We start from the raw sequence: 286,720 nt of genomic DNA on the forward strand, positions 1-286,720 counted from the left end.
TTGACAAAATAATCTTTTCAGCCACTTAACACTAAACATGTTCCTGTGTTTTGTCCAACACATCCTCATATCTAAACGACAGAATAGGTTGATTGTCAATGACTCCCGTAGGTCCAATCAATGTTTCAACAACCGTATTTTCCTCTGAGAACACATGCACTGGACTAAAAGGGCTCCAAATGTTTTACATTTCAACAGAATATCATGTCAAACTACTAAAGTCGCTTTTGAGATATACTTAAATTCTACTTTGGCTTTCAAAATGTGCTTGGAAATCCTTTTAACACAGTTTTGTATGACGCAGGAAATACTCAGAGGACATCAAACTACACTGTTGTTCAGTGGCCGACAGTATCTGATCCAGTCCGTCCAGGAGACTCTGTGACTCTCCAGTGTTCAGTCCTCTCCGACTCTGGGAACAAGATGTGTCCAGGAGATGACAGTGTGTTCTGGTTCAGAGCTGGATCAAATAAATCTTATCCAGACATCATCTACACTGATAGAAGAAGACATAATGAATGTGACAAGAGATCTGACACTCAGAAGAGTTGTGTTTATCGCTTCTCTAAGAACATCAGCTCCTCTGATGATGGGACTTACTACTGTGCTGTGGCCACATGTGGGGAGATATTATTTGGAGATGGAACTAAACTGGACATTGAAGGTAACTGTATACTAAGTAAATTTGCTTATTAAAGTGTTTTTATTTTAAAATATTAATTTTTATATTATTTTACAAGCAAAATGATACAACCAGGAGTTGAATTAAACACCATTTACTTTTACTTATTGTTTTTTCCATTTGATAATGTTTCAGGAACCAGCGTGTGGTCACAGAAGGCCAACACAATTATTTTCTCGGTTATCTCGGCCATAAGTCTGATTGTTACAGCCGTCCTCATTTACGCCATCCAGAGAAACAGTGGTAATAGAAACTACTCATAGTTCTCTGTCCAACAGTATTACATAAAAACTACTGCATCTGTATTTATTATCTATATATTTTCTGTTTCATAATTTCAGCTGCTGTTGCCGAGCAAAAACACAGTGGTGGTCAGAAAATTCCACAGGTAAAAAACACAACGGTACAGAAGTAACCTTATTAAAATAGTTATTTTAGTTATTTTACTTTGTCATCTCACATTTCCTCAGAGAGATGAAGACAGAAGTATTTATTCTGCTGTCGTCTTCACTGTGATGAAAACTGGATGTGGTGCGATAAAGGATTCAAAAGCAGCAGAGAGACAGAGGAGCTACGCTGCTGTCAAGGCTTTTGGGTTGGATTAGTGAGTTAACAGGTCTGTTTGCCATCAGTTGGTACTGTATGTTAGTCTGTTTGGAGCTAAAGGGTTTATCTGAGGTAATGCTGTAAGCGTTAGTCTATATATCACTTTGACTAACATTTAACTTGTGTCTCTTTCATGCAAATGTGCACAATTAAAAGTTACATATCAGGGTGCCCTGATGGCATATGGATCGGGTAAAGAACACAAGCAGCAACAGCCCTGATTCATGTCCAGCTGGAAAACTTTTTTTAAATTTCAATATTTATCTCTCCCTCATTTTCTATCCTCTCGCTACTATTGCTATTCAATAAAGGGCAAAAATGCCTTCCCCCAAAAATTGCTTAAACAGAAAATGGCAAAGTAATTTGTTTGTTTGTTTGATATTCTCAATTTTGCTACAAAAGAAAAAAGAAACTAAATACATATAAATAATAAGGTTTCTACTGTAACTGGGAGTAATTGTAAATATGGAATTTTCCACTGGATCAGTGTTGGCAAATTCTAAAATTGAAGGTAACAATTTTAAGAAAGAGAACACTGATTTCGGACTAGTACTCTGTGTCACCTGTAACCTGTATTTTTTGTGTTGCTGTGTAACTATTTGTAAACATGATGTGTTACTTTATCAAACAATGTCAATAAAGAAAAGACCATTGTTGTTTGTTTGCCAAACTGTTGCTTTTGGTGTGATCTCTACAAAAAACAAGTGTTGGTTCTGCTGCAGATTCTCTATCATTTGCCAGAATCACTGAAATCCATCCAACATTTAAATGATAACAAAACAGAATTTATTAAGTCTCTAACCTTAACAACCTGATAGGTACAGTGTTTCACAGGCCAACTGCTGCTCTTAAAGTATTTGTGATGACTGAAGATGCAGTTACTCCATATGAAACGACAATATAAATATCAATTTTTATGTCAACAAAACAACAAAAGCTAACACAGACATGTTGACAACAAGCACCATCACCCTACTATTAGATGGCAATTGGGAATAAAAAACTACGTCCCACCCAAATTGAAGCTCTCTGTAGAGACTCTGGAACTTTTCCACAGACTGCTCTGTCTACAGAGAGGGCTGGTGCTGGTTGTGGTAATCTGCTCTAACAACAGAGAACACACACTCTGGTGGTGACTCTCTCTTCTTCCTCATCCCTCTTTTCACTTTCCTTGTTGAGAAATTCAGTGCTGCAGAGTTCATTCTTTCTGGCAAGATTAGGTCTGTAACATCAAGACCAGATCTAGAATATGAATTGCTCTACAGTGATCTTAACATAGTTTCTTTTATGTCATTTCTCAGTCATCATCTTTTTACTTTAAACCCATTTATCATGCAGTAACAGATGTACCAGCTCAACAGTCAGTTTTATATATTTTTCTTGTGTTATGAGTATAAAATATTTCATGTCCAGAGAATCTGATAAATAAAAATAGTAACGCTCCTTGCACACCTTAGGACTATTGGCAGAATATTTATCACCTGACACACCCACATCTAAATCTCTAGTTGCAAGGTGAGAAGAAATGTGGCCAAAACCACAGGATATGAGATGTGAAGAGCTCCCAGGTAAACCTAAGTATGAGAGATAGAGGGCTCTCAGTTCAAAAAACCAAACACATTAATCCTATACTTAATTAAATCACTCCACTGGCTTCTGATAAAAAACAGAATTGATTTCAAAATATCGCTCACTGTTTACAATCTAATGGCCTAACTCTGTTGTGATATTAAATTAATCATAAAAAATAACAGTGTTATTCCTTGCCTTTAAAAAACAAAGGTCAAACGGCCTGCCTCCTAAGGCCAAAACAAAGAGTGAGAAAAGTAGTTTGTATTGACACCTTAGTTTGAAGCCCAACCACAACAGCGCTAACGTTTCCATGCATTTGTTTTGACTGTGAATGTGTGTTTATCTGTTTATGTGTGACAGTACGAAGTGTGTTTTGGCAGAGAGGCTGTATCCATTTTAATTCTCTATACATCTCCCTCAGATACAAATATGCAGGTCAGAAACTGTAAATCACCTCCAGGTGAATGTGTTGCTGTGATACTGTGAGAGTGTCTCTCTGCTGCTGCCTTTTACCTCCACTGAAAAGAAGTGAGTATAGAGGATGGATGGTTTGACAGCCCTTCTCTGTATGCTGTGCTCTTCCTGCTGAAGTGACTGACAGGCAGTGGATGGGCGGGTCATCATTGATGATGTGGAGCTTCTGAATTGGCTGGCTCTTTAAGATGGCTCCTCTGTCTTAGTGTGTCACTTCAGCAAATGGCTGGATTCATCTTTTTTAAATGCACATAATTCAAACTTAAATTAATGATTAACTGAGTGTTAAAGGCACTGTTGTAGGATTTTCTATCAGGCCTAAGGACATAGGCCTATACTGTATATTTAGAGATGCATTACATGTGATGCATTTATATTTAAAAGTTAGATTTTTTTTTTTTATGTAACACAGAGAAGTTATTGAATGCAGAAAGGGAGAACGTTGTATATACTGACCATGTGCACAAACATGGGCACCCAATGGCATGAACACACAAAATGGCTTGTATCGGCAGCAAGCAATTCAGGCTTGGTTCTTTTCCTCAGACAGCATCCCATTCAGAAAATTCTGAAAAAGTATGTTGATTAAAAATAGTTTTGCATGGATTACACACTGGGAATCTAATACCAAGGCTACTTTTAAGAGCCAAGCTTTAGCCACAAATTGACAGGATCTCAGGAAGTTTCATTTTTATAAATTCTACAATCCTTAAATGTACACACAAACAACACATCTACACAAAATGAGATTCATATGGGACTTTTCTGCAGTGTGTCATGTATGGCCTTCAGTGGATTTGGAGACAACAACAGGAACCCTGCATTGTAAACTGGAGATGTCAAGTTTAAAAGACATATTATCTTGTGTTTACTCTCAGTGTCAGTTATAGAAACTCACCATGAAACCAAAGTGTGTTGCTGGTATTGTTTCATGTGTTTAGGTTGGAAAGATGGATGATTTGTTTTCCATCGTGGTTATAAACTGCAACACACGAGAGGCCAATCAGATTGCTCTGAAACTGTTCACTTGTACATTATGGTCAATCATTTTCATAATGTCATCTAAATTACAGCAGGCTCAAGTGGAATAACCAGAAAATTATGATTGTGTTTTACTTACTGCTGATGCTCAGAGTGTGGCGTAAGTATATGTTGAAATGTCAGATTTACTCCATATATATATTTAAAGTATTGTCATGGTCATGTTCTTACAGTAATTAAGTTTAATTCTTCATCTGTTGTTAATGCAATATATATTTTCAGGATGCACAGATGATCAGATCTTTGAGAACAGGACTGTTGGTGTGGGCCCTGGCATTTTGGCCCAGACCGGCCCACCACATAAGATCACAAATACCACCCGTCCTTGTGCTCCCCTGAATAAGTATGTCTTAAAACTACTAAGGTTGTAATGTTGAATTTCAATCAGTGAGGGTTGACAAAAAAGTCTCATTTTTATCCATCTGTTGGGCAAGTACTTCAAAATGTAATACATTTTGATTCATTATTCATTTTGTATTATTAATCTGAATCTGTCTCTGAAAATGATTTAACTAAAGCTTTAAAATGAATTAGTTAAGTATTTATTTTGTATTAGCTGCAAAGTAACTAAAGCAATAAAATAAATAGTTAAGTAAATTGTACTTGTTTCTGAATTGTGGTGGACTAGAGGTAGCCTAATAAGTAGGAGAAAATTAAAATATTCAATTAAAAGCACCTTACAATTGAATCGAATTAGCCTACATGTTAAGAAATTCTAAAAAGGAGCGTGTTCGAATTTCTGAGGAGGAAGGAGAGGCTTGGTCCAATTGAAGATTAAGCAAAAAGGTTTAATAAACAACATGATGAAAATGACAAGCCATGGAGAAGTTTGAGAAGACTTGGGGGGTCATTGGGGGAGGGGGAACCATCCAAGCTGTGGTAGGATGGGACACTGTTGACCTCCACTGAGGAGGTCCTGGAGGGAGCACTTGAGGAACTCCTGAATCCGACTAATACCCCTCTATGTTAGAGGCAGAGCTGAAAACAAAAGATACACTGCAGCTGACAGCGGACTGAAATCATGCTTCTCCTTGACTGAGTCACATAAAAACAGTCCTGAATCATTCTCAGGATCACCCATTTATTCCCTACACCTGGGTGGTTCCTCAAATTAAATCCCTCCTTATTGGTCAGATGTCTTCAAAAGAAAAGGTGTTACTTCCCAATCCATGTGTCTTGAGGCCACACCCGGTCACAGGATCTTACCAAGTCGGTGTCAATTGTTTCCAAACTACAGGAATACTCATTCTTTGTCTTAATCAAGTCTGGCTCAACAGGGGATGGCTCTCAAAGCTGTTTAAATAATAGGTCTCCTTGCGTGGGGACATGGAGCTTCTACCTTTATGCTAAATAACAGACATGACCTAATTAATTCTTTAGAAGCTAGCGTTGGGGTGAGGCAGTTGAATGCTGATTAGGACTGGTGTGATGCAATCGGTATTGATTCAGTGTTTTTCCTAGCTACAGTGTTCATTTAACTAAAAGCATATTTTTTATCAGACATCACCAATGGTTTAACTTTTTTAACTTCAACATATGGTATAGTTACTTTCCACCGCTGATAAAATGTAATGATATTACGTGTAGCAAGACTAAACATTAATTCCCGACATGTTGTTATCTCAGTCAGTTGCTCGGGCACATTGCTGTCGGCACTGACACGACACAGATGTCCCTAGCCTACCGTCTCTGGTTCTGACCACGGGAACAGTGACAAGACAGCTAGCTTCAACGCAGCGTAAGCAACTCCAGAAAATGATGTCTATGTCGCAAATGTATCCGTCTCTGCAGTCATTTCAACCACCGAATCCAGCAACAGGAAATAACACTTGCAGACTTTTTTTCTGTGCCGAAATGTTTCGCGGTGTTGGTGAATTCTTAAAAAAACAAACGCCGCTAAATGTCGGGTTAAAATGCGTTGTAACTTGCGTTACTGAGATTGTAACGGGTATAATATTACCGACATTTTATTAGTAATGCGTTATATTACTGTGTTAGAGCAAAAAGGAATGCATTACTGAAATTGCGTTACTTTTGTAACGTGTTACTCCCATCACTGGTTGTAGTGTTATCACCAACAGTTTGTCCACCACTCAAGTTTTATCAAGGGGCAAAGTGTTTCAAGGGGAGTTGTGCTTACTGCAGGTTCTACTCTCACTCCCTCATCTCTGTCCCTCTTCTCCTGAGTCTCCTCCTCACTGTGCATGCCACTGCCGCCGACACCACCACCACCACTATCATCAGCCACGGGAGCTGATAAAGGTCCTGCTACCTTTCTCACGCAGCTTCTCTGCACCTCCTTTGCGTTTCTTCTCCATGATCTGTATCACTGTTCTAGCCTGGCAGATGCGCTGAAACTGGATGCAGGCAGAAACCCAAAGAGGGTACTGTTTAAAGATATGATTGGGCCAGTCCAGTGTCAATTAAGAAAACAACCAATGGGCCGCTGAGCTACGTGTTTCATGGGCTGCGTCTGTCAGAAAAATAAAACCCTAGCCTATGTGATATTTTTGACTAAAGTGTTTTTGGGCTAGCAGCCCAGTGTCAATTGAAAAAACAATGGGCCGCCGATCTAGGCCTACCACTTTTATGGGACGGTTAATGGGCCGGACAACAAAAAAAAAAGTGTCGGCGGTCGGCCCAAAAAGCACGTCGACCCACTGGGAAAGTGTCTGGTATGCCAGATGGCCCTTGGATGTGAGACTGACTTGTACTTGCAAGTCTACGGGAATCTTGTTTTGAATCAGGTTCGTTTCTGAATAATTTTCTAAAGTCTTAGGTAAAACATTTAGCTTTGAGAGTGATCCTCGCATTACAGCCACAGAGGAGTCTGGAAAATTTGTTCTGCGTATTGCAAAAGCAAGGCTAAGTGATACTGCAGTTCACTACTGTGTGATATACAGCATAATCGTTCCACAGAGCCTGCTCTGTCTACAGAGACGGCTGGTGCTGGTTTTGGTAATATACAACAGAGTACACACACTCTGATGGAGACTCTTTCTTCTTCCTCTTCCCTCTTTTCACTTCCATTGTTGAGGAATCCAGTCCTGCGTAGTTCATTGCCCTTGCTTCACCATCCTGCAAAATTATTACTATTTGTGTCAAGTACAAATATTTCAGAGATTAGGTCTGTGACATCAAAAAAACATCTCTAGAGTATACATTGCTTTACAGTGAGCTTAACAGTTTCTTTTATGTAATCATTCCTCATTCATCAGTACATTGTTTGACTTTAAACCCATTTATCATACAGTAACAGATGTTGTACCAGCTCAACAGTTAGTTTTATATTTTTTTGTTATGACTAATATTAGGGTGATGCTATTTGCACTCCTGGTACAATTAGCCGTATGCTATTTGTACCCTGGTGCAATTAGAAGTGTATGCTATTTGCACCCATGGTACAATTAGCAGTGTATGCTATTTGTACCCTGGTGCAATTAGAAGTGCTATTCGTACCCTGGTGAAATTAGAAATGAATGCTATTAGTACCCCGCCGGTGCACACAGCAATGTGTTCTATTAATACCCGGTCTGGTACAAATATCAGTGTATGCTATTTGCACCCCTGTGCATTTACAGTACCTTGGCATATATTTACACACAGTTATCCATACTACTCAATATTATTATACTCAATAATATTATCGCCCTGACATTCTTACCCTAACCATAACCAATCCCACTCCTATTGCCTAAACCTAACCAACCCAACCAGAGCAGGCATATTCATGAGTCTTCCCCTACCACGCTGCAGAAAAAGAAAAAATTCGCGTTTGCGGATCCTGACTTGCGCAATTGCATGCAAATTATCCAATCCAAATTTAAAAAAATAAGATCACCACACAGGGGAATCGAACTCCAAACTTCCATGGCAAAGATAAGCGTACCAACCACTCACCTAGCAGCTCTTTCAGGAAGATGAAAAACTGTTTACCAGTTGGTTTCTTCAAGCCTCGGTTGCTAGGTAACCATACTGTATACAAAAAAATAGGTACTAACTAACAAACCAACGGTTGTATGCTTTCACTGAAGACAGAAAGCGCAACTGTAGTATCCATTTTCCGCTAGAAATTCAATTGTTATAAACTTTAGAGACAAAACTTTCCTAATATGCCAGTTTCTGCGGTCATGGAAGATCCGTCCGCCATGATTTCGGTGCACGCGAGCAACGTATTTTTGTTGTTACGTCACAGGGTGTAAATAGCTCAGCTGTGTGGCCGAGGCTATTCGTACCGGGGGTGCAAATAGACACTTCGCTAATATTATGTGTCATATCCAGATAATCTGATGAATAAAAAGAGTAAGAGTATAGGCAGAATATTTATCATAAACCCACATCTAGATCTCTACCCCTAGCCAGTGCAAATCAGACAACACACCACTACATATTTACCAGATCATTTGATTGATCCACAGTTGACCTGTCATTACCACGATGATGGGAGGCACTCAATGCTCCTGTTAAAAAAAAAAGAAGATAACATCCTTCAGCGTGATTTTGTGAACAACATATTTTAATCACATTTTCAGTTTTTGGCTTTGCAGTTAAACACATTTACTCCTGTAATGTTTCAGTACAGCTTCAGTGTTATAATGATAACCACTGAATCACTGTCATTTTATGACTCTGTGGTTGCGTCTGCAATCTTTTATGCAGTCGCCTGCTGGGGAGCTGGGAGCACAGAGAGGGACAGGAAAAGGCTAAACAGACTGGTGAAGATGGTTGGCTCTGTTCTGGTCTGCCCTCTGGACACCATAGAGGAGGTGGGGGAGAGGAGGATGTTAACCAGGCTGGCATCAATCATGGGCAACACCTCTCACCCCCTACATGAGACTGAGTTACCAGAGCAGCTCCTTCAGAAGCAGACTGCTGCACCCTCAGTGCAGGAAGGAGCGCTACCGCAGGTCCTTCATTCCAGCAGCAGTCAGAATCTTTAATGCAACATCATAATATAGCACTGCTGGCTGTTTCTGCAATATGAGCCATCACTGGGCAGTATTATGCACTATGCATATTTATTTATTTATTTATTTATTTATCACTCTTTTGTTACCTCCAACTATTTTTTTCTATTTCTTCTACTTAATGTGTATTTGTGTTATTCTGTGTGTAATTCTTTTTTTCTATTGAGGTGCTGTAGCACAGGAATTTCCCAGTGTGGGATTAATGAAGTCTATCTTATCTTATCTTATTTTATCTTATCTTGTAACTCCACTAGAGCTTTGAGCAGTAGCGGGTGAAGGGATTTGCTCAGGAGCAACTGGTCAGTAGTTTGTAATAGCATGTAACTTCTATAATTAGATGTTTCTGCTGCAATAGGATATGGTGGTGGGACATTATCTATAATAACCAGTAGGTTGGTGTATTTTTGCATAAAGAGTATTTAGTCTGCCGTAGTGATAGTTTTATTTGGGTAAAGTATTTGATTATTTCCACTGTCATCATATTTTCTAATTAGAAATACAAATGTAGATTATGGTATTGTTATGGTTCAGACAGTCAGACTTAAGTGAAATTAAAAAGTTAGTGTGGTGAACCTACCTTTGAAATGCTCAAAAACATTCCTTCGATTTCCGTAGAAAATAAGGGCGGCGATTACAGTCACACAGCAGGCCAACAGGACTCCAAGAACAAGGACAACTGGCTCCAGTTCTGATCCTGAATCACATACACTTCTAAATAAGAATTATTTTATTCTGGACCCTTGGGAGTGATCACTTCCTAGTTAGTTTAGAAAACTAATGATATTTGTCACCAAGCACAATTTGTATGTCATTTTAACCAGGCTAAATGAATTAATGCAAGATGCATACATGATTTTGATACAACTTTTAAAAACATACTTGTCTCCACTTTAGTTCCTTCACCAAACAGGATCTTTCCACACGTGACCACAGCACAGTAGTAAGTCCCAGTATCAGAGGAGTTCTGTATAGTTTTGGACAGACTGTAGACACAACTTCTTTCCTCTTCTTCATCACTGTGAGTGTAAATGATTCCTGGGTGAGATTCTCCTGATCCAGATCTGAACCAGTACACACTGTGTTCACCTGGACACTGATCTGTGTTTCCTTTGGTCTTGGAGAGAAGTGAACACTGGAGAGTCACTGAGTCGCCCGGCTGGACCGACTCAGTCTCCGGACTTTGTTTCACATAGACAGATTTCTGCTGATTACGATCTGCATGATTCATTAAAAAAGATATCAAAAGAAATTCATGATATAAATGACTTGCTTGACATAAAACTTGCACGTGCAAAAACGTGCACAAACACGGAAAGTAAAATATGTTTTACCGTTCACAGCCAAGAAGAAGCCATTGGAACTCTCTGTATATAACGCTCCATAGATACAGAAGTATGTTGCTTCGTCCTCTTTGCTGATATTTGTAATGGTGAGAAAATACTGAGCATCCCTTTTTGTAGCTGTGAAACGTGGGTCATTAAATTGTTCATGAATAGTTAATTTGCCATGAGCTTCAGTAACGACACGTTGGACCATATATCCAAGAGGCTGCTTGTACCAGTGAAAGAATTTGCCTCCCGTCTCATAAACTGGACACTCCAAAGTTACATTTCTACCAACTTCAACCACAGTCAAAGAGATCTGGTGAGGAACCTCTGCAGTTTGAATCAGGTCTGAAGAAAAAACAGACAAACAGTAACAGTTTAAACACGAGAGAACAAAGACGTTAAATAATGTAAATGGCTTCCTGTTAGATTATTACAGTACAGTACATGGTCTCACACTAGTTAAGAATTGCACTTACACATGGTACTAAGTAGAATCAAAACAGCCAGTCTTCTGATCATTGTGGTGCAGCAGCTTTCTCTTACACTACTGATGTCTCACCGCCCAAATGGAAGATGTAGTGAGTTGATCAAGGTTTACAAAGCAGAAATCGTAGTGATTGGCTGAAATGTAGAAAATGACCTTCCCCCTTCATTTAGCAAACCTGTGATCCATTTTCATTTGATAGGAAATCTACATGTTCTAGGTTGTTGTTTTTTCAAAAGCCAGTGTTTTTTTATTGTTTCTATGATAACCTTTTTTGTGTTCAAAAACAAGCACTTGAAGTCTTTAAGCAAAATCGGTCTTACTGACACACTGTATGTGTGTATTTCAACACGGTCTCACGGCAGTTCGTGAAATGGTCACGTTATTTTTAATAATTCGTGTTCACGGGGACATTTTTCCTTGTTTTTTTCATGGTGGCCAGAACGAAATGGTCTACACAGAGATTAACGGGGAAAGCAAACGTCACACCCCGGGACACGGCCGCGGGGGAAGACGCCTCACACGCCGGGAGACGGCCGCGGGGGACGCGCGACAATAACGGGATGGCAGAGGTTGGGTTTAGGAAAAAAAACAACGGGGAATGGTCGATTCAAGCGCCGGGACCCGGCCATGGGGGACGCGCGACAATGACGGGATGTCGGAGGTTAGGTTAAGCAAAAAGCAACGGGGAAAGGACGCCTCACACGCCGGGAGACGGCCGCAGGGAACGCACGGTTAACGGGGAAACAAAATGCCACACGCGGGGCGCAATCCCCTCCTCCTTGTTTGACCACCCCAACCAACCTCCTTTCGTGGATTTCGTGCATTTCATACTACTCGCTACCGTAATCGTTCTGTGACCACGACATAAGCTTCCCATTTATATACATTAGTTTACATTTTCGTGCTGGCCACCACGACAAAAACGACAAAAACGTCCCCGTGAACACGAATCAATAGATTAAATAACGTGACCATTTCACAAACTGCTGTGAGACATTTTAGAGGTCACAAACTGCTGTGAGACTGGGCCTTGTGCATTTTTTAAATGGCCAGGTCACAATCATTACAGTCAAACCCCTCCGGATGTACCTCAAAATTTTCCTTATGAGTTTATGGCCTCAATCACTAGTTTAAAGTCCTTAAACCTTTTGCAAATTTTTTCCCAAATGGCCAGGGCATGTTTTAGGGCGTGGCCCCTTGTGCTACGCTATCCTCCAGTCAGATCCACCCTCTCCTCCAAAAATATGGTCACTTCAAAATGGTAGTCTGCTGAATGGCTGAAGTCCTATTCTCACAGTGACATTGTTATCTTAGCACACTTTTGTAACTGAACGAAACCTGATAATTTTTTGGATGTAGTGGTGGCTCCCTCGCTAGCTGATGAGATGCATCATGTAAACAAGAAACTATTGGAGTTGTTGAAAGCTGCATTGTCCCCTTTCAGTGTAGGCTAGCTGTTTTCCTTCCTGTGTTTAGGGAACTTTTGAAATAATGTTAGCTACAGCGTAGGAGGTAGTCTGCAGGTTTGAAGGAGAGTTGCAAGGTGAGAAGAAATGTGGCCAAAACCACAGAATATGAGATGTGAAGAGTTCGCAGGTAAATCTATATGTGAGAGATAGAGGGCTCTCGGTTCGATAAACCGAACATATTACTCCTATACTTAGATCACTTCACTAGCTTAAATAAAATACAGAATTAATTTTAAAATGTTGCTCATTGCTACAAATCATTTAATGGCCTCGGTCCTAATGACTTCTCTGACCTGCTCACTGCTTACAAAATCTAAAGGCTAAAGGCTAAATCTGATGATGGTGCATTCAGTTATTATGGGCCTACTCTCTGGGACAAACTTTCTGGTGATGTAAGATGTATCACAACTGTGTTGTCTTTTAAAAGCAAGCATGAGACCTCCCTGTTCTCTCAGGCCTATGGCTAGCTTGCCTTCATCTCTCTGGCTGTCTCTGTCTCTGTCTCTCTCTCTCTCTCTCTCTCTCTCTCTCTCTCTCTCTCTCTCTCTCTCTCTCTCTCTCTTTGGGTATGTGTGTTTATGTTGGTGGGCAGGGGATAACTACAATTTCTGTGTACGTTGTCATGTCTTTATTTTGTTTGTTCACCAAATACACAAGGCTCCCATGATATACTGGCAGTGAACTCCCAGTACTCATATTGCTAACCTAAAACTTTATAGTCTGCAAGAACTATTGAATGTTTCTGTTTATCGTTCCCAAATGTATCAGTTTTATAAAACGTATTTCACAAACGGACATTTTGACTTTTCATAGCAGGAAAAGTGAAAGTGAAACCAGTAAGATTAAGGACGGGCCCATTTCAGATATGATTGCAATTAAACGTGTTACTAATGACACCTGTCTTTAACCAGACTAAATATCTGCAGTGAAAAAGGTCTTATCCACTTTGGTTTCACTCAACATTTTGCCATGTGCACATTTGTGTATCTGTCCACCACAACTTCCCCCAACGGTAGACAGAAGCATAGCTTACAAAAATGCATAAGGAGCCTTGTAGGTTGTAGACATAATGAGTCTTCCTTTGTTAGAAAATAAACAGTTTAAAAATATATATAAAAATATATATATATATATATATATATATATATATATATATATATATATATATATATATATGTCAGCGCACAACTTGCTACTCAAATGAATAAACTCCTCCCTCTTTCTGTTCTGACAGCACTTTGTAAAGGCCTTCTGCATGTCTGTCGTGAGAACAACAAGCAAAGCCACATGCAACAGCTACACTGACAGACATAAGCTGTGGTGGGCCATTTCTCCCCCCTTTGACCAACCATCAAGCCTGTTTACTCAGAACAGACCTGACTATGGGCTTCAACAGGATGTGTAGTGAGGGAAGAGCTACAAGAGGCTTCAGCAGGCTAAATTATAGTTTTAGTCGTGTTTATTAATGTGCTCATTCAAAGTACAAATAATGTCTATCTTTCGTAAAAAAGCAACTATATGCAATCTTCAATTATCACATATGCATATTAGTTCATTTTTTTATTTAGTTTTAATTTGTTTTTTAATTACTTTTTGATTTTACTTTTTGAAGAACAGGCTTCCGGTCCATCACTGCATCAAGTGATAATAGGGCAAATTAACTTCAACTTTAAGATCACAGTTCAAACTCCATCTATTGGAAGAAGACCAGGGTGGGACAAGTGAATGATTAGCACCTCCCATTCCCATCTCTGACAGCAACTACCAATGAAAAGCGCCAGTCATATAGTGTGACTGTGTGTGTGTGTGTGTGTGTGTGTGTGTGTGCCCAACCACAGCAATGCTGAAGTTTCCATACATCATTTGTTTTTCAGTGGTGACTGAACGTGTATCTATCTGTGTCCGTCTGTGATTCTCAGGTGCACGCAGTGCTGTGCACACTAAGAAAAAGCAGATGGTACAAAGCAGGACACAAAGTACATGAAAGTATATTCTGCTTTTGTTTAAATGACATTTTACTTTTCCTGCGTTCTTTCATTTGTATGTTATGTGTACAGGGGCTGGACACAGCTTTGTGTCAGGGGATAAGGATTTAACTATATGGTCATTTTTTATTGTCCATTTTTTATTGTGTAATAAAAACAACTTTATTGTTAAACCAACGTGTTTTGGTATGTGATCAACAAAATGTTGACCACGATGAAGGCCCCAAACCACAACGCAGCAGTCTGACAAATGTTTTGTGCTAGAAACCCCCACTCTATTTTGGTAACGTCTCGTGTTTGAGGTGTACTGGACTGCATTAACTTGTCAGATGTTCCTGTCACTGTAAGAAGCTTCCTTTTTATTAAAAAAAATAAAATAATCATGCTGTCTTACCACAAGGTCATTGGGTTCAAATCCAACATTATTTTATCTCCTCCCAGGTTTACATAGATTCCCTACTTCAAATCAAAACATGCAGGTCAGTTGACAATATATTGATATTGGACTAACTATATGTGAGAGAGGCTGCATGCGAAAACAAAACCACAGAGTCAACACCTGACCCTGCTGCTCCCCTCGGCTCTTCAGAGGGTTTCAGCATCTTTCCGCTCATTGTTGACTCTCACCGCTCTCATCAAAGTTTTCTGCTACTGTAGAGGTGGAAATCACAAATAACTTTCATCCAATCATTTAGCATATGTTAATCCTGACTTTCATCATTGTTTTTTGCCAATATTTCATAAACCAGGAAGTTTTAGTTGCTAAACCTCAATCATAAATCATAACCATGCTGTGAAAATGAAATAAATAAACAGAGCACATTGAACGTTTGAAAATATCATCATTGAACATAATCTTGGGTTTGCAGAATGAATCAAAGTCAAAAGAGTTAAGACAGAACAACACCCTATAAATCACAGAAATAATAGCAGGTGCTGTCTATTTCAGGGTTTCTGGAAATCAGGCTACAAGCCCAATGAAATACTAAAGATGTACAACTCAGAAATTTTTTTGTATCATATTGTTTCTTTGCTTTTCGTTCAGCAAAGCTGTAGTTCACATTAAGATCAAATCATCTGTTGTGTTTACTCTGTGTCAGTAATAGAAACCCACCATGAAACATGAAACCAACGCATGCTGTGGTGGTAAACTCCAACATAATGAGGGGCCAATCAAATTACACCAAAACTGTTCCCTCCCACTTGATGTACAGATTGCGATGAATCATTTCATAATGTGATCTAAATTACAGCAGTGTCCATTGGAATAACCTGGAAATGATGATTGTGTTTTATTTACTGCTGATACTCAGAGTGGGGCGTAAGTATTTGTTAGAAATATCAGATTGACTTCAGATGTATGTTTAAAGTATTGTTATTATCTTAAACTAATACAGTTTAACTATTTATCCATTGTTAATGTAAAGTATATTTTCAGGATGCACAGATGATGAGCTCTTTGACAACAGGACTGTTGGTGTGGGAGGCGATGTGAGACTGACTTGTCCTCGCAAGTCTACGGGAAGCTTGTTTTGGATCAGGCTCGTTTCTGGAGAATTTCCTAAAGTCTTAGGAAAAACATTTAGCTTTGAGAGTGATTCTCACATTACCGCCACAGAGTACCTGGGACATTTGTTCTGCATATTGCAAAAGCAAGGCTAAGTGATACTGCAGTTTACTACTGTATGAGAATACATCAACACAACTTCACATTTTTGAAAGGAGCATGCAATGCATTCCTTAATTTCATTACAGATTTATTCTTAAAAAGTATGGTGACAGTTGTCTTTTGTTTGAAAATCAATGTTTGAAGTTTTATACTTTATTAAATTTCCCAGGACCAGAACCTGATCCCACTGCTGTCCCTCCATCTGATCCAGTCGGTCCAGGAGACTCAGTGACTCTGTGTTTACTCCTTTCTGACTCTGAGAACTTGTCCAGAAAAACAAAGTGTGTTCTGTTTCAGAGCTGGATCCCATCATTGTGGCCCAGGTTTTAATTATACTCAAGAATCCAGAGGGATTCTTGACAAAGAAATGTATCTACAGCTTCTTTAAGAACATCAGCTCCTCTGATGGCGGGACTTATCACTGTGCTGTGGTCACATGTGGGGAGGTATTTTCTGGAAACGGATCAAAACTCAAAACTGAAGGTAACTGCATTGTATTTAAACGTAATAAGATAATTAGAATATGTGTGTGTTCGATTAAGGTCAAGTACCACAACGTTAAATATGTATGAATTACTCTTAATTACACTTTCACTAACTGTTAACTTTTCATATTGTGTCAGCATTCAACATGCAGGACTCGCAGAAGGACCATACAGTTCTCTGTCTGTTAGGTGCTGCTTTGGCTATAAGCCTGATTGTTATAGCCGTTCTCATTTGCTCAATCAAGAAGCTTGTTACGTCCCCATTTCAATCAGGAGAGAGTTCCTGGCAAATATGAACATGTTTATTGTACAGGACAAAATATGAAAACTGAAATGTGCAAAGTCTCTGGAGATTAGACATATGGATTCGATATCCATATGTTATAAAATTGGTAGTGAACCCAAACATATCCCCCGATGGAGTCCAAACACTGGTGGTGGTGATGAAGGCGCCCAGGAACCAATCAAGATTGCCATTCAGCTGACGATCCCCGGAGTACGTGGGTGAGCCGACCGGTGGTTGAAGGGGAGGAGGCGGGACGCACTCTGTTCCTGAAACAACAGCTGACAACTTCAGAGGAGAGAGAAGATTTAAAACAGGATGTCATGCTGTGATTGGCTTGTGATAAATGGCTGAATCTGATTGGTTTAGCTAACAATGAAACAGCCAAATCCAATTGTCTGCTGACAAGTGAAGGCCATGGAACAGCTGATCAATTAGGAGTAATAAAAAAAGAGATTTGAAGTCTTCCTGTAAGAACTTACGCCAAGCTTCATTTGTGGTGTCCAGGGGAAAAAGGGAGCAACAATAAATAATAAGCTGGGTGTTCAAAGAAAGAAAGGAAACAGAACCATTCGTACCATTAAACTATTTATTTAGACATGAATGAGCCCACTATTAACACAAAACAACCAACCTAAAAGAAAGGAGGTGAAAGACCATTCAAACTAAACAAGCCACGAATCCAACCAATAACACAATCCCTCCACTGAGGGGAGTAATGACAAGACGAAGAGCACCACACAGCTCTGGTTCACGACCGACAGCAACACAACTCTGCTCGGCTATCAGGCCCACTGGCCCCCGTCCGCTTTCATCCCTGCAGCTTTATATCAGTCCGCCTGATTGCTGAGGCCTCTGCAGGTGTGCCTGACCCCTCAGATGGAGAGGGCGGTATACCTGGATCAGGACACAAGAGAGCAGAGGAAAAACACACGTAACAAAACTCAAGAAAAGATCTTGTGGTTGTTGCAACAGTAAGCAAAGTCACTCATACATATATCCATCAAATGGTGTTTGGCAAATGTGGATTCACATTAATGCTGTGTTTTTATTTTATAATACAGCTGCTGTTGCACTGCAAACAAATGCTGCAACAGCCAGTGGTCATCAGCAAATTCAGCAGGTAAGGTATATGAAGGAAAGCTGTAGCTGGAAAGTTGTCAGAATGTTTTTCTTTCTGCATGTGTAAAAATATGTCGCCTCATCACAGTTTTTCTTACATTTTCTCAGGCAGATGAGGACTTGGTTTATTCTGCACCAACATTTACTAGTAGGAAAGCTAGCAAAGGAGGGACAAGGGATGCAAAAACAGAGGAGGAAGAGAGTACCTACTCTGAGATCAGGGCTCTGGGGTTGGAATAACACTGTAAACACTAGATTTGCTACTTGTTTTTGTCTGCACATGGTAAAAGAAAATTTACCTCTAAAGTTGGTCAATAATTCTTTATTTTGGATAATAAAAAACATGTAATAGCCTATATTTCATATAAGATTATATTTATGTTTTGTAAAAGTAATATAATAGTTAAGCTTTTTAGCAATAAACCTGTGCTGTAGGAATCCCGTATTTATAAACATTTGTTTAATTCTTATCAAAGTTTTTAACTCTGAGAAGATTATCTTATCTTTCTCTTTGTACATCATGAACTTTCAAGTCTGTTATCTTCCTCCATTAGCCTGCATTACATATGTGCTGTCTGTGTCAATGCTATGCAAAGGTACTGTACTAACAGGAATTGGTGGTCGTGTATTGTTGCTTTCTTCTTAATAAATAATTAAATAAATATACTTTATGAAGAGCTACCAAACTGATAATGAAATTAAAGACTTGTTTATTGAATGACTGCAACTTAACATAAACAACTGTTAAAAGTAATTACTCAGTAGATTCAAATACTAATATATTACATTACTTTTATAGTTTTTACTCATTTTAGTGTTAGTAACGAAACATGGTGATGCAATCCAGATTCATGCCAAATTTGAAAAATTCCCTGCATTGGGTGTGACTAATACATATAAACACAAGAGTAACTGAAGCCAGCCCTGAAGTTACCGTGAATTCAATAATATCAAACTGATATAAAATTATAAAATTTCTGCTGTTTAGTTATTTTTCTTTTGGCATTCTTAAGTGTTTTCAACATGCAAATTTGAACCACTGTTTTAGTTTATATGTAGGGACTTGTACATCACATGAAGTACGGCTACTCAAAACTAAAAAAATCAGAAGTGCTAGTACTCCATAGCGGAGGGTACTGACCCACTTCAAGCACTGCAGTATAGTATACTTTGGTTTTGCTCTCAAAGGTCAGCTCAACCCAGGTCAAAGTTCAACAAATTTGAACTTTTGACACAGTGCTGCTCTAAACACCATATACATCAGTGTAAGACCATTGCAACACACCACATACACAGTATAGAGAAGGCTGGCACATAAGTTATTTTTCCATAATAATGTAAATACGGCTTATGACTCAAAGTAATAAACCCAGAACTGAACATAGTGGCACTCCATAGGGAATGTTAAAAAAAAAAATTATAACCTTATTTGTACCCTTGTAAGCAGCATAGACTCTAGTCAGTCAGTCCATTGGTCAGTCAGTCCAACACTTTGGTCCAGACGGAAATATTTAAAAGGTTATTGAATGGATTGCCATGGAATTTGGTACAAATATTCATGGTGCCCAAAGGATGAACTCTAATAAGGATAGACATGACCTGACATTGTTTTCTTGCACCAATGACCATAACAATTTGCCTAATGTTTTGGTTTATGATTGAATACCTTCAAAACTATTGACATTCCCATCAGCCTCAGCTGTACTTTGTGTTTAATGGTAATTAGCAAATGCTAACACTTGTTACACCCAAGCATTTTGCTGCTTGTCAACATGTTATAGCATTGTCATTATGAGCATGTTAGCATGCTGATGCCTAAGTAAAATACAGCCTCATAGAGCCATTAGCATGACTGTAGACTATTAGTCTTGTTTTTTTTTATCATAGCCATAATTCTTTTTTTTAACAAAACAATATCCACACTGCCAAAAGATACAGAAAGAGTATAACAGAATATAAGTAAAATAAACTGCATACTTTCTGGCATTAGGTGTTTCTTTGTGTTCAGGTGGTTGGAAGTCACTGGTAAATCTGACCCATTAGCTGTACTAATGAAAACCCTCTGTAGATAAACTTATAACAAGGCATACATTCTAGCACTCTTGTTATCACACTGGACTTGTATGAAAGTTGTTACACACAACAGAAATTCCGACATTCCATGTCAAAGAGAACACAACATAGTCCATGCCCTTCGCCTGGCATCATGGCGGTACTGAAAGTCGGAAGAAAGCAGCAGAGTCCTGTTTGATTATGACTCTGTCACATAAAAGCAAGTGCCTTGCAGTGTAAGGTGGTAAAATATGTGGACAATTTATCAAATGGAAAAATACCACGAATTTGAAAGTACATTTCAGAAGCGCACACAAGGAGGCTAACCTAGCTTACCTTAACAAGGTAAAGGAGAACGCAAAGCCCCCTTTCCCCGAAACAGAAGGTTACCCTGGTACAGGGCATGGATGTTTGGGTACAGGGCCAGGCAGCATGACGGAGACAACCGTAGGACAGAGAACACTACAGGTGAGCTTTCACCGGTGACCCGATAGCTGCTGATCTTTTTGAATCTTGCCCCTGACCAATAACCCATATTACAAAAAAAGACTAAAACTAAGCATTTTCAAAAAATAAAAACTAAACTAAACTAGCAAAATTGCTATAAAAACTAATAAAAACTAAACTGAACGAAAATAAACGAAATAAAAATAACAACTAATAAAAAATGCAAAACTATAATAACCTTGCTGGTGATGCTTTGTTTTCTGACATAAAGCACAATGTAACTCATTTGACAGCTAGTCTATGCTTTTGTAAATCCAGTTTCCTTTTTACACATTTAACAATACCTTTGGTCCAACACCTGGTGTGTGAAGAGAAGAATGAGGTGAAATGCTTCTCAAAGGCCAGGATGAGACCAATGTGACAGGAAGTGCACTTTTGAATATTTATTCTGTGATAACCAATCAGATGCATTTGAGAGTGTGACATACATTATCATGGCCCTGTGACATCACTCCTTTTCTCACTGAAATGCCAACAATTATTCTAACAAGACACAATGTCAAGATGATCCTGTTATGGGTTACACTGCTTGTTCTTCATCAAGGATGTAAGTGCTATTTTATTCTGTGCAAGTATTCAGTTAAGAATTTGCATGCCAACTAGCATGTTAACTGTGGATAAGGAGGTTTTGCATGATAAATGTTATGCATTGTCATTTATTTTTTCATGTATTGTATGTTTTCATTTATTTTAGATTCGCTAGTTCCAGTTAGCACAGTTCAACTTGGTGAACCTGCAACCTTCACATGTGCTCTGCCTGATAAGGGGATTGACCGTCCACAGCTCCACTGGTACAAGCAGAGTGCCGGGGAAACTCTGAAATTAATTGTTAGAAAGGGTAAATCTACAAAACCTGCATATGAACCAGAGTTTCCTGAATCAAGATTGGAAATGAACAATGATAACAATTTTAGCAACCTGACCATTCTGAGGACAATCCAAGAAGATGAGGGAATGTATCACTGTGCATCCACAGAGTGGAATACAAGTCCTGTATGGAGTGGGACATATTTGTTGATAAAAGGTAATTATGATCTACTTTTATAGAGTTTAGCAAATGCCTCAGACACTGATCCAAACCTTCACTGTGGTAATGTTTAAGAAAAATAACTGTATAAGGATCACAAGCAAGTTTTGAAAAAAATCTAAAAACTTCCCATGTCAATCCAATTAAATATACAGACACAGGTCATCTAATTATTTCCAAATGTTTGTGAGTAACTGATTGTCGCTGTGTATGTGTTGTCTTAATTATTTGACAAAATAATCTTTTCAACCACTTAACACTAAACATGTTCCTGTGTTTTGTCCAACACATCCTCATATCTAAACGACAGAATAGGTTGATTGTCAATGACTCCCGTAGGTCCAATCAATGTTTCAACAATCGTATTTTACTCTGAGAACACATGCACTGGACTAAAGGGGCTTTTTACATTTCAGCAGAATATCATGTCAAACTACTAAAGTCGCTTTTGAGATATACTTAAATTCTACTTTGGCTTTCAAAATGTGCTTGGAAATCCTTTTAACACAGTTTTGTATGACGCAGGAAACACCCAGAGGACATCAAACTATACTGTTGTTCAGTGGCCAACAGTATCAGATCCAGTCCGTCCAGGAGACTCTGTGACTCTCCAGTGTTCAGTCCTCTCCGACTCTGGGAACAAGACATGTCCAGGAGATGACAGTGTGTTCTGGTTCAGAGCCGGATCGAATAAATCTTATCCGGACATCATCTACACTGATGGAAGAAGACATAATGATTGTGACAAGAGATCTGACACTCAGAAGAGTTGTGTTTATCGCTTCTCTAAGAACGTCAGCTCCTCTGATGACGGGACGTACTACTGTGCTGTGGCCACATGTGGGGAGATATTATTTGGAGATGGAACTAAACGGCAAATCGGTATGATTCTGTGTTCAACACTGGAGGTGATATTCAAAACATGTTAATAACATCTTCACTAATACGTTTTTTACTTTGTTATCTAGAGCAAACAGCAAGTGTTGAATTTATTGTGCTGGTGATAGCAACAGTCTGCTTGGTCATTTCTATGACTGGAAACATTGTTTTCATCTGTTACCGAACTTCAACACCAGTATGTTCACAACTTAAAGGTAAGTTGTGTTGACTGAGTCAGAAATGTTGATTTGCCAATGGTCTTACTTAAAAAGTAGAAAGTGTAACAGACAGGACATGACGAATGTCAACTTCATGTTGTTGGATTAAATAATAAATATCAGTAGAAGTCATTTATTTTCACACATTATTAATAAATTAATGTATCAGCAGACATTTTGTGTTACGTTAAGCTTTGCCTTTGCAGTACACAATGTCATTAATGAAGGATAGTTTCCAATTTAATTTATTTCTTTTTATTAATTAAAACCTGTTGCCATTTGGGGAACTTTATTGAAAACTTAGATTCAGTATATACGATTTCTGTTTTCTTTTATCATTAGGAATAGAAAGTGCCTCTTCACAAGCAAGACATGACAACTCAAGACAATCAGTACATGATATTGTAAGTAACGATACCAAATGACATTTGTTGGTATTTCATTAACATAATTACTCACAGCACCATTTAACAACATTAATATAATCAGCCTTTTATTTGCTGCACAGCCTGAAGATGGACTTGATCTGAACTACGCTGCTTTGCGTTTCTCTGGAAAAAAACCTACAAGAGGAAGAAAGAAGACAGAGTTTAAAACTGAAGAAAGTGTGTACTCTCAAGTTAAATGCTCAATGTGAATGTGTCTATAAAATCGTAAAGTTTGGTTTAGAGTACTGACCTCTTACAATGATGATCATTTTAAACATTGTGGGTTCCCCTCTAACTTTTTTGAGAGTGAGGTGTTTTATACCAAGAGTCAAAATCATAGCATTTACCATTGTTTGATCCTTGCATCATGTTGTGTCTGTATGTGTTGTCATTCTTTTATCTTAGAAATGTTAACCTTTGAAAAGTAAAATCCTGTTTGTTAACATGAAACGGCCCTAAAATTACTATCGCCAAACCCACTGTTCAAACAATCACCACGCTGATTTGGTTGAAATACAGTAACTCTATACACATTTATTACACATAAAGGTTAATCACTAGAGAGGCATCGCGTCTCCTGGACGGACTGGATCTGATACTTTTGGCCACTGCACAACAGTATAGTTTAAAGTCCACTTGAGTGTTTCCTGTGTCAAACAAAACTGTGTTAAAATAGAATGGACTAGAATAGAATGCATTTTATTGTCATCATACACATGCACAACGAGATTAAAAGCAACTCCTTTTCCAGTGTCCACATGTACGCGAAAGAAATGTAACAACATGGAATAAAATAAGTAGAGCAAAAGAAAGGGTGGAGTAAAGGTGCACAGTTCTGAGACGCTATAAACATATAAAAAAATAAGGTAAATATGGTTTTATATAGTGTGATGCAGTGTAAAGTAAATATTTTAAAATATTTAAAAGGTTTTAAGAATAGTTCAAATGTAACATGGATTTCATGTAATACTCTGCAGAAATATTAACAAATACATTTTCCAGGACATTAATTAGATAGTTAACCTCCACATTGACTAAACAGAGTCATATACCTAACACAACATTTCGATTGGATATTTGAAATGTATTGTATATTGTATGATGAATTTAGAAATCCTCTCCAAAAATGCTTGGTGACACAAAGTCAAGTTGTTTTTCTTAAACATTAACACAGTAAGCCAGGGGTCCCCAAACTTTTTTTCTGTGAGGGCCACATCATTTTCCATTTCTCTAATGGGGGGCCAGGTCGGTCTGTAACAAAAAATTACATGGGCAGGAGTGACTACCAATATTATTGTGGAGATTCTTTTATGATTTTAAATGTATTGAGTATGCCTCCTACGTCTAGATTAACCTTAGATTATTATTTTGTTATGCACTGTACAGACAAATGAATATTACTTTTCAAGAGATATTGTCACAATCCAGGGAATAAGAGGACCCAAACACAGATAGCAGTTGAGGGAACATTCGATCTTGAGGATTTATTTTGACAAAAAGAACAAAGTCAGTCCTGACAGTAGCAGGCAAAAACTAATCCTAGAGTGTAGCAACCAAGAACAGGGAATCCAAAAAACTAAGGTAGTACTAAAACCAGGAACTTGAAACAAAAGGAAATCCAGGGAGCACAGAACTTGACTTGAACTGACACAGGGAGACACTACAGAAACAAAAGGATCTGACAATAGACAAAGGGAACGCAGAAACTAAATACACAGGGTAAATGAGAAAACACAGAACAGGTGACACGAGGGCTGGGGAACAGGTGCAACACATTAGGAGTGGGCAGGGTAATCAAAAAGGTTGGAAAACACAGGAAGTAAAACTAGACAAGACAAGGGAGAAAAACAGACTATCAAAATAAAACAGGAAAAAGAAATATAAACAACCACAACAGAAATATACACAACCATAACAGATATATAGCCTATTAAAAGAACATCATTAATATCATTATGACATTTTTTCATATTTATTGCTATTGAAATCAAAACATACATACATTTAGTGTGAACTGTGGGCTAGTTTCTGGCTGGTGAGATGTCCAATGTCAGGTTCAATTCCTGTCACAGCCAGTCTCAAAGACTGATGCAAATGTTCATCAGTTAGTCTTGATCTCAGGGGAGTTTTCATCAGTTTCATACGTGAAAAGGTTTGCTCACAGATATACATAATACCAAAAAGTGTGGACATCTTCATTGCATGCCTTTTGATTTTTGGGTATGTCTCGTTAGGGACGGCAGCATAGAATTCAATGAGACTGTTGGGTTTAAATGCGTCTTTCAAAACATCACAATTCTGTAACTCAGCCAACTCAAACTGACAAGAAGGCAGGGCTTCATCAATGTCAACAGCAAAGGGGTTCTGGAAAAGGCGGATTTCTTTAGCGTGGACATGTAGCAAACAGAATCGTACACCAAACTCTGCCTTAAGCATTTCCAGCGCTTCCACGGACTTTTCACCTGGGAATGGGGCCTCTGCTTTCTCAGCTGAGAGGCGTTGGGTAGTAGGGAGATGGGTGAAGTCTTGTTTTTGCACTTGTCCCACAAGCAGTGCTAGTTTCACCCCAAATGCTTTTATGTGGGCATACGTGTAACATACTAGTCTTAACCATCAGACTTGTGTGTGGTAAAGCACATCTCCGTGCGCAGACTCTAGCTCGGAAAAAAATGCTTGGAACTGCCTGTGTTTAAGTCCGTTTGCTCTGATGAAGTTTATACAGACACCACCACCTTCATGACCAGACGTGTATAAAGTACTAAAGACCCATACTTGAGTAAAAGTACAAGTGCTCTATCAAAAAAGTGACTTGAGTAGAAGTGGAAGTGCTCTTTAAGCACCACACTTAAGTAGAAGTACTAAAGTATTCAACATTGTTTGTACTTAAGTATTGCAAGTAGTTTATTTTAAAATTTACTACTCAAGTACTGAAAGTAAAAGTACAAGTATTGTGTCATTTAGTTATTAAAGAAAGCAGTCAAAAGTCTGAATATCATTTTGTCTATATTATGTCAAATGTTTAGCAAGGGTTTTGCCAAAGGAATTAACAAATATTAAATATATTATATTAAAAATAACAAATATTAACAAATACTGAAATAAAATGTACAATTATCACACTGTGCAAGTAAAATGAACATCCTCTCCAGCACAGTAACATTTAAAGCCCCCAAAAAAGTAACACACACTAGCTAGTAACATGTGTGATGTAAGGTGGAAAGTTAGTAAGCTAGCAAAATACAGATAAACTAGCAGCTTCACATCACAGGGTCAAACGGTTAACATTCAGGACTCACTGCAGACTGAAACAACTCAGGAATAGATTACTCTGCTGCAACAGTAGCTAAATAGAAACAGTAAAAACTTACATCGTCTCTGACTTGTGAACTGGCAACCGTAATGAAAAGAAACACGACGCGATCTCAGGGATTTCTTACATAAATTAACGTAATCGTAGGTAACTAACGTAGCCGTAACTACATACACTGTAACCTACACAGTCTCCATAGCGTGAGGAATTCACCACCGTAACGAGTATCGATGCAGCACATAAAAATGTATCGGAGTAAAAGTATTTCATTCATCGAAAATATGTACTCAAGTAAAAGTGGAAGGTGGAGAAAAAATAATACTCCAGTAGAGTACAGATACAGCCTTTTAGTACTTAAGTACTACTTCAAGAGTAGTGAAGTAGTTCTACTTCGTTCTATACAGCTCTGTTCATGACAGATTCCCACTTCAGAACTTTGCAGCACAGTAGCTAACCCTAGTACAGGGCATGGATGTATGGATACAGAGCCGGGCAGTATGACGGAGACAACCATAGTAACACTACAGGCGTGCTTTCACCGGCTGGTTAGTAAATACACAGAAACACCAAAAGCAGGAGGAAGCGTAGAATAAAATGTGTATCGATACTGGGATGTCTACACTGTGTGAGTCGATTGACTTCAAAAGGTTCGACAGAATGACAGAATAGGTTGATTGTCAATGACTCCCGTGGGTCCAATCACTGTTTCAACAACCGTATTTTACTCTGAGAACGCCGGGCAAAAACACAGTGGTGGTCAGAAAATTCCACAGGTAAAAAACACAAGGGTAACCTTATTTTAGTTATTTGACTTTGTCATCTCACATTTCCTCAGAGAGATGAAGACAGAAGTATATATTCTGCTGTCGTCTTCACTGTGATGAAAACTGGATGTGGTGCGATAAAGGATTCAAAATCAGCAGAGAGACAGAGGAGCTACGCTGCTGTCAAGGCTTTTGGGTTGGATTAGTGAGTTAACAGGTCTGTTTGCCATCAGTTGGTACTGTATGTTAGTCTGTTTGGAGCTAAAGGGTTCATCTGAGGTAATGCTGTAAGCGTTAGTCTATATATCACTTTGACTAACATTTAACTTGTGTCTCTTTCAAGCAAATGTGCACAATTAAAAGTTACATAGTAGGGTGCCCTGATGGCATATGGATCGGGTAAAGAACATGAACAGCAACAGCCCTGATTCATGTCCAGCTGGAAAACGTTTTTTAAATTTCATTATTTATCTCTCCCTCATTTTCTATCCTCTCGCTACTATTGCTATTCAATAAAGGACAAAAATGCCTCCCCCAAAAAATTGCTCAAACAGAAAATGGCAAAGTAATTTGTTTTTTTCCAGTAAAATCTGTCTATGACAACTAGGATATTCTCAATTTTGCTACAAAAGAAAAAGGAAACTAATTTTCCGTTAAGATGGACATTACATACAGTATAAATAATAAGGTTTCTACTGTAACTGGGAGTAATTGTAAATATGGAATTTTCATTCATCAGTGTTGGCAAATTCTAAAATTCGAGAAAGAGAACACTGATTTCGGACTAGTACTCTGTGTCGCCTGTAACCTGTATTTTTTGTGTTGCTGTGTAACTATTTGTAAACATGATGTGTAACTCTATCAAACAAAACACCATTGTTGTTTTTTTTGCTAAACTGTTGCTTTTGATCTCTACAAAAAACAAGTGTTGGTTCTGCTGCAGATTCTCTATCATTTGCCAGAATCACTGAAATCCATCCAACATTTAAATGATAACAAAACAGAATTTATTAAGTCTCTAACCTTAACAACCTGATAGGTACAGTATTTCACAGGCCAACTGCTGCTCTTAAAGTATTTGTGATGAGTGAAGATTCAGTTACTCCATATGAAAAGACAATTTAAATATACATTTTTATGTCAACAAAACAACAAAAGCTAACACAGACATGTTGACAACAAGCACCATCACCCTACTATTAGATGGCAATTGGGAATAAAAAACTACGTGTAATCCCACCCAAACTGAAGCTCTCTGTAGAGACTCTGTAACCATTCCACAGACTGCTCTGTCTACAGAGAGGGCTGGTGCTGGTTGTGGTAATCTGCTCTAACAACAGAGAACACACACTCTGGTGGTGACTCTCTCTTCTTCCTCATCCCTCTTTTCACTTTCCTTGTTGAGAAATTCAGTGCTGCAGAGTTCATTCTTTCTGGCAAGATTAGGTCTGTAACATCAAGACCAGATCTAGAATATGAATTGCTCTACAGTGATCTTAACATAGTTTCTTTTATGTCATTTCTCAGTCATCATCTTTTTACTTTAAACCCATTTATCATGCAGTAACAGATGTACCAGCTCAACAGTCAGTTTTATATAGTTTTTCTTGTGTTATGAGTATAATATATTTCATGTCCGGAGAATCTGAGCAATAAAAATAGTAACGCTCCTTGCACACCTTAGGACTATAGGCAGAATATTAATCACCTGGCACACCCACATCTAAATCTCTAGTTGCAAGGTGAGAAGTGTGAGAGATAGAGGGCTCTCAGTTCGAAAACCCAAACATATTACTCCTATACTTACTTAAATCACTCCACTGGCTTCTGATAAAAAACAGAATTGATTTCAAAATATTGCTCACTGTTTACAATCTAATGGCCTAACTCCTAATTACATCTCTGACCTGCTCACTGCTTACAAACCCTCCAGAACTCTTAGATTATCCGTTGTTGGTCTCCTTACTGTAACCATGATCAGAATATTATTATTATTATTGTTATTATTATTATGATGCAGACACCCTTGCTCAGATCAGACCTGACTATGGGCTTCAACAGGATGTGTAGTGAGGGAAGAGCTACAATAGGCTTCAGGAGGCTAATTTGTAGTTTGTCTTGTTAATGTGCTCATTCAAAGTACAAACCCTAAAGTGCATGCATGCGTGCATATGTGTCCAACCATCCTGAACCCTTTACCTACTGCTATAAGTTGTTGTGATATTAAAATAATCATAAAAAATAACTTATTATTATTATTATTATTATTGTTATTCCTTGCCTTTAAAAAACAAAGGTCAAACGGCCTGCCTCCTAAGGCCAAAACAAAGAGAAAAGTAGTTTGTATTGACACCTTAGTTTGAAGCCCAACCACAACAGCGCTAATGTTTCCATGCATTTGTTGTGACTGTGCATGTGTGTTTATCTGTTAATGTGTGACAGTACAAAGTGTGTTTTGGCAGAGAGGTTGTACTATTTTAATTCTCTATACATTTCCCTCAGATACAAATATGCAGGTCAGTAACTGTAAATCACCTCCAGGTGAATGTGTTCCTGTGATACTGTGAGAGTGTCTCTCTGCTGCTGCCTTTCACCACCACTGAAAAGAAGTGAGTATAGAGGATGGATGGTTTGTCAGCCCTCCTCTGTATGCTGTGCTCTTCCTGCTGAAGGGACTGACAGTCAGTCGTTGATGATGTGGAGCTTCTGAATTGGCTGGCTCTTTAAGATGGCTCCTCTGTCTTTGTGAGTCACTTCAGAAAATGGCTGGATTCATTTTTTTTAAATGCACATAATTCAAACTTAATTAATGATTAACTGAGTGTTACAGGCACTGTTGTAGCATTTTTTATCAGGTCTAAGGACATAGGCCTATACTGTATATTTAGAGATGCATTTATATTTAAAGGTTAGATTTTTTTTTTTAATGTAACACAGAGAAGTTATTGAATGCAGAAAGGGAGAACATTGTACATACTGACCATGTGCACAAACACGGGCACCCAATGGCATGAACACACAAAATGGCTTGTATCGGCAGCAAGCAATTCAGGCTTGGTTCTTTTCCTCAGACAGCATCCCATTCAGAAAATTCTGAAAAAGTATGTTGATTTAAAATTGTTCTGCATGGATTACACACTGGCAATCTAATACCAAGGCTACTTTTAAGAGCCAAGCTTTAGCCACAAATTGACAGGATCTCAGGACTCAATCACTAGTTTAAAGTCCTCTTTAATACAGCATGATGTTCCTTTTATAAATTTTGATTCCCATTTACAGTAAACCATGGATATAAAGCAGGGATATGTTTTAGGGCGTGGCTCCCTTGTGATAGACAAGTCGCTACCACGGCGATATCCTCTGGTGTCAGTCAGATCCACCCCTCGCTCCTCCTCAGCTCCACCCTCTCCTCCAAATATGGTCACTTCAAAATGGTAGTCCACTGAATGGCTGATGTCCTATTCTCACAGTGACGTTGCTATCTTAGCACACTTTTGTAACTGAACAAAACCTGATAATTTTTTGGATGTAGCGGTGGCTCCCTCGCTAGCTAATGAGATGCATCATGTAAACAAGAAACTATTAGAGTTGTTGAAAGCTGCATTGTCCCCTTTCAGTGTAAGCTAGCTGTTATGCTTCCTGTGTTTAGGGAACTTTTAAAATAATGTTAGCTACAGCGTAGGTGGTAGCCTGCAGGTTTGAGGGACAGTTGCATATGAAATGTGGCCAAACCCACAGAATATGAGATGTGAAGAGTTCGCAGGTAAATCTCTATGTGAGAGATAGAGGGCTCTCGGTTCGATAAACCAAACATATTACTCCTGTACTTAGATCACTTCTCTAGCTTTAGATAAAATAAAGAATTGATTTTAAAATGTTGTTCATTGCTACAAATCATTTAATGGCCTAGGTCCTAATGACTTATGTGACCTGTTCAGTGCTTACAAAATCTAAAGACTAAATGCTAATTCTGATGATGGTGCATTCAGTTATTATGGGCCTACTCTCTGGGACAAACTTTCTGGTGATGTAAGATGTACCACAACTGTGTTGTCTTTTAAAAGCAAGCATGGGACCTCCCTGTTCTCTCAGGCCTATGGCTAGCTTGCCTTCATCTCTCTCTCTCTCTCTCTCTCTCTCTCTCTCTCTCTCTCTCTCTCTCTCTCTCTCTCTCTCTCTCTCTCTCTCTCTCTCTCTCTCTCTCTCTCTCTCTCTCTCTCTCTCTCTCTCTCTCTCTCTCTTCCTGTGGGTATGTGTGTTTATGTTGGTGGGCAGGGGACAACTACAATTTCTATGTGTATGTTCTCATGTCTTTATTTTGTTCATAACTGTTTGTTCACCAAATACACAAGGCTCCCATGATATATTGGCAGTGAACTCCCATTACTCATATTGCTAACCTAAAACTTTAGGGTCTTGCAAGTACTATTGAATGTTTCTGTTTATCGTTCCCAAATGTATCCGTTTTATAAAACGTATTTCACAAACGGACATTTTGACTTTTTATAGCAGGAAAAGTGAAAGTGAAACCAGTAAGATTAAGGATGGGCCCATTTCAGATATGATTGCAATTAAACGTGTTGCTAGTAACACCTGTCTTTAACCAGTCTAAATGTCTGCAGTGAAAAAGGTCTTATCCACTTTGGTTTCACTCAACATTTTGCCATGTGCACATTTGTGTATCTGTCCAACACAACTTCCCCCAACAGTAAACCGAAGTATAGCTTACAAAAATGCATATGGAGCCTTGTATGTTGTAGGCATAATAAGTCTTCCTTTGTTAGATAATAAACAGTTAAAAATATATATAAAAAAAAAAAAAAATAAATATATATATATATATATATATATATATATATATATATATATATATATATATATATATATATATATATATGTCAGCTCACAACTTGCTACTCAAATGAATAAACTCCTCCCTCTTTCTGTTCTGACAGCACTTTGTAAAGGCCTTCTGCATGTCTGTCGTGAGAACAACAAGCAAAGCCACATGCAACAGCTACACTGACAGACATAAGCTGAGGTGGGCCATTTCTCCCCCCTTTGACCAACCATCAAGCCTGTTTACTCAGAACAGACCTGACTATGGGCTTCAACAGGATGTGTAGTGAGGGAAGAGCTACAAGAGGCTTCAGCAGGCTAAATTATAGTTTTAGTCGTGTTTGTTAATGTGCTCATTCAAAGTACAAATAATGTCTATCTTTTGTGTGTTTGTGTTTCAATTATCACATTTTTTTATTTAGTTTTAATGTAGATTTTTTCATTCAACATTAATTTAAACAGGCTTCCAGTCCATCACTGCATCAAGTTGCTTTAGCAGATAATAGGGCAAATTAACTTAAGGTCACAGTTCAAACTCCGTCTATTGGAAGAAGACCAGGGTGGGACAAGTGAATGATTAGCACCTCCCATTCCCATCTCTGACAGCAACTACCAATGAAAAGCGCCAGTTATATAGTGTGACTGGGGCTGTGTGTGTGTGTGTATGGGTATGTGCTTGCATCCGTGCGTGCATGCGTGTGCATGTGTGTGTCTTTTACCTTCTGCTATAAGTTGTTATAATATAGTGTCATTCCTTGCCTTTAAAAAAAAGAAGGTAAAACTGCCTTTCTCCTGAGGCCAAAACAGAAAGTGAGAAAGGTACAAAAGCCCCTTTGTATTGACACCTGAAATTGAAGCCCCACCACAACAGTGCTTAAGTTTCCATGCATCATTTGTGCTGACTGTAAATGTGTGTTTATCTGTTTCTGTTTACATGAAAGTACAAATTGTGTTATGGCAGATACGTTGTCTCTGTTTATTTTTATTCTCTATACATCTTTCAAGTTGTCAATAAACCTCTTCTCTGTTTTGGTAATTATTTTGATGCCAGAGTTTGTGGTGTTGAACAGGACTGTATTATATTGTCAGGCGTTCCTGTCCACATTCTATTGAGGGTGTCATGATGGTTGCACAGGATTGTTTTATGTTAATCACCTTGTTAACCACTGGGTTGTTTTATTTGTGACTTTCTCCCTCAGATAAAAATATGCAGGTCAGAAACTGTAAATCACCTCGAGGTGAATGTGTTCCTGTGATACTGTGAGAGTGTCTCTCTGCTGCTGCCTTTCACCACCACTGAAAAGAAGTGAGTATAGAGGATGGATGGTTTGACAGCCCTCCTCTGTATGCTGTGCTCTTCCTGCTAAAGTGACTGACAGGCAGAGTGGGCAGGTCATCATTAATGATGTGGAGCATCTGAATTGGCTGGCTCTTACAATATTTAAGATGGCTCCTCTGTCTTAGTGTGTCACTTTAGCAAATGGCTGGATACATCTTTTTCAAATGCACACATATCAACATTAAATTCATTTTTAATTGAGGGCTACAGGCACTGTTGTAGGATTTTTTTTTTATCAGGCCTAGACATAGGCCTATATATTTAGAGTTACACTACAGGTGATGCATTCATATTTAAAGGTTAGTGTTATCAGTGCCCTTTTTAAAATTAAATTTAAATTTAAAAAATGTAATTATGTATCTTCTGTTTGTTAAATCATTTGAGTTTCACTCAAATATGGCAGTAGGGATGTAAAAAAGAGGAAATTATTAATGTCCAATCTAACACAGAAGAGCTATTCAATGCACAGAACGATATATATGCTAAATATCTGCACAAATACGGACACTCAATGCCATAAACACACAAAAAATACGCTTGGATCCGCAGGCATTTCCACGGCATTTCAGGCTTGATGCTCTTTCTTCGACGGCATTCCATTCAGAAAATCCAGACAAACTATGTATGTTGAATTAAAATAGTTTAGCATGGGTTACACACTGGCAATCTAATCTAATCCCAAAACTTTTTAGGAGCCATGCTTTGGCCACAAAGCAACAGGATCTCAGGAAATTTCAGTTTTGAAAATATAAATCCTACAATCCCTAAATGTAACATGCTCTATGGACTCCTTTGGCATACATTCATATTGGACTTTTCTGCTGTGTGTCATTTACATCCATCAGTGGGTTTGGAAATGTATTCCAGGAACCCTGCATGGTAAACTGGAGACGTCAATGTTAAAAGACACATTTACCTGTATTTAGTTTCAGTGTCAAATATAGAAACTCACCATGAAACATGAAACAAAGTGTGCTGTTGGTGTTGTTTCATGTGTTTAGGTTGGAAAGATGGTTGATATTATTTCCACTGTGGTGGTACAGTGAAAGGCTAACATAACGAGAAGCCAATCAAATTGCTCTGAAATTGTTCCCTCCCACTTGATATGATTACTTTAAGGTGCATTATCTTCTGATCAATTTATTTTAAGTGCAGTTACAAGTCAAACAACCAGAAAATGATAACCGCATTTTATTTTCTGCTGATGCTCAGAGTCGGGCGTAAGTATATGTAGAAATGTTAGATTTACTCCAGATATATATTGATTACATTGTCATGTTCTCAAAGTGATTTGGCAGGACATACATGATTCTTTCTCTGTTGTTTATCACTCATCTGCGTTTCTCTATTATTTGTAGGATGCACAGCTGATCAGATCTTTGAGACAGAGACTGTTGGTGTTGGAGAGGATGTGACTTTAAATTGTAACCGCCAGAAATCTGAGTACATAGAAGCCTTGTTTTGGATCAGACTTGTTTCTGGAAACTTTCCTGAATTCTTGGCAGGAACACTTACCATTGATTTTGGTGTTGTTAACAACAAGATTCCTCGCATTTCAGCAAAACAAGAGCCTGGAATATTTATTCTGCATATTAATAAAGCAAAACCGAGCGATACTGGAGTTTACTACTGCATAAAGGTAAAACAACAGACCGAAATGACATTTCTGAACGGAACACTTCTGAGAATCAAAGGAAACAGACTTTTTACATTCCTTAAAAAAAATTATAATTCTGCTTTTATCAAACACCATTGATGACAGCAGATGAAATGGTTCAAATGTTCCTATATGTTATATAAAGATACATGTTTCAGTTGTTCAAAGGAAAGTGTTTTATAATTGACATATTTTACATTTTAGTTTTCTTCTTCATCAAAGGGAGTAAAACAAAATTTTACTTTCATCTTGATATCTCCCAGAATCAGAACCTAATATTACTGCCATCATCCAAGACCATCCATCTGTTCCACTCCATCCAGGAGACTCAGTGACTCTTCAGTGTTCAGTCCTCTCGGACTCTGAGAAGAAAACATGTCCCGGTGAACACGGTGTGTTCTGGTTCAGAGCCGGATCAGATGAATCTCATCCCAGTTTAATTTATGCTCATGGAAACCACGGTGATGAATGTGAGAAGAGCCCTGAGGCTTACTCTCCACAGAAATGTGTTTACAACTTCTCTAAAATCGTCTGCTCCTCTGATGCTGGGACTTATTACTGTGCTGTGGCCACATGCGGGGAGATTTTATTTGGAAGTGGAACAAAACTGGACATTGAAGGTAACTGCAGAACATTTTTATATAAATCATTAACAATCATTCATTTGTTTTTGAAAACATTAAGATGGTGTATCACAAAACATTTGTTCCGCTTGCATTATCAAATCTTGTCAAAATAGTTGCTAACTTTTATTATTTGCTCCTTATATTGTTTCAGCATTCAATGTGTGGGATTTGCAAAAGGCCAACACAGTTCTGTTTGTGTTATGTGCAGCTTTGGCTATAAGTCTGATCATTACTGCCTTCCTGATTTATACCATCAAGAAGAAAACTTGTGATTGCTGCAACGGTAATCTTACATTTCTCATACATCAATCTATTAAACAGCCTTTTGCAAAAGTTAACTTCACAGGATTTGCATTTCTAATTTGTGTAAATTAACCTCTGGCAACATCATCTTAAATCTTTCTTTTTATTTCTTAATACAGCTGCCGATCTGCAAACAAATGCTGCAACAGCCAGCGGTGATCAGCAAAGTCAGCAGGTAAGGCATATAAAGAAAGGATGACACTGGGGGGGAAAAATAGTGGCATATTTTCTCTCTAACATATATTAAAATATTCTGTCTCATAATATTTTTCCATATATTTCCTCAGAGAGATAATAACGTATTGGCTTATTCTGCACCAACCTTTAACAAAAGGAAAACTGGCAGAGCAGAGAGAAGGAATGTTAAAACACTGGAGGGAGAGACAATCTACACCGATGTCAGGACTCAAGTGATCGATTAATAGTCTTCTGGCTTTGCTTATTAAAGATAATATAATTCTTATCTGGCACGCTGTTGTAAATATGCTGCTTAATATTCATATCTGAGCGGTAACAACATTTTATCTGAATAACCTTATCAAATGTTAAATCTGATTGCAATAATTGTATGACTTTTTTATAAAAGGGCATGCAATGTCATGATGCAAAAATCTTTTTATTGGCCAAAGGCCATTTGACCGAAAACGAAAATACAATAAATCTTAAAAGTGGTGCTTCTGTCCTAATTATGCTTTTAAACGAAAGATTGACTCGTGTACATTCACAAAAAGACCATGGGTTGCATTTTGGCCAGAGTTATACTTTAAGGAAGGTTTCCTATCCTATATCTCTCTTTTGTCTGACATGCAGTTTTCTGGCACTTACTTCTCATATATGTTTCAATGCAATGTTAAGGTGCACCATTTTCAGGCTTTTTAAAAGTTTTGTCTTCTATTTGCTTTTATTATGGTACATTTTGTTTCATATTTAAATATGCAGTCATGAATTGTTTATGTTGAAAATAACTTTAGTTGCACTCATGTATACTCATGCACTCTAAAGAAAATATTGGTTTTCTTTTTTAATGTGTAATAGTAGAAATAAATACCCAGTAGGCTAAAATGGCCCAATCATATTGTATCATCAATCATATTGTTTAATGTTTCTTACTTATGCTTGCTCATGCTGATCTCTTTCACAATTTTCATTGGTATTTATAATTCTCAGTGAAACATGTTCCTCACATTTGCTCGTGAAAAAATAAAACACAGACTACTTACTGCAAATAGAATGTCCATTGATAAAAGAAATGGGTTCCATGGGTTCAACTAGCAAAATGCTGATTAATGGTGGGTTAGTGACAACATTTGTGTGTAGTTGGTTTCTGAGATGTGTCTGTGCTGATTTTGTTTGAGTGGGACCGTACTGTTAGATGCAGAGAGTTAAACACAGTCTGAGGAGGACAGAGGTGAAGGAATGCCTAGTTATAAGAACAGACAGATTGAGAAGCATTAGCAAAATGGAACCTGATGAAATGGACTTAAAGGTCCCGTGGCATGAAAATTTCACTTTATGAGGTTTTTTAACATTAATATGAGTTCCCCCAGCCTGTCTATGGTCCCCCAGTGGCTAGAAATGGTGATAGGTGTAAACCGAGCCCTGGGTATCCTGCTCTGCCTTTGAGAAAAGGAAAGCTCAGATGAGCCGTTTTGGAATCTGCTTGTTATGAGGTCATAACAAGCAAGGTTACCTCCCCTTTCTCTGCTTTGCCTGCCCAGAGAATTTGGCCCACCCATGAGAGAGAGACATCATGGCTTTCAAACAAGAAAAGTGGCAGTTGGTCAAGGCCACACCCCCACCCTCCACCTTGCCCCTCCCACTCTCCTCCTCAGTAGCTTCAGACACAGAAATGGCACACCCTAAGGAAAGCTCATTGTGGGACTGGCTCTAGTGGCTGTAGTTCTGCACCAAGGCTGAATTTCGGGAAAGAGACTTCAGATACAGTATTAGGGGACCACTAAGGCCTATATAAAAGCATCCAAAGAGCACCATGTCATGGGACCTATAAAGGAACATGCCGACTTATTGGGAATTTAGCTTATTCACCGTAACCCCCAGAGTAAGACAAGTCGATACATACCCTTCTCATCTCCGTGCGTGCTGTAACGCTGTCTGACGGTTCCAGCGTTAGCTTAGCCCAGCACAGATCCTGCAGGTAACTGGTTCCAACTAGCCTACTGCTCCGAATTGTGACAAAAGTGACAAAATAACGCCAACATGTTCCTATTTACATGTTGTGATTTGTATAGTTACAGCGTGTACAAAAAACAACGTAACATGAGACACAACCGTCTTCTAACAGTAAACAAACTGGGAACTATATTCTCAGACAGGCTTGCTGTGAGCATATCACTCCGCCCAAGTACTATATTCTTCCACCTGAGAATATACTGTAGTTCCCGGTTTGTTTACGGTTAGAAGACTGCTGTGTCTCATGTTACGTTGTTTTTTGTACACGCTGTCACTCTACAAATCACAACACAACACAATGTAAATAGGAACATGTTGGCGTTATTTTGTCACTTATTCGGAGAAGTAGGATTACTGGAACCATTCGCCTGCATGTTCTTTGATGGGCTGATGCCGCTGGAGCTGTCAGACAGCATTACAGCACGCACGGAGATGAGAAGGGTATGTATGGACTTGTCTAACTCCGGGGGTTACGGTGAATAAGCTAAATTCCCAATAAGTCGGCGTGTTCTTTCAATCTACACAATATTTAACTGATTTGACTAACGACACTAAAACTCATCCCGAAAGCAATTCATATGCCAAATGTTTATTTCAGCCACAATATTAGCATGGCTCTGTCGGTCAGTCAGTTACGTTGGTTCAGACTGAAATATCTCAGAAAATGTTGGATGGATTGCCATGAAAGTTTGTATAGTCAAGGTTTCCAGGCGATGTATCCTAATGAGTATTTTGATCTCCTAACGTTTCATCTAGTGCCATCAGCAGGTTGACATAGTTTGTGTGTAATGTCTACTGAACGGAGTGCAGTGCAGTGTGCACAGTGTGATGTAAGAATTACATGGCAGACACAGAGCTAGAGCTCTGTGTCCCGCGGTTAAGATGCCAAACATAAACTGCAGCGTCCCCAGTTCATGTCAGTGAACTGCTGTGTAACTGGCCACCACAACTTCCTACAACCGTTGTTAAATAAATATACATTTTTTTAAAAATGTCAGAGGTCAACCACTCAACTAAATACACTCCTCCCTCTTTCTGTTCTGACAGCAATTTCTAAAGGCCTTCTGTATGTCTGTAGTGAGAACAACAAGCAAAGCCACATGCAACAGCTACACTGACAGACATAAGCTGTGGTGGGCCATTTCTCCTCCCTTTGACCAACCATCAAGGCTGTTTACTCAGAACAGACCTGACTATGGGCTTCAACAGGATGTGTACTGAGGGAAGAGCTACAAGAGGCTTCAGCAGGCTAAATTTAGTTCAACAAACTCAAATGATTGATTTACTTACTACTCTTACTTATTAATGTGCTCATTCAAAATACAAATCATGTCTCTCTTTCTTGTGTTTTCAAAGATACAACTACAATCGTATGCATCTGCATCTATAAATATCACAGATGTATATTAGTTTATGTTCTGTTTTAATTTATTATAAATGTACTGATTCCTTCATTAACTTGGACAGGCCTCCAATGGAACCAGTGAACGAGCACTTTTCCCTCTGACAACTAGGCATAAAAAAACAACAAATCACAGGTGTGATAAAAAATGGTCATGACAAAGCGTGACTTTACCCTTGCTGTAAGTTGTTGTGATATTATTAATAGTCATGAAAGTGTGACTGTTGTGTTTTTCCACTTGCCTTTTTTAAAACAGAAGTCAGCTTCCTGATGCTAAAACAGTGAGAAAGGTAGAAAAAAGCCCCTCTGTTTTGACACCTTAAGTTTGAAAGCCCAACCACAGCAATGCTGAAGTTTCCATGCATCATTTGTTTATCAGTGGTGACTGAACGTGTATCTATCTGTGTCCGTCTGTGTTCCTCAGGTGCAAGCAGTGCTGTGCACACTAAGAAAAAGCAGATGGTACAAAGCAGGACACAAAGTACATGAAAGTATATTCTGCTTTTGTTTAAATTACATTTTACTTTTCCTGCGTTCTTTCATTTGTATGTTATGTGTACAGGGGCTTGACACAGCATTGTGTCAGGGGATAAGGATTTAACTGTATGGTAATTTTTTATTGTCCAGCAACACTTGTAATAAGAACAACTTTATTGTTAAACCATGTTTTGGCATGCGATCAACAAAATGTTGACCACTATGAAGGCCCCAAACCACAACGCAGCGGTCTGACAAATGTTTTGTGCTAGAAACCCCGACTCTATTTTGGTAACGTCTCGTGTTTGAGGTGTACTGGACTGCATTAACTTGTCAGATGTTCCTGTCACTGTAAAAAGCTTCCTTTTTATTAAAAAAAATAAAAATAAACCATGCTGGGTTCAAATCCAATATTATTTTATCTCCTCTCAGATTTATATGGATTCCCTACTTTAAATCAAAACATGCAGGTCAGTTGAATCAAAACTTCTGCTCCAGCCTTTTACCTCACTGAGTAGGAATTTAGCAGGTATAGTGGTAGCCCCCTCTGTCTACTGTGTTGTAGCGTTAGGTCTGGCTATTTGAGACTATATTCACAATCAGACTGCTCCTCTGTATTACTGTCACAAATACATAGTTTTTTATTCAATTCCTATTTAAAGCTGCTACGGTCAATATATTGATATTGGACTAACTATATGTGAGAGAGGCTGCATGCGAAAACAAAACCACAGAGTCAACACCTGACCCTGCTGCTCCCCTCGGCTCTTCAGAGGGTTTCAGCATCTTTCCGCTCATTGATGACTCTCACCGCTCTCATCAAAGTTTTCTGCTACTGTAGAGGTGGAAATCACAAATAACTTTCATCCAATCATTTAGCATATGTTAATCCTGACTTTTATCATTGTTTTTTTGCCAATATTTCATAAACCAAGTAGTTTTAGTTGCTCAACCTCAATCATAACATAACCATGTTGTGAAAATAAAATAAATAATAAGAGCGCATTGAACGTTTGAAAATATCATCATTGAATGTAATCTTGGGTTTGCAGAATTAATCAAAATCAGAGTTAAGACAGAACAACACCCTATAAATCACAGAAATAAAAGCAGGTGCTGTCTATTTCAGGGTTTCTGGAAATCAGGCTACAAGCCCAAATAATACTAAAGATGTACAACTCAGAAATGTTTTTGTATCATATTGTTTCTTTGCTTTTCGTTTTTGGATAACTGTAGTTCACATTAAGACCAAATCATCTGTTGTGTTTACTCTGTGTCAGTTATAGAAACCCACCATGAAACATGAAACCAACGCATGTTGTTGTTTCATGTGTTTAGGTTGGAAATATGGTTCATTTCATTTCCACTGGGGTGGTAAACTCCAACATAATGAGGGGCCAATCAAATTGCCCTGACACTGTTCCCTCCCACTTGATGTACAAATTGCGATGAATCATTTCATAATGTGATCTAAATTACAGCAGTCTCAAGTGGAATAACCTGGAAATGATGATTGTGTTTTATTTACTGCTGATACTCCGAGTGGGGCGTAAGTACATGTTAGAAATATCAGATTGACTCCAGATGTATGTTATTATCTTACAGTAATACAGTTTAACTATTTCTTCATTGTTAATGTAATATATATATTTTATTATTATTATTATTATTATTATTATTATTATTATTATTATTATTATTATTATTATATTTATTATTTTCAGGATGCACAGATGATCAGATCTTTGAGACCAGGACTGTTGGTGTGGGAGGCGATGTGAGACTGAATTGTACTCGCAAGTCTACGGGAAGCTTGTTTTGGATCAGGCTCGTTTCTGGAGAATTTCCTAAAGTCTTAGGAAAAACATTTAGCTTTGAGAGTGATCCTCGCATTACAGCCACAGAGGAGTCCGGGACATTTGTTCTGCATATTACAAAAGCAAGGCTAAGTGATACTGCAGTTTACTACTGTATGAGAATACATCAACACAACTTCACATTTTTGAAAGGAGCAGTCCTGAGAGTTGAAGGTAAATGCATTCCTTAATTTCATTACAGAGTTATTCTTAAAAAGTATAGTGACAGTTGTCTTTTGTTTGAAAATCAATGTTTGAAGTTTTAAATATTATTAAATTTCCCAGGACAAGAACCTGATCCCACTGCTGTCCCTCCATCTGATCCAGTCGGTCCAGGAGACTCAGTGACTCTGCAGTGTTCAGTCCTCTCAGACTCTGAGAACAAGACGTGTCCAGAAGAACAAAGTGTGTTCTGTTTCAGAGCTGGATCACATGATTGTGACCCAGGTTTTAATTATACTCAAGGAAACAGTGTTGAAGAACATGAAAAGAATCCAGAGGGACTTTCGACAAAGAAATGTATCTACAGCTTCTTTAAGAACATCAGCTCCTCTGATGGCGGGACTTATCACTGTGCTGTGGTCACATGTGGGGAGGTATTTTCTGGAAACGGATCAAAACTCGAAACTGAAGGTAACTGCATTGTATTTAAATGTAATAAGATAATTAAAATATGTGTGTGTTCGATTAAGGTCAAGTACCACAACATTAAAAATGTATGAATTACTCTTAATTACACTTACACTAATTGTTAACTTGTCATATTGTGTCAGCAGTCAACATGCAGGACTCGCAGAAGGACCATACAGTTCTCTGTCTGTTAGGTGCAGCTTTGGCTATAAGTGTGATTGTTATAGCCTATCTCATTTATTCAATCAATAAGCTCAAGAAAAAATCTTGTGGTTGTTGCAACAGTAAGCAAAGTCACTCATACATATAACCATCAAACAGTGTTTGGCAAATGTGGATTCCCATTAATGCTGTGTTTTTATTTTATAATACAGCTGCTGTTGCACTGCAAACAAATGCTGCAACAGCCAGTGGTCATCAGCAAAGCCAGCAGGTAAGGTATATGAAGGAAAATGTAGCTGGTAAGTTGTCAGAATGTTTTTCTCTCTGCATATGTAAAAATGAAGATCTGTTGTCTCATAACAGTTATTCTTATATTTTCTCAGACAGATGAGGACTTGGTTTATTCTGCACCAATCTTTACCAGTAGGAAGGCTAGCAAAGGAGGGACAAGGGATGCAAAAACAGAAGAGGAAGAGAGTATCTACTCTGACGTCAGGGCTCTGGGGTTGGAATAACACTCTAAACACTAGATTTGCTACTCATTTCTGTCTGCACATGGTAAAAAAATTGTACCTCTAAAGTTGGTAAATAATTCTTTATTTTGGATAATAAAAAACATGTAATAGCCTATATTTCATATGAGATTATATTTATGTTTTGTAAAAGTAATACAATAGTTAAGCTTTTTAGCAATTAACCTGTGCTGTATGGATTCCATATATATACACATTTGTTTAATTCTTATCAAAGTTTTTAACTCTGAGAAGAATATCTTATCTTTCTCTTTGTACATCATGAACTTTCAAGTCTGTCATCTTCCTCCATTAGCCTGCATTACATACGTGCTGTCTGTGTCAATGCTATGCAAAGGTACTGTACTAACAGGAATTGGTAATAAATAAATAAATATACTTATACACAACTGATAATGAAATTAAAGACTTGTTTATTGAATGACTGCAACTTAACATAAACGACTATTAAAAGTAATTACTCAGTAGATTCAAATACTTATATATTACATTACTTTTTTACTCATTTCAGTGTTAGTAACGAAACATGGTGATCTGTTAACACACATGCAATCCAGATTCATGCCAAATGTGAAAAATACCCCGCATTGGTTGTGACTAATTGATATAAACACAAGAGTAACTGAAGCTAGCCCTGAAGTTACCGTGAATTCAATAATATCAAACTGATATAAAATTATAAAATGTCCGCTGTTTCGTTATTTTTCTTTTGTGTTTGTGTTTTCAACATGCAAATTTGAACCACTGTTTTAGTTTATACGTAGGGACTTGTACATCATATGAAGTACGGCTACTCAAAACTAAAAAAATCAGAAGTGCTAGTACTCCATAGCGGAGGGTACTGACCCACTTCAAGCACTGCAGTATAGCATACTTTGGTTTTGCTCACAAAGGTCAGTGCAACTCAGGACAAAGTTCAACAAATTTGAACTTTTGACACAGTGCTGCTCTAAACACCATATACATCAGCGTAAGACCATTGCAACACACCACATACACAGTATAGAGAAGGCTAGCACAAAAGTTGTTATTCCATAATAATGTAAATACGGCTTATGACTCAAAGTAATAAACCCAGAACTGAACCTTGTGGCACTCCATAGGGAATGTTCAAAAAAAATGTAAAGGCCAGTTGTTGACATGTTCAAGTCTCCTCTTAATTTGCTATATATGGTGATGAATGATTTCCCTTATTTGTACCCTTGTAAGCAGCACAGACTCTCATCAGTCGGTCCATTAGTCAGTCAGTCCAACACTTTGGTCCAGACAGAAATATCAAAAAAGTTATTGAATGATTGCCATGGAATTTGGTACAGATATCCATGGTGCCCAAAGGATGAACTCTGATAAGTTTAGACGACACCTGACTTTTTTTTTCTTGCACCAATGACCATATCAATTTGCCTAATGTTTTGGTTTATGATTGAATACCTGCAAAACTACTGACATTCCCATCAGTCTCAGCTGTACTTTGTATTTAGTGGTAATTAACAAATGCCAACGTGTTACACCCAAGCATTTTGCTGATTATCAGCATGTAATAGCATTGTCATTATGAGCATGTTAGCATGCTGATAAGTACAATACAGCCTCATAGAGCCACTAGCATGGCTGTAGACTCTTAGTCTTGTTTTTATCATAGCCTTAAATATTATTTTTCAGTTTAAACAAAACAATATTGACACTACCAAGAGATGAAAAAAGAGTATAACAGAATATAAGTAAAATAAACTGCATGCTTTCTGGCATTAGGTGTTTGTGTTCAGGTGGTCAGAGGTCACTGGTAAATTTGACCCATTAAGTGTACTAATGAAAACCCTCCGCAGATAAACTTAAAACCAGGCATACATTCTAGCACTCTTGTTATCACACTGGACTTGTATGAAAGTTGTTATGTTAGACGTTCATTAATATATAAAAGTTACGCACTAAAGCTTTAATGATGACCTTTCACTGGTGATCAAGGTTATAATCGTTAAAGGGATATTTCACCGCTGGAAAGATTAATATGTATTAAATTGGGTCATTTATGTAGTAGAAATGTGAATTTTTTTTTTAGAAGTTGGTGCCTTCTAGTCCGAGAAAAGCCAAAAAATTTATTTTTGGTTCATGTGGATGAAAGACAGCAACTCCCAGAATGCACTTGCGTCGCTTCCATATGAGGCCACTCCCAAGCCATGCCTACTGGTTACACATACGCAGTCAAGTCAAGTCAAGTCAAGTGTGTTTTATTGTCATTTCAACCAAATACACGAAACAACGTTTCACCGTGGCTCAAGTGGTGTTACACATTTAAAATATATAAAAAAGACATTATATAAAAATGATATACGAAACAGGCTACATTTAGTGCACACACATTATAGGCTCCGTAAACAAACAAACAAATTGGTAGCATTAGCGCTTGGTGGGATGTAAACACCGAGTATAAACACAGCTGTGAATTTGCGTGGAATGTAGAATGGTTGCCATTTAACAGTCACAAACTCCACCAGCGGTGAGCAGTAGTTGGATACAAGCACCATTTCTGCAGCAGTCCGTGTTAACACAGCCCACCTCCACGAGTCTTACCCGACAGAGCATCTCTATCTGCTTGGCAGGCTATCAGGCCTCGTAGCTGGATAGCGGAGTCCGGTACACTGTTGTTCAGCCATGTTTCCACAAAAACAAAAACACAGCAGTCTCTGAACTCGCGTTGGGAGTTTTGTTGAAGTTGGATGTAGTCCAGTTTGTTGTCTAATGAGCGGACACTTGCAAGCAGGATGGGTGGGACAGGTGGCCAGCTAGCGTTAGCTTTCCACCTAGCTCGAACTCCTGCCCTCGTTCCGCGTTTCCGCTTTCTCGCGCACCACTTTCGATGTCCCCTTCCCTGGCTAGCGGCATCGAGCAACACCGCTGGCTGAGGTGCTGGTCTCCGTAGCAGGCGAAGCTCACATAGTGTGTTGTGTATTCCGTCTGTAATAACGTTTCCTGCATATTCTCTGATCTGTACCAATGTATCCCAGTGGTACACATGTGCGGTAGTTTGAATGCACATAATTGAAAGGTTGCTGCTGAAAAGAGAGAGCCTGTTAGCTTAGCTTTAAGATGGCTGAAACTCGACTCACATCGGGTAGTGACAGTCCCACCCCCTATGGGCAGGTTGAAAACATGCAGAACTAGCTGGCTGTAGTCCATAGCCTCTGGGCAAAAATGCCTACGATGACGCAAAACGTCACGTTTGCGTTGTCAGAGGTTTTTTTCAAGACGCAAAATACAGAGTACTCTCGTTTCAGGGGACATGAGGGAGGGAAGCACGGTCATTCGAAAATACTACCAGGTTTCTACTGATACAAAGCTGAAAGCTAAACGGTGAAGTATCCCTTTAACGAAAATGAACGAAATAACAAAAACTAGGTGGGAAAAAACATTGTTGTTAACTGAAATAAAAAGTAAAAATGAGGCATTATAAAAAAAACGATAACTAACTAAAACTGTAATGTCTGTTTGCAAAACTAACTAAAATAAAATGATTGAGTAAATGTCCTTAGTTTTAGTCTTTGTCAATGTCTTTCATCGAGCAACTAAGGTTATATCTTTCAGAGTTATAATTATAATATAAATCAGATATTTCCGACCATAGACCTGTTTTATACAGCCATAGGAATATATAGTTCTGACTGGAAACCCAGAAATTCCGACATGTCAAATTGAACAAAACACAGTCCATGCCCCTCGCCTGACAACATGGCGGTACTGGAAGTCGGAAGAAAGCGGCAGAGTCCTATATAAGATTATTATTAAGTGTCTTGCAGTGGAAGGTGGTAAAATATGTGGACAATTTATTAAAGGGAAAAATCCCAGGAATTTGAAAATACATTTGAGAAGCGCGCACAAGGAGGCTAACCTAGCTTACCGTAACAAGGTAAAGGAGAACGCAAAGCCCCCTTTGACCGAAACGGAAGCTAACCCTGGTACAGGGCATGGATGTTTGGGTACAGGGCCAGGCAGCATGACGGAGACAACCGTAGGACAGAGAACAGTACAGGCGTTCTTTCACCGGAGACCGGATAGCTGCTGGTTAGTAAGTACGCAAAAACACCAAAAGCGGAAGGAAGCATGGAATAATATGTGTATTGATACTGGGATGTCTACACAACAGTGTGAGTCAATTGACTTCCAAAAATTCTCAAACTGAACTTCAAAACACCTGTTCATGTATGTCTTCTTTAGTCCATTGGCAATGTAGTTTTTTTCATGGCACACGTCACTTACACATTCTGCACTTACTGCGGCATCTTGTGTAGACTGTTTACATATTTGTGCTCATCATCTGTACATTTCATGTACTGGTGTTATTGTTAACATTGTGAATACTTATTTCTAAAATTGTATGATGTTTTTGTTGAGGTATTATTACACAATATTTTTTCTGACCTTTTTGAATCTTGCCCCCTGACAAATAACCCATATTACAAAAAAGACTAAAACTAACACTAAAACTAAGCATTTTCAAAAAATAAAAACTAAACTAAACTAGCAAAACCGCTTTAAAAACTAATTAAAACTAAACTGAATTTGAAAACGAAAATAAAAACGAAATAAAAATAAAAACAAATGAAAAATGCAAAACTATAATAAACTTGCTGGTGATGCTTTGTTTTCTGACATGAAGCACAATGTAACTCACAGCTAGTCTATGCTTTTGTAAATCCAGTTTCCTTTTTACACATTTTACAATACCTTTGGTCCAACACCTTTTGATGGAGTTTCATCATTTTTTGATTAGTTATACCTATCATGGAATTTATTGTCAAACACAATTTCACAATTGTATCCAGTAAAAACTACTAAGGCAATCTGCTGTCTTTAACCTTTATTGGAAGTGTGTGAAGAGAAGAATGAGGTGAAATGCTTTACAAAGGTCAGGATGAGACCAATGTGACAGGAAGTGCACTTTTGAATCTTTATTCTGTGATAACCAATCAGATGCATTTGACAGTGTGACATACATTATCATGGCCCTGAGACATCACCCTTTTTCTCACTGAAATGCCAACAATTATTCTAACAAGACCCAATGTCAAGATGATCCTGTTATGGGTTACACTGCTTGTTCTTCATCAAGGCTGTAAGTGCTACTTTATTCAGTGCAAGTATTCTGTTAAAAATTTGCATGCCAACTATACTGCATATGGAGGTTTTGCATGATAAATGTTATACATCATACACTAATTGTCATTTATTTTTTCATGTATTGTATGTTTTCATTTATTTTAGATTCGCTAGTTCCAGTTACCACAGTTAGACTTGGTGAACCTGCAACCTTAACGTGTGCTCTCCATTATGAGAAGATTTACCATCAACAGTTCGACTGGTACAAGCAGAGTGCCGGGGAAACTCTGAAATTAATTGTGACAAAGCGTGAATCTACAAAACCTGAGTATGCACCAGAGTTTTCTGAATCAAGATTGGAAATGAACAATGATAACAATTTTAGCAACCTGACCATTCTGAGGACAATCCAAGAAGATGAGGGAATGTATCACTGTGCATCCATAGAGTGGTTTACAAGTCCTGTATGGAGTGGGACATATTTGTTAATAAAAGGTAAATATGATCTACTTTTATAGAGTTTAGCAAATGCCTCAGACACTGATACAAACCTTCACTGTGGTAATGTTTAAGAAAAATAACTGTTTAATGATCACATGCCTGTTTTGAAAAAATCTAAAAACTTCCCATGTCAATCCAATTAAATATACAGACACAGGTCATCTAATTATTTCCAAATGTTTGTGAGTACCTGATAGTGTTGTCTTAATTATTTGACAAAATAATCTTTTCAACCACATCCTCATATCTAAACGACAGAATAGGTTGATTGTCAATGACTCCCGTAGGGCCAATCAATGTTTCAACAACCGTATTTTACTCTGAGAACACCTGCACTGGACTAAAAGGGCTCCAAATTTGCTACATTTCAGCAAAATATCATGTCAAACTACTGAAGTCGCATTTGAGATATGCTTAAATTCTACTTTGCCTTCCAAAATGTGCTTTGAAATCCTTTTAACACAGTTTTGTATGACGCAGGAAACACTCAGAGGACATCAAACTACACTGTTGTTCAGTGGCCGACAGCATCAGATCCAGTCCGTCCAGGAGACTCTGTGACTCTCCAGTGTTCAGTCCTCTCCGACTCTGGGAACAAGATGTGTCCAGGAGATGACAGTGTGTTCTGGTTCAGAGCCGGATCGAATAAATCTTATCCGGACATCATCTACACTGATGGAAGAAGACATAATGAATGTGACAAGAGATCTAACACTCAGAAGAGTTGTGTTTATCGCTTCTCTAAGAACATCAGCTCCTCTGATGCTGGGACTTACTACTGTGCTGTGGCCACATGTGGGAAGATATTATTTGGAGATGGAACTAAACTGCAAATCGGTATGATTCTGTGTTCAACACTGGAGGTGATATTCAAAACATGTTAATAACATCTTCACTAATACGTTTTTTACTTTGTTATCTAGAGCGAACAGGAAGTGTTGAATTTATTGCGCTGGTGATAGCAACAGTCTGCTTGGTCATTTCTATGACTGGAAACATTGTTTTCATCTGTTACCGAACTTCAACACCAGTATGTTCACAATTTAAAGGTAAGTTGTGTTGACTGAGTCCGAAATTTTAATTTGCTGATGTTTACTAACTTATTTATATAGTGTAGAAAGTGTAACAGACAGGACATGACGAACCTCAACTTCATGTTGTTGGATTAAATAATAGATAACAGTAGAAGTCAGTTATCTTCACACATTATTATTATTTTTAGTATATAAGATTTCTTTTATCATTAGGAATAGAAAGCGCCTCTTCCCAAGCAAGACATGATAACTCAAGACAATCAGTACATGATGTTGTAAGTAACGATACCAAATGACATTTGTTGGTATTTCATGAACATAATTACTCACAGCACCATTTAACAACATTAATACATTCAGCCTTTTATTTGTTGCACAGACTGAAGATGGACCTGAGCTGAACTACACTGCATTGCATTTCTCTGCAAAAAAACCTACAAGAGGAAGAAAGAAGACAGAGTTGAAAACTGAAGAAAGTGTGTACTCTCAAGTTAAATGCTGAATGTGAATGTGTCTATAAAATCGTAAAGTTTGGTTTAGAGTACTGACCTCTTACAGTGATGATCATTTTAAACGTTGTGGGTGTTTTATACATTTACCATTATATGATCATTGCATAATTTTATGTGTCTGTATGTGTTGTCATTCTTTTATCTTAGAAATGTTAACCTTTAAAGAGTAAGATCCTTTTTGTTAACATTAAATAGCCCTGAAATTACTATCGCCAAACCCACTGTTCCAACAATCACCACGCTGATTTGGTTGAAATAATCCCTTGATTCACCCATTTTAATGTGAAAATTTTCTGGCTCTATACACATTTATTACACATAAATGTTAAGCACTAGAGAGTCATCGAGTCTCCTGGACGGACTGGATCTGATACTTTTGGCCACTGCACAACAGTATAGTTTAAAGCGCCCATATAATGCTCCTTTTAGGTTCATTTGTATTTTGAGGTTGTACTAGAATAGGTTTACATGGTTTAATTTTCAAAAAACACCATATTTTTGTTGTACTACACATTGCTGCAGCTCCTCTTTTCACCCTGTGTGTTCAGGACTCTGTTTTAGCTACAGAGTGAGACATCTCACTTCTGTACCATCTTTGTTGGGATTCGCACATGCACAGTAGCTAGGTAAGGATCACATCAGCTAGCTAGCTGTTTCTCTAATTTCAGTCAGTACAAGGCAGGATTAGCCGGGAGACTTCTTCTAAACGAGGGCGCACTTCCAACTTTGTGTGGAATGTAAGTAGTTCTTTTGTAGATTATGGTGAACTGTGTGTTATGTGTGTTGTAGCAGTGTTTTGCCATTGAGAACGAGGGGGCTAACCGCTAGAATGCCGGCGCTAACATACATTCAGAAACCTGTATCTCACACAAAACAGCATGGATGTTTTTTTTTCCAAGTTTGGAAGTTTTCAGAATATGGGCACTTTAAACTCCTCTTGAGTATTTCCTGCATCAAACAAAACTGTGTTAAAATAGAATAGAATGCCTTTTGTTGTCATTATACATATGTACAACAAGATTAAAAGCACTCCTTTTCCAGAGTCCAAATGTACGTAAAAGAAATGTAACAACGTGGAATAAAATATGGTTTTATATACAGTGTGATATGCAGTGTGAAGTAATGATATTGCACAGTAATGAAATTGCACAGAATTATTAAAAGTTTACGATCCCCACAAATTTTAAAATATTAATAAGGTTTTAAGAATAGTTCAAATGTAACATGGATTTTATGTAATACTCTGCAGAAATATTAACACATACATTTTCCAGGACATTAATTAGATTGTTAACCTCCACATTGACTAAACAATCATATACCTAACACAACATTTCAATTGGATATTTGAAATATATTGTACATTGTATGATGAATATAGAAATCCTCTCCAAAAATGCTTGGTGACACAAAGTCAAGTTGTTTTTCTTAAGAAACATTAACACAGTAAGCCAGGGGTCCCCAAACTTTTTTTCTGAGGGCCACATCATTTTCCATTTCTCTAATGGGGGGCCGGGTCGGTTACATGGGCAGGAGTGACTAACAGTATTATTGTGGAGATTCTATTATGATTTTAAATATATTTAGTATGCCTCCTAAATCTAGATTAATGTTAGATTATTATTTTGTTATGCACTGTTATGCATTTGTTTTACAGACAAATGAACATTACTTTTCAAGAGATTATTCAAGAGCCTATTAAAAGAACATTATTACTTATCATAATGAAATTGTTTCATATTTATTGCTATTGAAATCAAAACATACTTACATTCAGTGTGAACTGTGGACTTGCCTCTGGCTGGTGAGATGTCCAATGTCAGGTTCAATTCTTGTCACAGCCAGTCTCAAAGACAGATGCAAATGTTCATCAGTTAGTCTTGATCTCAGGGGAGTTTTCATCAGTTTCATACGTGAAAAGGTTTGCTCACAGATATACATGCTGCCAAAAAGTGTGGACATCTTCATTGCATGCCTTTTGATTTTTGGGTATGTCTCGTTAGGGACGGCAGCATAGAATTCAGTGGGACTATTGGGTTTAAATGCGTCTTTCAAAACATCACAATTCTGTAACTCAGCCAACTCAAAATGAAAAGAAGGCAGGGCTTCGTCAGTGTTGACAGCAAAGGGGTTCTGGAAAAGGCGGATTTCTTTAGCGTGGACGTGTAGCTCAAACACCTTTGTTTTTGCCTGCTGGATTTTTTGACTCCTTTTTGTTGTTTGGACTCCTGCTTTAAATAAATCCTCCACCGCTAACCTGCTGCCTGCCTACCTGCCTTGTCTCTGCATTTTGGGTCCGCCATTCCCTACTCATTCCCTGCTACACCCTAACATAATGAGCTGAACACTATGGACCCAGCAGAGACATTCGAGGAAGAACTTTGGGACCTAACATACCTAACATGTAGGCTCATTTGTGCTGTTGGGGAATGGAGGTTCACTAAAGGTTGGGAAGCTAAGGAGGCAGTACTTCAGTCTGCTCGCTGGAGAGTTTCCACTCAACCCTGGCTCAGGAGCTCCCTGCCGGAGTGGATTCAGGACTTTTTGGAGACTCCTAGCTGTGAGCCATCACCCCAACATGCTAGCAGGCCATCTTTTTCCAAGCCTGCTAGCAGTCAGTTACCCCTGCTGCCCAGAGTCCCTGAGTTGACCAGTGTCCCAGCACTGCCCGGTGTCCCAGCACTGCCCGTGTCCCAGCACTGAATCCCGGCAGGCTAGCAGCTTCTCCGAACCCCGGCTGGCTAGCAGCCTCACAGATCCCTGGCTGGCTAGCAGCCCCCTAGATCCCCGGCCTGTTAGCAGCCCTCCAGAACCTTGGCCAGCTACCGGCCTCCCTGATCCTCGGCTGACGTGCACCGCCCAGGACCGCCGCGGACGTGCAGCCGCCCAGGACACCGCTGAAGTGCAGCTGCCCAGAACCACCTCTGATGTGTAGCCCCAGTAACTATGCCCTTGTCCTGTTCCCCAGAGACTTTGACTTTGTCGGTCAGACCGACTGCTGCCCCTCGTGTCCTGTCAGCAGTCAGACCAACTCCTGCCCCTCGTGTCCTGTCGGCAGTCAGACCAACTCCTGCCCCTCGTGTCCTGTCGGCAGTCAGACCGACTCCTGCCCCTCGTGTCCTGTCAGCAGTCAGACCAACTCCTGCCCCTCGTGTCCTGTCGGCAGTCAGACCAACTCCTGCCCCTCGTGTCCTGTCAGCAGTCAGACTGACTCCTGCCCCTCGTGTCCTGTCGGCAGTCAGACTGACTCCTGCCCCTCGTGTCCTGTTGGCGGTCAGGCCGACTCCTGTTCCTGTAACCTTGTTGGCAGACACTGGCCCAGCTGACTCATCGCCTGTCTTCAACCCTGCTGACCCGTCGCCTGCCAGGCCCCCAGAAGGGTTCTGCCTCCGCCGCCGGCCCCCAGAAGGGTTCTGCCTCCGCCGCAGAAGGGTTCTGCCTCCGCTGCCGTCCTTCAGAGGGGATCTACCTTCGCCAACAACCGCCTCGGAGTCCTCGACATCCTGCTTGGCCGCCTGAGGGGCTCTACCTTCGCCGACCTGTGAGGCTTTGCCGCCGGCTGCCTCAGAGTCCTCAACGTCCTGCCTGGCCGCCAGAGGGGTATCTCTTTCGCTGCCGGCTGCCTGTGGGTCTCTACCTTTGACGACAGCCGTCTGGAAGTCCTCGCCAACCTGTTCAGCCGCCTGAGGGGCTTCTCCTTCGTCGCCGGCCACCTGAAGGCATCTGTCTTCGCTCGGTCCCCTGTTGCCGAGGCCTCTCGGTCCCCTGTTCCAAGGGGCCCTCTCTGTTCCCTGTCCCGGCGACCTTCTGTTTCCCCCAATTCCTTTCCGGCCCTCCGTACCCTGTGCTCCCCAAGTGCTTTCTGTTCGCTGTGTGTCCCTAGTGACTTTTCCCCCCAGTGACTTTCTGCCTCCCCCGGACTCTTTTTTTTTTTTGCCCTCCTTGGGTTGTTTTTGGTTCATTGGACACTTTTTTTGTTTTCCTTTTTGGTTCCGCTTCGCTGCTGTCCGCAGCCCTGGATCCCAGGACTAGCACCTTGGTGCCCGGGCCCCTCTGTCCCCAGAGCTCCCTGGGTCCCGCTGTCCTCGATTTCCCTTGCCCCAAGTGACTCTAGTGGCTTACCTCACCCCTCCGGGGTTGAATTATTTTGACTATTTGGGTCGTCCCTCCACCCTCCCTGGGTTGGTTTTTTGTTGTCCCTCCTCTGTTCCCCTCCGCCCTCCCTGGTAGTCTTTTGCTCCTTGGTTTGTTTTTTGGACATCTGGAATCTGTCCTTTGGGGGAGGGGGTACTGTTATGGTTTTGGTGTTGTCTTATTTTGGTAGTCTGTTTCCTGTTTTATTTTGTAGTCTCTGGTTTTCTGTCTTGTCTATTTTACTTCTTGTCTTGTGTTTCCCTCCTTTTTTGATTGCTCTACCCAGCCTAATGTGTTTCACCTGTTTCCCAGCCATTGTGTCACCTGTCTTGTGTTATCTCATTAGGGCCCGAGCGCCGACAGCGGCGAAGGCCCTATAGAAACTGTTTCTTTCTTTCTATTCTTTTTCCCATCAAATGAATTGCCTTTTTGAGGGGTTTAACATATTCGCATCAAGTCTGGTGAAAATTTACGTATTTTAAGGGTTTCGGGAATAGGGAAAAATGGCTCGCTAGCACCCCCTAGAAAGTAAAAAAAATTGAGCCCCTGCAGTGCATTTAACGTAGACTCACGAAACTTGGTACACATATGTAGCATGTCCAGATGTACAAAAAACTTCATTAGAGCCATACCCTAAACCCATCAGGAAGTCCGCCATTTTGAATTCAATGTTCGAAATTAGTGCGATTTTGGCCATTTCCACATGTCGTACTTTAACAAACTCCTCCTACAGATTTAATTCGATGGACTTCAAACTTGCGCTATACCATCCCAACACCTTAACGATGAAAAGTTATTAAAAGAAAAACTTTTCGTCCGACGGTGTGGGCGTGGCGTGGCGGCCATTTTGAGTGTTTAGCGATGAACAAAGAAGTTGTTGTAACTTGAGTGTACGTTGTCGTATCTGCCCGAAATTTCTCACGATTAACAAGGGTCCAGGGAACATGAAATTTATAATGTGTGGTCTACATGTGATACTGAACCGGCCCCTTTAATATGACCACGCCCACTTACTCAGGCCACGCCCCCTTTCATAACATTTCAACCGTTTAAGGTAGAGTCTTGTGTGAGGTGTCATTGAACTCAGCAGAGACTTCCTTCTTCATTGGTGATGGTTTGGCCCGCCCCCTATCTTCAAGCCACGCCCCCTTTCATACATGCTTACCCATGTAAGGTAGAGTCTTGTGTGAGGTATCATTGAACTCAGCAGAGACTTCCTTTTTAATTGGTGATGGTTTGACCCGCCCCCTATGCTTTAGCCACGCCCCTTTTCACAGCTAATGAACCGTATGACATAGAGTCTTGTGAGAGGTATCGTTGAACTCGGACGGGAGTTCCCTTTTCATTGTTGACGATTTGCGGCGTCTGAGTGCCGCGCAAATGCACGGTCACAAGGAGCGGAGTCCGCCTGTAACCCCGACGCGCGCCGAGGCGCGAGGGCCCGTCCATCGCTGCTCGCAGCTTTAATTACCCTCTGTATTTAGTCTTGGTGTTCCCCTTGTCCAGCGTCAGATCATTTTGTGGGTTTCCCAACAGCATTCAGTCCTGTCATCTCGTCCGTGAGTTTTGTCAGTTGTTTCTGTTTCTGGATTTCCTTTGTTTAAGTTATTCTGTTCATTAGTTGCTCACTTCGGACTTTTGTTTTTGCCTGCTGGATTTTTGGACTCCTTTTTGTTGTTTGGACTCCTGATTTAAATAAATCCTCCACCGCTAACCTGCTGCCTGCCTACCTGCCTTGTCTCTGCATTTTGGGGCCGCCATTCCCTACTCATTCCCTGCTACACCCTAAAAAGCCTTTTCCACATCCAGTGACAAAACTGCTGCCGTTGTTGGACGGTTTTTGGCTTCTTCTATTACATGGAGATGTCTGCATATATTGTTTGCAGCTTGACGCTTTGGTATACATGTATGTTTTCTTTAGTCCATTGGCTATTGAGGTTTTTTCATGGCATATGTCATATACGCTTTCTGCACTTAGTGCGGCATCTTGCGTAGACTGTTTACATATTTGTGCTCATCATCTGTACATTTCATGTACTGATGTTATTGTTGAATACATTGTGAATACATATTTCTAAAATTGTATATTTTTGTTGAGTTATTATTACACAATACTTTTTCTGACCTTTTTGAATATTGCCCCTGACAAATAACCCATATTACAAAAAAGACTAAATCTAACACTAAAACTAAGCATTTAAAAAAACTAGCAAAACCACTTTAAAATTAAAACTAAACTGAATTTGAAACAAAGTCAAAAAAATAAACTAATGCAAAAATATAATAACCTTGCTGGTGATGCTTTGTTTTCTGTCATGAAACACAATGTAACTTATTTAACAGCTAGTCTATGCTTTTGTAAATCCAGTTTCCTTTTTACACATTTTACAATACTAACATTTGGTCCAAGACCTTTTTAATGGAATGTCATCCTTTTTTATTTGTTATAACTATCAAGGAATTTATTGTCCAATACTGTTGTCACAATTGTATCCAGTAAAAACTATGAAGTGGGTGAAGAGAAGAATGAGGTGAAATGCTTCTCAAAGGCCAGGATGAGATCAATGTGACAGGAAGTGCACTTTTGAATATTTATTCTGTGATAACCAATCAGATGCATTTGACAGTGTGACATACATTATCATGGCCCTGTGACATCACCCCTTTTCTCACTGAAATGCCAACAATTATTCTAACAAGACACAATGTCAAGATGATCCTGTTATGGGTTACACTGCTTGTTCTTCATCAAGGATGTAAGTGCTATTTTATTCTGTGCAAGTATTCAGTTGAGAATTTGCATGCCAACTAGCATATGGAGGTTTTGCATGATAAATGTTATACATCATACACTAATTGTCATTTAATTTTTTCATGTATTGTATGTTTTCATTTATTTTAGATTCACTAGTTCCAGTTATCACAGTTCGACTTGGTGAACCTGCAACCTTCACGTGTGCTCTCCATTATAAGAAGATTGGCCGTCACCAGAGTTTTCTGAATCAAGATTGGAAATGAACAATGATAACAATTTTAGCAACCTGACCATCCTGAGGACAATCCAAGAAGATGAGGGAATGTATCACTGTGTATCCACAGAGCTGTATACAAGTCCTGTATGGAGTGGGACATATTTGTTAATAAAAGGTAATTAGGATCTACTTTTATAGAGTTTGGCAAAAGCCTCAGACACTGATCCAAACCTTCACTGTGGTAATGTTTAAGAAAAATAACTGTTTAATGATCACATGCCTGTTTTGAAAAAATCGATCAATTAAATATACAGACACAGGTCATCTAATTATTTCCAAATATTTGTGAATACCTGATTGTCGCTGTGTATATGTTGTCTTAATTATTTGACAAAACAATCTTTTCAAGAACTTAAAACTAAACATGTTTCTGTTTCGTCCAACACATCCTCATATCTAAACGACAGAATAGGTTGATTGTCAATGACTCACTTGGGTCCAATCAATGTTTCAACAACCATATTTTACTCTGAGAACACATGCACTGGACTAAAAGGGCTCCAAATTTGCTACATTTCAGCAGAGTATCAAACTACTAAAGTCACATTTGAGATATACTTAAATTCTACTTCAAAATGTGCTTGGAAATCCTTTTAACACAGTTTTGTATGACGCAGGAAACACTCAGAGGACATCAAACTACACTGTTGTTCAGTGGCCGACAGCATCAGATCCATTCCGTCCAGGAGACTCTGTGACTCTCCAGTGTTCAGTCCTCTCCGACTCCTCCGAAAACCTCATAATGTTACAACTATTGCAATAATATTGAAAAATAAAACTAATTGAGCTTTCATTTTATTGTTTATGCTTTAGCTCAAACACCTTACTTATTCAAAAGAGTGGAACGCGATCCCTATTATTAGTGTATAAGTTTAAGTCAGTTTAAATTAAAAAAATAAATAGGCATATGCACTGGTGTGTTCTATGTGTTCCTATTAGTATTATGTGGAATTATCATTTCTATATTATTGTAGTGCACTGTATATGCCCAGGGAGATGGAAAATAGAAATTCAAATTATAAAGGTTGGTGTCTCCTCTTTAGTATTCATAACATGTCATAGCATGTTACCACTTTATGTACAACTGTTCATTTATCATACAGACTGAAACTCAACTTCTAATAAATCAGAAAACAAATACACCAAAAATATGAACTAAATACAAACTATAATGTAGGCTATAGCCTATGGCATAATTTAAACAAGTCTCCTGAAAAGAAACGGGTATATCTCATAGACTAATAATATACAGTCTATGGTATATCTCTCCTCTGCCTGCTGCGCTGTGTGTGTGTGTGTGTGTGTGTGTGTGTGTGTGTGTGTGTGTGTGTGTGTGTGTGTGTGTGTGTGTGTGTGTGTGCGCTTGTTGAGTTTAACTCCAAAAAGACAGTTAATTAATTAACCCGTTAATCTTATGATGGACATGTTTTGTGATATTTAAATAAACGATCCGTCAACTGCGAAATAAAAGCCTCTTATTTACGGAACCGGTCTAAAAGACCTCCGGGGTCCTACAGCGGGGTCTCCGAGTGTGACTGTCCGAGCGCCGAGCTAGTGGCCCCCGCAGGCGCAAGCTGGCGGCCGCGTCAATTTATGGAGCTCCGAAAACTCCGAAAACTTTGGAGCAAATTGTCAATTCGGAGATTTTCGCAACATATATATATATTCGAAATCTAAACCTTTCATTTCTCGCCTAAAATGTTCTCAGAAGTGAATTTAGTGATGAATAAGATGGCGAAAATTGTTAAAATTGTCCAGTTTTGGGGCTGTCTATGTACTGGAAATCCAACCATAATTGAATGCCGAAATGAATGATGGGATACAGGTGCTGCAAAGTTCATACAAGTTACCAACCGTTGTATCCTCGGTAAATGGGCGTGTATATAGCCTACATCCGGGAATTTTAACTGTTCTTGGCGAAATGGGAACTTTATTGTGACAGTACTTTGGCAACACGAGATGACGTTTCACAGGGACACAAGAACACAAGTCAATAGAAGAACACATATTGGGAAACGCCCAGAGTCTACAGCCATGCCAGCAGCTACTGTATGTGAGGTTGTACATGCATGCGTTGAAAACATACATCTGTCATGCTGCCGTCAGATTCCTGCACTGATTTAATGAACAGAGGAAGAAGACTTTAATCTAAATATGAGATACTATTGCACAAGAATCAGACAGGATTCTGAGATGTCTTTTCGGTCAACACAGTCTCACTCCCTACTCGTCAAATGTATGACGCATGGTCAAGGACCCTGGCGTCAAGTTTCAACGAAATAGGGGTACCCTTGACGTTATTTTTCGACGAGGGGGGTCCGTCAGATAGAAATTCATGTTATTCCCTCACCGTCGGATACCGACGAAAGAAAAAAACACGCCCCCCGCCCCTTAACTCGAAATCTGTGACAGTTATTGGTATTTTTAGCCCAATAACCGCTGTTTTAATCAACAATATTCACGAGATAGTATCATGGTTTATATGTATTTATTTTTATGTTATTATTTCGGTATATTTCGGCCAGGGAAGCTGGATTGCTTTTTTGTTGATTTATATTTTTTAAACTATAATGCTACATCTATCAACATTTATTTAGATGTTATCATTGTATTCATTTCTTTACTTTAATAATATTATTTCGGTCTTATTACCGGTGAAATATTACAGTATATGCTGCCTAATATAGAACATTACGATATGATCCGAGCAGGAAGCATTCAAAGCCGATAGGCCTATCCCCCAATGCAATGCGGCCATTCATTGCAAAGAATCGGGCAGCGATCAGCTGGTCTTTAACGCCAGGATCGCTTCAATATACATATATACAGTCAGTGATTGTGTCACCAGCAACAACACGTTGCTCAGTTTTGTTCCACAAAGTTATGAACCATAATAACGTTTAAACGAATCCGCGGAAAACTCCGGAAGTGACGTATTACTTCCCGCTCAGCGGATACGAAGATAAAAATATATAATATTCGTAATATTGATGTTTTTTTCTATCGTTGTATTTGAGGAGTTAAACAATAAAGATAGTTATAATAATAAAATACAGTTTCATGTATTTGTCTCATATATTGTGTGCTCGGCCGGCCGGCGGGCGGCCTCAATCTGAAATGGAATCAAGCCATTTCACGGCAGACAGCAGAAAGAGGAGCCGAACGAGTCCCCCCACCCACCCCGGAAAAACTACAAGTGCTCAAGCTTTGTAACAGCTTCTGTATGTTTCTTATGGGAGTTGTAGTTTTAAAGTATATTGGTATATTTCTCATAAGTAGAAGTTGGCAGTGTATAATTTTGGATACACCCTGGGGTTTTTTGGGATGGAGAACACACTGGTGTCATCAGATTTTAAAAATCGAATCGTTAAATAGGTGAAAATAGCTTATTACCATATTTTATAGTGCTTACAGTGGGTAATTTGGTGACCATATCTACATGACAGCTGAGGTCCAGAGCTTTCTATAACAGCTGGTCTTATGTGTGTAGCACCTTCTGTTGCTAAATGACAGGCCTTCATACATGTACTGGGTTCAAGGTTCAGAGGTCAATATTTCAAAGCAGGAGTAATGTATCCTCTTCAGACTGACATATGTTACTCTCCAGGTTGAGACCTTTCCAACGATGTGTTTGCTATAGTCCTACGACAACGTTTTAATTTTTACACATCATGGAGACCACTTAGCAGGAGATACTTTATTGTCCCCAGAGGGATATTTGCCTTGAGTTCAAATGCTTCACAAATAAGACTTGACATATTGTTTTATCATACAGCTGACATACTTAAAATAAAAAACAACATGAACAAAGTGATATAGGCTAGACTGAAGCACATCACACAGCAACAATCTATTGCTCATCTTTCACAAACAGTGACAAGAGCAACACAACCATGCTTCATATCATGAAGCTATTGCACACCCTCAATCTCAAGCAACATTATTTAAAGTTTTAATTGAGGTAGGTCCAAATTAGGCCTATATCATCATCAACGTTTTTATAGTTTAGAAATGTTAAGTTTACCCATATCTTCTGCCAGAGGATAAGAGCTCATACTTGGCATGGAGAATAAAGAGAGCAGACCATATTCTGTGTGCTTGCCTGGAGAGACTGGTTTCTATTCCTTACACAACCTTCATGAGAGTCATAATAAAATTCTCTGTAATGCAGCCTTGTATAACATAAACCATCTGATTCACCGTGGGTGTCTGCACACTTTCAACACGGGCCTTCCAGCCAAAGGTGCATGTTGTCTATATGAACACCATTGGGCCTATAGGAGCAGAGCCGATGGATTGGTTCATCATTTATGACCTCTGATATCCTCTGACCCAGCTCTATCTGGAGAGTTACCTCAACTTCAGTTTCAAAGGGAGGGGGGGTCAGCTTTTCTTAGACATGAGTAGAGGGGGGCACCAAGGAAAAAAGGTTAGGAACCACTGTTCTGACCCATGTCATGACCCTTTTCTCAGCTTGTGAAATGGTTGAATGAGATGTGTGAGTTTTGTCTTTGTGCAGTAGGGCTGAGGTAGAAGTGTGCCAAAAATGCCATACAAATGTTGTATATGTATACATACCCAAACAAAGCTATATACATCTTACTCAGTGAACAAAAACCTCAGTAACAATCTGCTTATCCTTTTAATTTCCTGAAAATGCTTCTTAAAACTAGTCCCTTCTTAATTTTGAAAAGGTAGTCTCAGTAAAGGCTACAAAGGTTAGGATGGCTACAAGCTGTAACCACGGTGATTGATATGAGGATCATCTTCTGAATATAATAATGAATATGTTAGGCCTACCATAAATTGATATTTCAAAAAAAAAGTAATTTATTTAAAACAACTAATAATGCAGTGTGATTTTAAATCAAACTAAGTCCCACACATAAATATACTTATGTTTTTCCCCTTTAGTCTTTGCTATTAATATTTATCAACTGCAAAATTAGAAAATTGCGTTTTTAAATAACTATGTATGGAAAATAAAATAAAAATGCTTCTCTTTGTATATTGTTTTTCACAACAGTACAATTCAAAACAAATGCAAATTAGTCAAACAAGCCATTAGGCTGTATTTCTAAACACTCAACTGTAGGTTTTTATATAGTATATATAAGGCAAATAAAAGTGCTAAATATAAAACACAATTTTTTCATTATTAGTATTTTATTGTGTAAATTCTCACGTACAACGCGGAACATTCTTTCACAGACGAGATGTGGAATTTCCACGTCACTTCCGCGGATTCGTTTAAACGTAGACAAATACATGAAACTGTATTTTAATATTATAACAATCTTTATTGTTTAACTCCTCAAATACAACATTAGAAAAAAACATTAATATTACGAATGTTAGGCCTATATATTTTTATCTTCGTATCCGCTGAGCGGGACGTACTACGTCACTTCCGGAGTTTTTCGCGGATTCGTTTAAACGTTATTATGGTTCATAATTTACTGGAATAAAACTGAGCAACGTGTTGTTGCTGGTGACACAATAACTGACTGTATATATGTATATTGAAGCGATCCTGGCGTTAAAGACCAGCTGATCGCTGCCCGATTCTTTGAAATGAATGGCCGCATTGCATTGGGGGATAGGCCTATCGGCTTTGAATGCTTCCTGCTCGGATCATATCGTAATGTTCTGTATTAGCCTATACTGTAATATTTCACCGGTAATAAGACCGAAATAATATTATTAAAGTAAAGAAATGAATACCATGATAACATCTAAATAAATGTTGATAGATGTAGCATTATAGTTTAAAAAATATAAATCAACAAAAAAAGCAATCCAGCTTCCCTGGCCGAAATATACCGAAATAATAACATAAAAAGAAATACATATAAACCATGATACTATCTCGTGAGTAATGTTGATTAAAACAGCGGTTATTGGGCTAAAAATACCAATAACTGTCACAGATTTCGAGTTAAGGGGCGGGGGGCGTGTTTTTTTCTTTCGTCGATATCCGACGGTGAGGGAATAACATGAATGTCTATCTGACGGACCCCCCTCGTCGAAAAATAACGTCAAGGGTACCCCTATTTCGTTGAAACTTGACGCCAGGGTCCTTGACCATGCGTCATACATTTGACGAGTAGGGAGTGAGACTGTGTTGTTTCAGTGCAACGTCTGAGACTCAGTGTCCACCAAAAATACCGACAACTTGGTTTGCACCAACTCATTTCAAATCAACTGTTTCTGTCTCTCCTCTGGCCTGGGCACTCTGCACTGAAGTACTACACAGCCAGGAAATGCAAATTTCAAGGTTAGCAAAGTACCAAACTGTCAGAGCGCTACTTTTGCTGGATGTTGTACTGCCACAAAAAAAAATTAAAAAAGCCCTCAGTAGTGGCATGATTCTATGGATGGCAGTGTCAAACTTTGTTTTTACAGCATCGACTATATAAAAGAAGTGGACGTGGCCACCGTGAGGTCACCCATTGGTTTGTGGACTACTGTTTTTTAAGCCTTGTATGCCATTATTGGTGTGTTATAAAGACGCATACTCACTTTTTAGTGTGTTTATCAACGCCGTTTGGCTTCCATTGACTTACATTACCTTGCGTTTTGCATGTGAATTAACGGCATAGGAAGTAGTATGAAAGGACACAGGACTTTCACCCAGGAGAGTGGGGATTGCGTCCCGCATGTGGCGTTTCCTCGCTCTGTTGTTTGTGTAAACCCAACCCCGTTTTTCTTTTTCTAAAACTCAACCGTCGCTTTCTTCTTTTACTAAAGCCAACTGGTTCTTCTTTTCCTAAACTCAACCATAGCTTAGCGCGATAACACTTGTTCTCCCGATAACACGGCAAGACAGCGATAACACACCACTTGGCATGTATGTTTACGCCCGCAGTATACAGCATAGACATACACGCGGATAGCTCAAAATGCGTGTAGATAACACGCCACTTCGCATAAAAAAGTCAACGTGTATGTTTACTAGGGGTGTGACGAGACGCTTACTCCACGAGACGAGACACATCACGAGATTAGGTTCACGAGAACGAGACGAGAACGAGACGAGATTTCTCGTCGACGTGAAAAGTTGTCTCATAAGGCAATGTGATGTCAGCGTGATGGAGCGTGAAATTACTATTGAAGATCCCCCTGCCACTTTTAAATCATTTGTGTGGCAACATTTTGGTTTTCCTGCGGAAATAATAAACGGCGAAAGAGTAACAGACAAGACGAACACAATATGTAAACATTGTAAGAAAAAAATGCTGTATACCGCGGCTAACACGAGCACTATGCAAAAACACTTACAGCACCACCACAGCTCTCTACTAACTACTGGGTGCAGTAGTTAGTAGAGAGCTGTGTAAGTGTTTTTGCATAGTGCTCGTGTCGCCGCAGTATACAGCATTTTTTCTTACAATGTTTACATATTGTGTTCGTCTTGTCTGTTACTCTTTCGCCGTTTATTATTTCCACAGGAAAACCAAAATGTTGCCACACAAATGATTTAAAAGTGGGCACGCTTCACTTCGTCACCTCACGTCTTGTTGCTTTGCTCCCATCATAATTACTTCGGTCACTGGAGGGCGCCACCAAGGGCAGGCTTTTTTGCAACAAGTGGAGTTGCTCCTTGCTGGCCATTAAAAAGAATGCAGCAATAGCGGAACATATTAGCAAGAATTGGTATATATTGGCATGTACTGTATAGGTAGGCAGTGGTATCCACGAGTGACTACGTTTTTAAAGGGTGTACATGCAGTTGGCATACAGCCACAATATATATAAACAGCATGCCAGTAAGAATCATACATACTGGTCAATCTTGGAGCTGATGCTTAATAGAGATGCAACAGAGGATACCAAGAAAATAACTTTAAATATGTCTTGCAACAGTCAAAGTCAAAGTTGATTCAGAAAAAAACAGAAGAAGCACTTGGTACCACAAGCAGCAATAGCAACCATGTTAGTGCTGTTAGCGCACCATATATAATACTACTTTTTATTAACAATAAAGGAAAAGACAATTATCGTTTCAGATTCAAAAGGCTGAGTGACTATGCCTTACAGAAATAAAACGCAAAATAATGTTGAATGTTAAATAAAAAAAACTGGCATTTTTATTAACATCATATAGTTGATGAGAATGCGAGGTATTGCACTTCACACAGACAAGGTCAAAGCCAGGCAGGAAATCCAGTTTGATCTTATGTCTGTTATAGCCAATCAGACACAAGATGCATTTGATGAACTGACCTATCAGGTTCATCTCACCTCCTTCACATAAAATAACCAACAAGTCTCCACACAAGACACAATGTCAAGATGATGATGATCCTGTTGTGGGTTACACTGCTTCTCCTTCACCAGGGATGTAAGTGCTATACAATAATAACTGAATATTTTATAATTCATCTGTATCTACATGCAATCTATGTACAGTATTGTGCTTTGTGTATGAACACTTTACGTTTTTTTAGATCTTTACTACACTTATCATTTACTATTTAATGTTTTTGACATTTTAATTTAATCTAGATATGCTGACTCCAGTGACCACAGTTCATCTTGGTGAACGTGCCACCTTCACATGCATTTTCTCTAATAAAGAGTTGAGCAGCAAAAAACTTCACTGGTACAAGCAGAGTGCCGGGGAAACTCTGAAACCTATTGTGACACTGTGGAAATCTACACAACCTCAGTATGGACCAGATGTTTCTGAATCACGATTGGAGGTACATTATGAGAAGAATGTTAGCAACCTGACCATTCTGAGGACAACCAAAGAAGATGAGGGAATGTATCACTGTGCTGTAATGGAGTGGAATGATAATCAGTGGAGTGGGACATATTTGTTAGTAAAAGGTAATAATGTGATCTACTTTTATAAAGTGTCATCAAGCATGTTGGATTTATATTTGAGATATACTGTACCTCAATGCTTCTTAAGCTTTCAAAAGAGATCCCAAACTTTTAACACACTTTTGTATTACACAGGAAACACTCAGAGGACATCAAACTATACTGTTGTTCAGCAGCCAACAGTATCTGATCCAGTCCATCCAGGAGACTCTGTGACTCTCCAGTGTTCAATCCTCTCCGACTCTGGGAACAAGATGTGTCCAGGAGATGACAGTGTGTTCTGGTTCAGAGCTGGATCAGATAAAGCTCATCCAGACATGATCTACACTGATGGAAGAAGACATAATGAATGTGACAAGAGATCTGACACTCAGAAGAGTTGTGTTTATCGCTTCTCTAAGAACGTCAGCTCCTCTGATGCCGGGACGTACTACTGTGCTGTGGCCACATGTGGGGAGATATTATTTGGAGATGGAACTAAACTGAACATTGAAGGTAACTGTATAACAAGTAAATTTGCTTATTAAAGTGTTTTTATTTTAAAATATTAATTTTTATATTATTTTACAAGCAAAATGATACAACCAGGAGTTGAATTAAACACCATTTACTTTTACCTATTGTTTTTTCCATTTGATAATGTTTCAGGAACCAGCGTGTGGTCACAGAAGGCCAATACAATTATTTTCTCGGTAATCTCGGCCATAAGTGTGATTGTTACAGCCGTCCTCATTTACGCCATCAACAGAAACAATGGTAATATAAACTACTCATAGTTCTTCGTCCAACAGTATTACATAAAAACTACTGCATCTTTATTTATTATCTATATATTTTCTGTTTCATAATTTCAGCTGCTGTTGCCGGCCAAAAACACAGTGATGGTCAGAAAATTCCACAGGTAAAAAACACAATGGTACAGAAGTAACCTTATTAAAATAGTTATTTTAGTTATTTTACTTTGTCATCTCACATTTCCTCAGAGAGATGAAGACAGAAGTATTTATTCTGCTGTCGTCTTCACTGTGATGAAAACTGGATGTGGTGCGATAAAGGATTCAAAAGCAGCAGAGAGACAGAGGAGCTACGCTGCTGTCAAGGCTTTAGGGTTGAATTAGTGAGTTAACAGGTCTGTTTGCTATCAGTTGGTACTGTATGTTAGTCTGTTTGGAGCTAAAGGGTTTATCGGAGGTAATGCTGTAAGCGTTAGTCTATATATCACTAACTATAATAACTAATAACATTTAACTTGTGTCTCTTTCATGCAAATGTGCACAATTAAAAGTTACATAGCAGGGTGCCCTGATGGCATATGGATCGGGTAAAGAACATGAACAGCAACAGCCCTGATTCATGTCCAGCTGGAAAACTTTTTTAAAATTTCATTATTTATCTCTCTCTCATTTTCTGTCCTCTCGCTACTATTGCTATTCCAATAAAGGGCAAAAATGCCTCCCCCCAAAAATTGCTTAAACAGAAAATGGCAAAGTAATTTGTTTGTTTGTTTGATATTCTCAATTTTGCTACAAAAGAAAAAAGAAACTAAGTTTCCATTAAGATGGACATTACATATAAATAATAAGGTTTCTATTGTAACTGGGAGTAATTGTAAATATGGAATTTTCCACTGGATCAGTGTTGGCAAATTCTAAAATTGAAGGTAACAATTTTAAGAAAGAGAACACTGATTTCGGACTAGTACTCTGTGTCGCTTGTAACCTGTATTTTTTGTGTTGCTGTGTAACTATTTGTAAACATGATGTGTAACTCTATCAAACAATGTCAATAAAGAAAACACCATTGTTGTTTTTTTGCCAAACTGTTGTTTTTGGTGTGTCCCCCCCAAAAACAAGTGTTGGTTCTGCTGCAGATTCTATATCAATTGCCAGAATCACTGAAATCCATCCAAGATTTAAATGATAATAAAAAAATAATAATCTAATACCAAGACTACTTTTAAGAGCCAAGCTTTAGCCACAAATTGACAGGATCTCAGGACTCAATCACTAGTTTAAAGTCCTCTTTAATACAGCATGATGTTCCTTTTATAAATTTTGATTCCCATTTACAGTAAACCATGGATATAAAGCAGGGATATGTTTTAGGGCGTGGCTCCCTTGTGATAGACAAGTCGCTACCACGGCGATATCCTCTGGTGTCAGTCAGATCCACCCCTCGCTCCTCCTCAGCTCCACCCTCTCCTCCAAATATGGTCACTTCAAAATGGTAGTCCACTGAATGGCTGATGTCCTATTCTCACAGTGACGTTGTTATCTTAGCACACTTTTGTAACTGAACAAAACCTGATAATTTTTTGGATGTAGTGGTGGCTCCATTGCTAGCTAATGAGATGCATCATGTAAACAAGACACTATTGGAGTTGTTGAAAGCTGCATTGTCCCCTTTCAGTGTAGGCTAGCTGTTATGCTTCCTGTGTTTAGGGAACTTTTGAAATAATGTTAGCTACAGCGTAGGTGGTAGCCTGCAGGTTTGAGGGACAGTTGCATATGAAATGTGGCCAAACCCACAGAATATGAGATGTGAAGAGTTCGCAGGTAAATCTCTATGTGAGAGATAGAGGGCTCTCGGTTCGATAAACCGAACATATTACTCCTATACTTAGAACACTTCTCTAGCTTTAGATAAAATACAGAATTGATTTTAAAATGTTGTTCATTGCTACAAATCATTTAATGGCCTAGGTCCTAATGACTTATGTGACCTGTTCAGTGCTTACAAAATCTAAAGGCTAAATGCTAATTCTGATGATGGTGCATTCAGTTATTATGGGCCTACTCTCTGGGACAAACTTTCTGGTGACATAAGATGTACCACAACTGTGTTGTCTTTTAAAAGCAAGCATGAGACCTCCCTGTTCTCTCAGGCCTATGGCTAGCTTGCCTTCATCTCTCTCTCTCTCTCTCTCTCTCTCTCTCTCTCTCTCTCTCCACTCTCTCTCTCTCTCTCTCTCTCTCTCTCTCTCTTCCTGTGGGTATGTGTGTTTATGTTGGTGGGCGGGGTGAACTGTTTGTTCACCAAATACACAAGGCTCCCATGATATATTGGCAGTGAACTCCCAGTACTCATATTGCTAACCTAAAACTTTAGGGTCTTGCAAGTACTACTGAATGTTTCTGTTTATCGTTCCCAAATGTATCCGTTTTATAAAACGTATTTCACAAACGGACATTTTGACTTTTTATAGCAGGAAAAGTGAAAGTGAAACCAGTAAGATTAAGGACGGGCCCATTTCAGATATGATTGCAATTAAACGTGTTGCTAATAACACCTGTGTTTAACCAGACTAAATGTCTGCAGTGAAAAAGGTCTTATCCACTTTGGTTTCACTCAACTTTTTTCCATGTGCACATTTGTGTATCTGTCCAACACAACTTCCCCCAACGGTAAACCGAAGTATAGCTTACAAAAATGCATATGGAGCCTTGTATGTTGTAGGCATAATAAGGCTTCCTTTGTTAGATAATAAACAGTTAAAAAAAATATATATAAAAAAAAAAAATATATATATATATATGTCAGCTCACAACTTGCTACTGAAATGAATAAACTCCTCCCTCTTTCTATTCTGACAGCACTTTGTAAAGGCCTTCTGCATGTCTGTCGTGAGAACAACAAGCAAAGCCACATGCAACAGCTACACTGACAGACATAAGCTGAGGTGGGCCATTTCTCCCCCCTTTGACCAACCATCAAGGCTGTTTACTCAGAACAGACCTGACTATGGGCTTCAACAGGATGTGTAGTGAGGGAAGAGCTACAAGAGGCTTCAGCAGGCTAAATTATAGTTTTAGTCGTGTTTGTTAATGTGCTCATTCAAAGTACAAATAATGTCTATCTTTTGTGTGTTTGTAAAAAAGCAACTAAATGCAATCTTCAATTATCACATTTTTTTATTTAGTTTTAATGTAGATTTTTTCATTCACCATTAATTGAAACAGGCTTCCAGTCCATCACTGCATCAAGTTGCTTTAGCAGATAATAGGGCAAATTAACTTAAGGTCACAGTTCAAACTCCGTCTTTTGGAAGAAGACCAGGGTGGGACAAGTGAATGATTAGCACCTCCCATTCCCATCTCTGACAGCAACTACCAATGAAAAGCGCCGGTTATATAGTGTGACTGGGGGTGTGTGTGTGTGTGTGTGTGTGTGTGTGTGTGTGTGTGTGTGTGTGTGTGTGTGTGTGTGTGTGTGTGTGTGTGTGTGTGTGTGTGTGTGTGTGTGTGTGTGTGTGGGTGTGTGTGTGTGTGTGTGTGTGTGTGCGTGCGTGCATGCGTGCGTGTACTATCTTTCAAGTTGTCAATAAACCTCTTCTCTGTTTTGGTAATTATTTTGATGCCAGAGTTTGTGGTGTTGAACAGGACTGTATTATATTGTCGGGGTTCCTGTCCACATTCTATTGAGGGTGTCATGATGGTTGCACAGGATTGTTTTATGTTAATCACCTTGTTAACCACTAGGTTGTTTTATTTGTGACTTTCTCCCTCAGATACAAATATGCAGGTCAGTAACTGTAAATCACCTCGAGGTGAATGTGTTCCTGTGATACTGTGAGAGTGTCTCTCTGCTGCTGCCTTTCACCACCACTGAAAAGAAGTGAGTATAGAGGATGGAGGGTTTGACAGCCCTCCTCTGTATGCTGTGCTCTTCCTGCTGAAGTGACTGACAGGCAGAGTGGGCGGGTCACCATTAATGATGTGGAGCATCTGAATTGGCTGGCTCTTACAATATTTAAGATGGCTCCTCTGTCTTAGTGTGTCACTTCAGCAAATGGATGGATACATCTTTTTCATATGCACACATATCAACATTAAATTCATTTTTAATTGAGGGCTACAGGCACTGTTGTAGGATTTTTTTTTTTATCAGGCCTAGACAGAGGCCTATATATTTAGAGTTACACTACAGGTGATGCATTCATATTTAAAGGTTAGTGCTATCAGTGCCCTTTTTAAAATTAAATTTAAATTTAAAAAATTTAATTATTTATCTTCTGTTTGTTAAATCATTCGAGTTTCACTCAAATATGGCAGTAGGGATGTAAAAAAGAGCAAATTATTAATGTCCAATCTAACACAGAAGAGCTATTCAATGCACAGAACGATTTATATGCTAAATATCTGCACAAATACGGACACCCAATGCCATAAACACACAAAAAATACGCGTGGATCCGCAGGCATTTCCACGGCATTTCAGGCTTGATGCTCTTTCTTCGACGGCATTCCATTCAGAAAATCCAGACAAACTATGTATGTTGAATTAAAATAGTTTAGCATGGGTTACACACTGGCAAACTAATCTAATCCCAAAACTTTTTAGGAGCCATGCTTTGGCAACAAAGCAACAGGATCTCAGGAAATTTCAGTTTTGAAAATATAAATCCTACAATCCCTAAATGTAATATGCTCTATGGTCTCCTTTTGGAATACATTCATATTGGACTTTTCTGCTGTGTGTCATTTACGTCCATCTGTGGGTTTGGAAATGTATTCCAGGAACCCTGCATGGCAAGCTGGAGACGTCAATGTTAAAAGACACATTTATCTGTATTTAGTTTCAGTGTCAAATATAGAAACTCACCATGAAACATGAAACAAAGTGTGCTGTTGGTGTTGTTTCATGTGTTTAGGTTGGAAAGATGGTTGATATTATTTCCACTGTGGTGGTACAGAGAAAGGCCAACATAACGAGAGGCCAATCAAATTGCTCTGAAATTGTTCCCTCCCACTTGATATGATTACTTTAAGGTGCATTATCTTCTGATCAATTTATTTTAAGTTCAGTTACAAGTCGAACAACCAGAAAATGATAACCGTATTTTATTTTCTGCTGATGCTCAGAGTCGGGCGTAAGTATATGTAGAAATGTTAGATTTACTCCAGATATATATTGAATACATTGTCACGTTCTCAAAGTGATTTGGCAGGACATAGATGATTCTTTCTCTGTTGTTTATCACTCATCTGTGTTTCTCTATTATTTTTAGGATGCACAGCTGATCAGATCTTTGAGACAGAGACTGTTGGTGTTGGAGAGGATGTGACTTTAAATTGTAACCGCCAGAAATCTGAGTACACAGATGCCTTCTTTTGGATCAGACTTGTTTCTGGAAACTTTCCTGAATTCTTGGCAGGAACACTTACCATTGATTTTGGTGTTGTTAACAACAAGATTCCTCGCATTTCAGCAAAACAAGAGCCTGGAACATTTATTCTGCATATTAATAAAGCAAAACCGAGCGATACTGGAGTTTACTACTGCATAAAGGTAAAACAACAGACCGAAATGACATTTCTGAACGGAACACTTCTGAGAATCAAAGGTAAATAAAATTCAGCAAACAGACTTTTCACATTCCTTAAAAAAAATTATAATTCTGCTTTTATCAAACACCATTGATGACAGCAGATGAAATGGTTCAAATGTTCCTATATGTTATATAAAGATACATGTTTCAGTTGTTCAAAGGAAAGTGTTTTATAATTGACATATTTTACATTTTAGTTTTCTTCTTCATCAAAGGGAGTAAAACAAAATTTTACTTTCATCTTGATATCTCCCAGAATCAGAACCTAATATTACTGCCATCATCCAAGACCATCCATCTGTTCCAGTCCATCCAGGAGACTCAGTGACTCTTCAGTGTTCAGTCCTCTCGGACTCTGAGAAGAAAACATGTCCCGGTGAACACAGTGTGTTCTGGTTCAGAGCCGGATCAGATGAATCTCATCCCAGTTTAATTTATGCTCATGGAAACCACGGTGATGAATGTGAGAAGAGCCCTGAGGCTTACTCTCCACAGAAATGTGTTTACAACTTCTCTAAAATCGTCAGCTCCTCTGATGCTGGGACTTATTACTGTGCTGTGGCCACATGCGGTGAGATTTTATTTGGAAGTGGAACAAAACTGGACATTGAAGGTAACTGCAGAACATTTTTATATAAATCATTAACAATCATTCATTTGTTTTTGAAAACATTAAGATGGTGTATCACAAAACATTTGTTCCGCTTGCATTATCAAATCTTGTCAAAATAGTTGCTAACTTTTATTATTTGCTCCTTATATTGTTTCAGCATTCAACATGTGGGATTTGCAAAAGGCCAACACAGTTCTGTTTGTGTTATGTGCAGCTTTGGCTATAAGTCTGATCATTACTGCCTTCCTGATTTATACCATCAAGAAGAAAACTTGTGATTGCTGCAACGGTAATCTTACATTTCTCATACATCAATCTATTAAACAGCCTTTTGCAAAAGTTAACTTCACAGGATTTACATTTCTAATTTGTGTAAATTAACCTCTGGCAACATCATCTTAAATCTTTCTTTTTATTTCTTAATACAGCTGCCGATCTGCAAACAAATGCTGCAACAGCCAGCGGTGATCAGCAAAGTCAGCAGGTAAGGCATATAAAGAAAGGATGACACTGGGGGGGAAAAATAGTGGCATATTTTCTCTCTAACATATATTAAAATATTCTGTCTCATAATATTTTTCCATATATTTCCTCAGAGAGATAATAACGTATTGGCTTATTCTGCACCAACCTTTAACAAAAGGAAAACTGGCAGAGCAGAGAGAAGGAATGTTAAAACAGTGGAGGGAGAGACAATCTACACCGATGTCAGGACTCAAGTGATCGATTAATAGTCTTCTGGCTTTGCTTATTAAAGATAATATAATTCTTATCTGGCACGCTGTAAGCATGCTGCTTAATATTCATATCTGAGCGGTAACAACATTTTATCTGAATAACCTTATCAAATGTTAAATCTGATTGCAATAATTGTATGACTTTTTTATAAAAGGGCATGCAATGTCATGATGCAAAAATCTTTTTATTGGCCAAAGGCCATTTGACCGAAAACGAAAATACAATAAATCTTAAAAGTGGTGCTTCTGTCCTAATTATGCTTTTAAATGAAAGATTGACTCGGGTACATTAACAAAAAGACCATGGGTTGCATTTTGGCCAGAGTTATACTTTAAGGAAGGTTTCCTATCCTATATCTCTCTTTTGTCTGACATGCAGTTTTCAGGCACTTACTTCTCATATATGTTTCAATGCAATGTTAAGGTGCACCATTTTCAGGCTTTTTAAAAGTTTTGTCTTCTATTTGCTTTTATTATGGTACATTTTGTTTCATATTTAAATATGTAGTCATGAATTGTTTATGTTGAAAATAACTTTAGTTGCACTCATGTATACTCATGCACTCTAAAGAAAATATTGGTTTTCTTTTTTAATGTGTAATAGTAGAAATAAATACCCAGTAGGCTAAAATGGCCCAATCATATTGTATCATCAATCATATTGTTTAATGTTTCTTACTTATGCTTGCTCATGCTGATCTCTTTCACAATTTTCATTGGTATTTATAATTCTCAGTGAAACATGTTCCTCACATTTGCTCGTGAAAAAATAAAACACAGACTACTTACTGCAAATAGAATGTCCATTGATAAAAGAAATGGGTTCCATGGGTTCAACTAGCAAAATGCTGATTAATGGTGGGTTAGTGACAACATTTGTGTGTAGTTGGTTTCTGAGATGTGTCTGTGCTGATTTTGTTTGAGTGGGACCGTACTGTTAGATGCAGAGAGTTACACACAGTCTGAGGAGGACAGAGGTGAAGGAATGCCTAGTTATAAGAACAGACAGATTGAGAAGCATTAGCAAAATGGAACCTGATGAAATGGACTTAAAGGTCCCATGGCATGAAAATTTCACTTTATGAGGTTTTTTAACATTAATATGAGTTCCCCCAGCCTGTCTATGGTCCCCCAGTGGCTAGAAATGGTGATAGGTGTAAACCGAGCCCTGGGTATCCTGCTCTGCCTTTGAGAAAAGGAAAGCTCAGATGAGCCGTTTTGGAATCTGCTTGTTATGAGGTCATAACAAGCAAGGTTACCTCCCCTTTCTCTGCTTTGCCCGCCCAGAGAATTTGGCCCACCCATGAGAGAGAGACATCATGGCTTTCAAACAAGAAAAGTGGCAGTTGGTCAAGGCCACACCCCCACCCTCCACCTTGCCCCTCCCACTCTCCTCCTCAGTAGCTTCAGACACAGAAATGGCACACCCTAAGGAAAGCTCATTGTGGGACTGGCTCTAGTGGCTGTAGTTCTGCACCAAGGCTGAATTTCGGGAAAGAGACTTCAGATACAGTATTAGGGGACCACTAAGGCCTATATAAAAGCATCCAAAGAGCACCATGTCATGGGACCTATAAAGGAACATGCCGACTTATTGGGAATTTAGCTTATTCACCGTAACCCCCAGAGTAAGACAAGTCGATACATACCCTTCTCATCTCCGTGCGTGCTGTAACGCTGTCTGGCCAGTTCCAGCATTAGCTTAGCCCAGCACAGATCCTGCAGGTAACTGGTTCCAACTAGCCTACTGCTCCGACCAGACAAAAGTGACAAAATAACGCCAACATGTTCCTATTTACATGTTGTGATTTGTATAGTCACAGCGTGTACAAAAAACAACGTAACATGAGACACAGCCATCTTCTAACAGTAAACAAACTGGGAACTATATTCTCAGACAGGCTAGCTGTGAGCATATCACTCCGCCCAAGTACTATATTCTTCCACCTGAGAATATACTGTAGTTCCCAGTTTGTTTACAGTTAGAAGACTGCTGTGTCTCATGTTACGTTGTTTTTTGTACACGCTGTCACTCTACAAATCACAACACAACAAAATGTAAATAGGAACATGTTGGCGTTATTTTGTCACTTATTCGGAGAAGTAGGATTACTGGAACCATTCGCCTGCATGTTCTTTGATGGGCTGATGCCGCTGGAGCTGTCAGACAGCATTACAGCACGCACGGAGATGAGAAGGGTATGTATGGACTTGTCTAACTCCGGGGGTTACGGTGAATAAGCTAAATTCCCAATAAGTCGGCGTGTTCTTTCAATCTACACAATATTTAACTGATTTGACTAACGACACTAAAACTCATCCCGAAAGCAATTCATATGCCAAATGTTTATTTCAGCCACAATATTAGCATGGCTCTGTCGGTCAGTCAGTTACGTTTCCAGGCGATGTATCCTAATGAGTATTTTGATCTCCTAACGTTTCATCTAGTGCCATCAGCAGGTTGACATAGTTTGTGTGTAATGTCTACTGAACGGAGTGCAGTGCAGTGTGCACAGTGTGATGTAAGAATTACATGGCAGACACAGAGCTAGAGCTCTGTGTCCCGCGGTGAAGATGCCAAACATAAACTGCAGCGTCCCCAGTTCATGTCAGTGAACTGCTGTGTAACTGGCCACCACAACTTCCTACAACCGTTGTTAAATAAATATACATTTTTTTTAAAATGTCAGACGTCAACCACTCAACTAAATAAACTCCTCCCTCTTTCTGTTCTGACAGCAATTTCTAAAGGCCTTCTGTATGTCTGTAGTGAGAACAACAAGCAAAGCCACATGCAACAGCTACACTGACAGACATAAGCTGTGGTGGGCCATTTCTCCTCCCTTTGACCAACCATCAAGGCTGTTTACTCAGAACAGACCTGACTATGGGCTTCAACAGGATGTGTAGTGAGGGAAGAGCTACAAGAGGCTTCAGCAGGCTAAATTTAGTTCAACAAACTCAAATGATTGATTTACTTACTACTCTTACTTATTAATGTGCTCATTCAAAATACAAATCATGTCTCTCTTTCTTGTGTTTTCAAAGATACAACTACAATCGTATGCACCTGCATCTATAAATATCACAGATGTATATCAGTTTATGTTCTGTTTTAATTTATTATAAATGTACTGATTCCTTCATTAACTTGGACAGGCCTCCAATGGAACCAGTGAACGAGCACTTTCCCCTCTGACAACTAGGCATAAAAAAACAACAAATCGCAGGTGTGAGAAAAAATGGTCATGACAAAGCGTGACTTTACCCTTGCTGTAAGTTGTTGTGATATTATTAATAGTCATGAAAGTGTGAGTGTTGTGTTTTTCCACTTGCCTTTTTTAAAACAGAAGTCAGCTTCCTGATGCTAAAACAGTGAGAAAGGTAGAAAAAAGCCCCTCTGTTTTGACACCTTAAGTTCGAAAGCCCAACCACAGCAATGCTGAAGTTTCCATGCATCATTTGTTTATCAGTGGTGACTGAACGTGTATCTATCTGTGTCCGTCTGTGTTTCTCAGGTGCAAGCAGTGCTGTGCACACTAAGAAAAAGCAGATGGTACAAAGCAGGACACAAAGTACATGAAAGTATATTCTGCTTTTGTTTAAATTACATTTTACTTTTCCTGCGTTCTTTCATTTGTATGTTATGTGTACAGGGGCTGGACACAGCATTGTGTCAGGGGATAAGGATTTAACTGTATGGTAATTTTTTATTGTCCAGCAACACTTGTAATAAGATAACTTTATTGTTAAACCATGTTTTGGCATGCGATCAACAAAATGTTGACCACGATGAAGGCCCCAAACCACAACGCAGCGGTAGTGGTAGCCCCCCCCTCAATATATTGATATTGGACTAACTATATGTGAGAGAGGCTGCATGCGAAAACAAAACCACAGAGTCAACACCTGACCCTGCTGCTCCCCTCGGCTCTTCAGAGGGTTTCAGCATCTTTCCGCTCATTGTTGACTCTCACCGCTCTCATCAAAGTTTTCTGCTACTGTAGAGGTGGAAATCACAAATAACTTTCATCCAATCATTTAGCTTATGTTAATCCTGACTTTCATCATTGTTTTTTTGCCAATATTTCATAAACCAAGTAGTTTTAGTTGCTAAACCTCAATCATAACATAACCATGTTGTGAAAATAAAATAAATAAAAAGAGCGCATTGAACGTTTGAAAATATCATCATTGAACGTAATCTTGGGTTTGCAGAATTAATCAAAATCAGAGTTAAGTCAGAACAACACCCTATAAATCACAAAAATAATAGCAGGTGCTGTCTATTTCAGGGTTTCTGGAAATCAGGCTACAAGCCCAAATAATACTAAAGATGTACAACTCAGAAATGTATTGTATCATATTGTTTCTTTGCTTTTCGTTTTTGGATAACTGTAGTTCGCATTAAGATCAAATCATCTGTTGTGTTTACTCTGTGTCAGTTATAGAAACCCACCATGAAACATGAAACCAACGCATGCTGTTGTTTCATGTGTTTAGGTTGGAAATATGGTTCATTTCATTTCCACTGGGGTGGTAAACTCCAACATAATGAGGGGCCAATCAAATTGCCCTGACACTGTTCCCTCCCACTTGATGTACAAATTGCGATGAATCATTTCATAATGTGATCTAAATTACAGCAGTCTCAAGTGGAATAACCTGGAAATGATGATTGTGTTTTATTTACTGCTGATACTCCGAGTGGGGCGTAAGTATATGTTAAAAATATCAGATTGACTCCAGATGTATGTTATTATCTTACAGTAATACAGTTTAACTATTTCTTCATTGTTAATGTAATATATATATTTTATTATTATTATTATTATTATTATTATTATTATTATTATTATTATTATTATTATATTATTTTCAGGATGCACAGATGATCAGATCTTTGAGACCAGGACTGTTGGTGTGGGAGGCGATGTGAGACTGAATTGTACTCGCAAGTCTACGGGAAGCTTGTTTTGGATCAGGCTTGTTTCTGGAGAATTTCCTAAAGTCTTAGGAAAAACATTTAGCTTTGAGAGTGATCCTCGCATTACAGCCACAGAGGAGCCCGGGACATTTGTTCTGCATATTACAAAAGCAAGGCTAAGTGATACTGCAGTTTACTACTGTATGAGAATACATCAACACAACTTCACATTTTTGAAAGGAGCAGTCCTGAGAGTTGAAGGTAAATGCATTCCTTAATTTCATTACAGAGTTATTCTTAAAAAGTATGGTGACAGTTGTCTTTTGTTTGAAAATCAATGTTTGAAGTTTTAAATATTATTAAATTTCCCAGGACAAGAACCTGATCCCACTGCTGTCCCTCCATCTGATGCAGTCGGTCCAGGAGACTCAGTGACTCTGCAGTGTTTACTCCTTTCTGACTCTGAGAACAAGACGTGTCCAGAAGAACAAAGTGTGTTCTGTTTCAGAGCTGGATCACATGATTGTGGCCCAGGTTTTAATTATACTCAAGGAAACAGTGTTGAAGAACATGAAAAGAATCCAGAGGGACTCTCGACAAAGAAATGTATCTACAGCTTCTTTAAGAACATCAGCTCCTCTGATGGCGGGACTTATCACTGTGCTGTGGTCACATGTGGGGAGGTATTTTCTGGAAACGGATCAAAACTCGAAACTGAAGGTAACTGCATTGTATTTAAATGTAATAAGATAATTAAAATATATGTGTTCGATTAACGTCAAGTACCACAACATTAAATATGTATGAATTACTCTTAATTACACTTACACTAATTGTTAACTTGTCATATTGTGTCAGCAGTCAACATGCAGGACTCGCAGAAGGACCATACAGTTCTCTGTCTGTTAGGTGCAGCTTTGGCTATAAGTGTGATTGTTATAGCCTTTCTCATTTATTCAATCAAGAAGCTCAAGAAAAAATCTTGTGGTTGTTGCAACAGTAAGCAAAGTCACTCATAAATATAACCATCAAACGGCAAATCAAATTTGGCAAATGTGGATTCCCATTAATGCTGTGTTTTTATTTTATAATACAGCTGCTGTTGCACTGCAAACAAATGCTGCAACAGCCAGTGGTCATCAGCAAAGTCAGCAGGTAAGGTATATGAAGGGAAGATGTAGCTGGGAAGTTGTCAGAATGTTTTTCTCTCTGCATATGTAAAAATGAAGATCTGTTGTCTCATAACAGTTATTCTTACATTTTCTCAGACAGATGAGGACTTGGTTTATTCTGCACCAATCTTTACCAGTAGGAAGGCTAGCAAAGGAGGGACAAGGGATGCAAAAACAGAAGAGGAAGAGAGTATCTACTCTGATGTCAGGGCTCTGGGGTTGGAATAACACTCTAAACACTAGATCATTTCTGTCTGCACATGGTAAAAAAATTGTACCTCTAAAGTTGGTAAATAATTCTTTATTTTGGATAATAAAAAACATGTAATAGCCTATATGTCATATGAGATTATATTTATGTTTTGTAAAAGTAATATAATAGTTAAGCTTTTTAGCAATAAACCTGTGCTGTATGGATTCCATATCTATACACATTTGTTTAATTCTTATCAAAGTTTTTAACTCTGAGAAGATTATCTTATCTTTCCCTTTGTACATCATAAACTTTCAAGTCTGTTATCTTCCTCCATTAGCCTGCATTACGTGCTGTCTGTGTCAATGCTATGCAAAGGTACTGTACTAACAGGAATTGGTGGTCGTGTATTGTTGCTTTTTTCTTAATAAATAAATAAATATACTTATACACAACTGATAATGAAATTAAAGACTTGTTTATTGAATGACTGCAACTTAACATAAACGAGTATTAAAAGTAATTACTCGGTAGATTCAAATACTGATATATATTACATTACTTTTATAGTTTTTACTCATTTCAGCGTTAGTAACGAAACATGGTGATGCAATCCAGATTCATGCCAAATTTTAAAAATGCCCTGCATTGGGTGTGACTAATAGATATATACACATGAGTATTGAAGCTAGCCCTGAAGTTATAAAATGTCCGCTGTTTTGTTATTTTTCTTTTGTTTATACGTAGGGACTTGTACATCATATGGCGTATGGCTACTCAAAACTAAAAAAATCAGTGCTAGTATTCCATAGCGGAGGATACTGACCCACTTCAAGCACTACAGTATAGTATACTTTGGTTTTGATCACAAAGGTCAGCACAACCCAGGTCAAAGTTCAACAAATTTGAACTTTTGACACAGTGCTGCTCTAAACACCATATACATCAGTGTAAGACCATTGCAACACATCACATACACAGTATATAATACACATATTACAGTAATTCCCTCAAGAGCAAGCATTAGCAGTGGCTATTGCGACAATGGCAAGGAAAAACTCCCTTTTAGGAAGAAACCTCGGCAGACCCAGAACCATGGTAGGCGGTGTCTGACGGTGCCGGTTGGGGGTGTGATGAACAGTGGCGTAAAAGTCAAGGATAGACATCACCTGACATTTTTTTCTTACACCACTGGCCATATCCATTTGCCTAATGTTTTGGTTTATGATTGAATACCTGCAAAACTATTGACAGTCCCATCAGTCTCAGTTGGACTTTGTGTTTAGTGGTAATTAGCAAATGCCAACACGTGTTACACCCAAGCATTTTGCTGCTTGTCAGCATGTTGTAGCATTGTCATTATGAGCATGTTAGCATGCTGATGCCTAAGTACAGCAGCCTCACTGAGCCACTAACATGACTGTAGACTATTAGTCTTGTTTTGTTTTTATCATAGCCATAAATATAATTTTTCTGTTTTAACAAAACAATATTCACACTACCAATAGATAAAGAAAGAGTATAAACAGAATATAAGTAAAATAAACTGCATACTTTCTGGCATTAGGTGTTTCTTTGTGTTCAGGTTGGAAGTCACTGGTAAATCTGACCTATTAGCTGTACTAATGAAACCCCTCTGTAGATAAACTTATAACAAGGCATACATTCTAGCACTCTTGTTATCACACTGGACTTGTATGAAAGTTGTTACACACAACAGAAATTCCGACATTCCATGTCAAAGAGAACACAACATAGTCCATGCCCTTCGCCTGGCATCATGGCGGTACTGAAAGTCGGAAGAAAGCGGCAGAGTCCTGTTTGATTATGACTGTGTCAGATAAAAGCAAGTGTCTTGCAGTGGAAGGTGGTAAAATTTGTGGACAATTTATTAAATGGAAAAATCCCAGGAATTTGAAAGTACATTTGAGAAGCGAACGCAAGGAGGCTAAACTAGTTTACCTTAACGAGGTAAAGGAGAACGCAAAGTCCCCTTTCCCCGAAACAGAAGCTTACCCTGGTACAGGGCATGGATGTTTGGGTACAGGGCCAGGCAGCATGACGGAGACAACCGTAGGACAGAGAACACTACAGGTGTGCTTTCACCGGCGACCCGATAGCTGCTGATGTTTTTGAATCTTGCCCAGAAACGGACTGGTAATCTGGCATTTGTGCAGATGCCAGAGGGGCCGCGGGCCTTCATGGGCTGTTTGGGCCGGCCTGGGCAGTTTGGGCCGGCCGGCCAATCAGAGAGCCACATGACTGTCAAAGCCATGCGGCCACTTTATTGTAAACAACGGCCCATATAATTTCTCACTGCCCCCTTTCAAGCATCAATAATAAGTTATTTGGCCAAACAATAGCCAAATCCTTCACACCTAGCAAAATTGTAATCTGATCAGTATTTATACCACATGAGTCTCTCTATATCACTGTATTGTTTTGTAGCAAAATTACTTATTCAGATCAGATGTTCAAAAACGTAAATGTGCATGGTTTGAAATAAAACAAATCTACCTGCATTTCTTTTATTTGAATATTTGTTTGCAAAAGTTAAAATGAAGCAATGCCTTCTGAGAATTTCAAGACAGAATCGAGTAGCGTCTTTATATATACTGTCTATGGTCAGCATGGTTGTTGGAAGTTGAAAATTGGAAGCTATACTGTTGACAAAAAAATGAATCGAGGCATCAAGCGACACAAGGGGGCGGGTGGGAAGGGGCAGAGAAAAAGAGAGAGAAATATAAGGGAGCATTGTTGGCTGACGTTGAAAATGCTGCAAACTGACTGATTTGTTTTTAAAATCAAGTGCAGCTTCAGCTAACATTAGTGCTATATCTGAGCCAGCACACCAGGGAGAAAGACAGGACAGTGAGGAATGAGGAAGAGGAAGAACAAAACGAGCAAGAGGAGGATGAAGAGATAACGAATCTATGGGACTAACCAACACAGAACAACAAGCCTGCTGTGGGTCTGAATATGGATTACCTGAAGTAACAGAGATGGAGACCAATGCTGCAGGAGGGAGTGTAGGTACAGTACGTTTGGCTACTTCCGAATATTATATTATTATGGAGCGGCTGGCTCTGATGATTTATTATTTTTTTTATATATATATGTCTATGTTTTGGTGCAGTTGTTTATAGCATGAGAGTTTACGTTTACCATCACTGGGGCTATCAAAAGTGTGTGTTCTTTCCGTGCGTCAAAAGTTCTATCTGCGACCCCCCCCTCCACTCCCCTCCACCGGTGGGCCGCTGGTGGGTGGAAATGCCAGGGCCGTTTTTTGTTCCTAGTCTGTCAGTGATCTTGCCCCTGACAAATAACCCATATTATAAAAATAGACTAAAACTAAGCATTTCAAAAAATAATCTAAACTAGGAAAACCGCTTTAAAAAACTGAATTTGAAAACAAAAAACAAATTAAAAATAAAAACAAATGAAAAATGCTAAACTATAATAACCTTACTGGTGATGCTTTGTTTTCTGACATGAAGCACAATGTCACTCATTTGACAGCTAGTCTATGCTTTTGTAAATCCAGTTTTCTTTTTACACATTTTACAATACCTTTGGTCCAATGGAATGTCATAATTTTTTTAATTTGTTATACCTATCATGGAATTTCTTGTCCAATTCTGTTGTCACAATTTTATCCAGTAAAAAAAACAAAGGCAATCCGCCGTCTTTAACCTTTATTGGAAGTGTGTAAAAAGAAGAATGAGGTGACATGCTTCTCAAAGGCCAGGATGAGACCAATGTGACAGGAAGTGTACTTTTGAATATTTATTCTGTGATAACCAATCAGATGCATTTGCCAGTGTGACATACATGATCTTGGCCCTGTGACATCACCCCTTTGCTCACTGAAATGCCAAAAATTATTCTAACAAGACACAATGTCAAGATGATCCTGTTATGGGTTACACTGCTTGTTCTTCATCAAGGATGTAAGTGCTATTTTATTCTGTGCAAGTATTCAGTTAAGAATTTGCATGCCAACTAGCTACTGTGGATATGGAGGTTTTGTATGATAAATGTTATACATCATACACTAATTGTCATTTATTTGTTCATGTATTGTATGTTTTCATTTATTTTAGATTCGCTAGTTCCAGTTACCACAGTTCGACTTGGTGAACCTGCAACCTTCACGTGTGCTCTCCATTATAAGAAGATTGACCGTCCACAGATCGACTGGTACAAGCAGAGTGCCGGGGAAACTCTGAAATTAGTTGTGACAAAGCGTGAATCTACAAAACCTGAGTATGCACCAGAGTTTTCTGAATCAAGATTGGAAATGAATAATGATAACAATTTTAGCAACCTGACCATCCTGAGGACAATCCAAGAAGATGAGGGAATGTATCACTGTGCATCCACGGAGCGGTATTCAAGTCCTGTATGGAGTGGGACATATTTGTTAATAAAAGGTAATTATGATCTACTTTTATAGAGTTTGGCAAATGCCTCAGACAAAGATCCAAACCTTCACTGTGGTAATGTTTAAGAAAAATAGCTGTTTAAGGATCACAAGCAAGTTTTGAAAAAAATCTAAAAACTTCCCATGTCAATCCAATTAAATATACAGAAACAGGTCATCTCATTATTTCCAAATGTATGTGAATACCTGATTGGTGCTGTGTATGTGTTGTCTTAATTATTTGACAAAATAATCTTTTCAACCACTTAACACTAAACATGTTCCTGTGTTTTGTCCAACACATCCTCATAACTAAATGACAGAATAGGTTGTTTGTCAATGACTCCCGTAGGTCCAATCAATGTTTCAACAACCGTATTTTACTCTGACAACACATGCACTGGACTAAAAGGGCTCCAAATTTGCTACATTTCAGCAGAATATCATGTCAAACTACTAAAGTCGCATTTGAGATATACTTAAAATCTACTTTGGCTTTCAAAATGTGCTTGGAAATCCTTTTAACACAGTTTTGTATGACGCAGGAAACACTCAGAGGACATCAAACTACACTGTTGTTCAGTGGCCGACAGTATCTGATCCAGTCCATCCAGGAGACTCTGTGACTCTCCATTGTTCAGTCCTCTCCGACTCTGGGAACAAGAGGTGTCCAGGAGATGACAGTGTGTTCTGGGTCAGAGCTGGATCGAATAAATCTTATCCGGACATCATCTACACTGATGGAAGAAGACATAATGAATGTGACAAGAGATCTGACACTCAGAAGAGTTGTGTTTATCGCTTCTCTAAGAACGTCAGCTCCTCTGATGACGGGACGTACTACTGTGCTGTGGCCACATGTGGAGAGATATTATTTGGAGATGGAACTAAACTGCAAATCGGTATGATTCTGTGTTCAACACTGGAGGTGATATTCAAAACATGTTAATAACATCTTCACTGATACGTTTTTTACTTTGTTATCTAGAGCGAACAGCAAGTGTTGAATTTATTGCGCTGGTGATAGCAACAGTCTGCCTGGTGATTTCTATGACTGGAAATATTGTTTTCATCTGTTACCGAACTTCAACACCAGTATGTTCACAATTTAAAGGTAAGTTGTGTTGACTGAGGCAGAAAGTTTAATTCGCCGATGGTCCTACTTAAAAAGTTTATATAGTGTAGAATGTGTAACAGAATTATAGATCTCAGTAGAAGTCAGTTATTTTCACATTATTAATACAATTATGTATCAGCAGACATTTTGTGTTACGTTAAACTTTACCTTTGCAGTACACAATGTCATTAATGAAGGATAGTTTCCAATTTTATTCATTTATTTTTATTAAATAAAACCTGTTGCCACCTGAGGAACTTTATTGAAAACTTAGATTCAGCCTCTTCCATTCGTCTGCTTGGTGATTTCTATGACTGGAAATATTGTTTTCATCTGTTACCGAACTTCAACACCAGTATGTTCACAATTTAAAGGTAAGTTGTGTTGACTGAGTCAGAACTTTTAATTTGCCAATGGTCTTACTTAAAAAGTTTATATAGTGTAGAAAGGGTAACAGGCAGGACTTGACAAACCTCAACTTCATGTTGTTGGATTAAATAATAGATATCAGTAAAAGTCAGTTATTTTCACATTATTAATACATTTATGTATCAGCAGACATTTTGTGTTACGTTAAGCTTTACCTTTGCAGTAGACAATGTCATTAATGAAGGATAGTTTCCAATTTTATTTATTTATTTTTATTAATTAAAACCTGTTTAGAGCTGAGGAACTTTATTGAAAACTTAGATTCAGTATTTCTGTTTTCTTTTATCATTAGGAATAGAAAGCGCCTCTTCCAAAGCAAGACATGACAACTCAAGACAATCAGTACAGGATATTGTAAGTAACGATACCAATTGACATTTGTTGGTATTTCATAAACATAATTACTCACAGCACCATTTAACAACATTAATACGATCAGCCTTTTTTTTGCTGCACAGCCTGAAGATGGACTTGATCTGAACTACGCTGCATTGCATTTCTCTGGAAAAAAACCTACAAGAGGAAGAAAGAAGACAGAGTTGAAAACTGAAGAAAGTGTGTACTCTCAAGTTAAATGCTGAATGTGAATGTGTCTATAAAAACGTATATGTTGGTTTACAGTACTGACCTCTTACAATGATGATCATTTTAAACGTTGTGGGTTCCCCTCTAACTTTTTTGAATGTGAGGTGTTTTATACCAAGAGTCAAAATCATAGCATTTACCATTATTTGATCCTTGCATCATGTTATGTGTGTGTTGTCATTCTTTTATCTTAGAAATGTTAACCTTTAAAGAGTAAGATCCTTTTTGTTAACATTAAACAGCCCTGAAATTACTATCGCCAAACCCACTGTTCCAACAATCACCACGCTGATTTGGTTGAAATAACACCTTGATTCACCCCTTTTAATGTGAAAATATGCTGGCTCTATACACATTTATTACACATAAATGTTAATCATTAGAGAGTCATCGAGTCTCCTGGACACACTGGATCTGATACTTTTGGCCACTGCACAACAGTATAGTTTAAAGCGCCCATATAATGCTCATTTTCAGGTACATAATTGTATTTTGAGGTTGTACCAGAATAGGTTTACATGGTTTCATTTTCAAAAAACACCATATTTTTGTTGTACTGCACATTGCTGCGGCTCCTCTTTTCACCCTGTGTGTTCAGGTCTTTATTTTAGCTACAGAGTGAGACATCTCACTACTGTACTATCTTTGTTGGGATTCGCACATGCACAGTAGCTAGGTAAGGATCACATCAGCTAGCTAGCTGTTTCTCTAACTTCAGTCAGTACAAGGCAGGATTAGCCAGGAGACTTCTTCTAAACGAGGGCGCACTTCCAACTTTGTGTGGAATGTAAGTAGTTCTTTTGTAGATTATGGTGAACTTGTGTGTTGTAGCAGTGTTTTGCCATTAATAATGAAGGGGCTGGTAAAGGTGCACAGTTCTGAGACTCTATATACATATATAAAAAATAAAAAGATAACTATGGTTTTATATACAGTGATATACAGTGTGAAGTAATGATATTGCACAGTAATGAAACTGCACAGAATTATCAAAAGTTTACGATCACCACAAATTTTAAAATATTAAAAAGGTTTTAAGAATAGTTCAAATGTACCATGGATTTGACGTAATACTTTGCAGAAATATTAACAAATACATTTTCCAGGACATTAATTAGATAGTTAACCTCAACATTGACTAAACAGAGTCATATACCTAACACAACTTTTTGATTGAATATTTGAAATGTATTGTATATTGTATGATGAATTTAGAAATCCTCTTCAAAAATGCTTGGTGACACAAAGTCAAGTTGTTTTTCTTAAGAAACATTAACACAGTAAGCCAGGTGTCCCAAAACTGTTTTCTGTGAGGGCCATATAATTTTCCATTTCTCTAATGGGGGGCCGGGTCGGTTACATGGGCAGGAGTGACTAACAGTATTATTGTTGAGATTCTATTATGATTTTAAATATATTTAGTATGCCTCCTAAATCTAGATTAATGTTAGATTATTATTTTGTTAAGCACTGCACAGACAAAGGAACATTACTTTATAAGAGAAATATAGCCTATTAAAAGAGCATTATTACTATCATAGTGAAATTGTTTCATATGTATTGCTATTGAAATCAAAACATACTTACATTCAGTGTGAACTGTGGACTTGCTTCTGGCTGGTGAGATGTCCAATGTCAGGTTCAATTCCTGTCACAGCCAGTCTCAAAGACTGATGCAAATGTTCATCAGTTAATCTCAGGGGAGTTTTCATCAGTTTCATACGTGAAAAGGTTTGCTCACAGATATACGTGCTGCCAAAAAGTGTGGACATCTTCACTGCATGCCTTTTGATTTTTGGGTATGTCTCGTTTGGGACGGTAGCATAGAATTCAATGGGACTGTTGGGTTTAAATGCGTCTTTCAAAACATCACAATTCTGTAACTCAGCCAACTCAAACTGACAAGAAGGCAGGGCTTCGTCAGTGTCGACAGCAAAGGGGTTCTGGAAAAGGAAGATTTCTTTAGCGTGGACATGTAGCTCACGGAATCGCACAACAAACTCTGCCTTAAGCATTTCCAGCGCTTCCACGGACTTTTCAGCTGGTAATGGGGCCACTGGTTTCTCAGCTGAGAGGCGTTGGGTAGTCACATACTAGTTTCCCCTTGCCTTTTAGCTGTACGTTGAGGCCGTTCAACATTTCTGCCACGTCTGTTACAAAGGCAAGGTCCCATTTCCATTCTGTGTCCATCAGTTCTGGGACAGGTTTGCCCTTTGTCAGAAGAAAGGCATTGATTTTGGATAGCAGCTCGTAAAAAAACGCCTCAAAACTCTGCCCCGGCTTACCCATCAGACTTGTGTGTGGTAAAGCACATCTCCGTGCGCAGACTCCAGCTCGGAGAGAAATGCTTGGAACTGCCTGTGTTTAAGTCTGTTTGCGCTGATGAAGTTTATACATGACACCACCACCTTCATGACAGATTCCCACTTCAGAACTTTGCAACACAGAAGCTACTCCCAGTACAGGGCATGGATGTAAGGATACAGAGCCAGGCAGCATGATGGAGACAACCGTAAGACAGAGAACACTACAGGCATGCTTTCACCTTCGACCCTATAGCTGCTGGTTAGTAAATACACAGAAACACCAAAAGCGGGAGGAAACGTAGACTCAAATGTGTATTGATACTGGGATGTCTACACTGTGTGAGTCGATTGACTTCAAAAAGTTCACCATTTTACTCAAACCAAAGTTCAAAACACCTGTTCATGTATGTCTTCTTTAGTCCATTGGCTGTTTAGGTATATTCATGGCATATGTCACATACACATTCTGCACTTACTGCGGCGTCTTGTCTAGACTGTTTACATATTTGTGCTCATCATCTCTACATTTTATGTACTGGTGTTATGTTGAATACATTTTGAATACATATTTCTAAAATTGTATTATGTTTTTGTTGAGTTATTATAAAACAATACTTTTTCTGAGCTTTGTGAATCTTGCCCCCAGACAAAAAACCCATATTACAAAAAAGAGTAAAACTAACACTAAAACTAAGTATTTTCAAAAAATAAACTAAAATTAAAACTGCTTTGTTTTCTGACATGAAGCACAATGTAACTCATTTGACAGCTAGTCTATGCTTTTGTAAATCCAGTTTCCTTTTGGTCCAACACCTTTTAATGGAATGTCATCCTTTTTTATTTGTGGAATCACACACCAAGTTCCGCCTTAATCATTTCCGGCACTTCCACGGACTTTTCAGCTGGGAATGGGGTCACTGGTTTCTCAGGTGAGAGGCTTTGGGTAGTAGGGAGATGGGTGAAGTCTTGTGTTTGCACTTATCCCACAAACAGTGCTAGTTTCACCTCAAATGCTTTTATGTGGGCATACGTGTCGCATACTAGTTTCCCCTTGCCTTGGAGCTGCACGTTGAGTCCGTTTAACATTTCTGTCACGTCTGTTAAAAAGGCAAGGTCCCATTTCCATTCTGTGTCGATCCATTCTGGGACAGGTTTGCCCTTTGTCAGAAGAAAGGCATTGATTTTGGATAGCAGCTCGTAAAACACGGCTCAAAACTCTGCCCCGGCTTAACCATCAGACTTCTGTGTACGCAGACTCTAGCTCGGAGAGAAATGCTTGGAACTGCCTGTGTTTAAGTCTGTTTGCTCTGATGAAGTTTATACAAGACACCAGCACCTTCATGACAGATTCCCACTTTAGAACTTTGCAGCACAGAAGCTAACCGTACAGGGCATGGATGTATGGATACAGGGCCAGGCAGTATGATTGAGACAACCGTAAGACAGAGAACACTACAAGCGTGCTTTCACTTGCAACCCGATAGCTGCTGGTTAATAAAGTAGTACGCAGGAACACCAAAAGCGGGAGGAAGCGTGGAATCAAATGTGTATTGATATTGGGATGTCAACACTGTGTGAGTCGATTGACTTCAAAAAGTTCGCCATTTTTCTCGAACCAAAGTTCAAAACACCTGTTCATTTATGTCTTCTTTTTTTAACAGAACAGAACAGACAAATACAACTGAACAAGAACAACAACCCTCTCCCACCCCCCACCCTCTGCGGTCTCGAGAAAACAAAAACAAACAAATAAACAAAAACAAAAAAAGAAATCATACCTTGCCTAGTCGCTCTCCTCTAATTCTTGTGATGCTGATGTCATTAGGACGGATACTTGTGCTGCTGCGTTTTTCCATAGGTCTATACTGCCCTACAAAGGCAAAACGCCGTAACATCATGTTTGGGCAAAAATGAGTTAATGTCACTTTTGGGGTATTTGAGACCTCCTTTATCATGTAAATAAATATTGTGAGTCAATTTGATTGTTTTAACGAGAAAATAAAAGACTATGACAACCTTAACATCCAAAACCAATACGAGAAACCACAGCAGAACGCTGTAACAGGTGTTACGGCTGTTTGCCCGCTGTTACGGCACGCTGAAGTTGAGTTAAGGTGTTCTGACTTTGTTTAGCCGGCCATCAAGAGAGATGTTACTGTGCCGCCGTGATGTTACTGTACTCTGGCCTCGTCGTACTGTCAAAGTTTGCCGCTTTTAATTGTCACCAAACTACGTAACATACACACAATATATCTTTCAAATAAAGTGGCGATGATTCCTATTCTGTCAGTGTCCGTGACAGCCCAGAGCTAGCTAACTTTATAGCGCTAACGGTGATGCTGACACACCTCCTCACTTTGCGGAGCCTCACATCAGACGCCGAAAACGAATCATTAAATACACAGCTGGCATCCTACCTTTCCATGCAATCCGATATAATCCATGAAAGACATAATCCAAACCACGTCATCTGCTGTATCCACAACAATCCATACGTGTTTGAGCCATATTTCCTTCTTGCAGGTGTTCATGTCAAATCTTACACAAATCCATAAAAGCACTAAGCTAGTCATTGCTAACGTCCGTACAAAGTATGCTAACCTAAATGTCATCTCAGCATTAAAAAGTAGTAATCCAAGTCAAGTTCGTTGATTGTGCATCTTGAGCAGTTTGGAGGCCCTTAACCCTTAACCAGGGGCTGTTCTAGGATCAGACCTTTAGGGGGGCTCAGCCCCTATTGAGAATATGACACGGATACAGTGCTTTGCAAAAGTGTTAAACATTATAAATGTATTGTTAAACAATAAATATACATATGTATTCAATTATAATTAAATTATCTTTATTGAGAAAATATTTCTTGTATTTATTCATACTGTATACTGTACTGCAAAGTAACTTATCTGTCATACTGTTCAACTGTGTTAGTGTTGCCATATTATCCTGATCAAATAGCACTAAATAGGAATGACTACACCTTGGTTAGGTGTTCTTATAATGGATGTAAGTATGGTGAACAGCAAGCAAATATTGATTATATGTCAGTTACTGCCTTTTGCCTTTGCATGACTCCTTGTTTTTGGCACATGATACAAAGGCAGAGTACAGTAACTACCAAACAAGGGTCAAATGTCAATTTTGAACTCAAGATTTTTTGCATACAAACATTTCTTCATTATAACAACTAGTTGTCAAATTTTGGGAGTTCTACCTATAATACTTTTGTCTGGACAAAACAGAAACTTTAAAGTCATTTTTCTCAGTTTCACACTCTAGCGAGTTAAGGTCTTTTGCCTTTGCAGGGCAGTATAGTCCATGATTTGGCTTTGTTAATCCTTGCGGTAGAGAGCTCCAGCATAACTATGTCAAGAAAATACACCAGCCACTGTTTTACACAAAGCATGTGTGGGGGGGAGCCAGCCCTGAGCTAACATTTTTTTGGTCACAGTTGATCCGGCTAGCCAAATTTTCTTCTGTCTCCCAAGAAGGTGTAATTTATAGTCATCATTAAGTAACAAAACAATCGGGTCAGTAAGAAGTCGACATCCAATCACATCAGATATTATTGATGTTGTTTTATTGCAAAACTCATGCACCTGTGCAGGAAAAGTTCCAGTTTGTTCAGGTTGGCAGAACGTGCAATAGGGAGTAGGAATGGCTTTAGAGACGTATCTCTTCTGAGGCGTCCAATATGTCCTATGGCATATATTGAAGTGATTGGTGATTTGGGTTCTTGGAACAGTGGCAAATGTTGTCCCAAACTGTCTCCCAATTAATTACGTTCGCCTCCGAGCTCAGCTCTCGCTCCCATTTCTTTACTATTGGGAGTTCTCCTACGGATACTTGCATCAGTTTAGCATAAATCCTGGACACTAATCCTCTCACAGGAGAATCAATCAATTTAATGATTGGGTGCATCTCAAGACTGTTTCCCCATGATACTCCATAACATTTTAGGGCTGATCTTAAGTGAAAATAAAGGAAGAAGGATGTCCTAGGGACCTCAAAGCTAGCTCTCAGGCCTTCAAAACTTAACATACCTTCATCATTGAATAACTGGTCTAGAGTATAAATACCTCTGTCACTCCACTGGTTATAAACAAAAGATTTGTTACCAAACATTGGCCCTCATTTATGAAACGTGCGTACGACCTAAAACAGGCGTACGACGGGCGTACGCCGATTCCTACGCAAAGCTCGGCATTTATCAATTTCGACGTGAGCGTAGGCTGCGATCAAATCTCACGTCTGGTCTGAACTCGTGTACGCAAGTTCTCGAGTCAGTGTGGACTTGCGGTGCAGCATATAATCAGTTTAACAGGGGAAGCAGAGGTCATCAGTTGATCACATATCAGCAATGGCAGATCTGGCTCTTTTAGAAGACCTCTATGCGCCGGTCTGCAACATTGTTTTAGCCTGTGGGGTTCTGCACAACATCTCGCAGGAAAACACGGTGCCATAAATGTAGCGATGGAGCCAGATGACCCGATGCCCAGAGAGCAGTGTCCAGAACAGCCACCAACTGAGGGCTATATGAAGGAGACAGGATATTATTCCTCACTTTTAAAATGTAGCCTATAGTGTTATGTTTGGCAATGATATTCAATACAGGAAACATGACGATGCACAACATTTTTATTTATTCTTCAGGTTTTTGTTTCTCTTTCAAGTGAATGATTTATTTCTGCCATTGACCAAGTTATTTTGGCTTGTTTTTCCAGCCCCTCAGGGTCCAGCACGGGGGCGGAGGACACGCGCTCCCTCAGCTGTTGCCTCGTTCCGACAAACACGAGTAAAATAAAAGACACTGCATAAACTCCGCTACCGTGTGTTTATTTAATTATAGGTACACCTACATTTAGGCCTAATAGATTGCAATAGAAGCCTGTATATTACTATTAGGATTATAGAAAATGTGTCAAGGATGTATAAATTAAATAGGCTAAACTTCAGCTGGAGTCCGATTTACTACGGCAACACTGTTGACCGCATCAGTGATCTCTTTTCATTCCGCATTCTTTCTACAGCCTTTAATACCAGTTTTCAGGCTGCCAAATAGTACACACGTTAGTGCAAATGAACCAGAGATATCAGGGTTTCAATCTCCACCTCTGAAAAGTGTTGCTTCTCAGCCGGATTACGTCTCGCCATGTCGTAAATTGTAGGGGTGAGGCCTCAAAACCCAGAATATATTGGGGCGTGATATTTAAATGACGATCGTTTCCAGCCGCCGCATTTATCAATGTACGACCATTCTTACGCTCGGATTGGTGTGATACGAACTTTTCATGAATCCCACGTGAAGCCTGTCGTAAGATGATTTCTGCGCTCATATCTGCGCTGGTTTCTACGTTAGGTTGATAAATGAGGGCCATTAAGTGTATGTTGTGCCAAATTGGGGTGTTCAAATGCCACTTATTGGTGTAGCGTAGTTGCTCCTCGACCTGTTTAAAGTTGGTCAATGTGTTGGTGATAATAGGGCCATAGGCTAGCATACATTTTTTTGGACACACACCTGTGAAGGCAAGGTCTTGCAGTCTTAGACTTCCAGTGAGGTTTTGCTCTATTTCTTTCCATGGGACTGTAGATGAGGGGTCCATCCACACTCTGATGGCCTGTAGCTGAAAGGCTCTGTGATATACTTTAAGGTTAGGGAGGGCCAGGCCTCCCATGTTTGTGGTACGTTGCAGGGTAGAGTATTTTAGGCTGGGTTGTTTATTATTCCAAATTTACTGCCAAATTACGGTATCAAGTTTCTTCCAGAAATGTATTGGTGGGGTAAGGGGATCCTTGTACTTAAGAAATTCACAGGAGGAACTATGTTCATTTTAACCACAGCAATCCTGGACAGTAGTGATGCCGGCAGTGCAGACCAATTGGCTATATCCCTTTGAACACTACTTAGTATAGATTCATAGTTGTCCTGGACAACTCGCTGTAGCGATGCATGAATGGTGATGCCCAAATATAATAATAATAATAATAATAATACATACGTTTTATATAGTGCTTTACATGGAACTCAAAGACGCTTTACAAACAAAAGAAACAAACAAACAAACAAACAAACAAACAAACAAACAAGATAAGTACATTATGGATAGGCCAATTGAAACAAGTGAGTTTTGAGCAGTTTTTTAAAGGTGTTCAGTGAGTCCGAGTTTCTGATGTGGATGGGGAGTGAGTTCCAGAGGGTGGGAGCAGCTATTGCAAAGGCTCGGTCCCCCAGAGTTCGGTGGGTTGATTTGGTGATGGGTTTGAGGAGGTTTAAGTCTGCTGAGCAAAGGCATCTGGAGGGGCGATGGTGCTGTAAGGGGTCTGTGAGGTATGGAGGGGCCAGATTATTGAGAGCTTTGTAGGTGGTGAGAAGAATTTTGTAATGGATGCGCTGTTGTACAGGGAGCCAGTGAAGCTGTTGAAGGACAGGGGTGATGTGTTGTCTTGAACCGGTGTGGGTGAGGAGGCAAGCAGCAGAGTTTTGAACGTATTGCAGTTTTTGTAAGACAGATGAAGGGAGACCATATAGGAGGCTGTTGCAGTAGTCAAGTCTTGAGAATATGTAATTTTGCTTTCGGTTGGTATCGTGTCACTAATAGCTGATGTCACCTGTCTGTTGTTCAACAGAAGAAGATTAGAATTATTCCAATTAATTATATAGCCGGAGATTGAGCTAAATTCATTAAAGATCTTAAGATTTTTTGGAACAGAGTCCTTAAGGTCAGATATGTACAGCAAAATATCTACAAATAACAATATCGAGTTGTTATTGGATTTAAGCTGGACATTACATATTTTATTTTGCCTTATGGCCTGGGCTAACGGTTCAAGAGAGATTGCAAATAGCACGGGAGATAGCGGGCATCCCTGTCTCGAGCCCCGCGCAATGGGGAATGGTTGTGAATGCAGGCCATTGGTTGAGACTATGGTTGTGGGATTCGCATATAAAGTACGTACCATGTCAATGAATTTGGCTCCCAAACCAAGCCTCTCCATTACTTGCCACAAGTAGTTCCACTCTAGGCGGTCAAAAGCCTTGTTATGGTTTTGGTGTTTTGTCTTATTTTGGTAGTCTGTTTTCTGTGTTGTATTTTGCTCAGTTTCCTGTTTTATTTTGTAGTTTCTGGTTTTCTGTCTTGTCTTGTCTATTTTACTTCCTGTCTTGTGTTTCTCTCCTTTTTTGATTGCTCTACCCAGCCTAATGTGTTTCACCTGTTTCCCGGCCCTTGTGTCACCTGTCTTGTGTTATCTGATTACCCTCTGTATTTAGTCTTGGTGTTCCCTTTGTCCAGTGTCAGATCATTTTGTGTGTTTTCCAACAGTGTTCAGTCCTGTCATCTCATCCGTGAGTTTTGTCAGTTGTTTCTGTTTTTGGATTTCCTTTGTTTTAGTTATTCTGTTCTTTAGTTGCTCACTTTGAACTGGATTTTTGCCTGCTGGATTTTTTGAACCTGGTTTAACCCTTGTGTGGTCCTTTGGGTCCTTGTGACCCAAAGGACAAAACAAGGGTTAATACAGCACCTTAGTGCTTGTTTGTACAACATTTTGGCCAGCTTAAACTGTGTTTAAATGTGCTCTAGAAACAAACTTTCTTACTTGCTTTACAAGAGACAGGGTTTAGAGAGCAATTCTCAACAAAATAAACGGAAGTACATAACCCTTGTGTTGTCCTTTTGGGTCCCGGTGACCCGAAGGACAACACAAGGGTTAAATAAATCCTCCACCGCTAACCTGCCGCCTGCCTACCTGCCTTGTCTCTGCATTTTGGGTCCGCCATTCCCTGCTACACCCTAACATAATGATCTGAACACTATGGACCCAGCAGAGACATTCGAGGAAGGACTTTGGGACCTAACATGTAGGCTCATTTGTGCTGTTGGGGAATGGAGCTTCACCAAAGGTTGGGAAGCAAAGGAGGCATTACTTCAGTCTGCTCGCTGGAGAGTTTCCACTCAACCCTGGCTCAGGAGCTCCCTGCCGGAGTGGATTCAGGACTTTTTGAAGACTCCTAGCTGTGAGCCATCACCCCAACATGCTAGCAGGCCATCTTTTTCCAAGCCTGCAAGCAGTCAGCTACCCCTGCTGCCCAGAGTCCCTGAGTTGACCAGTGTCCCAGCACTGCCCGGCGTCCCCAAGCTCTCCAGCGTCCCCAAGCTCACTAGCGTCCCCGAGCTGGCTAGCAGCCGTCTAGAATCCCGGCAGGCTAGCAGCCTCCCGGAGCCCCGGCTGGCTAGCGGCTTCCCTGATCCTCGGCTGACGTGCAGCCGCCCGGACCCGCCGCTGACGTGCAGCCGCCCAGAACCGCGGCTGACCTGTAGCCACCCTGAACCGCCGCTGACGTCTGACTTCCCAGAGTCTATGTCGACCGACATGGAGATGTCTGCAGCTTGACTCTTTAGTATACATGTATGTCTTCTTTAGTCCATTGGCTATTGAGGTTTTTTCATGGCATATGTCACATACACATTCTGTACTTACTACAGAGTCTTGTGTAGACGGTTTACATATTTGTGCTCATCTGTACATTTCATGTACTGATTTTAGTGTTGAATACATTGTGAATACATATTTCTAAAATTGTATAATGTTGTTATTACACAATACTTTTTCTGACCTTTTTGAATCTTGCCCCTGACATATTACAAAAAAGACTAAATCTAACACTAAAACTAAGTATTTTCAAAAAACTAGCAAAACGGCTTTAAAATTTAAAACTGATTTTGAAACAAAGTTTAAAATAAAAACTAATGCAAAACTATAATAACCTTGCTGGTGATGCTGTGTTTTCTGTCATGAAGCACAATGTAACTTATTTGACAGCTAGTCTATGCTTTTGTCAATCCAGTTTCCGTTTTACACATTTTGCAATACCTGTGGTCCATATTTTAATGGAATGTCATCCTTTTTTATTATAACTATCAAGGAATTTATTGTCCAATACTGTTGTCACAATTGTATCCAGTAAAAACTGTGTGTGTGTGTGTGTGTGTGTGTGTGTGAGTGAGAGAGAGGAGGTGACATGCTTCTCAAAGGCCAGGATGAGACCAATGTGACAGGAAGTGCACTTTTGAATATTTATTCTGTGATAACCAATCAGATGCATTTGACCATGTGACATACATTATCATGGCCCTGTGACATCACTCCTTTTCTCACTGAAATGCCAACAATTATTCTAACAAGACACAATGTCAAGATGATCCTGTTATGGGTTACACTGCTTGTTCTTCATCAAGGATGTAAGTGCTATTTTATTCTGTGCAAGTATTCAGTTGAGAATTTGCATGCCAACTAGCATATGGAGGTTTTGCATGATAAATGTTATACATCATACACTAATTGTCATTTATTTTTTTCATGTATTGTATGTTTTCATTTATTTTAGATTCGCTAGTTCCAGTTAGAACAGTTCAACTTGGTGAACCTGCAACCTTCACGTGTGCTCTCCATTATAAGAAGATTGGCCGGCCACAGCTCAACTGGTACAAGCAGAGTGCCGGGGAATCTCTGAAATTAATTGTGACAAAGCGTGAATCTACAAAACCTGAGTATGCACCAGAGTTTTCTGAATCAAGATTGGAAATAAAAAATGATAACAATTTTAGCAACCTGACCATCCTGAGGACAATCCAAGAAGATGAGGGAATGTATCACTGTGCATCCACGGAGCTGTATACAAGTCCTGTATGGAGTGGGACATATTTGTTAATAAAAGGTAATTATGATCTACTTTTATAGAGTTTGGCAAATGCCTCAGACACTGATCCAAACCTTCACTGTGGTAATGTTTAAGAAAAATAACTAAGATCACAAGCAAGTTTTGAAAAAATCTACAAACTTCCAATGTCAATCCAATTAAATATACAGAAACAGGTCATCTAATTATTTCCAAATATTTGTGAATACCTGATTGTTGCTGTGTATATGTTGTCTTAATTATTTGACAAAACGATCTTTTCAACCACTTAACACTAAACATGTTCCTGTGTTTTGTCCAACACATCCTCATATCCCGTAGGTCCAATCAATGTTTCAACAACCGTATTTTACTCTGAAAACACATGCACTGGACTAAAAGGGCTCCAGAGAGTATCAAACTACTAAAGTCACATTTGAGATATACTCTACTTCAAAATGTGCTTGGAAAGCCTTTTAACACAGTTTTGTATGACGCAGGAAACACTCAGAAGACATCAAACTACACTGTTGTTCAGTGGCCGACAGCATCTGATCCAGTCCGTCCAGGAGACTCTGTGACTCTCCAGTGTTCAGTCCTCTCCGACTCTGGGAACAAGAGGTGTCCAGGAGATGACCGTGTGTTCTGGGTCAGAGCTGGATTGAATAAATCTTATCCGGACATCATCTACACTGATGGAGGAAGACATAATGAATGTGACAAGAGATCTGACACTCAGAAGAGTTGTGTTTATCGCTTCTCTAAGAACGTCAGCTCCTCTGATGACGGGACTTATTACTGTGCTGTGGCCACATGTGGGGAGATATTATTTGGAGATGGAACTAAACTGCCAATCGGTATGATTCTGTGTTCAACACTGGAGGTGATATTCAAAACATGTTAACATCTTCACTGATACGTTTTTTACTTTGTTATCTAGAGCAAACACCACCAAGTGTTGAATTTATTGCGCTGGTGATAGCAACAGTCTGCTTGGTCATTTCTATGACTGGAAACATTGTTTTCTTCTGTTACCGAACTTCAACACCAGTATGTTCCCAATTTAAAGGTAAGTTGTGTTGACTGAGTCAGAAAGTTTAATTCGCCGATGGTCCTACTTAAAAAGTTTATATAGTGTAGAATGTGTAACAGAATTATAGATCTCAGTAGAAGTCAGTTATTTTCACATTATTAATACATTTATGTATCAGCAGACATTTTGTGTTACAGAATTTGTAACATTTGTTTTGTGTTAGCTTTACCTTTGCAGTACACAATGTCATTAATGAAGGATAGTTTCCAATTTTATTCATTTATTTTTATTAAATAAAACCTGTGCCCACCTGAGGAACTTTATTGAAAACTTAGATTCAGTATATAAGATTTCTGTTTTCTTTTATCATTAGGAATAGAAAACGCCTCTTCCCAAGCAAGACATGACAACTCAAGACAATCAGTACAGGATATTGTAAGTAACGATACCAAATTAAATTTTTTGGTATTTCATGAACATAATTACTCACAGCATCATTTAACAACATTAATACAATCAGCCTTTTATTTGCTGCACAGCCTGAAGATGGACTTGATCTGAACTACGCTGCGTTGCATTTCTCTGGAAAAAAAACTACAAGAGGAAGGAAGAAGACAGAGTTGAGAACTGAAGAAAGTGTGTACTCTCAAGTTAAATGCTGAATGTGTATGTGTCTATACAATTGTAAAGGTTGGTTTAGAGTGCTGACCTCTTACAATGAGGATCATTTTAAACCTTGTGTGTTCCCCTCTAACATTTTTGAGTGTTAGGTGTTTTATACCAAGAGTCAAAATCATAGCATTTACCATTATTTGATCCGTGCATCATGTTATGTGTCTGAATGCGTTGTCATTTTTTTTTTATTAGAAATGTTAACCTTTGAAGAGTAAGATCCTTTTTAACATGAAACAGCCCTGAAATTACTATCGCCAAACCCACTGTTCCAACAATTACCACACTGATTTGGTTGAAATAACACCTTGATACACCCATTTTAATGTGAAAATATGCTGGCTCTATACACATTTATTACACATAAATGTTAATCACTAGAGTCATTGAATCTCCTGGATGGACTGGATCTGATACTTTTGGCCACTGCACAACAGTATAGTTTAAAGTCCTCGAGTGTTTCCTGCATCAAACAAAACTGTTAAAAGTTTACGATCTCCACAAATTTTAAAATATTAAAAAGGTTTTAAGAATAGTTCAAATGTAACATGGATTTGATGTAATACTTTGCAGAAATATTAACAAATACATTTTCCAGGAAATTTAGATACTTAACCTCCACATTGACAAAACAGTCATATACCTTACACAACATTCTAATTGGATATTTGAAATGTATTGTATATTGTATAATGAATTTAGAAATCCTCTCCAAAAATTCTTGGTGACACAAAGTCAAGTTGGTTTTCTTAAACTTTAACACCGTAAGTGATTCCAAAAGATTTTAAATAACAGATCACATATTACCTTTTAATGACAAATAGGTGCTGCTCCAAGTAATCTCAATCCACTCTATGAGTGCACAATGATACATTCCATCATCTTCTTAAATTGTCTTAAAATTGTCAGATTGCTGTTACTTTTAAACTTTTACATCCAATCTCAAGGCAGAAACCTCTGGTCCATACACTCTAGTTTACATGTTTCTGCAGTTTCACAATTAATTTCAGAATCTCCCCAGCACTCTGCTTGTACCACAGGTGTCTATCGTTGAAGTAATTATCAGGTAAAACACGTGAAGGTTGCAGGTTTACCAAGTTGAACTGTGGTTACTGAAATAATAAATGACAATAGTGTATAAAGAAGCAACAAGGTCAATACGTGAACTATCACACATCTAGTTTGAGTGCAAATATAACATGAGAAAATATTTCAATAGATTCAATAGCACACTCATATCCTTGGAGAAGCAATGTAACACAGAACCCAATCATCTTGACACTGTATCTTGATAGGAAACTTGGTATTTCAGTGAGTAAAGTTGAGATTATCCTGTGAGTCAGTCATCAAATGCATCTGATTGGTTAACACAGAATAACAGTCAAAGTTCATTTCCTGTCACACTGGTCTAATGTATAGCATATTACCCCTTCTCTCTCTCATCCATTCAATAAACTATATGATGTTCATAAAGATTCTTGTTTTTCTGAATTTCAGGACCAAACAAGTTATTTAAATTTTACCAATTCATGCAAATACAGTATGTCCCACTGCTGTTACACTAAATCATAAATGCTACATCACTGCTCCTGCAATGACAGATATCCCTTCTTACTGAAAAAAACAAGACTACCTACAGCCATGCCAGCAGCTATGTGAGGTTGTACATGCATGCGTTGAAAACATACATCTGTCATGCTGCCGTCAGATTCCTGAACTGATTTTAATGAACAGAGGAAGAAGACTTTAATCTAAATATGAGATACTGTTGCACAAGAATCAGACCGGATTCTGAGATGTCTTTTCGGTGCAACGTCTGAGACTCAGTGTCCACCAAAAATACCGACAACTTGTTTTGCACCAACTCATTTAAATCAACTGTTTCTGTCTCTCCTCTGGCCTGGGCACTCTGCACTGAAGTACTACACAGCCAGGAAATGCAAATTTCAAGGTTAGCAAAGTACCAAACTGTCAGAGCGCTACTTTGGCTGGACGTTGTACTGCCACAAAAAATAAATAAAAAAGCCCTCAGTAGTGGCATAGTTCTATGGATGGCAGTGTCAAACTTTGTTTTTACAGCATCGACTATATAAAAGAAGTGGACGTGACCACCGTGAGGTCACCCATTGGTTTGTGGACTACTGTTTTTTAAGCCTTGTATGCCATTATTGGTGTGTTATAAAGACGCATACTCACTTTTTAGTGTGTTTATCAACGCCGTTTGGCCTCCATTGACTTACATTACCTTGCGTTTTGCATGTGAATTAACGGCATAGGAAGTAGTATGAAAGGACACAGGACTTTCACCCAGGAGAGTGGGGATTGCGTCCCGCATGTGGCGTTTCCTCGCTCTGTTGTTGGTGTAAACCCAACCCCGTTCTTCTTTTCCTAAAACTCAACCGTCGCTTTCTTCTTTTACTAAAGGCAACCCCGTTTTTCTTTTCCTAAACCCAACTGGTTCTTCTTTTCCTAAACTCAACCATAGCTTAGCGCGATAACACGTTCTCCCGATAACATGGCAAGATGGCGATAACACGCCACTTGGCATGTATGTTTACGCCCGCTGTATACAGCATAGACATACACGCGGATAGCTCAAAATGCGTACAGATAACACGCCACTTGGCATAAGAAAGTCAACGTGTATGTTTACGCAAAGTCATGATGTCATGTTGTGAGTTTAGCATTTTTGCCGTCACCATCTTGTTTTTGGAGCCAGAAGCGGCCATATTTGGACGAGAGGGTGGAGCTGAGGAGGAGCAAGGGGTGGATCTGGCTGGGAACCCAAGGACACCGTAGCGACTTGTCAATCACAAAGTAGCCACGCCCTAAAACATACACTGCTATATTGCATATTTTACTTTTAAATGGGAATGATAATTTACAAAATGGGCATCATGCATTTTTTAAGACTTCAAATTAGAGATTAAAACCATAAACTCATTAGGAAAATGTTTACTAAGGTAATAAATCAAGTGAAAAGTAGGGTCATTTTCTCGTAGATTTCTACTGTATACAATCATACTTCTTTTTGAACAAAGTCCTTCAAAGCACACATCAATATAGGTTGTTTATTCCTACCCTCTATAACGACCCATAGGAGCGTTTCATAAATAAGCGCCCCTAGAGGCAACAGGAAATACGACTGACAGGAGCGCTTTCCATCCTTAACCACAGAACATAACGGCTTTTGAATGCGTCATCAGCGTGAGTTGTGGTTGGGTTAAGGCACAAAAAAAATCATGTTTTGGGTTAAATCATTGACATTTATTACATTACTTTACTTCAGGTTATGCACTTTACGTAGAACGTGACAAAGTTTCCTTTTTTCTGGAAAGTAAAAAAATTTACTGTTCACAGGAATTAAACCCCGGTCTCCTAGGTGAAATTCCTGTTATCACTTCCCCAACATACCTTATGCAGAATTGGGCACGCTTCACTTCGTCACCTCACGTCTTGTTGCTTTGCTCCCATCATAATTACTTCGGTCACTGGAGGGCGCCACCACGGGCAGGCTTTTTTGGAGTTGCTCCTTGCTGGCCATTAAAAAGAATGCAGCAATAGCGGAACATATTAGCAAGAATTGGTATATATTGGCATGTACTGTATAGGTAGGCAGTGGTATCCACGAGTGACTACGTTTTTAAAGGGTGTACATGCAGTTGGCATACAGCCACAATATATATAAACAGCATGCCAGTAAGAATCATACATCATACATCATACAATCATACATGGTCAATCTTGGAGCTGATGCTTAATAGAGATGCAACAGAGGATACCAAGAAAATAACTTTAAATATGTCTTGCAACAGTCAAAGTCAAAGTTGATTCAGAAAAAAACAGAAGAAGCACTTGGTACCACAAGCAGCAATAGCAACCATGTTAGTGCTGTTAGTGCACCATACATAATAGTACATTTTATTAACACTAAAGGAAAGGAAAATTATCGTTTCAGATTCAAAAGGCTGAGTGACTATGCCTTACAGAAATAAAATGCAAAATAATGTTGAATGTTAAATAAAAAAAACTGGCATTTTTATTAACCTCAAATAGTTGATGAGAATGCGAGGTATTACACTTCACACAGACAAGGTCAAAGCCAGTGTGGCAGGAAATCCAGTTTGATCTTATGTCTGTTATAGCCAATCAGACACAAGATGCATTTGATGAACTGACCTATCAGGTTCATCTCACCTCCTTCACTCATAAAATAACCAACAAGTCTCCACACAAGACACAATGTCAAGATGATGATGATCCTGTTGTGGGTTACACTGCTTCTCCTTCACCAGGGATGTAAGTGCTATACAATAATAACTGAATATTTTATAATTCATCTGTATCTACATGCAATCTATGTACAGTATTGTGCTTTTATGAACACTTTACGTTTTTTTATATCTTTACTACACTTATCATTTACTATTTAATGTTTTTGACATTTTAATTTAATCTAGATATGCTGACTCCAGTGACCACAGTTCATCTTGGTGAACGTGCCACCTTCACATGCGTTTTCTCTAATAAAGAGTTGAGCAGCAAAAAACTTCACTGGTACAAGCAGAGTGCCGGGGAAACTCTGAAACCTATTGTGACACTGTGGAAATCTACACAACCTCAGTATGGACCAGATGTTTCTGAATCACGATTGGAGGTACATTATGAGAAGAATGTTAGCAACCTGACCATTCTGAGGACAACCAAAGAAGATGAGGGAATGTATCACTGTGCTGTAATGGAGTGGAATGATAATCAGTGGAGTGGGACATATTTGTTAGTAAAAGGTAATAATGTGATCTACTTTTATAAAGTGTCATCAAGCATGTTGGATTTATATTTGAGATATACTGTACCTCAATGCTTCTTAAGCTTTCAAAAGAGATCCCAAACTTTTAACACACTTTTGTATTACACAGGAAACACTCAGAGGACATCAAACTATACTGTTGTTCAGCAGCCAACAGTATCTGATCCAGTCCATCCAGGAGACTCTGTGACTCTCCAGTGTTCAATCCTCTCCGACTCTGGGAACAAGATGTGTCCAGGAGATGACAGTGTGTTCTGGTTCAGAGCCGGATCAGATAAAGCTCATCCAGACATCATCTACACTGATGGAAGAAGACATAATGAATGTGACAAGAGATCTGACACTCAGAAGAGTTGTGTTTATCGCTTCTCTAAAAACGTCAGCTCCTCTAATTCTGGGACTTACTACTGTGCTGTGGCCACATGTGGGGAGATATTATTTGGAAATGGAACTAAAGTAGAAATTGGTATGACCTGGCATTTAGTAATGGAAGTAATCCTCAAAATATGTTAATTACATCAGGATTGACATTTTTGGTTTTTTTCCTTTTCTAGTGCAAAGAACACATTCCGAATTTGCTGCAATGGGGATGTTAATAGTCTGCTTGGTCATTTCTGTTGTTGGAAATGTTGTCCTCATCTGTAACCGAAAAGTACATGAACAATATAAAGGTAAGTCTTGTAAGAGTATAAATAAATTAACTCAAATTCTTCTGTTACATTTTAAACATGTTGATCGTATGTTACATTTACTTGTGCATTTTATGTACAAGATTTGACAATAGAGGTTAGGGTCAAATGGAGTTTGCCATGAACAATGCCAGCACTTTTTCTAAAGAAAAATATGTAAGTTTCCATCGGGCTTATTGTTTATTTGTGTACATCATTAAACTCAGCCTCTAGTTATATTTTATTCAAATAATTAAAGTAATTTTTTACCCTTAGGGTTTTTATGTTATTATATTATACTCGTACTGGATTAAGTTAATGTATTTCTTAAATATTTAATAGTATGATTTATTTTATTTATTTCATTTAGGAACTGAAAGTGCTAATTTAGAAGAACGACATGACAACTTGCGCCAACCAGTACATGATACAGTACGTGATGATACCAAATTAATTATTCCATTAAAATATTGTATATTTATATCACCATATACAGTATATATACATAACCTTAACTATTTTATATTCTGCACAGACTGGAGATGACGACAGATTGAACTACGCTGCGCTGAATTTCTCCGGGAAAAAAACGAGAGGAAGAAACAAGAGAGAGTTGGCTGAGGACAGTGTGTACTCTCAAGTTAAATGCTGATACTGTTTATAATTTTGAGCATTGGCTCTGAACCTTACATCATGTTAGATTATGTGCTCACATTTGTTTTTTGTTGTTCTACCATCTCACCCTAAATATTAAGCCAGCTCAATTGCTTTATTATTGACAATATTAGTAATATCAAAGTGTTGCATTTCATACATATAATCACATTGCAGGCTTTTAAATGTGTTAACATAAAATTTACTCTTTGACAAATGCTCATTGTCTTAATCTGAATATATTTGTAAATTTATGCACACGTTATAGGTTTAAAAAGTGAAAAAGCTCAAAGTCCACCCCAAAGGGAGTTACCATCTTCCAGAGAAAACACTGTTCACAAACTGCTCCAAACAGCTCTATTGTAGTCCAGCCTTTACTTCCCTGAAAAACGTGCGTCACTTTGTAACACACGTTATAATGCTCGCCTAGCTGCTAGCGTGGCACGCCCTCATACTCTGCAACTGACCAGCTCACAGTGCTTACCTAGGTATTGCGCATGTGCGACTCCAAACAAAGATGGAACAGCAGTGAGATGCCTCACTCGGTAGCTAAAACAGAGAGCTCAACACACAGGGTGAAAAGAGGAGCTGCAGCAATGTGCAGTACAACAAAAATATTCTGGTATAACCTCTAAATACAATAATGAACCTGTAAATGAGCATAATATGAGGACTTCAAGGAGAAATCTGCTAAAAAACTAACACATTCATTTTGGCAAAATAAAAAAACGTATTTGAAAATGGCAGCATTTGGCAGACTACAATATAGACAATGTAGAACGAGAAAGCAAAGTATTATCATGATCCTGATGTCTGTTTAAAAGATAAAACTTGACAAAATTGCTACAAAAACTCTGTTGCCCTTTGAAACATGAACCAGATTGAATGCTTATCTTAAAATTAGGTTATCATGGTTTCCTTTCTAAAACAAATTAATATTATTTTTGGGACCTACATACATCCTCCCTACTTAATAACCCTAATTTCATGAGTGAAAAACAAAAGAAAAGTTGTGTAGAGCATTTTATACTCTTCGGCCATTTTCTGTATGGTTCAGTCACATCTATATTACGTTTTAGTAAATAACCAACAGCAGCTAATTAACCTACTGTCCATTGCACATGTCCTGTAAGGTTTCTTGACTGGATGACACACACACACTCATAAGGTGAAAAACAATACCAGCACCACTGTCGCAGCTGGTAAAAAAGAGTGGATGCTAAACTTACACTCACCATGCTAATGCTCTGTTAGATTAGTCAGTTGGCCAAAACAATCAATTACAGGTTTAAGGGGACTTCCATGGTGTATTATCTCTACACAAGCTAGGGTTAAAGGTGCACTGTGTAATACTGACAGCTAGTGTTTAGAATAGTTACTGCAGTACAAATTCAAAATACTGGAGAGAGTCGTCCCCCGTGCCCCCTCCTCCCCAGACTCAAAGTTCACGGAGGTTGCCAGGCTGAGACCGCAGCATCCATAGTCTCACTTTGCTAGACCCTCCTCCAAAGCACGCTGAAGGAGTATCCACAACAATGTTGCTAACTGCTTGTGTCACATAGCCAGACATTACTTCACAGCACAGCGGAGTAGCTAACGTTAGATGCTGGCTATATTGACAGACACGGAATCTGTACCCAACTGACAGACACACAACAACCTCGCCATCCTCTCCACCCAACGGAAAGATACACTTCCTCGTCTTAGAATTACGGTAGGAACCGCTAAAAATAACACTACCTTGCTGTCCTCTCCACCCGACTGAACACACTTTATTGGCTTAGAATTACGGCAACAATCGCTAAACACACTGCAAGCTCACGGTCCTCTCTTCCCAATTTACAGCCCCCTCTCTTGGCTTAAAATAACTCATCGTTGTCGGCTACAGCTGCTGAACAGGCTAAACAGCCGTGGCCCGCTGCCTGGTCCTCCGGTAACGTTAGCAGGTTTAGCATGGCAGTAACCCGATCCTGGCTGTCAGACTGGGCAGTCGATAACAACACACAGGCCAAAACACACAAACAGAAATTTGGTCATGGAACGTAAATTTCAAAAGGAGAAAAAACTGGCATTAGAATTTTTGTCAGAAAAGATAGTATTTCAACTTAGCGTGTTTCCTTTCCTGATGACACATTAGGGTAATTTGGGGATTTATTACAGTAAATATATTACAACTTGGACCTTTAAGTAATTGTTTATTTTTTGTTGTTTAGTTTGTTTTTAAAACTGAACCTATATAACTGTTGAACCCTGATAATCTTTTCCTCTATCCCTCCCTCTTGTCCCTTTGTTCCCGTCAGTGCGTTGAAGTCTCCCTTGAGAAATGTGAAGATTTTCTGCTTGACTTTGTGAGCAAATCTAAATGGTTTAGTATTTATATCCCTCCCGTATCCAGACAACTCCATATTACCGACTTAGTCCACTCCAGTTTTGACTAAATCCAATGCTTACCTTAGAAAAGTAAGGTTCCCATATGAAATTATCATGTTGGTCGCAAAGTTCTTGCTCATTAGACATGATGACAAAGCAAAAGGTCGCCTGTTTTCCTCTCCTGTTGATTATGTATGTTTGTGCATTATTTCCTTGATATTAGATTTGACCTCAGGCTTACTTAACAGAACTCTGTACGTAAATTCGCTCTGATGTTAATAATTGTTTGGGCAGTATGTCTACACCCTTCCACATACACGGGTAACAAAAGGAAAGTAGTACTATGCCAGGTATATTAAATAAGTAGTAGCAATACAGATCTGCTGTATTTTGTTTATTTTATTATTATTATATTGTGCCTGCGGAACCATTGACTTAGTGTATTTTATGTACAATGATGTCTCCTTTGTTTCGTTTTATGTCCTAACAGTCTGCTGCCGATTGTGTGTATGTATGTATGTGTGTGTGTCTGTAAAAAGGACGCTGACGCACCCAACTTCCCACTGTAAGCCAAATCTACCTTTGGGTATAAATAAAGTTATCTTGAACTTGGTTCATTCAGGGTCTCGTTCGGTGGGTACAATCTAGCATCTACCGTAGGAGAGCGGATGCAGCTCCAGAGCCACAGGCAGGGAGGAAAAAAATCCTCTCCAAACTGTTACTCATCTGGCGATTCTTTCCTATGCTGTGACACTAGTGTGTGGATTAAACATTAAATTGTCAAATTTGACCTTTTCAGCTGTTGGCTCTTTTTGCTTCATAATGTTACTTTACTGCTTGTTTGGCTGTTACTGCAACACCTCAACACAGTGAGTCCACGACTTTCCGTAAGTTGGTTAATACGGAAATGTATACAGATGTTAGCATTTTGCAATGGTAAACATAAAAATGTCCGCAACTCTTACCATCCTGCTACGTTGATTTGAGTGGTAATGTCCTATTCTATATGGTTTGTTTATTCTACTTCCATTGTTGCTCTCACTACATAATCTTACAGCGCAGAGGTCAAGCAGTTGCTCTAAACGTTGAATATTGATGTGAATGGGTGACCCAGCTTACCAATGGATGATAACGGCCTACCGATCCAACTAGAAGTGGTTAAGAAGCGAGCTTGGGACCGGGAGGTCGCCGGTTCAATCCCCAGACCGACAGGAAAAAATCTGGGTGGGGAAAGTGAATGAAAAACGCTTGTCCCTCCTTCATTACCACCACTGAGGTGCCCTTGAGCAAGGCCCTTAACCCCCAACCGCTCCAGAGGAGCTGCTCAGTGGCCAGCCAATCAGACTGTGGTTGTACTGGGCAGCTTCCAGGTATGAAGGTGTAACTGTGTGAATGTAACAGGTTGTCGTTGCAAATGATACATTTTTCTCAATCGACTTACCTGGATAAATAAAAAAAGGGGAGCCGTACTGCCTCATATCTATGGTAGTGATAACAATTGATAACACCCATTCAATCGGCTGATAACATTCAAAGCAGGCAGATGATCTTCTTTGTCCTTGCATATTAACCCAACATAAGCCCGACCCTCCTACTAATTGAACATCAGGTGTCTTTATCAAACAAAAATAAACTATGAGTAAATATTCTCTAAAAAGTCTCTAAAGTCACAATATGAAGAACATAGATGGATTTTCTCTTTAATGGTACACATATTTTGAGTGGTTATTCAAGATTAACCTCACAAGCAATAACAATAATAAAACAAACAAAATATTAAGAATAATGATAATAATGAAAAATGTTGGTTCATCGAGGCAACATCACAAAGCATAAGTGCTGTCTCTATCCTTAACAAATCTCACTGATTAAACTATTAACAATATAATTAATGCAAAAATGTCTCTTCTCATCTCATACACCTAAACACAAATCAAAGCTGCATGAAAATCATTTGGTCACAGTACTTCACTGAAAGTCTGCTGTGCCAGAGTACAGACAGTCTTGTGGTACCTCCCTGGTGTTCTTCCATCTTTTAGCATTTCTTGAGGGGAAATCCAGTGCTACGTAGTTCAGTGCTGCCGATTCAAAATCCTACAGAGGATAATTAAAATTGTTAGATGTTAAAGCTGTTTTACCACAACCAATAATAACTGGATTTAATATAACCATTAAAAGCTGTGGCATCCACTAGGGGTGAGGGAAAAATCGATGTAGCATAGTACGCAATATTTTCCATGGCAATACTATATTGATACACAGACGCCAAGTATCGATCTTTTATGATATATGTGTTGGTCAGTTTGTCCGCTTGGCAATCCCATTTTGCAGCAATAAAATTGAACAAACAGACAAATGTATCTTTTTAGATAACAGATGTTGACAAAGTTTCATACATAATACACATAATACACAAAGTTTCCTTTTGGGTAAATAATTTTAAATTGGGAAAATTTGAAGTTGGAAAAAAGGTATTAAATTGCAATGTATCGCAGAATATTGCAATATTTTTAAAATGGCAATAATATCATATTGTGACATAAGTATCGTGATGATATCGTGTCGTGAGGCCTCTGGTGATTCCCAGTGTCCAATGTGCTGTAAAGGATCCAAAGATTGCTGATTTATGTTCTAACCAAATTGTTGAACCAGGAACACATCTTTAAATAACAAGCAATTTACAACAATTTACATTAATTTACAACAAATATTTGATGGATAGAGACTGCCCTCCCAAAAAAACACATCAGGCCGATTATCGTCAGTGACTCAAATCTGTTCGGTGTGTCCCGTGCCGTCGTCCGTCTGGGGGGCTGTCGCCGTTCATTTTGGCCGACCTGACATGTTCGGTCGGCGGCAGGGAAGTCGGGACTTACCCGGAAATGATGAGCAGAATGAGGTGACTCTGATCAAAATCTTTTAAACTGACCTTTGTTGAGCTGAAATGAAGACAGATTCAGCAACTGCATGGCCTATTTCTCGCTTAAAATGTTTTCAGAAACATGTTTCAGTTAACTATTTTAGTACAATATGAGATCGTATTCTGAACGGCCGCCATGACAGTCCGGCTCTGAATTTCCAGAGAAAAAAAACCCATGTGACGCGTTCGTCCAATCAGCTGCCGGTTTTCATTTCTTGGGCGACATTACAGATTAGCACCGCCTGCTGTTATAGAGATGTATTACGTCTGGTCTCCTCTCGTCTTTTTGGTCTGTTCTGTGGCAGTTTTTTGGACCTCGGGGACGCGACTGATCATATCGACGGGGTTTTCTGTCAACGGTCGCCCGTCGGCTATATGTGACTACACCTTAAGAGCTACAGTCTGCAGGCGAAAGAGATCACGATGTTCGTTTCCCATTTCCAACCAACAGTCAATGTTATTGTCTTTTTAACGATAACTAAGAAAGTTCCATAATATTATCCATGTGTTTATAATTTCAATCATGACAACAAAGGTCCCCTATGACCTTAACTTTGGAGGCCTACTAATTTAAACTCAAACAAGCTCGAACAAAGTTGTTTTAGTGGCTTAAATTTACCACACCTTACTAAACCTTACCACAAGATCAGAAAACCTTGTTATTTCCTAAACTGTGATGTTCAGAAAATATATGTCTCGTTCTGAAGGCCATGCACCAACGTATTTAGTCCTTTGATTTAAGGGACTTGTTGAATAGAGGCTAGGTGTGATTAGTTCCTGGACAATAATTGTGTACCCCTTCCAGCTCAGAGATCATTTATTTATTTATAGTAGCTCAGAGGTAGAGTGGGTTAGCCCTCAACCACAAGATTGGTGGTTCGATCCCCAGCTCCTCCAGCCACATATCAAAGTGGCCTCAAGCAAGACGCTGAACCCCAAGTTGCTGCAGAGATTTAATTTTACTTGTACTGTACGACTGAAAGTAAAGAATAATAGTTTCTTCTTCTCAAACAAAAATGAATGGGAGCTGCCCAGCTCACCATGTTCTATGTGGGAGTTTTTTAGATTATTTTTGGGGCTTTTCCTCCTTTAATTTTTGCCAGGACAGCTAGGTGAGAAAGGGGAGAGAGAGTGCAGACCTGCAGAAAATCGTCACAGGTTGGATTCGAACTCTGGACCTCTGCGTCAAGGCATAAACCTCTTGGTACATGTGCGCCTGCTCTACCACTGAACCCGACCACGTTCTGTGTGTTTTTAATCCTGTAAATCAGCATTCACTTTGCCATCCATGACATGTATCCAGTGTAGGATAACCACACAGGCTATTATGATTCAATTCTAGTCATGCATTAGATATTAAAATTATATTTACCACATTTCCTGGTTGATCCTCATATTGAGCATGATTGGAAGCTTCTCCTGTTAATAATAAAAAAATTAAAAAAAAGACATTACTGGGAATAAAATGATTGTTGTCTTCTTACTTTAATGTTCCTCAGGACCGCCAACTACCCAGTAACAAGCTGGTCACAAAACATTCAACATGTTACTGGCTTTCATTGCATTACTGAGTGTAGCTTAAAGGTGCCCTGCCACACGTATTTCATTACTTTGTGGTAATGTCTGAAGTTCTACAATGGACTCTAACATTTTTTGTGGAAAAAATGCCTTGGTTACCTTGTTTCAAGCCATTCTAGCGTGGTATAGAAAGCCTACAGGAAGACTCAGCTCAATTTCTGCCAGTTCTCATTAATATTCAACGACCTAAGCTGCTTGACTCTGATTGGCTAACAGCTAGCCAATGAGAGCCTGGCTGTCAGAATCCTCTACCCAGCCCAACTGGGCAAGCTAATGAATAGTAATGAGCTCAGGCAATATGATGTCAGACTGACCAGCTTTTGTAATTGGCCTGATTTCTCTGCTTATTTATTTTCAGTGGCTAGAGCTGAGGTAGTAGTTCATTTTCACAACATAACATAAATGGACCTAACATCTTTAAAAAAATGCAAGTAAAACGGTTTTGTATGGCAGGGCACCTTTAAAAACACACACACAAGGACATAGTAGTAACCCAGATGCTTATTTAAACATGCAGCTGTAAACAACATATCAGTGCTGGCACCTGACTTGGTTAACTAACACTAACACTAACACACACACAAACACACCTTTGCAATGTTCACAAATTGGCTTTTGCTTTCTGAAGATAATTAGAGCAGCAATCACAATTACACAGCCAGCCAGCATCGTTCCAAGCACAATGACGAATGGACACAGTTCTTGTCCTAGAATGAGAAGAAAATGCACAAAAGAGAAACGTAATTACTATTAACAAAAATGTTATGCAATTGTTTTTACGTGGTTATTATTAATTACAGTTGTAATTCACTACAGAGTCATTTTTATTCAGATAGTGATAAACTGATAAGCTTCACTTAACTACTTATTTTGGTTTTTGAGGACTTGTTTGCAAGACATTTCTTTCTATAACAGGAAAAAACTGAAAGCAAAACCAACCAATTGTTCCACAGCACCAATGACTTATTGTCCAATTGACAAATGTTACTTTTAGCTACACTAGCAGCTAGGCTCTATAGATGGTAATGTCGGTCTGTTGGTTCGTTGATAGGCCTACACCACTTTGGTTCAGCCTGAAACATCTCAACAACTGTTGGATGGATTGCCATGAGACTCTGTACATTTCATGGTATCAGGAACCATGTAAGGGTGGCTTTGTCTCAGGAGGCAGAGTGGATCATCCATTCATTGCAGGGAAAGTCTATATCCACGATGTTTCACTTCCGGGATTGTTCCGTTCCCGACGGAAATTCCACCAGATTTCACTCTTTTCAGCCGGATGTCCGTTACCTTACGCTTTCTTTGTGTTGGAATTTTAAACTTCAGTTGATTTATGAGGACTATGGTTAACTGCTCCTCAGATATCTGCAAGGTAAATCCAGACAGCTAGCTAGACTATATGTCCAATCTGAGTTAAACGACCAGGGCCTGAAATTAACACCCAACCACCAGCCAAATGCGGGTGAATTTTGCAATTGGCGGGTAACACTGTCAATCTACTTGCCACATTGACAGGTAGCCAATCAGGGGCCCGCATCACTGGAATACATTGATTGACAGCCGGGGCCCCCTATTGCATTTTCATTACTCGCGACAATCCCAGCAGTCCCACGTGCAGCCACTGACCAAGCGGGAATGAGAACGGGTCAAATTAATTTCCTTGTTTCTGAAATCCTGGAGATAAATTCAATACCTTTTAATACCTTCTCAATATTTTTTAAAACCAACACGCTTGTGAGTTGCAGGTTTATACGGCAATACGTTTTCTAAACATTAAACAGAGTTTGAGATTTATAAAATACACCCTCTTGGCCACTTCTCCGTGAACCATCACCTTATCGTGGTGGAGAGGTTTGTGTGTCTCTGTGAACCTGAGGGCTGTGTTGTCTGGAGCTTTGTGCTCCTGGTAGGGTCTCCCAAAGCAAAGTGGTCTCAGGTGAGGGGCCAGACAAAGAATGGTTCAAAAACCCTATGGAAGAAACAAGGTAGAGATGGAGTGACCCTGCCCTGGAGGAAGCCCGGGGCCCACGTCTGGAGCCAGGCCCAGACGGCAGGCTCGTCGGCGAGCGCCTGGTGGCCGGGTTTGCCACGGAGCCCGGCCGGGCACAGCCCGAACAAGCTACGTGGCTCCCATCTCTCCAGCCCACCACCTGTGGGAGGAACCGCAGGGGTCGGGTGCGCTGCCACATGGGTAGCAGTGAAGGTCAGGGGCCTCGACGGACCAGACCCGGGCAGCAGACGCTGGCTCTGGGGACGTGGAACGTCACCTCTCTGTGGGGGAAGGAGCCGGAACTGGTGCGGGAGGTGGAGCGCTACCGGTTAGATCTGGTGGGGCTTACCTCTACGCACAGTCTCGGTTCTGGAACCGTACTCCTCTATGTTAGAGGCAGAGCTGGAGGATAACGGGGGATTGTCATCGATTTCCCAGGCGGAAGTCACTGATGTAGTCAAACAACTCCACAGTGGCAAAGCCCCGGGGATTGATGAGATCCGTCCAGAAATGCTCAAGGCTCTGGGTGTGGAGGGGCTGTCCTGGTTGACACGCCTCTTCAACATTGCGTGGAAGTCTGGGACGGTGCCAAAGGAGTGGCAGACTTAAAAAGGGGGACCAGAGGGTGTGTGCCAATTACAGGGGTATCACACTTCTCAGCCTCCCTGGTAAAGTCTACTCCAAGGTGCTGGAAAGGAGGGTTCGGCCGATAGTCGAACCTTGGGTTGAGGAGGAACAATGCGGATTCCGTCCTGGTCGTGGAACAACGGACCAGCTCTTCACTCTCGCAAGGATCCTGGAGGGAGCCTGGGAGTATGCCCAACCGGTCTACATGTGTTTTGTGGATTTGGAGAAGGCGTATGACCAGGTCCCCCACTGTGGGAGTATGGGGTTAGGGGGTCTCTACTCAGGGCCATCCAATCTCTGTATGACCAAAGTGAGAGCTGTGTCCGGGTTCTCGGTAGTAAGTCGGACTCGTTTCAGGTGAGGGTTGGCCTCCGCCAGGGCTGCGCTTTGGCACCAATCCTGTTTGTAATTTTTATGGAAAGGATATCGAGGCGTAGTCGGGGTGGGGAGGGGTTGCAGTTTGGTGGGCTGGGGATCTCATCGCTGCTCTTTGCAGATGATGTGGTCCTGATGGCATCATCGGCCTCTGACCTTCAGCACTCACTGGATCGGTTCGCAACCGAGTGTGAAGCGGTTGGGATGAGGATCAGCACCTCTAAATCGGAGGCCATGGTTCTCAGCAGGAAACCAATGGAATGCCTTCTCCAGGTAGGGAATGAGTCCTTACCCCAAGTGAAGGAGTTCAAGTACCTTGGGGTTTTGTTCGCAAGTGAGGGGACAATGGAGCGGGAGATTGGTCGGCGAATCGGCGCAGCGGGTGCGGTATTACATTCAATCTATCGCACCATTGTGACAAAAAGAGAGCTGAGCCAGAAGGCAAAGCTCTCGATCTACCGGTCAGTTTTCGTTCCTACCCTCACCTATGGTCATGAAGGCTGGGTCATGACCGAAAGAACAAGATCCAGGGTACAAGCGGCCAAAATGGGTTTCCTCAGGAGGGTGGCTGGCGTCTCCCTTAGAGATAGGGTGAGAAGCTCAGTCATCCGTGAGGAGCTCGGAGTAGAGCCGCTGCTCCTTTGCGTCGAAAGGAGCCAGTTGAGGTGGTTCGGGCATCTGGTAAGGATGCCCCCTGGGCACCTCCCTAGGGAGGTGTTCCAGGAACGTCCAGCTGGGAGGAGGCTTCGGGGAAGACCCAGGACTAGGTGGAGGGATTATATCTCCAAGTTGGCCTGGGAACGCCTCGGGATCCCCCAGTCGGAGCTGGTTAATGTTGCTCGGGAAAGGGAAGTTTGGGGTCCCCTGCTGGGGCTGCTCCCCCCGCGACCCGACACCGGATAAGCGGACGAAGATGGATGGATGGACCCTCTTGGCCAATAGAACAACGCAGTTAGGGAAAGTCAACAGAATAGATTAGACTCACTGACTTTGGATACATCTTGCAACCCTAACCCATCTTGCATTCATTTCACCTTTAGAATGAAATTGATATATGAAATAAAATGATAAATTAAAGCAGTTCAAAGAAACAAGCATTCGCTGATGCCATTATAACCACTTAAAACTAAGTGAACCTTCTTCTGTACAGACACGCAAATGAGTACACAGAAAATATTCCATGAGGCAAGTGAAATACAAGAAAACAGACAGACATACATACAGACATGCATGCCATTATAACCATTTAAAACTAAGTGAACCTGTGATCTCATGGGAAGTGCTTCAATTGAATTGCTTTTTCTCCCCCACTCTTCCCACACTCTTTCTAACCCCTAAACCAACATGAAAAACGTAGCTAGTAATGTTCACTCACACTTAAGACACAGCCCCAATCCAAACCAATTATCTACATCAAATACACCTGCCTCACCTCGTTACCTGTATAAAAGACACCTGTCAACACCCAAACAACCAGCATCCAACATCACCACCATGGGCAAGACCAAAGAGCTTTCTACGGACATCAGGGACAAGATTGTTGATCTGCACAAGGCTGGGATGGGCTACAAGAGAATCGGAAAGCAACTTGGAGAGAAAAGATCAACTGTCGGTGCAGTTATCAGGAAATGGAAGAAGCACCACACCACCGCCAACCTCCCTCGGTCTGGGCCTCCACACAAGATCTTGCCTCGTGGGGTGTCCCTGATCATGCGAACGGTGAGGAATCATCCCAAAACCACAAGGGGGGAACTGATGAATCAACTGAAGGCAGCTGGGACCACAGTTACAAAAGAAACGGTTGGTAACACACTACGCCCGTCATGGATTGAAATCCTGCAGCGCACGCAAGGTCCCCCTGCTCAAGAAGAAACATGTACAGGCCCGCATGAAGTTCGCCATTCACCACCTGGACGACTCAGAAGAGGCCTGGAAGAAGGTGATGTGGTCAGATGAGACCAAAATAGAACTTTTTGGCCTCAACTCAACTCGTCGTGTTTGGAGGGCAAAGAACACCGAGTACAACCCAAAGAACACCATCCCCACCGTCAAGCATGGTGGTGGCAACATCATGCTTTGGGGGTGCTTTTCAGCCAAGGGGACGGGACAACTCCATCGTATTGAGGGGAGGATGGACGGGGCCATGTATCGGGAATTCTGGACCGACATCTCCTTCCCTCAGTGAGAGAGCTGAAGATGGGTCGAGGATGGGTGTTTCAGCACGACAACGACCCTAAGCACACCGCCAAAGCAACAAAAGAGTGGCTGAAGAAGAAGCACATCAAGGTTCTGGAGTGGCCTAGCCAGTCTCCAGACCTGAATCCGATTGAAAATCTTTGGAGGAGAGCTTAAAATTGAGTTGCCAGGCGACAACCTCGAACCTGAATGATTAGGAGGCTGTCTGCAGGGAGGAGTGGGCCAACATCCCTGCCGAAATGTGCACAAACCTTGTCACCAACTATAAAAACCGTTTGACATCTGTGCTGGCCAATAATGGCTTTTCTACAAAATATTAACATGCTGTTTGTCCAGGGGGTCAAATACTTGTTTTTCCTCATCAGATGGTTATCAATTTTAATAAATTCATATGATGTGATTTTCTGGAATTTTCTTTGGGATTCTGTCTTTCACTGTTAGAATGTACATATGATTAAAATTGTAGATTTTTGCATTCTTTGTAAGTGGGCAAACCTGCAAAATCAGCAAGGGGTCAAATACTTATTTCCCCCACTGTAAATTATTTACGTAAAAGCAATGACACTTCCACACTGTTAAGATAATGCACAAAACCACCTTGCACATTGAGACCGCTAACATGTCATTAATCAATCTGAATAACCTATCCACTTCTACTGTCCCTATACAATATTTTCTTACCAGCTGAGATGCCACCTGCCAACTGCCTGCCCTGGAGGAACGTTTACACTATACTCTTCATCTGTGTGATGCACCACTCAGGATCTCGGTTCAACTTGAAAACAAAGCAGAGCTGCTGCTGGAGAACAGCGGTTTTTGGAATCAGCTTTGGCCGCGACTCTGGAAGACTTGGAGTTAAGCTTTTCTTTGAGAAAAGAACAAAGAACGGCACTGAAGTCATTCTTAAAAAAGGAAGACATGTTCTGAGTTTTGCCGACCCGATACGGCAAAAGTTTAATCTATTAACTAGCGCAGAGAGAATTTGAAAGACAACCGTTTATCCCTCCCCTCAGATTGAGCCCTGCCAATGGTGAGTTCCCATAGCCTCGTGAGACCGTCCTGATCTCGCGAGCTCCAGTTTTCCAGTCGCAGATCAGTCTGGCATCTTGAGATAGAGAAAATTTGGAGCCGTTCGCCAAACGACCGGGCCAATCAGCGTTGGTTTTGAGGTGGGTTGAGGTGATAGACAGATGGTTTATCCAATCAGCTAACCAGTATTTTCAGACAGCGGTAGTCCTAATTCTGTTAGCCGCTCGCTAATGCTTTTTTTCTCTTGGATCCTTCTTTTGGAATATGGTCCGGGAACCTGAAATGGTGTCTTTTATTCCTAAATTCTCGTTACACAAACGGCAAATATCCTTTACCGACATGTTGCTTGCATGCTGAGCTAAAGAGCTATGCTTTGCCTGCAGCAGCAGGGGCGGGCTTGTGGTTGTATTTTCATACGCTTCGTGGATCTGATTGGTTGATTTGGCCCGTCTATCACCAACATAGGTGATAGACAGATGGTTCATCCAATCAGCTAACCAGTATTTCCACCCCTTCCCAAAAGTTCTCCAACGGAAAGTTCCCAGATGGATATGCCGAGCAAATGCAAAGCAATCCATCTGGCGGAGTCAGGTTAGAGTTCCCAGACCCAACATCTTGATGTGGGTCTGGCTTGGCAGGCTAAAATAGGCTATCACCCGATGCGGGATAAGATATAATATCACACAAACTTTACAAGATCAACTTAAATAGACATAATAAAACAAATGGACAACTTATAGTTTGCAACAAAAAAAATGAATACCTCGTAAAATGGCGATTAATACCTTTTAATACCTTTTAATGGCCTTAATTTTTACTAATTTGATTTACTAGCTTTTAATACTTTTTAAAACCCTGCGGACACCCTGTTCTGTTATGAAGATGAGACATGTGTGACTCGAACATCTCACATTTACAAACAAAACATACAGCGAAAGACCATTCCAAACATTTCAGACATTTACATCAATGTACGCTGTAACGATTTTTCACTATAAAGTCGCTGTTTCAATCCTGTCGGCTCTCTGCAGCGGGTGGGTCTGCTGCTCCGTTCTCCCCGCGACTGGCGCGCGCACGCACTCTCACTCACACACACACACACACACACACGGTAGATGCAGGAAAAAACGCTAAATTGAGGACAGCTACGTTATTGTAAGTGCAATGATAAGTTCCAGTCCAATAAGTACTTTATCAAACCGTATGAAGGTGTCCCAGCCCAGGAGTGAGTGAGTGTGTGTGTGTGTGTGTGTGTGTGTGTGTGTGTGTGTGTGTCCCAGGCCAGGATAGGAATTAACTAACAATGTCAAGATCAACAAGCCACTGACAGTGACAGATCATAGAGACACAGCAAGTCCTGTTTTTCACCTTTATGAGGCAACAAAAACAAACTGGCTGGTAAAAAGTCACTGTGGCAGGTGGATTTTTAAATCCACCTGCGACAGTGACTGGTGGTCAAAAAAGTTAACTTAGTAAGTACCGCAGGAAATGGAGAGAAAACAAACACACACACAGAAAAAACAAAGACAGGAAGAGTGGTGGAGGCAGCTAAACCCCAACCAAAGGACAGCTCTATGTACAGTGCGTGTTGCCATTACAAGTCCACCACAAGTATCCTGTAAATACTATGAACAATTCAGTGGTTTGTGACCCTTTGAAACTCACCACCCATCAAACATGCAAACAGTATTTCTAACTGAGAGCACTTCAAGCTGATCTAATCTGAATCATTTTTTAGAGGCCTGAAGAAAAAAAAGGCCTAAAATACATTTTACAGGCAGAAGAATGTTCTTGTTTCTCTTTCCTATTACAAACACTATACTTAGAAAGCAACAGAATAATAATCAGTTGATGCATTATGATTTAAATAATAATTTCAAAACATACTTGTCTCCACTTTAGTTCCTTCACCAAACAGGATCTCTCCACACGTCACCACAGCACAGTAGTAAGTCCCAGTATCAGAGGAGTTCTGTATAGTTTTGGACAGACTGTAGACACAACTTCTTTCCTCTCCTTCATCACTGTGAGTGTAAATGATGCCTGGATGAGATTCTCCTGATCCAGATCTGAACCAGTACACACTGTGTTCACCTGGACACTGATCTGTGTTTCCTTTTGTCTTGGAGAGAAGGGAACACTGGAGAGTCACCGAGTCGCCCGGCTGGACCGACTCAGTCTCCGGACTTTGTTTCACGTAGAAAGATTTCTGCAGGTTTTTATGATCTGTGTGATTCACAAAAAGGCGGTTAATGGATATTTTAGTATCGACAAAGCAGCAAACAAGGTTACTGAAATGAACATACTTTACCATTCACAGCCAAAAGTGTGGTGTTAATAAATTCCATTTGGTATGCCGATCCTGCTTGACACAAGTAGGTTGCTTCATCTTGTTTGCTTACATTTGTGATGTTGAGAACATGCTGACCATTCACAGTTGTTACTGTGAATCTTGAGTTGGTAAATGGTTCTTTAAGTGTTATTTTGTCAAAAGTTCCTGCTGCAACTGTTTGGACCATTTGTCCAAAATTCAGCTTATACCAGTAAAACAACCCGGCTTCAATCCCAGAGACTGAACATGTCAGATACACGTTTTCTCCAAGTTCAACCATAGTCGAAGAGATCTGATGAGGCAATTCTGAAGTTTGAATCAGGGCTAAAGAAAAGAGACAAAAACTGTTACAAGAACAAAAACTATGAAAAATGTAACAGAAGACAAACACAAATATAACTTACAGTACAAATACAAAAAAAGGAAAATAATAATATAAATAAATACAATACAAAAATTGTATTTTTTTCATATTTTAACACATTGTTATTAACAAACTTTTTGACAGTAGTACTCATCTTAAAGTAGAACACTAAAGTTCCACTTACACAATGTACTTAGAAGAATCAAAGCAGCCAGTCTTCCGATCATTGTGGTACAGAGCTCTTCTCTTGCACAACTGATGTCTTCCCACTCAAATGGAAGATTTAGTCACAAGTGATCAAGATCTACAAAGTGGAAATCTTACTGATTGGCTGAAACATAGAAAATGCACTTCCTGTCATATTTTCAGTGAATCTAATATGTACAGTTTGTTGTTTTACATGGATAGACTAGTAAAACAATCATACATAAAAACAGATAAAACTGTATATTAAAACTATATTTTAGTTTCTCTATGATTTTCTTATGCTAATAGCAAACGGAAAATAGCCTGGGGTTGTAGACACCAGAGACATTTGCTTGTATTCATACTGTATTATATATGCATAACACTAATTATTTATTTCTACAAAGTCATAGAGTAGTATCATAGCAAAGACAGCAATGGGATGAATTAAAAACTAAAGACAGGATATTTATAGTACTCATAATGATTTCAACTGATTACATTAAACAATAATTTGATGGACGATGCATATTCTTCATGTTGAGGTTTTGTTTTGAGTGTTTTTTTTTAGTCAAACCAATGTGATGGGGTTTAGAGAGCTCAGGGTAAAAAAAAAAAAAAAGCACAAAGCCGCCTGGAAGAAATGCATGTTTAACATTTAGAGTAACGCTCTGCTCTGCATGTTACTTAATATCTCTACTCCACTACATTTATGTGAGAGCTACAGTTACTAGTTACTTTACAGATTAAGATTTTGAATACAAACCATTTGATCACTTTAAAAATTTGGGGCTCTGATATAAAATAAACTACTAATTAGCAGTTAAAATCCAGCTTGATCAGCCATTATATTATTTACAGGTAATGCATCTATAATAATGATCCAATAATACAGTACCCTTTGTTGCTAATAGTTACGTACTTTTACTTAAGTCCTATTTGATAATGACTTTTACTTGTAATGCAGTATTTTGACAGTGTGCTATCGCTTTTTTTATCTTTGTAAATGACCTTAATACTTCTTCCACCACTACTGCTGCGATTTGTTAATCTATTCTTTTTTTACCAGCCACCTTCCCATCAGGGTAACAGGACTTATATACTTTTGTTCAAAAAGACCTGAGCAGGACGGCGACCTAAACTTCCACCACCTTTGTTTGAACTATGCAGAGATCTCTGATCTTTGAAGCCAAAATGAAATACAAACCCCTAGTTTGTTAGCTAACATGTGTCTGACTTGACATTTGCAGTCAAACACTTACAGTAAGTCTCATCTACAGATGAAACCACAAGTACTAAAGCAATTCTCTGAGAGGTGAGAAATGGTGGCAGAGGGAGAAAAGAAATAGACCACTAGTGCACAGATTTTCAGAGTGCAGACATATGCTTTATGTAATTTAATGTAGCAATGTGGAACACAGCTTGGTGATATAGTGTTGATGCCTTTTGAAATAATACACCATAGCCTAAATTCAGGTCACAATTTCCACACAGTCAGTCACAGACTGGGCTGGTATTTTTAGCTACGTTAGCGGCGTGGCTTTAAGGATAGCAATATCGGTCAGTCCACTACTTTGTTGAAATATCTCAACAACTATTGGACAGATTGCCATTACGTTTTAGACATACATTCGGTCCCAAGGGGATGAAATCTATCAACTTTGGTCATTTGACTTTTTCTCTAGCGCCACCATCAGGTCAAAATTATATAATAAATCATTTGTCCAGTACTTTAGGGTTAATCTTATGAGATTCTCATCAGCCTCAGCTCTAGCCTACTGTGTTTTGTGCTAGAAAATGTGCCGCTAGGGGTCTCTCAGTCAAAACAATGGATGTAAACACGGACTTTTGATGACGTCGTGAAGTGGCATTATGGGAGTTGTAGTTTTCATTGTTTAACACAATTGTAGATTAAAATATATCTGTTCACGGATGGGTTTATCCATTACAGTTTTATCCACGTTACGTTTATCCATGTCATTCTGATAGAATAGCTTCAGAGTCCCCCACATAATTACGTTTTATTGAGTCGATTTGTGGTAGGTAGCTAGCTAGATAGCTAGCTAGTTGACCAGTTAGCAAACAAGCAAGCTAACATTAGCCAGCAGCTAAAACCACAATATCACATTATATTTCACATTCGTGTCACTTTTTGGATGTTTTCAGCACCGGGTGGAAAAGGGTTTTTGTGACGTTACTCAACATCTTCGAAGATGGGCGCCAAGTATCTCCGGTTCCGAGCCGCTGCCCCGGAGATACCAGCCGAGGATACACCTACATCAATAGGATGGCTGCCGAATGTTGCTTTCAGACTCTCCCCACCTTCACCTTTTGTCCACAGGACAATCACCATTTGTGGGTCAAACGTAACTGTAAAGAAGACCACTAAACGGTAAAGGGGGGTGAATTTCAGCACAACTCCGAAGCCAGCCAGACTCCGACGACGACTGGGGCGATGTGTTCTGTTTCCCCGACGGAACATAACACTTTCTGTTACTGCAGTTAGCATCATTATCACCTGGCACTGGAGTTTGTGCTGGCTGGGTTCGGATTGCTGTAAGTTAATAATAGTGGCTGGCTGCTGGATGTGTCATGTCCCTGGGGCTGTTTTCCGCTCTCAACCCGACTGAAGTCCCTTAGCGGTGGGGAGTGAGGCCGAAAAACCAGGGTTGGATAGCTGGCTAAATAAGCATTAGATTTGTCTTCTATCTGTACAGCTAACGTTAACGCTAGCTGGCGAACGTAATCGGGGGTTAGCCTAGTGTTGTCTAACATTAACTTTACCGTGATCAAAACAATTATATTTAAAATAACTTGTAACGATGTTGTAACCTTATAAGTTAACATTCCCCACCGAGCATTAGCATCAACATGAATCAAATTTATTAATAAGATCCCAGCTGTATTACTGTTGTAAGTGGCATGTAGCGATAATCAATGACAAAAATATGCTGTGTGGCAGAAAGCAAGCTGTAATACGGTTACTTAGTATTATTCTGTGACATTGTATGATTTACAAATTACTCTCAAACGTATCATCAGGGTTCCCATGTTTTGACAGAAACCAGAGGGGTCAAAGCTTTTATGACGCCACTGACAGGCGACTAAATGAACGTCCCATGTCATTAAAATAAAATAACAGATTTCTCTGGGTTTGAACGTTGTTGAAAACATTGGAATGGAAGTACACAACTCAACAAAATAACATAGGTATAGTCATTTTTAGACATTTTAATGCAGAAATGTTACATATTGTACCTTTAAAGGGGTGGTTCAGAATTTGACATAGGACCTCATTTCCAAGTTAGCCAGTGTGTTATTTATCAATGGAGAAAGTTTAACACTTTTCATCCAGTCCTTCCAGTTGCAGATTTCGCTGGTGCCAGGCTAGTGCAAGTCAACAGTATCTGCTAGCCTGCCATTAAAAGCGGTCTTACACATTCCACAGTACACCTGAGACAAATAAATTATAACGGACTATCGATGTAAATGTTTTTTGAGAAAAATAATGTTAGAAATAAACTACCCTTGCATCTCAACGATCGCATTACATTTTGAGGGACTAGTTTCTCAGCAGCGGCGGAATTTTACTTAGCTAGTTAGTAGTACTGCGCCAAAAAGTAAACAGAAGCGCACTCCAGTCGGGAAACCTAGTTGTAGCCTAGTAAATTGGTATTGAAGAATTTGATTGGAAACTAAGGACTAGGAAACATGGTGATTTGGTGTGCATTTAGAAATTGTAAAATTAAATCAAAACAGATTTAACAGGCACAACGCAGGCTTTAAGCACGAGGACACAGTGATAAATAAAACGAAACGAAGCAATAGCAGTGGCGCGGAACATTACCTGCACAGACAAACACCTGACCCAGAAATTATGCATCAGTCGGAGCGCGAGAAGGAGGGCAGTACTTATGTACCTTCTGCCGCCCTAGTGGTCAGCAGGCGCAATTAACTGCAGCAAGACAACCCTATTTCTATACTGCTACATACATATTAACATTCAAAACAAATCAAAATGTACCCAAGTTAACTAAAAGGCTAGTTTTCATCGGGCAGTCCCCTTGGCTGATGTTGTTAGGCATCCTAGAATAATAAAAATATGCTAAATAGTTTTAAAAAAAAAAACGGCATATAGATATAATACAATTTTTAAAAAAACATGAGCTGACAAAATCCAAACAGCAGATGATTCAATTACAGTATGAGTTCACTAATGTTAAAGGTGGCTAAAAATAGCATCCCTGTTGACATGTGGTATGTGCCATGACACGCCAGACTTCACCTTGCAGGTGTTCCAACCAACCTTAAGGTTTTCGTGACAAGAACATGATCCCTCGCTGGTTTCCCATACAATCAATTTTAATAATATAATGCACGGCCAGCAGAAAACATACAGCAAACAGAACATAAGTCACTGTTTTGGTGGGCAGCTGCTTTTTCCCTTGCCCCCTCTGTCTAACTTGAGAAGGCCTGAGTTTAATATACATGTTATTTAAGATTAATTGATTTGGTTCTTGATTTGGTAATATCCTCATAATAATTGTTTCTAAAATTACGGCTATGCAGGGGACTATGGTACAGATACTCTTCCAGTATCAATATATAACATTTTTAGAACAGCTCACACGCTACATACTGTATGTGTTCTAAATAGAAATTTGTCCTTGTAGGACTCAATCACATAAAGTTAAAATTATGTTTCTGTTGAGGATTCCTTTTGAAATAGAAAGCATGCAATGAACACAGAGACCTGGGATTTTCGTTTTACCTCACACCTATAAAAGCATGTAGCTTGTGCTTTGATGATAAAAGGCCGTTGTATATGCGTCCGTTGGTGGGCTTTACCACTTCAGAGCAGATATGTCATCTTCTCATCTCAGGAACTAAGAGAGATGCAAGACTCTGCCTACATGTCACATAAAGTATACGATAGCACAAGATCAGTATTTTTACTCCGATCTGTGATTTTTAAATTACACTTAACTTATCATGTTTACACAGCAATTGAATATATAAATGTCAAGTCTTAACGGCTGTACTGTATGAGGCAGAATTATCAATATACTGTCAGTTGAGTAAAATGTATAACCGGGCCTGGATTAAACTGAACCAGTCGCCCAGTACACGATACTTGTTTCCATATACATATAATCATTCTGGTGATTTGTACCAAACTGCTGTAAATTTGTGCACAAGATGTATTTTAGATTTAGATTACTTATTTTGCTACAAGGGCACAATGACAAAGCAAACAACAGTGCTGTACAGTTGAAAGTAAAATAAATGCACATTATTTTGCCATAACAGCACAAAATGTAAAACGTAGTTTATGTTATCCAGTTTCTCCTATTGAAATACAATAAATAGTAATTGGGTCAATAAGGAAATGTGATTTGTTCTTATCGCACAAGAAAGATTAGTGGCTTCCTGTATAGGTGCATTGGAATACTGCAGCTTTTATTTTTTGGGGGAAACAAAAGAGCTTTGGAAATAGCTTCTAAAATGCTAAAAATAGATTTTTCACATGTAGCTATTCAAAAGCAGTTTGTTTGAATCAACACAAGTCTTTTATTCGCATTACTGGATGCATGTGAAACAACAAGCAAAGCCACATGCAGTAGCTGAGCATGTGGCTGAGCTACGAGATGTAGGCTGTGGCCGGCAATTTCTTTGCTTTGACAGACCGCCAAGCATGTTTACTCAGAGTGTACATGAGTTTGGGCATCAACAGGATGTGTAGCTAGGGCACAAAAAGCCTCCGTAAGCTAAATTTAGTACAAACTGTTAACATGATAGTTTTGGTTTCTTCCTTCCTGGATGTGCACTTGTTTACTTCAATCAATGTCTAAAAAATAACCACTCAACTCCATGCAATCACAATGTTTTTAGATTGTAAATCAATGTATAAACTTTTTTTTTAAATTAAAAATAAATTTGAACCAAGTTCAGTATCACAAATATTTCATCATACATTTTATAACGTTTTGTTATGTGATCAAAGTCCTAAAGTGGAGGTTAAAGTAAACAACATTTAACATGTGAAATAGAAACAATTGAACTTGATGTCACTGGGGTCTCAAACGATGATATTCACTAACCTTTTATTGTATGTGGTTGAGCAGATAAGAGAGAGGACAAGACCAATGATACCACCCACCAGGCTGAATATTGGCCTATGTGGTGGGACACAAAAAAAATATCTTCAAACCAGACACTTGGTTACACTGAAGAACTTTAGTTTCATTCAGTATTTAAACTAGGTCATCATAAACCCTTTCGTTACTAGGCCTGGCAAACTCAATTCCTTCATTCTGGTTATTCTGATTCACTCACTAAACTGATCCGGGTTGTGTGAGTCACTTGAGTCACTAGAGTCAGTATTGATCTATAGGCAAGCTTGCAATGTTTCGGACTGTCTGCTTGACCTAATTGCATTTTAACATACTACATTTATACACCAAACCTACAGTAGGCCTAGCTAGGCTACGTGCAGAACATTGTATGTTATTTCAGAAGAGAAAGAATGGCTTTTGTTGTTGATTTGCTTTACCCTGAGCTCGAGGAGAGACTTCACTCGCTCATCTGAATCAGATCCACTCATTACAACGTAGCCAGCTGATACGTGGGATTGACTGACTCCCACGAGAACTCACGAGTCATCGACAACTCATGAGTTGTCTGCGAGGCGATTCGAGGTGAGCTTGCAATGTTTCAGACTGTCTGCTCGACCTAATTGCATTTTAACATACTATATTCATACACAAAACCTACAGTAGGCCTAGCTAGGCTACGTGCAGAACATTGTATGTTATTTCAGAAGTGAAAGAATGGCTTTTATTGTTGATTTGCTTTACCCTGAGCTCGAGGAGAGACTTCACTCGCTCATCTGAATCAGATCCACTCATGACAACGTAGCCGGCTGATGCGCGGGATTGACTGACTCCCGCGAGAACTCACAAGTTGTCTGAGGCGGGCCGAGGTGAGCTTGCAATGTTTCCGGCTCTGAGTCTGCGGGTCGGGAAGTTCCTATGACCTGTCTTGGACTGTCTCTTGCTGACTTGTGGTGTTGTTGTTGCCTACGAAATTGTAAGTTATAAAGCTTTTGGCAGCTAATATGGCTAGGACTAGTAATAGCTAATGTTGCAAGAGGTTTGTGTGTGGCGCTGTTATCATTTTAGATTGAATTGTAGTAGGACTCAACTGATCCGAGTTAATGATACTAGAGACTCGTGAGTTAATTTAAAGATCTGAGTGAACCTTTAAACTTTGTATAGTAAACTTTGATCGTAAATATCAAGCTACAGCCAGCAACCAGCTTAAGCCCAAAGGCTGGAAACAGGGAAACACAACCAGCCTGACTCTGTACAAAGGTTAATAAAATCTGTCTACCAGTGCCTCTAAGAATATGAAGTGTAGCTAGCTGTTTCCCCCTGTTTCCAGTCATTGTGCTATGCTAAGCTAAGCTAACCTGCTGCCGGATGTAGCTTCATATTTACAATACACAATGGTTATAAATCTTCCATTGAACTCTCTGCAAGAAAGCAAATAAACATATTTCACCAAATGTCAAACTTTTCCTTTGACTGTTTCACATTATTACTGCAAGTTCAATAATACTATTTATACAACTAGAAGGGCACTCGGAGAGTGCAGACCTTCACAAATGCCTAGTCCAGAATTCTATGATATGCAAATCTGCAACCACAACCACTATAGGCCAATATATCTGGATATATATCCAAAACTATAAGAACTATTTTTTTCTTCGTCAATTTATTTAGCCCCCTTCCCGACAAACTAGCATGACATGATTGGTACCAATAGATTCTTTTGGTCCTTAGGTCGGTAAAACTGAGCCCACTACAGCCTCTCAAAGACAATAATTTTGTGTTTTGACCACTATTAACTAACCTATTTACCATAAAAAAACAGCAGTCAGAACCATAACTTATGTTGCAACCACCATTAAACTTATTGCATAATGCACAGTTTGAGGGTGACGCTGTGTAACACTAATACTATAAATACAACGTGATAATCACACAAACTGAACGTCGCCACTAAGTGTCTGTCTGAGGCCTCCCTGGTCTATACATATATGTAGTTGGTGCAGTGGATAGGATGTAGGATTAGATTCAATGTCAGTGGGGGTCCGGGGCCTTCTTAGTGAGGCTGACTGCAGAGGTGGGAGGTTTTGGTCCTGATGGACCACAGCCTCCCTCCAGAGGGGAGAGGTTTAAAGAGTTTGTGTCCGGCCTGAGAGAGATCGGCTACAATCTTTCCGGCCCGGCTTAGCATCCTGGAAGCGTACAGGTCCTGGAGAGACTGCAGATTGCAGCCAATCACCTTCTCAGCAGAGCGGATGATACGCTGCAGTCTGCCCTCATCCTTAGCAGTGGCAGCAGCATACCAGATGGTGATGGAGCAAGTCTCGATGGCAATGTAGAGCTACCTATAAAGTCGTGGCCACACCTAGTGGAAAAGTCACAGCACACCACTGGTTACTAATGCAGTGTGAAAAAGTGAAAAATAATTTGTGTATCTGCCCCATGATTCGGATCTGCTCCAACATTTAATGGGTTTTTCCTTGGCCCATGCTACACCCTTCTAGCATGTTTCATGAAAGTCGGGCAAGTAGTTTTCAATATAACTTACAAAATCAGTAAGGCTTGCAGGTGTTATTCTTGTAGACACAAAGAAGAGACTTAAGTAAAAGTCAACCTACAGGTCAGAGGAAAAGACGTGTGAACAGAAATCCATCCGACTGCTGTCAGAAAGACATAGGTGCGACCAGTAAATGAGCAACACTCCCTTTTCTCAGGAACAAGAAAATATCCCCCAACTACTGCAGTGGAAACACTGTGGTATCACTGCCCAGATGTGTGTGTGTGTGTGTGTGTGTGTGTGTGTGTGTGTGTGTGTGTGTGTGTGTGTGTGTGTGTGTGTGTGTGTGTGTGTGTGTGTGTGTGTGTGTGTGTGTGCATGTAGTTTCATTCCATTTTACTCGTTGGAAAAGGCTTTAAAAAAGTGTTGGCCTCCTGTTTTGAAGTTAAAACTGAAAACTAGACAAGACAAAAATAGCCACAGTGGATTCACACAGTCTCATTCTGACCACACAACCACACCACACTGCTGCTGAATTTTCCATTTATCATTGTTTGTTTGTGTGCGTGCGTGCGTGCGTGCGTGCGTGCGTGCGTGCGTGCGTGTGTGTGTGTGTGCGACTACACAACCTGGTTCAATGCATCTCTCCTTGTTCTTATACAAAGTTAATGTTTAATTATGCACTGCTCCTGTAGAATAAAATTACATTACATTACATCAACCAAATAATTACTACATTATTTTAACTAGATAGTAAAACCTCTGCTGGTTCTCCTCTCTCATTCTGTCCTTTCTTTCTTTTAAACATCCATTACAGAGAGACAGGAAGTCTAATGTGATGCAGTGGATGTGATGCAGCAGAAAGTATGAGCCAAACTCTCACCAGTGTCATAGTACTAGTACAGGATGTGTCATAAATATTAGCCCAACAATTCCCCTGAACTTGTTTCTCACCAAACCTAACTCTAACTCATGTATCATAAGTTTTATTATAGAAACCATGTGTTGCGTCCGTTGCAAACATCAGTTAATTTACAATAATACGTTTGGTTTGAAGTTACTTTTAATATTTGAATTTAAGAGCAACAACACCGTAAACCATAATACCATAACAACTGCTACTACAGCTTTTATAAATACTTCTACATTACAACATAAAAAAGATGAATAATAGTAATGATTGTTGTACTCAATTGGCAAGTCACTTGCAGATCTGTAGCCCTGACATATTAGACCTACCCCATCTTCTGTTAACAAAAACTCTGGTGCCACCTAGTGAAACAATTCACCTTTAATGTCATTAGGCCTACTGTAATGTATCCTGTACTGCTTTTTTGTAAAAATTCACATTTCATTATGTGTTGTGTGCAAGGGCGGATCTACAGGGGGGCAAGGGGGGGCAGCTGACCACCCACTGTAGGGCCTTGCCCCCCCAGCTGCCCCCCTAACTTTGGTGTTCAAAAAACTTTGCTTGTAAAAACAAACTGCCACTATGTGCACAGGCTTCTTAAAACATTGAAACAAACAATTAATTTATATTAATTCTAGGGCCGGGACTCGATTAAAAAAAATAATTAATCGAAATTAATCGCATTTTAATTGCATAAATATTTGACCTGAGAACAGTGAGAAGTAATTTTTTTCACATGGATTTTTAGTATACCATTGAATAATGACTGAATACATAAGCTTAAGCAACAAAATAGTTTATTTTTGTTCAACCAAGTCCAGCAGACCAGTGCAATTTTTGCCATTAAGTGTAGCAATAGCATGTTTAGAAATATAGTACATTTCAGAAATTCAGGTAGCCTATAGGTAGGTAGACCTTCTGTAAACTATGTTTTCAGGAAACCCTGAACTTCCTTTTCATTTTCATAAAGCTGCTGGACTCTTTTTATCACTGTCTTTCTGCATGGCAGCTCGTATGTTGTGTCAGACGACGCAATCTGTAGGCCGTTGGTTATTTTTTCAGACGTGGGCTTAGTTACCCTGGTCCTTAAACCAGTCATCTGGTGGAGTGTAGGTTGGGTGTGGGTCCTTGTACTCGGAGTCGGGCTAACGTCCACGCTAGCTGCTAAATGTTTTGCGTTGAGGTGATACTTGAGGCTCGATGTGCTGCGGTGATATGTGAATTCCTTGTTGCATAGCTTGCACACAACCATGCTCTTATCGACGCTTCCATCCGTTCGTTTTTATAACAAAATTTCCCATCCACGGGGCCAACCAAAGCGGTCTCGTCAGCTTCTTCGTTCATGTTCACTGTGGTTTGTTGTTGTCTGAAGTCATGAACGCTAGTTGGTGCTCCAGTATAATCGGTCCGCTGAAACTCATCCAGTGAGAAACGTCCCGCGGTGCAAAAATAAGTGTGATTAAAATGCCTAAAAAATGTTTAACGTGTTATTTTTTGTGTAATTAATTAATTAACGCGTTAAAGTCTGTAATTAATTAATCTTAATTAACGTGTTAAAGTCCCGGCTCTTATTAATTCATAATAAATAATAATTGTAGATGTAATCTTAGCACCCTGCCCCTCAAATACTTAGCTACGTCCCTGCATCAAACGTGCAGAGCGGCGTTCGCCCAGTCTGGCTCGCACACAGCGAGTCTGCTGCGGTGTGCTGGCCCTGCATCCCGGCAAAGACTGGAGCGACCGAGCTGCCCCATCCCCCCCCCCCCCCCGAGCCTCTGAAAGTGAAGTCACTTTCCACAGGTGAAGTTAAAACACACGTTTCATGAAGAGTTAAATTTGTAATAAATGTAATGTATGCTAAAGGCGAGTCAGCATCAACAACAGCGCGTCCATAACGTTAGCCAAAAGTCAAATCGCTCCCTCCTGGTTTGTAAGCGCATTCTACTGTTTGATTAGTTTGATTTCAGTAAAGACGAGAAGAGCATAATACAAAATATTACAAACTGGCATGTTTGAATTCATAACGTTTACAGAGGGTCGCCGTTTCGGTGGCGTTACGTTACAACACACTACACAGTGCTTGCTGAGACCGATCATATGTATATGATTAGTTAAGGAGTATTATAAAATCCACTTCCTCTCACATATCACGACAATAAGGCTGCACAAATTAAACCAGGTGACATCCTTTACTATCAAACTGGGAAAACAACAAATACAACGGGATTAAGAAGGCTGTCTAAACATAACTGATGTTATCATGTAATACATCTCGTCTGATGTTATGTTTTTAGGCTACTTAATTAGCTACAGGGCCATACAGTGTAATGTAATACAAGAATAACAAGAGCTTTTCACATCTTGACTTTTGCAGGCCAGAATAGCTGGAGATATTAGCTGAAGCCTAAAAGTGGGGATATTGCCAGCCAAGAAAATCCTGAGATGTGCACAGGAGGAAGAGAAGGAGGGAAATGAAGAAGGAGAAGACAGTAAACTGGAGAGACCAGGCAGGTCAGAGCAGGAGAAGACCACAGAAGGAGATGCAGAAATGAGTGAAAGAGAAGAGGGAAAGGAAGAATTGACTGTGAGGGATGAAGAGGAGGCTGCAGGTTCAGAGAGAGGGACAGAGGCAGAGAGTGATCAGGAGGAGGCAGATGAAGATGACAGAGAGGAAGAGGAGGCTACAGTTACCCCTGGACCATATGGTTGGTTTATATTGTCCTTACATATAAATTGCAGTACAGTAACATAAAATGTCGTGACATGACTATTTTCAGTTTTTGGCTATTTCCATTCTGTTGTATATGTTATAGGGTTAGATATGTAAATATTTATATATACAATAACAGTTCACTCTTCTCAATACACTTTACGGATAGAGTAGGTCTAGACCACACTCTTTAAGTTACAAAGACCCAACAATTCTCCCAAGAGCAAGCATTTGGTGCAACAGTGGCGAGGAAAAACTTCCTTTTGGGCAGAAACATCAGACAGATCCAGGGTCTTGGTGGCCGCTGCCGGTTAGATACAGATGGATACCCATATACAGATATAGAGAATTATGATTCATAATAATGGTAATTATAGTAACAAAAAAGATAATGGAACTATGACTAGAAATAATAGTTGTAGCAGTTTAGGGCATAGCAGGGCGTAGTAGGGCATAGCAGTTTACGTATGGGGGTTCCCATGTACCGTCTTCCCCTGCCACCCTACCAAGATCTCTCGCTACCCCTTTGCCCCCCCCATGTAAAATTTTCTAGATCCGCCACTGGTTGTGTGAAAATGTTCATTTTTATTGTGGCATTCTTGTTTTCAGTGTGTGGCAGCGTGTTAGTTTGTCTACCTTAAAGGTCAGTCCACCTTAAGCCTGATTAGGCTCCTATAGGCACCAGGTGTTGTGCCTTTGAGCTACTTTTTGAAAGCATTGGTTGCTTGTCTTCCCTTGATTGCCAGCACATTCCCTGGAATTGTTTGTGATTGATGACAAACTGGTATGTAAGATATATTGCATTTTGGTAACACAGTTGCTTTAGTCACATATTTCATTGACGTTTTCTTCATGCAGAGCAGGATGACTGTTCCTGCCCCAAATGAGAGCTGATTCAACACATGTAGTTACTGTTGAGGTAAAACATGTGAGATCATTCTTTAGTGCTCATTAGTGGCTCTTGTCAGTGTGTAATGGATTATTTTGTTCTTTTCTTGCAGTGCTAACTCCTGTTGGGTTTTAGCTACATCTTCTGTCAGTGTTGGGATATGGTGTGTCTATACTTACCATCTTCCCATTTAGCCCAATATCACAAATTTGACTTTCATTTAAGGGGTTTTACAATCTGTACAGCATATGAAACCTTCTGTCCTCTGACCCTTGATTTGGATAAGGAAAAACTTCCTGAAATAAACCCTATAATGGTGAAAAAAAATGGAATTTAACTCAAGAGAAGAGGGATCCCTTTTCCAGGATGGACAGCGACGCAAAATTTGTGTGTGCAAAATAGACAATATACAGTTTTGACACTTCAGTATGACCATTTATAAATTGTAAACATGCATGAACCATCCTGTGTTTTCTTTGTCCCAGGCCAGAGCATTATCCAGAATTGGGGGGGGTTTGTGTGCCTGCTCAAAAGTACGGCAACCATAGGTGGCTTATTCAACTGGGGGGGAGCAAAGTTAGTTACTCTTTGTCTTTAAAAAAAAAAAAAACCCTCAAGTTGTTTCAAGCGCACCCATTGCTGATCATTTGCCACCGCCTGCTTTGGCTGTCGATCCACAAAGGAGTCTTAACTGTTTACAAAGGTAAGAAACATGCCTGTGATCTTAAACTGAAAATAGGACATGGAAAAATGGAGGAAGAATATAGCAATTTGTTTTAAATTACTTTTTATCTGGTGAGAGGACCCCTAGACCCCAGGGCAATTAACTTTTATAATTTTGCTTCCCCAGTTTAAAACAACCAGTTGCCGTGTGTGTGTGTGTGTGTGTGTGTGTGTGTGTGTGTGTGTGTGTGTGTGTGTGTAATATTGACTATTTTTCCATGAGTTTGAGTAAGTCTTCTCCTAAATTCCTAAGTCTAGACTGTAACCCTCATTCTGGTTAAGTGGACCGTTATGCAAACCGTCTCTGTAGTTCAACTAAATGGTCTATTTCCTGTTTGTTTGTTTTTTTATGGGGTTTTTCATTCAACTTCAAAACTGTGATAGACACAAAATTAGTCAAAGTGACAGCTTATGTTAAGTTGAAAACATGACATTATTGTTATGGGTTTATTTAAGCTTTTGGTTGAAATTGTTCTAAAATTGAATAAAGACTCTTCCTCAATTTTAAATACAGCCTAATGTATATCAATTTGACAAAGTTGTCTTCATGAGAAGTTGCAGAATTCATTTTTAATGTAGTGACAAGAGTGTGAAAGGGAAAACTGACATTCTTCATAGTCCGTGAGGTTGCAATAATTTAAAAATAATGCATGTAACTTGCCAGTCACCACTGTAAGTAAGTAAACTAAGTACTCTTATAGACTACACAAGGAAACATTCAGCCTTGACAGAAGTGGAAATCTTAGAACAATGAAGAAAGTGACAGTGTACCAAGAATTAATAATTGTTGCTTAATGGGAAACAAATTTGCTTTTTTACAAGGATGGTTCTCACTTCTCAGGTGTATATAAGTAGCAGGGTGTTTCTGAACAAGAGGTCATGAGTTCCCATAAATCTCAGAAAAGATGTCGTCAGAGTAAATGATTATACGTTCCTGGGACATTCAGCCATGTGCTTTTAACATGTTTTTTGCAGAGGCAGGGAATGCCACAACGTGAGCTCATTTCATTTTCTAAATATTCAGCCATGATAGATTATCAGCACACTGCCAGCAGAGAAGACTTTTGCTCAGAGGGTGTGTCTCACATTTCACTTTCATCAAAGCAGACGTTGGTTAATATTAACTACAGTTATCGGCTCGTACAGGTATGTATTGCCACCACACCCTTATTGTATGTGTGTGAGCCAGTTAGCAGCTGCTAGGGCCAATCTCTTTTCTCTTTTATAATGACTCTGTGCTCTTTTAGAGAGCACGGGCACTGCATGAGATAGGGCAGGTAGAGTACACATTTTAATCAAAAGTATGGCAAATCCCTGGCACATAGTGTATCTGTTGGGTTTCTGGCACCTCCAGACTCTAAATGTTGGAGCTTTCAATCTGGACACCCAGAGTGTGCTGCAGAGGAATGGAGATCCAGGAAGCCTGTTTGGATTTTCTGTTGCCTTTCACCAGCAGCTGAACCCGGCCAGAAAGAACCTGTGAGTGAAAGTTATAGTTATTTAATTAAGTTTGAGTAAATTTAATCAAATTTTGCATCTGCGTCTTACCGCTTGAGTTATTTTTTTTTTTTTTCCCAGATTGCTTGTCGGAGCACCACGGTCAAAACGCCACAACCAAGTGAATGTTACAGGTGTTGTTTACCAGTGTGATCTGACTACAGCATCTGACCACTGTCGGCCCATTGAGTTTAATAACGAAGGTTTGTTTACTTTTTATTTTTTTTATTGTATGTGTCATCTTTATGTGCTTTAATGTATTGTAATCAATTACAGGAAGTACAATATTCATGCTTGAAATATTATACTCTTTACTCCACTACATATTTCACAGGTCGGATTGAGATTTTATATTAAAAACATTTGATAACCTTATTAAATAAAATGCATTGTTAAAGATTAAACCAATGGTTTCCAGCCCAAAAGCAGTGTCTTCTGATTGTCACAGGTTTTGCATGTCTGAGTGGTTAGCAGATCCACCAAAGAGTGATTTATTTATTTATTTTTTTCCTTCTAAACCTCACATGTCGACGGTTTGCGGCCTAAGAAGTTAGAAGAAAAGTCTATAAAGTAAATACAGATTTGTTTTTCTCTTTCCTCTCACATTAATCATCTCAGGCATCTAACAAAGTAGGTCACAGTAGCTCCACCTTAACTGGCTACAAAAGTAAAATGCTGCTTAAACATGAATTCATCAGTATTAATCTAATGCCGCACAATCTATCAGTCACAGGGGGAATTTTACTGCAAAAGGTGTACTTTTACATTTGTGAAGCAGGATTCTTTTTTTTTTTTTTTTTTTTTTTTGGACACCGAAGCGGGCAGCCCGGGGTGGCATTGTTTTCATGGCACATGGGGGGGGTGCCACGAGCACTTAAAAGAAAAAAATCCTCTGTGCCTAACAGAAATGGAAAAAAAGTGTCCCTGAACAAAAAAGTCACAGTCAGTATCTGGTGTGGCCACCAACTGCATTAAAGGTCCCATGACATGCTGCTCTTTGGATGCTTTTATATAGACTTTAGTGGTCCCCTAATACTGTATCTGAAGTCAATTTCCTGAAATTCAGCCTTGGTGCAGAATTACAGACACTAGAGCCAGTCCCACAATGAGCTTTCCTTAGTATGTGCCATTTCTGTGTCTGTAGCTACTGAGGAGGAGAGAGGGGGGGGTGGCCTTGACCAACTGCCACTTTGCTCTTTTGACAGCCATGATGTCTCTCTCTCATGGGTGGGCCAAATTCTCTGGGTGGGCAAATCTGAGAAAGGGGAGTTAACCTTGCTCCTTATGAACTCATAAGGAGCAAGATTCCAGATTGGCCCATCTGAGCTTTCATTTTCTCGAAGGCAGAGCAGGATACCCAGGGCTCGGTTCTCGCCCCTACCCTCCGATCCAACAGGTCCCAAACGTGCTCAATGAGATTGAGGTACGGGCTCTTCACTGGCCATAGCAGAACACTAACTTTCCTGTCTTGTAGGAAATCGCGCACAGAGCGAGCGGTATGGCTGGTGGCATTATCATGCTGGAGGGTCATGTCAGGATGAGCCTGCAGGAAGGGTACCACATGAGGGAGGAGGATGTCTTCCCTGCAACTTTTGATTTTGACAATCCTTGGTTTAGGGACACATTTTTCCATTTCTATTAGTTACATGTCTGTGAAACATTGTTCAGTTTATTTCTTAGTAGTTGAATTTTTTTATGTTCATACAAAGTTTTACGCATGCTAAGTTGGCTGAAAATAAAAGCAGTTGAAAGTGAGAGGACGTTTCTTTTTTTGCGGAGTTTATCATGTCATTTCACTGTGCAGGGAATTGGCAAATTGGCGCCCCCTGCAGCTGCAGGTGCCACTGCTTGCTGAGAAGGTGCTGTGTACGGAAGCTGTGTGAGAAGGGGAAAGGGGAGGGGGCGCAGGGGACAGTTCACCTCTTTGTCTCCCAAATAGAACGGTCTGGACAAGGGAACGGGGGATCCACTGTCTAGAGCAGTACTTCATAATAATATATATACAGGCCTATAGTTCCTGCACATTTGTTTTTCTGAATTGTGGGAAATGGCTAATAAAAGTAGGTAATACAAAATGAGTATGTGGTCACCAAGGTGATTTGGTTAGGCTTTGTTTTTTTTTCTTTTTGTTTTCCAGTTTTTGTTTTGTTTTTTTGTGAAGTGACCTTTGGTGTCATGAAAGGCGCTTTAAATAAAATGTTTTATGTTAGTACTTTTTAAGTAAAAGATCTTGAGTACTTCATATCATACATATATTACTACAATCATAGTGATGTTGCAGCCTTTACTGAGCTTTACATGTTTATTTTTAGAGTTCCTTGATAGTAAAAGCATAAACAACCAGTGGATGGGAGTTAGGGTGACGAGCCAAGGGCCTGGTAAAAATGTAATGGTAAGCGAAACGCACCCCATTCAAATAATCAAACAAAATCTGTCAAATCAAGCAGTTATTTCATTATCTTTCCGTTGTAGACCTGTGCCCATCGATACCAGCAGTGGAGCCCGAGTCCGAGCCTTTATGTCTCTCACTTGGTAACGGGTCAGTGTTACCTCTTAGGAGATGACCTGCAGGTTGGGAAAGAAGAGAGGACGTGGAGGAGGGTAGTTTGTGACTCTGAGCACCTGACCAGACGTCAAAAGGACCATGAGTGGTTTGCATACTGCCAACAGGGTCATGGAGCATCTTTTGCAAAGGACAACACATCTCTGATATTCGGAGCGCCAGGAGCGTACCAGTGGAAAGGTCAAATAAAGCTAAGAGCAGCATCTCAAGTGTTTGTTTCATCAGCCAAAATTAACAAGCATAGTACAGTATATGCCTAGTCCTGACAGACTGATTGGAAATTAGCTTTACTTTTATTTTTTTCTATCTTTCATTGCGTTCTAAGAAACGGAGACAAATTTTAAAGTTTCACAATCTTTTTTTTTTTTTTTTTATTTTAAATTGCACTTTTAGACATTAAACCCGAAAGGATAAAACTGGTTCCCATAAAAAGATCAGAATCAACAGTACTTCAGCACATCTATTAATACACTTCAGCTTGCCTGTAGCTCGCAGACACAAAGAAGCGTAGGCGTAAATCTTTAAAAAATTTCCTTAAACAGCTGGGTACTTTATTTTTTAAGAAATGTGACTCGAACAGGAGTAGTGCATTTGTCTGTTTAGTTTTTTTGCCTGAAGTGTAAGCAATATTTTTATTTGACCTTCCATCACATTATAAATGCACCTATTGACATCAATTTGATCATTTCTGGCTGTTTTGGCCCACAATGACATGCATTACAACTTACATGCTAAAATAGACATTACAATCCTTTTTTCCATGATTCATTTTAGTTTTTATCATTCTGTGTTTGCTCGCTGTTTAAAGGAATCGTACGAATGGAGCGCTTGGACAACCAGGGCATCATCGGTGCCGATGCTCGTGAGACTGGAGATATTGACAAGTTTAACTCAAGTCTCATTCCTCTCCAAAGAACCAGCTACTTGGGTCAGTTACTAGTCTGTTCGGAGTCAGTACTTTAAAAAGACTTATCTTTATTCCTTTTATAGAGTATAGAACCTTCTCCATAAACCTCTTTATATTCTGTCCTCCAGGATTCTCCACTGACTCTGGTATGGCCCTCATCAGACCGGGTGAGCTAACCATTGTATCAGGAGCGCCCAGAGGAGGTTACAGCGGCCAGGTGACATTTCTTAAGGCAGACCCTGTGGCACAGAGAAGTTTGTCTGTGGAGTTAGTCCTCTCCGGTCCGGGCCTGGCCTCCTCCTTTGGCTACGATGTAGCAGTGGTGGATCTCAATGGTGATGGGTATGTTTATTTTAGACTTCTATTCAATTACTTAATTTGCTTTTTGCATGTTGTAAAGAGGTTGGTGAGTCCATCAATCCTACAGTTTGGTTCAAAGTAAAATCCCATTATGACTGTGTAACTGACATGACATGATTTTTATGGTTATTCATGGTTACCAGAGGATTTTCCTTATGATTTTATTACTCCATGACCTTATATCAGCACCAGCATAAGGTCAAATATTGCCCTTAAAAAGTAAAAAATGAATGGCCAGATTTACGTGGAATTTGCTGCAGATTAGTGTAGCACGACCATTTCTTGTCATTTGCACACAAGAAATATCCAAATCTGGGATGATTGCCATGAAAGTTACTGACCACATCCACGTCTCCCCAGAGGATACAACCTTTCCATTTTGGGCGTTCCATGAGTTTTATTCTAGCACCACACTCCGAACAAACCACAATATCAAATATCTTACACCCAGGCACACAATCTACGTACATCACATACCCTTTAGTACACAATTCATATCACTACTTTAGCATTCTGCAAAAACAAATATGTCTTCCTGTTTGTTAAATTTATTACTGTTAATTTTACTGTATTGTGTTGTTTGGCTATGTGCAGGTGGGAGGACCTCGCTGTTGGAGCACCGGAGTTCTTTGTTAAAGATGGTTTGGTTGGAGGAGCAGTCTACATTTATATCAACAGTAAAGGAAAAAATTGGGAAAAGATTGTTCCAACTCAAGTTCTTGGACATAAAGATTCCATGTTCGGCCTTGCAGTGGAAAACATAGGAGACATCAATCAAGATAGTTATGGAGGTTGGAACATTTTATTATCAAATATAATTTTTTTCACAGCATTGCACACCATTAGCTACTGGTCATACCAGACCAATACAACTTTAGTAGCATAATCCCCTGAGTGTACTGAGATGAGCAAAGGACCGTTTTATTGTTAAGAATTGGACTTTTTTTTTATTTTTAAGAGGAAGGATGTCTTATTTCTTCTCTAAAAAGCTTCAGAGTTTTACTTTAAAGCATAAACATACTGAATGAAAGAAGAACACACATATTCTAAGTACTGTAATCAACTGTATCAAATACTGTAGTGTAATTATGAAATAACTTTTGCATCCAAAAAGGGCATTTTTGAGTCCAGTTTGGACTTAATTTTGGGATACACTTACTGTCTTTGTCTCCCATTCATGTTGTCGCCCCACTTTGTTTTTACGTGAATCTTTGACAGATATTGCTGTGGGGGCACCATATGATGGTTCAGGTCGAGTATACCTTTACTACGGCTCATCAGATGGAATCAACAAAAAGCCTGCGCAGGTGGGGTTGTTCTGAAAAGATCACCAGTTCAAATATGATACATGGAACTATTTAGCAAAACAGATTGTTAAATTACATTATACAAAAAGTAGATCCGACCAGACAATCTGATTGGTCAACTAGACATTTAGAACGTGCTCAAATCAGCATGACCGCACACCCAGAGCCATTTGAGCACACCTGGCGCATCACTTAAATTATCACTCTGCAAGTTCTGTGTCAACATCATTGACTGTAAATATTAACAGTCTATGGTCAACATATGGAGTTGAAATAAAAAAAACAGTTTCAAAACATTTGTATTATTCATGCAACGTTAGCATAATTCAGGAACCACAGTGGAACACACACAAGCTCTCCAACTAGTATATAAAGTGATTTATCTCATTGGATTAAACGATTTATTTATGTTACAACGCCGTTGACGGCTCTGTGATTTTCGCGGACTTACAGGAGCTATATCTGTCATAGATAGTAAAATTAAGATATCTGTCAATGGAAAATGAAAAATTCAGCAGATATCTTAGTTATAACAACATTAGCACAGCAGTTTGGTGTTTATATGTGCGGTAGTTATTCAGTTTGGGAAATCCCACGATCTCTAAAGCTAACATTAGCTTAAGTTTACTGGCTAACATTTTGCAGGAACAGGAAATCATCTGAAGTTCGCAGACATTTAGTATCTCCATGGGGGAAAAAAATCAGCAGATATTATAACAGGATAGAGCTAGCAAAGCAGTTTGGTGTTTATATTTGCGGTAATTTTTCAGTTTTGAAAATCTGATCTCTACAAAGCTAACGTTAGCTTAAGTTGACTGGCTGACTTAACAGGGAGGTACTAGAAAGCGTCGCTGTTGCTTTTTTTCATTTTGAGAGCGAATTGCCCCACAATATGAATACAGTTTGATTATAATTTTTATTTAGTTGGTAACCGTTGTTGTATAATCACAATATTATACAACAATAGTGATGCGGCCTCGGTCCTAACCGCATCACTACCATGCCAATAATGACTTTAAATCCAACCCTCGAATGTAATAGTGCTTAATTTTCATATTGCGACCTCCTCAGGTACTCTCATCGGGATCCAATAAAGTTACGCTGTTTGGATATTCTCTGTCTGGCAACTTGGATGTGGATAACAATCAGTACCCGGATCTGGCTGTTGGATCTCTGTCTGATTCCGTCTTTGTTTATAGGTAATTTTACAGCTGCAGCAACACTTAAAAATAAATATCAGTTTGATGTTTTTTTCAGTACACCAGTTGTCTATTACAATCAAAATGTTTTTTATGAAGTCTGTAGGTATGTTGGTGATGATTCAAATGTATAATCTACAACCCAATATAGAACCTCAGGACCAGGGCTGAAAACTTCATTGGAGCTTTATGGTTTATCTTGACATTAAACTCATCCCAGAACAGATTTACAGTTTAAACAAACAAAATTTGTATAGACTTAGTTTTCATCATTTTGTCTTTTTTTGTATCCTACATGTTTAAATTAGTTTGATATATTTTCCTTTCACTACCCCCCCTCCAATATGTACTTGCTTTCTATGATTCATATATCTATTCCTGTATTAGGCCATCTTGGGGAGCACTGTGATGATTATTTGAAGGGTATATTAATGCATATCAATGGCATCACTACAATGCAATCTACAATCCACACACTGCATGTTGTTATCCCTCTGTTTCATTGCCAAAAGCACAACTTATGTCCCACTGTTTTTCATATTTCTTACAACTTTTATGTCTTCTGATAACAAATCTCAAACTAGTGAACTTATTCAACGGTTTGTTTCAGAGCAAGACCAGTGGTCACTGTCAGCAGCTCTCTGAAGGTAACACCAACTGATATAGACATCACAAATGAACAATGTGATAAACGCACATGGTAAGATAAACAAAAACACAAATGTCAGTGTGATCCAACTGCAACCTTTTTGGCTTTTAATCCAATGTTTCTTTGCACAAATGTCTGTAAAGTAACTTTGCAGCTCTGGCATGCTTCACCTACATAGCGCATCCAGCATCGTTCAACCCTAAACTGAGTAAGTCTCCTTTTCAGTTCAGTATTCTTCACACTAAATATAATGGTTTGGGGCTTTTGATTTCTTTGTAACACATTTTGAAATAGACTTATGGATCTACCATAGAGTTAAAGATTACAAGTGTACAAGTTAGATTCTTGGTCGACAAGGTAGCACCAGACTAGATCATTGATTAAAAAAGATAATGATGTCAAACTTAAGGAAACAACGTTTTTTTTGTTTTTTTAAATAGACATACTCAAATTTAGACAACACATAACACCTCAAATATTGTAAACAAATAGTTATTATTTGCACTAATAGTATTTGTGGAAGAAAAAGTTCTCTCAGGTCCAATTCAGTGGCTGGTTCAGATGAGTTTTATTCACTGCGCAGTGGAGAAGGAAGCTCTCAAGAAGCTGTAGGATTCTCTCTGACCAGAATGAGTTTTCTGGTCAAGGTTTTAAGTTACAGAAAGCAACAGAATATCAAAAGGTATTCACTCACAAAACTGAGTAGATTTACATAGATTTTACATTCTATTCATTTTACATTTTACATTCTTCCTTTTTATATTGCACATTTCAAATATCTTCATCTTTAGTTTTCTGTACCGTTTGATTTTGCCTTACATTTGCACTATTTAGAATGTATTACTGTATTGTATATGTTACTTATCTTTCTTTATCTTATTTTTTTTACATATTACTTTTTTTAATCTTTATTTGTATATATTTCTTATACTTGTTGTACTTGTCCTTGTTGCACCGTGGGTCGGAGAGAAGCATATTTTCAATTGCTCTGTATGTCTGGCACATATTGCAGAATTTACTTTTGAAGTTGACTTGATAGCAATAGTGGGTTCATCAGCATAAGAACCATTTGATGTACTAACGTTTCCTTCACAGTGATTGACTTCACTTTTGAGGCTGATGCTGAGAGGAGAAAAGTGAGGCTTCCTCCTAGAGTGGTTTTTCAGGGTTCTTCTCAAGGAAGGCTAGAGCTGCCTGGACAGAAGAGACAAATCTGTACTGGCGCCCAATTCCAACTTCTGGTACTGTTTTATTGTGCAGTGTCCTCTTATTGAGACCTATCAAACACCAGAATGTACACATAACACCTTAATAAAACACTTTTGTTTCAGCGTGATATCAAGGACAGGCTGCACAGTATTCCTGTCTCCGTCACTATGTCTCTGTGGAACTCCAGTCAAACAACCAGAACGAGTGCAGATCTGCCCGTCCTTACTCCTGTCCTCAACCTCTTCCAGCAAAAGAGCACCAAATCAACGGTACGAGTGTATGCCTATATCTGTTCATATACCTGTTTGTCTTTAGAAATGTATGAGAGAAATTTGTTTGAGAGATATGATAAGAGGATAATGGAAGACAAGCTAAGATTTTAAAAGTTTAAAAATGTACAGAAACAATTTCTGCTCTGTTGTTTTTCACAGATTATCTTAATAAACAAGGGCTGTGGCAGGGACAACGTTTGCCAAAGTAACCTAGAGTTGCAGTACAAGTTCTGCTCGAGAAAAACGCAAAATAATCAAGATGTTTTCGAATCACTCGCCAGGTACACAACTAAGAGGACAACACACACACAAAGTAGTATAATCAAACTAACACTCTCAAAGAAAACGGCTGACGTTTTTTTCATGTCTGTAGAGAGGATGGTGTTGCAGTCATCACTCCTTCTGATGAAGGTATAGCTTTAGAGATCAGTGTGACTAACAGAAATGGGGATGACGCACACCAGAGTCGTTCAGTCATCAGCCTCCCAGATACTCTTCATTACTCTTCTATTGTCTACAGCAAAGCATCGGTAAGAATTCTGTAGTCAAAGAACATTTAAAAAAAAAAAAATGTATTGGTAGCAAATGTGAAATATCAGGCAATGTGTAGCAAGCATTTAAATGCACTGTGTGTGTGTGTGTGTGTGTGTGTGTGTGTGTGTGTGTGTGTGTGTGTGTGTGTGTGTGTGTGTGTGTGTGTGTGTGTGTGTGTGTGTGTGTGTGTGTGTGTGTGTGTGTGTGTGTGTGTGTGTGTGTGTGTGTGACTTTAATGTTGCAACCGGTGAAGGTGGGGCTAATTTTAGATTTATTTTATATTCTGCTGGGTAGCTTGTGAATTGACCCTGGGGATAAAAGTCTTGTCTTAACCTATAATAATACATTATAATGTATTTAATCATTATATTTTGGATTATTAACCTCAATCCGCAAAACGTTATTAAATTTAGTGAAGGAAAAAGTACAATATTTGCCTCTGAAATCTAGAAAATTAAAATGCAGTAGTTGAGTAAATGCACTTAGTATTTTTCACACTGGGATTACCTAAACACTTTCTGTGTTTATTCCAATTCAGACAAATGTCCTTGTTTTCATGCATTTGTTTAGGAAACACAAGTGAGTTGTACAGCCAATGATAAAGGTACACTTATAAACTGTGAACTGGGGAATCCACTCCAAAGAGATGCTGAAGTGAGTAGCACTAGTGCTTAGTTTCCTCCACGTGTTTGCATCAGCATCTGCATGTACTGTATGATGGCCATTTTGTTCCCTTCAGGTTACTTTTTATGTCATACTCTTAACATCCGGCATCTCACTGAGTACAAAAGACGTCAACGTCACCCTGCAACTTGAAACGTAAGTGGCTTAATCAGTTATCGATCAGTGGGCTGTAGATATATGAATAAACCTTATTCTGTTATTCCTGTGATGCAGGACAAGTACACAGACCATACAACCGGTTGAGGCTTTAGCAAAAGTGGTTTTTGAGCTGGAGCTGCAAGTATATGGGTAGGTACTAGATTGTTTTATATTGCCTTGTACATTGTGTTATTTTAGTTATTGTTTTTAATTATATATCTTTGTCATGTCATTATAAATTACCCCCAGTGTTTGAATTTATGCTTTTTGTAAGTGGAGAATGTCATTTTTTTTGTTTTTTTGTTGCAAGAAAATATACAAAGTGATTTTTAAAAAACTATTTGCAAAATCTTCAAGCTTGAAAATTGTTTTAAATGTTTTGGAATGATCAAAGAATAATAATGTCATGGTCTGTCTTTGTTTGTTAGACTAGCCAGGCCCTCTCAGGTGTCACTTGGCGAAAACTTGAGGGGTGAGAGCGCCATAAAATCAGTGAATGAAATTGGTACTCCGGTTCAATATGAATTTAGGGTGAGCCATCGCATGTTGCTATTTAATTGCTCCACACACACACACACACACACACACACACACACACACACACACACACACACACACACACACACACACACACACACACACACACAGACACAGGTCAAAGGAAACTGTTCTAATATCTTATTTTTCAACCAGATAACAAATTTGGGCAGACCACTGAAATCTTTCGCCAATGCATCACTAAACATCAACTGGCCAAAGGAGAACTCTGTAGGAAAATGGCTTCTGTACTTGACTCAGATCAGTAGTAAAGGTGTACAGTCGGTCCACTGCTCACCTGTGAACGAGGTCAATCCACTTAAACATGCTAAGGTAATAAATGCCCCAAACTGTTTTGTTTTATTGTTCAAAATTTAAGCGATGCCTTTAAACACCTCTAACCTGGTAATGTTTGGTTTTAAGGGTTGGCGTGAGCCCTCGAGGAAAAGACGCGAAGCTGAACACAAGGCTCTCTCTACTGATGGATTCCCATTTCTTCCAAAGAGAAGGAAATACCAAACCTTTGTAATGAATCATTATTATGGAGCTCAAAGGTTTAATTGAAGAAAGAAAAAGGCTGTAGCAAAATTTTAAATGCTTTTACTGGTCTGAACCTTTCTTTGCTGCACTTTTGTATTCATTGGGCATGTCAAGAAAGATACTAATCTGTGAATCTATTAGATGTCAAATGTCAGTCTCAGGCCTGCTGTGCTCCCTTTCAGACCTGTTCAGATGGACTGAAGTGTGTTCAGATACGCTGCCCTCTGCTGGGATTGGACAGTACTGCAGTAATGGTTCTTAATGCGCACCTCTGGAACACCACTTTTACAGAGGTGACTTATTTCTGTAAAATCACCTTCCTCTATTGTTTGATGAAAATTACTCAGTGTTGTTGCTTCAAGATCTTGATTCCAAGAATGATTCAAACTGACCATTAACTTTGTGGCTCTTTGTTGCCAGCCTGTCCAACATTACTCACTTTGCCTCTCATATAGGATTACAGCTCTTTGAACTACCTAGACATTGTTGTGGATGCTACTCTCAGTTTAACAAACTTTCCAGAGAATATTGGACTTAAACCGGAAAAGCCTGGGACAAAGGTGAAACCATAAGTGTTTTGGATTTTCTATAATTAAATGACTTACATATGTTGTGTTAGAGGACAAATCTACCCTTTGGGCTTAGATAATCGTTACAATTCCCAGCTTAATTTTGCAATAAATACCATCACACTGATGAAACTAACATGACAAACTTACGTCTACTGTATATATCCGCAGGTAAAACTGACAGTGTTCCTCGAGAGGAAGGCTGAATATTTCACCAAAGTTGCCTGGTGGATAATCTTCCTGACGGTCATTGCATTGCTCCTGTTGTTGGCAGTTCTCGGCTTCTTGTTGTGGAAGGTAACATAGAAATCTATGATAGCGTTTTGGTTGTTGTTTTTTAGAACTGTGGTGAACTAATGTCGCTGTGGAAGAATGATTGCTAAGACTGGCATTCCATGTGTCAAAGTACTGAGATTCATTTTTTTATTTAATTGATTCCAATTTAAATGACCTGATTGTTCCAGTTTTACAGTCTACCATCATGATATTACAAAGCATTTAATAAAAGGGTCCAACAAATGCATCAGTCTGGAATTTTGAAGTACTTTTTCTAAAAGTAGTTCAATTTAATGATCCCAATGCTCTAATATTTACAATCTGCTCCTTCAAAGTTTGAGGTAATACACAGTATAGTTGATATTCTTCATGAATAATCTACATACAGAATTTTGTGAAATACATTGATTGCTTCATAATGTGAAAAGCATTCATGTGAAGTATAGATAAAGGTAGTATTGAGACATTTTTGTCACTGAAGCATTATAAATTAATTCACTTAACTTTTTTACCAGTTTTTTTATGTACTGCCTCAGTAAATCTGAATAGGCTGTAAATCTGAATTCTAGGTTATGTATTGACTGATTGATTATATATTCTCTGTCCTTGTCAGCGTGGATGCATCAACTGCCTCGCTCAGAACAAGAAGCCCTCCCATGATGGAGATCCAAACACAGAGACTGCTCCTCTTAAAGGCTAAAATGAAACCAGAGACCCTAGCGGTACGAGACACGTGCCGTGAACACAAGATGTTAACCGTATGATTCTGGCTCAAATATACTAGTGCAGAATTACATGATTTGTTGGGACATCTTTGAGGCAGAGCCTTTTTTGTATTTTTGGTGCATGTTTTTGCTATGTTATAAAAAATTAAAAAAACACAATATTTTGATATTTTTTTTAATGATGCAGAAAATATCACTTGTTTAATACCAAAAAACTGTTACAACATGAAAAAAGTTGTGCTATACTTTGACCATGACGGAATGTGCGAGTGGTGGGGATGGATGAGGGGGTCGTACTACAGAACAATTTACCTGAAATAGAATTGAAATATTGCAGCCACCACATCCTAATCTGACTGCTGATCATTAAAAAGCACATATGATTACAATGTTGTCTTTGAAATACTGTGTTTTCATTTGTAGTTGCGCAACACAATACTGTTTGTGGTGAAGTCTTATACAAGGACCCTACTGACACTGAAGGGTTTTATTCCAAAACTTTGACAGAAACTCAAATAAAAACTTAATTAAATTGCTAGCAACATTTTAGAATAAAACCCCTCTATATTTTGTACAGGTGCAATAGCCCATTTGACTACAAGTGTACTTCTGTTTCAACCAAGTGAATTTCACGATTCCTTATTCAGCAAGGTGTCCTTTCACAGCATCTATACATTCTTTTAATATTTTCCATCGGCTCTCTTTTTGGGACCCTATCACTTGGCTTTCATCGTCTTTAACCAAATAGTTCATAATGTTTATTTGCTTTCTTGCCAAGAGTTGAAACTGGAGCTAGCAGTTGGTTAGCTTAGCATAAGGGTCTCCGCTGGTTACTTGGTAATTGCTCCAAGCCAAGAAATAGTCCATCACGTAAAACCATAATTTGTTGTTTTTACACTTTTTTTTTTTTTTAACAGATTAAACGAACACTACACAATGTTTTAATTAGTAAGGTGCTGATTGGCAGATTTTGTTACCTTTGGATAGAGCCAGGTTAGCCGTGTCCAGTCTTTATGCTAAGCTAACTGGCTGCAGCTTGACATTTTCAATACAAACATGGCAACACTCTTATCCAACTCTCAGCAAGAAAGTGAAGTAAAAAAAAAAAAAAGTAAAACTAGTTTATTCTCCTCTCTGTCCATGGATGACCAATCCGCACAAGTTTTGTTTTTCCTTCTTGAAAATTCTTTGATTTTTATCTTCGCTCAAACACATTCAGCATATGAAAAGTAAGAGCCATCGTCTCTTAGTTCTTGTCTTTCCGTTAACATTCAATCCAATTTTACGCCACATCATGACCTCGCTTACTGTTTTCATCATCTTTTGTTGCTTTTAGGAAAGATAAGTAGAAAAGCATGTTATTAAAAAAAACATCCCAAAATCTTCTCAACATGACCTCAGAACCTTGAACAAGAACATACAACAAACAATAAAACCATCATACAGACAAACAACACACTGCTCCTTAATCTCTGGTTAAGATTTAAAAAAAAAGAAAAACTAAAGCTGGTCTTGTGGCCCATTATTGTATGCGTTTTTTTGTGATTTGTTCAATAACAATATTTTTAATATTTAAATGATTGGTTTACGATAAGGATCAATAAATACACTTGATCTTTCCTTTTTTTATCTTTTAAAGATATAAACACTCGACCCTTCAAAAATCATAAGAACAATGAAATATATTACAAATAAATTAATAACCAATATATTACATGAATCAACTCCTTGTCACAAGTTACCCCAAATTAATTTGAGCTTTTGGTTACATTCAAAATAAGCCCCTTGTTTGGTTTCAAGAGTCACATTATTAACTCTTTCTCCAAGCCAAAATATGGAGGTTTAATTAAGCCACTAAATTAATCTTACTACGTCCACAAACAATTAACCACAACCGCATTGAAATCAAGATCAATTAAATTAATGAACTTAATTCATGGAAAGGCAGCAAACAAACTCACTCCGATCAAATCAGCTGCTCACTGAAACTCCACGGTTATTAACCGACACGACTAACCTCCATCTCGCCAAACACGTGACACCATGAGCTTCTTCACCCAGACACTCTGCCAATTCATCTGCTGTTGTACTTTTAGTTTCTCTGTCAGACTCCTATGTTCCAATACTGCACACTATTCAGCATCAAGACTCCAATAGGTTGAACGAATGGCACTACAAAAATGGCAGTACTTATTAAAAGGTGCTCTAAGCGATGTCACACGTTTATTAGGCTACAACATTTTTTGTCACATACAACAAACATCTCACTATGCGCGAGCTTCCTGTCCCCTGAACACACTGTAAAAGAAAACGCGGTCTCTGTAGACAGCCCAGGCTCCACAAACGCCAACAAAGACAAACTGCGCCAACCTGCACCACCAAACATAACAGTCTTCCAGCGTTCCAGCCAATAAGCGACAAGAAAGATTTGGGGGGTTAGTGTGCAGAAGCACAGAAGTGAGGGGTAGGGGACGGGATGAGGAGGAGGGAGGGGCGAGCTAGCCTTGAAAAGACTGTACTTCGAAAGTCAACAAGAAGTGCCGTCACCCAACATCGCTTAGAGCACCTTAAGTATCGTTTGTCATCAATGCCTGGTAATACCTTTTGGGCAGCAGGAAAACTGTTCACTTTAACCTATTTTTTTGTTGTTGCTGTAAACAGATTTGCAATTATTGCTAAATTAGACTGTTTGTGTTTGTTTGTTTTTCGGCTGGTGCAACCAAATGGAATGACTTTCATTGTTTTTCATAATGTGCTTGAGACTCCAGCATGACAGACAACTTCCAGCTCCAGACTGTAATAACCAGCTATCTCCACATGGGGGCGACGGTGACCATGAAAGGCAAAGACAACAAAGGAACCAGGGAGAAAGAGAGCTGGCTGGTTGCAGATTTGACCCGTCCATGACCGTTGTTTCTGTTCCACTTGGAGCCGTTTTTCTCTCGGACTCGCGGTGGCTTTGCAGGGTTGGAGACGGGGTTGTGAGGGGGTTTGTTGTAGGGTGGGGAGTAAGGCCCATAGCCGGGCCAATCATCGTTGTACCTTTCACCCTGATCTCCAGAGCCACTGCCCTCCTCACCTGGATCAAGGGGAAAAAAAAGAGAATTATGACTGATGCGTGGAAAGAAAATAAAACAGTTCATACTAATTTAGTGGATAAGTTCTATCGATGTAAAAGGTGCTCTAAGCGATGTTGGGTGATGTCACTTCTTATTATCAAGTCTTGATAATATATGTTGTTTTTATTTGTCGTTTGTATACCTGGAGTGGTAACAAAAATAATTTCCCCCTGGAATTATTAAAGTATTTCTAATTCTGATTGACGTTCGAAGTATTGTCAAACAAAACTGAGGCTAGCTCACCCCTCCCTCCTCCTCCTTCTCCTCATCCCGTCCCCTCCCCCTCCCTTCTGCGCACTAACCCCCCACCCCAACCACCACAACCCCAAATCCTTCTTGTTGGTTATTGGCTGGAACACTTATGTTTGGTGCATGTTGGCGCAATTTGTTTTTGTTGCCGTTTGTGGAGCCTGGGCTGTCTTACAGGACCCTGTTTTGGGGTGTGTCCAGGGGACAGGTAGCTAGCAGATAGTGAGGAGATGTTTGCTGTATGTGACAAAAAAAATGTTGTAGCCTAAAAATCGCTTAGAGCACCTTTAATAAACACAAATATATAGACTGACTGTCCATGAAGTCCATGTCCTGGCCGCTCTGAGCGTGTCTGAGTTTGTTGGTCACCACCCTCAGCTCCATGATCAGCTGTCTGGTCCTCACATCCGGCTTGGCAATGTCCACTTCCACCTCGGGGTTGTTGATCTGGCTGACCAGCCCGTCGCCCGTCACATCTGGGAGGTACCTGCACACACACACAGCAATTTATTTAAGCTTAAAGCACCTTTTTGTATTCTATACAAATATGGATTTATTGAACTGCATGGTATTTTTGATCTTTGGTCCACACTGAAATGTCTCAACAGCTGTTGGATGGGCCCAATTCATGAATCCAACGGACTTTGGTGATCTCCTAAACTTGAGGTTCACATTTTTGTTTCAGAGAAAAAATGTCCAGTAGTTGTCTTGACATACATGTCCCCCTCGGGATGAATTGTGGTGAGTTTGGTTATACATACAATTTTTAGCTAACATGCTAAAGATGAGAAGATGACAATGGCAAACATACCTGCTCAGCTTGATCATTGTCTTTCTGAGCATGGTGACGTTAGCAGTAGCACCACTGTATCTAAGTACAGCGTCACAGAGTCTTTTTTTGGAGGTCTGTTAGAAACACTGCGGCCCATAACTTGTACAATATCTAGGGAACAAACTGCACCATATTTTCTTCAAACTGCATATTAGAATATCCCAAATGTATTTTTTTCCAATGTTTTATAATAAAAAAACAAGTACAGATAGTGTATTTAAATTAATTAACTCAATTATTTTAGTATTGCATAATTGTGATGTGTATGATATGTTAACATTTTGGCAAAGGTAATTATACAAGTATAACATTTTATACCAGCCCATGTGGCTGTGTCCCACTTTGTGATTAAAGCTGCTGAGGTGGGTGTAGCTACCTTTACATAAAACTGTTTCCTATTGCAGCTGGAACATCATAGACACAAAATCCTCCATTATGCAGACTTGTTTTTCCTCTCACAGCACACACGCAGACCTGCACAGTGTCTCTACATTGGCCTGGATATGGTGTTGGGCTGTCTCGGTGTGCATAAAAGCAAACAGACCCACGCTGAGAGCATGTGGGTGACTGTCGGTGGAAAAATGAAAAAAGGAACTCTGTTCCATCTGTTGCATCCTTCCACCTCTGCACCATCACTGCCTCCTCCTCCACCTCTACTGAACCCAACCCTCCGTTCCTCCACTCTGATCTCGCTCACCTCCCCCGGGTCTGACCGTTCCAGCAGCGGTCCTCATTAGTGACGTCGGCAGCCATCTTCTCATCATTGCAGATGGTGTGTGGGAGGGACACCCAGAAGCTACGCATGGGTCGCAGTCGCTCCTTTAGCTCGGTAACCTACACGGAGGCGGAAAGAAATTGGTTGTGTTGTGACTCAGAGCTGGTTTTAAAGTAACCTTGTTTGGTATGGCTGGCTGGAGGAAGCATATTGAAACTGCAGTGCTGACGTTGGCCAAAGTGAAAAACTGACATGACACTGCTTCGGGTCAGTTCTTAAACCACATGTCTTTGATGTTTCATAAATAGATGATGCATATCTACCATCCTCTTTCTACCTCCTCTGCTCTTGGCTTCATTTATTGCCCAGCTCTTCTTTCATTTCAATACCACTCTGTGGTCACAGGAGTACTGTCTGGGCTCTGACCACTGCACTCTGTATTATTATTTTTTTTTACCAAGCTTAGACTTATTTGTTATTTGTCCTTTCTTTGCTTCCTGCTCAGTTGCTATGTCTGAATCCTGACTCACACACAGTGCAAACATTTTTGACATTCTTTATCGGGGTTTCAATATATACCGTATATAATAAAGTGAAATCACACTCAACCCGAAGATGACCTGCACAAAACAACATTTTTGAGTACTTAAAGCTGCACTAATCAATACTTATACAACAATTAGTCAAATTACCATGTGTAATGTTTAAAGAGTCGCTCGTCGTAGTGATGAACCCCCAGAGAGTTAACACCAGACTGCAGTTTCGCTTAGCTTTACAGAGAGTTTTAGAGTCTTTCAGCTCATTGTTTTGGTTTTCTGGCATGCAACTATAATGTTTTGGTTCCCTGCTCTCATAAATGTGGCTTTTCAGTTAAGACGTTCTAAAAAAATAAAATAAAAACAGTCCAAATGAATGCTAATGTTACTGTGTCTGCTGGATATGTAACAACCACTTTTTTCTAACAAGTTTTAAAAGAAGATGACAACCTGTAAATGTTGTGTTTGGAGCTTGGTGTGCTGGCCAAAAATCCATTAATGTTAAGTTTTAAGTGCACTATATTAAAAAAAAAAAAAAAAAAAAAATATGAATGGATAAGTAGCTACGACACCCAGTTTACACAAGGGTATGTGTCCTTCTCACCAGTCGGTCCAGGTTGGTGCCTGCAGCAGTGGTGGGTTTCTCTTCAGGGCTGTAGGTGCGGAAGGGCCTCCTGTTGCCCCCTGACTCCTTAGGTGAGCGTTTGGACCGTCCTGGAGCTGGCCTGGGGCTTCCACAACCTTGGAACACCTGAGGTAAACGACAACAAAAGCAATACCAGTGTACAGTAAACAGCTATGTAACAAGCATTTTTTAAATAAATATAATATAGATTTTTAATATACAATTATTGGGGCAACTACTGAACTGGAATCTTGCAATACAACAGAGAGAGATAAACCTTTACTGTCATTGAACAGAGACCCATACAACGAACTGAAGGTGCATTAGAGGCAAACAAGATAGACAAATCGCTAAAAACAAGAATAATTTAGGACATAAAAACACTAAGGACGGGACAGGACAAATATTGCATATGGTGTATGATTATTGTAATATTACGGGATGATAATTACCAACATTTTTAACATTGTTGAAATCGTTCTCCATAACCTCCTCAATCGCACTTTGTTGGTGAAAGGCAGCAAACCCATAAAGCGAAGGAAAAAGCATCCTGTTCCTTAAAGCACTGCTGCCACAAACCAGGAGCTTTTCTGTTTCTAATGAAATGTGGGTGTCTCTCTGGTGGATTAGCTGCTGGGATGTCTGCCATGTTTTAATCATACTGTGAGGCAGTCATGCTCTCTGTGTATAATTCCTGTCATTTTTGACTGCATGCTGTCTTATTAAGAAGATTAGAACCAAACAATAATCAAGATTGTAGCTTTGACTTGTAAGAGTGATTTTTATAAAGACGGTAGATGATCTTTATGCACTCACAAAGGTTCAATGAATACAAGAAAAACAGCTAGCGAGTGTAATTCAAAATGCATCCATTTTAAAAAAACACCGTTTTATTTCCCCCAATCATCTGCTTGCCTTAGTTGAGATGCTGACGCTGTTTTCCTGCATGTGCATGATGGCCTCCGACACTTTCACAGAGATGGAGTCAGCTGCAAGCTCCATATTGAACGGCCCCTCCAACTTCTCTGAAACCTGGTACAGAGCATCTGATAGAGGGCAGAGGGGATACAGAAATAGAGATGACAGGGTGATAAAGTGTGCTATGACTACATTTACTTATTGTCTGGTGTTACTCTCTATTGGCGGCATATTTTAGACCCTGATAAACATCAAGACAATGGTTTCCTGTGTCTGGAATCTCTCACTGGCGAACCAGCTAAAAAAAAGAGACTTGATTTACATCTGCGGTTACAGGATTGGAAGATTAGGAAGCAAGCCTCATAAACCTCATATGAAGGGAAGGGTGAAGAATAATGGTTGGATAAAAAGGGTACATGAGGGTAAAATGGGTTTGGGTGCGGTACACATGGACTGAGGGATAAAAAAAGGAAGGAACATGATGGGTTGGATGAAAGGGGAAAGGAAACATAGGAAGACAGATCAATTGTGAAGGGGCAGAGAAGCATGAATGATTAATGGAGGAGGAATTCATTAGGAGGGAAAGGAAGTGAAAGTAAATGAGTAACAGAGGGCAATAAAAGGAGTCTACTTTTAGGTATGCTCAATTTAATAATGATAATAATTCAAAAGGCTTTTAACTTATGTTTGGGTCATGACATGTTTTTCTTAACAATCTAATGTTATTAACCCAAAGGCTTTTTGTGGCTCTTTGAAATACCGTATGTGTGTGTGTCATGCACCTGACCCTAAACAACCCACTTAAACCACAACAACATATTAGGATCCCTCACCCACCAATGAAATTGTTCCATTCAGTGTCGAGGTCACCCTGATTGGCTAAGCAGCCCTTCATTACATTAAGGCACAGGGAGTGGCAGGGCCTCAGGGAGGGCATGCCTCGACACAGCGGGCAGTACCACTGACGCATCAGCCCACGCACACACTCTGAATCTGCAGTCAACTGAAACACAAAGCAGTGGGTCAAAGAGTTACAAGCAAAATAATGAATCAACATTATTAACTTTAAAACTATATAAGGGGACTTCACATTGGCAGCTACACTGTTGGAAATGTTTTAAAGTGCAGAAAAAAAAAAGAAAATTTCATCAACCAATCCTGTAATTTGTTGATACTAAAAAGGGAGAAGGGAAATAAATATATATCGTATGTATGTATGTATGTATGTATGTATGTATGTATGTATGTATATATATATATATATATATATATATATATATATATATACACACACACACACACACACACACACACACACACCTCTCCTATCGTATGTATGTATGTATGTATGTATGTATGTATGTATATATATATATATATATATATATATATATATATATATATATATATATATATATAAATAAATAAATAAACACACACACACACACACACACACACCCCTCTAAAAAGTGTACAATTATTTACATAAAAATCTTGTCAATGCAGTTTTAAACAGCAGAGCAGACAACAGTACAAGAAACAACTCACCTTTGTTGCTTTGTTGACAATATCCCGACCAGTAGCTAAGCCCTGAGATAGTGCTCTGGCTGCAATGAAAGCTCTCGACACCTGAATTTAAAAAGAAAAATAGCAAGATATAAGATTAGCTGAACAATCTGCACATCTGGAACTACAATTATTAACTATATGTCATCACAACACACATACTTGTACACGCAGTCTGCGGGGCACATCCCCAAATGGCTGCAGCTGTTCGGCGTGTTTGCTGACACACTCCAGGTAGTCCTCACTAAACTGATACTGGGGGTTAACCAGAGAAAAGACCCGTTCCACCAGTCTGGACCAGAAATCTGAGAGAACCTCTGACAGACTGACACTGCCCCCTGTGGACACAAGAACAATGGTCAGCATACAGTATCTGTAATCTGACAAAAACCCTGTTCCTGCAGAGAGGAAAGAGCATCGGATTACAGTAGGGGGCATTTCAGCAGAGTGGATGATGTACGTTGTTCCGTAAAACTGAATTAGGCTTTTCATCTAAAAGCACGATATCCTTATACAGTGTGGAACTATGATGCTCATTGGGCCAGGCTGAGGTTTAACTAAAACATCAATCATTATCTGGTCTCTTCCATGTCAACTGATGCATGTAAACCCACCAATCACACTGTGAATTAGCCCCTACTACATGACAGCTGTATGCAATTCCACGGTTAGAAAATACGGTAAGACAAATTTACCAGACTTTTGTTATACTAACTGTTTACTACACACACTGCACTAGCTGATTGGAGAGCTTTAATAGACCGTTTAAAATATTTTTTTAAATGCCTTGATGCTGTGAAAATGGTTCAATGGTTTGGGTAAAAGTTGAGATGTAGTTGACTATGGGGACATAACACACAGTTTTTAAACTAACTAAATAAAAGCCGAGGAAGAACCAAACTAACACAAATCAGTGTTATTTGCTGCTTTGAAACCTATATTGTCTATTAAACACTATGTTTCCTCATTTACTTCTTCCTTTAAATGTGCTCGTCATTCTCTCTGCATTAGTCAACTGGCAGACAAAAATCTGAATGTGACTCTCCAATCTGTAGTCTACAATACAGCCTCAAATTAGTTATACATGCTGTTTGGCAGACAAAGACAGGTTGACTAAGCAGCAACAGCCTGCAGACAGACTCGCCAGCGAGCGGCTGTCATGCCAAAACGGAGCGATCCGGAACAGAAATAGAAACAGTCATCCGCGGGATTCCAATTCTCTCTCTATTTTTTCTCCAGTTCTTCTTGGCCTTTCAATTCTCCTCAAAAGAGAATGCTGGCTCTTTTCTGCTGCCCAGAGCGGCTGTGGATTTACCACAACAGAGATGTGGACTGATAAAATGACAAACTGCCAGTGGAACAAGGAATCATCACAGCTCTTTACCAGATTACTTTACCATATTTAACCAGACCAACCAAACATAGTTTTTTTTAAAAGACATATCTGCATTGATTCAGGCCTCAGGGTGCTGATGGAGGCCAATGTAGACTACAAGGTTGCTTGCCTGAATAACTGTTTCCTGAGATGGGGTTGTTGTGCAAAAACAACTAAAATGTGTGCTCATTTCCTTTTTAGATAACTTTTTTGGCATTTTGCATTGTTTGAGAGTAGAAAGTTGAGAGTAGAGATAGACAGGAAAACATGGGGAGAGCGCTGTGAGGGGGGGTAAGCAAAAAAATGAGGAAAATCCCATTAGGCCTACACAGTATGCGTCTTAGACCACAAAATGACTGTGAAGCCCCTGATTTCATTGTTGCCAAGTCAAATTCAACCCAACTGTCATCCCTTTGCAAAGAACATTAGACCATCTGAACACATAAGATTGAAGTGAGGTGGGTAAAGTGATTAAACTAACCAGAATAATATCTGCCCAGCTCCACAAACAGCTCCTGGAAGACGTGTGCATTCTGGGTAAAGAGCCGGCCGTAGGTCTTGGTAAACATCTGGTTCATCGACTTCTCTGACAAATCTATAAGCTCTCTGAAGAACTCTGCAGACAGGCAGGAAAAGCTTTTGATTAGATACAGTATGAATCCCATATCTAAACACCCACCTATTTCTCTTCTAATAGCTAAGCCAGGTTTCTACGTATGTGGGCGCTCAATCACCCCCTCCCCTCCAAGATTAACAGCTCATAGGGAAAGTTACATCAGATCCCACACACACACACACTGGTAAATGAGTGCAACAACGTGTACTCGATTTAGGACTTTAGGACTCATATGCAGTCTCCCACTCCTTCAGCATGTTTAAATGATTCATACCGTACATTATATAAGAGGATGAGGAGGGAAAAAAGGTGATAGCAGTCCACAGCAGGTAGGAGGAGAAAGTGTTAATTCAGCGCTGTGGCTGCTACAAACCTTCAGCCATACATACAGAATTTGAGACAACGTGGGCTGAATTCTCTGAAATACAGGCACTAAAGCTGTCTGGTTGGGTATCCCCACAGTGACCATTTGTTTAAAGGCACAGTCCACCGATTTTACACATGAAGTTCAGTTTACAGGCCACGGTTAGTCCGCTAAAACGGTTTTATGTCTTCTGTGGCTCTGGAGGGAGTACTCAAAAGTCTGAGCTCACCCTATTGATGTCATAGTGATGTCATCAGGGTTACCTCAACTACGCTTGGTGTCTACAAATTTACAATTACTGACAACAAACAGAGTGTCTGCATTACAAACTGGAAGTGTGCCTTTTAAAAAAATTGGGCATTTACCAGGCACAAAGGGTCCAATTAAAGACGCTATCAAATTGCATTATGGGAAACGTAGGATCCAGTGTTTCTAGAGCTTAACCCATATTAGGGACTAAAAATCAGGATATCTCAACCTCTGCAGCTTCAATTGGGACAATTATTTTTTATAATCAATCTCTTGTGAGTCCCCCAACTTTATGAAAGTGCAATACTACTTCTTTAATTATAGCAGTTATGTGTTGATTAAACATACATAAGAACCTACTAGAGTCTCTGCAATATGCATGCATTGCTGTGCTTTTAGCTTTCAAAGTGAAATTGAGTTTTGTGGCTTAGATATCCGACCATCTAAGACGAACTGTGCAGTCACGGAGCCTAAATACGTTTTTAATCAGCTGTCACTCATCGCCACTAACTTGGTAGATAAGGAGGGTGAGACAAGGAGAAGCCAAGTTCAGTTTTTGTCCTTTCCCCCCCAATATATCAAACCAGATAATATTCCCATCAAACATAATTATTAACTGTACAAGCCATCTAGTCTCGCATTGCCAGACCTATCTCCACAGCAATGCGGCGTAAGACTTACCATCAAACCTGCGGTGTCTCTGGGTAAAAGTAGTCAAAAGGAACTGGCTGTTTTCCTCGACAGCTTTGAGGAAATCTCTCTCGCTCTGCAGGGCCAGTGTCTCCTCCATCTGACTGGAGCAGCAGGTGTAGTCCTGAGGACAGAGCCGCAGGTGCTCACCTGGAAGACAAAGGTAAAACCAGGACGGAAGAGAAAGAAGGGTTAGGATCGGTCACATTTTGAAACAAATGTGTAGAAATGTGGTTATTTTGGTTTAATGGCATCTTTTATGATTCTGTTTTGTGGCTAAAAAGGTGCTATACAAATGATTATTATTATTATTATTATTATTATTATTATTATTATTATTATTATTATTATTATTATTACCTCAACCAAAAACAAGGCCTATTCTCAATAACGACAGTAGGTCTTTTATCAGGTCTAAGCAAATGTTTTTAGTGAGAAACTCAATTTCTCCACTCAGTCTGTTTAGTTACTGTGGGGAAATCGTATCAAAGATAAGGGTGTGATAGAAAATTGTAATTTCCCTGCATGAATTATTCAGCTTCAATCTGTCTTTCTTTGTCAGCTCAGGATGGGTCTTTGATATGTCAGAGGTAATGATATGCAAACGACAACCAGGGGAGAAAGATATAAGAAAGGTTTGAATTCTTTGTTTCTATAATTTTACATCTAACATGAATATACCTACTGTTAACACAGTCGAAAGTCTCCCAACTCCACCCTTGCTGATGTTCCCCTCTCCCTCTTTTGTTCTATCTGTGTGTCTCAGTATTAGCCCTCTCTCATCCCTCTATTTCCATTTCTAAACTGCCTCTCTTCATCCTTCGCTCTCCCGGCCATCTGCTCCCTTGGCCCACGGGACAGTGAGCCAAGACACGCACACGCACACACACACACACACACACACACACACACACACACACACACACACACACACACACACTTCCAAGAAGTAGACTACATCTTCGGCACTTAAGTGCTCCATCATTTGCTCCTTCACTTGGTCAGACATCCTCATTTCAAGATGTCCACCTACTTCCCCTCTCTCCTCCTCTCTCCTCTATCCCACCCACCAAAACTTCAAATTATCCAAAATCCAACAATTTTTTTAATCAGCAGATAAGATTATCACCAGTGAACAGAGCCTATGGATATGCAGGGATTTAGCAGTGGGCCAGTAGGCAAAGACTAATTAGGGGCGAGGTTCTTTGTTGCACCGGTGATGGCAATTTGCTCATCCCCTTAATCATCCTATTTAAACAGCACGAGGGGAGGAGGGGGCGGGTGTAATTTGTTTTAAACCACCCTGTATTGTTTCTCTTGAGGAAAACTCACCATGATATTCCTACATTGTGTCTCTGGTGGTTATTAATGAGTTTGTGCCACCTTGTAGCCTACTTTTAAATATCACTTTTCTTAGTGCGTTTGTTATTTTACGGTATTTTGGCTATATTATTACTAATGTTCCTATAGTAAATAATTGGTGGTGGTGAGCAGCGAGTTTATATAGGCCTAGTGACCTTAATTTGCATAATGGTGTTTTTTTGGGTTTTTTTTATATCCCTATTGAGACAGTATGCTGACGCACCTACATTTCTGCTGCGACGTGTATCTTAAATGTTTTATACGCTTGAATTAGGCACACATTTCTTAACAGATGAATATGTGACTGTTCTGCATGACTCCCCCAAACTCTAATTGTGTATTATCCCAACCGCAGGCTAGATGTGGAGTCTTACCGGAGATTTGAGTCAGCGGAGCGGTGCCTGTGCTGTACCCCTTCTCTGCGTACACCTGCCGGGTATCGGCGCAGCTCCTCCCCGAAGCAGCCACGGCGCTCCGGGTCCCGGACAGTGCACAGACCGCGCAGAGCAGCACCATCAGCGGGTACACGGGAAGATTAAGCCGGGTGTCCATCCTAACCGCAGAACTCATAAAAAGACAGCAGGAGAGAGGGCGGGTTTATATAAAACCAGACGGGTGCAGCACCTTATAAATGAATTGATGAATGGCCGGCAAAGATGCAGGAAAAAGTAAAAACCGTATCCCAAATCGTCAGTCGCTTAAAAGAGTCATAGTTTTCCCCTATAAGTGTAATGAAAAGCTGCATCCGGGCTGGTTTTTTTTTTTTTTTTTTTTATATCACACATATGTCTCTATCGACCGTGTCCAGTTAATTTGTCCTTCCTGGGAGATCCGCTGTTTGCCTGTGTAAATGTAAAGAGATTGTGAATGGGGCACTCCCGTCCCTCAGCCTCATCTAACCATCTAACAGCCAAACTGCGTAAAGTGTACAGAGGTTAGCATGAAAACACCGGAAAAGCTACTGTTTTCAAAATAAAAGCCAGGGCATGTTTATTTGTTGAGCTTTTTTTCTTCTTCCAATAAAGCATAGACTACATAAGCTATACAAATGTAAAATATGTAAAAGACTCACAAGCCTGTATAAAACTCGTATTAAAAGATGGTAAAAGTAAAATAAAATGGCTACTAAAACTGTGCTTAAACTGATCAAACAAGACAATAAAAGGCGCCTGGGTAACTCACCTGGTAGAACAAGTGCCCATACAGGTTTACTCCTCGACGCAGCGGCCGCGGGTTCAACTCCGACCTGTGGCCCTTATCTGCATGTCATTTCCCCTCTGTTTCCCCTTTCATGTCTCAATCTGTCCTATAAAAATAAAGTCCTGAAATGCCCAAAAATTATCTTAAATAAGTTTAAAAAAGACAATAAAAATTGCATTGCTGTAAGATATGAGTAGTCCCAAACTGCTACATTTTAAGCTCTTTTAAAAAATGTATAGCCTATAGTTAATTTCTTTGTTTTCTATATTGGAGGATCAACCATAACAGAGGATAAATCAACAATTTACAGTATGTTCCAAAATCATGTTAAATAGTTTGCATTTGGTATAGCATAATTTATGGCTATAGATGTTTCCACTCTACTATAGCTGAATTAAAAAAAGTTCATGTTTTTGTACCCAAGGGAATTTTTGCAGCACCACTGGTTGGGATCAGGGCCATGGAGCTATGTTGAATAACCTTTGTTGACCTATTCACACTGAACATGTGTTTTCTCCCTGGATCTATGCCTTGTGTGGAAGGTTTATGAATCGTACATCGTAAATTGTTTATAATAGTCCTACCCTGACATTTTTACATTTTTTTTCATTAAGGTTTGTCACAGTTTAAATACGCTGCACCAGATTTTCAAAGTGGCATAGTTTTAAGCAAAAGCTAGGCTAATTGAAGCCACATGAGAATATATCATTCTTGCATGTAATACACTGGCTGCATTGAAAGTTTATCTGCTACTGTGAGACAGTTTGACACTGATGCTGCTTGCTGACACTGTTGAGCACAATATTTAACTGACTACTTTGATCTTGTAGTTTGCATTATTATTATTATACAATGGGGGGGGATTTAAGTAATGTACATAATTATATTCAGAACTACTGTTCCATTGAGGGGTTAGGCCTATATAGTGTGTTATGTTCTGCATCATTTTTACAAAAGAAATTGGGAAGCAAGGACATAGGTATTTTATTTTAAAGGTCCGGACCAGAAGTTGCGTGTTTCACCCTAGCTAGATTGACTGTGGCCATATACAGAACAATGGACCGTGCAGAGGAGGACCAACAGGGGAGAGAAAGGCGAAGAGCCTGCGGTGGCGGAGCGGGTAGCAGCTGAGACAACCACCTCAGGGTCCTAAAAACTGGACAGACACAGAGCAGACAGACTAAAATATTCTAGGCCACACAGATACAATCAATACGGGACAGTAAATAAAGAAACTCATAGTTGAAATATCCATAATGGTGTACTATTACTATTCAGCAGGAGTTACATTCATAACTTGAACTCATTTTGTCTTTTAAATTCACTGTGGGTCTTTTTTTTCTGTTTAATTTACTAGGCTACATAGGCAGAACCAGAGCAGAACTACTTGTTCTGAATGACCAATGATCATCAAGTGACCCTCTGGAGGGACCAATCGTCTTATGATTTGAGTAAGCGCTGGCCAATCGGCATCCAGCATAACTTTGCGTACTTTTGCGCGCCCTTGACTCTCATCGAGAAGAAAACCCGACAAGAAAGCAACATACTGATCGGTTAATAGCTAGCTATATTATCAGGTGGTACAATGATTCAATTAGTTTGCTAATAATGATTATTGGTTAATTTTCGCTGTAGTAGGTAGCTGGCTACTAGCTAAGTTAGCTAGCTAACGTTTAGCTAGCTGAGCTAACGGTTTAAGGGACGTTAGCAGCTCATTAGATCCATAATCGGACATAACTTTACTCCTTAGCAGCGATTTCAATAGTTTGTTTTATGATATGTCTGTTGGCCGACACATTTTAAAAAGTAGTTAACGTTAGTCAGAATTATGGTTGCAAGTCCGATAATGTAGATTTGAGATACTGTAATAATATGAATGCAAATTGGCTAATTTTGTCTCCTCCTGCCGCACAGAAGCTTGGTCTTACCGCTGAAAAAGTGTTAGCAAAGAACAGCTAACCTGCGGTTCAAAACCAATTTCCAATCTGTGGTGCCTCTTTCACTGAGAATGGCAAGTGGAGACTCTCTTTTGGACAGGTAAAGTTAGCCAAGCTTACCTAATGTATTACTTTATATTTGTTTTAGCTAACTTAACTCTTAAGACTCTTGTCACAAAGTCAAAGTAAAACTTGTAGAGTTATTGAACGTATTTGGGTATGGAGCATTTATCTGACATACATATTTTACTGATTTTAAAATGCACACAAGTTGACAGAACATGAAACAATGTGCCAACCTTCAAAATTTAATAAAGATATGTCTGAGATAACACACAGATTAACAAACAAAACTGTATCTGAATATCTCAGTCAAAATTCAAAATAAAACTAGGCTTATTGAGATTGTCCTTAATTACCTTAGTTTTGCACAGTTTATTTGCACTGCATTAGCAGCATGTGTACATCTGTAGAAGCTGAAACTAGCCAGCAAAGATTTAAGAAAAAGTGCTGAAACAACATCCAATAACAGTCCAAACTATATGTAAGAGAGGGTTGAACGGACAAGGACAAATGGAATAGGCTAACTACAATAATAACAATTTGAGGGACACTGGAAGCTCCTCTCTAACTGTTGGCCACAACAACCGAATGCTACAAGAACTTGAGTGGTACTAATTAGTAACTTGTATGCTCAATTCATCAACATTTTTATCATGATACCAGCCTGGCTTTGTAGTCTTGTTAGTCTTAGTAATAATTATTTGTTGAAGCTAAGAATTTGTTTTGATTCAGTTTTCTTGTCTGTTAGTCTTGAGGAGTTGGATGACTTCTCAGATTCTGGCAGTGACTATGAGGCCACAACGAAAGCTACAAAGCGAAGAAAACCGCCAGTGACTGGACTTCAGGTAAATTATCTTCTCTCTCAAAAGGGTTCACTTTCATTAAGATACAATTTAGACTGTTCACAATGGAGTAGACCAGGGCTATGATCTTGTCTAAGTTAGGTATTTTTTTAATGGTATTGAATCAAGTTGCATTATTGTCTATCATCTTTTACTTCTTATAAAAGATCAAATACTAGAGTCATAATAACTGCAACACTGTGGTAAGCCTGCACCTTATCTTACCATGGCTACCACTAATTCAGTTGACAACATCAATTCACCTTAAATCTCCTGCTGAGCTGCCCTCCCATCTCTTTCATCTCAAGCCACCCAAGAGACCCAGGCGTAAAGCTGCATTGAGGGTGTCCAGCACCAGTAGCAGCCCCAGCCCCATCCCCACGCCTCCAAACCCCTCCCTGCAGCAGCACTCCCAAGGGACATCCAGGCAGGCCTCTCCTAGACCTGTGACGAGAGCGAACGAGGGAAACGGGGGCATCAGTGCAGAGGATATCTATGATGCTGTCCGCTCTGGAAAGAGTGCCATGGTGGTGAGGAAAACCCCAGCTGAAGAGCAAAGGGGGAAGGGGATGTAGAGATGAACACATGAAGGGAGGGCGGTGCTGAAGGAGGCATGTTTAATGAGAAGAGAAACAAGGCTCTAAGAGCAACAATGAGAGAGATTATCATCTGCTGTCAGTGGCTGACTGATTTGACCCTACAGAATTGGCTTTGATACGCGAAGAGGAAGAAGTGTTTTCACTGGGTTGTGTAGTAGGCAATGATTGACAGCATGCGTCCATCCCAACCATTGTGGTGCTGTGCCTAGTCTCTTCTGGTTAAAGACTACAAAAAAGAATCGCATAACAAAAGAGAGGCTAAAAAGTGTGGTGGGCAGTAATAAAGAGTCTGTCACTACAATGTAGAGCAGCAGCAAAATGCAGATGGTGATTGTGGGTGAAGGCCTACTTTTTATACAACACATTCAGCAAATTTGGCAAACTGCAAGTCACAAAATTTTAGTCTGTTGCGCAAGGGCTTCTCAGTTCTAGTTCTACTATATTTCCAATTTATTACACTTTACATACGCTACACTATGATTAATAACAGAACAGATGTTCTAAAGTGGTGTCTATTTATGTGTAATGGTGCCATGGTTGCCAAAAATGATTATGCAAAGGACATGGGGAATAAAACTGGAATTTGAAATGAGTTGAAAATATAAATGGGGGAGACGGTGGGGCAAACATATGTTACTGAGAAAACACAAAAGGCCAATGGTAGGAAGAAAGGTGAAAGCTGAAATCCATAATGTTATTTATTTATATCCGTCGACCCTTTGATCTGAGTCCAGCGTTCTCATTGGCTGCTATCTCCCTGTCAATCTTAAGACGGTGGTGGACGAGTGGCTGGACAGCTACAAGCGAAGCCGAGAGGCGGGGCTGCTGGTGCTCATCAACTTCATTGTTCAGTCCTGCGGATGCAAAGGTCAGAGGTCAAGAGGGAGCCCACAAGTTGGGGGGTGGGAGTCAAAGTTCAAGAGATTATCTTTCCAATTACAGCTCAGGCAACGATCAGCAGTCAGCTATTGATCTCCCAGTATGGTAACGATGCAATGTCTAGGTGCTGTGTTAATCCTCTGTCTATTGACAACACAATATATCAATAGTATGTGAGAGTGGAATGAAAATGAAAAGAAATCATACCATGTCATTTCATTTTTGGGTCAAATAGAAAGCCAGAATTATTGTATTATTACACTTATCTATGTTCAGGTGTTTATTTCACTTTTGATTCCTAATGTGGGATATTGCGTTTCATTTATTTGTTCAGGTGTGGTTAGCAGAGAGATGTTGGACAGCATGCAGAATGCCGAGATCATCAGCACACTAACCAAAGAGTTCAATGAGGTGAGACATAGTTTAGGTTTGTTTAATAGATCCTAAAACAATAAAGATTATTCTTACATATCTGCAATTTATATTCTTTGTCATTGATTCTTCTAATAATCCTGTTTGAGTTTGCTGAGAAATTTAAACAACCTCCATATCCTTGGAGATTATGATCAGAAGGATGGAGTACAGCTTGATGGAACAAACTAATTAAAATCTAATGTTGATAAATGAGCACATTAATGGGTTAATGGGTTCGCCACTGATGTAATTGTCATTAGCACAACAACCACTTCTGTCTCAAATAACTTAATACTAAGCACAGTGAAAGATTTTTTCTCCATTTCTTTTGTTTCCGGCCATCCTCCAGGATTCAGTGAACTACCCTCTGTGCACCCCAGGCCCTCAGCTAAGGCGATTCAAAGCCAGCCTGTGCGAGTTTATTCGGGTGCTGGTGAGCTCCTGTCGGAATAGCCTCATTTTTGATGAGTACCTCTTCCCCTCCCTGTTGGCTCTGCTCACCGGCATGTCTGACTCCCAGGTCAGAGCCTTCAGACACACCAGTACCCTGCTTGGTAAGCACATCGGTACAATACAGGTGCATACAATATTTGTATACACACAGATTTCACAAGGGAGCTTTGATTATAGTATTAAGGCTGATTGGTAGTAATCGCATCGGGTCATCGCATTTGCTTTAGGTTTTGACAGGGTTGAAAACCTGGACTCCATGCTTCGGATACCGGAGGGTTTTTCTCCTGCTTTTCTGGGAGGCAGAACAAACTGCTCCATTCAGCTGACATCTGTTTTAGTTGCTCTAGAAGTTCTTTTGTGTTTCAGATTGTACTCTATTATAGGCTTCTATTGTTCGTCATTGTTTTCTTTTGAAACCTCCACTTTTGAAAGCTCATCCATGTGATTTCTTCTCCCCTATATTTCTTATCCCCTAAGGATTTATTTTTGTATACTGCAGGTAATTAAAAGGGACAAAACTCCTCAGTTAAGTTCATGTGATGTAACTTTAACTATTGGACACATGCTGTTGTCAAAATGTGGACTGACTGTGCCTATTGCTGTGCAGCATTTATCTCCATTACGATTGTAAAATCAGATGTGACATTTGGCAAAATAACCGTTGGGATGGATTTGTAAGGATTCGTTTAGTATTTTCTTTTCCCAACAAAGTGGGAGACATCACCTGTCAATCCCCCTCAGACCCAAGGTTATATGTTGGTCTGTCAGTACTGTCTAGCCTTGTAAATCTGCATGTTTTTCTCTATCAGCCATGAAGTTGATGAGTGGTCTGGTGGAGGTAGCTGTGATAGTGTCGGTTCAGCTGCAGACCACCCAGCGGCAATACGACACGGAGAACAGCAAGAGGGAGCAAGACAGAGCCTCTGGCAGACTGGAGGAGCTGCAGGCCACCATCAGTGAGGTGACACAAACACAAACACTGGCATGAGTCCAGCTACTTTCACAGACAAAACATGCAGGTCATTAAAGCAGTCCTTCCACATTGGCTTTATACAGTAAGAATTATCTTACAGGTGCTTTTTTTCATGGGAAAGGATACAATGGACAATACCAAGGGCCAGTCTTTTCTTAGTGCAAAGACATGTTTTGCATGTCAGTAGGTCCTTGATGACAATACACCATTTTCCTCGCTTGTTAGACACCGGTTGTTAATTTGCTGTTGGGTTTGAAATTCAATCATGTCATTTTTCTTTACCAGCCAAATAGATTTTCCAATTATAACGCGTCAAAAACTTATGTTTTACTTTCCAGCCTGGGTAATGGAGTAGAGAAGGTTTAACTAGAATGCACAATGTGCTTGCTAATTTCACACCTTGTTTGCATGCAATATAAATTCTGAATTGGAAAGACAGGCATCTTTTATATCAGGGACAACAGATGTGCACACTCAAAGTGTTATTAAGGTTGGCGAAGCATTAGGAGTAAAGTAAATGGTACCTCTGATGTTTTGTCTCATGACGAAATCATCTGTGACAATAACAATATAACGTCTACTTCCCTTACTAATTGTGGATCACTAGAATGATACAAGTAGATGTAGAAATGGTGAAATGTAACCCTTAGTTGCTATTAAACCTGGAAAGGTTTAATATGTGGAACATTTTTAGCTGTGTGAATTGTTTGCCCGCTGGTCCTCAAAGCAATAATAGATTATTGCCCCAGCAGAACCACAGACTGTATATGAAAGAGACAGGAGTCCAGGTGACTTAGTGATTCATATGTATGTTGTAGCTGCGGGAGAACAGGGAGGAGGTATCCTCCATGATGAACGCCACTTTTCGTGGTGTGTTTGTGCACCGTTACCGTGACCGGCTGCCTGAGATCCGGGCTGCCTGTATTGAGGAGTTGGGCATGTGGCTGAAAACGGACCCTGAAGACTTTCTGAATGATGGGTGTCTTAAATACCTGGGGTGGACCCTGCATGACAAGGTAAACACATAAACACAGGACTAGACAATAGACAATACATGATAGAGTTAAGTGTTACTATGATGTTCTTTCTTTATTTCCCTCACCGCTGGTCAACAACATGTGTCACAGACGTAGCAGGAGTCTGTCTGCAGCCCTCCGCAGGCCAGCATTGTAGCTAAAAATGACAAGGACCGCAGTGTTTAGGGCTGTCCAAATTAAGCATCTTTTTAATTTATATTTGTGCTTTCAAGTCTTTGTCAGCCTCTTACACCAGATGCTATTGTAGAATATCTGCACACACACACAAGAAGGAACACATACACACACTTAAACAAAGAGAAATGTCCACTATAAGCAGACTTGTGCATCAGTCTGTATAGGTTATAAAGTGTGTATGTGTGTTACTGCACTCTCTTCTTCTTTCCTTCAGCAAAGTCCAGTGCGTCTGCAGTGTGTTCGTGCCCTGCAGGGTCTGTACCAGGAGAAGGAATTCATTGGCCGCCTGGAGCTTTTCACCAGCAGATTTAAAGTGAGACATCCCTCTGGATTGGACTTGCACCTCAGTTAATGCCTCTGTTCTCCCTTCCTTTCCCCTCATGTCTGTCTGTCTGTCTGTCTCAGCATCTCTCTTTAATCTATTGTTCCAGCTTATTGTATTGTCTCTATTTTGTTGCCTGCCTATGTTTCTCTTCCCAGTATTTTGTGCCTCCTCCCATTTCTTTGCCTTTTTAGTTTTTTTTCACCATTCCTGTTTGTTGTGATGGTCTCATCCTTTGTCTGGGTGTGTGTCTGGGTGCGTTAATTGCTGCCAATTACTGATGGTTAATAAGCTCTTCTCAAACACATAAAAACCCTCCTAAGCCACATGTGCTGCTACAGATAAACGGTTTTCATGCCATGGCTTAGCGCCTAATCAGTGAGTTTGTGTGCGTGCGTGTATGTCTGTGGGTAAAATTGTTTTTATAGCCATTTGTCTGCTGGCATGATTGTTCATTTGTCTGTTCTGAATGTGTTTGTGTGTGTGTTTTTTAGGAGAGGATGCTCAGCATGGCGCTGGACAAAGACCCAGAGGTGGCAGTGGAAGTGGTCAATCTGTTGCTGCTGATCCAACAGTGAGGGGTTTCTTTGTCTCTGGTGGTTTCTCTGTGCTGCTGTCTGTAGCAATCAGTACAGGAATTTCAATTTAGTAGATCAAAACATACCAAATATAGCATATTTTTTATACAATATTTTAATGTGCCTTTTCTCTTTTTTGCATTGATAGTTTTGAGCTTTATTACAGAAAAGTTCTAATGAAATGCAGTTCAGAGCATTTGTAATAATGCTAGGTCTGTGAATGTGATTCTGAATGAGTAACTGAAAAAGTGATGTACACTTATGATGTAAACCAAGTAAAAATAACCAAATACTGCACATTTTTCTCAACAATAGAAGTGTAATGGTTACTCATAACTGTGATAACACTAAAGAATACGTTTACAAATAAGTTTTTTGGCCTGTAACTGTTTTTATGTGTGCACATATGCAGGAGGACAGAGGAAGGTCTGAAAGAAGAGGAGTGCGGCCACATCTATCCCCTGGTTTACGCTCTAAACAGAGGCATGGCGTCTGCAGCCGGCGTCTTCCTCTTTAACAAGTACATTTTCATCCTTTTTTTCTAAACCCTGTCAGACTAAGGGCCCTATCTTGCACTCAGTGCAATTGCCTTTGTACACTGACGCATGTATCATTCCCATTTTTTTTTCCCCTCCACAGACGTAAGTTGGTAAATTAGGGAATGTATTTGCGCTCACCTGGTCTAAAGTCAGTGGCGCTAGTCTAAAGTCAGTGGTGTGTTATTAAGATGGTATTTTAGGGGCGCATGCTTGGCCATAATGTAGCGTGCGCACAACGCGCATACACTTCTCTCATCTAAACGGACGCAGAAGTTCCCATTTTTGCAAACCATACATAATTACAAGGAAAAATATTACTGAAAATGCGCTTCAGGTGTTTGGATCGGTCAGGAGGCACTTTACAGTACAGTCCTCAAAAAGTCGCAGCATTCTTTGTGGCTTGGTTTGTTTTACACAACATTTTCATGAGTCATGGATGTGTTGATGACATAAATGAGGAAATATTAGAGGAATTAAGGAGACGTGATGTTGAACTATGGCGGGATTGGACACTTGAGGGTCCGGGAGTGGCAATGCGCGATGCACTCCTGGTGGAGCGGGTGGACGGAGATGGAGTGGGGGGAGGAGGAAGGGGCACAACAGGAGCAGGTGGTGCGTTTGGAGGCCCACGCTCCATGGCTGCAGCAATCCTCTCCAGACTTGAGGAGATGCGCCCGAGAGGCCGCAGCAACATCGCCACCCGGCCAAGACGGGCATTTATTACTTTGCCGCATCCCGGACAGCTCCCGCTGGCATGCGCCAGGCAAATCCGCCGTCATAATAGCAATCCGCCATGGAACAAGCGCACCTGCTCTTAAAGGGAATGTGAGATGACACTCTGGTTATTTTCACATTACGCCCAAACCACACCTAGCTACTTCAGACCAACCCATTTAAGATTTGCGTCGGGCGCAAGACTCATTTATCCCGCCGGTATAATAGCAACAGCGCCCGAGATCCACCCACAAAGCTACTTGCGTTCTGCTTTTCATACTTGCGTTTCAGATCGTTAAAATGGGGCCCTAAGTGTTGTAGTGTCGTATCATTAAGGTACATCTCTGTATGTGTGGCTTATTCCGTATTCAACAAATATGTTTGTTTATTTATTTCTTCAAAACATTAAAAAACTTTTTCATGAACTTAATTCACACCAAAGCTTGGATTAATAACGGTTTGCACTTAAACAAGCAGTGTAAATCACAAACCGCATATATTTATATACTTAGCATTTTATTGCTACACAAATGTGACGTCTGACTTAAATCAGTGTGCAACTTTTCCATGCCACTTCTTTATTTTTGGTTAATGTAATGTGAAATGTGTTCTTTATGTGTGTATGTCAGGCTGAAAAGTGTGATTGCCAGTGACAACCAGGAGAATGATAAAAGTGAAAATGCAGCCTTCTTTCAAATCCTCATCTCTTTCTACATCCAGAGTGAGGTAGTGTCTCTTTCTGTCCTTGTCTCCCCTCTATTCCAATCATTGCAATTATGTTTTTATATATATATATATATATATATATATATATATATATATATATATATATATATATATATATACACACACACACACACACACACACACACACACACTGTTCAAATCATGTTTTATATTGTGTTCCCTATAAAATACAACAAAATACAACAGTAGCCACAAGACAGCAGGGGATTGTTATTCTTACAGCAGAAACAACAATTCCACCTAAAAACTCAAGTATCACTGATGTTTGCTGTCTGATAATTTAGTTAATCCAATAGCAGCTCATGTGCTCTCTTGACAGTTCCATGAGCATGGGGCGTACCTGGTGGATAGTCTGTGGGATGTGGCAAGACCTGAGCTGAGAGACTGGGAGACTATGACGGCATTACTGCTACAGGAGGCTGGTGAGGAACGAAATACGACTTGTGTCTTAGCTGCATCATTGGATAAAGCTCAGTTTAACAATAATAATTTATACAACTCATGTCAGTTAGTTGTTTTATGCTCCTTTTTCAACTTGTGCTGCTCCCTCGATGCTGCTGCATTGTGTCACCTCAACCATCCCCCACTCAGTTTAGCACCTGTCTGTACGTCTGTGTTGTCAGGTCTGATGTATGAGGAGGAGGGGGCTCTCATAGAGCTGATGATGTGTGCTATCAGACAGGCAGCACAGGCAACCCCCCCTGTTGGGAGAACTCAGGGCAAGAAGGTGGTGACGATATAAATGTCTGTAGTTTGTTTAATGCAACAGTGGAGCTTGGGGGCGAGAAAAATGTCATTCTTTGTTTTTGCTTCAAAACCCATCATAAAAAAGTCATAGATTTTTAAAGCTACAATACGCACCTTTGTGACATTAAACAGGAATAAATTAGATATAGCCTGATTTAATGTGTACAAATATCAGTTTTCCTCTGTTTGTGGCAGCTCTCACACATTTGGTTTTGGTGACCTCAGTCTTGGTTTCATCCTATTTCAGCATAGACAGCTTATTACATTAAGTGCTGGGCATTAGCTTGACCACCTTTTTTTTTTTTTTTTTTTTAAGACAAAGTTGGATATGTTAGCTTTAAATGTTCACAATGTTGTGAAAAGTGGATTCTTTTATTTCATATTTTCTTAAGCAGTGCTGGCCATTTACTCATCTGTGGTCACATAGAAACACACACATTCTCATGATATCTTAATGCTTTTTGTCCTCACACATGGTTGAACTGCTGACCTGTGATATTCACTGAATGTACCTGTGGGATTAGATCCTGGGTATGAAGGATAAGAAGGTCCAGGAACAAGACAGGAGACGTGTCACCACACACTTCATCCCCTTACTGCCCCAGCTGCTGGCCAAGGTACACAGCCACTGTTCACTTATAGTGCTCATATTATTCTTTTTGGCTTTTTCCCTTCCCTTTATTGTGTTATATATCTTTTTTTGTGCATGTTATAGGTTTACAAAGTGAAAAAAAAACAAAGTCCACCCCAAAGGGACTTATCATCTCCAGCAGAAAACACTGTTCACAAACTGCTCCAAACAGCTCTATTGTAGTCCAGCCTTTACTCTCCGTGACAAACGTGCGTCACTTTGTAACACACGTTATAATGCTCACCTAGCTGTTAGCGTGGCACGCCCTCATACTCTGCTTCTGACTGGGTAGTAGTCCTTACCTAGGTACTGCGCATGTGCGACTCCCAACAAAGATGGTACAGAAGCGAGATGCCTCACTCTGTAGCTAAAACAGAGAGCTCAACACACAGGGTGAAAAGAGGAGCTGCAGCAACGTGCAGTAAAACAAAAATATGGTGTTTTTTGAAAATTAAACCATGTAAACCTATTCTGATATAACCTCTAAATACAATTATGAACCTGAAAATTAGCATAATATTTACACTTTAAAATACTTTATAACACTGATATTATATTGTAAACAGGGTTAAAACTGCTAAGCAATTATTTTAAGTGTTGGCGAAGCATTAGAAGCATTGCCACCTTAAATTCTACTCTAAAGAGTCATACAGTAATACCATATACCGTATTTTCCGCACTATAAGGCACACCGGATTATAAGGCCCTTCAATGAACTGCCTATTTTAGAACTTTTTTCATATATAGGGCGCACCGGATTATAAGGCGCATAGAATAGAAGATACTGCAGTCAAACGTTTGACTGGGGTTGCGTTATACATCCACTAGATGGAGCTGTGCTGAAGGGAATGTCAACTAAACAGTCAGATAAAGTAAAACTTTATTAAGCGTTCTGACAACTCCGTTCACTCCCATCGTAACGTTGTTAATGTTAATGAATGTCATGCCCATATTGCATATCAATCGAATTGTCTGCTCATTGGCTAAAAAGATAGACGGGTCTTATAGCATTTAAATCTAAGTGGTCCGAGAAAATATCGATCGTCTCAACGTGGTCCTTGACATGTTGTCATCGGCTTGTCCGCTTCCATTGGCTATATCAGAGGCAAACCTGAACGATTGGATAATATGAGCTACCAATCGAAAGCTTACAAGATAGGGAATACGATGACGCCCACATCGATCATGTAGCAAGCTGGGCAGAGAAGCTAGCGGCGATAACAAGTGCGGGAATGGATAACTGTTTTGTGTTTTCCGTTGTGATTCTGCCAGAAACTTCAACATTGTGAGGCGAACAGATTGTTCTGGAATATAAAGTTTGGATATTACATTTCCTTGGACTCTTGTGGACTCTTGTGTCTTGATTTTCTTTTATGAAAATCAAGTTTTGGTCAAAATACCACTTTGTTGCTGAAAGGACAACGAAAACCGGTATGGATGCACTCTCGACACCTGCGCAGATTGCGCTGAATTGTTTTATTTTCTGTTACTTTGTAACAGTTGTGTAACTGCTATAAATCATCTTATGCTTTGTATGTGAGCTTAAATTAATCTTTAGAGGCTAAGCTTTCAATTGGTGTGTCGTATGGCTGTATATTTTGAAGATTTAATGCTTTAAAGTTATAAGAAGTTTAATTGAGGTTACAGCGACGCAGTGTCCCGTCAACGTGACAGTGATCCTTGAGAGGTTGATCCATATATAAGGCGCTCCGGATTATAAGGCTTATAAGGTTTTTTGAGAAAATTAAAGGCTTTTAAGTGCGCCTTATAGTGCGGAAAATACGGTATTACATTGAGAATGAAGGTAAATTAGTTTGCCAACTATGCAATATTATTTTGCTTCATTTCACATTTTTTTCAACCCTGAGCCTGTGATTTTCTCCTTCTCTCACTGACCTGCAGTACTCAGCAGATGCAGGGAAGGTGAGCCTCCTTCTCAAAGCTCCCCTCTACTTTAACCTGGAGGTGTACAACAGCGCTCCACGGCTGGAGAAGGTAGGGGTTGTGGAAATGTGGAGGATAATTAATTACCCTGAATAGATGATTAAAATCTCTTCAGGAATGACATAATGTTCCTTCTGAATCATTACCCCTCTCCCGTAGTTCCTCCTTAACCACTCTTATTCTAAAGTTCTACTACTTAACCTGTTCTGCTTTGAACTGTCCTCCATCATTCTCCCCTCTCTGTCAGTATCTGGACCTGCTGCTGTCTCAGATATGTGGTATTGTGGAGAAGCACACAGAGGCCACTGTGCTAGAGGCTTGCGCCCAACTGGCCAGCACCCTTTGCTCTGAGTCCTACACCTTCTCCTCCCGCGCACACCTGGCATTCAGCCAGCTGCTGGACAGCCTGACCGAGTGCTTTAGCACCTACTTAAGTGACCTGCTGCAGGTGGGAGAGCAGTTTCAGTGAAGCTTGCAAACAGGCAAATATGGCATGTTATGAAATGCATGCATATACTATTTTATTTACCCCGTTTATATCAATGAGTGCAGGCTAAATGACAAACCCATATCTGTATAATGCAACACAGTTCAACAGCACCACAGACGGCAGCCTCCATAATTATCATAAAGTTGATTCAACACCAGTTTTAAAAAAAAAACTGAAAAATATAACCTTCATGAAGGTAGGATTTATTGCAGGACTTTTGTATTAGGCTGTATTAGTTTTAGCTAAGTGTGCCTAATAAACTGGCTTGTAGTTCATGTATCTGTCCTACATTAATAATATAAACTACTCATTCTGAGATGTTCACTTAAGATAGTATGTTGTAATTGTATTTTAGTTGTCCTTTAAATCAAATTAAACCTAATAATTCTAGTACATAATAATGAAACTAACTATATAAACACAGGGTTGTACTGCAGAACACCAAAAGAAGGCAGAAAACAAAACTGACTTGATTATAAATCACAACTCTCAAGATGTAAGCACATGTTTTTAATTAATTTGTTTTAGTCTGTATATTTTTGTAAAAAAAAAACAGATCAGTTAGCATCTGTTCTCTCAAGGGTGTGTGTGTTTGTGTACCTAGGGTACTGCAGATGACGATGACGTATACAGTGCAGCCACTGCTTTAAAAAGGATTGCAGCCCTCAGCAGGTAAGTGTGTGTTCTTATAATACACATGGCAGTAAAAGTGTACAGACTTTTTCTTACACGTGTGTGTGTGTGTGTGTGTGTGTGTGTGTGTGTGTGTGTGTGTGTGTGTGTGTGTGTGTGTGTGTGTGTGTGTGTGTGTGTGTGTGTGTGTGTGTGTGTGTGTGTGGTCCAGTGCCAAGGATCCGACAGGCTGGAAGCTGTTCGGCTCTTGTCTTGAGCTTCTGAAAAGCAGGATGGAGTCCAGAGAGCTCGACAAGGAGGTCTGTCCCACATTCTGATATTTAAGGGGGAGTGTTCCATTGTGATAATAGAGGCCAAAAACTTCAACTTTTTAAAAAAAAAATTTCAAAGCCATCTCCGAATGTACTCCACGTTCAATTACAGAAATTTTTAGTTTGGGCTAAATTAAGTGTTTGGCTAATTTAATGCAACTAGGTTCAATCATTTTAACTTAATGAAGTTATTTTCTGTAGTTTAATGTAAAAAACAAAATCGGACTGGATGCACTCAACTCACATAGATACTTAGAAAGCTTTTGAAGGCTGGGTGCTGGATCCAAAAAGTGAATAATCATAAACACAGCTACTAGGTCAACACTTCAATTTGATGGAATGTATTGCCACATGGATGTTTAATGTAGACATGGATTTGCTTGGAAAAGTTAAGTGGAAAATGTGTTTTTCACATTGCACCGAAATCTCTTACAAAAGTTGATTTTAACTTTCCCTTTGTATAATTTCAGCTCATGGTGTCGGCTCTGAAGTGTGCAGCCTTTTACCTGATGTGGGCCAAAGTGAATGCAGTCAACTCCACGCCAGCTGAGGTGCTCATCTACTACGTTGCTTTTCTCCAACACTGCACTCCTCCTTCTTTGGATGTTTAGAAGTAGTTTGACCTTCTCTCCGTCTTTTACACACCGAGAGATGTTGCACACTAACTTGGCTCCTGGAAGTGCTAGCCTACCTGTGCACGATAACATAACCTGCATGATAAATACTTCCTTGATGGCTATCTCATGACACAGTGGCCATGTTGGTGGCCTTGCTGTGTATTTGTGCAGCTCTTCTCGTCTGTGTTTTTCAACAATTCACCAGCTGCGCAGACAGCAGGCAATTAACAAAACAATCTGTTAGTGCGCATCCAAGCCCATGATGACACTTAGACATTTATTTCCTACTGGTTCACACTTTTTCTTACTGTTTCTCTTTTTTGTAATAGTTCTGTCTCGTCAGTCTCTTGTTCTTTCTTGAGCTCCTTTTCACCTTTTCTGCACTTTTTCTCTCACACACACTACAGTATGTTTACCTAAACTAGAGTTCCAGAGAAAATACATGCAAGTCCTTTCTTTGTGTTAAGTTATTTTGATCTCTTTTCAGTTTTTATGTATTAATAGCACCACAGGTTGACAGGTTCCTCCTCTATGCATAGATATGCATTATCTATGCTACTATCTACTTTGGAACAGGATTGTATAATTAATATTGGGGAGAGAGCACTTGAATTAGCAAATATAGGTTTCCATCTCTTGAAGGGTGTCCGTCATCAACCTACTGAATTTACCGCTGGGATTAATAGAGTATTCTTTCTGTCTACTGGTATCCAAGGTGGCGGTGCTGTTCTTTACCTCCATACTTTGACTCTCTTGCTGAATATGCAAATCTTAAAGAAATTGTCAAAATTTACTTGGATAGCCGTAGTAATCATAGTGGTTCCTGTCCTACACACAGACATATAAAACACAGGGAGCCTGGGTAGCTCACCTGGTAGAGCGCGCGCCCATATACAGAGGTTTACTCCTCAACGCAGCGGCCGCGGGTTTCGACTCCAACCTGCAGCCCTTTGCTGCATGCCATTCCTCTCTCTCTCTCTCTCTCTCTCTCTCTCCCTCCCTCCCTCTCTCCCTCTCTCTCCCCCCTTTCATGTCTTCAGCTGTCCTATATATAATGGCCTAAAAATGCCCAAAAAATAATCTTTTAAAGAAAAGAAGAAACCTAAAACATGAATGATCATATCTGAGATTTGTGTACCTCTGCCCTTTTGTCCCCTTCACCATCTGCTCCAGGGGGAATTGAACCGTCTGAAGAAGGAGATGCGTTCGTTCTGCAGAGTTTGTCAAACGTGTCTGTCTTTGAACCAGGCTGAGATTAGAGATCAAGTAAGTAATGTTGTCCCATATGTGAACAGTGAACTGAGACTGTATGTTAGTGGCTTGTTACAAGTTAAAAGCTTATTTTTTCCTTTTTATGCACCTATATTTCTGACATTTATTAAAGAGCAATGATTGTCCTTGAGACTAATTGCTCCTTTTTTTGCCCAATAACAAAAAAAGACTCCTCAGACAAACTGACCAAGCTACAGAATTGTTGGCAAGCTGATAACCTTTTTGTCAGCTTTGATGTGCTTGTATATCTGAATCTTAATTTACAGATATGGTAAATTCTAACAAAGTTTGTGTATTTCCATTCACAGGCATTTGAGCTGTTGTGTGACTTGCTGCTCTTGTACAGTACGAGTTCAGCTCGCTCTGAACCCGCCCTCCAAGCGCTGGTCCACCTGCCGTCAGATTCCCTGCGCTCTGAGATGGCTGCTTTCCTCCTGGACTACGTCTTCTCTGACACTGAAGATGCTGAGCTCAACGGTATTTTGAAAAACCCCAAATGAAAAAAATAAACGGTGGTACTTTCCAGAAGCAATGTCAGTCAGGGACAACAATGTTACCGATTGGAAAACTCCATTTTTTAAACTAGTGAATGGTGATGTTCAGAAAATGATTTTGTTTTCCTCGTGGATGTGTAGGCTTTAGGAAAAAAACTCAATTTTAACACTGCCAAAGCTCTCCCAGAGGACCCTCTCATCATTTATGCCTGCAGACATAGTTTTTGATGTCTTGTTTTGAGAATCTGCTGCTATAACAAATTATCGTTTTTTTTTCTGTATTTCACAATGTACTGCCAATTCCCAAGCCAAATACCAGTCTTCCATCACACGTTCTGCTTTGCTGCGTCTTATCAACACCTCAAAGTTTTCTCTCCTTGCCTCTCCCGTCTACATTTTTCACATTTAGTCTGTTACTGTCACTCATGCTTACCTTTCCTTTCCCATTCCTCCGCTCTGGCTCTCCTCTCCTCTCTAGTTGAGAATGAGGAGGAGATGAAGATACGTCTTCTCCAGAGGAAGCGCAACCAGTTGTCTGGCTACTGCAAGCTGGTCATCTACGGGGTGCTGGAACTCAGCGCCGCCACCGACGTCTTCAAGCACTACAGCAAGGTGGAGATGGAGAGAAGGGCTTTAAGGGATAGTTAAGTTTTATTAACATAGCATATAAGCACTCATATTCATCAACTGGCTGTGTGTCACTGTTGGCTGGACATGTAAGCAAAATGTGGTCATAGTTCAATTGATGGCTTTAGAAATTGTTAAATCAACAGTTCCACCTTTTTTTTGGAGAAATTAATTGGATTAGGAATACAGGAAACAAGTTTATAACAAGTTTATAACAATATATAATAACGGAGAGGATGTCTAGGAGAGTGGAAGATGGTGAGAAAATCTGTTTCACAACCAGCGTGGTGCTGAGAATGAGTCCGGCAGAGGACTGGAACGGTGAATTGTTCTTACATTTTTAGAAATTAAGACAATGCTGTTAATTGAATCAACTAATGATCATGACTGAAGTAATTGTTTTCCTTTCCGGTTTTCTCCAGTACTTTAAAGACTTTGGCGACATCATTAAAGAGACTTTAAGCAAGAGCAAGCTCATCAGTCCCATTCAGAGTGCCAAGACTGTGTGTCTGAGCCTGCAGCAGGTGTGCAAAATAACCAGCCTCTAATTATTTCTGAGAGTTTTTATCTTGTAGTGTGATCCCAATTCACTTTTAATTGATACATCAAATACCCTTTTGAAGGTGAATTTTTTTGTTTGAAATGTGTTATTAATTATGATAAGAATACTATTACTGCATTATACTAAAAGTAGTATTACTAAATGTTTTCTCTTTAATCACATCTTTTGATTGCCAGGTTTTTATTGTGATAGCTGTTGGTGTTTTAGTTTTTTTTTTTATTATATAATTTTATGTTTCTTCAAATGTTGTGTGCTGTGTTTACACATAAGTGAAAATCTTTGCACTGAAAAACAACAGCTACCTAGATCTAAGAGATGTTCATCAACATGTGGGTGTATATAAAGAAATTATTTGGATATTTGTGTTTGTGTTTTACTGTTAAGTTGTTTTGCTTTATTTCTGGAAAAAGTCCAGATACAAGCATATCATAATTGCGAGAATGTGTTATCTGCCCACGAGCTGCATGTGCATCCTCAAATGTTTATAAATGAGAATAAAACCTAATATCCAAAGACGTAAGTTTGTTGAATTTCTAAGAAGTGTTTTTAAACAGCCCATCCATATCTATAGAACTGTTTGGATAGCATGCCTTTTGCGTAACGTGTTTATGTAAAGTCATGTTTGTGTGTGTTCAGCTGTTCTCAGAGATGCTTACGGAGGACCACAGCAGGCAGGATCTCGGTGAGATTAGAGACTTGGCCAAGAGGCTTGCTATGAGCTTTGGCATCGATCTTCATCGTGTCCGTAAACCACTGGTGGCCCTGCACATGTAAGTAACCTGTGTCTAACAAACATTCAGTTAGCCCTTTTGATTTTAATATTTTGATTTCTCAAAGCCCTGAGGGCAGTTTTCCAGCTCTTATGGGCAGCCTAGCTGTTTCTGTGTTATAAATTTGTTTTTTATGTTCAAACTGTTGTCTATGTTATGTTTGCTCTTAGGGACGGTGTACGTTTTGCATTTCGGGAACCACGGGAGGGAGAAGAGCAGCACGTGAATGTGACCTTCTTGGAGATCCTCAGCGAGTTCAGTTTCAAGCTGCTGCAACCGGACCGCACCAAGCTGTGAGAAATTGAAACTCATCCACTCAAACATGTTTAGTCAACTATGATATCAATACTATCTTAACAATATAAACATGATATGCTATTGTCTTGACAAAATAACAGTGGCCCTAGAAAATAATGTGCTCATTCTTGAAATGCCACTTAAGTTAATTGTATTTTATTGTAATTTGACTCTTCATAATTTACAGAAACCTGAAAAAAAGTTGAACCACTAAATATTAGGTTATAAAGGTTTCTCCGCTTTTCTCCTTATCTCTCGGTAACCCTGTCGTCCCCTCCTAGGGCTGCGTTTGTGAAATCAGAGTGTCCCAGTGCTGCCCTCTCCTGGCCGTCAGTCAGAATGTATCAGCGTTCCTTGGAGGGCCGCTCCTCTTCTAAAGCCAGAAAACCGGAGGAGGGAGGAGATGTCGTCTCCACACATAGCAGCCCTGTAGCTAAACGCAAGAGGACCACTGCTCAGGGTGAGATGGATTTCACACAAAACTTTGTGTATAGATTCACAACTCATGTTAACAGTAATACATAAAAAGGGGCTCTCTTGGTTATTATTGAATATGTTCAATTCATGATGATTTAAAACCAAAAAATAATAATTGCAAATTGTCACATTTTAACAGCTGAAACCGGAGAATGTTTTGTATTTAAATGTATTTTAATCGTTGTCGGTTTTCTGTTGATTGATTAACTACTTGGCTTTTTCTCTCCCTGCCAATGTGTCTTTGTGAATCCATTGGACTTCGCAGAACCAAGTGACTTTGTGACTAATTCCTCTCTGTAGTTTGTAAAACACATGCTGTACATTTAACAAAGTGTCACAGTTATTACCTTCTGTAGTTGACTTCTGTCTGCTCCAGGTTCAGTTGCCAGCACAATCAGAGGATCTTGGTTGGACAGCAGCAGTATCCACAGCGTCCTGCACACGCCAGCCCTCACCTCCACTGCCCAGAGACAATCAACCAAGCCCCTGGCCTCCAAAAAACCCAGCGCCACACAATCGGATATCAGCAGCGACTTGTCTGAGGATGAGTTCTCCTTAGGGTAAGTTGAGTTTTATCAACAACACGTTTGCAGTATGTGCCATCAGTGTTCCTGCCCTGGCAAAATCTTTTCTGCCACAGCAAAAAAAAAAAATGGTTACTGGATTTTCAACATGGCATCATGACTTTAGTGTGAGAACTGCACGGCGAGGAAAGGGGGAGAGACGGTGCCTGAATGTGGCAAGAGATGTGACCCATGACCATGCACATTGCGGATGCACATTCAACCCGTGTTGGAATTGTTTATCTGCAGAAACATTTGTGTTTTGATTAATTTTTCTGTTGTTGATAGGCCTGTTGCATGAAAAAAATGCAATAAATCAATTAATCGCATGATAAATCCATTTAATTTCCATTTAAAAATGATCGCAGCTAGAAGAAATTCCATTTTATTTATTGGTTTTGGTTTTTATTCCAGTGCATTTTTTAACAGAGACTGAGAGTCCATTTTATTGTTTTTGGTTGTTTTTCATTTATTATGGATATTTAAAATGTCTTCCAGTTCCAGTGTTAAATATTCTTTAGAAATAAGTTTATTGATCTTTGAAAAGGTGTACCTGCATTATTATGCCATTATCATTATATTAGATAAAAATTGTCTCAGAACACTAGAACTTATAAAAGCATTAGACAAAGGCTTCACGGCTGCTAAAATGTATCTGCTGCTGTTCACCAGGTCCCAAATACGAAAGGTAAGGCCCGTCAAACGACACCAGCTCTCCTCCAGCCAGACTGGCCCTCCTTTGGATCAGCAAGACCTGAACTCCCACCTCACCTTGTAAGACTGATCGTACAGCAGAATACAAACGGTTTCACAACCGAATTGTTTTTAATATTTAGAAATTGTGAATATTTGTCTCATTTCGTGATAGCTATTATCAGTTAAGAATAACAACATTAAAACGAGCCATGTTTTCTCCCTCAGGCTGTCTTTGATTGAGGACGAGGACGAAGACGCAGAAAGAGAAGAGCCTGAGATTGAGGATTACGAGAGTGACTCTGAACACGAATCTACATATACACTGGTAAAAAAAACAAATCTTGGCAACATTTTACAACACATTATTTACACTCATTAACAGAAGGGAATACTATACTTACGATTGATAAGTCAGCTTTACATCCTATATTTGTCTACATAATTGTAAATGTTTGGCTATAATATACATTATAATATACATTATTCATTAGTGTATATGTATAGTTAAGTAATGATTATTCTATTTGTGATATATTGTGTAGCCTGTTGTACTTGAGTAGATAGAGAACTTGCACTGAAACTCTCTTACACTACGTTACCATGGCACTTTTCTGCATTTTTTTGCTACAATCTAATTTTACTGTAAGAGCACACTATTGATATCTTCCTTTGTATTTTTGTAGTATGTATGTGAATGTCGTGTGTGTGTGTGTGTGTGTGTGTGTGTGTGTGTGTGTGTGTGTGTGTGTGTGTGTGTGTGTGTGTGTGTGTGTGTGTGTGTGTGTGTGTGTGTGTGTGTGTGTGTGTGTGTGTGTGTAAGCTAATTGGACACCTTAATTTCCTTTGCAATTAATAAAGTATCTCTATCTATCTATCTATCTATTACATTTGGGTATTTACAGCATTGTCTCAAGTCCATGCGCATCAGTTTAAGTAGCCCCTTATGATTTACTGCTGTGCCACACTAGATCAACGCAGCTACAATTTAATTAATGCCTGTAAAAGTGTACTATACTTGTGATTTGTGGAGCTGATTAAAAGACTAATTAATGGTACATTATGGCGGCGTTAATCTAGTTTTAACTGGTGTACAGTGAATAGAATATAAATACATTTATATTTGAGATGTAAAGTTGGGACAGTGCCTTTTTTTCTACAAAATAAGTCAATGAAGATCAAAGACTGCATTCCTGGCGAGCTCAAACTTTTTTCGTCCTGATTTTGCTCTGCAGCCTTCCACACGCCACACCTCCGCCAGTATCCTTGATGAGCTCTTTGAGTGATGGCACAGAGACCCGGACCGCCTGGGGAACAGCACTTCTCTTTCTTTAATGTATCTCTTTAACACTACTGCGTTTTCAGTGGTTTCAGTACATTTGAGTGTATAATTAGGGCCAACTGTTCTTCTACATGACAGAGTTCACCTATCTGATCTATTTCAGTCATTCATTTTGTTGGAGGGGAAGAGAAAGTCAAAATGATTATGAAGTTTGGGGACAAAGGTTGTTGCCATTCACAATTAGGAATGTTTGTTTTGAACACAATGTTTAAAAGAAATGTGTTGAAGTTCAGTTAGATCCCTGTTGGCTGGTAGCAAACTTAGTCTTTCTTCCTGTGTTCCACATTTTGAATTTAGTTTCATATCTTTCACTGTTGTTGACAGTTTTTTTTGTTTAGTTTTTTTGTTTAACACTTGTTAATTTAATGTAAATTAAAAGATGCTTGATTGAGCAAAGTAACACTGAAAGTGTATTTAATAAGCTCACATTACAGTGTGATGTACATAAATTCCTAAAAAAAATTTTTTAAAGCTAGTTACTGTATCAGACAGATTATAGGACCCCAGGAAGAATAGCTTTTAGCTTATGCTTAAGCTATTGGGGATCAAATAAGACCAATCCAACAAAAAAACCCTCCTTTTTTCAATAATTATTTTTTGATGAAATAAAGTATTTTTTTTCTAAAGAAATGAAGTACACAATGAGAACAATATTCCAGGGGTTAGTAAATTGGAGAGAAATTTTTAAATACTAAAGAAAAAGAAATAATACTAATACAAATGTTAAACAAGGTGACTAATAAGCAATACATTTGTTTAGAATCTTCTGCTCATATTCATTTATTCTAGAAAAAAAAGCCTTTTGTTGGTGTTTCAATAAAAGGATCATTTTAAGATTGATAATGTATGCTTGTTTTTTTCCGTTATCATTTAAGAAACCAAATGGTGCATATTCGTAAAATAAAGCAAAATCATCCATGACATTTTTAGTAATTAACCTGGAAATACTATATCTTGTCACAGGCTAGGACATTAACAATGCACTCTGAACAGTGCAGAAGTTCATACCAATCATTTTCATCATATCATCATTTTTCTTTTCAGGATAAATTTTGTATACAAGTTTAATGAACAATGTTTGTGAGTAAACTGCCTACATGACCATTATGTTTACTAGTAAGAAAAAACAATGAATATTTTCATGTGGAGTCGGGGAGGCTTTAATGTGTGTATTTTAGCCGTGACTTGCGTAATGTAATTTGAGTACTACAGTCCAGAGTGATAGAGAAAGACAGTCTATACTGTTTGGGTTCAGTCTCGGGTCACTGTTGTACGAAATCCAATCATCGCCTTTCGCGCCATTCCTGACTAACAGGACGGAAGTTTGTCGAGTCATGTGACACATAATCGTCAGTAACTTTCGCGCCACCACGAAAGCCCGCCTCTCCCTACGGAAAGAAGCGACACGATTGGCTGCTGCAGACGTCAGACTCGCGCCACTTCTTGCACCGCGACCCGGGGAGAACCGCAAGCTGCAAGTGAATGAATACTGTTCTCCGGTGATAGTAAACTGATTAAACCGTGAATTTAAACTGTATTTTGGTCCGTTGGTACCTTTTAGGATTTTGGAATCAAGTTATCTAACCTAAGAGTCCACGTCTGCAGCCATGGCTCGTAAGGATTATGCAGCAGAGAAAGGTAATGTGTAACTTTCACAGTAACGGCATGGTAGCAACAGGTTGGCCTAAATTGCTATACTTTCAACTAAATACGTTCTCTAAGAGGCTCTTTGGAAACGCAAGTTACTGACTTATGTCATGGAGTGCATTGGGTATAAAATCCGCTAATCTAACCTACCTTTAAATCGTTGTGATTGTGCAGTAACGTTACAAAATATGCAGTCGCTCATCTGATAACTTCACCTCCTCGTTTTCCCTCTGCGTCTTAAATTCATTAGACCACGGCCCTTGAAATTAAGCGTGTAGCTAAGTGTGCATGTCTATTGTATAGCTCAATAAAGCCAGGACAAGTGGGTTTGAAGTTTCACAAACTTTTCTGAACATAACTAGCTAGTTTCTAGGCTCACTCTCGGAGCCTGTAACTACACAGTGACCCGGATGGATCCGTTTAAACAAAGGAGCAGGCGCCACATGTCCAACAATAACTTATCTAAAAGTTAATGAAGACGAAGCAACATATTCCTTTTTAATAAGTTTGCATCGGATGCCCCTTTTTGCTCTTTAATGGTTTAATTTTACGGTTTTAACACACAAAACAATCTCGCGATAACCTCTTTTAAAGCAAATTATCAATTGTAACATTAGACATCCACATAAACGTCCTTACAGTTACTCAGAACATTATTGGAACCGTCATGATGGATACAACGTTATGTTCTTGTGTAAAAGGCTCCAGCTTGTTGACGTTACGCGGTTTTCTTGCTTCTCAATGATGAAACGGCACAATAACGTTACAACGAAACGCTATCAAACAAGTAACGTTAACATCAATACGAAAATTAGACCACGGACCACAATTTCGTCCCGGGGGCCCACATCTGATGGGATTTTAGATGGTTTATTACAGAACGTGTATGAAACATGACTAAATAGTCATAAATTCTGTCATTGTGTTCTGGATATGGGATTATTGTGAAAATAAATGATTCCCCTTTGTGCTGGGGACCCCTGGGGGTTCCCCGACGCCAAGATATTTCCCTAGGATAGCGAAGGCTTCTACTCCTAATCTGGTTGTCTAGTACGCGTTACCTGCTCTGGTTGGGTTGGTTAGGGTAAGCCAATCAGAGGCATAGTAGGGCGGGACGTGCCTTCGCCTTCCTGGGAAAAAAATAATCACGCCCCGGACCCTTCTTATATACTGTCTATGGCCGGACCCCACTTTGGGGAAACATGGGGCCTATAATAACTGCTAGCTTCCCCAACCTATGATACGTTAGCATGCTAGCTATCTCTAGTGGTCTGTCAGTTTCACAAGTTATGTGCCATTCTTTAGATGTTCTGACGGGTTTAATAATGCTAGTTCACGTTTTATATACAAACTTATATCTGTACATAGGCCATATCTATTTCTGTGTATGTACTTTGACATCAAAGTCGGAGTCACATTCCTTGTATGTGATCACGCTTACATGGCTGATTCTGATACGGCTCTGTAACAATGCATTTTGATCTTTATTTTATTTAACAAAAGTAGAAATGCTTAAGAATTCCGTCCTGGTTGATTTTAGAATTTGTATTTGAGCGAAAACACTTGAATTGTGCTGAGAGTTTAGCAGTCTGGAGCATAGAAATATAATACATTTCATTCTTTTATTATGGTCTGGAGTGTGTATGAGCTTCAAGTTTTCAAAATTGTCTGCTGTTCCATTTTTGTTTTATTTGTATACAATGGGGAAAAAAATAATACTGGATTTTTTTTTTTCCCCTGGGAGATGTCACGCCAGACACCCAGTTTATAATGCTACAAATGTAATATTTCAATACCTTCATCAGTGGGCCATAGGCTCGGTCACCATTTGTGTGCCTCCTTCATCGATAATGACTTAGCCGATATTTATTTTAATGGAAATCTTGGAGATTACAGTTTTAACAATACCTGAGTCATCTTCCAATCTGTGACTATAATATAGCTGCATCACACTAACGTAACTGTTCAGTTGGAAGTTTTACTTGGAGTGTATCAACCGGCAGAAACCTTCAGGGTTAAACATTAAAGTTAGCGACCGCTTACCGCTGAGTGATTATGTTAAGAACAAAGGCTAATGTTGGTGGAGCTGTCTGTTTATCAACTCTTACGTTAAAAGATGGCTGGCCTTGGTTTGAAAACAGCCAGAACTATTCTTAAAAGCGGAGGTGGTTGCGGAGGGATACTTGAGTGACGAGGCACAAAAGCCATGTGCTGCTTTGTTTACAATAACATCCTCGAACAGAGAAATAATAAACCAGAGCTGCATATTTTCTGCTACAGCGTCAAAGTAAGTGGAGTATTTTAATTATTGCGCTAGGGCTAGTTTCGTTTCATGTAACGTGGAATTAAATATGTTTAGTAGTTGTGGCTCTTTCGACAAGTGAGGGATGTTTTCTCAAAGAAAAAAAAAATGGACACTGAACTGAGCGCGCCTGTTATTGTATTTACATTCTTACCCCGAAGCTCGTTAATGTCGGTTATTTTACTCTAAAACTATGACTGTATATACACTCGATGGGAATGTGGTACACCAGGGGCAGTTTGTGCTCTATTGTAGGCAATAGTGACTCATCGAGATTACAGGATGCCATGTTGCTCAACAAAGGGGGTCGTCGCAGCACAACAAATTAGCTCCCAGTTTATAGGCCCACTGGTGGTAGTGGTGATGTTAATCAAGCTTTAAAACTCAAAGCAGCGTTAATATTTAAACAAATGAAAAGAGAACCTCAGTAAACAATGATTTATTTATGTGAATATACAGTGTATTTAACAACAATCTCCACCTAGTGTCTGCTGAATGTGGCTGCTGTCAAATAATGCTGAAGGTGTTTTTTCTTTTTTTTGTTTTGCAGACAAATGCAAAAGGTTCCTGCAGGAGTTTTACACAGAGGATGACAATGGGAAGAAGGTGTTCAAATATGGAGCTCAGCTTGTAAGTATAGTAAATGAGTTTAGCTATCAGAGGTTGCTGTTTTGGCCTTGACTTGAATGTTGTTGACTGAGGGATGATATTGACATTATCATACTAACTGGAATAAATTATGTGGAGAAGTGCTGATGAGTGGTCAACTAAAAATGGATTAATCAATTTTCTCTTTTAATAATAACTAGCTACTCATTGTCTTAAACAGTAATTTCTAAATTAGCAAAACTAGGTTGAAACACCTAAAATTCGTTCCTTATCTGTTTTCTTTTTTTTTTTTTGGACAATTTATTTTTTATGAAGTGACAACTTGGGGCACCCATGTGGCATAAGGGTTAAGAAGCTATTTTTGGACTGGTTCAGACTAGTCTCACTTTGCCAGACCCTACTCCAAAGTGTGCTGGAGGGGGGTCTGGCTACTCTACATAGCATTCGGGCATAGGAGGAAAACGTGCTCTGGTTTAATGGCCTTTCTTTAAACCAATCAGAATTGTCATGGGCAGCGCTGAACTCCACACAGCCGCTGCAAAAAGTCACGCAAGAGAAAATTTGGATTGGACAGATAGTGTAGCTAGCTGTCTCAATTGACCCTGCAGAGATCTGAGGAGCAGTCAACAATAGTCCTCATTAATCCACCAAATTTAGAATTCCAGCACAGAGAAAACGGAAAATGCATGCAGCACCGGAGAAATCCCGGAAGTGGAACGTCAAGACTAGGTTCAGACAAATGGTTGAAGGTTTTTCAGATTTGTTAAATCTAGCAACTGCTAAGCTATATATTGCCTTGATGTTCTTAAGATAATTGCTTAATACAATATAGAAAATTTTGTCACTGATTGTAAAATGTATAGGCCAGGTTTTACCACATTATAGATGTGTATTTGTCACAGCTCCCTTAGTCTGTGAAAGTGTAGAGGTGTCACTCTTATTGAGCAGTATTTGTGCAGACAAGGTTGTGTAATTAAGTGGCTCTTCTGATTCCTTGTCTGTGTACACAGGTGGCGCTGGCCCACAGGGAGCAGGTGTCTTTCTATGTGGAACTGGACGATGTGGCCGAGGAAGACCCCGAGCTGGTTGAGAGCATCTGTGAGAATGCCAAGCGCTACACAGGCCTGCTCGCTGACGCCGTCCACGAGCTGCTGCCAGAGTACAAAGAAAGAGATGTGCGTGTATATGCACAGTTAATCCTGTGTGGTTTTTAAACTGTTAAAGCATTTGGATTGGATCAGTTTGGACAATAAAACAAACAAGTGTGTGTGTGTGTGTATGTAATGTATGTGTGTATGTGTATGTGTGTATACATACATACACTTTTTAAGTGGTTCATAGCACCAATGTATCTGTGAAATACCGGTTTATTGAAATGCAAAAATGCTTTTGTTTTATCCAGATTGTGGCCAAAGATTCTTTGGACGTATACATTGAGCACAGGCTGATGATGGAACAGAGGGGTCGTGACCCTGCAGACACCCGAGACCCTCGAAACCAATACCCACCTGAACTCATGAGGAGATTGTAAGTTGAGTCAGACTCAGGGTTGTATTTTTATTAATACATTTTAGTTGGTACGTAGCGGTGGTACTTCCATTTTTTTTAAATGGTTATGCTCTAGTAAATCTTGCGTATGTAATTACGTTTTGAACACCTTTCTCATGAACTTTATCCTCCTTCCACAGTGAGCTGTACTTTAAGCCCCCCACCACTGCTAAACCCAAAGTGGTGCGTGATGTGCGAGCGGACAGCATCGGGAATCTGGTGACGGTTCGAGGCATAGTGACCCGGGCAACTGAGGTCAAACCAATGATGGCTGTCGCTACGTACACATGTGACCAGTGTGGCGCTGAGACCTATCAACCGGTAAGACTGGCTTTTTAGTCCTGTGATCATTTACATCCTGTGACAATGCATACATTTATCAGGTGTCCCTCATAAATTCTTTTTGTCTTTCAGATCCAGTCTCCCACCTTCATGCCCCTCGTGATGTGTCCCAGCCAAGAGTGTGTCACCAACAAATCTGGAGGTCGACTCTACCTGCAGACCAGAGGCTCCAAATTTGTCAAGTTCCAGGAGCTGCGTATTCAGGAACATGTAAGGAACTACGATTAAAATGCTCACTCACTGTTGCCATGACGTTTATTGTTGCGATTTTAGTTTTCTCATGAGTTTCTTCTGTTGTTCCACAGAGTGACCAGGTACCCGTCGGAAATATTCCAAGGAGCATGTCTATTTACGCCCGCGGAGAAAACACACGTCTTGCCCAGCCAGGCGACCATGTAGCCATCACCGGAGTCTTTCTCCCTCTTCTGCGCACAGGCTTCAAACAGGCTACTCAGGTATGTAGCTGTAAACCTGAATTTGGGATTTGTCTGTTTTTAACCCACATAGTGATGTTGTTTTTTTTGCTGTCCACAGTCCAACAATGCACCCTGTCCTGATTTATTTATATTTATTTTTTGGGGTCATTTCAGGGTCTTCTGTCAGAAACTTACATGGAGGCTCATAGCATCACACTCATGAACAAGTCTGAGGATGATGAGCTCGGCAACGACGATCTGACTGAGGAGGAGCTGCGCAGCATCACAGGTTTGTGTGTGATGGCTTGACTTCAATAAAATAAGACTGTAGTAACCAGTATTAATGCCAAAACCTGACTATACTGAGAATTCAATTTTCTCGCCGTTTTTGCAACTGAAGTGATTGTGTTATCTGTTACAGAGGAAGGATTTTATGAGAAACTAGCGGGCTCAATAGCACCAGAGATCTATGGACATGAAGATGTAAAGAAGGCGCTGCTGCTGCTGCTGGTTGGAGGGGTGCAACAGGCACCTAAAGGCATGAAAATCAGAGGTGAGCACCAGTAGATGCCCCTTAGTCTCTTACTAAACAATGGCCAATCGACTGGGACTGTTTACCACAGAGGTAAATACTAGTTGTCCCAGTAGCAAATCATAAATCAACAATACAAAAAGAGAATGCTTTTGATTGCGTCCCCTGGAACATACGTTCTTAAGGTTAGGTCGATCACGTTAATAATTTTGTGCATATCACCGACCGACCAATCGATATTTGTATGTGAAGCATTAATCAAAAACAAAGCGTTGGCCTTTTTTATGAAATTTTTAATAACTGCAACGCTTTCCCTGTTATGACTCTTCTCCCTTAAGGCAACATAAACATCTGCCTGATGGGAGACCCAGGAGTCGCCAAGTCCCAGCTGCTGTCCTACATTGACCGCCTGGCTCCTCGAAGTGAGTGCACAACTTGTTGTTTGGAGTAAAAGTCCTGTATCTGGTTTAATATTTTATCCCGTAAGCAATTTTCATTACATTAGGGTTTACGTGGTAAAATATTAACTTTTGATGTGATTGTCTGACTAGAGAAGACTAAAGATTTTGGACACTTTAGTTTTGCCTACTTTTGTGGGTTTCTAATCATTCTACTCTCCGCTTTAAATGACAACCGAATACCAGTGTCTGAATGTCTTGGTTTGCAATTTAAAAATAAAATGCATGCCACCGCCATTTCACCCAGGTTTGCTCACTTTCTCATGTCCCCTCTGTGGTCTTCAGGCCAGTACACAACCGGTCGTGGTTCATCTGGCGTCGGTCTGACTGCAGCGGTGATGCGTGACCCCGTAACTGGAGAAATGACCCTGGAAGGTGGAGCCTTGGTGCTAGCCGACCTGGGCGTCTGCTGCATCGACGAGTTTGACAAGATGGCTGACGCCGACCGCACAGCCATCCACGAGGTGATGGAACAGCAGACCATCTCCATCGCTAAGGTAAACGGAACGGCCCTGGTGACGCAATTAGTTTGACTATTCAAATCTAACTTCTTGTGTCACATCTCAACCAATGTTTTTTCGCTCCCTTCCAGGCCGGCATCATGACCTCCCTCAACGCCCGTTGCTCTATTCTAGCAGCAGCCAACCCCGCCTATGGCCGCTACAATCCCCGGAAGAGCCTTGAGCAGAACATTCAGCTCCCAGCTGCTCTGCTCTCCCGTTTCGACCTGCTTTGGCTGATCCAGGACAAGCCGGATGCCGATGCTGACCTGCGTCTGGCCCAGCACATCACCTACGTGCACCAGCACTGCCACCAGCCGCCCACGCACTTCACCCCCATCGATATGAAGCTGATGAGGTAATGATCTGCATTACATTTCAAAGTGTTTTGTTAAACCTCCCCACTCTTTTTTTTTTTTTTTTATTAAAACAGTATGTCAAACCTACCTACCAACTAGGCAATATTGTTTAACAAAAATATGAAATGTGAATCCCTTCAGGCGTTACATCGCTGTGTGTAAGAAGCGGCAGCCTGTGGTGCCGGAGTCGCTGGCTGATTACATAACTGCTGCTTATGTAGAGATGAGGAAAGAGGCCAGAGTCAGCAAAGACACCACCTTCACCTCCGCCCGAACCCTCCTCTCCATCCTCCGACTGTCCACTGCCCTGGTGAGAACATCCCCTCAGCTGTAGCGAGCTGTAGGTGGCGGGAAACTTTCATAGGCCGCTTGCAATAATTGACACCACAGCAGGTGTATAGTTTTTGTCACATACAAAAAACTTGATTTGAATTTTATCTTTATAAACACTGCAGTCCTGACTGGTACCATTTTAAACTGTGCCCAATAAAATGATGGGGCTACTATTTTGTTCAAGTTATTGTGAAGTTGATTATGGAATTACATAGTGTGATCATCCTTGTGTTTCTTCATCAATAGTCCAATGTGCGATAAAGTGCTTACAGTGCAGGTAGTGATGCTAACATGGCCTACTGCAGTGTAAGCACTTCTTTCCTACACCGGACAGTAGATCTCCAGTCTGCCAAACACCGGGGTTATAGTCATCATTCCTCATCATGACTCAGCAATAGCAAGTCGGATAAATGCATGCATTTGTAACGGTGTATTTTGTTCTTTGCCTCCTGAGAAGAAAAGAGAAAGTTGTTTCCTGAATTGAGTGTTTTTATTGTCTTGTGTTGGCCTCTGGGTGTCAAAAGTGCTGTTTGTGCAGGTAGCAGTCATCCACCTACTGCAAAACCAGCACTTCAGGCAGACAGGTTGGTAATGTGCTGCACACAGATGTCCACAAGGGGGCAAACTGCAACCATCCCTTTTGTGGGGGGAAAAAAAAACCCCACTTGAATGTAGATAATCAAGAATGTATTTATTTGCTGCACAATGGCTGGACTTTGCGTTTGTTCAGATGCTGCAGATGTTCTATCTGGATAATCATCATGAGTGAGCTGCAGAGAGAGGTTGGTCTGATCCTGGCCAGCTTTGCAGGGTGGGCAGTCAGCCTGTGTGCGTTAGGAGCAGCTGTGCAAACCCATGCAAAACTGACCATGGTCAGAACTGTCGCCAATATGTTCTACATTAAAAGGAAAAACTTGATCTTCAAAGTGTTAGCTTCTCTTTTTAGCATTTTTGTTTTTGGTGTTTTTTTTAATTTCAACCTGTGAGAGACTAGCTGGTGTTGAGAGGCGGAGACTTGGGCAATTGCCGGCCATCCCAGAGGGCATTGCACTTGTCTCGGTCTGACAGTGCCGGCACAGCGCAGCCTTTGTTATCAAGACAAATCTGCTGTCAAACTCAATTTCCGAAATGATACACATTTACTAGATTTTTATTTCTATCTCAGTCACAATCCCCACTCATTCCTCTTTGTTGCGTCACTGCAGGCTCGCCTTCGCATGATGGAGACCGTGGAGAAGGAAGATGTCAACGAGGCAATGAGACTGATGGAGATGTCAAAGGATTCGCTACAAGCGGACAAGTCCAGCACCACAAGGTTAGTGTTAATGCTTTTTTTTAACGATGGCATCTGTTTAGCTCCAACTCCAGGTTGGTGACTGGATGTCGTCCAACCCGGAATCCCCTTTTTTTTACGAGTTTCTTGTATGCCTGTAACAGTAGCTGCATATCCTGGAGGAAGCTGTAAAAATTTTTATAGCGCTGTCTGAACATGGAAGCATGTTCACTGACACAGGCGTCAAGAATAGTGATGTTTTCACACCCCTTCTAATATACTGTTGAAAGTCTCTTGGAAGTTATAAAGCACAATGTCAGGTAGTTACACAAATAATGCTTATTTGCTTTCTCGCTGAAAGTTAGATAAAATTGATACACATGCATGTCTTCATGTTGAGAATAAAGCTGGAGACAGATGGTTAGCTTAGCATAAAGTCTAAACATCAGAAGCGACTGACCTTACTCAAAGTGTAAAAATGATTTGTGGTCTTAGGAGTGTTATGTGCCAGACAGACATGAGAGTAGCAGATATCTTATTTAATTTTCTGCAAGAAACTGAATAATTTTCCAAAGTGTCAAACTACTCCTTAAAATGAATATTCACGTGGCCGGCTTGCTCAGTTGGTAGAGCGGGCACACATGCAGAGGTTTATTCTTCGACGCAGAAGGTCCAGGGTTCGAGTCCGACCTGTGACTGTTTTCCTGCACAGGTCTTCGCCCCCCCACCCCCTCTCTCCCCTTTCATATCTCAGCTTTCCTATCCAATAAAGGCAGAAATGCCCCAAAAAGATTAATTGACCTTTTAACTCAACATCAATGCAACAAAAGGCAAATTACGTGAGTAGTGTTCTGAGGTCTAAAAGTCTCCACTCTTGATTCTTTCTGTACAGGACACAGCGTCCGGCCGACGTCATCTTCTCTCTGGTGCGAGAGCTCTCCACAGAGGGCGTGGCAGGCCGTGGTGGAGCCGGTGGGGTGGTTCGCATGGCTGAAGCGGAGCAGCGTTGCGTCTCTCGTGGCTTCACCCCTGACCAGTTCCAGGAGGCGTTGGAGGAGTACGAGGAGCTGAATGTGTGGCAGGTCAACCAGGCTCGCAGCCGCATCACCTTTGTCTGAAGAAACCTGGGACATGTCTTTATGCACGCTGTGTTTCAGCCACCTCAGGGGAAAACTCTTTATTGTGGGCTTTCTTCAGACTTCTATTGGGGGTCTGCATTTTCCCCCAAAAATCAAGCTGAACTTGGACATTTTTTTGAGCATGACTATTTTGCAAGAATCCCTGCAGTTTGTAGTGTTTTTATGTTAACATTCCTGTTCACCAGTATATCTCTTGTAAATATGTATGTCAGAAGTTGGGCTCGTGTAGTATCTGCAATTTAGAGCTTAAAACTTGATTTTGACACGGAGCATTTCTGTATATTTTACACACTGTCGGGCAAATTGAGCAAGATAAATTAACGTTGAGCCTTGTATTGTGATGGATAGTTTATAATAAATTGATGGTTCAATACTAAGATCTTTGTGGTTCATTTGGACTCCAGTGCGCACATGGAATGGGATGCAGAAAGTTGGGAGTGTGCCACAATCTCCTCTGAACACCTGGTTTGTTTCTGGAGCAGCCATCTCGACATAACTGCTGCTTTCAATACACCCTTAACGTGTCTTGCTCGTAAAACGTGCAAAGATACAGGGCTGAACCTAACCATTATTTTCGTTATTTGTTAGTCTATAAATTTGTGAAATGTCCAATTTCCTCAAGGCCCAAGGTTATGTCTTCAAATATTTAATGGTTGTGGCTTAAGGCTGCTATGATTATTCTCATTATTGACTCATTTTAGGATTGTTTCCTGATTAATCCTTTAGTCTATCTAAAAAAAAAAAGTCAATCTCTCTTGAAAATGCAGGTTAGAAAAGCAGGTGTTCTCTGAAAAATGACAGCCTTTTGGAGCCGACAGTCTTTTTAGAAATCTTTAACAACTCGTGTGTGTACATGCATACATACATACATACATACAAGGCTGTTTGTCGTCATCTATGATTTTTATTGTGTTTGTAGGCAGCATTTTTTTTCCCCCACAGTTGCAGTTCTCCCAGCAGGTGATACTTTCCTTACAGACTTAATAGGGAGTTTCCATTTGAAGTCTGTTCTCTTTATGGCTTTGCTTCTAAAGCTGCAGGGGCTTTTCATTCCTAATTGGCGCCAAAGGCCCCATATTAAACAGTATTAAAAGAGAGGCGGAGACAAGATTTTTGTGTCAAAGTTGGTGTAGTCCTATTGGACAGGAGATAATGTTTCAGGGGGTCAGACATAGAGATCTGTATTTAACCCACTTGGCCCTGTTAGTGCAGTGAAGACAGCTTCCTGAGGCAGGTGAGTAAAACATGGGACAGTGTTTGTCATTAGGCATTAGAAGTGCTGGTTCTAAAAACTGCCTTTAATTCAGTTAAATGGTATAAAATCCGTGTGTATTTAGAACCCAAGTAGGACCATAGGTTTACCTGGAGACGTATATAGTTTTTCTTTTGATGATGTGAAACAGCCTTGAGAAATGTTTTCCTAATCTATTACACATTTCAATTCTTGAGGGAAAGGCCTCAATTACAGTAAGTTACTGTATTACAATTTTGGTTTTAAAGTTTGTTTTATAAAGATTACAAATTCTATTTTATATTAATCAAATAACGATTTGGTGAGAACTGTACTTTTTTCCCTAAATGATCCTAATCTATGCCATGAAACACAGGGGTTCGAGATGATTTCTTCATTGTGGTCGTTGGGGGCACTCTGCTGTCTGATGTTGCTCCCAGGTCAGTTCTGACTCTTTTGTACAACTGCTTCAACAAAAACATAATCAACATCCATCCAATGATTTGTCTCCTCTTTCAGGCCTGTTGGAGGCTAAATCTTTGTTAAACGCCATCAAGCAGGAAGGTAAGTGCAGATCTTAAATAACTTCAGAATAAAGTTAAATAACTGTTAAGAGGTTTTTCATCTTTAAGGGACTGAGCTTCATCTCCTCTGTTAACAGAGATGGTACCCGTCGGTGGTGTTGGTATTGACTCAGAGAAAGCAAATGGCTTTCTGAGTCACTCCAGACCGAAGCGTAACGTGGACCCCAGGTGGTACAGAGGAAACCCAGACTTCCAGGCTTACTACCGCTACTACAGCAGCATCGGACACACTGAGGGGGTAAATATACGTTGCCTGTAAAGATATGATACTTTGGGAATGGATACGTTTACAAATTCTTATTTTGGGAGACTCCAGTGAGAATCAAATGCCTTACTCTGGTAGTATGACTTGCAGAACAATTATAAAAGCAGACATTAACTAAAAGAAGAATCCACACTGTGTCAGTCCAGTTAGTCTGTGGACATGTGGACAGTAGAGAGTTTACAGGAAATGAGGGGAGAAAGTCGGGGGATGAAATGTTACTGGACTCAAACCAGGAACGTTTTGATTACATGGTCAGCCTCGTCTAGATATTTTAATCCCTGCACTACCTCGATGGTGATCTTCATTTTGCAGTGCAGAGTATGCAGACCCCACTTTCTTGAATATAAGTCATAAGATCACGGTTCAAATCCTATTGTGGGTTGATGGCTTTCAGGACTGTCTTTGTATACGTTATGCTCTCCATTGATTTATCCTTATTATTAAAAGTCCTTAATTCCTTAATTATTATTAAAAGTCCTTGAGTATTTTAAGTCCTTAATCTTTTTCTATTTTTTCCACTCCTACCACTCAGCTCTATGAGATCGACAAGCTGCGGATGCTCTACCAGCAGATGAGGTACCTGGAGCACACCTATGGCCCCGACGCGTCCTATTTCCAGAACAAACTGGGAGTGCCGATGATCATGTGTGACCCAGCTACAGACAAGAATTGCAAAGTCGCTCTTCCTCCTCCTCCCCCAATGAAAGGGGGCCCAAAGCCCACAGAGCCCCCAGCAACCCCTGCTCCTCTCCCTCCTGCTCCAGCCATTTCCCAGGCTGATGTACTCTACCTCTGCAACAAGAAAGACCCCCTCTGTAAGCCCCACATCGTCTACCTGCCCACCGGCTCCGTGCCTGTGCTCTGCGACCCCCGCTACCACCCCCACTGCACTCCCCAGAAAGTTCCAGCTCCAGTCGCAGTGCCCCAACCTCCTCCCCCTCCACCAAAGAAGTCCGCCCCACCTCCACCTCCACCTGTCCTCGTCAAGAAGTCTCTCCCGGTCCCCATCCGCACCTTCAAGGGTATGGAGTACGACTGTGACCCCTACTGGGACCCTGACTGCCTGATTGACCACCCACCCAGGCCCATTAAGGGGAAGATTGTGGTCCCCCCGCCGCCACCACCACCCCCTCCTGTGGAGGAGGAAAAGAAAGAGGAACCAGTGGAGCAGCCAGCTCCCCCTGCTCCCATTGAGAAGAAAGTAGGCCTCTACCCATACCCTTACTACTACCCCCCCATGCCCTACAACCCCAGGGATGATCTGTATGACCCGGCCCGCTTCCAGTACCCACAGCCGGCTGCTGCTGCCGATGAGCCTGCAGAGTCAGGCCACAGTCAGTAAAAACATCCAGGATGTGTTGGAAGAAAGGTGTTTTTACTTTAAAATAAAACAAGACTGATTGAAAACATCTAAGTTGAACATTTTCATATTTTGAGAGATTTGAACATCTTGCAAATGCGAATACATGGAATACAACCTGTACTAAAGCAGTGAAAAGCTGCAGTATTTGTTTAAACCTTATTACATTGATAAATAACTGTTAATGTATTTACCATCACTGTCGATAAGTAAAAAAAAATCTGTTTTCAGTCCACCCAAGCATGTAATGCAAATGATTTTTGATGTAATGAGATAATAAAGTGTCACAGAACCATTTCTTATCAGTGAATCAGGAATATTTTGGCTTTGAATATACTTTTTTAAGAAGGTACAAAAAGACAGAAAGGAAAGAAAATGTTTGCTCCTCCCAGTGCCACATGGCAGACGAGTGAAGGAGCAGTGCCAACTTGCAGGCTGGGGGCAGGGTCATTAATTCTGGTTCCGCTGTACATTTAATACCCATAAAAATGCTGACTCCTGTAAGACCCATGACTCTGGAGCTATAATTCCCTCTACCCCTCTTTTCCTTCCACGTTTGCCTGTCTGTTAAAAACCTCCATAGGCAATTGAACAGCAGGAACACAACTTCAAAAGACGAGCTAACTGCAAACACTCCTGACAATAAACCTGCAGCTACACATAGCTGACTTTCATAGGCTCATTACAAAGTCTGACATGTTTATGAGCTGTGTGTTGTGTACAGTTACTATAATGTCTACCCTTTTACAGCTTAGAGAGAAGAGGAGTCAAAGTCACATGAAAAACATCAGCAGATCATTTATAACATACAGAAACATGAAACAAACGGGGTAAATTAATGTTCACGCTCATAAGCAATGGATTCATTTAATTTTTGTGCATACCCAAGACAGAGTCGAGGGATTCCGTACTGACTAATGCTTTTAGATACACTTTTAAAAATGGTAAACTGCTTTAAAAAGCTACTGTAAAATTAGTTTTAGCTAACCAATAAAACATACAAACCAACAACAACAAAAAAACAGAAAAAGAAACTGCAGTGCTTGTTCGTGTCTCTGCTTCAGCCAGCTTATAAGAAGAGTCCTCTCATCCTCTGGCCGATTCCCTGTCTGACGTACAGGACGTTGAACTTGTTGATGAACTGGTTCATAGTGTTGCAGGTCTTGGTGATGGTGCCTAAGTAGGCCATGAGGCCCACGTCGTTACATTGCTACAGGGAAAATAAAATGCAGTTATAGAAAGCACTTGTTTGGCAGTACAACACAGTACAACACAGTCTTTTAGTCTGCTAAAACAGATTATTAAGTCCAAATGTTTACATTTTATAAGTTTCTGTCTGATGTGCAGATTCAAATCTTTCAATATATACAAGTGAGGAATTTGCTCCAAGCTAAAATCTGCATTCCAGGGGAGTGAACAAACATTTGAATCACCAGAGGTTGAGCCCAAAAGAGAGGAAGTGATTGGCACGCACATTTTTTTTAATTTAAGAAGGAAGGCGCTTTACATATATAGCACAGCTATAATGTTTATCAAAACAAGTTTTCTTGTTGTATTCTAATCTCCAAATGCTCCAACAGGCTTCATTTGCGTATAAAACTCTCTCATTCTGAAAAGAAAATAATGGGACACATAGTAACTTACAGTGGTGGAAAAAGCATTCAGATCTTTTACTTAAGTAAAACTGAGTAGTACAGTGTAGAAATCCTGTTACAAGTGGAAGTCCTGCATTGTCAATCTTACTTAAATAAAAGTACAAACATAATAAAAGTACTCATTTTGCATAATGGCCGATTTCAGAATGATATACTGTACTGTATATTATATTATTAGATTAATAACAGGCCGGCAACAAAGGTTATCGGATGACCTTTGTAGTGAAGTCTACACAGGAAGCACTGTCCATCATTGGTGACACTAAACATCCCCTCCATACTAAGTTTAAGGTGGTCCCTTCAGGGCGACAATAAAGAATACCACTTGCAAACAGGAATATACAAGAGATCTTTTATAACTAGTGCAATAAACCTAATGAATAAACTGCACTAATATATGAATTTATATGTAGTTAGTTACATTCCACTACTGTAACTGAAATTTAGTTGAAAAATGCTATGAAGTTGGCTAATGCTAGCTAGTTTAGCTGGCATTACATATCAGAAAGATTGCTTCAACACGATTTATTTGCTGTCTAACACAGTGGGAGCTTTTTACTGACCTTTTATGAAAAACCTTTTTTATGACATACTATTCTATGACTTTTTTTGAGGACATACTATACTATGACATTTTATGACTTACTATACTATGACTTTTTATGATATTCTATACTATGACCTTTTAATGACATTCTATACTGTTACTTTTTTATGACATACTATCCTATGACTTTTTATGACTTTTGATGACATACTATACTATGACTTTTTATTACTTACTATGCTATGACTTTTAATGATATACTATATTATGACTTTTTTATGATATACTATGACTTTTTTAGGACTTTTTTCATCATACTATACTAAGACTTTTTTTAAACTTATATTCAACTATACTATGACTCTTTTCGACATACTATACTATGACTTTTTTATGATTTTTTCGACATACTATACTATGACTTTTTTATGATTTTTTCAACATATTATACCATGACTTTTTTATGATTATACGTTGACGTTTTTAAAGATACTATACTATGACTTTTTTATGATTTTTTTCAACATACTATGCTATGACTTTTTTCCACATAAAATACTATGACCTTTTAATGACTTTTTTATGACTTTTTTCAACATACAATACTATTGTCTATATCCTTGATATTCCACTTCCAGGATTGCTCCGTTGCCACCGGAAAATCCGCTGGATTTCACTCATTTAGGCCAGATATCTGTTGCCTTGAGCTTCCTTTGTGTTGGCATTTTAAACACCGGTCGATTTATGAGGACTATGGTTAACCTTTTCTCAGATCTCTGCAGGGTAAATCCAGACAGCTAGCTAGACTATCTGTCCAATTTGAGTTTTCTGTTGCATGACTAAAACAACCTTTTAAACGTACACGTTCCACCAAAACAAGTTCCTTCCGAGCCTATTTTACAGCGGCACGGATCGGGTACTGACAGGACCACAGCTTTTCTCAGGTGCTCAGCACAGCCCAAGACAATTGTGATTGGTTTGAAGAAATGCCAATAAACCAGAGCACCTTTTCCTCCCATCCCCTAATGCTATGTGGAGTAGCGAGACTAAAAAAGCTATGACTTTTTGACTTACTATACTATTACTTTTTTTGACATACTATACTTTGACTTTTGTCAACAGACTATACTATGACGTTTTTAAACATACTATACTATGACTTTTGTCGACAGACTATACTTTGACTTTTTTATAACTTTTTTCGATATACTATACTATGACTTTTTAATTATTATTTTTAAACATTCAATTTTTATGACTAAAATACTTTGACTTTATATTACATACTATGACTTTCTATGACTTTTTATGACATGTTTAGGACATACTATAATATTACTTTTTATGACTTTTTAATGACATACTATACTATGACTTTTAATGATTATTTTTAGGACATACTACACTGTGACTTTATTACTTTTATTAACATATACTTTGCCTTTTTTTGACATACCCTACTATGACTTTCTTATCACTTTTTTTTTTTTTTTTTACATACTATACTATGACTTTTGATGACTTACTACACAATAACTTTTGATGACTTACTATACTATGACTGTTGGATGACATACTATACTTTAACTTTTAAGGCTTACTATACTATGACTTTTAATGACATACAATACTATGACATACCATACTATGACTTCTTTGACTTTTTTATGACACTATACTATGATTTTTTAGGACATACTATACTATGACTTTATTTTTTTCCATCAGAGTGTATTGTGATAGGCCACAGGTTACTATAATGTCAACCCTATTACAATCAGTTAAACTTGGAAAGAAGAGGAGTCAAAGTCCCATGAAAAAAAATCAGCAGATCATTTATTACATACAGAAACATGAAACAATAAAACAAAAACGGGGTAAAATAATATAACGTTCATGTGCAGTGGATTTATTTCTGTGCATAACCAAGAAAGAGTTGAGTGATTTTGTACACATCTCTTACCGATAAGTGTAATTAAGTGCTTTTTGATACACTTGTGGTTAAAAATGGTAAGCTGGTTTGAAAACTACTGTAGAATTTGTTTTAGCTAACCAAAAATACAAACAAACAAACAAACAAACAAAAACAGAAACTGCAGTGCTTGTTTGTCTTTCTGCCAGCTCAAAAGAAGAGTCCTCTCATCCTCCGGCCGATTCCCTGTCTGTCGTACAGGACGTTGAACTTGTTGATGAACTGGTTCATACTGTTGCAGGTCTTGGTGATGGTGCCTAAGTAGGCCATGAGGCCCACGTCATTACATTGCTACAGGGTCAAAAAAGCAGAGTTATAGAAAGCACTGGCTCGGCAATTCAACACAGAGTGACAAGACGGTCTGCTAAAAACGGATTAAAACAAGTCCAAACTTTAACTTGTATGAGTTTATGTCTGATGTGCAGATTCAAATAGTATTGAGATGTAAAGTGTGATGGAAAAATGAGCCACATCAGTCAAGCAGTGACTTAAATAATGTCACTTTATTGTTTGCAGGGTTCAAAATTAACTTTTTTGTCCACCAGCCAAATGGATAGTAAATGTTCAAATTTTACCAGCAGCTCAATAAAACTGATATTGATTTTTTGGCTGGTGAGTGAAGCAAATCTACCAGCCAATTGCATATTTTACCAGCACTTGGCTGGTGGACTGTATGCCATTAAAAATGTCATAAAGAAACATAGTAGAGTGTGTCCTAAAAAAGTCATAGTAAAGTATGTCCTAAAAATGTCATTAAAAAGTCATAGTATAGCATGTCGTAAAAAGTAATTACAGAAAACAGAGCAAGCTAACTTTCCTGCTTTCCGGTCGGAAAGCACTCCAAGTTATTCATGGACTAACTGAAACCTAACCTGTACATTAACTAACCTGTGACAACTTTACTGCTAATTTCTCATCTGCTCTAATCGGCAACAGCTGTCTCACTCAGACACCACTCGCTACGTCCATACTACGCTACTCTTTTAACATATGCATCAAACTGCGTCCACCCTACAAAGACAATAATTCCCCATACTTTGGGCTGAAAACCACAGTATTTAGGGATGTTGGTTTTAGCCTTTTCACAGGATTTTGTTAATAAGAAAAACAGACTAATGTCAGCCTTATATTTTGTCATTTTCACCAAGCATTTTGTACATGAAGGTACACAAAGCTTGCTTACATCATAGAAGTCCGTTTTGAATTTTATGGTGCTAAGAACCGGCAATCTGTGGCACAGGGCATTCGCTTCTCGAAGGATCTCGTGGTTAAATGGCACCTCTCCTGCAGTACAGACAGAAAAACTAGTTAAAGCATTGTGTAGCAAAACAGTGAGATAAGACTATCCTGTCAAGACAGTACAGTGTAATTATGGAGGTGTGTCTGAGGGGCCTCCCTGAATGGTGTAAAAGTGAGGAAAAGGAAACATCTAATCTAAGAACAGCTGCTTTCCAGACTTATTTCCACATTCTTTGTTCTCATGGCTTCATTAAAAAGGCCCTATCGTCCTCTCACCTGATTCCACGGCTTTGACATACTCAAGAATGATCTTCACCCGGCTGTGGAGCATCTTTATCGCACTGTGCTGGACTATAAGGTGTTCAGCAACTAACAGAAGACAGAGAGAATATTAGAGTTAAAACCTATTTAGACAGAATTCATTTTTAATGACTTGGTCTAATATAAGTCCGGTCACAGGACAGCCATTTTAAAATGTTGCACTGTAACCATCTTCTTTAAAAGAATACATTTTATTGTTTTTGCATTGTTTTCTGTGTGTATGCTTTCTGTGTGTGTGTGTATATTATCTACTGTGTTATTGAATTGCTTTTTTATGGGACATCTCTACAAATCTTGAATTTAATGTGTGGCAGCATCTGTAATTCTAATGACTAATTTGCAAGTGATAAGAGAGCCTGTGATCTGCTTCAGAATTATGAAATTGATAAGTCTTACGATTTACATATTTTTTATCTTAGAAATATTTTATTCTGCACGTTGTAGTTACAATAATATCTTAATAGTATAAATAACTGGTACCGGTACGTATATGGCAGAAAACTGAGCATGCATTGAATAATAAAACTTTCATCCTAAATACCTGCCAAAATTTGTCTTGTGTACAGGAGATTGTTAGTAAGTACATCTTGAAAACAAGACAGTCCATTACAACCTGGAGCTAAAACTAATCTGCTCTACCAAGTCTGTCTTTTTAATCTTCAAATTTTGAATGCAGTCTCTCCATATTCTACTCACAAATATGCAGTACAAAGAAGTTACAACGTTGCTACTGAAATTTAACTAATCCTAACTCTAAGAAACTATCTTAGCTAATACTAGCTACAATAGCCACTTCAGGTTTATCATAATCTGAGATAAGAGCAGAGATAACGACTTTTATGAGTTACCGTTATATAAACAAGTTTATAAAAGCAACCTCAAAGGGGAACTATGCCGTTTATTTAGCTCAATTTACCTTAACTGAACAGTGGAATGGTTATATGACTTTTTTCGGGTTGAATGCTGGTCGTCTCGCTTTCCCCTAGCGCCTGTGAGTGGAAAAACCCCCCTTGCAACTTTTGGCCGGCGAGCCGCTGGCCTCAGCGTCAGGAAGTTATCACCTGATATCAGGTCTCACGATGTAACAAATTGCTTTAGGCACTGCACACATACACGCCACCATCCAGGAACCGGCTAGCTATAAGAACAAGGTAGTGATGGAGTTTTTCACACTATTGTCATGGCTGAGGCAGCAAAAAAGAAGCACAAAGCTAGGAAAGCATTGTCGGAGGAACAGAGAAAGAGGAAACGGCAGACTGACCGAGCGAGTTTTTACACAGTGCCAAATATCTATTCCGAAGCTGTAGGGGGAGCTCTGTAGAGAAACCTGCGAGCAAAAAGCCCTTTAAAAACAAATGAGTGCAAATGGCTTACAGCTGACGCAACATTGGAGTGCACGTAAACTCACTCGCTTTAATATTAAATCTTACCTGTCGAGTTTTCTCCTGTGCCTGTGGCTGTCATTCGAGCTACGTGGTCAACACCGATTCTCTCTGCTTCCTCTGTTGCAAGAGTGTACGTCAGCTCAGCAAACAACATAGTAGCCTAGATTAAAAACACACGCATAAAAAATGAGATAAAACTTCAAATCTCTATGGGAAACTGGGTCACTCCTGCAGGAAAGGATATGTAGATGATGTGAAATATAAAAATTACCTCGCCATTGATGATGTCAATCACAGATTCATAAACACTAACAGGAAGCTGAAGGAGTAAATGACACATTGTTTAAAAGCAGCTGTATCTAAATATGCAACCATGGTGCTTTCTCATTCTTGATGTGAAAATGCAGAGGGACTTACATCGGTGTGTTTGGTCATTGGGTTGAGCTTGAGGAAGAGAGGGCTCTCAATAATCTCACACACCTGGCAGGGAAGAGGGAAATAATAGTAAGAAAATGTACTGCACACATCTTAAATAACTATCAGACTTTAAGAGGATTTTTTTTTTTATTATCAACAACAAAATAAAAGTTAAAAATCACCTGCTTGTAATATAATGATGGCATTGCATGTTGTTTTTGAAAGTTGACGTATTGTAAATCAGTAAATTTCTGTATTGGTTGAATGTGAATCATTAACAAAACATGTCAGAATCTCTGCAATATTAATGCTACTGCTCTGTTATTTGCTTTCAACGTAAACGTTGTAGCTCAGGTAACTGATCAATCTTGGTCAATGCAGGACAGCCTTGCTTTGACTTTTAAACTAGCTGTGTGCGGTTTCCACCTGCTGTGACTCAGTGAGTGAGGATCTGAGAGAAGTTAAGGATCTTCATCTTCTGCTTTCATTTTGCTTTACATGTAGAACTTTTGCCTACCTGCTTGTGAATGTGGATGTCAGATGCATCAGGGGGGCCGCCTGTGGTGTACCAGCCCAAGAACTCCATCTCTTTAAAGACCTGTTTGACTGAGAGACAAAAGGAAATATTACAAAATAAAACTACAGCAAGCACAGGATTGTGTGTATTAACAACCGTTGACTAGGGCTTGGCAATATATCAATATTATATATTGTTATTTAAAGGCCAGATATTGACTTAAATTTTGGATATCGTAATATGACACAAGTGTTGTCTTTCCTAGTTTAAAAGGCTGCATTACAGTAAAGTGATGTCATTTTCTGAACTTACAAGACTGTTCTATTATTTGCCTTTACCCACTTAGTCATTATATCCACATTACTGATGATTAGTTATCAAAAATCTCATTGTGTAAATATTTTGTGAAAGCACCAATAGTCAACCCTACAATATCACCATTATATCGATATTTGATTTTCTCCATATCGCCCAGCTCTACCTTTGACTACTAATGAATAATCATTTATCAATAACTAAATCCAATATTGCTATCCCTTGGTGAAGCAATCTTACACTAATATTTCTTTAAAAGGATTTGGATGGTTACAAGCAGGGTGAAGAAGGCGAGTAACTTTTCTTCAGTATTCTTATACCTGGCTACAATATTCTGGCTGCGCTTTCATAAAAAGGAGAAACTGCTGTATTCTTGCCCTTCACACAAACAAACCACTTACATTGTTCCTCCTTGATGTAATAGTACTCCTTGTCAATATGCACCCGATCATCTATGGTGTGAGACAGCAACTCAAAGGAGTTCATCACCTCGATGTTTCTCCCCTCCTGCTTCCCGATCAGGGCGCCAATCACTACGCAGGAGAAAAAAAAAAAAAAACACAATAATGTATAATAACCTGTTTCATTACACTCAGTTAAAGAATAACTCCGCTGAACACGAGACAAACTGTACATTATGTTACTGCTTACGTGCCGTCTTTCTTGCATAGCGTTGTTATACATACCCTGCATTGGTCGTCCCTCTTGTGAGCGGATGCGTATCCAGTGGTCAGATATGTTGAGGATAACCAGAGGGTGTAAGGCCACAGAAACGCTTCCGGTGACCCCTGCGGCCATAACACTGGGGCTGGCTAAAGTCACACAGAGACAAAAACAAGAGGGCCTTTAATACTAAAGCAACTATTGGTTTATTGGTCAAACAAAACAAGCAATTTGAGGATGTCACCTTGGGCTCTTGGATGTTGTAAAGCACATTTTTCCCAATTTCCTGACAGTTTGTAGAGATTGAGCTGTTAGTCATAACCTCATTTCTCAATAACATACACAACTGAAATAAATGAAGATAGTTGTTAAAAACTACAACCACAAACATTTGCCAAAATGACAAGTAGGGATTCAGTGATGCGTGTTTGAAGCCAATACAACAATAGAGCCAGACCAATAAACCGGCAGGCTGATATTAGCTCATTACAAATATATCTTAATCGACATTATAATTTTTTTTTGTTTAAGTTATGCAACTATGGTGAAAGAAAAAAAATATTGACCGATATAGTCTTATCAGAAGTTTTTAACTCTAAAATATCAACATTGGCCTGAAAAATCCAGTATCAATTGGCTCAATTTAGAACCACAAATATTTGATAATATAAAGGCCGTCAGTGATGTATTTAAAGCTAATATCTTTAACTTATTATTACTTATACTACTATTATATAACTTAATAAAACATGATGCCCTTAATTTGTGTTTTGTTGCTTTATTTGATAGTTGTTCAATGACAAACTGCGTGAAATATTTTTTATTAAATTTTAAATTAAATTCAGACAGACAGTCAAGCCACCTTCATATTCCCCTTGTTAAAACCTCGCTCAATTTTCTGTAAAGTATTTAGGACCTAAACTGCATTACAACTTGGGGAGAGCCCTGATAAGCCTTTTAGGCTTTGGGCCTCCCTTGTATATTCTGTTATTTTTATTGCTCTGTTAATGTTATGTTTATGCTCTGTTATAACAAATGAAATGAAATATTTGAATATTAAATATTGAACGATAGAGATAGACCGATACGTTGGTTCATCACATGGACAGCGGACGTCCAGGACAAGCCCTAATTTGAGATTGGGTTGTTGTCATAGGTAGTCAGTATGGGACAAACCTGCCTCAGCTGGCTGATTTAAGGTTTACATTCCTAATGCAAACTCCAATAAGAGAGCAGTAAAATATAATAATAATACTAACTCAAACCTCCAAAGTGATGAATTTGTTGACAGCTTTATAACAAAACCGTGTACGTTAACCCGCTTATGTCAGCAAGCTCGCTACTTGCCACCTTTAACACCACTAATTCACCAATTACGGCCACTCGTAACACAAATATACGACACGTGAGACAATCTGCATACATATACATGTAAATATCAGGCAGAAAGTATGAGATAAGTGAGAAATACTTGCCTGCCCCATCCACTTCCATTCCTCCACCATTGCTGGTCGCCATCTTGTCCGGTAAACCGCGCAGGCGCACTGGACTGTTCACCTAAAGGGAGTTTCACGTCGCCGCGCGGTAAATCGCCGCCTCTAGTCATTTCAATTTGGGGAAGGCGGCAGAGGGGAAGCTGGTTTGATCACAAGCGGTTGCCGCTCACGTGAACGTGCACAGTTCCTGCTCTTCCGCCCAGAGTTCACCGTGCTGAAATTCTTTCGGTAACCGCAGGGCGGCAGGAACTGCTAATATAAATTTATAAAAACGCTTTGCTTTTGTGGGAAACGCTTTTGTGCTCTACTGTCATACACTGGAGGTGTTTACAGAAATCAAGAGACTACTTTTAACCGAGACACGCTAAGATGCATATTTGATTTAATCGGCAAACTGCCGCTCGGTCCCATTGACTATTAACAGCCAATGGGTCCTACAGTCAATAGGCTGCTGTTTCCTGGGGATTGCTGATGTAGGCGCAACCTGTGTGCGTCGGGATATCAGTCCGTGTCCGAGGGTTAAATAGTTCTGTTTACAAAATGGATGAATTTAAAGCCTGTAACATGCTGGACTACTTTCCAGAAAACATTTTAATTGACGTGTTGTCGTATTTGAGCGTGCGAGAGCTCGTCAGAGCCGGAAGGTAAGGGGAATTTCACTTTGCTGACTGTATTTTACCAGTTATTCGTCTTGTGGAACTCAGCTTAGCCTTTGTTGTTACTCACGTCACATGAGGAAGTTATTTGTTGTATTTTACGGTGTTTTTCAGAGTGTGTAAGAGATGGAAACGCCTTGTCAAAGACCAAAGACTGTGGAGATTTGTCGATCTGACGGCATGGAAAGGGGTAAGTACTGGTGATGTGGCTACACGCTTTTTCTTTTGATTGATCCTTTCATACAGTGTGTAACTCTAGTGTTTATTTTATTTGGGGGACATAGCCACAACATGCAATCTGATTAAACCGCCCCTCAACACATACGAGTACTAATACATGGAAATCATATGTACCAACCCCAAAAGCAATGACTTTACGTGGTAAAGCTTGGCGATACAGAAGAAAGGCTAAGGGTCTATGAACTAAAAACCAAGTATGGCCTTCTTTTTTTTCAGGCTTTTGATACAAAGTAAGCAAACTTATGTGCATCAAGAATTGATCTTGATGGGATCATCCATACACTCGAATATCTGCAGGTTTTGTGGAGCCATTTAATTGAAAATGATCTCAGTATGTACAATACAAGAGCCTCTCGAAGAATGGAGACTACTGAACACATTAACTCCAATACTCTGCACTGGCATCCAGTGTTTCATATAATAAAAGTTAAAGTTCTGATACATAAAATGCATCTCTAAATGTCTTTACCATATGAAACCACTTGGCCTCTCAGGTCCTCTGGTATCAGTCTGCTGACTGTTCCCAGAGTCCAGACTAAACATGCAGAAGCAGCATTTAGTTACTTTGCTCCACAGAGCTGGAACAAATTTCCAGAAGAAACTGAATTTGACTATAGATAGAAGAAAAACTTTGATGTTCTCCACCACCTTTGACTGAACCTTTAGCACTCGTCATTATGCACCTTGCACACCTTTACCTATCTTCTATTATTTCTCTAATTCATCTTTTGAATTTCTTTTTTAAACGGTTTATAACATTTTAATTTAAATCTCAATGTTTTATGCTGTATTTCCTTTTCAATAATTTCAATGCATTTTGTGAAGTACTTTGAATGGCCTTTGTGTATTAAATGTGCTTCTCTGGCCATAAGCCCCTGTTGAAGTAAATGCTTTTACATAGTTTACATTGGTTCTGTATATCTATGCAATAACTGACAGAAATAATTTTTCTTCTGACCCCTCATCCCCCAACACACACATGTCATGGACTGTCCATTGTGTGTTAGGTGACATCCCGCACACTTTGGCTCCTGCTACGTCAGTACCTAGGTTGTGGACTAAGGTGCCTACGATTACGCGGTTTGCTGCTTTCTGCCCGAGGGGGCACCTTTCTCTCTGAGTCTTGGCTCAAAGCTTTGTCCACAAAGTGCCCTCGCCTGAGTAAGCTCTATCTTCTGCACGCAGACCTGCGAAGCCTGCCTAGTTGCCAGCTCCTACCTCCATCTTTGCAGGTGTTGGAGCTGCGTGGGTGTGAGCTGCCTCGTGAATTTTTCAACCAGACTCTTCCTTCACCTGCTTGTTCCCAAGAAAGATCTGAAGCCACATCCAGTGTTGGTGCTCAACAGCAAGGAAGGGATCGTAAAGGAAAAGGCCTTGGCTCTCCATCAGGGATTGGTATTGGGAGGTTAGTTCTTAACAACGTGCCCTCTTTCACAGACCAGCATCTGCAGAGTCTGACATCATGGGAGAGGCTCAGTCGTTTGGAGCTGCGTGACACCTTTCGTGTGACGGCTAACGGGCTCAGGAGCAGTGCTGCTAAGGACGGGGTCTGTGGTGTGGAAGGGCTTTCCAGGCTAAAGTTTCTGGAAATAGGCATCACCGGGCGGCAAGGCTACCAGTTACAGATGGCCTCCCTGGGGCTGGGGGCAGGATGGCTCGGACTGGAGGAACTGAGTCTTGGGGGTAAGGAGGTGGGGCCAGGTTTGCTCTGTGCCAGCCGGCTGAAGGACCTGAAGTGTCTGTGCCTATGGGCCTGCACGCTTAGCGAGATGCAGATAGTACGGAGTTGCAGGATGCTTCGTGGGCTCCGCCAGCTGGAGTTTTTGGACGTAATCTTCCAGCCTCGGCAGTGTCCACCAGTAGTGGAGGGGGAGGGTGGTGGTGGTGGAGAAGAGCAGGACAATGAGGAAGCTGCAGGTGGAGATAACAGCAATGATGAGAACAAGACACTAGACATGAACGATCCCATTCCAAGTTTGCGTCGCTCACTGGCTGTTCTGCTGCCATCCTGCACACTAGTTTTCACCAACTGCTCTGTTCAGATCAATGCAGACTAAATGAGGTCTCTACTGCTGTATACAAGTGGCCAATATAGATACAATTCTTTCACACATGCTGGCATATGTAATTTATTGAAGCTTATGGGTATAATGAATGACTTATGTTTTTATTATTGTGTCATGTTTATAACTATGCCCAGCGCACATGGGCTGATGGGATATCTCAAATTCACTGGAGCCAGCTCCAGATATTAATCAGATATTCAGACCATGTCATAAATATTAATAAATATTTTTTTAACTGCCAACTTCAATAGCCAGAGGAGGAAACCCAGTTGTCAACTGTGCAAAAGATCTTTGGCTTCTAGATAAGAGAAATGTTACATATGATTGAGGACCATATTTTTGGTTAATATGTATATGTCTTTCATTTTGGTTTTGAAAGAATATTTTCAAATCATTTTTCATCAAACTTGAATAAAAGGTTACTTTAAAAGTGCTATATCTTGTGCTATAGTACTTTTTTAAAACATTTTTTATTGAAAATCAAATGATAAAGTAACCAGACGGGAATGTCTGTTGGCCAATTCAGCTAATTAAAAAAATACCTGACAAATTAAGATACTTCATCACATTGATGAAAAAAAAAATCTTCCCACAAAGCAGTCTTGCCTCTTTGATTTGCAACTTTGCCTCAGAGAACCCCTAAATGTTATAGTTAGAGCTACAGCATTATAAACAGTTTGGACGGTAGATACATTTATGGCTCAAGGTAATTCATAGATCATATTTGGACAAAAGTAAATGTACTCTTTAAACACAATACTGTGTTAAACAATATAGGGAACTGTCACTGTGTAAAGACACAAGCAGGTGTTAGCTACAAAGGCAGAGAACTGAAGCATGCTGCTGGCAATGATCCACCTGTTTCCTGTTCCTCAACTGTTTTTCAACAATGTATATATCATAAAATATATCTGATACAAGCAAGTGTTTGGTATTGGTGTTACAGAAAAACAGCATAACATATTTAAAGTAGTCTTTATCAAGTCCCAATTCTCCCTTACTTTACCATTTTCTTTCCTGTATGATTTTTAGAAATTATAAAATCAGAAATGGTAATCGTAAATGTCAGTAGTAAAAACATGGAAGATCTGTGTCATTGACATGAATTGTGTTGCATTGTTGCAAACCAACCTTTATCATTTTAACCTTTGTTAGAATTATAAATGAAAAATTGTTTTCAATAAACCTATTTTGAACATTACATCATTAAGTATAATTTGTCTTTTTTGTATCGCATTAGTTAATTCATTATTAATTGCATCATTCTCTAAAAAACTTCATAAAAAGGTCTTTGTTGCTTGTAACTGACTTGATCAACAAGCCTGCCCATATTAACTTAACTCATTATAACATAACTAACCGGCAAATATTTCACAATAGTAGTTGTTAGTTGCAGTTCTAGATATTGGCAATTAAAACAACCTCTCAACACCACAACAGGAAGCAGAGACAAAGGGGTCATGGAGGTGGAGCTCATATTTGAGTGAGACTCTAGGGACCTGTCTGATGTTCTAAACGGCTTTTAAAAAGTTCATGACATCACGGGTATAGCCATATTCATTTTAGGAAACGTAAATGGAGATATGATTAAGTTAATTTGACCATAAAACAACAGTAATGTACCTAAAACACAGTTGACAAAATAGATAAGAAATGAAGGCGGGCCGACATCTGACTAACATCGGTGTACACCAATCACACGTTTTCTCTTGCAACAATCCCGGCCAATGGGCACCCTCTGTGTGTAGCACCCCGACCAATCGCGTTCGTCAAGGGTAGCATTTTGAAAACGTTGGCGGCCGAAGAAGTTCAAAATAACGCTGGGCTTTCTTTACTAAAACGTTCTAACTACAATTTGTCACTACGATGCAGGTAACTTTTGTTTGTTGAATCAATGATAGAGAAATAAGACTGAGCAGATAAGTGCAACGAACGATTCATATACGCGCAAGTTATAATGCTTAAGTAAGACAAAGTTTGACGTTAGCGTTGGGTTTGGTAGCTACGTTAACAGTTACCCTCCTAAGCTAACTTAGCATGACGCCACGTTGTTTTGTGTTAAAAAGAATAACAAGCAGTATATAACGTACTTTCACAGTGAATTATATAAATTAGCAGGTGTTGTTTAAACTGAATTACGTTAGCTAGGTATACCCTGCACCAACATGAGGCAAGGGGGCCAATGGTAACGTTAGCCTAACGTCAAGTTACCCAAACAGTGGCCTACTGAACCTTTTATCATTTTTTGGAAGGAGTTACGTTAACGTTGTAAGCTAAACGTACTAACTGAGCCCACCGGAAGCACTTGAAACTAACTAGATAATAACGTTACAAGTCTGTAACTGAAAACATAACAATCATTGGGCGTTAAAGCATGGTTTATTTAGTAAAACATTGAACTACAACGACACACTTTGCACAATATGATGCTGAAAATGTACACTGAAATAACATTACCAGACTAGAAGGAGCACTTGTACAGTCTAATGCCATCCAGTCCACAACAAGGCAGATCATATGCTTTATTTTGCCACTGTTTATTTAATGTAACGTTATACATCTTTGATTCGTAGTCTATGGAAGATATATTGCGGTATTGTTGTAGATTGTACTAAAATATGTTTACTGTATTTTCTCAAAGGTGGGTACTGCTGACTCAACTTTGAGTCATCATTCTGGCCTATTAAAGGTGGCACCGAAATTGAGCAAAGCAGCTGCACCAAAAAGAAAAGAAATGTGGGCCATGCCATATTGATTTATTTCAAGATGAATTGCTGCAAACTTACTTTAACCTCCTGCTTGCTGACTGTGCATTCTTTAAACATTGTCTAAAATACCAAATACAACTCAAAGCTAGAAAAGCCGCTGACAAGTAAAGACACATAAGCTTAAGTGTATGTTAATGTAAGCTGTATGTATTTATTTACAGAATAAGGAAAATTATGAGCCCAGGGGTTTCCAACGACCGGTAAGCGCTAATATTTGTAAAAAGATGTGTTTATTTGCCTGCTGTGTTTAAGCAACATTTGATTACCAGCAATTGTACTAGCACTGACAAATCGGAATGCCAGCATTGGCTGATGTGTATAACAAAATATTGGAAACTATTATGACTGAAAAAAAACCCCAATAAAAACGTGTTTCTAATTCTGTGTGTTTGCTTCTACGTATTAGTTAGTAACACCAAGCATGGTGGCAGGTCCACAGCGTGTTCAGGTGAAGCCACGAACAGAGATGGACAAAAATGCCATCACAGGTAACATTACCCTCCTCACGCACAGAAAACAGCCTGACCCCTAAAGAAATGTGCCTGTTTTTGATTATATAATATTTTTCAGGCCCTGGGAGAGAGTGTGTAGGCTCGTCCTCCAGTGCAGCCTCAAAGTAAGGATATTCTCTAGTACTTCTCGAGTTGTTCGTAGCCAGTTCTGTTTTTTCTTTTTTTTTGTAGAGGTTTCATACATCTAAGTGATTAACATATCTATCTTTATACTTTGCATCAGAAAAATCTCCATCGATGACTTTGACATTGGTCGACCACTAGGGAAGGGCAAATTTGGTAATGTCTACCTTGCGAGGGTGAAGAAGCTGCAGACCATCGTGGCGCTGAAGGTGTTGTTCAAGTCACAGATGGAGAAGGAGGGTGTGGAGCATCAACTCAGGAGGGAGATTGAGATTCAGGCACATCTCAAGTGAGTATCCTGAAGAACATTTTCATAAATAGTATATTTGCCTTCCTCAAACTAACCATAGAGTAACCACTTGATAGCCTTACTTCTGGGCAAAATGTCCCTGAGTGCAACTTCTCGGTCTAACTTCCCTTCAGGCTATTTCCTACCATCTACTGACGATTACAGGAACACTTATCAAATGCTTAGAATCATTATTTGTAGGTAAGATGTGCTGTGAGTTACATGAAAACAGTACTACATTTCTCTATTGGCTAACTAGGTACATTTTCCACAAACTTTTTGTCGTTTTGCTTATCAAGTAGATCCCATAACAAATTAATTCTACTTCTATTTACTCGACTTTAACAGGCTTGATTTAAATACCTTTCACTTTGTGTTGAAAACAGTTTAAAGGCTGCCTCAAAACATAATCTGTTTTGTCCTTAGGCACCCCAACATTTTGCGCTTCTACAATTATTTCCATGACCGAAAGAGGGTCTTCCTGGTGCTTGAGTATGCCCCACGTGGTGAAATGTACAAGGAGCTACAAAGATGTGGAAGATTTGATGAACAGCGTACTGCCACAGTAAGAGTTGTTGCTGCTTTTTTGTGCTGTTTTTGTCAGTGAACCTAATTTGTAAGTTGTTGGAGGGTAATTAAGCAAATTTTCACTGTATCCAGTTTTCAAAATAGCAGTTAGACCACTGGACTTGATTACATCTACAATCTTGTTTTAATTCCCTTGAATACTTGATTTAAACTCTTGTTAAAGTCTTGTTGTGATCCGATGCCAACCTCTTTACATTTCCAGTACATGGAGGAGATATCCGATGCACTGATGTATTGCCATGAGAAGAAAGTGATTCATCGTGACATCAAGCCGGAGAATCTGCTGCTTGGCTATCGTGGAGAGCTGAAAATTGCTGATTTTGGTTGGTCCGTCCATGCACCTTCTCTAAGGTGAGGAACCACAGTGCCATTAAGGTTTTATAATGTCAGCGCACCACGGTTCTGTCAGACACTGCTTGATACCGCTGTATCATTTCACATGAATCTGCTTGTTGCTGCTTCTCTGCTTTCCCTGCTCACCTCGTTGTTTTAAACCCATCCAGACGTCGTACAATGTGCGGGACACTGGACTACCTCCCTCCAGAGATGATCGAGGGGCACACTCACAGTGAGAAGGTGGACCTGTGGTGCATCGGGGTCCTCTGCTACGAATGCTTGGTTGGCAACCCCCCTTTTGAAACTGCCAGCCATTCAGAAACGTACAAAAGAATTATGAAGGTTGGTGTTGGGTGTCTAATATATCCAATTGGACAAATATAAATGTAATGTAAGCTCTTCCAAAGGAAAGTTTGGCAGAAACGTCTGGCAGAATCCACTTTCATTCAAACAAAGTGGTCTGCGTCTGAATGCAGGGGTCCGTTTCAGAAAGCAGGTTTAGTGAAAACTCTGAGTTTGTTAACCCTGAGATGAGGGAAACTCTGGGTTTTCTGTTTCAGAAAGAGTGGTAACTTTACCTCCAAAGTCAGTTACTATGGTAACTGAACCTGTGTACCGAACCTGGTTGGGAGCAAGTTTTCTTCAAGAAACCTCGAGTTTCTCTCAATCTCCTCCCTCTGACACCAGCCCAGCCTGCTGACACATCCCTCTTTCATTTCCTCAGTCATTCAGTCTGTATCAGGTGCATTTTAGCGCAGTTTATGTGCTTGAATAAAAAAAGTGTTGGTTTATTAACCATGTTGGGCAGACTATAAAACAGTGTTTTTTTTTTTTTTTTTTAAATCAAAACGTGGCATTTCCTTTTGTCAACGTTCCCCTTGATGAAGAAGCTGTATTACTTCAGATTAGGATTAGTAGACCTAGTACTTTTTCGCCCGCAGTATTGCACCTAAATGAAATAGATTATAGGTTCAATATAATTTCACCAGTAATATTAGGCTATACTTATGATTAAATATGATATACACTATATTGGAATATACGCATTTACTGTAGCACCAATTTTCTCTCACGGAAGTTCTCTTTTGCAGCAGCCGCTGTGTTGCTTTTTTTTTTACGAAATACCTGGTCAAACTCGCTGTATTGTGCGCATGAGTATTTCTGCCGACCTGTTTGTTTGTGGTTGTTACCATGGTGAATCATAGTATCATGGCTCCATTCATGCTGCCTTTTTATTGTGGTGGTGCACGTGCGTGAACCTACTCGGAGTTGATTGAACCAACTCATATCAGCTGTTCTGAAACCGAAAACTCAGTTTCCTATCTCAGGGTAAATCAACTCAGGCCCCGTTTACACGAAGGGAAGACGCAGATATTTTCCTGCGGTTTGGCCTCTCATTTACACGAAAACCCAGTTTTTATCACAGAAAACGATTATTTCTAAAAACTCCGGCCAAAGTGGAGATTTTGGAAAACTTTGTTTGCATGTAAACTGAGACAAACGGAGGTTTAGGCAGCCGAGAGAGAGAAAGAGGACATGATTGGTTGCTGCTGTTGCTATTGTCGGGATTCTGATTTGCTAACATGGGCTTGAGCTTCTCGTTACACTGCCACCTACAGGTCTGGCGTGCTCTTGACTGTATTGACGGCATATATACACGGGTACATATAAACAAACACTTTCCTGAAAACCGAGAGGTTGAAATATCAGTTTATGAAAATAGCCGGCCACGTGTAAACGTCATCAGACATCAGGGTTAGACTCGGAGGTTGTTAAACCTCCTTCCTGAAACGGGCCCCTGGTGTTTCTTTGTCAGTCGTAGCAGTGTTATCATTATGTTAGAAATGATGGCCAAAATTAGACCCAATTGGCAACAGACTGGAACAATCCTTTAAATTAACCAAATGCAAAATAACAATAAATGGCCAATGTTGAGCTTATCCTGTTAGTCCACATCTGTTCTGTTGAATCATAATCTTGTCTATGATGAACTGATGATCAGTTAATCATTTAAACCCATGTTTCAAACATTTGGTCTTCGGGTATTTTTATCTGGGCATTATTATTTTTCTCTGATTTCAGAAAACTTTTTTTTTGAAAATAAGTGTTTTAATCCGTAAACCCTGTAGAATACCTTTCAATATGCAACTGGCTGGTATTGGAAAATAACTGTTTAAAATTCATCAGTGAGTCAATCCAAAGGTATTTAAAAATCTAAAGGTTAATTTTAAGGTTGTGCATCCCTAATACAATAGACACACAACCACATTGTGCCTTAAATTTCTGCAACAGGAGCTAGCGTGAAATATTCTTCAGAGGAAGGTCTTAATCAATGTCATAGTTTCTACTGCACCAGTCATTGTTCAGATTTAATTAACAAATGCTATTTTACTGTTTGCAGGTGGATTTAAAGTTCCCTAAAAACGTCTCAGCCGGTGCACAGGACCTGATCAGCAAGCTGCTTCGCCATAGCCCTATCGATCGTCTCTCACTACAGAGTGTCATTGATCACCCGTGGGTGCGCGCCAACTCCCGCCGAGTCCTACCCCCCATCTGCCCCACCAAGAAATCCTGAGTCCAACTGGTCTGCCACCGAGGGTGTTTATCTGTCCTTCACAAGTGACTCTGGGCCAGCATGTTTTGGTTTCACTGCCATGGGCTTCAAACTGCCGTTATTCTGGCACATTTTATGATTGGTATAAATGCATACCCACTTTCTTTTATATTGTACAGTGTGATGTCATTATGTATGTCTAGTATGTTGCCTAGAGGTGTTTTGTGTTTTTTATTGTCATTTCTTCTCTGAAACCTTTTTAAATGAACACAGCTCAATTTTGAATTTCTGTATCTGGCAACAGTGTTGACACCAAAGTACTACTGTTAGACTGATTAAAGCTGACTATATTCTCAAGTAGTTTAAAATGAGGTGTTTGAGGTTTGGGGTGGAAAGCATGTTTTATTTTGCCTCAAGCTATACTTTAAATTTCTAATAAATATTATACAATGATTTGTGGCCCTTTTTTAATGAATAATTGATTATGTAAATGTTGTGGCCACATTGCAAACCCCAACAATATATCATAACATAAGATTAGTACATATTGGTAATAACTTTGGGAAGTTAAGAAATACACTCAGTTAACAGTTTATAGTAGGATCTATGACAGTTTATTAGGTACACCTAGCTAAAACTACTGCAGTTCATTAAAACTCCACTCTGCAATAAGTCCTACGTTTTTATGAAGTTATATTCAGTTGAAACTGTTTTACAAAGTTGTTGATTCAATTCAATTTTAATATTGTCAACATCAATCAGGGTAGACTAAATATTCAGTTTAAAGAAAATGATCTTCATGAAGGTAGAATTATTTTACAGGGCTGTTGCATTTAGCCAGGGACACATTCAATCTAAAAACGGTGTGCACTGTTTTGCTACGGTTTCCGTGTTGAACGACATGTTTTCCTCGGAACGGTGTGCGACTAGCCTAGAAATCTAGACGCATCGTAGTGGCAGCAAATTTATTTTGCAGCCAGGGGCAATTGGGCTAGTGTGCAACGGCTTTGACATATGTTTTTTTTCTCGTTTGGTGGGTGTCTCGTTTATACTGTGTCACAAGTGATACCCATCCAATCAGCAATGTCTGTAAACTCGTGGTAATACAAAGGCAGAGCGCTTGCGCACACAACAGGGTGTTAAACGCACCCCCGTTTCAGTTTTAAAAACGTGTTGCTACTTTTTGTCGGGGCAGAACCATAGACCGTTAATATGTACAGTCAATGGGCTGAACGTGGCCCAGGTGTACGTCAACAAAACGGAAATGAATGTAATATGGAAATAAAGTGACATGTGTATGTGATACAAATAAGTCGTTCACCATCGTTGTCTCTACGGTAGCGTGGCCGAGCGGTCTAAGGCGCTGGATTAAGGCTCCAGTCTCTTCGGGGGCGCGGGTTCGAATCCCGCCGCTGCCATAATTTTTGTCTTCTCTTTCTCAAACCATCTAATTGAACGATTTGAACCTATTTCATACAGTCGGTGAAATTCTGAGAGGTTTTATAAAGCCGTTAAGCGTCTGTAACAACATAAATCATAGTAACGTTAAGTCTTATTAGTTAGGTTTGGAAGTTTGTAACGTGATCTAATGTTAATGTTAGTTAAATTAATCGAAAACAATTTACACCGAATAACTTGATACCGTGTCAAGGGAGTGGAGACGAGAACGTGTGGATGTTTCTTGCTGCATTTAAACCGCTAGATGTCGCCACATGACCATAACGTTACATGGAGTTAGTCAACCCAAATATCAACGAGTGTGAATCATTCTGTCTCATGTCAAGAATGTCTTTCCTGCTGTCACTGTTTTTAATTTATTTAGCGATGGACCTTGCACACAGTACCACCAGAAGGGGAACCTTTATCTATTCACCTCTCTCCTCCACAAAAAGAGATTCCAAGCTGGGACGTGGAATTTTTTTAAGGCCAGCCACGACGGAGACCTCTACCCAGGCATCATTAGGCTACTGCCATTGATGAAGTTAGATGAAGTTAGATGCATGCAGCGTGTAGGAGTGAACCGCTTCTTATGGCCCACTAGAGAGGACATGATCTGGTACGTATTTGAGCACGTCATTCAATTCATTCCACCTCCTCAGCCTGTAACCAACTGTCACCATGAGATCCAAAAATACATTTGGGCAAAGCTTGCGGAGTATAAAGATTAAAGTGTGTGTGTGTGTGTGTGTGTGTGTGTGTGTGTGTGTGTGTGTGTGTGTGTGTGTGTGTGTGTGTGTGTGTGTGTGTGTGTGTGTGTCAACATAACGTGTTTTTATTAGTGCTGTCAAACGATTAAAATATTTAATCACGATTAATCGCATTAATGTCATAGTTAACTCGCAATTAATCACATTTTTATCTATTTTAAATGTCCCTTGATTTCTTTTTGTCCCATTATTTTTTTCTCATTTTAATACTCTTATCAACATGATACTTTTAAAACTGTGCCTGAACGTAAAGATATATATATATATATATATATATATATATATATATATATATATATATATATATATATAAATAAATAAATAAATAAATAAAAAAAGGAGCACCTTGTTCAATTGTATTTGTCTGTTCTGTATGTTCAAAAACATAAAACAATAAAAAGTTGATCTAAAAACAACCACTGGATGGGAAAAGGGTATTTTACAATTACAGTGAATGCACCACGAGGCTGGCGAGGCGAGCAACATAACATCATGACTGTGTTTTTCAGACAACGGCAGCTACAGTCCGGTGTTGGAGTCCTCTCCAGTGAAATACAGACACACTTTACACCGTTTAGCTGTAAACATTTTAACGGTGTTTAATCCAGCTGCTAGCTAATGGTAGGCTAACGTTACCTGCTGCTAAGTGTAGTGTTGACTAGCCTCCTGTGGGGCAATGTTTCAGTTCCCTCTAACGTCCGTTTTCGGAGCATCAGAAAGAAGCGCAGGCATTTGTGGCACTTGGCTAAATAAGGCAGCGAAATCCGCGTTGCTATTTGGTCCGGTAGATAACGGTCGTTAAGGCACTAGTCGCTTTTCGTCGAAAAGCGACTAGTTTGCAGGTATGTACTACTCTTTGGCCGGCTTGCAAGCAAGTGCAAACAAGTGTGCGCAGCGTGCCTGTTGTTTTGTTTCCGGTCTAGCTAGATCCGGTAAGGTGTTGTAGTTTTTTTAACGCTTTGCGTTAACGCCGTTAATGTTAATAACGCGTTTAACTGACAGCACTATATAATAATAATAATTCCAAATAGGAATACTTACCAAAACTTAATTAAAGAACACAAAACATAGGTTTTCCTGCATCAACAACATCCATAAAGTCAGGTAACACATCACATGATATAAAAAGGGACTATTTCAGAAATTATTCATGATTCAATCTCTTTAAAAGTCAAAATGTATCTTTCTGGTAGAATGTGCCAATGGTTATAACCTTCATGAAAATCTGTTTTTGCCAGTAACGTTACCTAATAAAGTGACACGCTCTATGCCTTTACTTTGTAACAATGTGGGCCAGTTAGATTTTAAATTTAATTTAATTAATTTAATTCCTACCTTTACTTCTTGCGTTCGTTAACGTACTATTTATAAAAAAAATTTATAAAATATTGTATTTTTTTACAGTCACTGGTTGTACCCTATTCATGAATATATATAAAAAAAGATTTTATAGTTTTACTAAACTTTTATTTTGGTAGCGAAGCCCTCGCTTTCAAAGCTATTCCGGTTTAATAGAACCGGTTTTTTTTTTTCACAGGATAAGCTTTCCTTCCGGTTCAAACCTGCTTCGAACTTCACAAACCACAACAGAAGCCTGGTGCGTTCAAAGTCGGATATTACCCGATGTGTTGTCAATATTAACTCATCTTAATTAACCGAATCCAAGCTAACGCCAACTGCGTTCAGACATGGCTGGTTTACCACCCGGAGACCCACAGCTGGTCTCAATGATCGTCAACCATTTAAAAACCCAGGGTCTGTTCGACCAGTTCAGGAGGGACTGCCTGGCAGACGTCGATACAAAGGTAAAGCTGCTTTCACAAAACCGCCCTGGCTGACAACCGCCTAACGTTACCTGCAGGAGCAGTTTCCTCTCCCCAACAGCAAACCGTTTTACAAAAAAAGCAAAGCGTTTTCAGCGGTTCTTGCAGCCCACCAGAAGTTCAGCACGGTGAACTCTGGGCGCCAGAGCAAAAATATTTGCGCGTTTACGTAGGCGGCTAGCGCTTCATACGTTTTTTTCATATGTAGCTATGTGTGAGTCTGTTTTAGGGAACATTGAAAACGGGTGTCTGGGGCAAAGCTACATCCCACTGTAAACATATCCCTTAACGTTAACTCACTCACTGATTATTATTGTGGTGTCAGAGTAATATACCTGTCGTCCATTTTAGCAGAACAGTTAAGATTATTATTATTATTTTTACTATTTTAAGAGTCCGTTTGTCCTAAATTCGAGACGGCCATGGGTTTTTCATTTATTTTTATTCATTTTAGTACAGATAAAATCGTAGATGGGATGTACAGGTGATGTTAAGCCATTACATTATACATGTAATCACTGTAAGGGCCTTTTTGGGCAGGTTGGCATGGTTGTGTTATTGGTTTCTGACAATATAATAATTGCAAATTTCTCTTGTAGCCAGCTTACTTGAACCTGAAACAAAGAGTTGACAACTTTGTCTCGAATCACCTTTCTAACCACACATGGAGCCCTCATTTGAACAAGAATCAGCTGAGAAACAACATCCGACAACTTGTGCTGCAGTAAGTGAGAATGCAGCAATATCCCTGCTTGCGTTATTAGTCCAGCATCAGAAAGTATTCTATACTTTTTCATTGCTGTTTTTTGGCTTTGTGATGTTTAAGAACTGCTTTTATGTACAAGAAACCCAGAGTTAAATCAAACTGTTACTCTTAGATCTGGGATGCTGGAGCAGGGAGTGGACAGGATAGTGGCCCAGGTGGTGGATCCCAAAATCAACCATATCTTCAGGCCGCAGGTGGAGAGGGTGGTCCGTGAATTTCTGTCACCTGGAAGCTGCTCAGAGGAGCCACCGGCGCCACTGCCTTCAACAGAGACCAAACCAGATAGCAGCATTCCTGAGCAAGGTACACATATTTTATCCCTTTTATAAGCCATGACAAGTATCAATGGATTTCTCCTAAATGACACTTACCTAGTTAACGCGCAACATTACATTTGTACAGCCTCGTCGTCTGCTCCAGCTACCACTGCAGCCAGCGATGCCATGTCCATCCTGGACACCATAACCTCTCTCAACCAGGAGGCAAGCGTCAGGGCCAGCTCAGACAAAGGACGTAGAGGCCCAGATGAGCCCATGCAGCTGGTGGAGGACGGCGAGCCAGCCATGACTGCTGTTGAGGAAGGAGACAGCCATCATGATGGGAGGACACTGGAAGAGGCAGAGGAGTTGGCATCGGAGGTCCAGGCGTTAGAAGTGAAGACAGAGGATACTCAGGAACAGATGGATCTGGGAAAAGAGGGGTTAATAGAGGAGGTGAAGATGGAGGAAGAGGAGTCAGGAGCTCAGGAGCAGACAGGGGAGGAGAGAGATAAAGTGGCCAGCAAAACAACTGGAAAACCCACCGAGGAGAAGCAGGATGATGATCTGCTCAAATCTACAAGTCAGGCCAAGCAGAAAGCCAGAGAGAGGATAAAGGAAGGTGAGCTGTTGTAACCTCTGTATGTGTTTTGAGTTTTTAAAGCAGTGTAACCTGAATGCACAATACATTCTTGATAAAACCACACGTGACAGTTCAGGGATTTCTATGCATTTTCTTATGGTAGACATGGAAGATCATGCCAAAATGATTAGTTGAGTAGTAGTCTAGCGACAGAAAATCAAAACGTGAGGATTTGCTGCGATTCTTTAGTATTATGTCATTGTGAATTTAACCTATTTGGATTTTTGGTTGGACAATTTGAAAGTCATCATTGTGATGACCATTTCCATTTCATTATAATAAGTAGGGATGCACCGATTTGACTTTTTCAGTCCCGATACCAATGCCTGGGCTTTATCTGTCGATACCCAATACCGTTGTTGAATTAATAATACACCGTATACTTTCCAGCTTATACCGTCCTTCCACCATATGGAAGAGACTAAAGGCGCCTACTTTCCTAACTAAGACAAAATAACATAGATGTAATGTATTGAATTCTTATTTATTTGTACACTCAACTCTTCCAGCATGCAACACACGTGTGACAAAGGGAAAAAAACTAACAAAACTGAGTTGCATTACAATTATAGTTGGCTTAAGACTAGATTTATCAATTGATGATATCAAATTATAATAAAGTTTTTGTGGATATTTGATCCACTGCTTCTGTTACCTTTTTCTGAATAGCAATTTATCATGGTTAATACAGTTGATGTGTCTTTGCCGTGCAGAATACTTTTTGGAGGACTCTGACCTGGAGGGCCTGAGTGACATCACAGTGAGCTCGGTCCACACCAGCGACCTGTCGTCATTCGAGGAGCAGAGTGACGAAGACGAGCTGCTGTCTGACTCTTCTGAAGAGGGGGAGCTTCCATCAGATGGTCTCAACTTTTTATTCCTGACTTGAGTTTTCAAACAAATTTCCATTCCAACAGTTTACTGTATCAGAGTGTTAAATATGGTCTCTGCTACCACAGTTTACATTTTCAGCTCTGCTCTCTAAGTGGGATTCTTATGTTTGTCTTTCACGTCATCAAGATGAGAGAGCAGAAAAGAAACAAGCCAGCGGAGATGCAGAAGAAGAAGAAGAGCGTAAACCTCGCCGCAAAGCCTACGTGCACAAGCCCTTCCTCTACTCCCGTTACTATAGCGACTCGGATGATGAAATCACTGTGGAAGAACGTCGGAGATCTGTGGTGAGTTGTATTAATCGTAACATTAAAGGTATAGCATTAGCAAAGCATCTTTGCTTGGATTCTGTTTATAGCTTAATCAAAGGCTTTACTTGGCAAATGACGAATCCACAAACATTAAAACCACAGATGTTTATGGTCCTTTTTTGTTTTAATTATTGGCTTCTGTCATTGCTGTCTCTCAACGGTGTTCTCCTAGGCTAAGGACAAAGAGGAAAGGCTGCTCAAGAGACAACAGAACAGAGAGCGAATGGAAGAGAAGCGTAAACAGAAAGCAGCTGAAGAAGGTATTTTCTGTCTGTCATGTGTGAGCTGCCTGCTGTCGGGTGCTGAGTTTCTTGTTATCCCCTGTTTTCTCACCTCTTGAGCTATTTTTTTTTTTTTTTTTTTTTTTAATGTTCCTCTCCACTGTATACTAAAGAAGTTTGGGGACACGTTACATGAGATCTGTACAAAATCTCTAAATTGCAGCATGTGAAGTCCAGTTAGTTTAGTCACACTGCATTTTCTCATTGTTCCCGTCTTAAAAAATCCTACATGTCCTCAAAGTAGCTTTGTTTACTGTCACGTCATTTACCAGGTTTTGTTTCTTACACAGATCACAAAAAGCAAAAGAGCGGAGACTCTGCTGGGCTGGACGGCCCCAGAGCCAAAGAGGCTCGTAAAGAAAGGAAAGTTCTGGAGAAGAAAATGGCTCTCAACAGGAAGAGGAAGCTCGACTCAAGGTAGGTTATAAAAAGCTCAGATGCAAACTCACACAGCTGCTGATGAGCAAAACAGCCAGACGGTTTAGATGTTTACTCAGTTGCAAGTTTAATAGGTAAACCTAGCAAGAACTTAGACTAGCAGTCTAATACAAATACAGTAGATCCTACCTTCAAAACAGTATATTGCTAACAGCGCCACAAGCTACATCCTCCAAAATGATCGTACCGTTGAATCAACACCTCTCTAAAACAGTTTAAAAAAATGCTGAACATTGTTAACCTTCATTAGGTGAGGATAAGTTCATTTGCATACTCTACGATGACATTCGTTAATTTCCTCCTTCAGGAAAGAGGGAGATGTTTCAAGTAAAAAGAGAGGAGATACAGAAGTTTCCAAGAAAACGGTACGTGAAAGCCATGATGAATAAAACCGATGACCTCATAGGTAACAGGATTGGTGAGTAACAAGCATTTTTGTGTTTTGTCGTTTGAAAAATTAGGAAGGGAAATCTACAGCCTCAAAGCCTCCACAACCGAAATTAATAAGAAATCTGTCAGAATCAGCATCGTCTGATGAGAGGCACAGAAGGATGAGCGGCAGCGTCTCCGAAGACTCCAGCGAAACCAAGAAGCTGTCCGACAAAGGCCGGACACACTCCTTCATCCTGGAGTTGGAGCAAGGTTCCCAAGAGGCTCTCAAACAACGCTCTGTTGGCAAATTTGATAGGTTTTCCCGTAAAGAACTTCACTCTAAGGAACGCAAAGAGAAAGAATGCAGCTTATCAGATGAACGCGCCAAACTCAAACAAAAGCAGGATAGAAAATCAGAACATCAGGCAGATGAATCTCAGCAGAAGGAAGGTGCTGCTGTTAAAGTGTCCCCTGAAGAGAAAGGTGAGAGGAAGCCTAAGATTAAAAGTGAGAAGAAAATGTCCAGAACCACAAGAGAAGGAAAGTCGTCAGAAGGTGCGGCAGACGAGGGTCCTAAAGATGCTACTGTGAAGAAGGCGAAAGCTCCATCTGTGGAGACTGTCAAAGCAGAGAAGGACAAAAATAGGGAAAAGGAGAAAGATAAGGATAAGATCAAAGAAAAGGAAAAGGCCAAAGGAGAGAGAACTTCAGCTAAAAGTGATTTCAAGCAGCTGCTCCGCCCCGATTCTGCCGGCTCTTCAGAGGATCGGTCAGACATGGAGCCCGCGTCCGACAGCAGCAAGAAGAAAGATAAACACTCTAAGGAAGTCCTGAAAAGGTCAAAGAGCCACACTGAGGACAGGCCAGGAGACAAACTCAAATCTAAAACCGATAGCAAAGACGGCGAGAAGGAAAAGACTAAAGCAGATCAAGACAGTCAGAAATCAAACAAGTCCAGCTCTGAAATGGACAAAGATCCAAAAAGGGTCAAGCCAACTGAAAAAGGAAGAATCATGGAAAAATCAAAGTCAAAATCCAAAGAGGAAACAAAGACTCTATTGTTGTCGAAGATGGACAATAAAGTTCAGAGTTTAGAAGTCAAAAGTACAGGAGGTGCAGCCACTGGCAAACCTGAGGCGGCAAAGGAGAAGAAAAAAGAGGGAAATGCAAAGGAGCAGCGGAAAGTCTCAGAAGAACCTCTCCATGAGAAATCCGAAAGTAAGAGTGCAAAGAAAAAAACGGAGAAGGATAAAGTCCCAGAAAAGAAGGAGGATAGCCAAGAGGAGAAGAAAACCCCCAGAGAAGACAAACTGGAGAAGTCCGATAAATCTTCAAAGTCTTCAGTTTCCTCACTGGACGCAGAGGAGCAGCCGAAGAAACCTTCTCTCCTCCAAGACACGAGCACAGACTCCGATCCCGTCACCACCACCGTCCCCACCTCGTTCTCAGACGATACTTGCGACACGTTAAGCGACATCACCCCTGAGCCACCTGAAGGGGAGACCGAGTCGCGACTGAGCGAGATGCCGGCTGTGCCGGCCGAGGCCGACGCTCTGCTGGCTCTCATGGACGTCTGTACCTCGGCAGAGGCGAGACTTCTGCCTGAGAGCGCCCAGGAGGAGGAGGAGGAGGCGGCGCCTGAGATGACTCTGCAGGACGCTGATATGAAGATGAAAGAGGCCGCTTTGACTCTGCTCTCCATGGATCCTGACAGTACCGTGTCCTCCACCTTAATTCGCCGCGACACCAGGGAGGAACCAGAAGGGACTCGGACTGCCCCACAGCTGATGGACGCCGCTGCAGCAGAACAAGAAGAGTCTCCTGTGGATGTGCCAACAGCTGCTGACGCGGCGTTCACGGCCTCCGAGCCGTCACCAGTTGCATCTCAACAAACTGTTGAGCTCGTTGATGAGAAACCAAACGCTGCAGGTAAATGATGATCAAAATGGGTATATTTTTACTACCTTAACATCGATAGAATGTTTCCTTAAATAGAAATATGAATCTCTCTTACAGATGTGTCTGAAAATTCAGAGAAAGAAATGGATGTGGCAAGGGCTAAAATGTCTGAGTCTCCTACTCCACAGGTAAAAAAATACAGGTCACATTTGTCCTATTAACGGATAAAGACATCCTTCCTACTGCCCCGTTTGTTTCTTTTGGATCAAAAATATGAATTTCTGTAGATCTAGTTCTTGGAAGTAGCATTTTCTAAGGTGTTATAGTGCTGTGAAAAATCATTCTTCTGTCTTCTACGCAGGAGGATGATACTACCTCAAACGAATGTCAGGCTCTTTTAAATGAGGATGAAGCCAAAAGTGCAGAAATCGCTCCTGAAACCCAGCCAGATGAAAACACGGCACCACCACCAGCAGCTGGTCAAGAAGGTACACTTTCCTTTCTCCTATTTTAGCTTTCGAATCTTGTTTCTCGTGTTTGGAACTATGCAAATTATAATTTCTTGTGATTTCCAACGTGAAGCTTGTGGTTTGACAAAAATAAATTATTATTGACCAGGCAGCAACTGCTTTAATCGCATGGTGTCCATTTTTATTTTTTTTAATATAAACTTCCTACAATATTTCAGCTGCTAGTGCTGTTGTGTCTGAAGCAGAAGAGGTCAGAGGAACCACGGATGAAAGCACAATTGCAGTTTCTTGTGATACCACTGAACAAGTCTCAGAAACTCCCACTAAACAAGGTGAGCGCTTTAAAACATTCTTGTTGAAAAGAACAAGATGGGTTTTCTTTGGCTGACCATTAACTTAGCATCTTATCGTTCCTTTAGAGCAAACTGAGCCAGATGTTGCAGATACAAAGACGATCCCAAAGGTGAGGTACCGGTCATGGTTTACACATTTGAATTGTTTACTTCCTAAAGAATTTCACGTGAGACTAAATTCAAAGTCATCTCTCTTTTAACAATAGGCTGAGGGAGTGGTAGCTGAGGACAACCAGGCCAAGATGGATGCAGATATTGGTAAGTCTTTTCTTTGTATGTAACTTGGATTAAAACCTTTCTAAATACTGTACGCAATACTGTGGTCTTGGTGCGTACAGTATCTCGTTGTGCTACACGATGACAGTAAAGTGCTCGAACTTTTTTTTTTTTGGTACAGTAGGTGCATAGGCAATACTTTTCAACCTGACTTCTTTTCACCACTAGGTGTAGCTGAGAGTAAGACAGCGGAGGAAGCAAATGTTGCAACAGAGAAGAGTGATCCACAAACTGTAAGGGTCAATCTGTTGAAATGTAAACCACCTGTACACACTTCGTATTTCTATCGGATCTATATGTCCTGTCTGCCTACTGTGTATATATGTATTTTATATTTAAAAAAAAATTATATCTGTGCATCTTATAAATAATGTTTAGATGGAACACAATGTCCCACAGAAGACTGAAGAAATTGGAGAAAGTGGACCTGAGAGTCAGTCCAAACTGGTCAAACAAATCAGTGAGTCATCTTGAGTTTAAAAAAAAAAAAAAGAAATCACCCTTATCTTACCATTGTCCGCAATTGTTGTAAACGTTGCCGTAAAATGAGATATTTACAGTTTGAAAAATGTGACGCTGTCCTCAGAGGATGGCTTTCACGTGTCGTTAAGTACTCGCTGCACCTTCGGCAGGCTGAAACTAGAACTGAAGGCAGATTTCATGAAACATTTTTTTTTGTTATTCCTCCACTGTAGCCATCGGTCCTTTCGCAGTTGATCTCAGCCATTGCTATGTGTATGTATTTTTCAGGTAATGTCTCCAGCGCAGACAGCCAGGATGATGAGAAGGGATCAGACCTGTCAGAAAAGGTAACGCCACACAGTTTGTTTGAAATTCAGCTCATACATATTTGATAAATATAGGCGTCGATACAGTATGCTACCCTCTGTGCTAACACTTTTTGTTGCGTAGGAAGAGAAGGCGGAGGGACGAGGAGGCAGACGTAAACGAAGACTGTCCACTCAGAACATTGCAGCAGTAAAAGAATCTGGTGAAATTTTCTTAACACCAAAATTTAACATAAGATTTTGATTATAATAATTGATTTTCACTTTTAATTAGATAAAGACAGTTTACAAAATATCTGTTTAATTGTATAATCCAGTCAGAAAATAACATTCACCATTTATGGATGAAATGATTCTATTGCTGAGCTCCCCTCAAGCAGCTTTGGCAGATGGTTATGTTTGTATTCATTTTATGAAATAATGTCTTCATTTATGTTTCTGTAACTGATCAGGTGATGAGAGGGAGGAAAAAGAAAGTAAAGAGCAACAGTCTGCTGAGGTAAATACAGCATTTTTCAAATCGCCTCAATCTTTAAATAACCATGTAATTGTAAAAAAAACTGTGTTCTTGTTTGGGGGTTTGAAACCTTTTTTAAAATACATACACACATTTTTTTGCAGATTTTTATTTGACATTTGTATCTGTTCATTTTGACTCCACACTGATTGGCTCATGGACTTTTTTGTTTTACATTAAGGAAACTGATCAGGAGAAGGTTGGTGAAGTCAGAACACCACGCAGGGGTCGATCATCCAAAACCACCGAGGAGGCAGAGAAGGACCAACCTAAAGAACCTGAGAAATTAGAGGAGACTTTGAGCCGCGGGCGAAGACGTTCGGGAGCTGCTGTCAAAGAAGCCAATGCTGGTAAGATTGTCCCTTTTTAAATTAGAGTTTAGATTATCTGCCCGAGGGTGTGCTAAATCGTGTCTTCCCCCATCTGTAGCGCAGTCTTCGATAATTGCGCAACCAGGCCAGATAGTTTCAGATATCTCACGAGTCCTTTAGCAGCAGATATGGTCTCTCCGGCGCGTTGTCGGCCAGTGCATCGGCATGCAGACCGTGCCAAAGGACAGTATTAATTAGGTGATCGAGTCAAGAAAGTCTCCTATATGGTTCCAGGGCTTTGATTATGTTGCTGTCTTGATCTGTTACCCACAGGTAAAAGGAATTGTAGTTGAGAACGTCAGTTATAACGGCCCCCAAAAAATTGTCAGGTTTAAATCGGGCTTTGGCTCATAATTCCAGTTAATGTGTCGGGCCGGGCTCGGACAGAACGTGCACGGGCTTGGGTAGGGTCGGGCTTGATTTTTTTTGGGCCCGATCTAGCTTGATTTTAAATTAGCCAACATGGATGTTGTATAAGTCTTATTTTATAGTATACTTTTTAATCGTAGTTGTCATAATGTCCTGCTATCAGTCATATTATACTGTGCACCAGCCAACATATTAAAGTTAAGTCAAGATAATCAGATAGTAAAATGGAAACAAATTTCACAATGTTGATTTTTTTTTTTATTGTACTTTTATAACGAACAAGTTGTCTTTCTCTAAGATGGCTAATAAGTGTTGCAGAGTATTGTTTGAATAATGTAAAAGTCTTGTTTTCTGTGTATACTATTATTTATTTATTTATTTATTTATTTATTTATTTATTTATTTATGTATTTATTTATTTATTTTTAACCTCAGATAATCAGAAGAAGGATGAGAATAAAGACGAGGAGAGCACCGATAAAACAACAACTAAACAAGCCGAGAGAGAAGAGGTGCGTTAACATACGTGCGACATGTTTATAAGTGTTAGATACTTCTCATTACCGGGTTTGCTCCTAAAAGGACACTCCATATTTGTGTACACGTGAGATCGTGACTAAGCTGTTGTTTATAGTGTCTTGTACAATATTTTTCAAATCTGTAGACAACTGAAGAGGAAAGTGGACCAAGGAAAATTGCACGGCGAGGAAGTCAAGTCAATCTGCCGTCTCCTGTTCCAAAAAACACTGAAGCTGCAGGAAGCTCTGACTCCAAACCAACAACTGACACACGTAGGTTTACTTTTTTTAATTCCTTCTTGTTTTTTTGGTCCCCTTTCTTTAAATGACTAAAAGAAATGTGCACACTAAAAATGGCAAATAACGTTAGGTTGGGTGTGGCTACATGTCTGCCAGAGCATGCATTACCGACTCAAAAAAATAAGTGGGCAAAACCTCAACAGCTAATTGGAGCATTTTATAGCATCATGTCGCGTTAAACAAGTTTTATTTTGCTGTCGTCACTGTTAAGAGCCTGTAAAATATTATGAATGAGAAATTTGGCAATGATAGTTGACATGAGGGAAGGCTGGCAGCTTTACTATGATTTAAAATATTTTCTGGGTGGTACTTGTATGTAAAAAAAAAAAAAAAAAAAAAAAAAAGATTTAATCAATTTTGATCATATTTCCATTCCAGGTAAACCAGCAATGAAAAGGAAGAGATCAGAGGAATCTGAGGAGGTAAGATGTGTTGTTTTTGTGGATTAAAACATTTTCTGCATCCTGGTCCACAATTCCTCCATCTAAATCTGTATTTACTTCTCTATTTATGTGTCTCGATGTGTATTCAAATATATTATATAATTCTGCAGGAAGCCCAGGCTAAAGAGGAGGTGAAGAAGGACAACAGTCAAGAGGAACAATGTGAGCAACAACTTGACAGTGGTAAGAACACACACACACACACACGCTTTTTCTTAACTTAAATAATCCATAACCTGTGCAGGTTCTTGCATACTGTATCTAAAACACAACTTATTTAAAGTTAGGAGGAAAATGAGTTACCTTGATCAATATATGATATTTTCCAGGTGGTTCCCCTTCAGTGAGCCAGGCAGAGAGTGAAGAGGAGATCTGCAGCGAGAAGAATCCAGATGATGTATGTTGGCAGTACAATTGTTCTTTAAAAATATGCATCTGCATGTTGTAAACACTGCATGTGCATCCATCACTGTTGCTGTACTGTCTCTATTTTGTGAAGAATTTAAAATACATTTACATCTCTTACCTTTTTAATCTTTGAGAGAGATTGACTTGATGTACAGAGCCAAACTGCCATTAGACTTAGGGATTTAAAGACTCATTGTTTACTCTCCAGCTTGAGGAGGAGCAACAAGAGGACCAAGAGACAACTCCAAAGAGACCCGGGCGGAGGGGACGGTTGTCGAAGTCAGCTGCTGCCACAGAGGATCCAGGTGAGAAAATGTACAGCTTGATCCAAATCAAACCAGGAAGAAGAATTGTGTAGCTCCAGTAAAGTGTCTTAGGGAAACAGATTGTTGGAGTTTGGATATCAAACCTGTGATGCCCACAACTTTTTATCATCTTACCCACAGATAAAAAGGACAAAAAGGCTGAAGAAAGTGAGCAGAATGATGAAGAGGATGATGACGATGATGATGGTGATGGTGAGAAAGAAGAGGGAGAAAAAGGAACTGCAACCAGAGCGACCACACGGTCAGCAGCTCGCCTGGAGGCTGAAAGGTAATTTAACAGCTCATGGACACAAATGACAACAATAATACAAATATATACAGGTGGAAATGTCGTCCCTGCAGTATCAGGACTGCGCATAATTATGGACCCACAATTCAAACTTTACTGGAACTTCATTATTTGATAAGAAACCTGCTGTAAAAGCAAGTAACTAAAATGTAATAAAACCAACTAAATCTTAAAAACATGGTTGGTCACAAAACACCTGCAAATAAATCCAGACAATGACTCCTATTTGATATAGTGCAGTCACAGTTATCAGACACTGTGTCATCCTGTGTGGTGACGAGTGACCCACGCAGCAGGCATCGTCACGGCCAAATCCTATTCAATTAAAGCGGGGGGAGATATAGCACTAAAGCATCAACTGTTGTTTCAAATATGTTTTTGCTTCTCAGAAACAAGCCAAGTAAACCCTCCACCCGGGCAAGTCGGCAGAGCGGTAAAGAGGAGACCACAGCTGGCACACGGTGAGTTTGTCTCATTGAGGTTCAGAAGAAAGAACAAGCTTCAAGGGGATTCTGACCAAAACTGACTGCAAGGCCACTGCTCTGTGAAAGACAACTTGTCACCAAAAGTTTTCCCGGCCTTTTAAAAATTGTTTTTGAGTTAACAACTTCAAAAATAAAAATAAGCAATCATTTTTGCATGGCCTAAACAGTTTGTTTTGAAACTTCTGGAATGACAGAATTACAGAAATGAGGTTCAATGTGAATGACCATAAATACAAAAGATATGTAATATCACAATCAAAATGGGTTTAAAAAAGGTTGAATATCCATTTTTCTAAGTTTTTCTAAATCTCCCCTTCTCCTAAACAAACATATCTTATCAGTTCCTATTAGAGTGGTGATCGGGCCGCATTTTTCTGTCCGAGCCCGGCCCGAGTCCGACAGCACGAACCAAACCCGACCCGAGCCTGACAGTTAAAATCTCTTTATTAGTATGCAGTGTTTAAAGTGTGTAAAATGTTTTATTATCCCTCTTAATGTTTTTCTGGGGGTTTGTTTGTTTCTTAATTCTTACAATTTGTAGTTTCCATGGAGATTATTTTTTAGAAATGGTCTTTTTTACAAGTCTTAAATGGGTCTTTTAGGAGTCTGTCTCGTGCACACACTTCTCTATTCAAGAGGAAAGTGGACACGCCAAGTCCACTTATACGTAGTAAAGGAGTACTTGTTATTGGAACGCTTTTCATGAATAACTTTGGAATTAACAAAGACAAATTTTTACAGCACCTAAATGTGACACATTAGACAAACGGACTGACACTTGTTTCTTGTTTCCCTACTGCAGCGGGGCGAGGGGCCAGGCAGCAGCAGCGAAGGGGGGCCGTAAACGGGAGGCCAGCCCCCCTGCGGTGCGAATGCGGGGAGGACAGAAATCAGAGGAGCCCCCTTCCAAGAGAGCCAAACGCTAAAACCTCAGACAGCGGTGGACTGATTCGCCCCCGCAGTGTTTTTGCTGCACTCCATATTCAAGTCAGTTTTGTTATCGGGGGGTCAAAGAGCCTCTACAGTCAAGTTAACATGTAAAGCTGTTTCTGCTTCATTGACTGTAGGTATTGAAAAGCTCTGGAGAGTATTATACTCTCTCATCTGATGGTTGGGCTATAAACCTGAGGATCTGTGTAGAAATCCCCCCAGAATACCTTCTACTGCACTACGCCCATATGGTTTGGATCAGACTTCATCATTCCTCCGTTTATTCAGTAATGCCCAGTGAAGCAGAGTATTTCAGCCCAATCAAAGGCCTAACGTGCAGCAGAGTCATGTTTTGAGATGCAGACGGTGAATTGAAACTAGAGGCCAGAGTGTGTCTCAGTTCCCGCTGAGACTGTAAATCCAAACACTTGTACAGAGAAATCACTGCGAAGCTTCTTCACCTTCATTGTGAATTTTATTTTTTTCAATATTCATTCTGTGAATGAAAGGAAAAGTTCTTGTTTTAAATTGTTTTTTTCTTAATATTCATAAGGTAAGGGACTTTTTTTGTTTTAAACAAAAGATTCGTCACAGATTGGGAAAACACGTGAACAGTTTCTCTATAAACTGAATCTACTTTATGACACGTGTAACAATGCCCACTGTTTCTTACGTTCTAAATGGAGGTAATCTAGTTATTTGTGTTGTTTTAACTGTATATCCTTATAATGGTGTTAGATATTTTGCCTACCTGTTAATGCAAATACATTTCTTTTTTATAAATGTAAAAATGCTGAATACTGCTTCCTTTTTTATAGTTTCAAGCAAGTATAAATCACTTCAAGTTCTTATTTGTGGTCAAAAATCCGAATTTCTTTTGGAAGCAGATTAAAACAAATTGGTCTCTTATTATTTTTAAGTGACTCTGGTGGTAAATCCATTGATCTGATGTTTGAAACATTTAAACATTTTGCGTGTAATTTTTATTAGAATATTCTAAAATTATAGATTTCATAGATGTTCACTTATCTAAAAAAAAGAAAATGCAAACTGTGTTGCTACTGTGATTCAAACGTTAGCATACCTGAGGATCTGAAATATTTGTTTATGAAAACATGAAATAGTGCACAGAGCAGAATATACACATTTGTATTAATTTCATTCACCCTTATTATGTCTCGAACGTTATCTCCTCGGTGTTTCCTTGATGGATGTGCTGTCTGTAAATGTGTAAATAGCCAAAGACGTTAACCAATCGCCTCTGACTGGAGAAGAGGAGAGGACATTCCTGCCTGCTAATGGGGGATAAAACTGACAAACTCAGAATGAAATATTCCACCATCATTAACACGTTAGGAGGCTTTAATCGCTGCACCCGAACTTACGGGATCCAAAAAGCACAGACAGAGGTTACGGAAAGAGTTCTCTGGGTAAAGTTTCCAACCATTCCTGTGGATTGCTAAATTTGATTCCTTAAAGGTGTACCTCTCCCAGGTATTTCCTGGTGCTGCAATCCAAGCCCTAAAATATTAGCTTTCATTTAAAGGTTTGGTTCAACTTTCATTTAGCCACCAGGTCTGGCAGACAAACAGCGCTCCTTTCACTCACTGATGCCATTTGGAGAGACTTGAGACGTCATTTTTATTATGTCGTTTGCATTGTAGTCCAAAATGATTTTTGAATTTGCCAAGCAGGTTTCTACTGCTTAGTATCAGCAGTTTAAGGCACATTAGACTGATTTATAGGCAGCATGTTTTATGTATGAGGTGGCGGACTGCTTTCAGCTCAGCAGGGACCTCACAGCAAGACCTTAGAAAGGTAGAGAAAGCAGAAACACATAATATTCTAAATATATGTATGTTTAACTGCTGCTGCACAAATCTGGACAAATGCTAACCTGCTTTTAGGTGATTTTAATCTACTGTACCTGAACGTATTTTTGCAAAATACAATATTTATTCAAAACGGATAAAAACAATGTACGGAAGAAATATAAATTACCATAAATACAAATCATACCATACTACTTGAGCTAAAACCATTAGTCATTAAGGGATATACAGAAAATGAATAAGCAACCATTATCAGAAACAATCATTCATTTCACAATAAAAAAATTTAACCAACAATGCCAAATATTTGCTGTTTGTACTGTAATTGCTTGAGAATTTGCTCCTGGGATTGCCTTATTTTCCCCTTTTTTAAATTTCATAGACACATTGAGAACATAATTGATAATGAAAATAATCATTAGTTGCAGCCCTACATATGACAACCAGCATTCTTTAGCAGGAACAAGGTTATCATGTCAGTCCATCAGAGCTGCAGATTGACATTAGGATTATCCATACGCAGGGGCGGATCTACAGGTGGGTAAGGGGGGGGCAGCTGACCCCCCCACTGTAGGGCCTTGCCCCCCCCAGCTGCCCCCCTAACTTTGGTGTTCAAAAAACTTTGCTTGTAAAAACAAACTGCCACTATGTGCACAGGCTTCTTAAAACATTGAAACAAACAATTAATTTATATTAATTCATAATAAATAATAATTGTAGATGTAATCTTAGCCCCCTGCCCCTCAAATACTCAGCTACGTCCCTGCATCAAACGTGCAGAGCAGCGTTCGCACATTCTGGCTCGCACACACACAGCGAGTCTGCTGCGGTGAAGGTGAAGTTAAAACACACGTTTCATCTAAAGTTAAATTTGTAATAAATGTAATGTATGCTAAAGGCGAGTCAGCATCAACAACAGCGCGTCCATAACGTTAGCCAAAAGTCAAATCGCTCCCTCGTGATTTGTAAACGCATTCTGCTGTTTGATTAGTTTGATTTCAGTAAAGACAAGAAGAGCATAATACAAAATATTACAAACTGGCATGTTTGAATTCATAACGTTTACAGAGGGTCGCCGTTTCGGTGGCGTTACGTTACAACACACTACACAGTGCTTGCTGAGTATATGATTAGTTAAGGAGTATTATAAAATCCACTTCCTCTCACATATCACGACAATAACGCTGCACAAATTAAACCAGGTGACATCCTTTACTGTCAAACTGGGAAAACAACAAATACAACGGGATTAAGAAGGCTGTCTAAACATAACTGATGTGTGCATGTAATAAATCTCGTCTGATGTTATGTTTTTAGGCTACTTAATTAGCTACAGGGCCATACAGTGTAATGTAATACAAGAATAACAAGAGCTTTTCACATCTTGACTTTTGCAGGCCAGAGTAGCTGGAGATATTAGCTGAAGCCTAAAAGTGGGGATATTGCCAGCCAAGAAAATCCTGAGATGTGCTCAGGAGGAAGAGAAGGAGGGAAATGAAGAAGGAGAAGACAGAGAGACCAGGCAGGTCAGAGCAGGAGAAGACCACAGAAGGAGATGCAGAAATGAGTGAAAGAGAAGAGGGAAAGGAAGAATTGACAGTGAGGGATGAAGAGGAGGCTGCAGGTTCAGAGAGAGGGACAGAGGCAGAGAGTGATCAGGAGGAGGCAGATGAAGATGACCGAGAGGAAGAGGAGGCTGCAGTTATTAGTAATTATAGTAACAAAAAAAGACAATGGAACTATGACTAGAAATAATAGTTGTAGCCGTTTAGGGCATAGCAGGGCATTGTGGGGCGTAGTAGGGCATAGCAGTTTACGTATGGGGGTTCCCATGTACCGTCTTCCCCTGCCACCCTACCAAGATCTCTCGCTACCCCTTTGCCCCCCCATGTAAAATGTTCTAGATCCGCCACTGTCCATACGCATTAAGAGATGCTGTGTTTTAAAAAATATGAAAAAGGTTTAAAAGAGTTCAGCATTTGTTTTGAAAATTGGAGATTCAACATTTTACCCACGATTCATGGTGCAGGTGAACAACTGTATTTGCACTGTATTATATGCACTAATAGACTGTATATTGTATTTAGTAAAAGCTATTTTGAAAAGATATGTGTTGTAAACTTAGTGTTGATGGAGATCTATAAACGGACTGGTGCTCAAATATTTAATTATTAAATATTAAAATTAAATAATATTAATTAATATTTAATAAGTATTAGTATCAAAATACACTCAAAGTACCGACAAAAAAAAACTCATTATGCAGAATGGCCCATTTCAGAATCATATATAGGCTGTTTTATTAATTGATTATAATATTTGATGCATTAATGTGTACATCACTTTAATGTTGCAGATGGTAAAGGTGGAGATAATTAGAATTATTTTAAATACTGCTGTGTATCTTAATCTATAATAATGTATAATTTATTAGTTGATAATATTTCTTAATAATCTGAATCTGCAAGTAACTAAAGCTGTCAGATAAATGTAGTGGAGTAAAAAGTACAATATTTGCTTCCAAGATGTAGTGGAGTAGAAGTGTAAAATAGCATAAAATGGAATTACTCAAGTAAAGTACAAGTACCTCAAAATTACAGTCCACTTTGGGACTCTTCATAATGGGAGGTGCAGGTTATGTGGATTCTGGCAGGACACACTGCACCGGCATCACTTCAGCATCTAAATGTGAAGCGAAAATATCTGACTGATACAAGACACCAACAACATAAGCTGCCTCAAACCTCCTCACATCTCCTCACTTTGCCTCTTAAGCAGGTCTGCTGGGGAGGCGCGCTGCAGTTTATCCAGCAGAGAGCTGTGGAAAGATGGTGGTTTCAGACAGCTGTCAACTGGAATAGAGGTAACTGCTGAGGGGATCCTCGCAGGCTGCAGGGATAAGGGGGCTCACTCACTGCTGCTGCCTCTCTGCACTGGGAGTGGTCTTTCCTCTACTGGGGATTTGGCCGGCACTGAACATAATGCTCCCCCATTCAGCCACTCCTCTCACAAGACATAAAAGTTAACAGGTGTTTAACGTCAGAAGTGTTTCATACGAGAGTCATAGAAATAGCCAGCGGCAGGCAGCAGGGAGGGGTGGTGGCTTAGAGTCTTAAAAGTGTTTTTTTTTTTTTTTTTTTTTCTTTGCAGTATTGAAATAGTTCTGCAGTTGAGACGAGATTTGGATTGACTGCTGGCCTCTGAGCCTGCAACAAATGCACACCAGAGTGCAGAATTATTTCTAAAATGCCTGTTTACTGACCAACATTTTGGGGTCAAATGTGGTTGCAGTATGTCTGCATTGTTTCAAGTTTAAAAAGCTTCTTATGTTTTGTCTGTCGCAATACAGAGTTTTAAAGAAACATCTTTTTTAGCTTTACTATGTAAAATACATCATTTGTAGGCTGTTGCATTTTATATCTAGCTTTCTGCTGTAATGTTTAAAATGTGAGCTAACTTCCATTTACTTTTTAAAATTACAATTACAATAACCTATTGTATTGTGGTAGTTTGCTTCAGAAGAAAATGCAACACACCAAAAATGAAGTTGTAGTTATTCTCTTCTGGGTAGATGATACATTTTCCAAACTGGATAATTTAAAGCCCCTAAAAATCGTATGTGCCCCACTACAATGTTCAATATTTATAATTTAAAGCAACAATCAAAGTTAAAGTTGAGGGAAAAAAACAGCCTTAGTTATCATATGATTATGTGTAGAGCTGCAACTAATAGTCGATGGACAGAAAATTAATCGGTCAGTTATAACTGACATTTCTAACTATTGTCTGACATGAGGCTATATAGAAAAATAACGACTATCAAAAATGACAGTACTAATCGTCAGTTGCAGCCCGAACTGTGCGGGTTAATCAGATTTGATTGACAAACACCACAACTGTCACCAGATTTTGATAAAAATGCTAAACTAGTGCAAGACAATTACTGTATGTGACATCACCTTTTTTGAACTCATCCACTACTGTAAGCATTCACCGTGCCAAATGTGTAGCAATTTGCAGCGGAAAATAGTCCCCAATTAATGCACTATTTACTTCTGTTTGAGTAACGTTTGATTAAAAACCAGAGCTGTTTCAGGAAATCACTTAGCTTTAAAAACTAAACTTTTTATTTGCTTCTACTTTTTAAAGATGTACGTTTTCAGCGAATGGGCTGAGTGCAACAGACAGTGTATAGGGAATGATAGTTAAAACATGAATCTCTTCTGCTATACAGAAGCCTTAAAGGTACTATATGTAACATTTCTGCATTAAAATGTCTAAAAACGACCATACCTATGTTATATATATTTTTTGAGTTGTGTAGTTACACTATCCCAAATGTTTCCATCAAATGTCAAACCCAGAGAAATCTGTTATTTTATTTTCAGACACGGGACATTTCCTTTAGTCACCTGTCAGTGGCGTCATATAACCTTTCACCCTCTAGTTACTTGTAAATCGTACAATGTCACAAAAAGAAACCTTTATTGATACATATTAATATCGATCCAGCTGCTACAATGTGTTGGTTGACAAGTAGCTAACGTTAATGCTAATGCTTGGTGGATAACATTATTGGGTTACAACATCGTTCAACACGCTCATAAAGTTATTAGTAGCATGATTGTTTTCACCACGGATTAAAACAGCGCTGAGCTAACCCACGTTTGAGTTCACCAGTAATATTAACGTTAGCGGTATAGATAGACGACTAATCTAATGCTAATTTAGCCAGCTAGCACACCCCGGTCTGTCTGCCTCACTCCCCCGGTGCAAAGAGACTTCTTTAGGGATGAGAGCTGACAACACAACTGGGACATGTAGCAATAGCCAGTTACCGTTAGCCCATAGCCAGCCAACAGCCAGCCACTATCATTACAGCAATCCTAACAGTACTACTTAACTCCGGTGCCAGGGTGCTTACGACGCTAACGGCAGCTAATGAAGCGTCGGGAAACAGACCCCATATCAGACCCAGACCCAGATCCGAGTCACAACAGCGGCCATCCATAATGTTAGCTACGTCTCCGTTAGCGCTATCGGTGTTAATGCCGAAAATCTCCTCCCTGCCGAATTTCTCCCCCCTTTAGCGTTTAACTGTCTTTACAGTTAGCTAAATTAACCCGACAAAAGGTGGGTTAAGCACCAAAAGGAATAGTTAAGATTTAAGAAAAGTGAAGGGGAGATTGTTCCGGGCAGCTTAGAAATGTTCTGCTGCTGCACAACGGCCATCGACCGCCCTCGCCGTCCTGGCTGGAGATTACCCTGGCAATCCCCATCCACACCTGACATGTGAAATAACCTTAGCACAAAAAGTAAGGAAATTTGTGTTTGGTAGATTATTTCTCTGTGGTAACAATACTTTTTGGCAATAACTCATATACCGTTGGAAAGCCTGTTTAGTTCCCTTTCAAATGGTACCCCATTTGGAATGAAAATGCATTTGTGGGATGAGCAGCAGTACTGAGTATGTGGGTTGCGCCCATGAAAAATTTGCCAAATCTTCTCTGCCATTGCCAAACAGGTTATTTTGCTGTTGCTATTGACAGTTGTCACTTGACACAGGAATGTTATGTTCAGTGATGAGTCCAGATTCTGCCTAAGGCAGTTGGATTGTAGGGTCAAAGTGTGGAGAAGACGCAGAGAACGCTATGCTGATTGCTGCACCGATAGAGAAACACCTTTTGGTGGAGGCAGTGTGATGGTGTGGGGCGGCATCTCCCTCACTGGAAAAACGAGGCATGGCATTATTGGAGGCAATCTCAATGCAGAGAGATATAGAGATGAGATTCTGCAACCAGTGGCAATCCCATATTTCTACAGTCTGGGACCGAACTCTATCCTCCAAGATGACAACGCTCGTCCCCACAGAGCGGGGTTTATCAGAGACTACCTCCAGAATGTGGGAGTGGAGAGGATGGAACGGCCTGCGAGCAGTCCTGACCTTAACCCCATTGAACACTTGTGGGATCAGCTTGGGCGTGCTGTTCGTGCCAGAGTGACTAACACAACCACATTTGCTGACTTGCGACAAATGCTGGTTGAAGAATGGGATGCCATCCCACAGCAGTGTGTGACCAGGCTGGTGACCAGCATGAGGAGGAGGTGCCAAACTGTTGAGGCTGTGTATGGTTCTTCCACACGCTACTGAGGCTCCCGTTTGTGAAATGAATAAATAGTTAATTTGCCAATATATCTTGTTTCTTCAAACTTCAATCATCCAATCCACAAAACACCAAACTATTCAATGGCAGAATAAGCTGTTTGGCATTGGCACAGAAGATTTGGCAAATTTTTCATGGCCACAACCCAAATACTCAGCGCTGCTGCTCATCCCACAAATGCATGTTCCTTACAAATGGGGTACCATTTGAAAGGGAACTAAACAGGCTTTCCAACGGTATATGAGTTATTGCCAAAAACCATTGTTACCACAGAGAAATAATCTAACCATCCATCCATCTTCGTCCGCTTATCCGGTGTCGGGTCGCGGGGGGAGCAGTTCCAGCAGGGGACCCCAAACTTCCCTTTCCCGAGCAACATTAACCAGCTCCGACTGGGGGATCCCGAGGCGTTCCCAGGCCAGGTTGGAGATATAATCCCTCCACCTAGTCCTGGGTCTTCCCCGAGGCCTCCTCCCAGCTGGACGTGCCTGGAACACCTCCCTAGGGAGGCGCCCAGGGGGCATCCTTACCAGATGCCCGAACCACCTCAACTGGCTCCTTTCGACGCAAAGGAGCAGCGGCTCTACTCCGAGCTCCTCACGGATGACTGAGCTTCTCACCCTATCTCTAAGGGAGACGCCAGCCACCCTCCTGAGGAAACCCATTTCAGCCGCTTGTACCCTGGATCTCGTTCTTTCGGTCATGACCCAGCCTTCATGACCATAGGTGAGGGTAGGAACGAAAACTGACCGGTAGATCGAGAGCTTTGCCTTCTGGCTAAGCTCTCTTTTTTCGTCACAACGGTGCGATAGATTGAATGCAATACCGCACCCGCTGCGCCGATTCTCCGACCAATCTCCCGCTCCATTGTCCCCTCACTCGCGAACACAACCCCAAGGTACTTGAACTACCTTCACTTGGGGTAAGGACTCATTCCCTACCTGGAGAAGGCATTCCATCGGTTTCCTGCTGAGAACCATGGCCTCAGATTTAGAGGTGCTGATCCTCATCCCAACCGCTTCACACTCGGTTTGCGAACCGATCCAGTGAGTGCTGAAGGTCGCAGGCCGATGATGCCATCAGGACCACATCATCTGCAAAGAGCAGCGATGAGATCCCCAGCCCACCAAACTGCAACCCCTCCCCACCCCGACTACGCCTCGATATCCTGTCCATAAATACTACAAACAGGATTGGTGACAAAGCGCAGCCCTGGCGGAGGCCAACCCTCACCTGAAACGAGTCCGACTTACTACCGAGAACCCGGACACAGCTCTCGCTTTGGTTGTACAGAGATTGGATGGCCCTGAGAAGAGACCCCACCCCATACTCCCGCAGCACCTCCCACAGTATCTCCCGGGGACCCGGTCATACGCCTTCTCCAAATCCACAAAACACATGTAGACCGGTTGGGCATACTCCCAGGCTCCCTCCAGGATCCTTGCGAGAGTGAAGAGCTGGTCCGTTGTTCCACGACCAGGACGGAATCCGCATTGTTCCTCCTCAACCCGAGGTTCGACTATCGGCCGAACCCTCCTTTCCAGCACCTTGGAGTAGACTTTACCAGGGAGGCTGAGAAGTGTGATACCCCTATAATTGGCACACACCCTCTGGTCCCCCTTTTTAAAAAGGGGAACCACCACCCCAGTCTGCCACTCCTTTGGCACCGTCCCCAGACTTCCACGCAATGTTGAAAAGGCGTGTCAACCAGGACAGCCCCTCCACACCCAGAGCCTTGAGCATTTCTGGACGGATCTCATCAATCCCGGGGGCTTTGCCACTGTGTAGTTGTTTGACTACATCAGTGACTTCCGCCTGGGAAATCGACGACAATCCCCCATTATCCTCCAGCTCTGCCTCTAACATAGAGGGCGTATTAGTCGGATTCAGGAGTTCCTCAAAGTGCTCCTTCCACCGCCCTATTACCTCCTCAGTTGAGGTCAACAGTGTCCCATCCTTACTGTACACAGCTTGGATGGTTCCCCGCTTCCCCCTCCTGAGGTGGCGAACAGTTTTCCAGAAGCACTTTGGTGCCGACCGAAAGTCCTTCTCCATGTCTTCTCCAAACTTCTCCCACACCCGCTGCTTTGCCTCTTTCACGGCAGAGGCTGCAGCCCTTAGAAATAATCTACCAAACACAAATTTCCTTACTTTTTGTGCTAAGTTTATATTGTGATAGTCACTGTGGATTTAGCTGCTGGCTAATGTTAGCTTGCTGGCTCACTAGCTAACTGCTCAGCTACCAATACAGATCAAATCAAGAAAATGTAATTATGTTGGGGAGAATGCAGCTATTTTATTAGAATGACTGACTATTAGAATGAATAAACATTACTAAACGTAACGTGAATAAACTTGAATGGGTAAATTCGTCCGTGAACAGATGCATTCTAACCAGCGAAGGTGTTTAACAATAAAAACTACAACTCCCATAGTTCCACGCAACTTCCCAAAGTCATCAAAAGTCCATGTTAACAATCCATTGTTTTGGTTGAGAGACCCCTAGCGGCAGAAAGTTACATATTGTACGTTTAAAGGATTCATTGATTAGTCAACAGGCAAAGCAAATCACCAACACTTTTGATAATTGATTAATCATTTACATCATTTATCAAGCAAACAGGCCTCCCATGTGGGGAGTTTCTGCTTTTGTCTGTTTTATATCATCAAAATGTATCTTTGTGTTTTGGACTGTTGGTCGGACAAAACGATATTAAAATATGTCATGTTGAAAACCATGATGGTCAATCTTTAGAATGTTCTGGCATTTCATGAAGACTAAATGATTATCGACTTCTACAAAAAAGAACCCATAGATTAATAGACAACAGCCCCACTTCTGTACTCTAAACTGTAACCAACTGTCAGAGAGGTAAATCTGGTAGCTGCAAGCTGTCTTTGACACCCACTTCAACAAAAGAAAAGGCCCATAATATCTGAAGAATGTCTAAATGATCCTTGAAGTTTTCATAACTACATCAACTCCCATGTTCAAAAGTGGTATTTCACATGTGACATGAAACCACTAAAAGGGGTCCGCTGCTTTGAAGGACGTCTTTATTTAGGCGTGAGCGGAGGAGAAAGGAAGCCGGTCGCAGAGACCTGAGCAGGCAGCCAGAGACTCTTCAGGACCTGAGAAGCCTTTCATGATGTGCTTGAGCTGCATGCATTATCTGTTGCGTGCCAGAGGCGGCTGGAAGCTCGTTTGTCAGCACAGCAGAGCCGAAAAATAAACTATAAATCACGTCTGCACTATCTACACACATTAATTGGACTGTAACAGTGGGCTATCCCCCCATTTCTGCTCCTGTGTCTGCAGTAATGCAACCATTGCGGAGATGTTTTGAATAGCTTCCAAGAGACGCAGGAACTTCTCTCTGCTTGTCTCTTGCTTCCATTTACTGTATTAAGTGTTCTGTCCCAAGGGCTCTTCCATTTAGTGCTCCATCGCATGCAAGGATAATTTTTCTTTGGGAAAGAGGGTTCAATTGTAACTTAGGCAACTAAAAGCATACTTAAAGCTGGTAGTAACCCCCCCTTTCCTTTCCTTCCACTTTCCAATGTTGAGGTTGATTAAGGGTGCTATCATGGTGGATCTGATATTTGGTGAGAAATCTAGAGGGCATTTTGGGAGCATTTACTGCAAATGACTCTTGGCAGTGCCCTCTCATGTATTCCTCCATCTGAATACAATTTGGCAGCTATTCTCACATAAGAAGAAGGGGGGGTAGTACAGTATGGCGTGCTGTGAGCCTCCTTCTTCATACCAGCACGCAAGAAGAAAAAAAAATCCAAGAACTGTCATAAACACACCCAGGAGAGAGGGGAAACTGAGACGTTACCACGGCAACTGGCATGTTGCCGCATCAGACGTGATTTCTGTTTTAAACACCAGATTAAAGTTACAAGAAGGGGCAGGAAAAAAGAGGAGCTGGTGGTGGGTGGAGGCAAACGTAATAGTCTAATATGCCATTAAAGTTTATTTCTTTACTGGAAAGGTCTTGGGAATTTCACCCCAGTGTTAAACTGGAGGATAGCAGACAAAGAGTCTGGGGATATTAAGGAATTGTGTCATTGTAGGTAGAAAAAAGGAGAAAATATACCTTTTCCCGGAATGGCTATTATGTAGTGATCATCTCATCTTTCCATAACGGCAGGTTGTCACCAGCAGAGGGAGACGTCCTGTCCAGGAACAGCAAACCAGTTCAGCTTTATGTTGACTGCAAACACAAAAAGTGTCTTTTTTTTTCATTATATGTTCACCCAGTATCAGTGCCATACAAGTGATTGATTAGTCCTTAAGAATTTCCATAAATTATTAATCCTTTATCAATTTTTCCATTTATCAAGCAAAAATACCAAAAATTCATAGGTTCCAGCTCCTCAAATATGAGGATTTGCTGCTGTTTTATACTGTATAGTTGTAGATTGAATATTATTTTTTGACAAAATAAGACACCATCCTGAGGCTGTGGGGTCATGTTATGGGCATTCTTTCATCTATTTTTCAACATGTGTAAAGACTAAATGAGAATTAATGACACAAATAATCAACAGATTAATCAATAATGAAAATAAGCATTAGTTACAGCTCTAAACCTTATGTATCTATTTTATATATATGGTATATATATTCACCATATATATACCATATATATGGGGAATATTATTTAATTTCTTCCAAATGTGATTTGACATATACTGACAGACAGTTGAAAAAAAATCAAACAATGCAGCCATAAAATTTCCATTTTCTACTTTTAAAAGTAATGCTATACTTCTCCTGCTCCTAATTATAATTCATAATTATAAAAATGCACCATATCCTGAATGCGACAGCTCATGGTATATCACTGTAATTCATCAAAGTCTGCACCTGTGGTAGAAGTAGTCAAGTACTGTACTTAAGTACAAATTTGAGGTACTTGTGCTTTACTTGAGTTTTGACATTTAATGCTACTTTATACTACTCCACAACATTTATTTGAGAGCTAGAGTTACTGGCTACATGTGATCAGTATATAAAATATGAGCCAGCATTATAGATTAAACTGTTTATTATGAAGTAGTTACAATTAGCTCCACCTCTACCAACTAAAACATTAAAGTAGCACTTATATATTACTGTAATAGCTCTGTAATAGTAGTACACTGAAGGGGGGCTATTCTGCATTCTGAGTATGTTTGATACTTTAAGTACATTTTGTTGCTCAAACTTCTGTACTTTTGATTGCAGGACTTTTACATGTGATAGTATTTTCTAGTGTGTGGCTACTTTTACTTAAGTTGATTATCATCATACATGAATTGGCTTTTGTTACTGCCATCCCACAGACAAAGTACTGACCTGAAATAGGCCACTAAATGTTACATCTTAATGTATTATCCATTCAATTATGCAATAATTCCTTTAATTACAGAATGAAATCTCAGGAAATATGAGAAATAGCAGGTACAAGCTTCTTATAATTTACTTAATTTAGAGTTGTCATGTGGTTATAGTTTCTTCTTTTGTAGTTTTTTCAAATAAATAATTACATTTTCAGTTGCTCAGATGATCACCTTCACTGTAAATAAGAATCCCATCAACCCAGCAGCATATCTGTTTTAAATGCCCCTGCAGTTGTCTGAATGAAAACCAAGCTGCTGTTTACATTTCCTGCCACTTAGCTACTTACTGCTTATTACTCTTCCTCGCAGTGTGGTTACCAAAACACAGAGTAACCCGTGGAGCTCTGTTTGACATCACATTGATAGGCGCACACTGACTCACTTTGTTGGAGAATTGGCAGACAGTCTTATTTATTTTCCATTTTTTTTCTCTCTGGGTAAAGCCGATTGTGTATACGGGTCACTGAGGCTGGTTTTAGGGCAAAAGACAACAGTATGGTATGAAAAAAAACGCATGAAAAACAGAGAGAAGAAAAACTTCTTACAGTACAAGAGAATTTAAAAACTATGTAATGTACCACTTGTGTATTGGCCTTGGGTGAAATGAGTATAGTTTCTAAAGGGCAGGGTGTGTGAAAATATCCAGACGGTGTCAGTGGTTTGTGCTTTTTCCCAGTTGTGTTTTCATTGCTTGTGGTGATCCAGACTTTCTTCCCCGAGGTCACATCCAGCCCTGAGACAATGCCACATCATTTCATTCAGTTCATTTCCACAGAGCAAGACCGAGTTAGAGTGTTTAGGTGGTTTACAGAAGTTTAAAAAAAGAAGCATCTGTCTTTGCAGCAGTAAATGATTTCAACAATGTCTTAATATATAATAATAATATTAATAGTGCAGGCTCTAATGCACAGACTGAACTTCAGTGTGTTTTGACCCTAAAGGTACAAGATGTCAAAAAGTCAAGATGAAGAGGTATTTTCAGTGGCCACTAGATGGTATAATATATGCATGCAACGGGTTTACCCAAGGTGACAGCAACACTGAAGTTAGATTAATATTATGACAAGACCTGTAGCCAATTATTTTTTTTTTCTTTCTTTATTATTGTCATAATTCTGAGGACAACAAAGATCTCAATGAGCTTAATGGTTTATACACCACGACTAGTGCGCAGGCTAAATATCACAAATCAAGTGCGAGGAGAGAAAATATTCATTTATTTTACGGGTCAATATTTAAAACACACGAAGACTTGTATTAGTAAACGCCCCATGAATTAGGCCTCAGGGAATTAGGAGTAATGACAAAGCTTCAGAGATTCAAAAAATAAATACATTTTAAGTTTAAAGTCAGTGAGTCGTTAGTCTCTCAAAATCAGCTGTTACGCGCTTAGTCGCAGACGGTTAACAGAATATAGACTCAAAAGACGGATGCAAATGAAAACAACACCTTCACAATCTGTTGCACTGTGTTCAGCAGCTGATCTGCTGACAGCGTCATCGTCCATCTCCTGCACTGACGGAGGTTTTCTTTTAGTTTTTGATTTATTTTTTTAAACCAAGTAGCGAACAGTTTAGCAGTAATACGATTATTAGTATTGTTGTTATTATTATCATTAGGCCTATGTCGTAGTTATTATATTTAAATGGTGTTAATTTATTATTGAATGCCTTATTTTATTAAACACTCGTATCGATGGCTACTTTAATTCATATTATTTATTATAGACCAACAGCCTGATTCATTTCACTTCATATATTTCATACATTAAATAATTACCAGTCTTAAGAGTTCAGGGTTATTTATTAAAGCTGGTTAAATTAATGAAGACTGATAAAGCAGATGGAATGGAACAATATCACAGAAACACTTCATTATAAGAAAACAATTATTAGCCTGCCGGATACAACATGAAGGTATGAATGCCTCAAAGTATTCACACCCTTTTCTAATAGTCTAAGAAATCAACGGTTATTAAATAATAGCGGCCTTATATCAGCTTAATAAAATATCTCCCCTGCGCGGTAAGACGAGTAAAACCTTCTTTTAGCTTATGTAATTTACCAAAATATAATCTTAAAAAAACATTAGAATTTTAAATGGTTGAATGAAAAAACACACACACAAAAACCCAGAAAAGCTGTGAGATCTGCTCTGTAGACTGGCGACGTAAAAAACGACAGAGGTCACGATCCGGATCTGCAGCGACAGATGTTTGTCCACTTAAACCCCCGAGACAGAGCTGAGTTCCACACTTCATATTTAATAAAAGCAAATGCTTAATAATCCTCATGTTCGCCATTATGACGTTTAGAGGTATATAAACAGAGGGTCAATATGTAAAAGAAACAAACACGCTGTCCTTTTATGCTGCAAACAATGAAATCTAAAAGGGATTTATTACATACAAATCGACTTATTTTATGGAGTCAAATATTCTAATAGTAGAAATAGGTAATTTCAGCTGGTTCAGACTGTTTCTTTTTTTTTTTTTTTTTTTTTTTTTTCCAGAAATATAAATCAGTGTTAATGGGATGTTGCACATGCTGACTGGTGCTAAAAACGAATATATAACCTATTAGGCATATCAGCTATTTTTCCTCGTCTAATGAAACCGTTTTACATTATAAGTCAACAGTCAGTCAAGTTACTTGTTTTTTAAACTCATATTTAGGCAATATAAACAAGCTGAGGCCTACCTGGTCATGGCGATCCATGATGCAGGCTGCCAAGGAAGGGACAAAAGTGAGCACTTCGATGACTTAAAAGATTTAATGAAATGTAGATATAGTAAATCGGTAACAATCTGACACACGTTGTTCAGTCCAAAATGTTACCAAATAAAAACCGTTACATTACGCGTTACGCGCCGGACTCCCAGCAAACCTGTTTGGAAGGTGAAGGGTTAAGTTGGAAAAAAAAAAAAGATGTCATATGCTACGAATTTATTGTCCTGATGCTGCATTCAAGTGATGCACGGAAAATGGGAGACACGACTTTCCTGTTTTATTTTCGGCTTGTGTTGCTGCTAAAATCGGTTCTCTTGCCTCTCAGACTTTTACGCACGGGACTTTCTTTTTCTGACGGCATCAACTTTGAACATTAACAGTACAGAACATTCTGCCCTTTAAACAAATGAATCATAAATCAACAATTAAGTTACAACAAGTCATGCAGAGAAACAGTCTGCTCTCCTGTTTTGGAAGAACTTTCAGTTGAAATAGTTTGTGTGGTTGCAACCTGCATCTCAGTTCAGCCTCCTGTGAAAAAACTTCGATAACATTTCTTTAACTTTTTCCCACCCGGTTGAAAGCAGCATGACGTAGTTTACAGTGCCCAATCGTGAAACGTCTTTCCTCCTCTCCGGGCCAATAGGAGGCCACGAGGAGTGCCTGTCAGTCACAGGTAAGGGTGGATGGTAAAAAAAAATTGGGTGAAAAGGGCCAGAGACTGAAGCGAGCCCGGGCTGATGGCAGAGCTATGCGGAGGAGCAGCATCGTGCCTGCGGATGTAGCAGAAACTTTCCACGGCTTCTCCAGCAGGGATGCGACCAGGAACCAACACTGGAGGAAGTAAGATAAGCGATAGCAGTGCTCCACGGAGGGAGTAGCCTAAAATGCGGATGAACTGACATTTACTTCTCTACCCTGGCCGGTTAATCAACTTCAAGAACCGAGCAAATTTTGCTTTTTTGAAAATGGCCGTTCGTGGTAACTCGCTGATGCCTTTCTCAATCCAAGCCATCCTGAACAAAAAGGACGACAGCCGACACTTGCCAGATTTGGACATGTGCTTCTCCAAAACGGCGTGCTGGAAAATATTTGGGGAGATGAACGGCGGGTCTCGGAGAGATGATGGGGAAGCTTGTGAGCCGACGGACCAGAAAAGCTACGACTCAGACTCGGGACTCAGCGATGACAACGACAGCAAGACTCCAGGCGTGTGCAAGTCCGAGAAAGACGGAGACCCTGCGTCGGATGTGCCGGAGGAAAGTTTGCAGGAGGAGACGGACCACGAGTCTGCAGCTGCGGAAAACGCAAAGAGTGACAGTGAGCCCAATAATGCAGGTGAGTAGGGCTGAAAGACTAACATGCGATTGTACACAAAACAAAAATAAAGTGTGTCTCTCTGGTTTTAATAAAACGTAATTATTAAAGACTTAATGAAAGTTCGGACTTTAAAACAGATACGTTTACAGTGCATAGAGTCGAGTACTCTATTTAACAGTGCAGTTTGATCCGGTTACAGTTTCGCAGAATAATAACGAGCTCTGGTTGTGTTATTGTAGGATATCAGATCTATTTGCCAAATCGCTCCGCATGCCGCAACTTTAACGCACCAATTGTCTATAGTTTTACGAATGACTATTAATGGATACCCTGGCTTATATAGTCGATCTGTCACTATAGCACTAATTGTTATGTATTCTTTGGAGTCATCAGAGCTTTCAGGTAATTTATTCTGCAGTGGCTCGATTTAAGTTTGTGTAAAAGTTCAAAACTACCAGACTCATGCTGTTAATTGAATCATATTTTAAGGAAACAAACTCCAACATAATACTAAATAAACATCTGCACATGCGGTTGTGATGTTATGCCTGGATGAAAACTCTTATCAGACATTTTCTACTTTAGGCATCCAGTGACATTAGATGAAGTCATGGAAGTTCATTTCGAACAACCTGCTGTATGTGCACACTATGATTCAATTTGATTTGTCCCTTTTTGTTTGAATCGGTCACATCCAAAAACACGCACCAATCTCACTTGAAATCAGCATGTGTTATTCCAGCTGCATTAAAAAAAATAACATAATAACGTTGCATCTGCGTGTCTCCCTCTCCCAGACTCCAGCACCCTGGACGAGAAGAGCCTGGCCCAGCCCAAACAGCGGAAAAAGCGCTCCAGGGCCGCCTTCTCTCATGCGCAGGTCTTCGAGCTGGAGCGTCGCTTCAACCACCAGCGGTACCTGTCCGGGCCGGAGCGGGCGGACCTGGCGGCCTCCCTGAAGCTCACAGAGACTCAGGTCAAGATCTGGTTCCAGAACCGCCGGTATAAGACGAAGCGCCGCCAAATGGCTGCCGACCTGATGGCGTCGACCCCGGCAGCCAAGAAGGTGGCGGTGAAAGTTTTGGTGCGGGACGACCAGAGACAGTACAGCCCGGGAGAGATCCTGAGGCCCCCGCTGCTCTCCCTGCAGCCGTCCTACTATTACCCCTACGCCTACTGCCTCCCTGCATGGACACTCTCCGCATGTGCGGGGAATCAGTGAGAACTCGGCGACTGTATTTATTCATTTTTGTTTGATTATTCTGCTTCCAGGAAATCAAACTAACTATACTTGTTTTCTGACAAGAGGATGAGACCTGAGGGGACTGTCAATCTGCTCATCGTGTTGCTCAGGCCAGACCAGGGGTTCCCAAACCGTTTTTTTTTTTCTCCACATCCTCAAATACTTAAAAACTACACCTTCTTTCATTTATTAAGAGTCTGTCCCGAGGAACCCCGTTAAAGAAGACATTTCTGATGGTTTATAGGCTATTAAATCATAACTGTCTGAACTGTAGGTGAGCGGGGAGACTGGACCTCCTTATTAAATGTCAGTATGTTAACCTCTAAAGGAGTGACACAGTAATAACATAATAATAACTTGGAGCCCCTCAAGGACCTCTGACGCCCCCCGGACCCCACTTTGGGGAGCAGGCGGCCTAAATAGACTGAAAATGTCACCTTATGTTGGTTTATATTTTACATGCGCCTTCCTACCTCTGCAGTGATTGGAAATAGGCATATTCCATTGACTTTTCATACAACTGTCTTTATTACAGGTTGTGTTTTTGTTTCTTGCTGTGTTTGTAAAGGTAAGATTTCAGCACTTTTTTTTTTTTTTAGCTATATACGTTACATTACTTTAATGTAAAAATGCATTATAGTGTGGGCATGTACAGTGTCAGACTGAGAGGAGGCGGTCACTTGTGTTATTGGCCTGAAAGGGATCTCGTGGCAGGAAGCAGGCTTTAAAACAGACCAGCTTCTAATTGAAATGTACATGTGTTATGTGTGTTAAATGATTGTTTAGATCGAAAAAACATTAAAACATATCAGGCATCACTTTCATTTGGATGCTATTTCATTTTAAGGTTTTAGGCTACCAATTGTAGCATAATATTGGGATGGAGACGTTTTTCTGTAATATTTTACCAATAGGCTTATACGAATATAAGTTATTTACAGATGCACTGGTTTACAAATTATCTTTAATTTGACAACTCAGTGACTAAGGAAGAAATACAAAAACAAATTAACTATTAGCCTATAGTGCTTAAAATTATAACTAAAATCTGTGTTTTTACAAGCCTCGCTTTCTTGTACAAACGGATACAAACAATGTTTTACGCAGTTATCTCAAGGTTTAAATAAATTAATAATTGTCTTACATATAAGACTGAAACGGCTTATAACAACTTAATTAATTTTCATAGTTTCATTAACAGGCTGGTTTAGGACAGCTTTTTGTTTTTTGGGAGCACATTGGCCAAATATGCAATAAATAGAAACGCTTATTCATCCATTTCTTTTAGGCACCAGCTTTATTTTGCGCATTTTCGCGGGTAAAATGGGGTTTTTATTATTATCGAAACTGTAGCTGTTTCCCCCTAAATACCTAAACTTCCTCATGATGTTCGTGCTATACACTCAGACCTTATTGATGTCATCTAGGCCACTATGTCTTTCTTCTCAAACACACCTGTCAAACAATGATGAATAGCTGTGTGATTCCCGGACAGGGCAACCTATAGGGCTGCATGTCAACACAAGGAGAGGAGTATTCCCGGGGTTAAGGAGGCCCATGTCACTGCGCCTAAATTTAAGTCAAAGAAGGAAGAGTTAGCAGATCGCAAAAAGCATATTTTATCCAAACATTAAAATAGTCTATGCTTTAAATACTGGGAATGAATTATTACGGGAGTACCCTGTTATTCTGTCTGCATTAACAGCCTGGATGTTAAGTCGGGGTCAGCAGGGAGCTGCCGTAAATCAGCCATCCATCTTTGGCCACATCCCCTACAGACACTTAACGCCGTCTGTGGGATGCTGTAGCCTATCAGTAATATAAAGGTATTAAGGTGAGGGTAGGCCTAAATAAAGAAGACAGATGTCCAAGAAATCACAATTTTTACAGCACAGCCAAGTTGTCACTTCTATAAGATGAAACATGGACAATGAAAGCACCATAAGACAAGTTATTGTCATTGGTAACTTCCAGTGACCAGCGGCAAGAGCACCGAGCTGCTCTGCAGACACAATGGTGGACACAACTGGGAACATCTGTATTTTAGCCCTAAAAGCACTGCGCAATGAACGCACCAACCAACACCCGGGCATATGCAGGGTTTTTTGGCTGTTCAGTGCCTCATCTTCAACAGTCGTCACGAACGGCGCCTATATAAAATCTGATGTCCTTGATATAGGTATAGCCTATAATGCCATCTCCAGCAGCAATATGATGCTGCTCATTGGCTGCTCTGAGGCTTGAAGGACAGAGAGGTCTACTGAGGAGTGGGCCGTCCCACATAACTTCCCTTCTTACCTGCATGTGGAGAGATCTGATATAGCCTAATATAGGGACGTATAGTGGCTGTGTTTCCTTTCAACCTGCGATGCAAACACCCCCATCGGTATGCATTTACCCCATCACAGCGTCTTCCCGTTATCCCCCCATTTTACGTGTAGCCTACATGGGAGAAATAGCATAATGCATTTGTAACTGTAAACCATATGATGACTGGATTTTCTTTCCTGAAAAATACAAATCTATTGTAAGGGGAAACTACAACAGGCCTGTGGGTTTAATTTGCACCCTATTAGCCTACACCAAAATCAACACGCACGTTTAGGAAGTTTACGAACAACCTATTTTGTCCATAGTAGGCTATTCAACAAAAAGTAGCCTAACTATTTCTCGATTATTTTTTTGAATATTTTAGTCGTTTCGACTAGGCTAAATAGTGATTTCGAAAAAGAAACTGGAATTGCGGTTAAAATTGTGATTTATTTTTACCCAACAGGCATTTCGTTCATCGCCAAGACACATCTACATATGATTTCTTTGTTATTTCATTTCTGTTGAGATTACAGTCACGAGCTTTCTTTTCTGGCCTAAACTGATTTATGCTCCCGTAAGAACTTCAGCCGCGTGCTCTTTACTACTACTACTTTGAGCAGTAATTATTTTCATTTGCAGAGTCTCCACAGTTAATATCGATCAGAGGAAATTGGCATTAGACACTTGACACGTTATACAGAGCCGAGTAAACAGCCACTGCCTGTCGGGGTCCTTCTTCTCACATACTGGCATGTATTTGCGTCTTCTTCTTTTTGTGGCGACGCGACAGAAAGTTGGGAAAGTTAACAGAATTATAAAATGCCCTGATGTCTCCTTTAAACGGGTTACCACCAAATTACACAAAACGTTCAATCCTATTTCTTCAAAAAGGCTGTGTAAAGTTGGTTTTCAGAGACTACAAAGCTATTCTACATATTTCTGAATTTGCTGTTGTTAATATTTCTCTTTTTTTTTTTTGAGGTAGCCTAATTTCAAGATTCACACTTTAATAAATGAACATTCAAGAAACAAGTGACACGATCACACCACGAGGTCTGTTCTTATTGAACAAATTAATAACTGGTGTATTTACTTTAAGATCATTTATTTTAGTAGCAAAACATAATATCTCTCCACCCTGCAGCTTCAGATCGTAACCTCTGAATGCCTAATAACGTTTTATAGACCTGATTGTGTGTAATGAACCATCAAACCAAACATTTCAAGTTATAAAACAGACCGATATGTAAAATGTGTTTAAATTCGTTCCCACGGGTCAGTTTCCACGTGTTTTCATTATTGTTTATTTTGCACCACAATGTACAAATATCTTTGTACATGTTGAATAGTGCGTTACCTTAGATGGTCTTGCTGTGCATAAATAGTATTCATCAATATTTCAAGGCAACTGAAAAACCCGTAACCTAATGGAAATCTCAGTTCAACGGCATTGGACTTTTTTTTAAATGTAATTTTCTATAAATATTGATGAATTTTGTATTGTCTCAGTTTCTGTGCGTTTTCGTGGAACAATCGGGCCTAATAGCCTATATAGGCTACTGTAATAACGGTTAATTGTGACAGGATAAAAGGTCCATCGCTTCTTTCCCTCCTGTGTATTGATTCTTGTTTCATTTGGCTTTCTAATTCTTTGCTCCTGAAGAGACCAAAATAGCTTACTATCTCCATCTAGGCGATAAGGTCACACAAAACCAGAGAAATTAAAAGAAGTAGGCCTAATTTAAAGACTTTTTCAAACCGATGCTTCTCTCTTCGCCTTTGGCCTTGATCGTTTCAGCCTACAACCTCTTTTAAAAACAGTTAGGCTAGGCTTAATTTCCCTCCAAAGCTTTCTGTCCGGTTGGGGTTGCTGTCAATCACACCCTCATGAGCATGTTGGAGTACACTGACCTGACAGTCACTGCCACCTGCTTCAAAGTGGCCCAGGTGCAAATTCCTCTCCATCCCTCATGTTGCAGCGGCATCCTTCCCTCTGCAGTGAAAAGCAAGTGTGAAAGACGAGGACCGTGGTAACCTTTGGGTTGTACAACACTGCAGCTCACATTTTACAAAAATATTACTATAGCCTGCATATAACATGAAAACGTGAATTAGAAACAACATACTAAACATAACATACCTAACAATTGCATGACAGAGTGGAATTTGAAGGGAAAAGGGTAAAGAAACCAACAAGAACACTTAATTTATTTTGTGTGATCATTCAGTAAACAACTTTTGGGCGACATCACTTCAGCTACAGCTCACACAGTTAAAAAAAGTTTATTAAGAGATATTCTTGGAAATACCTTTGTGTCCATTTCCACGTTATAGATAAGAGCTTTTAATGGTAAAATTATTGCACAAAATCCTTTTTGTGTCCTACTCCTCTTCTTTTACAGATTCATATTTAGAGTTTAGAGAATGCCCTTGACACAATGGTTTATCTTTAATTCCAACTTTACTGAAAGTTATGGTGTCTATTTTTAAAGGGTACATTTTGGTGCAAAGTAGGCTATGTTTAATCGTCTGGACTCCAAACTGAAAAATAGTCTACCTAAAAACATGCACCATGTTAAAAAAAAAAAATTAAGAATAAAAATCTGTTTGGCATAAGGTCATGCAGAAACGTATTCAACCTTGATTCAAGATTCTTTAACTACATTTTGTTATGTTTATAATTAATGAGCCTTAAACTAATTGGAAATAATTTACAAATACAGAACTGTCACAAAATAATTGTTTTACAATGTTCTGTTTTGGCAGTTAAATTTGCCAATAATAGTCATACTTCATTTGGTAAATACATCTAACATCTATCCATCTTACATTACGCAGTACACAGCTGGTAAGATATTTTTCTAAACTGTGGTGAACTAGTCAGACTGTTCAGTTCTGAATTTAGCAGTGGGAAAATGAAATATATCTGTCTATGTATGATTAGGACGCCTCATGAATAATGTTGGCCCTCATCAGACTTTAGATCTGTTTTCATTCAGGTGAACTTAAATCATAGTCATCATAATCAGAAGACTTTTTATTTAGTTTGATATGACCTATAGTGCACGTGTGTGTGTGTGTGTGTGTGTGTGTGAGAGAGAGAGAGAGAGAGAAAGAGATTCATTAGGCATAATAATGCTATTTTAAATACGACATAGGCTGACGCTATATAGTGGAAGTATTCAGATCATTTTTTCAAGTAAAAGTATCAATACCATTATAAACATATATAGCACTATACAAATACATTACATTATTATACTTATTTAAGATAAGATAAACCTTTATTGATCCCCAGCGGGGAAATTTGGCCTTTGCAGCAGTACAAACACATAAATAAATAAGCCTACATAAACTAATATAAGAACAGAATAAAAATAGAGACTACACAAAAGCATTTGTAGACAAACTGATACAGGCCTAGTAAAGTGACAGTGGTGTGATTAAAAGCAGCATATATATTGATAACCTACATATAGGCTAGCCTATATTATTAGATCTTGATGCATGGACATGTAAGCATTAAATGTTGTGTGGTCGAGGTGGAGCTTTTAATTGCTTGATATACTGTTTGTCAGTTTATTGTATAGCAATGCATCATATTTAATAAGCTGCTGATCATATGTGTTGTTTGTAAACTCAGAATATTCAAAGTATCTACAGCTGTGGAAATATAAAGTAGAAGAACATGTAAATTATCAAGTAAAGTACCTCAAAAATGTATTCAAACCAATCTAGGCAGACTGTTGTTGTGCTTCTAATGTTTTTATACTCACACTTTGACCTTTGTTACCACGGCAACGGCAACGCGTCACACACAGGACGCAACCACGCCGCCAGTAATTGGGTTTCCGGTTTTGATCTTTTCCTATGGAGGCAAAGGGCTTCGTATAGATACTGAAAATATTTACAAACTGAATGTGGATTCCGGCTTGTTTTTCGATAGCTTTTTCCTCCCGTTTTAACCGAAAACCTGTGTACGTCGAGGTGGCAGTGTGTGTGAGTGGATCATTCCGAGCAGAGCAGCAGTGTTATGTTAGTTGAGTCAAAATGGCGTCTGCTTGCCCACTCAACACTCGTTTAATCCATCTGTGATTAACCCGATAACTAGCTAATTTCACACAACCTGTGACTATTTTTCTAGTGTTTTCCGTTTTCCACGCTGATACAGTCGGAGCACATTTCAGCGTCATGTCTGACTCGGAGGAGGACAGCCAGGACAGGCAGCTTAAAATTGTAGTGATTGGAGACGGTGCGTGTGGAAAGGTGAGACCATCACAGACACAACTTACACATACACAGCGTTACTGCAAATAGACTTTAAATTCTAAATGCAACACAGACAGTATGTTATTGTCTGTTGCACGACGGGTTACTGTCCTGCTGTTTACGTTGCTCATCCTGACTCTGCACTTCCCAGTCACCATGGCGACCGACGCTAATGTAGCTAAGTTAGCTATTAGCTAACGTTAGTCATTGCCAGATCTATCCACAGCCTGTGTCAGCCCTGGAGTAGCTATAGCCGGAGTCGGCAGAGGGCTTTGGTATAGCTATTAGCTAACGACATCCATTGCTAACAATAACAGCAAAGACAACAGCACTTGAGTTCTTTCTCACCCTCTACGCCACAGTGAAAGTTTTAGCTTGTCTTATGGTGTGACGTTTGACGTTTAAAGGAAAAATCCACACTAAAATATAACTCATGTACGTTGTAAAATATCAACTGAAATGCTCTTTGAGTCAGTCACTTATTCCGAGCCAGTGTGGCTGAGGTATCCAGCTTTGGGAGACAATTGCTCAATGCCTGTTAATACTGACTCTATTGTCAAAAAGTACTGGCCATAGTACAATATAACATCATTTCCCCTTTTTAGTAGCTACTCCAAGTTTATCACGATCAATAATTCAACATACAGTACATGATTTGGGATACAAGTCTAACACATTTAACTATTTAATTTTTTATTTTAACTGAATATCTGCCTCAGCAATGTACTCCTGTTTAAAAAGTGACTGATAAGCATGGGCAACCTTATGTAGTAGAATAATATAGCAGTCGTTAATAGCACTAGGGACAGGCAGGGCGAGGGTTACAAAATCGTTTACTACCATATTGTAAAAAAAAAAAGATGAGTAATTATACAGCCTTTTGTCAAAATAATCCGTTACTGATGATTACAGTCATTGAAAGTAGGGATGCACCGATCCGACTTTTGCAGTCCCGATTCCAATACCTGGATTTTTGTTATCCAGATAACCTGGATTTTGGTTATTTTGGTTTGGTTATTGGATAGTGAGTACCGATCTGATGCCAGTGTTAAATTAATAAGCTGTATGCCTCACTGTGTGGAAGTGACTGGGATCATTCTTTTATATGCAAGGCAACATCCGGCTTGACTTAAACATTGCTTTCCTAATAATAATAACTTTGTAAAACAAAATGTAACAATCCAGCTATATGAAGTTGCAGCTAACTTCCGTATAGTCAGTATAGTTTGTTATGAGAGACATAAAAAGGGTAGAGACGCTAAAAGGCGGCAGCAAACCTGGTATAATATTTTTTATTGTACAACTTTACCTTAACTCTAGTTAAGTAGTCATTTCTTTATAAGATTAAAGGATACAAAATTAGAATGAACATATATTTGGCAACCAGTGTTACTTCTAACAGCATCATACAAAAACTCAGTTAATCCCAAAAACTCTAATACATTTTTCTGAGATTGCCCATCACTGATCTCGTGTTGAGGACAAGGGTATTCATTCCAGAGCTTGAGATTTCTAAAATAATATTGTAGATTGAAAATAGCGTCTTAAGTAACTCAGTGTTAATCACACATTGTAATGACTGCATGGTAAAGAAAAAAAGGTTAGGAATAGTAGACATTCAAATCATGTAGCGCAATATCTGCTCTTAGTCAAAATGAAAATGTACACCATTTTTTTCTAAAGTACTACTGTAGAAAACATTTTTCTTACTCCTGTTTTACAAAGTTGATGGACAGCCAGGTGTAGTTTTTATAGTGCTTCAAAGATAGCATTATAGATTTAAATCTGGCACAAATCCGTTGTTCTAAACCTATTAAGTCTATCCAGCCTTTAATCCACGTTGCATGTGCAATTGAACTAGTTGTAGGCTATGTGCCGGTGGTTCTGTGTTTAAAGTAACTTAGAACATAGGCTTACACTGTAAAAAAAGTCACAGTTGTTATGCTTTTATCTGCCATTGTCATAAAACTAACTTATCAAAAGGGGCCCCAACTAAATTCACCAACAATGTGTAGCCTGCTTTTAGAATTTAAGAGACTTAAAATTCAACAGTCAATAGGTAGGCTTGAAGGAAAACTTATAACAACTTTGCCTTATAGAGTAGTTTGCTAAAAATAAAATGCTTATATTAATTGTCTTGAATAGGAAGTATAGCTTGATGATGCATTTTCACAGTATCTACATTTGTCGTACACTTTGGGGCTGCAGCTACTGCTCAATGAACTCGGGGTAAAACACTACACTGTACAGTACAGTATTATGCAGAGTATGACAGTTTCTTAGCCTGCCTCTTGCAGCTATTGGTTGTTTTGCATCAGTATACCTCTCTTCTCATGGCCAAGGACCCCAATATGTGTTTGGCTCCAGAGTGGGGCCCCATTTAAGAAAATTATGTCTGGATAGCCCATATGAGAAATTTTGCTGCTTTCTCATTTGATAGAATAAAATAACAAAGCATCATGTGATGTGTAAAGACTATTTTTTTTGAATGTCTTAACTGTGAACAAATATTTTTGTCAGTGCATTTGTCTCTCTCTTTGCTAAATCTACGCATGCTTTAGGACTCCTGCTCCCTTTCAGAACTACTGGACTGAATCATTCAGTAAGTTGATACGGTATAAAGATGTAGATTAAAAAGGCCGAACTTACATCCACAACAGTGTAATGTTTTCCTAGTCACACCAAACAATCATTTGCAGCAAAGCACGGAGGTTGTCATGACAATTCAGCTATGGTTCTTCTTCACTGCATCTTGAATCCTCGAATGAATGAGTGTGAATGTGAGCCAGGGACGTCAAGTGCTTTTCAGCTACACATCCCCTTTCGTAACTAATCTCTCCTTCCTCTGGGAGAAAGAAAATGAATGTAGCAGTAATGGTGAGACCCAATGAGAAAAAATGAATGTTCTCATTCTGGAGAGTCGACATTTTCTTTTGGGGGAGGGGGTGCAGAGAACACACACAACTCAGTTCCCAGTAGATACGCTACATTAATAACCGTCCTCACACTGCTGCCAGGTGTCAGCTCGTCACTGTCTGAATGACTTACCTGCTTGTCTGTTTTGGGCAGAAAACAGGAGCCCTGCCCCCCATTTTGAGTAGGCACCACTGACTGACATCTTGAATGCCGTTTCCCCCTTATTAATGTCAATTTGCTGAGCAAATTGCAATCGGATCAGTTTTTCTTGGACAGCAGTCTCGGTGGTATTTTTGCTTGTGGTTGGTTGTCCATTCAGAAATATAGGGAGATGTGGGAAGGCTTGTCCACCTGAGCAAGATGTTTTAAAAATATGGAGTCTCACATTGAGCCAGGCTCGTAAGGTGCTGGGCCTAATTTACACAGGTCTATTTTTCAACCTGAGTTAGAAGCCACTGAGTTTTTCTGAATATTTGCTCTCTTAAAAAGCGCTTTTGATGCAGGTCCTGTATCAATGGATGCTGCTTCCCAGCAATGCTATTTCCAGTCAAACTCTTCATCAGATACAGATACCAACATTTATATCTGTCTTAAGTGTTGAAGGAGAATAAAGAGCCAGTTATGATGCGATAATGCAAAAATGCACTGCATCTCTCATCTGAGTTGCATCACGTAGACATAGTCAGCTTGCCATATTTTTTTTTATCTCTCTCTCTCTCTCTCTCTCTCAGTTTCTTGTTTCAGTAGAATTTCCCCATTTCCCGGCACTGGTATCATTGGTGACCCTGTACTATGCTCTGTTGGAGTGTCAGGATTACGCCAGTTTTTACATTTGCTGGTTAGTTCCAATTGTACGTTGGAAAAAAAGGACTATGTTGAGGGAAAAGAGCCATGCTACTGGAATGCCAAGACAAATGGCCGACTAGGCCAACGCGAGCATGTGGAATACATTTTTGCTGTCCAAGCTTGTTATTCCTGTGTTGTCAGTGATTGTTTGGGCTACTTAAATGGCCGATTTTCTCCTTGTTGCGTCAGTCACCTCTAGTAATTTTTCAGTCACTCTTGAGCCTTTGACATGCTCTGCAGGCTGAGATTAAAAAGGGCTGTGGGTTAGTGAACTTTTAAAAGAATAAGTTGGCTAAAACTTTATTCTGCAGAAAATGTTAATCCAGAAAGCCACTAGTAAAGGCCATGATCACACATTCAATAGGTTTAATTATAGGAATACGTTTAAAAATCCAAGTTGGGATAAACATAAAGGTTTGATATCAAAGATGTAAGCCACAATGACAAATCAATAGCTGAAGAAACCCAAATAAACTCTTGTTTACTTGAAGAAGATTTGGGTCATCCATGATAAGGGTTTTCCGACTAATTAGACTGCATCTTCCCTGGAGTAATTTGAAAGAAGTCCAGTCATATTTGAAACATTATTTGGCTGAACCTAAACTTTCTTAACGTGAATGGAGGTAGATAAGGACATAGGCTCAAGTGAAAGCTTAGTGGATTGAAAGAAAGAATTTTGTTTTAAATCCTGTAACCCTCAGTGAGTGGCAAGAACCACATTAAAATTAATTTGCTGCCACATGAACACTCAGGGAATCCCATTGCTTCACTTCTCTGTTGTGTTTATGTAAGCACACTGCTCTAAAGATAGCTAATAGACATTCAGCACTTCATTTTTTTCCCTATCCTCATCCATCAAAATGAATTAAACTTGGCATGTCAAGCCTGCGCTATGAATTCCCATGGATTTCAGGCGAGCCCCTAACATGCTATTTTTTTCCCCTCCTCAAACACAACAGTGACAGTGATGGAGGTTTTATAATTTGTGGCAATTATTAGGTCTGCAGTCTGTAGACATGACATCCTCCGACACCTGTTTTTGTAATTCATGTTGATTTTCACTGTCACAGCCGTGGCCGAGTAGTGAGACGGCAGGGAGGAGGCAGACAATTACATCAGCGTACCTTTCAGTCAATCACAGTCAAGTTTTTTAAGGTGCTTTAAATGGATTTATAATGAATTAAATTGATGTCCTACAGGTCATATGTCGTAGCATCGCCAAAGAATTGTGGCTGCACCTTATTGTGGAAAAGAATCACATAGAAGTGTTGTGATATGATAAATTAAACTATTGTATTTTTAGAAAAATGTAAATAAATATTGTAAAAAGCTTACTTTGGCGTTTGGTTAGTGTTTATGAAATACAAATTCTTCTACTCCTGCTTACCACTGAAATGTCACTTTTTCAGGAAGTTCTTTAATATACTGTATATTTTCTCTGGAAGGAGTTTTGCAGCATCTTGCATTTTGCCCTGGGCCATGCTGTGATTTTGCTTGCATATATGTGTGAATATTGTTTATCAGGCAAATACTATGCACTTAATCAAGGTTTCTCCTTCATTCTGAAAGCATTTTCTTTTAAAAACACTGCTTTAAATTACATACTGTATTTTTCACCCTGTTGATGGCCGCAGAGGTGTTCTGGCACTCGTTCACCATGTCTCTCGCTTTGTCTCCCTGTTTCAGACATCACTCACCACCAGGTTTGCACAGGAGGCCTTTGGGAAGCAGTACAAACAAACCATTGGCCTGGATTTCTTTCTGAAGAGAATAAGCCTTCCAGGTGAGACACCTTCATAATCTTTTGGGAGTGCTCGTTTGTTTAGAGACTCAGCAAGGACACGCGTGTTGCGCGAGCATGTAATGGCAGACTTGGTAATTCAATAAAAATATGAGGATATGCATTTGGCAAGATTGTACTTAAGACAGACTGACTTTACTGTAAGTGATGGTTTTTAATACTGTAATATCAACCTTAAGGTTTGGATATTTGTGTGTATTTTTACATTATCAGTGTTCAAAAGATCCAGAATATGAATAAAAAGTCTAACAGACCTGTTGAGGCCTGTTGTTCCATCAACACTTTCTGTCATATTTTTATTTCTCATATTTTCTGCCACTGCTCATGTTTTCTTGTCCAACGATTTCCAGGCAGAGTTTGTTCTTCAGGTTAACTCAGGAGCTGAATGTGTCTTTTCTGGTAGCTCCTCATTGTAGAGCGTCTGCCACTTCTCAGGCTTATTCACTCTGAAAGCTCTTCTCTCCAGAGCAAACAGCACACTTTTTTTTTTACTCCACAAGGCCAATGGACAGCTTATGTCCAAACGGGCGAGCCTTGCTCATAATTCTGTGGGCACCATACAGAGTAAATACATTAACATTTTATATCCATATCACTGATCCCGAAGTTCAACAGATCTTTGTCCTGCACCACATAAAACATTCATGTTCTTATTTGTTTATGTTGAACCCGCAGAAATAAAGCCACACTCTGTATTCCCCTTAGATCTGTAAAATAAATGTTTATTGACTAATGCTATATTTAGACGAAAGCACTCCATTTTTACTTCCTACCATGTGAAATGGGGATTTTCAGCATTTTAAATGGCATTTCTAAAACTCTGCCAAGGTCTAAGCTCCAGAAATCTGCAAAGTGCCTCCATTCTTTCATTACTAATAAAACAACATTAAGCATGGGCAAATTAAGTGCTAAAAGTAAAAGTTATGCTGATTTGTGAGTTGGCTGAAAGCTTCTATTTTGATTTTGTGTCAGTTTCAGCTTATGAGACTTAGGAGAACTAAACCCCCAAAAATGTTGTGGTGGAGTCAGAATGAAAAAGCCAACCATAAGCACAGACTGGGCTCAAAACGTCTTAATGCAAACTCGAACAAATGCTGTTAATCGTTTGACTTCTCTTTCCAGTAGGTTTCTTTCCCTGAACTATTCACTGAACTCTCCAGTGTTAAACTGTAACCTTTGTTTAAATATATTGGACCTACGTCTGTGTCACTGGGGCAGCAACAACACTGCGTTCAACAGCGGAGTTGTTAAATGGCCCATTTTCTGGGGAATTGCGTGTTGATGAGCTGATGAAGAGGAGGGTGGCTCTGCGAGCTGGGTGGTCCCAAACTTCGTTAGGACCCCCACACTGCCTTGTGTTGGAGAGGTTGTGTCGTTCTCCGGGTCTCTATGGGGCTGTAAGGGTCTTTTGCAGCAGGGGGGAGAGTAGCCTATAGCCAGCGTTGGCCCCACTCACCATGAAGGCCCAGCTTGTCAAACTTAATGTACATTTTCCAACGCATGGAGAGGTGAGGCGAGGCCGACTGGCACACAACAGCCTCCTCTGTGTGTGCTTTTTATAACAATACCTCTTCCAGATGTATCTGCCAAACCAGTGCAGTGAAGGGGATTGACTAGAAGTGAAGTTTACTTGATAAATTCTCTAACTTTCTGACGCTGCTTTGTCTGCTTCCACTTCACGTCATACTAAGAGGACAATTATCTTATCAACATGCCCTTTTTCTTGACCTTGTTATCAGTTTTTAAGGTTAATCTATTTGGGGTCACAATCACAGTTTCTACTTCTTGCAAAGTATTAGCAGAAAATGTCAGCTCTGTTGAATCAGTGTGAATCTCTGAAACATAAATAAAGCTAGTGTCCAGGCATGGTGGATGGGTGGGGATGGCTCTTTATAACACCAAGGAACTGTTATTCATTGCACTCCTCAATGTAGCCTTACATTGACACTGTATAGTCTAGATGTAGTGACTGTAAACCTCAGCGTTTCCTTCCCTTGCTTTAAAAAGGGGACTTATGAAGGGGTTGAGTCGTCCAGCCGTGTCCACAGTGTACGCTCTGCTCCCCATCGCCGCTCCAGCCCAGCGCCGGGCCCTCATCACACCAACATAAACTCCTCGCTGTCTGGTCCTCCCTCCTCCTTCTTCTTTTTTTTTTTTACTTTTTTTTTTTTCAACCACCCCTTTCATTTTCCAGAGGAAGAAAATATTTATTTGGATTTGGTTTTTGTGCCGTCTTTCTCTCTCTCCCTCTCATTCACTCCTTTCCTTCTCTTTCCACATGCATAGGGACAAGAGTCTTCTTTTCCTCTCATTTTGTGTTTAATTATTGCTATTTTCCTTAACAGCACATAATTCTCCTCACTTTCCTAACTTGGCAGGATATGGCACAATGCAAACAGCTCTTCCCAGGCTAATAAGAAGTCATATTTTTTTCTGCCAGGGTATAGAGAATGTTTAAATTAGAGGGTAAGCGTACCTATTCATCCCCCTCGATATCTGGGCTGGATATTCTTGGATGTGAGGTGTGGGTGACCTGCCAGGCAAAAGCGCTTAGCTTGAAAGATTAATTGCTGATTTATTGTTTCCATTATGTATATCAAGAACGTGGACTTTTATTATAGAAATCGCTCACACAAAATACAGGCTCCAGTTACAGCTGGCTCGTTATTTCCTCAGGATTATGAGCTTTGTTAAAACAAACAAGTTAATGATTCAAAAGGACAAAAACATCCAGAATGGAAACCCACAAATTGCAGCATAATCACTTTTCTTTTTGAATGTTAAATAATCGAATAGCAGACAGAAGTTTTAAGAAAGAAAGTGGGGCTTTTGACACATCGATGCCCTCTTTATAGAGCTGATTTCAAAATATTTCTGTCATTTAAATGTCAGTTGTTTTTTTTATGATGGAGGTGTTTCTGTCTCTTTTCTCCTCTGTAGGCAACTTGAATGTGACCCTGCAGGTGTGGGACATTGGAGGCCAAACGTTAGGAGGGAAAATGCTGGATAAATATGTATACGGAGCTCATGTAAGGTGACACACACGCACACAAATTAACACAAAATCCTCTGTTGCTCCTTTTTTTCTGCCTAAAATATTAGCGCTGTCAAACGATTAAAGTATTTAATCGCATTAATGTCATAGTTAACTTGCAATTAATCTCATATTTTTATCTATTCTAAATGTCCATTGATTTCTTTTTGTCCCATTATTTTTTCTCATTTTAATGCTCTTATCAACATGGAAAAGTCGATCGGCTTCTTTGTGCTTTTGTCGCCTGGCTTTGACGAAGGGAGAATTTGCATCAGCTGTGTGCTTGGCCATCAAGTGGTATTTCAGACTGGACGTGTTGCGATGATAGGCAAAACACACAGATCACTTTGGTCTTGTCAAAGGCATCTATTTCGGCGTCTCGTGCTCGCCATCCACTCAAAACGTAACGTTAGCCTACTACTCTTTGGCCGGCTCGCAAGCCCAAACAAGTGTGTGCGGCGTGCCTGTTGTTTTGTTTCCAGTCTAGCTAGATCCGGTGTGGTGTTGTAGTTTTTCTAACGTTACTAGTTGTTGCAACAGCATGTGAAAAAAACTACAAAGTTTGCCATGCCAAAAAGAACGTTAATATCGTGATAAAAAAATTGACGCCATTAACATGGGCTTGGGTTAATGCCGTTAATAATGCGTTTAACTGACAGCATTATAACATATGCATCTCTGGTTTGTGCTGCAGCTTGCTCTTGTTTTCTGAACTTTAGTCTTTTATTCCTCCAACATGAAGCAAACAGACAAACTGTCTTTGACTCCAGTAGCCTAAGAAATGTGCATGTAGGATAAGAAATGTACATACAAAGCTAGAAACCAACTACTTTCGAATGCTTATGACAAAGTAATATGAAGCACAGGAAGAATTAGTGTCCAATCCTAATTCCCTTGTGAATTTCCCCATTGTGGGATTAATAAAAGATTATGAATCTTTTGAATCTGATAGTCCGCTATCGGTGACTTCTATTCAGGCTTATTATTACAGTCTCTGCAGCTTCATTAAGAGCCTGTTATCCCTCTCTCTGCAGCCAAATCATAATAAACTGTCATTTGGATTCACAGTGAGGGTAGTAGGTCAATAGAGCTTTACAAATCAGTGCATCTCTACTTTTTACAGAGTTGTTAGTTTGATGTTTTGTAGCAGACTGAACAAATGTTGATAATACTGCACACTTTACGTCAATACTAAAATACATTTCTAAACATGTATGCTTTTATTGCTCCCAAATTGTAAATACATCCTAGTTTAATTGAACGTTAGAGTTGAAATTATTAAACGTCATGGTCAGTATTTGATAGCATTACCTCATACACAAAGAATTGTAGGTAAAAAAAATAGGTTGCTAATTGATCCATTTACTCATTTAATGCTTGTCCTATGGAAAACTGAACAACGTGTTGATTACAATGAACCGAGATCTTTGTGATCACTGTAATTTGTGTGTCAGCAACATCAGCGTCCACAGGTAGCCGTGTTGCTATAGACAAGTGTCATCTGTCACCTCCAGGATGTCTCTTGTTTGAAGAGGCCTACTTAAAGACTGTGGTTTGTCTAATCTGAGACCCGTACTGCAGCACAAGATCTAACATTTGGGCACTTGGCAGCAGGAAACTTGTCACCATATACTATATGCAAGCACACTTCTGTCATGTTTGTCTATAGAAGCTAGACAAACATTAGTTGAAGGCTTTTTTTCCTATTCCGTGAATCTACTTGGCTTTGACATGTTATTTTGCTCTAAATTGTGCCCTTATAGTGTGTATTGTATATTAACCATGTCTGCAGCACTTCCTTTACTGTCTCACTCCTTCACAAGCAAAATGTCGTACATCACTGCGACATTACGACACTTTGCTTAGGGAGTTTCTAGTCGGCACTGGGTGGAACTTCCACACCTATTGTTCAGCACTGTGCATCCTGTAATCAATCATGGCTGTTTCGGAGAGACTCACAGTAATTGTCAGAGGCCTGAGCTGTCATCACCAACGTTGTGTGTTGTGACAGTGCATGTCTGCCGAGCAAAATGCAACAGACACCCCTTCAGTTGTGTTGCATCATGCAGTAAAAGTATAGACATTTACCTTGGCTCATGTTTAATTTCCAGCCCTTTAGAAATAGCTAAAGTTTAAGCAGTGATAGCAGATAGTTAAACTATCTGATTATTTGTCTTGATTTATGCCAACAGCTCTTGTATCTGTGTTTACTCTTTGATTAATTTATGTGTCCATGCAAACACCCCCTTCTGGCCTCAGTGTTTGCTCAAACATGGCTCTGGTGTTGTTGCATGCATGTTTCTGCAGTGCCTACAGTGTTGAGGATTGCATAATGAGGAGGAGAATGTCTCGAGGCAGACAGCCTTCATACATAAGATCAGATAGTTGATAACCAGACCTCACCTCTATTCCGCATCAAATTCTGGACTGTGCTTACAAAACTGGGAACTGTAAATAGACAAACCGCAATTTTCATTTTAAAAGAGATCCACGTGAATTTAGACAGTCTCACTTAGATAGTAATTGCACTGAACCTTAAATTATGTGTCGGTAAGTGTGTCCCCCTTCTATGTGAGTCTGTCCCCTACTGTAAGAAGAGGAGCAGTGCCACCTACTGTTTCCTTTCTCCCTCAATATTGCTCACATTAATATGAATGAATATAAGAATTAAGCTGTGTACTCACATCCAGGGAATGTGAAGGTGAGCAGCTCAAATCAACGTCTGAGGACTGTGTTGTTCCTTTTTGTTTTTCCAATGCAGGGGGTTCTTCTGGTTTACGATATCACCAACTACCAGAGCTTTGAGAATCTGGAGGATTGGTTCAGCATGTTGAAGAAGGCCAACGAGGAATCGGATATCCAGCCGGTTGTCTCCCTGATTGGGAACAAAAGTGAGAATTACACATACATAAACACACAAACAAACATATTCCTTGTTTTTCAGCATGAAAGGGGCATTACAGTACTTTGAAAAACTTAGTTGTGCAGTCTATCAAGTTTGGAAATTACTTTACTTTAATTTCTACTAGGTACGGTAGATGTAAATGACATTAGGTTATCACATATTTATTGGAGTTTCTCTGTATTCATTTCCCCCTGACACATTATTCATTTTGCTTGTCTGTGTTTGTGTGTGGAGGAGTGAGAGTTTGATGGTAGCAGATGTGTTTGTTCGACCACCAGATAACTGATCGGTGTGATAAACCAGTTGATAAGAGTGAAGTTTTGGAGCGATGGGAATGCTGATGTTTGTGAACTCTGGGGAGTGACTGACCATGATTTAAGATCCCCGGGCCAACGGACCTAGGGCACCGCTTATCTGTCCCCCCCCCCCCCCCCTCCTTCCCAGTCAGTACCCGTCTAGCCCCCCCACCACCCAGCCTGAGCCTGTGCTCCTGTCCTGAGTCGTTGGTTAACGAGAGGAACTCAACGTTAACCAGACGGGTTTCCTGCTATCAGCTTGCACCTATCCACCTCAAAATAAAGAGTAATAATGATGACTCTTTTTAAACATCCCCTTGACAGATGTGGAGTCATGGCTGCCGCCATGTTATTGTAAAGTGAGGCGTCAGAGAGAGAGTGTGTGTGTGTGTGTGTGTGTGTGTGTGTGTAATGGTGACTGTCCACCTTCCCGGGCGATGATGAACGGTCAACAGAGTGGTGCCTGCACACAGGAAGCTCTCGCTAATGTTACTCAACGGGGACCATAGGTCACGGTTTAATTCGCCTGTCTAGAGCAGATTCTCTTGTCTTTGCATCCGTTGCATCTCCTAATGCCCCGGCTTTAACAGTGGGCGCCTCTGTATTTAGGCTACGTTTGGGGTGTATGGGTGAGTGTGTGTACTGTAATATTTAAGTAGTGTTCATCCCGCTGTCAGGCTCCTCACCCCCACACTCACACAGTCATTCTCTCCCTAATAGCTCTATTGCTGAGAATGGCCCATGTGTGTTTTTTCTGTTCCTGCAGGCTGCAAAAAAGAAAAACAAAATCCCACACAGATTGCCCCTCTAGGAGCAATCAATTACCTTGCGAGACTTCATGAATCCCTGAACCCTCCCAAGGACTCCTTTTTTTTCAGGGAGCTTGAAGAGAGTTAGTCTAGCTATCTAGCTGGAAATGTCCACACCTACTTTTTTGTTTTACTTTTTCGTCTCCCCACCCTATCTGAGTTTTTCTTTTTAGCTGAAGAGCTTCTAACCTTTTTAAGTAATTTTGTAGCATTTTATTTTTTTCTCCAAAATGAATACTTGGCACACAATAACAATAAGCTGAATATATGATTACACAACATTCTTTTGCGAGCAGAGTTTGTATTTCTTTTAAATGGTTCCCATGATGTTGGACTGAGTGAGGCAACATGTTTGTTACAACCGAAATAGAAGTACAGACATAACAAGGAGCTTATAAAAACACTACAGATTTATGCCTCTGTGAGGGCTTGTCTTTGGGGAGATTTTTAGTGTTTCCACTTAGATAAACTTAAGGTGAACACTGGCTGTAGATGTCATGTGCGTAGTAGTTCTTACCTTATTTGCTGGTTAGAGCAGAAAGAGTTCTACATATGCAGCTGAAATGTTTTTTTTCCATGTACTAAAATACCTGTTACAGTATTATAAAAATGATAAGTGTTCTTTTTAACATAAGTCAACATGGAGGCTACAATCAAATGTGACTCTGTTTGGCTTATTAACAGTACATATACCATATACATTGAGTTTAAATTTCCTGAATTACCCCGTGCCTACCTTCTAGTTTAGTTTGAACACTGTCTTCTTTACTCAGTGTACGGAAATTGAGCCTATGGACCAGGCTGGTTCATTAATGATGCTGTCCCCTCCTCTCCTTACCCTGGCCTGACTGCCCTCCTGTGCCATGTCACTGCTGTTGAACAACCTTTCCTTTCTTTGGCTTAGCATGGCCGGCTGGGGTTAAGTGTGCTTGTTAAGCGGCAGTATGCTGCACCCCCATGCCCTCTTCATGCTGCCCAGAGCCTTGTGTTAAATAATGGCACCACTTGTAACAATTCAGAGAGGAAGCCCATGAAATGTTTTATTGAGGGCACACATACACGCACACAATTATTTATGCAAGTGCATGCACACGCACACACACAGAGAAACATGCACTTAGGTAAAGCGACACACTTGTGGAGTTTCTGGGAACACATGGGTAATGGAAGAATGCTAAGCTCTTGGTCTGTCTAAACATACTATAACTGTTTATTACAGCGCAGTCCAGTGTAACAACGTATGGTACACAGGAACCTCTCAAGAGAAATGTTGGCTTGTTGCGCAGTCATCTACTCCACCACTCAAGTGTTTCATTTTTTAGTAGACTAATAAGTGCTGTGTGTTTTGAAAGGGTTCTAAACGATAAATTCTATTGCTCTTTGCTTAACAACAGCTGCATATGGCCTGTGCCAGTTTGCCTTTTAGATCAGAGATTGTCTGAAGTCACTGATATAAAAAAAATATGGCACACTGTTAGTAGTCCTAATCCATATTTTAATCCATTGTTTTGTTACACACATATTAACAATAAATGGGACCATTAGCATTTTAAAATGGCTTATGTTACTGTTCGAAATTAGTGTGCATATTTCTTTTTAGACATTGAGCCTGTGTCGTTTATCAAACCAATTTGTTTTTATTAAGTGGGGATCGCAGGACCCCTTCTCGCTCCCCACCCATCCCATTGCTAGCACGCTCTCCCTCAGGAACTCCAGAGCATCCATCATGGGCTTGTACAGCCCTTATTTGGGTGACTTAAATGGGTTCAGTTCTCTTAACCCCTCCTCATCACTCATGGCTTTTTGCTCAGAGGTTCTAACACTGTTCACTGCCGATCCACTCAGGCCTGCCATGGGAAACGTTTCCTTCTGCAGGGAGATAAGGTCCCCGCATGAAGAGAATTTGTACACTCAATTATGTCTTACCTGCTTTTCTCTTCTGCCGTTTCCCCCTTCCCTTCTCTATATCCCTATCTTGTGCCATCTCTCAAACACGCAAGCGAACATTAACGCCTTCAATCTGTCACTTAGACCTACTCGTAACTCTTATCTCTCACATGTATAGACTAACACTAACACTTCTGCTGTAGCTGCCATCACTTAAAGTAATGCCTTTTCATTGGCTGTTGTGTTAAACAACATGCATGTTTGCTTTCTGCACGCTACGGCTGATCTCACTGCATACCGTTCCCCGTCGCACTTCACTCTCCCCAGTTTTCCATCCAGCCACGTGAAAGTTAAAGCAAAAAATAGATCTCCCCTGACTCTTGATTCTGGTGAAGCATGTCCTTGCCACCAACATTGTTGGTCTTGATTTGTTTGCCATCTTGGCAAGGCCTCAGGTGGAGTTGAAGCCTTCCCCCTCCTCAGCTCTCTCACTCCCGTCACCTCGCTGCCCCTGTAAAGCTGCCACAGTTTCTGTCTGTTCAATGCAGGCCAGCACATTTCTTAATAGAGAGATGCTCAGAAGTCCCGGAGCGCAGAAGAGCTCAATGCGCTTCTGTTTTTGGTTTAGCTCAAAAATGTTTTTCCTGGCTCAACCCACTCGTACTTAGGTCCTCTTACAACAAACTAAAAGGCCCTAATTGCCCCCAAGGGAAATGTTTAGCCACAATAGACATGTGGTGGGACAAAAGCCCAGTGCTCTTACCCCAGCACCCTCACCCCTCCCCAGATAGAAGGGATGAACACGTCAGCAGTGTCTGTTTTGCACTGTGGGTAGCGCAACCACAGGTTCAACACTGTAAAACATTATATATACAATATATAGACCTAGTAAGGCACGGTGTATGCTTCGGTAAAGATCTGGAATGTTTACAGTTTACACCAAATCCAATATTTCCTGTTTCTCTTCACATTTTATTAAAGGTAAAGGGTCAGAATAGACATGTGTATCAAATTGTCTCAGTAACCGCACTGACTATAGCCTGCTGTCTCTCTGTAAGTCTGGAAAAGATGGGAAATAGAGATTCAGGTTACAAGGATACGAGGGGATGAATGAAGATTTACAGCTGTATTACATTGCGGCTGATAAGTCAGTGTAAAATCACAGCTGCAGATGCTGAGACGCGTGTCCAGCAGTGATCAAGAAATACTTTCTAGGGTTTATTTAAGCCTACTCAGGTGGTTGATAGGTGGTCTTTCCCACACAGAGCAATGCAACGAGTGCCAATCTGGTGCTCCTTGCTAAATGAACTAAATGCTGAGATTTAATTGTAACAACTGTTTGACCCAGCTCTGGTCCCTACACTCATCTCTCTTGACTCTCATGCCTGTCGAAACATGGAAAGTCCTCATTCATTTTAGCCATCCATAAAGCAAATATTGTTGCACATGCAGTAGATGATCAGTCTTCGCATACCTTCTTGTGTGGTAAGTCATGGGCCATTTGAGTTGCACAGCACAGCTTAGCCACCTGACCTGAGTGCAGCCTGGAACCCTCATCACGCTCAGGCTTTACTTTATTTCTCTGCTTCACAACATTGATATGGAGGAATTCCTGGAAGGGGCCTTGCTGACACAGGGTTGGGTAAATAACTGATTGATCTGGATCCACAGGCATATATTATAAATATATGTGAAATATCAACATAGTTTTTCCCTCCTTTTTTGCTAAATCTAGTTTTTTTTGTGGTCTGAAAATATTACATCACTGTCTTTGCACCCTTCTCCTGCTTCAGGTTTTTAACTTGTTCGATGTTTTCTCAGGCAGTCGTGAGCAGAACTCACTTTCCATGTTACCGTTCACTGCTATGGCTTGAAGTTGAATATGTAGGCCCGTCCAACGCATCATTGCTCATAGGAAGACTTTATAATTATGAATAGACTTATAGTGATGCGATGCATACAATTACAAAGGCTCCCATGTGCTCCTTATAATTATTATAGCTCATAGTTACGCTGCCGGCTCACAGAGGCATGTATTACTGCTCGCCCATAAAAGTCCACTTAGTTTAACAGCGACAGGAGAGCTCGGAGGACATGGCCAGTGAAACCCAGGGCAGCGTCTTGTGCGGTCGGCTCAGAGCTGGGCCTTTTGTTCACTTTTCACGAGTCCTGGGAGCCTGTTAACCCAAACTGCGAGGCCCTTGGCCCCATGTTTTACTGTAGCAGTGACAGCCCAGCACTCCAGCTCTCTCTCTGCCTGTAGAGCTACTACTGGACACTCTCTCTTTTACATTCCCTGACCAGAGAGGAAGACCACATTGTTTTACTAGCCGCTGTGGAGTATCTGATTATGTTTTAAAGTGTGAATGCATGTGTGTGTATATGAGTGTGTGTGTGTCTGCACATCGTTTCATGAAGAACGATCAAATGACAAGATGAGCTGTGATCAATGAGCTGTCGACAGAACACTTCTGACCTAGTGGAAAGCGAGTCCCCTGGCGGTCCCGGCCCGTTTCAGGCCACCGGGGCAGGGGCGCCGCAGCACAAAGAGCGCTCTGTCTCTGTCAGGAGTCCCCAGAGGACTCCTGCACGGGCCCCGCTCACCTCCACAACACCAGGCAACTAACAGCACTTCATCTGTCTGTCCTCACTCAGAAATGTCATGATAATATTATAAGCTTTCCTTCAATCTCTGATATACTGATAATTATCTCTAATTATTCCATCACGAGTTGATTTCTCATAGATCCAGTTATACAGTGTCTAAAGTTATTAGCAGTATATAATTGGCTACGGCTTGCTGAAATATTACTGAAACTGTACTGATGCAGAAATTATGATTAATGAATTATGATTTTCTTCAATTGTAAGAATCTGTTAAAGCCACATTTTCAGTTTCTGGTACTTCAATTTAGATGTTCCAGTCCTCAGAAAAAAAACACATACTGTAAACAATACATACACTGTTAAGGTCTGATGAAATGTGCAAAAGTACCCTTTGCATAGTGGCTTGACTTCTGAATGACTGCATTTAAGAGTAAAGATAACACTTTCTTGTGATACTTTTTTATGATACTGTATTTAAAAAAGAAAAGAAAAAGAAACTGAAGGCAAATTTACATTATGGTGGGCATATTTATAATACAAGTACAGACTTATCACAGCCTTAATATTTCAAAACACTCAGTTTTTATGAGCTCTCACCAAGTCATGTAAACCAGTTGGACCCAATCATTTAAATGCTTCACATAAATTCCACTAGTCATTTTATTTATTAGCCACTGGTGTTGTGAAAGTTAAATCAATGTCTAATTCAATTATACATCACCCAGAATGATTCATTATACTTTTACTTACTTTTTTAAGGTGGTAAAGGTTTCCCTCTATCTTGTACCAGAAGATTTAAAGGTAAATCAAATGTCACATGCAATTAACCTTACCAGTTGGCTATCAGACTTTAAGGTATAATTATAATCCTGCTTTTCCAGACTCCTGCAGTTTAAGTGTCCACTGACTTACTGGTCTTTTTTGTGTAAAAAAAAAAAAAAAATAGTAGTCAGGTTGGAGGTAGAATATATGTCAATGTTTTGTAACACTACTTACTAACCACTCTAAGAAATATATTACACAGCGTTTTGGACTGAATGCTTCACTGTAATGTGGGTAACTTGGACCTTAAAGTTACCCTATGGAGTTTGTGGCCACTAGTATCGCTGTTGAGCATTGTTTTTATGTACAGGTCATTGTATTGTTTTTATCTTGTGCTTTACCAGCACACACATGAGGACGGATAATAAAAGAAGAAAGGAGCACACATACATGAAAAATGCAGGTTTTTAAAGATTCAAAAAGGATTTGCAAATGTTTTAAGGAAGGAAAGGCATTCACGTTGTTTGAAAGGACTAAAGGGCACACAGTGTAGATGAGAAACACTGCAAAACCATGCTTGTTTACAATGAAAGTTCTACAGTGTACTTTTTAAATAGAAGACATTTTATTTTGGGGGGTATTAAAGCAGCATTATACTAAAACTTTCCTTTTAAAATACACTGTCAATGCAAAACAGTTTTATTTATACTCCAGATGCCAAGTCACATCAATGTAACTTCCCACTGAGGTTCTTTTGCAAGGCAGACTTGGCAAAATCAGGCAACAGATGACAATACGAAGACTAAAATAAGCTAAGTAAATTACTCCTGTATTACTTGTGTAATACAGGAGTAATTTACTGTGCTGCAGGATATGCAATAGTATTGAGACCAGCCAGAGAAACAAATTCCTCAATTTAAATTTCTTTTACAGACTACTGTATTTATTGGGGTAGAAAACACAACGATCAGTACATACGTAGGGATCGACAGCAAATGATGGCTTGTTATCTGAGATAATGATTGCAAGATGAACTCTCAATTACGTTTGCAGAGAAGCAACATGCTGAGGACATTGCTGATGCTGTCAGACTCTACAACACCTGCACCACCCAATAATGTTGTAGTTTTCTTCGGGTCCTGTCTCAATCACCCACCACTCAGCATGGCTCTATGTATATATTTGTTATTATCTGTATTTATATTTTTCCATCTGTATTTATATTTTTTCCATTCCAAGTACTTACTTTTTCAATATTATTTATATTATGGTCACACTTAAATATCATTTTATATTATGGTTAATTACTTTTGCTGTTATGTAATTACATATTTTTCATCTAATTTCACGTCAATTACTTACTTACATTACAGTATTTTTTTGCACTATGGCCACCTCACTTTACTTTACTTAAATACTTTTTATATAATGCCACTTTACATTCATTCAGTGTTTTTTTGCACATTGTCTGTTTGCCTGTTGTTTGTTGGTTTGTTTTTATTGTGGAAAAACTGCTGCTGTAATAAGTGAATTTCCCCATTGTGGGATGAATAAGTTAGTATATAGTATATAGTTCTTATGTCATTTGACTTTGAAGGTTCAGCTGTAGAGACTCACACAGCCCTATTGAATGTCAGAGCTGCTGAAAAGTTCTGGGATGTTTTTAAACTTAGTGGTGCCAAGTGAACAGTTTGCTTAGACAGTTTTAAGTCATTTCATTAGGAGTTTGACTTGGTTTAATAATCCCTGCCCTCACTATACAGTCTGAATTGTTTCATGGTCGTCATTGAGGGAAAACTGAGGCAAACCCTCTTAACAGGGTCTTAAATGCATAGTGTGAGGTAATGTTGGAAGTGATAGGTTCTCCCCTGGGGTTGATTAGGCTCAACCCTGTAACTTTCACTTAATGTGATATGACCCCTCAGAGCCCCAAGTCTCTGACAACACACACCACACATGCCCCACCATTGCTACCCCACACACACACACACACACACACACACACACACACACACACACACACACACACACACACACACACACACACACGGCCCACATACTCCCCACTGCACCAGCTGCTGTTTAGTTTAAAAAAGGCTGCCGGCAATTAACTGTGTTATGTCAAGCTTATTCTATGGCTGTTGCTCGTTGGGTAAACTGCTCCAATTGGTCCCCAGCAGCTGACTCGGTAGAACAGTAAGTAGGTGTCTCTGTTATCACAGCATGGTTTTAAAAAGCCCACTGAGGATCACACAGTGCAGTATAGGATTTTGAGCTGGTTAGCCAACGTAGAGCTATTAGCTTTTTGTTTTGCTTTGGCATCATGTGTTGGTGAAGTTTAAAGGAAAAATCCATCCTTGAATTCTCACATGGTCCACATTTGGCCTGTTACTGTATCAATAGGAATAACAATAAGTGTGATTGTCTGGAAATGCAAAGTACGTTGCCAGTAGCCTTTCTGTTCTGGTGTAAATTTTCCCCTTTAAAGCAAGAGCGTGTGTCAGCAGCATTATTCAGTAATTAGGGACTTTGAGCAGCGACGGTTGAATGGACGGCTACGGTGTTTGATAAACATTCCAATGGGTTTTTGGCGTTGTAGCCTAACTGTCTACTATTGGAGAATGACTGGTTTGCCAGACGCACTAATACGGCAACCCGTTGGAATGTTTCTGGTACACCGTAGCCGTCCCTTCAAACATCGCTGCTTAAAATTCCTATTATTTGTTATGGCCACTGTGGCAGTTGTTTAGCAAAGGTCATGAAACAGCTCTATTACTTTACCTCACCTGCCTAAAGCCGCCTACACATGATACACAATTTGCTCTCTGCGCAACGCTAGGTAGGGTGCAGAACAAAGCGCAGGTAAACGTCATCAAGGGTGGCAAGGAAGCTATTTCCCGTTGCTAGGTAATGCCATGCTGTTATCTCATTAATTGCGCTTTCGAAAGGTCAGCGGCAACTAGGTCAGAGTTGAAATAATTTGAACTTTGAGTGCAGCGCAAAGCGGCAATCCGAGCGGTGCGCAACGCCAGGGGTAGCGCAGTGCATAGTTGGGCGCCACCGCTTTCCCCATAGGAAATCAATGGAACGGCCGGTGCAAAGCGGTTTTGCCGCCTATCATGTGTAGGCGGCTTAAGTGACAATTATGGGATAAAAGAGCCATAAAGTCAGAAAACAGAATCAAAGCAATATCTAGCTAAAGTTTTCTAACATTAGCTTACATTAGCCAACATAAGCTGCTGGTTATACCAGACCCGCTGTAGCACCGACCATCACCACTAAGGATAATGTTAATTTATCGATTGTGGTTTTCCAGTTATTTAATGTCAGTCATTGGCAGTTGGTGCATCTTCTTTTTTTAGGGAAGGTGATATAGCAAACGTATTGGTTTAAAAGCATGCCCTGGGCAGATCCATCTAACCAATATCCAACCTCCTTACTCATTTCAAGTTTTTAGTGACTCCCTCCAAGTCTGTCTGGTTTCAGGATAATCAGGTCTGCCAGTAAGTGGATTCTTTCCATGAAGGA

At 39.8% G+C, this 286,720-nt stretch overlaps 21 protein-coding genes, 3 long non-coding RNA genes and 1 other non-coding gene across 30 annotated transcripts in view; 20 read left to right on the top strand and 5 right to left on the bottom strand.

Moving 5' to 3' along the window:
• Positions 1-1,287, top strand: part of LOC114563363 (signal-regulatory protein beta-2-like) — a 2,038-nt gene extending 751 nt beyond the window's left edge. The window contains exons 3-6 of the mRNA XM_028590217.1: positions 305-664; positions 818-925; positions 1,024-1,070; positions 1,153-1,287. Of these exons, the coding sequence (XP_028446018.1) occupies positions 305-664; positions 818-925; positions 1,024-1,070; positions 1,153-1,287 (650 nt within the window). The remainder of the gene's footprint in view (positions 1-304; positions 665-817; positions 926-1,023; positions 1,071-1,152) is intronic.
• A 7,359-nt stretch (positions 1,288-8,646) lies between these two features.
• Positions 8,647-11,217, bottom strand: LOC114563364 (uncharacterized). The gene is made up of 6 exons (XM_028590218.1): positions 11,147-11,217; positions 10,674-11,015; positions 10,222-10,557; positions 9,920-10,036; positions 8,771-8,835; positions 8,647-8,661 (listed from the first exon to the last, which is right to left on the bottom strand). Exons 1-6 carry the CDS (start codon positions 11,187-11,189, stop codon positions 8,647-8,649), a joined length of 918 nt encoding a protein of 305 aa, XP_028446019.1. The 5' UTR covers positions 11,190-11,217.
• Positions 11,218-17,945: 6,728 nt separating this feature from the next.
• Positions 17,946-18,362, top strand: LOC114563372 (uncharacterized). Its single transcript, XR_003693605.1, has 3 exons — positions 17,946-18,022; positions 18,113-18,171; positions 18,279-18,362. It is a non-coding gene; the product is annotated as an uncharacterized LOC114563372 (long non-coding RNA).
• A 2,871-nt stretch (positions 18,363-21,233) lies between these two features.
• On the top strand, positions 21,234-23,490 carry LOC114563370 (signal-regulatory protein beta-2-like). Its single transcript, XM_028590225.1, has 6 exons — positions 21,234-21,276; positions 21,424-21,753; positions 22,282-22,638; positions 22,725-22,850; positions 23,196-23,257; positions 23,362-23,490. The coding sequence occupies exons 1-6, from the start codon at positions 21,234-21,236 to the stop codon at positions 23,488-23,490; spliced, it is 1,047 nt and encodes a 348-aa protein (XP_028446026.1).
• An 11,220-nt stretch (positions 23,491-34,710) lies between these two features.
• LOC114563365 (uncharacterized) lies at positions 34,711-43,351 on the top strand. The gene is made up of 7 exons (XM_028590219.1): positions 34,711-34,753; positions 34,892-35,231; positions 35,458-35,810; positions 40,136-40,192; positions 42,330-42,449; positions 43,049-43,107; positions 43,220-43,351. The coding sequence occupies exons 1-7, from the start codon at positions 34,711-34,713 to the stop codon at positions 43,349-43,351; spliced, it is 1,104 nt and encodes a 367-aa protein (XP_028446020.1).
• Positions 43,352-48,420: 5,069 nt separating this feature from the next.
• On the top strand, positions 48,421-50,500 carry LOC114563369 (signal-regulatory protein beta-2-like). Its single transcript, XM_028590224.1, has 6 exons — positions 48,421-48,479; positions 48,629-48,958; positions 49,445-49,801; positions 49,888-50,013; positions 50,212-50,273; positions 50,378-50,500. The coding sequence occupies exons 1-6, from the start codon at positions 48,437-48,439 to the stop codon at positions 50,498-50,500; spliced, it is 1,041 nt and encodes a 346-aa protein (XP_028446025.1). The 5' UTR covers positions 48,421-48,436.
• Positions 50,501-65,977: 15,477 nt separating this feature from the next.
• LOC114563366 (uncharacterized) lies at positions 65,978-72,572 on the top strand. Its single transcript, XM_028590220.1, has 6 exons — positions 65,978-66,020; positions 66,185-66,511; positions 66,644-67,003; positions 67,157-67,264; positions 67,363-67,424; positions 72,516-72,572. Exons 1-6 carry the CDS (start codon positions 65,978-65,980, stop codon positions 72,570-72,572), a joined length of 957 nt encoding a protein of 318 aa, XP_028446021.1.
• An 11,813-nt stretch (positions 72,573-84,385) lies between these two features.
• LOC114563371 (signal-regulatory protein beta-2-like) lies at positions 84,386-87,028 on the top strand. Its single transcript, XM_028590226.1, has 6 exons — positions 84,386-84,428; positions 84,582-84,911; positions 85,447-85,803; positions 85,890-86,015; positions 86,740-86,801; positions 86,906-87,028. Exons 1-6 carry the CDS (start codon positions 84,386-84,388, stop codon positions 87,026-87,028), a joined length of 1,041 nt encoding a protein of 346 aa, XP_028446027.1.
• Positions 87,029-98,508: 11,480 nt separating this feature from the next.
• LOC114563367 (signal-regulatory protein beta-2-like) lies at positions 98,509-102,123 on the top strand. Its single transcript, XM_028590222.1, has 6 exons — positions 98,509-98,574; positions 98,721-99,050; positions 99,512-99,868; positions 99,952-100,080; positions 100,418-100,479; positions 100,584-102,123. The coding sequence occupies exons 1-6, from the start codon at positions 98,532-98,534 to the stop codon at positions 100,704-100,706; spliced, it is 1,044 nt and encodes a 347-aa protein (XP_028446023.1). The 5' UTR covers positions 98,509-98,531; the 3' UTR covers positions 100,707-102,123.
• Positions 102,124-104,972: 2,849 nt separating this feature from the next.
• On the top strand, positions 104,973-106,870 carry LOC114563368 (uncharacterized). Its single transcript, XM_028590223.1, has 6 exons — positions 104,973-105,015; positions 105,177-105,503; positions 105,636-105,992; positions 106,081-106,197; positions 106,565-106,626; positions 106,730-106,870. The coding sequence occupies exons 1-6, from the start codon at positions 104,973-104,975 to the stop codon at positions 106,844-106,846; spliced, it is 1,023 nt and encodes a 340-aa protein (XP_028446024.1). The 3' UTR covers positions 106,847-106,870.
• Positions 106,871-110,933: 4,063 nt separating this feature from the next.
• LOC114563169 (kin of IRRE-like protein 2) lies at positions 110,934-122,884 on the bottom strand. Its single transcript, XM_028589991.1, has 6 exons — positions 122,814-122,884; positions 122,245-122,589; positions 121,821-122,159; positions 114,307-114,423; positions 113,511-113,557; positions 110,934-111,312 (listed from the first exon to the last, which is right to left on the bottom strand). The coding sequence occupies exons 1-6, from the start codon at positions 122,854-122,856 to the stop codon at positions 111,187-111,189; spliced, it is 1,017 nt and encodes a 338-aa protein (XP_028445792.1). The 5' UTR covers positions 122,857-122,884; the 3' UTR covers positions 110,934-111,186.
• Positions 122,885-135,688: 12,804 nt separating this feature from the next.
• Positions 135,689-138,023, top strand: LOC114562778 (uncharacterized). The gene is made up of 4 exons (XR_003693546.1): positions 135,689-135,826; positions 135,901-135,961; positions 136,044-136,634; positions 138,009-138,023. It is a non-coding gene; the product is annotated as an uncharacterized LOC114562778 (long non-coding RNA).
• On the top strand, positions 138,024-151,009 carry LOC114563374 (integrin alpha-6; the record flags this gene model as incomplete). The annotated part of the gene is made up of 25 exons (XM_028590228.1): positions 138,024-138,133; positions 138,233-138,354; positions 140,464-140,543; positions 140,624-140,894; positions 141,523-141,642; positions 141,750-141,963; positions 142,576-142,772; positions 143,200-143,288; positions 144,360-144,487; positions 145,098-145,187; positions 145,280-145,344; positions 146,232-146,377; positions 146,468-146,614; positions 146,777-146,898; positions 146,991-147,147; positions 147,722-147,805; positions 147,891-147,970; positions 148,049-148,123; positions 148,402-148,504; positions 148,667-148,843; positions 148,934-149,035; positions 149,233-149,343; positions 149,506-149,610; positions 149,791-149,916; positions 150,509-151,009. Coding segments are annotated over 25 exons (3,108 nt in total), but the record flags the coding sequence as incomplete, so codon positions are not given.
• gpc2 (glypican 2) lies at positions 150,810-164,724 on the bottom strand. Its single transcript, XM_028589375.1, has 11 exons — positions 164,211-164,724; positions 162,466-162,624; positions 161,037-161,171; positions 159,343-159,518; positions 159,163-159,243; positions 158,452-158,617; positions 157,612-157,742; positions 156,676-156,822; positions 155,518-155,654; positions 154,303-154,475; positions 150,810-153,699 (listed from the first exon to the last, which is right to left on the bottom strand). The coding sequence occupies exons 1-11, from the start codon at positions 164,404-164,406 to the stop codon at positions 153,428-153,430; spliced, it is 1,773 nt and encodes a 590-aa protein (XP_028445176.1). The 5' UTR covers positions 164,407-164,724; the 3' UTR covers positions 150,810-153,427.
• A 1,800-nt stretch (positions 164,725-166,524) lies between these two features.
• stag3 (STAG3 cohesin complex component) lies at positions 166,525-188,253 on the top strand. 2 transcript variants are annotated; one of them, XM_028590262.1, is made up of 32 exons: positions 166,525-166,613; positions 166,951-167,073; positions 167,785-167,881; positions 168,187-168,408; positions 169,249-169,345; positions 169,691-169,767; positions 170,120-170,324; positions 171,033-171,184; positions 172,015-172,212; positions 172,625-172,723; positions 173,227-173,306; positions 173,723-173,830; positions 175,193-175,289; positions 175,630-175,732; positions 175,934-176,037; positions 176,582-176,674; positions 178,591-178,683; positions 178,880-179,080; positions 179,727-179,794; positions 179,967-180,054; positions 180,537-180,617; positions 181,857-181,949; positions 182,264-182,432; positions 182,928-183,061; positions 183,499-183,600; positions 184,275-184,408; positions 184,579-184,701; positions 184,987-185,165; positions 185,559-185,742; positions 186,418-186,519; positions 186,667-186,766; positions 187,674-188,253. In XM_028590262.1, exons 2-32 carry the CDS (start codon positions 167,045-167,047, stop codon positions 187,722-187,724), a joined length of 3,663 nt encoding a protein of 1,220 aa, XP_028446063.1. In that variant the 5' UTR covers positions 166,525-166,613; positions 166,951-167,044; the 3' UTR covers positions 187,725-188,253. The 2 variants fall into 2 exon arrangements, with proteins under 2 accessions (XP_028446063.1, XP_028446064.1); XM_028590263.1 differs by having other exon boundaries at positions 166,954-167,073.
• An 885-nt stretch (positions 188,254-189,138) lies between these two features.
• Positions 189,139-199,615, top strand: mcm7 (minichromosome maintenance complex component 7). Its single transcript, XM_028589240.1, has 15 exons — positions 189,139-189,418; positions 192,280-192,359; positions 193,349-193,513; positions 193,741-193,865; positions 194,027-194,207; positions 194,301-194,438; positions 194,534-194,683; positions 194,819-194,933; positions 195,066-195,197; positions 195,515-195,598; positions 195,920-196,131; positions 196,227-196,492; positions 196,635-196,803; positions 198,032-198,141; positions 198,992-199,615. The coding sequence occupies exons 1-15, from the start codon at positions 189,388-189,390 to the stop codon at positions 199,215-199,217; spliced, it is 2,184 nt and encodes a 727-aa protein (XP_028445041.1). The 5' UTR covers positions 189,139-189,387; the 3' UTR covers positions 199,218-199,615.
• Positions 199,616-200,454: 839 nt separating this feature from the next.
• Positions 200,455-202,660, top strand: and4 (actinodin4). The gene is made up of 5 exons (XM_028590229.1): positions 200,455-200,472; positions 200,846-200,909; positions 200,989-201,033; positions 201,131-201,291; positions 201,851-202,660. Exons 2-5 carry the CDS (start codon positions 200,855-200,857, stop codon positions 202,658-202,660), a joined length of 1,071 nt encoding a protein of 356 aa, XP_028446030.1. The 5' UTR covers positions 200,455-200,472; positions 200,846-200,854.
• Positions 202,661-206,689: 4,029 nt separating this feature from the next.
• cops6 (COP9 signalosome subunit 6) lies at positions 206,690-213,644 on the bottom strand. The gene is made up of 10 exons (XM_028589829.1): positions 213,185-213,644; positions 211,733-211,858; positions 211,448-211,579; positions 210,732-210,820; positions 210,215-210,277; positions 210,069-210,116; positions 209,843-209,957; positions 208,368-208,460; positions 208,036-208,136; positions 206,690-207,143 (listed from the first exon to the last, which is right to left on the bottom strand). The coding sequence occupies exons 1-10, from the start codon at positions 213,225-213,227 to the stop codon at positions 207,003-207,005; spliced, it is 951 nt and encodes a 316-aa protein (XP_028445630.1). The 5' UTR covers positions 213,228-213,644; the 3' UTR covers positions 206,690-207,002.
• LOC114563052 (F-box/LRR-repeat protein 12) lies at positions 213,389-217,312 on the top strand. The gene is made up of 3 exons (XM_028589828.1): positions 213,389-213,849; positions 213,976-214,051; positions 215,109-217,312. The coding sequence occupies exons 1-3, from the start codon at positions 213,746-213,748 to the stop codon at positions 216,156-216,158; spliced, it is 1,230 nt and encodes a 409-aa protein (XP_028445629.1). The 5' UTR covers positions 213,389-213,745; the 3' UTR covers positions 216,159-217,312.
• Positions 217,313-217,901: 589 nt separating this feature from the next.
• aurkb (aurora kinase B) lies at positions 217,902-223,697 on the top strand. The gene is made up of 9 exons (XM_028589411.1): positions 217,902-218,039; positions 219,097-219,135; positions 219,342-219,423; positions 219,506-219,551; positions 219,671-219,859; positions 220,286-220,424; positions 220,650-220,798; positions 220,951-221,125; positions 223,185-223,697. Exons 1-9 carry the CDS (start codon positions 218,034-218,036, stop codon positions 223,356-223,358), a joined length of 999 nt encoding a protein of 332 aa, XP_028445212.1. The 5' UTR covers positions 217,902-218,033; the 3' UTR covers positions 223,359-223,697.
• A 976-nt stretch (positions 223,698-224,673) lies between these two features.
• trnal-aag (transfer RNA leucine (anticodon AAG)) lies at positions 224,674-224,755 on the top strand. The gene has a single exon. It is a non-coding gene; the product is annotated as a tRNA-Leu (tRNA).
• A 571-nt stretch (positions 224,756-225,326) lies between these two features.
• On the top strand, positions 225,327-240,980 carry bod1l1 (biorientation of chromosomes in cell division 1-like 1). Of its 2 annotated transcripts, none has more exons than XM_028589410.1 (30): positions 225,327-225,393; positions 227,967-228,091; positions 228,246-228,436; positions 228,536-229,012; positions 229,747-229,896; positions 230,054-230,211; positions 230,408-230,495; positions 230,807-230,933; positions 231,262-231,319; positions 231,416-233,255; positions 233,343-233,413; positions 233,587-233,713; positions 233,914-234,027; positions 234,115-234,158; positions 234,255-234,306; positions 234,493-234,557; positions 234,703-234,784; positions 235,075-235,133; positions 235,237-235,315; positions 235,565-235,611; positions 235,811-235,979; positions 236,805-236,881; positions 237,034-237,160; positions 237,566-237,609; positions 237,741-237,813; positions 237,960-238,027; positions 238,247-238,343; positions 238,485-238,632; positions 239,043-239,114; positions 239,941-240,980. In XM_028589410.1, the coding sequence occupies exons 3-30, from the start codon at positions 228,253-228,255 to the stop codon at positions 240,062-240,064; spliced, it is 4,821 nt and encodes a 1,606-aa protein (XP_028445211.1). In that variant the 5' UTR covers positions 225,327-225,393; positions 227,967-228,091; positions 228,246-228,252; the 3' UTR covers positions 240,065-240,980. The 2 variants fall into 2 exon arrangements, with proteins under 2 accessions (XP_028445211.1, XP_028445209.1); XM_028589408.1 differs by lacking the exon at positions 225,327-225,393 and adding an exon at positions 227,094-227,349.
• Positions 240,981-256,343: 15,363 nt separating this feature from the next.
• Positions 256,344-259,565, top strand: nkx3-2 (NK3 homeobox 2). The gene is made up of 2 exons (XM_028589650.1): positions 256,344-257,522; positions 258,302-259,565. The coding sequence occupies exons 1-2, from the start codon at positions 257,153-257,155 to the stop codon at positions 258,724-258,726; spliced, it is 795 nt and encodes a 264-aa protein (XP_028445451.1). The 5' UTR covers positions 256,344-257,152; the 3' UTR covers positions 258,727-259,565.
• A 460-nt stretch (positions 259,566-260,025) lies between these two features.
• LOC114562548 (uncharacterized) overlaps positions 260,026-286,720 on the bottom strand; it is a 227,747-nt gene continuing 201,052 nt past the window's right edge. Inside the window, exons 4-7 of one of the 2 annotated variants that reach the window (XR_003693513.1) lie at positions 276,611-276,801; positions 262,972-263,053; positions 260,428-260,556; positions 260,026-260,316 (exon numbers count right to left, since the gene is read on the bottom strand). This is a non-coding gene — a long non-coding RNA (uncharacterized LOC114562548). The remainder of the gene's footprint in view (positions 260,317-260,427; positions 260,557-262,971; positions 263,054-276,610; positions 276,802-286,720) is intronic. The other variant, XR_003693512.1, reaches the window with a different exon arrangement.
• rab28 (RAB28, member RAS oncogene family) overlaps positions 264,863-286,720 on the top strand; it is a 29,402-nt gene continuing 7,544 nt past the window's right edge. Inside the window, exons 1-5 of one of the 3 annotated variants that reach the window (XM_028588988.1) lie at positions 264,863-265,095; positions 265,205-265,326; positions 270,778-270,874; positions 273,833-273,921; positions 276,688-276,817. In XM_028588988.1, the coding sequence (XP_028444789.1) occupies positions 265,252-265,326; positions 270,778-270,874; positions 273,833-273,921; positions 276,688-276,817 (391 nt within the window). In that variant the 5' untranslated portion in view covers positions 264,863-265,095; positions 265,205-265,251. Of the gene's footprint in view, positions 265,327-270,777; positions 270,875-273,832; positions 273,922-276,687; positions 276,818-286,720 lie in introns of all 3 variants that reach the window. The other 2 variants (XM_028588989.1, XM_028588990.1) reach the window with 2 other exon arrangements.

This window comes from Perca flavescens, chromosome 10 (genome assembly GCF_004354835.1).
Source record: "Perca flavescens isolate YP-PL-M2 chromosome 10, PFLA_1.0, whole genome shotgun sequence".
Taxonomy (NCBI): Eukaryota; Metazoa; Chordata; class Actinopteri; order Perciformes; family Percidae; genus Perca; species Perca flavescens.

Coding starts and splice junctions, on each gene's coding strand:
- LOC114563364 (XM_028590218.1), bottom strand. CDS start 11,189: ATGATCAGAAGACTGGCTGTTTTGATTCTACTTAGTACCATGT. Junction 11,016..11,146: donor GATTCTACTTAGTACCATGT/GTAAGTGCAATT, acceptor TTTTTTCTTCAG/ACCTGATTCAAACTGCAGAG. Junction 10,558..10,673: donor CTTCTTCTTGGCTGTGAACG/GTAAAACATATT, acceptor TGAATCATGCAG/ATCGTAATCAGCAGAAATCT.
- LOC114563370 (XM_028590225.1), top strand. CDS start 21,234: ATGATCCTGTTATGGGTTACACTGCTTGTTCTTCATCAAGGAT. Junction 21,754..22,281: donor GACATATTTGTTGATAAAAG/GTAATTATGATC, acceptor TGTATGACGCAG/GAAACACCCAGAGGACATCA. Junction 22,851..23,195: donor AGTATGTTCACAACTTAAAG/GTAAGTTGTGTT, acceptor TTTTATCATTAG/GAATAGAAAGTGCCTCTTCA.
- LOC114563365 (XM_028590219.1), top strand. CDS start 34,711: ATGATAACCGCATTTTATTTTCTGCTGATGCTCAGAGTCGGGC. Junction 42,450..43,048: donor GACGTGTCCAGAAGAACAAA/GTGTGTTCTGTT, acceptor TTTATAATACAG/CTGCTGTTGCACTGCAAACA. Junction 43,108..43,219: donor GTCATCAGCAAAGCCAGCAG/GTAAGGTATATG, acceptor ATATTTTCTCAG/ACAGATGAGGACTTGGTTTA.
- LOC114563369 (XM_028590224.1), top strand. CDS start 48,437: ATGATCCTGTTATGGGTTACACTGCTTGTTCTTCATCAAGGCT. Junction 49,802..49,887: donor TGGAACTAAACTGCAAATCG/GTATGATTCTGT, acceptor TTTGTTATCTAG/AGCGAACAGGAAGTGTTGAA. Junction 50,014..50,211: donor AGTATGTTCACAATTTAAAG/GTAAGTTGTGTT, acceptor TTTTATCATTAG/GAATAGAAAGCGCCTCTTCC.
- LOC114563366 (XM_028590220.1), top strand. CDS start 65,978: ATGATCCTGTTGTGGGTTACACTGCTTCTCCTTCACCAGGGAT. Junction 66,021..66,184: donor GCTTCTCCTTCACCAGGGAT/GTAAGTGCTATA, acceptor AATTTAATCTAG/ATATGCTGACTCCAGTGACC. Junction 67,425..72,515: donor CACAGGTAAAAAACACAATG/GTACAGAAGTAA, acceptor TATTATTTTTAG/GATGCACAGCTGATCAGATC.
- LOC114563371 (XM_028590226.1), top strand. CDS start 84,386: ATGATCCTGTTATGGGTTACACTGCTTGTTCTTCATCAAGGAT. Junction 84,912..85,446: donor GACATATTTGTTAATAAAAG/GTAATTATGATC, acceptor TGTATGACGCAG/GAAACACTCAGAGGACATCA. Junction 85,804..85,889: donor TGGAACTAAACTGCAAATCG/GTATGATTCTGT, acceptor TTTGTTATCTAG/AGCGAACAGCAAGTGTTGAA.
- LOC114563367 (XM_028590222.1), top strand. CDS start 98,532: ATGATCCTGTTATGGGTTACACTGCTTGTTCTTCATCAAGGAT. Junction 99,869..99,951: donor TGGAACTAAACTGCCAATCG/GTATGATTCTGT, acceptor TTTGTTATCTAG/AGCAAACACCACCAAGTGTT. Junction 100,480..100,583: donor GACAATCAGTACAGGATATT/GTAAGTAACGAT, acceptor TTTGCTGCACAG/CCTGAAGATGGACTTGATCT.
- LOC114563368 (XM_028590223.1), top strand. CDS start 104,973: ATGATCCTGTTGTGGGTTACACTGCTTCTCCTTCACCAGGGAT. Junction 105,504..105,635: donor GACATATTTGTTAGTAAAAG/GTAATAATGTGA, acceptor TGTATTACACAG/GAAACACTCAGAGGACATCA. Junction 106,198..106,564: donor AGTACATGAACAATATAAAG/GTAAGTCTTGTA, acceptor TATTTCATTTAG/GAACTGAAAGTGCTAATTTA.
- LOC114563169 (XM_028589991.1), bottom strand. CDS start 122,856: ATGATCGGAAGACTGGCTGCTTTGATTCTTCTAAGTACATTGT. Junction 114,424..121,820: donor AGGAACTAAAGTGGAGACAA/GTATGTTTTGAA, acceptor TTCTCATTCTAG/GACAAGAACTGTGTCCATTC. Junction 111,313..113,510: donor AGGATCAACCAGGAAATGTG/GTAAATATAATT, acceptor TATCCTCTGTAG/GATTTTGAATCGGCAGCACT.
- gpc2 (XM_028589375.1), bottom strand. CDS start 164,406: ATGAGTTCTGCGGTTAGGATGGACACCCGGCTTAATCTTCCCGTGTAC. Junction 159,244..159,342: donor CCCGCAGACTGCGTGTACAA/GTATGTGTGTTG, acceptor TTTTAAATTCAG/GTGTCGAGAGCTTTCATTGC. Junction 157,743..158,451: donor TGAATGGAACAATTTCATTG/GTGGGTGAGGGA, acceptor GCCCTCTATCAG/ATGCTCTGTACCAGGTTTCA.
- stag3 (XM_028590262.1), top strand. CDS start 167,045: ATGGCAAGTGGAGACTCTCTTTTGGACAG. Junction 185,166..185,558: donor CAAGAGGACCACTGCTCAGG/GTGAGATGGATT, acceptor TGTCTGCTCCAG/GTTCAGTTGCCAGCACAATC. Junction 185,743..186,417: donor GAGGATGAGTTCTCCTTAGG/GTAAGTTGAGTT, acceptor GCTGTTCACCAG/GTCCCAAATACGAAAGGTAA.
- mcm7 (XM_028589240.1), top strand. CDS start 189,388: ATGGCTCGTAAGGATTATGCAGCAGAGAAAG. Junction 193,514..193,740: donor CAGAGTACAAAGAAAGAGAT/GTGCGTGTATAT, acceptor TGTTTTATCCAG/ATTGTGGCCAAAGATTCTTT. Junction 195,198..195,514: donor TAAAGGCATGAAAATCAGAG/GTGAGCACCAGT, acceptor TTCTCCCTTAAG/GCAACATAAACATCTGCCTG.
- and4 (XM_028590229.1), top strand. CDS start 200,855: ATGATTTCTTCATTGTGGTCGTTGGGGGCACTCTGCTGTCTGATGTTG. Junction 201,034..201,130: donor AAACGCCATCAAGCAGGAAG/GTAAGTGCAGAT, acceptor CTCTGTTAACAG/AGATGGTACCCGTCGGTGGT. Junction 201,292..201,850: donor GCATCGGACACACTGAGGGG/GTAAATATACGT, acceptor CCTACCACTCAG/CTCTATGAGATCGACAAGCT.
- cops6 (XM_028589829.1), bottom strand. CDS start 213,227: ATGGCGACCAGCAATGGTGGAGGAATGGAAGTGGATGGGGCAG. Junction 211,580..211,732: donor AGAGGGACGACCAATGCAGG/GTATGTATAACA, acceptor TCTCCTGCGTAG/TGATTGGCGCCCTGATCGGG. Junction 210,821..211,447: donor TTACATCAAGGAGGAACAAT/GTAAGTGGTTTG, acceptor TTTGTCTCTCAG/TCAAACAGGTCTTTAAAGAG.
- LOC114563052 (XM_028589828.1), top strand. CDS start 213,746: ATGGATGAATTTAAAGCCTGTAACATGCTGGACTACTTTCCAGAAAAC. Junction 213,850..213,975: donor GAGCTCGTCAGAGCCGGAAG/GTAAGGGGAATT, acceptor GGTGTTTTTCAG/AGTGTGTAAGAGATGGAAAC. Junction 214,052..215,108: donor ATCTGACGGCATGGAAAGGG/GTAAGTACTGGT, acceptor ATTGTGTGTTAG/GTGACATCCCGCACACTTTG.
- aurkb (XM_028589411.1), top strand. Junction 219,860..220,285: donor GAGATTCAGGCACATCTCAA/GTGAGTATCCTG, acceptor TTTTGTCCTTAG/GCACCCCAACATTTTGCGCT. Junction 220,425..220,649: donor ATGAACAGCGTACTGCCACA/GTAAGAGTTGTT, acceptor TTACATTTCCAG/TACATGGAGGAGATATCCGA.
- bod1l1 (XM_028589408.1), top strand. CDS start 227,233: ATGGCTGGTTTACCACCCGGAGACCCACAGCTGGTCTCAATGATCGTC. Junction 235,980..236,804: donor TGTCAAAGAAGCCAATGCTG/GTAAGATTGTCC, acceptor TTTTAACCTCAG/ATAATCAGAAGAAGGATGAG. Junction 238,028..238,246: donor GCGAGAAGAATCCAGATGAT/GTATGTTGGCAG, acceptor TTTACTCTCCAG/CTTGAGGAGGAGCAACAAGA.
- nkx3-2 (XM_028589650.1), top strand. CDS start 257,153: ATGGCCGTTCGTGGTAACTCGCTGATGCCTTTCTCAATCCAAGCCATC. Junction 257,523..258,301: donor CAGTGAGCCCAATAATGCAG/GTGAGTAGGGCT, acceptor TCCCTCTCCCAG/ACTCCAGCACCCTGGACGAG.